Source organism: Tenrec ecaudatus, chromosome 9 (genome assembly GCF_050624435.1).
Source record: "Tenrec ecaudatus isolate mTenEca1 chromosome 9, mTenEca1.hap1, whole genome shotgun sequence".
Taxonomy (NCBI): Eukaryota; Metazoa; Chordata; class Mammalia; order Afrosoricida; family Tenrecidae; genus Tenrec; species Tenrec ecaudatus.
In genome coordinates, this window is record NC_134538.1 from 40,566,290 (window position 1) to 40,854,647 (window position 288,358).

The 288,358-nt window shown below is 49.4% G+C and overlaps 1 non-coding gene across 1 annotated transcript; it reads left to right on the forward strand.

Moving 5' to 3' along the window:
• Nucleotides 1-2,800: 2,800 nt before the first annotated feature.
• LOC142457431 (U2 spliceosomal RNA) lies at nucleotides 2,801-2,991 on the forward strand. The gene has a single exon (XR_012786177.1). It is a non-coding gene; the product is annotated as a U2 spliceosomal RNA (small nuclear RNA).
• Nucleotides 2,992-288,358: the final 285,367 nt, after the last annotated feature.

Sequence of the window (288,358 nt, forward strand, 5' to 3'; positions counted from 1 at the left end):
AAAAAAACAACAACGATATAAGTGTGTGTATATATGTGTATATGTTTATGTATATATATACACCATATTAAATGAAGGGGGAAGTGCAGAGTGGAGACCCAAGGCCCAAGTGTCGGCCAATGGAGATCCCCTCATAGAGGGGTTTAGGAGAGGAGATGGGTTAATTAGGGTGCGAGGTAGTACCGATGAAGAACACAGCTTTCCCCCAGATCCTGGATGCTTCCTCCCCCCAACTACCATGATCCGAAATCTACCTTGCAGGACTGGATAGGGCAGAGGCTGTACACTGGTCCATATGAGGGCTGGAGGTACAGGGAATCCAGGGTGGATGATACCTTCAGGACCAAGGGTGTGAGGGGCGATGCTGGGAGAGTGGAGGGTGAGTGGGTTGGAAGGGGGGAACTGATTACAAGGATCCACATGTGACCTCTTCCCTGGGAGAGGGACAGCAGAGAAGGGGGGAAGGGAGACTCCGGATAGGGCAAGATATGACAAAATAACGATGTATAAATTACCAAGGGCACATGAGGGAGTGGGGAAAGGGGAGGGAGGGGAAAAAAAAAGAGGACCTGATGCAAGGGGCTTAAGTGGAGAGCAAATGCTTTGAGAATGATTGGGGCAGGGTATGTATGGATGTGCTTTATACAATTGATGTATGTATATGTATGGATGGTGATAAGAGTTGTATGGGTCCCTAATAAAATGTAAAAAAAGAAAAGAGGAGAAAAAAATGATTAGGGCAGGGACTGTACAGATGTGCTTTATACAATTGATGTATGTATATGTATGAACTGTGATAAGAATTGTATGAGCCCCTAATAAATTGTTAAATTAAAAAAAAAATTCTGTCTCCTTTTCTATCTGTTGAAGGTGCCTGATTTAGGGGGAAGATTTGAGTGTCTATTAGTTGTAAGAAAACATTCTTGGAGCCATCTTGGCAACAGAGACATCTCTCAGTGGGTTTGGTGTCTTTAGGAACTGCAGCTGGGCTGCCATGCAGGGCCCTTTGGACAATGCACCACTTCCTTATCGTTTTTTATTCTCCAGTCATCGTGCCATTGGCACATCTTTGCTGTGTCATTCAGTAAGAATCACTTACTGCTCTCTGGGTGGGGCAAAGAGCCCTGACCTGCTCAGTACATGGTCAGTAATTTGCACCCACCAGGTGCTCTGTGGGAGAAAAATGAGGCTGTCTGTTCATGGAAAGATGTAAAGTCTTGGAAATCCCAAAGGGGCAGTTCTACTCGGACCTACAGAGTCGCTATGAGTTAGAATCGACTCCATGGTGATGAGTTTGTTAGTGTGTCTTACAGTTGTTGGCAGATGACACTCGGCTCTTAATGGAAAGTGTGATTTGAGTCCATCCAGAGACTCCTGGGGAGAAAGGGCTGGTGATCTACTTTTAAAAGAAGCTGCCAAAGCAAACCTTGTGGAGCACAGGTCTACTTCGACACACAATGGAGCCACCGGGACTTGAGGTTGACTTGGTAGCTTTTGTCTTGGACAATGAGACTGGGAGGCGAGGTGTTAGCGAGTTTCATTGAGAACCTAGGAGACTGTCAGGGTAAAGAGGTAGATGAAAGATCTAATTCACCTCCTCCATAACATCTTTCTGCCCGGAACAGGAGTTTGTTCTGCTGCTTGCTAGTGGCATGAACATGATTGAGTCTTGACTTTTCCCTGCCAAGAAAAAAGTCACGGTAGTGAAATTAAGACAGAAATCTAATATTCATGAAGTACTGGTTACCCACAGATAGGACAGTGTCTTCAAGTATATGGTGTCAGATTTGCAAAGGGTTGTGATAAATATGTATGTTTATGTGCCCAAACAGCATAAAGTCTACTTACTGAATAATTGCACCCGAAGATCAGAAATAGAGCCTGCCACAAGAGCCTGCCACAGCCCATTTGTCATCAGGCATGGAGCTTGGGAGAGCTGTGATTACTCAACATAATTACACATGGCATGCAGCATTCATGAAACCCAGCAGACATCCTTGCCAACTAGGGATAGGGAAGGGCTTTGCTTTGAAGTATGGCAAATCCCCCAATTATTATTTCACTTTTTGTAGTTCAAGTTTGGGCCACTTTTCATAGGTGCTAATTAAGGTGTTCAGAGTACCTTCTGAGGGCTGATTGGGAGTACTGCTGGAATGAAAAGCTTTCCACCCAAATGGCAAATGAACTAAATATTGTTCAATAAAATATTGCAATCTGGGAGTCGGTCAACACTCACACTTAGCTAGCTTTGAGCTTCTCATCTTCCTTAGGTCTTTTGCACCAAGCAAATACTCACATCTTGAACAAATCTAGACTCAGATACTTTCCCCTAGTGAAACCAAAGGTATTCTACCAGTCTGTTCCATTAATTAAAATTAAATCTTCGATGACTGATGGGGAATTTAATCCACAAACATTGGATGAATTTCCTCTGCAGACACCTGTGTGTGATGTTTTTTAAAGCAGCCATCTCATCTGTTCTCAAACACTTTCCTTTGTGTGCTTTTGGCCAAGGGCAAGGAGATTCGTAGTTCCATTCTGAGCCCCACAAACCAATCTGGAAACTGGTGATGTTTAGATTCTTTCACTATTGCTGAAAGGGAGCTCGTTAAATTTGCAGAAATTGAAGGTGAAAACACTTCTCTATCCCCCAAGCCCTGCTACCTACAGTCCAGCAGGGAACTGAAGTGGTCAGGGCATTCCAATTTAATCCCTTCTCACAGACTCCAGCATCTCTCTCCCTTCTATCCTCCACAGAGCTGCCAGATGGAATTCTTTCTTTTTAAAAAAGCCTTTTTAAATCGCTTCTCAGCCTTTTGGCTAAGATGAAGTGTAGTATCTGTTCTTATCTGTTTAATATCTGATACGTCCTCTATCTGAGGACAATAGATTAAATGGATTTTTGGAGCAGGGAGTTGGAATAGGAGCTTGCTCCGTCCACTCCACGCATCGACCTGGCATTGCAGTACTTTCAGGAACGGTACACCCCTTCGGGGGATTTTAAAAAAGAAAGCTTTTGCTGTGTCATTTTCCCTGCTTAAAATAAAATCCTTCCAAGAGTCTGAATTCCAAAAGTTAGCAACCCTTTCTTTATGTTCCTCTGGAAAATCCCAGTGCTTTCCTCTATAGAAACAGGCCCAGGACCTTGAACTTTCATGGTTCTGCTAAGATCCCCTGACTGCCAGAAGTGGATGGCCACTGCCTCTGTCCAGTCCTAGAGGGTCCGCCCCATGGATGGAGCCCTGCTATGGAATTCATCCCTTATTTATTGCAGTACCTTCCATTCAAAGACCCCCAGAGACAACCACCATGGAAACTGGGTTGTTGTCGGCTGCCTTCAGGTTGCCCGGCTCTGGTGACCTTGGGTACAAGAAAGAAATGCTGCTCAGTCTGTTATCATGTCCAGGTCATTGCTGTAGTTCTTTCGCTAATTCCCCTCACAGGGGGTCTCCCCCTCTCAACACTGCCTCTGCTTCATCAGATGTGATATCTGATCCATCCAGCAATGGATACATCTTAAAGGGTACTGGCTGTACTGGCTGTGCTCTGTGGGGGGTCCTCCTACAGCTCTCCCTCCAGGTTCCCGCATATGCTTCCTCTTCTCATCTCTGGACTCTCTGACCGCCATCCTACCATCTGTTCTTACTTATGTTGGCTTATATCGGGTCCTCACAGGAACAGATAACCTCAACTTTCTCCTGAGGAGTGGCAGGTGGGTTTGACCCAGCGACTAATGCTTATGTCCCTTCAATTCTCCTTGAGAACCTTATCTACTTCCTGTCTGATTCCAGGTTGTACCAGCATGGATGGAAGTGATCAGGGTTTCAGGGAAGAGAAGCCCCTGGATTGAGGTCTTGCTGCCAGGAAGCAGGGATGCTGGGGCTGGAGTCTCAGTCTCTCGATTCTTAGTTCTGTGACCTTTTCTTTGACCCTCTGATTTAGAGTGGGGTCAGCTTACCTAGAAATCAAGATGGTTTCTAGATCAGTTTTTTCAAACCATGGTGTCATGAATTGATTTAGAAGGTCTTGAGCCATGGTAAAAAGAAAACAGGACAGAAACTATTTGCAGTTGCCCCACACAATAATGATAAGTATTGTTTCATTATACATTGGCTTTAGTGGCGTGATTTGCGTAGGGCTGAATATAAAATGCCACAGTCAAATAAATTTGAAAGCAATTAAAAATCATTTTATTGGGGGCTCATACAACTCTTATCACAGTCCACACATACCTCAATTGTGTCAAGCACATTTGTACATTTGTTGCCCTCATCATTCTCAAAATATTTGCTCTCTACTTAAACCCTTGGTATCAGTTCCTCATTTCCCCCCTTCCCTCACCGCTCCCCCCTCTCTCATAAACCCTTGATAATTTATAAATTATTATTATTTTGTCATGTCTTACACTGTCCAATGTCTCCCTTCACCCACTTTTCTGGTGTCTGTCCCCCAGGGAGGAGGTTATATGTAGATCCTTGTTATCGGCTCCCCCTTTCCACACCAGCCTCCCAGTATCGCCACTCTCAGCCCCGGTCCTGAAGGGATCATCTGTCCTGGGAAGCAATTGTTATAAAGAGAGCAGTGAACCCTCTCAGGATCCGGGTTGGAAATGAGCTTGAGCCTTCACAGGGGCTGGCCCAAGGTAGTCGAAAACATCTCAACCCGTGGGTCACGAAAATTTGGCAACAATATAAAGTTTCTGAATGCACCATGACCCAAACTTAATCCAAAATCAAACACGTAATGGGTCTGAGCTGTTTTAGGCAGTGCTAATCCATGTTGTATTGCGGGCTACACTGCAGCCCTGGTTCTGAGCACACAGCACGTTCACTTTGCACGTGTTGTGCCCTCGCACCAGGCAATGCCACCAAGCGCTGCTACAGGCACCTCGACTCAGAGTCGAGACAGTTTTGTGTTGTGTATTGCAAGGTTTCTTGCAGAGACATAATAGTTTAATAACAGACAGACAGACTTTTAATATTTTTCTACTGTCACTCCTCAGCATATACATATCAAATGAGTAGAGTGTATCCCTGGATTGCATCGTGTTGGAATGCAGCATCCTCTTTGTATGCATTTCTCAAAAATCACTTTGACAGAGGAGGCCTCACTTCAGCTGGGGTCAGATGTGCAAGATTGGGCGAGTGGGAGATGACCTTTAATTGCTGACAAACAAAATTATGCTAAGGTCACCCGAAATGAACAGACACTCCTACCAGAAAGATAAGTGATGCTGAGGGGAAAGTCAAGTCAAGACAGGGGAAGGGGACTATGCACATTTTGGAGTAAGCAAGTGCATTTCTGTTGGTAGAAAGCATTAGCAATATTTAGCTATATCTTAAGATAAAATATTTTTATTATGGGTAAGTGGCTAAATTTAGACAGAAGATGGAAAAATACTGATGATACGGCAGCTAAGTCTTCACTAGTGGGTCGAGTGCACCCAAATTAAGAAGAGAAAGGAAACAGGTAGCAGCCTTTTTGCAATATGAATTTACTTCTAATGATAGTGATGGTGTGGAGAAGCCTCTTTGTTTAATTTGTAGTGAAATTTTAGCTGTGGAGAGCATGAAACCAGCAAAATGAAAATTACCTTTTAATAGCAATTATGCAGCACACTACAATAAACCAAAGGAATATTTAAAATGCCTTAAAAATTAAAGAAAAATAATGTGTCAAAATTTTGTTAATGTTAATGGAAACTATTTACTTTCATAATGGAACTTCTTATTTAATTTCTATTTTAAAAAACCTATATGATAGAAGAAAATATTGTGTTACCTGCTGCAATTAAAATGTCAGAAATAGTTCATGGGAAAATGTATGGGAAGAAATTAATGAAATTCCTTTATTGAATGATACTATTTCCAAAAGGATTTCTGAAATTAGTGATGACCAATTGCGTCAGCTTCTTATCAGGTTTAAGGGAAGCCAAAATTTGCAATTCAGTGAGATGAAACAACTAATATAGCACAGCTATTACTTTATGTAAGATATGTCTCTGAAGAAAGCATACACGAAAAATTACTGTCTGGCTGCCCTTTGAAAGGGCACACAAGAAAAGAATATATATAAATATATCTTAAAGTCGAGGAATTTTCCACAAATAAAGGGTTTACATTGGAAAACTTGCATGGGAGTCTGTACAGTGCTGAAGCACGATGCGTGAGAATGTTGGACTTGTAGCAACAGTTAAAGGTCATGGCAATGAACATACTTTTACTCACCACATAATCCAACAGGAGGCATTTGAAATAAAAATTAATCACCAGACTTAGATGTTGTACTTCAAGCTACTATCAAGATTATTAACTTCATTAAGTATCCTTAACAGTTGTTTGTTTTTAAACTTATGCAAAGCCATGGACTCCAATTACGAGTCTTCTTACTGCATGTAGAAGTAAGGTGGCTCTCAAGAGGGCAAAGGTTAAACAGATTAGAGAAGCTAATTATATTTTTGATGGAGCATAAATAAGAATTTGTTAATTTTTATAATGAATTATGACTTTCCAAACTATATTATCTGTTAATTATTTTTGAAAAACTCAATGACATGTTTCTTTGAAGAAAAAAGTATAGCATGTTTATGTTAAAGGATAAAAATTGAAAATTTGACTAAAAGAGTTAGCATTTAGAAGAATAAGGTGGGAAATAGTCCTTCAGAAATGTTTACAGCTACAGATTATTTTAAAATTGAAAATAACCTTCCCAAATATTTAATTGTAAGAGTTAAATTGATCATTAGAAGTCCCTGGAGATACAGTTTCAGAATACTTGACTTCAAATTTTGATTCTAAAAAAATAAATTGGGTTCATTAACCATACTCAGTTGAAATAATAAAACAATGCCAATCATCGGTCATTAAAAGTTCATGAAGAATTTGCCAAATTATTAAGAGACACGGGTTTAAAACTGGAGTTCCCTAAAAGAATTGTTAAATAAATTCTGGCTTGTGACTATAACAGAATTTCTAACAATTTTTGAAATAGCCCTAAACATACTTCTGCAATTTTGTACTACATATTTATATGTTGTTCTCAGCATTGATGATAATAAAATAAAAATATTGCTAAACTGAAAAGTGTTAGAGATGCTCTGTGCCCTGCAATATCAAATAATCCACCAAGATTAAATTCTATATGTAAAAATAAACAAGCACATACATCTCATTACTATGAAAAATTTAGTCTTTGATAAATAGTAAAATAATATGTATACCAAAGAATGTTTTAGAATACATTTATTTCGGACTTATTATTAATTAAGTGTATTGCTGTGATGCTGAAAGCTATGTGACTGATATTTCAAAGACCTGCAGGGTCACCCAAAGTGAACAGGTTTCAGCAGAACTTCCAGACCAAGAACAAACAACAAAGAAGGACTCATTTCCCCATGTCACAGGAAGGAGCCACTGAAAATCTAGTACACAGCTTAGAAACATTGTCAGAGAGTGAAGGCGTAGTGAATGGAAGCAGAGCATTATGGGAGATTGTTGGGGAATGTGTCCCGCAGGTCAGAGGCATTAGAAAGGTCACTGAGGAAGAGCTGCTTTCTCAGAGTCATTTTCCAGGGCGACCTCGGTTGAGTAAAGGCTGTGTGAGTGGAGTTTTCAGGATCTTCATTTCTGAAAAGGCACGACTCAGGGCAAGGAGAAACAGGTGTAAACATTTGCTAATGATCAGAACTTGAAATGTGTGAAGTTTAGGGAAATTGGAGGTGGTCAAAAATTGAATGGAAGGCATAATGGTCGATATGCTAGGCAGTAGTTAGCTGATGTGGATGGGTGGGTATTCATCATTTTAAATCAGAAAAGTGTGTGGTTTACTATGTCGGGAATAATCCAATCAAGAGGAATGGTGTGACATTCATTGTCAAAAAGGACATGCAATATGGGAGCTGGAGGCACAGAGAATCCAGGGTGGACGATACCTTCAGGAGCAGGGGTGTGCGGGGCGAGGCTGGGAGAGTGGAGGGTGAGTGGGTTGGAAAGGGGGAACTGATTACAAGGATCCACATGTGACCTCCTCCCTGGGAGATGGACGGCAGAGAAGTGGGGGAAGGGAGACTCCGGATAGGGCAAGATATGACAAAATAACAATCTGTAGATTATCAAGGGCTCATGAGGGAGAGGGGAATGGGGAGGGAGGGGGGAAAAAAGAGGACCTGATGCAGAGGGCTTAAGTGGAGAGCAAATGCTTTGAGAGTGTTTAGGGCAAAGAATGTACGGATGTGCTTTATACAATTGATGTATGTATATGTGTGGATTGTGATAAGAGTTGTATGAGCCCCTAATAAAATGTTTAAAAAAAAGGACATGCAAAATCCATCATGAAGTATCTGTGATAGAATTTTATCTATCCACATTCAAGAAAATCCAATCAATACAACTATTATTCAAATTTATGCACCAACCACAAAAGTAAGTGATGAAGAAACTGAAGAATTCTACCAATGATTTCCGTCAGAAACTGATCAAACATACAATCAAGATGCATTAGTAATTATTGGTGATTGGAATGCAAAATATAGAAACAAAACAGAAGGAACATTACATTAGTTGGAAAAGATGGACTTGGGGATAGAAACATAACTGGAAATCACATAATAGAATTTTGCAAAACCAACAACTTGCTCATAGCAAATACCTGTATTCAACAATGCAAAAGGCGACTACACACATGTACTTCTACAGATGGAGTACATAGAAATCAAATTAACTACATCTGTGAGAAGAGATGATGGAGAAGTTCAATATCAGCAGCTAAAATCAGGCTAGGGGCTGAGTTTGGAACATACCATCAATTGCTCATATGTAGGTTCAGGATAAAGCTGAAGAAAATTAAAACAAAACCATGGATCCAACATACAACATTTAGTCTATCCCGCCTGAATTTTGAGAACATCTCAAGAACAGATTTACTGCATTGAACAATAATGACATAAGACCTGATGAACTGTGGGAGGACATCAAGATGGTCATTCATGAAGAAAGCAAAGGGTCATTAAAAAGGCAAGCATTAAAGCAAAGATCAGAGTGGATGTCAGAAGACTCTGAAACTTGTTTTTAATCATAGAATAGCTGAGGCAAATGGAAGAAAGAATGAAGCCAAGGAACTGAACAAAAAATTTCAAAGGGTAACTTGGGAAGACAAAGATAAATAGTATATTAAAATGTACAAGACCTAGGATTAGAAAACCAAAAGGGAAGAACAGTCTTAGCATATCTTAAACTGAAAGACCTCAAGAAAAAAATTTAAGCCTCAAATTGCAATGTTGAAAGATTCTATGGATAAAATATTGAATGATGTGGAATGAATGTAGGTGTTAAAAGAGGATGGAAAAATGCACCAGAGACATTGTACCCCAAAGAACTAGTCAACCTTCTATCATTTTCAGGAGGTAGCATACCAGTAAGACCCCATGGTGCTAAAGGAAGAAGTTCAAGCTGCACTGAAAGTATTAGCCAAAAACAGGCTCCAGGAATTGATGGAATACCAATCCAAATATTTCATTAAGTTGATTAAAAACTTGAATGAGGATTCATCTATGCCAGAAAATTTGGAAGATACTTGGCTAACTGAATGGAAGAGATCCATATCTGTGCCCATTTCAAAGAAAGGAGACCCAGTAGAATGCTCAAATTATAAAACAATATCACTGATACCACATGGCAGTAAAATGTTGCTGAAGATCAATCAACAATAGTTACAGTAGTACATTAACAGGGAACTACCAGAGATTCAGTCTGGATTCATAAAAGGACATGGAACAAGGGATATCACTGCTGATATCATACCTTGGCTCAAAGCAGATAATACCCAAAAGATGTCTACTTGGGTTTCGTTGACTATGCCAAGGCATTTCACTGAGTGTTGACGAGTTCTTTTTGGAACAGTGAATCTGTGTATTCTTTCCAGCTTCTTTGGATGCTTCCTCATCATTCAATATTTTGCTCCAAACACTGTGCAAGAAAAGGGAGGATTCCTTGAAGTACTTGCTGATGTAGACCAAGGATGACAGTCTTCATTATGGATTATAGCTCAATGTAAAAACAACCAAAATCCTTACAAATGGATCAATAGGTAACATCATGCTAAATGGAGAAAAGGTTGAAGTTGTCAAGGAGTTTGTCTTGCTTGGATCCACAATCAATGTTCATGGAAGCAGCAATAAAAAAAAAAAGATCAAAAGAAGACTTGCATTAGGTAAATCTACCGCACAAGACTTATTTAGAGTACTGAAAAGCAAGGATGTTACTGTGAAGACTAAGGTGTAGGTGACCCAAGCCATGGTATTTTCAATCGCCTCATATACATATGAAAGTTGGAAAGAAAACAGGAGAACCAATGCATCTGAATTTGGATGCTGAAGAAGACTATGGAAAGTACTATGGACTACTAAATTGACAAACAGACCTGTGTTGGAAGAAGTAAGGTCAGAGTGCTCCTGAGAGGCAAGATTGGGAGACTTCCTTCTACATACTTTGGCCATGTTGTCAGGAGAAACCAGATCCTGGAGGAGGCCATCATGTTTGATCAAGCAGCAGGTCAGTGAAGAAGTCCCTCAAGGAGATGGATTGACAGAATAGTTGCAACAATGGGCTCAAGCACAGGGACACTTGTGAGGATGATGCAGGACTGGGCAATGTTTCCCTCTGTTGTGCTTGGGGTCACTATGGGTTGGAACCAATTTCATGGCACACAACAACTACTACAAGCATTTGATTTGTCTACCTGTTTTACATACCTATATACCTGAGATTGAATATAATTTGCTCAGGCAAGAAGGGGTGGAGAATGGAAAATGTTTAAGAAGTTCTGCTAGGGACCAGCATTTACTGATACCTTCCAGTGGCAAGAGCAACCTGCAGGCAAGCTCACCACCTGGACCCATCATCTTAGTCTAAGCAGCAGACTATGGCTCTGTGTTCTGGGGACTTGCTTTGGGAAATACTGCTTCTAGGTGAATGAATTGGAAAAAGAATGGGACATTCACCCTTGGGTAACCCTGTTTAGACACAAGGAACCTTGGCTGTACAGTGGGTTAAATATGTGGCTGTAATCACAAGATCAATGCTCCAGGAGAGGATGATGAAGTTATTTGCTCCTATATAGATTTATGGTTTCAGAAACGTTCTGGAGAAGTTCTACCAGCCACCCAGGAGTGCTGTGAGTCATAATTGACTTGATGGCAGTGGGTTTGTTTTTTTATTGGGGAGGGGGCATATTTTTTGTATGCTTTTGTCAGTAGGCTGGTCAAAAGGAGCATTAGTACTTGATACTCACCCTCATGATGGAAACCCTCCTGATGAGTGCTATAGCCAAGTGTGGTGAAAAAATTAGATGATGGCAGCTATCAGATAAAATAATGCACGAGATCTTAAAGGCTTGTTTGTAAACAAGCAGCCATTTAAGTGAGATGTCAACTAAGGGCACATGGAAGAAGCACAGCAACATCCATGATTCAAGGATTATAAATCCAAATCTGAAGGAGGGAATAGTATCAGAGCTTAAATTGTGAGATTCTGATGTGCGGAGGTTATGGACGACAGTGGAATCCCAAAATACATTTTCAGGATCTACACAGGAAATAAACCTCATCCAGTAATTTCTCGAACCATAACTGAGGCCTGGGAATCACTTGGTTATCAGACAGAGAGACTAGGAGACAAAAAGACTATATATAGTAGATTAAAATGATAAATCTGACTTTAATGGTTAGAACCTTTCCTCTTGATTTTCCCTCTGATACACTTTGGACTTGATCTGATATTTAATATTTTCTCTCTATTTTTTCATATTGGGGTTTATCTCTGTTGTCTTTTGACATTGTGGGTAACTTTGACTCGTTTTTTGTTTTTCTATGTTTTTCAGTATATGAAACCCAGGATTGATGAACCTACAGAGACAACTAGAATCAGGGTCCCTGGGAGGTGCAGTAGGGGAGGTGGTGGGTAGGGATAAAGGGGAACTGATATCAAGGAGTTCAAGAAGGGAGAAAATGTTTTAAAATAGATTGTGGTAGTAATTGTACAGTACTGCTTGATATTATTGAACTATAGAATGGTATGATATCTAGATTAGTTCCTGATAAAATGGTTTGGGTTTTAAAAAGAAATCTCATTTTGCTGGGGGCTCATACAGCTCTAATCATGATCTAAACATACACAGAAGGAGGAGGAGTGTTGGCCTGGCAAGTCCTTCTTGTGGTGAGCTCAGCAGCTGCTGGAACTGCCTTCCAGGATCCTGGTGTCACGGGCACTCTTCCCTGTGTCCCCAGGTCCACTCCAGTCTGTGGAAACTCCCAGATATTTGTATATATGAACAAATGAATCTTGTACATTGTCCCTGGTCCCTGCTAAGGAGGCAGCATGTTCCAATAGAAAAAGGATGAGCTTTTGCATCAGGCCCACTCACCAGTTATAGCATTTTAATGTTGTCCCCCTTCTTCCAGCTATAGTTGCTTCGTGGGCACAGTGCAAATGACAAGATCTTCCTCAGCACTATGGTGGGTATTAAATGAAGTAACAGATACAAAGTTCAAACGGAGTGCCTGACACGTAATTGACACTGGAGCAAAGTTCTTCGTCTTCTTTCAATTCCTTTTATAGTTTTTTCACCCATTTATGATCTATTAGCTGTTTGCATGTCCCCTGGGCCAAGGAGATCACCACCTTCCATGTCGATTCATTCTGTGCCTGAGCACTCTGTTCCAAAGTTTTTAGGCTACAGTCTGTCTTCTTGTGATCAGTGTTCACTGTCCCTGATTTTGTCCATCTGCCCGAGTCTGAGCCCAATTGTTTTCCAGCTTTCTCCTCTTTTAGTGGAACACACAGCCGAGACCTGTACCGTTTATGGTGAGAGACTTTGCATCATAACGTTGCATGTTTCTGAGAAATGGAGAACTTATTTGAGAATAACATGAACAGTGACAATTTTTATGTTCAATCTTTTCTTCCCCCCGAGAGAATGGAAAAGCACCCTTAAACATTTACTGAGTATGGGTCTCGGGACTGTAGAGGAATTTGGGGTCTACAAGAACCAAGTAGTGAATATTTCGGTGGGAATGAATGACTAAGGACCTGGAGCAGGGGAGAAGCATTAGGCAAGACCAGGGGTTGGCAAGCCTTTGAGATGGAAGAGCTAATCCTGTCCCTAACAAGCATTTAAAAAGAATTCTGGAGCCATAAATATATTTTTTTCTAGACAAATGAAATCCTCGTTATCTGAATAACATCCTTTAGAAATTTTCATTTTACTTCAGAGCCACCTGTACATGCTCAAAGTGCTGCATACGTCTTTGGGCTGCATTTGCTGATCCCTGCTAGTCCAACAAGTGCATGTTATTAAGTTCTGACGCCTAGTGAACCTATGCGCAACAGAGCCAAACACTGCCTAGTACGGTGCCGTCCTCAGAATTGGGTTGGGTTTAGCCCATTGAAGCAGCCACTTTGTTCATCCATCTCCGTAAGAGTCTTCCTCTTTTTCAAGCCCCTCCACTTTAACAAGCTCGATGTCCTTGTCCAAGGAGTGCGCTCACCTGATAACATGCCCAAAGTAGGTGCGATGAAGTGTTTCCATTCTTGGCCTCTAAGCAGCATGCTAAATGCATGTCTTCCAAGAGAGATTTATTTGTTTTGCTGGCAGTCCACAGTACTTTTCAAGATTCTTTATCAACGCCGGAGTTCAACTACATAAATTCTTCCTCAATCTCCCTGACTCATTAACCAACTTTCACATGTACACGAGGTGATTGAAATGCCATGGCTTGAGTCAGGTCCACTTTAGTCTTCAAGGTGCTGTTCTTGGCCCTCGACACTTTGACGAGGTCATACGCAACAGAGTTACCCAATGCAATATTTTGTATAACATGTGCATGAACATCATTGTGGATGTGAGACAAATGGACGCCTTGACAACTGTAATCTTTCTCCATCTGTCATGATGTTCCCTATTTTCTGTGGATTGTGCTATTCTTGAAATGGAGTTGCGAGCATATTGGTGTTCTTTACACTGAAGGCTGCAATCTTTGGTTGTCATCAGAAATGAATTCAAGTCATCCTTGCTTTTAGCAAGCGAGGTGGTGTCATCTGAATATCACAAGTTATTAAATACGCCTTCCTCTAATCCTGATGCCATGTTCTTTTTCACATAGACCAGCTTCTTGTATTAATTACTCAGCATACGGATGGAATAAGAACAGTGAAAGGATACAGCCCTGATGCACACCTTTTCTGATTTTAAACCATGCAGTATCACCTTGTCCCGTTCACAGTCTCACCTTGTCCTATCTCTTGGTCTATGTGTAAGCTCCATATCAGTACAATGAAGTGTTCTGTAATTCCCATTCTTTTCAATGGTATCCCCAAGACCCACCTCCTTCCACTTGTGGTTTCCAGTACGTGGGGTTGGGGTTGGATAGTCCCATGGCAAGATCAGATCAGGAATGGAGCTGAGCCAGGAGCAGCTTTATTTGCTTGCTCCAGGGAAAGTCTGCCAATGTGACTAAAGCTCAGGGGCTTTCTTTCAAAGGCAAATCCTTCTCTCATTACCCACTGATCATCTTTGAGCCTCTTGCTCTCATATCTCTGTACAGACCTCTACCATTAGATGGACAATTTGGTAATGTCTGAACACTTTTCTGATGTTGAGGCTGGGAGCAATTAATAGCTGAGTAACTATTGATTGAAAGATGGTGAGTGGAAGAAAATAGGTTTGCCAGTTCCAGGTTGTGATGGAGATGAGAGTGTTACCAAATCCCGCTGTCCCCATGGTGGGCTTGCTGTGTTGTGCCCAGTCCTGAAAGTCTGAGCCAGGGGTTTTAGCGTGGCCCCTTTCAGAACATATAAGTGGAATTCTTGGACCATGCCCTGTCCATAAAGTGTGGCTTTACCAAGGAGATGTCAGCCCTGGACTGAAACAACCCAAGAACCTAGATCTTTGTGAAGGTGTTGGTAAGGATGCAGTGGGAATCATAAACTTGACTCAAAGCAAAGGAAGCTTTTCCTTCATGTGTCTGCAGCTGGACGAAGTGGTGCTGGAGCACACCCTCCTATGTGATTAATCTTGTTCTTTTTATGAGCTGCTCCCTGGCCTGTGCTCTCCCGTAAATCTAGAAGCTCTTTGCTGGTGGGGGCAATTGTCATATCCTCCCCCCAGATCCAGATGTCAATGCGCAATCCTTGTTTGCCAGATGAGTGGGGCATCTAAAGGCAGGCAGGGTTCACATACTTTTTCTAGACTTTCTAGAAGGACCAGAGCTAAACATCTTGCAGCCCTTTCCATGTCCTCTTTCTTTTCTGTATTTATTTTCCAGGAAAGAGGAGCAGAAACACGATAGCATCTACTGACAGCAAATCAAATGCCGTCGTGTGTGTTCGCAGGGCAGGCTCTTTCTCATTTGCCTAAATCATCAGTCCCATCATGCCATGTCCATGTTAGATTGTTTACGGAAACAGGTGACATATGTTATGATGTTAAATAAGTGGAAACAGTGCCAGGATGGAGACAGAAGGTGTTTGTTTGTTTTTCAATGAAGCACAACATTCTAGTGACTTATTGTGGTGGGGAAGGAGGGCACCGAGGGCAACAAGGCATGGTTGTGGCAGTGGTCTAGGAATTAAGACAAATCGTTGCTTCTGCAGCAGAGATGAGCTGCCTCTGACCTGTCAGTTACTTGAAGGGAGACTCTGCATTTGGTCAGACAAGCCTTAGTTTCCAGATGGTACCAGCTTTCCTCCTGAGCCTCTGCGGTTCCCATTGGACTACCTAGGCCCGAATCGCTTTTAGCTGAGCAGCAGCAAATGGTAACGCAGACTTGCCATATTGCTCTTTTGCATACACTCTTTAAAAATTGTAGTAAATATACATGAATCAAAACACTTGACACTTCCACACTCTACAAGATTATAATTAAGTGGCATTCTGCAAGTTGTTCAAATATCATCCTTACCCATTCCAAAATTATGCCATCACCCTTATGGAAGCTCAGTATCGTCTCAGGGCTGGCACTTCCCCTCCAGGCCCTACTGGGTTAGGCTGGGTTGACTAGAGAAATAAATCCAAGGACACTCATATAGGTGTAAGGAAGACTCCACCCCACTTATTTATCCAATTGACATGAAATTATGTAACAACCATATTTACCTTCCTACCTATCCCTGGAAGCAATTGATAGATGTTTGTCTCTATTCATTTTCCTAGTCTAGATATTTCATGTAAGTGGAATTAAACAAAATCTGTCCCTTTTTAAGCTGATTTATTTCACTCAGCATAATGTTTATGAGATTCATTCCTCTTGTAGCCTGTGTCAGGACTTCATTTCTCTTTATGGCTGAGTAGCAGTCCATTGTATATACCGTAGGCAACATGTTTTACTTATCCATTCATCTACTGATGGGTATTTAGACTGTTTACACATTTGCAAGATTGGGAATGATGTTGCAAGGGACATCTGTGTATTTGTATCTATTTATGCTCTTGGTTTTAATTACTTATACCCTTCATTTCCTTTTCTTTCCTTGTTAGACCCAGTATGATCCCTTCTGCTCATCCTCTAGCCTCACACCCTCTACTTTGTGTCTGATGTACCAGGATCTCACCAGGAGCCTTACCACCAAGATTCTGAGCCCTGACTGAGCATTCTGATCATGCAGGGAATTGAATATTCCGGAGCACACAGAGGATAAAGACATAAAAACTCCTTAAGCATAACCAAACAACTGGAGGGAGTGCTTTACTGGGCTTGGGGGCTGGGGATTATAGTTGTAAGGGACACCAAGGTCAATTGTCATAATCTAGACGGTAAAGACAATGTTCGACATCCACGCTGGTGAGTAGCAGCTGGATCTTAGAAGCTCACAAGTGGCCATTAGTGGGCAAGTATTGTCACTCTCATCCTGGAGGAAAGAAGAGCGGTGAATGGGCCACATGAACAGTAGACTTCATGACTCTGAGCACAGAATAACTAGATGATCTCCAACTATCAATTCCAACTTCTTTGAAAGAGATCACATCAAAAGGTCCTAGATAGTGAAGCAAAATTCACAGTCACAAAAGAGACCAGGTTTATTGGCTGGATAGGGACTAACAGAACCTCTGAAATGATGGTCCTTATTCACTAAGTCTGAAAATGAACCCATACCTGTGGTTCAATATTCAGCCAAAGAATAGATCGGTCTACAATGGGAGCAATAACACAAGTGAGGTACACAAACCTTAAAACAGCAAACCATTTGATCTCAAAAGGGCAGGATTAATCCAAGGCCCAAGTTCAGAAGGGTAGGAAGGGAGGAGGAATGGAAATGGAAGGCACAAGTAGGAAGTGGAACAAGTGATATTATATTGTGGAGATTGCATTAAGTGGCATAAAACACAATGTGTATGAACTGTTGAATAGAAAACTGATGATCTTGGTAAACCTTCACCCAATTCACAATAAAAACTTAAGAGAGAGAGAAAAAAATCCAAGCACCTGGGCTGCATTCCAGGCCAATAAAATCAGACTCCATGGAGATGGGACAAAGATATCTCTTGGAAAGCTCTCTGGCGATCCCAATGAGCACACAGGCTGATACCCACCATCTGGAAACTATGGGGTAGCTGCTTCTCCGGTAATGCCTCGGGGGAGCGCTTGGGTCTGTCAAAGAATATAGGGTTTATAGAAGGCGCAAAGGTCATCAAACCTCACCCACAGCTTTACACTGGGGGGCTGCTCTATGAGGAATCTGGGAAGGGTCCACATGCATGCTGTCTCTGTGCAGCAGATCCAACAGACTCAACACCTTTCCAAAGCTGGCAAGAAAGTCCAAGAGACTAGATGTGGGCACCAAGCTGTGAGTTTCCCAGAAGGCACGAGACAGAGCAAGAGTCACGGGAACACAGACTCCTCCGGATATGCCGCCATGGGCAGAACATGCACCTCTAATTTCATTTCAAACTGACTCAAGAAAACCCAGCTTCTCATTACAATAACCGTTTTTAAATGACAGTCTTCTGTTGAGCAAGTCTAAGAAATAACCTTTCTTTATTTTACGTGATATAAAAATTCCGTTTTCCTAGGCCGATGGGCTCTAGGGACAGATTTTTTTTTTGTACTAGACACAGCTTTCAAAGTTCTTTAATTGCCTAAATTAATAACAACTTTTTCCTTTGGCTTTTCTAAGGGACAAATACATTTTAATCTTTTTCTAAGGAAGTGAATCTCTAGCTATCGCGTTTGGAAAACTTTCTGCCTTCAGGGTAGAATTTGAAATAATCTGCAAGGTCATACCTTCTTCACCCTGCCCTAGCAGCCCAGCCTCTTTCTTCCTTCCAGCTTCCAGCCACCGGGGTTTGGTTGGGAAAGGAGATGCAGAAGGGGGTCACTGGGCTTTTCTATCAAAAGGTTGGCCACAACCCTCGGTAGACCAAATGTAGTTCATTAGGGGGGGGGGGTTGGTTTTACTACATTAACAGTTATCCTTAGGGAAATTACAAACAAACAGAAACAGGAAGACTTTATATTTCATTATGGAATGTACTGATCAGCCTCGTTATATTTTAAAAGACAAGGTGCAAAAAAAATATCTGGCTCCATTTAAAATGTCCTGACTAGCAGAACTTAAAATACACAAATCTTAAAATGAAAGTCTAAATGAATAAATAAAACAAACAACAAAACAGCTTTCTCAGGAAAAGGCAAAATAAAGAGCTTGACTACTTTTGGAGCTATTTAAGATGCTCATGTTAAAGGGAAAAGAGTATCGTTGTTGACTTTGAAATGTAGAACCATTTGCTTAATTCAGTGATGGAATCTTTGCTAAAATGGGCAGTTTGGCTGAAGGAAGAAATTGACTCATAGCATTTAATGAGCAATTTCATCTTTTGAATACAGAAATGACCAGGCATGCGGACAAGCTTTTTATTCTTTTGAGAACCCTCTAACCAAGAAATCTTTTAAATGATCATTGCACATTGAATGGCTGGAGGCTCTGAAAAATATTTATTTTTGAAATTATTATAAGCTCAAAATGATTCACCAATGCAAAAGAAAACAAGAAAAAGCAATTAAATACTAAGCTGTAAACACTGGAATCTTTTCTGTGCTGAAAATAATTGGACAGAGTTTTTTCGTTTTTTAAGTAAGCGTTCAAAGAGATTTAATGATCTGATTGCTTAAATATATTCCTTATTTTAAATTTGATATTAGAATAGCAAGATTATAGACAATGATACGATGTGACTGGGAGAAGTGTCGTTTCATTAAATTATCAAGTTAAGGCTCAAGGAGCCTGGTGGAATGTGTGTGACCATGAGCCCAGCCAGTTGGAATCGCTGGTGGCGCACAGAGAAAGGTGAGGTTCTCAGCTCCTGTAAAGACTTATGACCTTGGGAGCCTACAGGCACAGTTCTACGTTGTCCTGTAAGGTGTCTCTCTCCTGGCTAGATTCCAACCTCAGTCCTTGGCTCCACACGAGAAAGATTTCACGCCGAAGCCAGGCTGGTTTGATCCAATTGAATTTAATGAGAATTAAAAGAAACTTCAGGTTTTACGCGGCACCCATAGGATTCCTTTGACCATGCGGCCTGGCAGAGACTGCTCCGGGTCACGCAAGGATCTCTCTCCTCCCACGAAGACGACCAGACCAGCCCCTCTCCCTTCCGGTCCCTGCCTTTTCAAGGATTCCCGGGGGAGGCGTGGTGAACGACCTGAGGTTGATCCCATTGGCTGAATTGCAGTCACCTGGCCCAGGTGGGCTGCTCCAGGTGTAACGCCCATCTGCGCCCACTGGCGGGAAAATCCAGCTTTGTCCTTTGCTGGCTCTCCTGGGCATGCGTAAATGGACTTCCCAATTCCCTAGGCTAAGCTGCCTAACAGTCCTTTCAGGGGTCCTCAGACTTTTTAAACAGGAGGCCATTTCATTGTCCCTCAGACCTGTTAGAGGGCCGGATTATAGTTTAAAAATAAAAGTACGCACAAATTCCTATGTGCACTGCACATACCTTATTTTGAAGTAAAAAACAAAACGGGGCAAAACACCCGGCGCGCCGGCTAAATGTCCTCGGAGGGCCATGTGGCCCGTGGCCATAGTTTGAGGATCCCCTCGATTGATATGTCAGAATCGACTTGATAGTTTTAGGTTTCTGGGGTGGTTGCCCTCAGTTCTTGCTTAGCAACACTGAAAGAATTCACATGGCAGAAGCACTTTTGTAAATCCAAGTGAATTTTATGAAGGAAAGTTTCAGGTATCACAGTCTCAAAAAGTACCCGCTCTCTCCCACAAGCACGCTAGGCTGCATGGCAGGGGTGGGGAAAGTTTGCAGCTGAATATGGTGGTTCCATGGGAGGAATACCTGAGCAGGAGTGCAGAACCAGCTGAGGAGCCCCGGCAGGAACCCCCAAGGGCCTCACCCTCCACTTGCAGAGCACGTGAACAAGGGAGGGCGACAAAGAGCCCAGGCCTGCTTGGATCATCTCCCAGCACCACTGGAGGGCATTGGTCGATCTTACTGGCTGATTTAGGCGCATGTGTGTGATGTCATATTCTGTGTGCCTTCTACCTGGGCCTAGATGACTTGGGTCAGGGCATGCTCAGTTCTGAATTTTGCCATAGGTGTCTAATTAGTGTGCCTGCTTTATTTCCAACCCCTTTAGTGTGGCCTGGACAGCTCATTTTCATTTAGTGTTGGCATTTGGGATGACAAGTCCTAATCTAGAAACCTGTCAATAGCAGTAAGTGAATGGAATTAAAACTCAACTCATAGCCATAAATTCAAGTCTGACTCACAGCGACCCGAGAGGACAGGGTAGAATTGCCCCCTGAGGGTTTCTGAGGCTGGAGTTCTTTACAGGAATAGAAAGTCTCATTTTTCTTCCCCCCAGTGGCTCCAAAGGACTGACCTTGCAGGGAGATGTGCAGCGGGTGCCAGCAGGGCTCCTTCATTGAAAATCTCTGCTAGTTTCTGAAGGGGGGGGGGGATTTTGAGGAGGCCGTCTGTGACAGAGTTAACTCTCCATTAAAGCCAATGAGCTTTTCCACATCTCTCAAAAAACAAACAAACAAAAAAACTAAAGTGACTAGTTCAGATTAATACGCTGTAGGTAGAACCACCTCCCACCAGCAAACCAAACCAAACCAACCAATGAACCAACCAACCAATCAACCAACCAACCAAACAAACAAACAAACAAAAAGCCTGTTGCCTTCAAGTCAGTTCTGACTCATGCTCGCCCCTTGTGGTACAGAGTACAATTGTTGCATGAGGTTGTCTATACTGTACCCTTTATGAAAGCAGATGACCCCTTCCTTTCGTGGTACAGCTAGGTGGGTTTGAACTGATAACCTTTATATAAGCAGCAGTATCCAGCGACCTATGTCAACTAAAGTGTCAAAGCATGCAAAGACTGATCTACAACCCCCACTTCTCTCTTCCTCTGCTGTGATGACCTGGAATCCACCTTTTGATCTGGTGGCACCATATATGTGAAGCAGCCCGAATCACTGAGTGACTGTGTGCGGGACAAACACCCTGTGGAACTGCCCTTCCAGCATCAGAATTTGCATGAACAAGAAATAAACTTCTAGATTTTAAGCCACTGAGGTTTCAGGGATAGCTTCTTTCTGCAGAACAGACTAGGCTATCCTGACTGATCATCTCTTCACAGGGTTGTTGTGAAGAGCTACTGGAGCAGCTTGATCCAGGGGAGCTGCCAAAGCAGATACCTACACTTTATCTGGGATTGTGGGTTGTAGTACCAAAGTTTTTATTTGCCAGGGAGGCACTGAGCAAATTTTTTTTTTCTTCTGAAAACAGGACAATAGGTACGTAAGTTTGGGGCCATATGTAGCTGGAGCTGAAAGTCCTCTTACCTTGCGGTTTTCTTTGGTAAAGATAGACTTGTTCTTAATGAAACCCATGACTGCAGCCAGTCAGTGTCACTAATGATTTCTGAGGAGAGGCCAAACAGCTACGTCAAGGATCAGCCTACTATTCTCTTAAATGCTGTCTCATGCTCTCATCTGCTCTGACGTGTCTGCTCAGGGGCATGTGGCAGCCACTGGGTGGGACTTACCATTGGCACTGAAAATCATAGTAGGGGATATTAGTGGATTTACATCAAGAAGACCTGACTTCTTGGCCATTGCTCGGGGGCCAAAGTTCCCAAGACAATCAGTGTCAAGGACAAAACAAAATAAAACATGATGAGGCCTCTGGGGCTGGGTTGAGCTGGATATCTAACCGAAGCCCCTTTCTGCCAGAACCTTCCCAAGAAGAGGTTGCTCTTTTCCATATCTGAACAATTTTGTTTAACACACGTTCTGCTAAGGAACCTTCTGGGAAGAAGAAGAAAATAAATCTGTCTTCCTTTGAATTGAAATGGGTTGGGTCCAAGCCCTGTGCAGTGTGTATTCTTATCATAACATCTAAAGGAGTCTGATTTCACCATTCTTAGCTATTAAAAAAAGTTCCAGGCCCATTAATTCAATTAAAAAATCACACACCAGGAGTAGTTCATATTTAATACCCTTTATACAGGTATTACAGGTACAAGGGAAGTACTTGTTAACTGCCAGGTTGCTGGCTTGAACCATCCAGCCACTCCACAGGAGGTATTCTGTTTCTGTGCAGATTTACAACTTTGGAAGTCCACTGGGACTGCTCTCCTCTGTCTTGAGTCTGAAGGTGCTTGACAGCAGTAGCCTTTTGTTTTTATAGAGGTATAAAGCTCTCTAGAACAACAAAAATATTCCTTTTGGAAGTAAGCCAGAGCTAAAACCACAAGTTACATGCTTTAGTTGTTTTTTTTCCTGTCCTGCTGTTGGTAGCCCCCTTTCGATAATTGTGCACACCAGCATGGTGGTGAAGTGGTGAACTCTGGGCTCTCACTCCCCTGGCTTCACACTCGGTCTCCTCACTCATCGTGTGGTTTCACCCAACTCACGGAGCCTCCTGCAGGCTCCTCTCCCTGCGTGTGTAAAAGGGCGAAGGAGACAGATTTCCTCAGAGCTGTGTTTTAGAGAGAACCCTCCTCACATACTCAGCACCGCCTTGAATAGGGCAGCACTGCATACATGACAGCTACTTGATCATTGTTGATGGTGGTGGTGGTGTTTTTGTACGAAAAAAAAAAAAGAGCCCTGAATGGTTTATGTTACAAGTAAGGGAATAAATAGATCTTCCTTCATCCACCTGCATCTTTCATTGTTCTACCACTCTCTGATTGCAATATTAGAGGCAAAATGGGTAGAATCCCCACCTCTGAACAAAGTTTGTGCACACGTGTGTACATGTGAGTGTGCCTGTACAATGTGTGTGCACATGTGCACTGGAGCCTGGCAGCAGCAGGGGAGGTTCGCCTGTCTCTTTTCAGCAGTATCTGAAGGCTGCTGCAGGTGTAATGAGAAGTGATTGATGATCTGTTCAGGGAGCTCCTGGGATGGAGTCAGGGAAGGAGCAGCAAATAAGACATAGTCATCTCCCCCGTATTTAGATGAGGTGATGGAGGTGGGCGGTAGAAGAGCAGCTCCTCAGTAATGAGATCACAGGGGAAAGGCCTTGGATGAGGTGCCACACAGCCCTGCTCTCCCAGAGAGGGTGGGGACTGGGAACGAGGCTGCATCCTGCCTCATCAGTTACAGCTGCTCTGTCATTCAGGATGGAGGCAGATGAGGCAGGGAGCTCCTGAAATCTCTCATCTCCAGTCCTTCTAGGTGGATGTGGGAGCAGGGTGTGAGGACGGCCACACTGGAGGGTCAGGGTTGATCGCCTTGCAGTGTGGAGCCCGGCCTGGACCTGCGCTGTGCAGGGTGACCAAGGAGCTTTGGGGGCAGGGGTCCTGGTGGGGGCTTTGTCTACTAAGACCCACAGCCGCACCCTGTATCGCAATGTTGGCATGCAATGTGCAGAGACGTGAGACAACATGAAATGGACCATCCACTTCACTTGGAAAGACCGGAGGGCTGAAAATCAGATTGGGAGATCTCGTTTGCTGCACAGTTGTGAGAAGGAGATATTCGTGGCTTCTCTTACACATTAAACTATATTACTTCTCAGGCATCAAGGAGGTGATATGAATGCATTGATAGCCTAGCATCTGTCAGCTGGGAGGCACAGCATAGTGAGAGTCCTTATTAATCACTTGGAGATTAGCTGAGGGGTGGAGAAGCCAGGCATGAGGCTTTCCAGGGTGGCTCAGCCTGCACAGGAGACCTTTACTGGGTTGGACAGAGGTGCTGCCATCTGAAAGCTCAGATAGAGCAGTTAGAAAATTAACTGACCTGGTACAATATCCATTTACAGATATTAAAAGATCCTGGGTAATAAAAGCTCATGTTTGTGCAGCATGCCACTTTTGTCAAAGGGCTTTCTCATTAATGTCTTACTTGGTCCTCAAACGAAGAGGCCTTTGGGCAGGTATTGCTGTTTAATTTTGGACGTGGTAACAGCTTTGGGTGGAGTACTGCGCTTGGAATCAGACTGTGCAACCCACAGCATGTCACTTAGCTGCTCTGGATCGGCTTTCTTCCTCTACGAAGGTCAGGGCTTGGACTAGACCATTTTCCCAGTGGCAGCACTGCTGACATTTTGGGCAACATCATTGCTGTGGGGCCGTCTTGTTCTCTGCACCGGGATGCTAAGCGAGCATCCCTGGTCTCAAGCCACTAGATGGCAGTGGGACTCCCTTCTGCAGAATGTCTCCAGGCATGGCCAACTGTCCCCTGCAGAGCACGCTGCTGGGCTGGAGCAAGGCAGGATAATGCACTCGATGAGCTGGATTTTAAGTTTTCAGGTACTTTACATGTCTGCACAGAGAGACTACATCAACAATTACCCAGCAGTCAATGGGTCATCACTGACCCTCTCTATAATTCCACCTGAGATCATCAAGCACCGACTGAGTTTCTGAGCTTAGCACCCTGCATATCACAGCTTGTTTAGCACTCAGCTACAAACCAAAAGGTTGGCAGTTCAAACCTATCCTGAGGCCCCTTAAAAATAATCCTGGTGGTCTGTTTCAGAAGAGTTGCAGCCATGAGCACCCCATGGAGTGAAGAGATATAAACATGAATGTGGATGTGACTCTAGGTATAGCTACAACCAGTAACCGTGGAATCAACTACATCATGGAATCAACTTCAACTCCTAGCCCCCTTGTGTGTCCGAGCAGAACTGTGCTCCCCACGATCTTGAAAGGCTGCTTGGTCTGAAGTAGATTGGCAGGCCTTTCTTTCGAGGTGCCGCTGGGTGGACTCAACCTTCCAAGCATGCTATTAAAAGCCAATCCGTCACCTGTGTGCATCACTGAAGACACACAGACACAGGGAGCAGTGCCCTGACTGGGGCACTGGAGCAGCGCTGGTATGCAGTGAGGGCTGCCCAGTTAGCAAACAGGTCTTCCCTTGGTACTTTCTCAGGTCTGTGCGAAGCTTTCTAAGCATCCCGAGTTCTAGGCCTGACTCTGCTGCCAACTTGCAGTGTGACTTAGAGCTAGTCTCTTGCCCTCTCTGGGCTTGATAATAAAAGCCGGGCAGGCCAGCCACAAATATCGTGTGGCTAGCAGGGGAAAGCAGTTGGTGACACAATTGCAGATGGAGCTCATCCTTTTGACTCATCGCCCACCCACCCACCCCCTTTTCAACTGCACTGAAAGGGTTCTAACTTTCCGGCACCAGAAAAGCAGACCTTGCGTTTTTTCCTTTATGGAATGTAGGCCATCCCTGCTTATGTGTCACATTCAGTCCCCGTTCTTCTCCCAACCCCTGTCCCTCCTCCAGTCATCAACAGTAAGTGGCTGCAGGGCGGTTTCCCAGCAGGGCTGTGCTCAAAGGTTCACAATGCTGGGTTTTCCTTCAGTTCTCCACAGTCTTGGGCTTGGAACAATCCAGGCATTACCATATCAACTGCTCATTTGAGGTGGGAAGGGCGGGGAGACTGGAAACACCATATGGGGCTCAATCCTTCTCTGCACGCATGTGAGGGGTTTCCAGGAGTTAGAATGTCAACTTAAGTGATTTATTTTTTGTTTTTTAATTGTGTGCCTGGCACCTGCTGGACATTTCTTCTATAGTGTTTTGTTGTTGTGAACCCCATTTCTAAGATTGGAGATAGAAGGGTCAGGCACAATAGGCAGTTTAATTGACTAAATCTGGGGTGTGCACCTGCTTCTGTCTGATTCCCCATAGCCCTCAGTCATTTTAATGGAGGTGTTGTGAAGGGTGTGGGTTCAGCAGCCGCACACTGCCTCATCTCGCCTCCTGGTTGATGGGTTGTGTAGCCTTACGTGAGTTGTTTAATCTCCTACTAAGCTTGTGAGATCACTACTCTTATTAGCTTCATTTTACCGAGGTTGTGAGAGGTCAGGGGAGCGAAGGCTTACAGATTGTCTGGCATATAATATGCAAATGATAGTCAAGATATATAACTAAGCGTGTCTCTGTTCTTGGTTCTGTCAGTACCTGCTGTGGCCACAAAGGAGAAACCTGGTTTCCTGCTATTTGGAGCATCTAGTGTGAATGGCAGGAGATAAGTCACATGCTAATGAACCCTGGGAGTGTAGTAGTTAAACACCATGGTGCCCGGCTATCAAAAGATATAGCATCTGGGGTCTTTAAGGCTGGAAGATAAACAAGGGGCCATCTACCTAAGAATCAACAAAGCCCACATGGAAGAAGCACACCAGCCTGCCCCGACATGATCACTGAAGACAAAGCGGGTGCATAAGCAAAAGCGGGCATGTTTTCTTGATGTGCACTCACCCTTTACATACAACTCTCTCTTATACATACGAGTTTCTGTGGATTTGTTTCCCTAATGTACCCAGACTAACATAAGCATTTAAGAAGCCTAGAAAAGGGCAGGGCAGGATATTTTGGGGGACTGGATCCAGAAGTAGAGAGGAAGGAGCCCTGGCGGCGAAACGGGCTGCTAGCTCACTGTCCCAAGGGGGACAATGAGACTGCTGGCTCCCATGAAGATTTACAGTCTTGAAAACTCCATATAGGGTCACTGTGGTTGGAATCTACTGGATGGCAGCGGCCTTTTGGGATTGAAGGTGGAAGCCACCAATGACTTCCTGCCATTGAGCCAAGGAGCCTCTGGGGAGTGTGTGAACTTCTGGAATGCAGGAAATAACCTCCGCACATCTGCTTTTCATGCTGCCCAAGTCATGCATTGGCATTTGCTCAAACACATTCATCCAGAAGTGAAAGACCACAGCTGCTCCCTGGGGAAGCTGGGGGTTGAGCTCTCTGGTTCCACTCCGTGAGCATTTCTGGTCCGGGTACCTGGCCTCTGCCACAGCACAGGCAATGTGCTTTTGGAAACAGTGCTCCCTGGGTAGTGAGTGTGATTTGGCTCCTCTGGCCTAACACGATGAATGCTGAGAGGGGGTGGATACTAGGGGGTTAAGCTCTCTGACCTTTCCCTAGCCCAGGGGAAAACTTACTATTTAAAGTAAGTTTTAGACAGAATCTTTAGAAAGATAAATTGTTTACTAAATGTACACAATTCCTCCCCAACACATCTGTTTTGTGTCTGCTCAACTCAACCTCATAGGCTGTGGATGACCTTGAGCAGGTGCTCAAAGTCACAATGGCTTCTATCAGGATTGAGAGTTCAGCTCTCTCAACTCCAACTGGTTATTAGCACCATAGTCTCATTTCTATGTATTTACTTTGTTTTAGGGGAAAAAGACTCCCAATTCAACTATATTTTTATTTTTTAACAATTTATTGGGGCTCATACAATTCTTATCACAGTTCATACATATACATACATCAATTGTATGAAGCACATCTGTACAGTCCTTGCCCTAAACATTTTTTCCTCCTCTTCTTTTTTTACATTTTATTAGGGACCCATACAACTCTTATCACAATCCATACATATACATACATCAGTTGTGTAAAGCACATCTGTACAGTCTTTGCCCTAATCATTTTTTTCCTCCTCTTTTCTTTTTTTTACATTTTATTAGGGACTCATACAACTCTTATCACAATCCATACATATACATACATCAATTGCATAAAGCACATCCATACATTCCCTGCCCCAATCATTCTCAAGGCATCTGCTCTCCACTTAAGCCCCTTGCATCAGGTCCTCTTTTTTTTCCCCTCCCTCCCCTTCCCCCCCCTCATGTGCCCTTGGTAATTTATACATCGTTATTTTGTCATATCTTGCCCTATCCGGAGTCTCCCTTCCCCCCTTCTCTGCTGTCCCTCTCCCAGGGAAGAGGTCACATGTGGATCCTTGTAATCAGTTCCCCCTTTCCAACCCACTCACCCTCCACTTTCCCAGCATCGTCCCTCACACCCTTGGTCCTGAAGTATCATCCACCCTTCAACTATATTTTATTAGGAACTCCTTGCTATGTTTTGCACAAGAAAAAGGCAAAAACCGATATTCTGGATGAAGGAGAGCATCTGCATGAGGCCACAATGGTGTCAGAAGGACCCACAGCCATAGTTACATAAATAAAATGACACCCATTCTGTCCTGCTGACTCTGACTCATAGTGACTCTGTGTAGGGATCCTGAAGTTGCTACCTTTACAGGAAGCAATAACCTCATCTTTTTCCTGTGGAATGACTAGTGGCTTTGAACCAGCGACCTTGCTCTTAACAGTCCAACACTATCCAGCATTACCACCTGGGCTCCTGAAAACTTAAATAAGACATAGAAAACAAACAACTTTGTCACAAAATTGTGACTGAAGACAGATCAATTCATGGAGTTTCAGGAGGGCCTGTGAGAGCATGAGCGGGACCTTCATTGGGATGTGCACACTACCGTATATCGTTGAGTCTGGCCTGGGGAGTGGACGCAAGCACACTGCCTGAGGGCCAAGCTTTCCACTGCCAGTCAGCAGTAGGAAAGAACTCAATGGCGGCTGAATCTGTGGCCCCTCAAAATGGATGTAGGGTCTCCACATAGACTGTCACTGTGAGCCACAGCCTATAGCTCAAAATTTAAGCTCAAATATGACTTAAACGCCAAACATTCTGTTTCCTTGAACTAGGGTACTGCCAGGATCAGCTAGAGGCCCAGATGACCTATCAGGTGTGAACACCGATCTCAAAACACTTCACATGATCCATTCTACCAGTGATGTCAAGGACAACTAGAGGTCTGCATGAGTGAGCCCAAATAGCCTCCTCACTTACCCATTCCAGAGGCTGTGCCTGTATAACCTGTCGACTAACACATTCCCATATGCCGTGGTTATGAAACCAGCCATCATGCTGGAATAAGGACCAATCATGATGTAAGGGTCAGGGTCAATGGGAAAGCACGATAGGGGCTGAGGGGAGCCAAGAGGGCCCCTTCACTCGATCCCTAAACCTGATCTAATGTCACTAGACTGGGGTCTTCCTCACATCTCAAGGGGACCCGATTCATGATTGAAGTGAATTGTGCTTATTCAGTCTTTGTTCTGCTTGCTGTCCTGCTGTGCTGCCTCCTCTTCTTGCTTTATGTGCATGGCCCTCTCTGTTGTGGTGACAAATGGCTTGAGAGGGACTTGACATAGGGAGAAAGCCCACCCACAACTGTCACCAGAAGCAGACACTAAGTTCATTTCTCTCACCTCACAGAACTATGCGCCCCAGACACTGGTAGAGCTGCCCGGGAGGGGAACCCTTAGTGCAGTGGTTCTCAACCGGTGGGTTGCAACCCCTTTGGGAGTCATATGACCCTTTCACAGGGCTCACCCAATTCATAACTGTAGCAAAATTACAGTGATGAAGTAGCAAGAAAATCATTTAATGGTCGGGGGTCACCACAACAAGAGGACCTGTATCAGGAAGGTTGAGAACCACTGCCTGAGTGTGTTTAGGACTTTGCTGCCCTCAGGGTCACCAGACATTCCTGAAGGCAGACCCACTGGAGGAAGCCCTTCTGGGAAATGCCCTGAAGCCAGGTCTCAACCAACTCCACCCTCACCCTCCTAGATCCTAATCATAGGCTGCATGGAACTGCTCCCTCGCACTTTGAGCACTGTACGTCCATGGGAGCAGAAAGCCTCCTCTCTCTCCCTTGGAGTGGTGGCTGGTGAGTTCAAACTGCTCACCTTCTGGCTAACATAACCCACAGACCAGCTCCCCCTGAGCTCAGTTTGGTTTGCTGCACAGCACACATTGTTTGGAACCTTCTGAAGTAGCTATGCACATGTGCAGGTTGGGGGATTTCACACAAGATGCAGTTTTCCACTCTCTCTTGGCAAAAATAATTTTTGCAAAAGGCTTGTATTTTCTTCTGGATCTGAGTAGCAGCTACTCTCATGAAGTCATAGCACATACATTCATGCTACAGTCCTCCCAACTCCCTAATGTCTTACGCCGAGTCTGCTCCATGCTTTTCTGTGTCCTACATGGCAGCTGTAGGCACCCAAGGCATGGGCTCTGCAGCCCGGGTCCAAATCTCTCCTTCCCACTTCCTCACTGTGTGGTCATAGGCTCATGACTTTATCATCCTGTGCCACTGATTTTTCATCTGTAAAATGAGGCAAGAATAGAGTCCACACATAGACCTGTTGAGTGGAATAATTGAATTAGTATTTACAAAAATATTAAAATGGTTCTTGGCATCTTGCAAATACTGTTAGGTAGCTTAGCATAAGGACTGGGTCATCCATTACATATCCTCAGGTTCAAAAGTCCGGCCAGGAAGGGGTGGTACACCTAGGTGGGCGTTACACCTGGATTGGCCCATCTGGGCCAGGTAAATTCAATCCAGCCAATGGGGTTGACCAGTACCATCAACCATGCCTCCCTATGGAGGAATTGAAAAGGCAGGATCTGGACCTCTCCGATGTCTCCCTTCACCCACTTTTTTGTTGTCCGTCCCCCAGGGAAGAGGTCACATGTAGATACTTGTAATCGGTTCTCTCTTTCCAATCCACCCTCCCTCTACCCTCCCAGCATCACCACTCACAAATTATCAAGGGTTTATGAGGGATGGGGAAGCGGGAAGGGAGGGGGAAAGTGAGGATTTGATGCCAGGGGCTTAAGTGGAGAGCAAATGTTTTGAGAATAATGAGGACAGTGAGTGTACAAATGTGCTTTACACAATTGATGTATATATGGATTGTGATAAGAGTAGTATGAGCCCCTAATAAAATGACTAAATAAAAAGAAGAAAGAAAGAAAGAAAGAAAGAAAGAAAGAAAGAAAGAAAAGGAAGGATCCCGGAGCCCACTGAGTGACTTTCTCTCCAGCAGCTTCTAGGTAGGCTGTGCCCCGTGAGGGGCCCTGAGGGGCCTGTGTAAACCTGAAACTTCTCTCAAAAAGCTCACCTGGATCAATATCCAGCCTTTGGAGTGAATTCTTTCTCGTGCGAAGCCAAGGCCTGAGGTATATCTCTCCCACGAGGGATCTAACAATAGTATCTCTTATTATATCATTAGGAGCCCAGGTGGTGTAGTGGACATGCATTAAGCTGCTAATCGCAAGGTCGGGGGTTTGAACTGACTAGCTCATCCATGGGAGAAATATGAGGTTGTCTGTTTCTGTAAGGCAGTGGTTCTCAATCTTCTGAACGCCGCCACCCTTTAATACAGTTCATGTTGTGGTCACCTGCAACCATAAAATTATTTTCATTGCTACTTCATAACTGTAATTTTGCTAATGTTATGAATTAGGTGACTCCTGTGAAAGGGTTATTTGATCCCCAAAGGGGTCGCGACCCACAGGTTGAGAACCGCTGCTGTAAGGATTTTAAAGTCTCAAAACCCCAAAGGGGCAGTTCTTTGTCCTATTGGGCCGGTATGAGTGGGAGTCAATAAAATGGTAGTTAGGTTTTTTTCCTGCATCAGTATCAGATTCTGGTGGCAATCTCAGTCATCCTACATGGTGGTCTGGTTTGAACTCCGGTAGATCTGTGGGAAATGAGTGCCCTGGTTTGAGGTGAGGGCCACGGTGCTTCAGCGGTAGATCTCTCATAGTCTTTCACTGGGAAGATCTGGGTTTGATTTGCAGCCAATGTGCCCCAGACTGTCAGTGAAGGTTTGTGTGTTGCTACGACACTGAGCAGGCTTCAATGGTGTTGCCAGACTGGTTGGCTTCCCCTCCCAGCCCTGGTGGTAGCACAGACTGGCACAGTTTGCTCCGCTGACCATGAGGTGCCCATAAGAGCCTGACTCAACAACCATGGTCAAGATCAACAGCTTGAACTCCTTTCTGGGTCTACGGAAACAAGAACAACCTTCTGAAATGAGGTCGCATTGCTATTTGGGACTGGGAGGAGGCCTCTGTGACAAGGATTGCACTCTGGATCCCAAAGGCGATTTTTAAACACAGCCACACAGCAGCTCCAGAAATTGCCATAGTAGAAGCCAGGTTTTTTTAAAAAAAGCTTCTACTGACTTGCTCAAAGGAGGCCAGAGGTGGATGGGGGTGGGGTGGGAAACTCCTCTGGAAATGGATAAATTTGTTTCCTTATGTGTCTGTCATGTCTTTTGGTGCTGAAAGAAAAAAAAAAGTGGACGAGAGAAGGAAATGGAGACTGAGAGTCATCTTGTGGGTATTCCCGCAGCATCCCCTCCTTAGGCACTTGCTGCCATCTCATCCAACTCCACTCAGTACATTTTCACCCAGCAATGATGCAGAAATGTCTATGTATGTCCGTTTGATTGTAGTCGGGCAGCGTTTACGGGTTTGACTTTCAACTGAGCATGGCAGGACGTCTGGAAGCAATTATAACCAGCACCTGCTCTGTCTGTGCGGTGGGCAGGCAGTGACGGATTCCCAGCCTCCGGAACACTAGTGCTCCCTCCCAGCCTAGGATAATGATGGTGATACTCGGCCTCCTTGTTGCCCGGGGGAGCTCTCCTCTGAAACCTCATATTATTGGCATTTCTTTGAGTGAACACATCAAATTAGTGACTCGAAAGGAAGGTGTAGGAGATGATTATTGGTGACAAGACAAGCCTCAACTACCTCCAGAGAGCATGTCTCCTAAGTGTAAAGTATGGAGAGGGAGGAAACAATTGACCACAAATGGAATAGGCTCTGAGTCTCGCCACACAATGTATGTGCATGGTCACTGAGGCGCCAACATTATGGCTGGAGGACGGACACGGTTTGTGCAGCTGTGATTGCCATCCAGAACGTGCCGTGCTATTGTGAAAAATGATTTTTTATTCTGAGCAAATCTCTACTTCCACTTGCTTTAATGCTTCGCCAGAGAGCAGGGGACTCTGGGAGGGGTGGGGGCACACAGGGCTGGGCTGACCTCAGGAACTCATGTGTAAAGGGCTTTTTCTCACTTGGAAGCAGGCTGGGTTCACACCTGTTCTTTCTGGTAAAGCTTGTTTCTGAACCTTGCCACGTCTGAGTCCGAAGAGGGAAATGAAGGTGACAATTGCCGCGAGGAGCCCTGGGCACATCTTGGCTATGGTCCTGCTTAAGTCTGTTTCATTTGAATCCCAGCTTTACCTTTCCTCCTTTCTGGGTTCCGACGCATCAGGTGGGTGCCAAACGCTTCCACGGACAACTAAAGCGGAACAAGGTGGAGGCAGATGAAGAACAACGGGAGGTTGGTGTTTGGGAGACTGAATACTTGGGCTTCCTAGGCCAGTCCAGCTGGTGGTTAGAGCCCTGTTTCAGATTCCACTGAAATCTCCTAGTGTCCAAGGACCAAGTGGCTCCTAAGTCCAGAATTTCTGTTACACGTGTCACCAAGGAGGAGTTGGGCTAAAATGCATGGAAGAATAAAGCAGGAGCTTGGCTTGTGAATCCACTCTCTGATCCAGAAATTCCAAAGGCTCCATGCACAGACATTTCAACACTGAAAGCACAGCAGGGAAAACCAAAGACTTGGGCTTCCTCCTTGTCCCTCTTTTCGGGCTTTTATGGCTTTCCAAGGTGCCTCCCTGAACCGAGTGTTGTATAGGTCAGGTTTAAAGATGTCCTAATTCTTAGGGACTTGCTGTTCTGCTTTCTTTTGCAAGGAGACCCGTTTTCTTGTCTTGTGGCCAAACACAGAGCACAGATGTCTGTGGGCCTCCTCCCTTTCCCCTGACCTTTGCTCTCTTCTCTGGATACACTACTGACCTGTTCTCCTTTACAAGATCTGAACTGCTCACACACTTCGTTGAATTCTCATCCTAGCGAGAAGCATCTGAGCATCTTATTAGAGCCTGGATGAGTTCTGCTCTGGAAGCCTATTTGTGCAACTTCAGGTCTCTGGCATGGACATGTCCATGCCCATAGACCCACACAGGTAATATAAACTCCAACAGTAGTTTAAGGTTTAAGGTGGTAACAGGGAACGCTGGGGCCTGTGGCTCCTGGTGAACCACACAGGCTGTCTAAAGGGGCTAGTTCCATCTCAATGTAGCCATGCAGGAATATAGACCTGTTAGGTAGCAAGACAAGGGGTTGTTCCTCTCCTTGCTTAGGGGGCCCCCTACAGGAGGTTGGAAGCCAATGCGGGCTAAGCCCAAGCCAGGAGAGCTTAATTGACGCCTCCCAGCTGAAAGTCCTTAAAAGGCTGGAATCTGGAGACCACCGCCCCTTCCCTTCAGCTGCTTCTCTGCCTTCCACTCAGCAGGGCTGGGGGTGCAGTGTCATGAGGGTGCCCGTGTTCAGTTTAGTGTAACGCCGAAACCTTCTTCTCTCCTGTATATAAGCCCACTCGGATCACCAACCAGGCTTTGGTGTGAATTTCTTTCCAGTGTGTAGCCCAGGACTGAGACATTTCCCACCCAAGAAACCTAACAGACCTAGATTTACAATAAACCCATATTTTTATTTGTAAGGCAAGAGGTGACCAGGTCTAGCCAAGAGTGGTGAAGAGGGCGCTGGGTTTGAGAAAGATTCTGAAGTAGAATCCATAACCCTTAGAAATGTATTGGCCTTAGGGGAGGGGCAAAGAGTGCTGGATTGAAAAAGTCTCTGGCATCCAGTTCAGACTTGACTTTTGGATCCTGAATCCTTCAGGAGCCATGACCTTGCCCTCCAGCCAGACCTTCCAATAGCCATCTTCTCAGAGCCTTGTTAAGTTCTCATAATACATTACACCTGCCATCCTGTGAGCAGCTACCAAACCCAGGCACTTTTTTAAAAGACAAGCTCGCTCTCTCTACCACTAAGAGCAGGTAGTTTGGGGATGATGGATATGAGATACCACAGAAGGCCAATCTGTTATCTTCCATGGTGCACAAAACATGCTATCACAACCAGGACTCGTGACAATCCCTCAGTTTCCTAAATTGCTTCACTGCTGCTTTTTGACTAAGCCTCATTAGATTGTCCTATATTGATAACAGGGATGACCCTGAACTAGATGCATAAATTAAAGCTCTCCTCATCCTGTGCTTTTATATGAATGTGTTAATTATTTTTGTCATTAGGGAGAATAATGGCGGGATGGAGCAATACCAAACGGAGTTTGACAAAGTGTTGGTGTTTGCTGCGGGAACTGTGGTGCGTGTCAGATACAAGCCGTCACCCAGTGAGTCTGCAATTAACACCAAGGGACCAAGGTAAGATTCCCTGTAATAAATAGCTTTCCTCCCAGATGCTAATGGGGACCCAGCAGGACCCACTGTTGTGTTGTCGCAGTTGTACACGGGCCCTTAGAGGAGACAGAGCTGGTATTTGAAACGAGTTTTGTTTGCCCCAAGTTGGCTCACACATTTGTTTTTAAATGGCATAATCACTAACATTTAAACACAAGGTGATTTCACATAACACTCTATAGCTTCTGAGAAATGGAGAGGCCCTACTTTGCTGGTTGACAGTGCAGAGGGACTGGGGAAGCAGTCAGATATGGTGATCAGAGTTTGGAATCCTTGCTTTCCAAGTACATGTGTCAAGGAGTTCAAGGGTTCAGAAATTTAGGAGGGAAGTTCCAGAAGACAAGTGTGTGAGGTCGATAATAAACCAAAATAGGGGTTGAGATTTCAATCTGTTGGCTATTTCTTTTGTGCTTGGTAGCCAACCAGTCCAGAATTCCTGACCTCGCCGACCTTGTGAAACAAGGACCATTCCAGAATTACATAGAAGCAAGCACGGAAGCAAGGGCATCCATCACCCCGAATGCGTAGGGGTCAGGAACTAAGTGCTTTCTGTAGAACAGCTCCAGAAGGCAGACCTTTGGCTGGAAAACCTGTTAGGGAGCTAGCATAGGGACTGGCAGGCCTATTACACATGCTCATAGGTCTGAGCTACCGGCTCATGAAGCAGTGGCTCACTGCATGCTCAGAAGTTCAGGTTTCCAGCCAGGAGGGGGAGCTACGCCTGGGTGGGTGCTGTACCTGCATTGGCTCACCTAGGCAGGTGAATTCAATTCAACAATTCAGCCAATGGGGTCGATCTACGTCATCGACCATGCCTCCCTAACCGCTCATAAAACTCACGGGGATCCCAAACCAGGTCTCCGCGTGAGCTGTTTCTCGCGTGGAGCCAAGGACGAGGCACACCTATCCCGGAGAGGTCGAACAGAAACGGTGCTGTGTGATTCGGAGCTATGAGGTAAGCCGGCCCCAGGAGTGGGCCCTCCCATGTTGGTCTCACGGATTTGGGGCCCCTCGGGAGAATTGTTGTGTTGAATTCACCTGGCTGGCATAAGTGAGCCAATTTGGGTGCCCTGGGGGCGCTCGTACCGTATTGCCGCAGCCCCAGACTTTTGTGTCGGTCTTTGCGCCGTTTCTTGCTGGTGTCCGTCTTTGCGCCGTTCCTTGCTGGTGTCCTTCTTTGCGCCATTTTTTGCTGGTGTCCGTTTTTGCGCTGTTTCTTGCTGGTGTGTGGGACTTGACGTGCCTGCCTTCCCGGGAACTCGCCTGCCTTCCCGGGCTGCATTTGTGAGGGGGCTGGGACGCTGCTGCCTGGAGGTTGGGAGGATTTTGACTCCCAAAACCTTCTCGAGGCTCAGTGTATAAAGTTTATTTGGACGCGAAAACAGAATTAAAGACCCAATTAATGAAGTTTTAGAAGCAGGCTTTATTGTGAATTTGCGGGCGGGTTCAGCAACTCAGGGTATTGAGCTTTTGAAGCCGCGCCGGGGGAAAAAAATCCTGGCGGCGTTTTTAGGCCCACTGCTGGCAGGCACAGCTGGGGAGGATCATAGCTGGGAAGGCTCTGCGCACACAGGTGCTTCAGAAGGGAGAAGGTCGTTAATCTTACCTATATGTCAGGGATGCGTGGAGTGACCTTATCGTCAGAAAACATTCTGGCTTTGGGATGAACTAGTTCTAGGAATTTGGGGTTGAGCAGGGGAGGGGAGGTCAGTTAGGGGTCAGTCTTGAGAGCTAAGATGGAGGTGCAGGCCTCCAATTGGAGTCTGTTGTGCCAAGACCGGGACACAGTGGTGTGCCGCGGCTCCGGAGAGCAGGAGGCCTGGGGGCGCCCGCACCCACCCTGTTGGTTTGGGCAGGACTCTGGCTGGGTGGCCGGCTCCAGGCCGGCTTTCGGCTAGGCCTCAATGTGCGGCCTCCATTTTCCCAGACACGTGACTCCACTCCCAGGCAGAATGGCGCCACCTGTGTGTGTTGTAGCTACACTCTGTTCCCAGAAAGAAAACCACCCAGAGTGCCAAGGAAAGTCCATCAGAACAAGTTTCATTTCCTGCGCAGGGACCATCAGCTCTCTTGAGATGAGACTGAGCGGCCCCAGTCTAATTTTCCAAAGGTTTTTATACATTTGCAAGGTGCAGGTATGCAAGCAGGCAGAGTGAGAAGCGGTGTATTCGGGTTAGCCATTCCTAGTTGAACAGAAACTGCTCTGGTCATTCTCGCAAGCCTTCTGAGCATCCATTTCCTTCTGTACATTTCCTTGGGCTACGTCTGCACAGCCTACTTCCCCACTATCAGCTAGTTCATTGACAGTTCCTAGCTAGTTTATTTACCGTTCATAATGGCTTCTGTCAGCTCAAAATGGCTTCTCTTGTCAAGGCTGTTTAAGCTTCTCCCAGAGCTGCTACCTTCCCGCCTGTTCTTAGTCAAGTTCAAGTCATTGAATCTGCGGTAGCCAGTCCAGTGTATGGTGGGCTCAGCACTAAGAGTTTTATGGCTTGTACTTTCTGTGTGAGGAATGCCACTAGCTTATTGGTTATTATTGGTCCAAATGTGAGGCTTAGCAGGAGGAGGATTAGGGGTCTGGCTAGGGCCATTACTAGGGTAGTTAGCCAGGTTGACCAATTCAGTAGCTTTCAAACCAATTGGTTCCTTCATTTCTTTTATGGCTCTTTCCTCTAATCTTTTCCTAACTGGGGCTGAACTACCTTTAGTGATTCCCGAATGCTTTGCACAAAACAAGTTTCTCCCAACGCTGTGCACAGCACTCCGTGTTTCACAAAGAGCAAGTTGAGCCCTCCGCGGTTTTGCTACACAACTGCTACAAGGGATTCTAAGGCTCTTTCTAAAAGGGTTTTTTAATCCCTGTAAATCTAAATGAATTTGCTGACTAAGAGTCTGATAGTTTAAGTTTCCTTGTATTAAAGCAACTGACCCGACTGCAGCTAATCCCATAATCCCATGCCCTGTTACAGTGGGACCAACACTGGGGCTCTTTTAGCTCTTCCGGAAATTCCAAAGTTATCCCTACACCTCCTTCACCAGAACACAGGTACACTGAGGAATAACATGCACTAGCACACAAATACCCGGGTCCGCTGCTAATACTGGGGAAAAGAGACAGGGTGCTAGTCTTGTAGAGCAAGTAAAGCAAGTGCCCGTTGGAGCAGATAACAAATAAGGATCGGCATTTGGTTCAATGTGAACAGCTTGAAATAAAAAAATCTCGATATCTTGACATATTAAAGGGATAATTAGATGAATAAAAACAGTCCTTGCCCTTGCAAATCTTTTAAAGTGAGCTTAGAATTGAGTCCATTCTAACCACACCTGCAGACTGCTGCTTTGTGTAATCCTTCTTACCAACATTTTTAATTGGATTACACTCTGTACCAATAGTGCTATTTGTACCTGTGCCTACATAGTAAGGGGGAGCAGGGTTCAGACAAGCCAACAGTCAGCTGTGAGGTGAGGATTTGAGTTCATAAATTTGAATACAGCATCCAGAGTATCAAACACAGAGCCCAGAGGTGGCTCCTGAATGGGAATGGCCCTTTGAGTTGGGCTGGCAGTGAACGGGAAAGTTACTGAAGAGGCTGGAGGGTGCGGCAAAGGAATCTTAATGATTCCCAGCTGTGGCTCTGCAGGATTTATCCCGAGGTTTGGGCCTTTTTACGGATGGCAGGTTGCCATATTTTACTTTGCTGCATAGTAAAGGTTGTCCCGGGATCTCTATCATTTACATAATGTTGAATTCCCCGTGTTTTCCCAGTGAACCCAATAATGCTTGAATCCAGTTCTTATTGGGTTACATTTGGAAACCATACATGTGGTGGGATCAAACCCTTCCGACTTGAGTCTCATTCTTGTAAAAATAATAGGGTCGTCTTTAACAAGTTTCCCCCCTGAAAACGATAGCTTCACAACCCCAAGCTGCACAATGGTAATGTCCCTCCCCTTGGCAGTTAGGGAGTCCATGAGCCGGGCATATAGAGAAATGGTTTGTTTGGAGCCTTCTTTCTATAGAGGGTATTCCGCACCCATAGGACGGGATTCCAGTATAGGTCCCATTGTGCCCTTTACCTTTAAAGGATCCAGAATGCCAATTCTTTCCTAGCAAATCAAACAAATGAAAATGAAAACGGGGTCATACCCAGTATAAGAGGTTACATATTCACTGCTGGAGGTTAGACTAGCAGTCCACAGATGTGTTTGTGGTTGGGGGAAACTGGGTGCTGTCAGCAATACTCGGAGAAAACACAAGTTCTGTAAAGCCTTAATTTTGAGGGGTTTTCCGTCTTCCTGAGTGTCCATCTTTTCAGGATATGCTCAGGGAGGGCTTTTTTTAAACTTATGACTGATGAATCCATGGCCCCTTCCCCACTACTTTAACAGCAGTTGGTGTTGTAAGTATCACCTGGTATGGGCCAGTCCACCTAGGTTCTAAGGTGTCAGGTTGGTGCTTCTTTATCCACGTCCAGTCTTCAAGGTTGCAAGTAGTGGGCTGCCTCTTCACCTATCCCTTGAGTGGGCCCCAAATGAAGGTGTCAGAGCAGAGGATTTGTCTCTCACCTGCTGCACAGCCTGCAGGCACTTGATGAGGGAGTCACTTCCATTATTTCTACTTCCCTCAATCTTGGGAGGATTTGGGGAAGGTCTGCCAAACATAAATTCAAATGGGGTCATGCTTTTCACAAAGGGAGTGCATCGGACTCGAAGTAGGGCAAAAGGTAAAGAAAGGATCAACCCAGTTCTCGCCAGTTTCTAAATGCAACTTAACGAACAATTCCTTTAGGGTTCTGTTTATTCTTTCTACTTGCCCTGAACTTTGGGGCCTATAAGCCCAGTAGAGCTTCCAGTTAATATTTAGAAGCATTGCTAAGACTTTAGTAATTTGAGCAATGAATGCTGGACCATTGTCAGACCCCAAGGTGGTGGGAAGCCCAAATCTATGGACAATTTTAGTTACTAATAATTTACACACAATGGCAGCAGTTTCCTTCTTTGTTGGGAAGGCTTCCACCCATGCACAATAGGTGTCTACAAACACCAGCAAATACCGGTAGCCATACTTTCTAAGTTTGATATCCATAAAGTCCACCTCCCAGAATTCTCCAGGACTACTACCTCGAGCTCGTGGTTGGGGTTGCTCCTTTTCTTTCTAGGGCTGTTTCCCCAAGCACAGTTCAATCAATGGTGGGTGACATCTGCCACCCAGTGTCCAAGCCTGGGTATGTAAAAGTGCCTGAGGAGCAACTGAGACAGTTTAGAGAGGATCCCAAATGCATACCTTCATGTAGTCCTTGAATCAGATCTCTCCCAGAGTTTCTGGCATGAACCTTCTTCCATCAGGATGGAGCAGCCACCCTGGATGCTCCCAGTCTTTTTGGCAGGCCAACTCTTGGCTTATCTTTAGATCATTTTCTGAGTATGTAGGTTGTGGCAGTAACACTGGGGATGGCATGGTCACAGCCACTACTTCGGAGATTTGTGGTATAGTCTTGGCATTCTAGATCCACCGGTCCGGGGGACTGGTTAGGAGTGGTTCAACCATAGGTCCCCCACCACAGCAATATTCTGCCCCAGTGTAAGCTTCCTGGCTTCTATAACTAGGATGGCCGTGGCAGCCTCAGCTCGCAAGCAGCTTGGCCATCCTGCAGCTACAGAGTCCAGTTTCTTTGAAAGATCGGCCACAGGTCTCTTCCATGGCCGCAAGTTCTCAGTTAGCACTTCTTTTGCTCTGCCTCTGGCCTCACATAAACATTTGGAAGGGCTTTACTATGTCTAGTAGGGCAAGAGAGGTTGCCCATATGAGCGACTTTTTAAAGTATTCAAACACTTGTTGTTCTACTTCAGTCCATTTAAGGTCTTTCTCGTTTCCCCAGTACTTACATATAGGGGTTTTGTTATTTTTTCAAACCCCAAATTCCACAATGGACAGTACCCCACAGCTCCTAGAAACTCTTGCACCTGCCTCTTCGTCTCAGGGACTGGGATTTGAGGGTCACCTCAGTGCGGTTGGGGGACAAGGTCCGTTTTCCCTCTTCCAGTTGGTAGCCTAGTTGTACAGCTTTATGGACACACAGTTGAGCCTCTCTTGCAGATACTCTGTACCCCAATGGGCCAAGGACTAGTAGCAGGTCCTTGGTAGCCCGTTGGCATTCCTCCAGGGTTTCGGAGGCCAGGAGGAGGTCCTCTGCATACTAGAGCAAGGTGGTTTTGGTGTGTTCCTCCTTGTGTTCCTATAAGTCTTCACTGGGTTGATGTGCAGGGGCAAGGGTATGGAGAACAAAGCATCCTTAAGTCCAAAACAGTATAACAAATTCAGTTTGATGGAATAGTACTCAGCAGAGTATCGGGGTTTGGTACGTGGGGTGGACAGTTTCTATCCTCTCATTAACCTCTCGAGATCCTGCACCGTTTGGAAGTCCTCAGTTCCCGGCTTCTGCACGGGCAGCAGGGGAGCATTCCATGTGGACTTGCAGGGCACCAAACTGCCTGTCCTCTTTAGTCTGCATATGTGAACAGCAATACCCACCTTTGCTTTTTGGGGAGTAGGGTTTGCTTGACACACCAGTGTGGCCGAGCACAGAAATTGTACGACCCCAGTACCTGATGTTCAGAAAGGTTTGGCAAGTAGTTCTCTGCCCAAACAAAGGAATATCTTTTAGCCATTTATCAAGAAGTTCCTTTGAGGAGGTCTCTTCTGCTCCTTGATAAAGCACATATCACTCTGACATTGGAGCGGTGAGCAAAACCTTTGGCTTTTCAAGTTCAAGGCTTAAGGTGGTTGCAGCAGATGAGAAAGTAATTATGGCCGCCATTTTTCATAATAAGTCACGAGCAATTAGGGGAAAGAGGCATTGAGGAAATACCAGGAAGGAGCGTGTAACTGTCACTTGTGCTAAATCTGTTATTCTCGCCGTTGTCCATGGGTGTGGCCCCTGTAATTAAAATCTTTCCCTTTGACAAGGCACCTGTAGTCTTTTCTAAATCAAGGAGGTGACCCCTTTGTCCAACAAGAAATTTACTGAGCACTGTGCGTGCTCAGAGGTCCAGTTTTCCGACCAGGAAGGGCAGGTACACCTAGGTGGGCGCTGCACCTGCCTCGACCCACCTAGGCCAAGTATATTCAATTCAGCCACTGGGATCGATCAGGGTTGCCCATCACCACTCCCTAGCTCTCTCCTAAACCTCACTTGGATCACAAACCAGGCTTTGGCGTGAATTCTTTGTCACGTAGAACCAAGGACAGAGTGATATCTGTCCCCACAGAGATCTGACCAACCCAGGAAAGCTCTTTAGAGGCAGCAGGACTGGACATGAGTGGCTGGTGGATACTGTTCAGATGCATGGCTCTCTGCTTGGCAGGGTATTTAGTCTCAGCTGACTGGAACGGAGGAGGTAGTACTTCTGGATCACATAGTATCCATGTCCACAAATGAGCTGCTCATTCCACAGTCCTGACAGTGCCTTTGGAAAACCCTGTTTGGGAATGTCACTCCTTGGAGATGGCAGTGGCAGGGGCTGGGACCCAGGTAAGCTGCCTCTTACTCCCAGTTGCCAGTTTCGGGATCCTGATTCTATCTCTTACAGGATCAGTTAGTGGGCTTGGTGTCTGCCTCAGGCTTTGTTCCCCGAGGTCCTCCACCTAGGGGGTGGTGTGTGTGCATGAGCAGAGGCTTCCTGCCAATCCCCCAAGGATTGTAGAGCTCCCATGGTGTGGGCTCCATGAAAGAGCTGCCCCAGAGAGCAGGACTACACAGGAGGTTGGGCCCTGCAGGACAGTAGGGCCATTCCCCTTGTGGAATGAAATCGGAGCCCCGCCTCTCACTGTCCAACTGCCAGGGCTGTGGACCTGAGCTTCGCGGCTCACACAGGAATAGACAGAGGGTGAGGTGACTCCAGTACCTGCTTTTGCTGGTCTAATCCAGCCTGAGATCATCCTAGCATCAGCCCTCTGCCAGAGTCTTTTTCACCGCCCATTTTGTTAGGGGCTCATACAACAATAACCACAATCCGTGCATACATCAATCTCATGAAGCACATTTGTACATTCATTGCCCTCATTATTCTCAAAATATCTTGTCTCCACCCAAGCCCCTGGCCTCAGCTCCTCATTCCCCACCCCTTCTCACTACCCCTCTCTCACAAATCCTTGATAACTTACTAATTATTATTTGGCCATATCTTGCACTGTCTGATGTCCACCCTTCACCCCCTTTTCTTTTGAGGTTTAATGTAGATCCTTGTAATCTGTTCCCCCCATCCAACTTACCCTCTCTCCACCCTCCCAATATCTCCATTTGTAACACTGGTCCTAAAGGGCTCATCTGCCTTGAATTCCCAGTCTTTCAAGTTCCTATCTGTCTCAATGTACATTCTCTTATCTAGCCAGATTTGTAAGTTATAATTGGGATCTTGATATTGAGGGGAGAGGAAGCATTGAGGAGCTAGAGGAAAGTTGTGTTTCATTGTTGCTGTCTCGCACCCTGTCTTGGCTTGACTTGTCCCCGAGACCTTTCTTAAGGGAATGTCCAGTGGACTGCAAATGGGCTTTGGCTCTCTCCCCAGCACTCCCCGCTCATTCGCAATGATAAGATATTTTGTACTGATGATGCCTGGTCCCTTTGAATCCTCCTGATCCCACAGGCTGGTATGCTTACTCCCTGTGGGCTTTGTTCCTTCTGAGCTAGATGGCCGCTCGCTTACCCTTCAAGCCTTTATGACCTCAGATGCCAAAATTTTTGATAGCTTGGCACCATCATCTTTCTTGACACATATGCTTATGCAACCGTGTAGTCTTCACTGATCGTGTCGGGATGGTGAGCATCATGGAATGCCAATGTAATAGAACAAAGTATTCTTGCAATGAGAGAGTACATGAATAGGGGACCAAAGGGCATCTGCTGTCTTAATACGAAACTTATAAAGATATGGGCATAGGACTATTTCCCTGTGCTCACAGATACATATATTTACATAAGTTCGTGCCTTCATTAGACCTCTCTAACTCGCCAATGCTTCTTAGGTCGCTCTGCTATTCCCTTTCATCTCCCTCTTGTGCCCACTGCCATGCTCAGTCTTCATTTGGGTTTCTGTCATTCCTCTTGGTTCCTTTACCCTTGGTCACGCCCTACCAGGCTTCCTACATCGCCCTCACCACGGATTTGCATCCACTTGTTGTTCCCTTGTCTCTGGCTTTCTTAACACCACTCCATTTCCCCCCAACTCCTTCTCTCCCGTGGCCCCCCAGAAGTGTTGGGCCCCCTTTTTCTCTCCTGAGATGGTTCATCCAGCATCTCTTTTGAGACGTACAGTAGAGGTAATAACATGCACAAACACAAGACAGAGCAAAAGCATGCACCAAAAGAAAGAAAACAGCCAAAATCCAATGACCATAAAAGAAAAAACTCATCAAGAAAGGAAAGCTCATAGTCAGTTTACGGACTGTTTGTTGGCCTTTAGGAGTGTTTACAGTCCAGTGTGTGCGGGCACCAAGTCCTGCCGCCAAAGGCCTCCTTTGCCATTCCCTGGGCACCTTGCTGCTCCGTTTCCTTGCTCTTCTGCTGCACCCCCTTAATGTTATGCCTCGCTGTCGTGGGATCAGGTCGTTGCAATTCCCACACTGTGTCTCCAGTGGTGTCCCTTCTAGGGCTATGGGTCTTTGAGGGACGTCGTGTCTCATCGTGGCGCTGGCCATGTGGTCTTCTATGTGGACTGGCTTCTCTGAGTGGGAACATAATCCTCCAGGCCTGGTGGGCGAAGATGGGCTCCACTCTCCCCTCCTCCCCCTTCATTTGCTCCGTGTGTTCCCATGAGATATGTCCCTCTCCCAGAGCTGCAGATCCACGCCATCCTATGAAAAAACATTCTGGATGGGGAGGGGTGTACGGGGGGGCGGGGGAGGATCTGCTCAGATCTTTTGAGGGTTCAGGAGAGAGTGACTGCTCAGCTGGGCACAGGCATGTGGGGCTCCGAGCTCTGGCTCCAGACACTGGTTGGGAATATGGCTTTGTTGTTAACCAGTTGTGTTCCTGTGGGTCAATACCTTTGTCTTTTTGAGTGAGTTTTCTCATCTGGAAAGTAAAGGTAGTCCCTTGTCCAGACTCCCATGCCACTAAGTTACCGAGAGGGGTTAACCAGAGCCTCATTCAAACAATGTGTACCTGTCAGGTGCATTCTACATCTGGGCTGGCGATTCAGAGCCCAGGACAATGATAATGTCCAAGAGGTGATATAGGTGGCTTCGTATTGAAACAGGACGATTTTGTCCTTCCGCTGATGTTCACCGGCCACCTCAACTCCTGCTCAATAGAGTTTCACTGCCTCAACAGCCGAGCCGGGAGCCAGTGCCATGAAAACCATGTGGCCAACTGGGAAAAAAGGACAGAGAGACATTTTTCACCTTGATGGCTTGGCAAGCCCCCCAGTCTCCATGCAAACCTTCTGGTGTGCGTTATCTTTGGGAGCAATCATATGCTGATAGTAATTCAAATCTTTCCTTTGACAATGTGCCCGTTCTCTTTTTTGAACCCGAGAAGATGGCCCCTGTGTTCTCCAAGACATTTACTGGGATCCTGGGGTCAGTAAAACAGAGTCCTGACACCTTCCTTCAGCTTCCTCAAGCATTATTGTCTCTCGCTTGGGTTTCTCTAGGCGAGGACGAGGCCCGTCCTCTCTAGTGGAGGATTGTCCGTCTCTCCTGGGGTTTTCAATGCAGTGGTTTTTCCAATGTCTGTCTTTTCTGTAGCAGGCACATGGCTCCTTTCTTCCCCGGGGCTTGGCGGTGCCACAGGTCAGTCTCTCCGTGAGTGGGCCATGATCTCTTTTCCTGATTCTCTAGTGTGTCTCATAGCAATTCCTAGTATTTTAGCTATTTCTTTGTCTCTGTCGTGGTAGGGTCCTCTGTATTGTGATACAACCTCTAAGGCACTTCTACCAAATCACTAAGATTGTTCCCTTGATATGCTTCCCATTTCTTTATCATGTCTGAGGCGGGCTGAGTAATAAAGGCAATACTTTTGCCCTCTTGTTCTCGAGGGCCTCTGGGTCAAAAGGGGTATACAGCCCGCAGGCTTCCATCAGCCACTCTAGAAAGGAAGGAGCCTGAAAATTCTCACTGACCTTAGGTAAATGCATAGGTTTCCTAGCTGTCCCGCTGAGGCCCTGCTAGAGAACCTGGTGCTACCTGGTGAGGCCCTCGGGGTGTTACTAGGCGTTTGGGTCCCCCATTGTTCGTGCAGTGGCAAAAAGAGTTTCTCTCAAGCGGGGAGTGCCAGATGGCTGACCATCAGGTCTATTGACTGCTTTCTGGGCCTCTGTCTGGAAGGGCTCACGTTCCTCTGTTGTGACCAGCACCTGGAGAAGTGGCTGGAAGTTGTCTGAGGTGGGCTGATGCATGTGTAAAAGCTTGTCTAGCAACGAAATCAGACCTTGTGGTTTGTCAGAAAAGGGTATTTTGTTGATTCCAATGATGTAATCCCTGGAAGAAAAGGGGACATGTACCCAAAGAGAGACTCGGGGGTCTTCCCCAGGAGTTGGGGCTGCTTGCCTTAAGCAGAGACTGCAGCTGCCGAGTGATCCTTCTCGGGGGATTGAGAAGACATGCCAGCCCTAGTGCACGTGTTGTGGGGTGAATTTAAAGAGGGTTGTATATCTCTGTCTTTGGCTCCCGGGAACTGATAGGCAGGAAGCGGTCCCAATGGGTCCTAAGCCATCTCTCCTGCTCCCCCGGTCCTCCTGCAAAGTGGTAGAAAGACGACAGGGAGGGGCATGGGGAGGGGAGGGACGAAATCCACCTTGGTGGTTTTAGGAACTTGGACCAGTTGTTTTTCTGGTCATGCCATGTTTCCTGAACTGGTGGAAACAAGAACCCTTTCTGTTGGGGGAGGGAGCAAGTCTTTTATAGATGCTGGCTTATTAGTGGCCATGTCAATCCACACATCAATGTCAGAGATCAGATCGGGGTGTCCTGGTTGCCCATAGCAGAATTATGACCTCTGAGGAGTAGGGTGAGGGAAAACGAGTCTTGTGTGGGCCCATCGGGGACTCCTTCTACCCAATCACCTTTAAACAAATTGCAGAGTCTCCAGGCGTTAGGGTTGAAACCACGTGCTCTTTGTGTGTTCCTAGAGCAGGGGTCCTCAAACGACAGCCTGTGGGCCACATGGGCACAGCCGAGGACATTGATCTTGTCAGCCATGTGTTTGTGCCCTGTTTGTTGGTTTGTTTTTAACTTCAAAATAAGATGTGTGCAGTGTAAAAAAAAAAGATATAAGTGTGTGTATGTATGTGCATATATGTGTATATGTATATATGTATGTGTATATATGTATATATATATATCATATTGAATGAAGGGGGAAGTGCAGAGTGGAGACCCAAGGCCCAAGTGTCGACCAATGGAGATCCCCTCATAGAGGGGTTTAGGAGAAGAGATGGGTTAATTAGGGTGTGAGTTAGTATCGATGAAGAACACAGCTTTCCCCCAGATCCTGGATGCTTCCTCCCCCCAACTACCATGATCCGAATTCTACCTTGCAGGGCTGGATAGGACAGAGGCTGTACACTGGTGCATGTGGGGGTTGGAGGTACAGGGAATTCCAGGGTGGATGATACCTTCAGGACCAAGGGTGTGAGGGACGATGCTGGGAGAGCGGAGGTTGAGTGGGTTAAAGGGGGAACCGATTACAAGGATCCACATGTGACCTCTTCCCTGGGAGAGGGACAGCAGAGAAGGGGGGAAGGGAGACTCCGGATAGGGCAAGATATGACAAAATAACGATGTATAAATTACCAAGGGCATATGAGGGAGGGGGGAATAATGGGGAGGGAGGGGGGAAAAAAGAGGACCTGATGCAAGGGGCTTAAGTGGAGAGCAAATGCCTTGAGAATGATTGGGGCAGGGAATGTATGCATGTGCTTTATACAATTGATGTATGTATATGTATGGATTGTGGTAAGAGTTGTTTGAGTCCCTAATAAAATGTAAAAGAAGAAAAGAGAAAAAAATGATTAGGGCAAAGACTGTACAGACGTGCTTTATACAATTGATGTATGTATATGTATGAACTGTGAAAAGAATTGTATGAGCCCCAATAAATTGTTAAAATAAAAAATATATATACATAAAAAAAAGAAAAAAATGTGTGCAGTGTACCTTGGAATTTGTTCATAGTTGTTTTTTAAACTATCGTCTGGCACTCCAATGGGTCGGAGGGACAGTGAACTGGTCCCTCTTTAAAGAGTTGAAGGACCCCTGCCCTAGAGAAATCAGAAATTCTCTAGTTCTGGGGAGAGCACTCCTGAACCGGTGGTCTCCTTTCTATACAGGCACAGACAGTGGCAGTCGGAGCTCAGTGCTCCTGGAAATGTTGTAACGGCTGTCCATTCCCAGAAAAAAACAACTCACACCGTCGGCAAGTTCAACAGAAAAAGTTTTATTTCCTCAGCAGGGTGTGTCACCCCTCTTGACAGGAGTCTGAGCAGCCCCGAGTCTAATTTTCCGAAGGTTTTTATACTTTTGCAAGGTGCAGGTGTGCAAGCATGAAGAGGGAGAAGTAGGGTATTTGGGCTAGCCATTCCTAGTTGAACAAAAAGGCTCTGGTCATTCTTGCAAGCCTTCAGATCATCCATTTCTTTGGTGACATTCCCTTGGACTAAGTCTGCACAGCCTACCTCCCCAATATCAGCTAGTTTATTGACAGTTCATAGCTACTTTATTTTCTTTTCATGGTGGCTTCTGTCAGCCCCAAATGGCTTCACTCTTGTCAAGGCTGTTTAAGCTTTTCCCAGAGATCCCACATAGCCGCCATTGTGGCCGAGGGGAAACAGGGTCTTTGACCCTGGCCAAGAAGGCACCCACCAGTCCAAACATGTGGAAGGGTGCTGCCTAGGGAGCTGGGTGAGGAGGCCTGGGAGTTAGCCCGGCCTTGTCCCGGAGGCGAAATGTTTCCCTTTTCCCCTCCATTCCCTTACCTTTCTCCTGGCTTTTCAAACAAGCTGCTCTAGCCCTATAACGCCGAGCACGAAATTGTCATCATATTGAATTAAAACGTATCTGGTACCCAAATTATAAATTATAAATGTGACCATTTGGTTACATTTCAAAAACATTGAAAATTTTATATCTTTCAAATATATTTTGAATGCCATCTATATTGATAGCTATGAAAGTAAAGAATAAAAACAAAAAAAAATATTTTCTTAATTTAGAAGTGGAGGCGTTATAGGGCTAGTGTTCTACCAGTTTAGGTTGGTTCCTTGTTACAGGCTGGTTTTCCGTTGCCCAGGCTTAGGCCAATGGCGTTCGGAAGCCTAGCCGGACTAAGTGTTCCCTTTACGCTTTCAGTGATGCTGCTTTAGGCACTTTGGGGGACAGCTCTTCCTTAATACCCAGCTCCACTGCCATGATGTTCCAGCCAGAAATTCCAATTTCCCTTAAGGTTCCCTTCCCTTCTGAGATTTGAGCGTCTGCCCCGCCAGCAGGCTTCTTGCAGGGCCGTGGGGCCATCCCAAGCAGTAGTCCTCCTAGCCTGTAGTCCAGAAAAATGTTTGGACCTAAAGTCGCCCTCAGCGACTGGTCTTTGACCCCTTCCCTCGGGCTGTGGCATCTGCCTGAGGCATCAGATTCAGGACAACCCAGGGGTGCACTCTCAAGCGGGGTTATTGACTGGGAGGCAGCAAGCTGTCAATCGCTTCCTTGTTTTGTGCTTTCTAGATGGGACTTAGCAGATTGATGCTCAGGAATTGCCCCCTTGCATGAATCCTGTCCAATTGGGATAGAGTTGATACACAGAGGCTGGGCGAACAAAAGCTGATCGATTCACTTTGCAACTCTATTTGGCCACAATATCTTTTTGAGAAAGGAGAATGGTGGCCAGAGAATGGTACACTTTCCCTTCCAACCGTGATTCACCTGGAACAGTTCTATAGAGTGATGGGAAAGTGGGCGGAGATGCCAGAACTTAGAGCATTTCTCCTCTTGAGGAGCAATAGGAGACCTTCATCCCCCGTGCACCCAGGAACCCCTAAGGCAGGCGTCCTCAAACTGTGGCCCGTGGGGCACATGTGGCCCTCTGCCATTTATCCCACCCTCAGGGTGTTTTGCTGCCACTGCCTGTCCTGCTCAGCAGCCGACTCTTGCAGTGTGCATAGGAATTTGTTCATAGTTTAAAAAAAAAACAAAAAACCGATAGTCTGGCCCTCCAACGGTGGGAGGGACAGTGAACTGGCCCCCTGTGTAAACAATTTGAGGACCCCTGCCCTAAGGGATCCTGGACTTCAGGTTACTATTTTCCCAGCCCTGAAACCTCCCTAAACATTCTACCCGTAGTAGAGGCACCAGGGGAATTTGGTCCCCGGGTAATTTACAAGCCTTATGCTCATATGGAACCCAAGAAAATTAAAAATGACACAGGCAGTTACTCTACTTTTGATCCCTGTTGACTCCGCCTGTAATATCCCAATATTACAATTTAACCCTATAACGCCGAGCAAGACCTTTCCGTAACATTTAAGAAATGAATATATATGGATCTATATTGATAACTATGAAAGTAATGAATCCAAACAAAAAATTTTTTGCCCCAAATTTAAAATTGAGGCGTTATAGGGTTAAAAAGAAGGATGGTTCTTATAAGTAGGTCCAAGACCTTAGGATCATAAATGAAGCAGTGATCCCACTGCACCCAGTAGTGCCCAAACTTTGGACCCTCCTAGGGGAATTTGTGAACGCTTTTACCCCCGTGCCTGTCCTTAGAATGAACAAACACACATGCCTGATAACACTAAGGTTTTTACTTACTTCCTGTGATACTCACCTACTTTCAAGGGCACTCCCACCTCACAATTCTAGCCTTGTCTCAGTTAAAGTGTTCACCCCTTTGTCCTTTTGTTGGTTTTTCCAGAAATTCTCAAGTTACCAAGGCCCGTAATCCAAGTGTGCCAGCTCCAGGACCACCATCTCCTGGACAACTTCAACCTTATCCATCCTAGCCCTGATTGCACAACCCCTCCCAGCAGAGCAGGAAGGGTGTGGACCCAAAGCCCCACATCGCCCATTTTGCCAGCAGGAAGTAGCTAGAGATGTCGTCGCCCAGTACCCCAGAGATTTGGGTCCATATCTCTTCAGGGTGTAAATGTTAGGTAGCTAGCATAGGGACTGGGGTGTCCATTACACATGCTCAGAGGGCCCAGTTAGCGGCCCAGGAAGGAGTGGCACACTGTGCGTGCTCAGAGGTCCAGGTTTCCGGCCAGGAAGGGCAGGTACACCTAGGTGGGCGCTGCACCTGCCTCGACCCACCTAGGCCAAGTATATTCAGTTCAGCCACTGGGATCGACCAGGGTTGCCCACCACCCCTCCCTAGCTCTCTCCTAAACCTCACTTGGATCACAAACCAGGCTTTGGCGTGAATTCTTTCTCACGCAGAACCAAGGACAGAGGGATATCTGTCCCCAGAGAGATCTGACCAACCCAGGAAAGCTCTTTAGAGGCAGCAGGACTGGACATGAGTGACTGGTGGATACTGTTCAGATGCATGGCTCTCTGCTTGGCAGGGTTTTCAGTCTCCGCTGACTGGAACGGAGGAGGTAGTACATCTGGATCACATAGTATCCATGTCCACAAATGAGCTGCTCATTCCACAGTCCTGACAGTGCCTTTGAAAAACCCTCTGTTTGGGAATGTCACTCCTTGGAGATGGCAGTGGCAGGGGCTGGGACCCAGGTATGCTGCCTCTTACTCCCAGTTGCCAGTTTCGGGATCCTGATTCTATCTCTTACAGGACCAGTTAGTAGGCATGGTGTCTGCCTCATGCTTTATTTCCTGAGGTCCTCCAGCTAGGGGGTGGTGTGTGTGCATGAGCAGAGGCTTCCTGCCAATCCCCCATGAATTGTAGAGCTCCCATGGTGTGGGCTCCATGAAAGAGCTGCCCCAGAGAGCAGGACTACACAGGAGGTTGGGCCCTGCAGGACAGTAGGGCCATTCCCCTTGTGGAATGAAATCAGAGCCCCGCCTCTCTCACTGTCCAGCTGCCAGGATTGTGGACCTGAGCTTCGCGGCTCACACAGGAATAGACAGAGGGTGAGGTGACTCCAGTACCTGCTTTTGCTGGTCTAATCCAGCCTGAGATCATCCTAGCATCAGCCCTCTGCCAGAGTCTTTTTTTCCCCCTCCTTTTATTAGGGGTTCATACAAAAATAACCACAATCCATGCATACATCAATCTTATAAAGCACATTTGGACATTCATTGCCCTAATTATTCTCAAAATATCTTCTCTCCACCCAAGCCCCTGGCCTCAGCTCCTCATTCCCCACCCCTTCTCACTACCCCTCTCTCACAAATCCTTGATAATTTACTAATTATTATTTGGTCATATCTTGCACTGTCTGATATCCCCCCTTCACCCCTTTTTCTTTTGAGGTTAAATATAGATCCTTGTAATTTGTTCCCCCCCCCATCCAACCTACCGTCCCTCCACCCTCCCAGTATCTCCATTCATAACACTGGTCCTCAAGGGCTCATCTGCCTTGAGTTCCCTGTCTTTCCACTTCCTATCTTTCCCAGTGCACATTGTCTGGTCTAGCCAGATTTGTAAGTTATAATTGGGATCTTGATAGTGAGGGGAGGGGAAGCATTGAGGAGCTAGAGGAAAGTTGTGTTTCATTGTTGCTGTCTCGCTCCCTGTCTTGGCTCGTCTTGTCCCCGAGACCTTTCTTAAGGGAATGTCCAGTGGACTGCAAATGGGCTTTGGGTCTCTACCCAGCACTCCCCGCTCATTCGCAATAAGTTTTTTTGTACTGATGGTGCCTGGTCCCTTTGAATCCTCCTGATCCCACAGGCTGGTAGGCTTACTCCCTGTGGGCTTTGTTGCTTCTGAGCTAGATGGCCGCTCGCTTACCCTTCAAGCCTTTAAGACCTCAGCTGCCAAAATTTTTGATAGCTTGGCACCATCATCTTTCTTGACCACATTTGCTAATGCAACCACTTAGTCTTCAGTGATCATGTTGGCAAGGTGAGCATCATAGAATACAAATGTAATAGAACCAAGTATTCTTGCATTGAGATCGTACTTGAGTGCAGGCCCAAAGGCCATCTTCTACCTTAATACGAAACCTATAAAAATATGGACATAGGGCTATTTATCTATGCTCACATATATACATATTTACATAAGTTCATGCCTTTATTTAGACCTCTCTAAATCGCCAATGCTTCTTAGGTCACTCTGCTATTCCCTTTCATCTCCCTCTTGTGCCCACTGCCATGCTCAGTCTTCATTTGGGTTTCAGTCATTCCTCTTGGTTCCTTTACCCTTGGCCACGCCCTCCAGGCTTCCTACATCGCCCTAACCACGGATTTGTATGTACTTGTTGTTCCCCTGTCTCTGGCTTTCTTAACACCACTCCCTTTCCCCCCAACTCCCTTTCTCTCGTGGCCCCCCAGAAGTGTTGGGCCCCCTTTTTCTCTCCTGAGATTGTTCATCCAGCATCTCTTTTGAGACATACAGTAGAGGTAATAACATACACAAACACAAGACAGAGCAAAAGCATGCACCAAAAGAAAGAAAACAGCCAAAATCTAATGACCATAAAAGAAAACACAACTCATCAAGAAAGGAAAGCTCATAGTCAGTTTACGGACTGTTTGTTGGCCTTTAGGAGTGTTTTCCAGTCAGTGTGTGCGGGCACCAAGTCCTGCCCCCAAAAGTCCTCCTTTGGCCTTCCCTGGGCACCTTGCTGCTCCGTTTCCTTGCTCTTCTGCTGCACCCCCTTAGTGTTATGCCTTGCTGTGGCGGGATCAGTTCGTTGCAATTCCCACACTGTGTCTCCAGTGTTGTCCCTTCTAGGGCTATGGGTCTTTGAGGGACGTCGTGTCTTATCATGGGGCTGGCCATGTGGTCTTCTATATGGACTGGCTTCTCTGAGTGGGAACATCATCCTCCAGGCCTGGTGGGCCAAAATGGGCTCCACTCTCCCCTCCTCCCCGTTCATCTGCTCCGTGTGTTCCCATGAGATATGTCCCTCTCCCAGAGCTGCAGATCCATGCCATCCTATGAAAAAACATATTCTGGCAGGGGAGGGAGAGGATCTGCTCAGATCTTTTGAGGGTTCAGGAGAGAGTGACTGCTCAGCTGGGCACAGGCATGTGGGGCTCTGAGCTCTGGCTCCAGACACTGGTTAGGAATATGGCTTTGTTGTTAACCAGTTGTGTTCCTGTGGGTCAATACCTTTGTCTTTTTGAGTGAGTTTTCTCATATGGAAAGTAAAGGTAGTCCCTTGTGCAGACACCCATGCCACTAAGTTACCGAGAGGGGTTAACCAGAGTCTCATTCAAACAATGTGTACCTGTCAGGTGCATTCTACATCTGGGCTGGCGATTCAGAGCCCAGGACAATGATAATGTCCAAGAGGTGATATAGGTGGCTTCGTATTGAAACAGGACGATTTTGTCCTTCCGCTGATGGTCACCGGCCACCTCAACTCCTGCTCAAAAGAGTTTCACTGGCTCAACAGCCGAGCCGGGAGCCAGTGCCATGAAAACCATGTGGCCAACTGCGAAAAAAGGACAGAGAGACATTTTTCACCTTGATGGCTTGGCAAGCCCCCCAGTGTCCATGCAAACCTTCTGGTGTGCGTTATCTTTGGAAGCAATCATATGCTGACAGTAATTTAAATCTTTCCTTTGACAATGTGCCCATTTTCTTTTCTGAACCCGAGAAGATGGCCCCTGTGTTCTCCAAGACATTTACTGGGATCCTGGGGTCAGTAAAACAAAGCCCTGACACCTTCCTTCACCTTCCTCAAGCATTATTGTCTCTCGCTTGGGTTTCTCTAGGCGAGGACGAGGCCCGTCCTCTCTAGTGGAGGATTGTCCGTCTCTCCTGGGGTTTTCAATGCAGTGGTTTTTCCAATGTCTGCCTTTTCTGTAGCAGGCACATGGATCCTTTTTCCTCGGGACTTGGCGGTGCCACAGGTCAGTCTCTCCGTGAGGGGGCCATGATCTCTTTTCCTGATTCTCTAGTGTGTGTCATGGCAATTCCTATTATTTTAGCTATTTCTTTGTCTCTGTCGTGGTAGGGTCCTCTGTATTGTGGTACAACATCTAAGGCACTTCTCCCAAATCACTAAGATTGTTCCCTTGAATTGCTTCCCAGTTCTTTATCATGTCTGAGGTGGGCTGAGTAATAATGGCAATACTTTTGCCCTCTTGTTCTCGAGGGCCTCTGGGTCGATAGGGGTATAGCCCGCAGGCTTCCATCAGCCACTCTAGAAAGGAAGGAGCCTGAAAATTTTCACTGACCTTAGGTAAAAGCATAGGTTTCCTAGCTGTCCCGCTGAGGCCCTGCTTGAGAACCTGGTGCTACCTGGTGAGGCCCTCGGGGTGTTACTAGGCGTTTGGGTCCCCCATTGTTCGTGCAGTGGCAAAAAGAGTTTCTCTCAAGCGGGGAGTGCCAGCTGGCTGACCATTAGGTCTATTGACTGCTTTCTGGGCCTCTCTCTGGAAAGGCTCCCGTTCCTCTGTTGTGAACAGCACCTAGAGAAGTGCCTGGCAGTTGTCTCAGGTGGGCTGATGCATGTGGAAAAGCTTGTCTAGCAAAGAAATCAGACCTTGTGGTTTTTCAGAAAAAGGTATTTGTTGATTCCAATGATGTAATCCCTGGACGAAAAGGGCACATGTACCCAAAGAGAGACTCGGGCGTCTTCCCCAGGTGTTGGGGCTGCTTGCCTTAAGCAGAGACTGCAGCTGCCGAGTGCAGAGCAAAAGCATGCGCGCAAAGAAAGAAAACAGCCAAAAACCAATGACCATAAAAGAAAACACAACTCATCAAGAAAGGAAAGCTCGTATCAGTTCACGGACTGTTTGTTGGCCTTTAGGAGTGTTTTCCAGTCCAGTGTGTGCGGGCACCAAGTCCTGCCCCCAAAGTCCTCCTTTGGCATTCCCTGGGTACCTTGCTGCTCCATTTCCTTGCTCTTCTGCTGCACCCCCTTAATGTTATGCCTCGCTGTGGTGGGATGTATCCCCGGCCCCTTCCCCACTACTTTCACAGCAAGTGGTGCTTTAAGTATCACCTGGTATGGGCCAGTCCACCTATGTTCTAAGGTGTCATGTTGGGGCTTCTTTACCCACGTCCAGTCTCCAGGTTGCAATAGTGGGTTTTCTCTTCACCTTTCCCTTGGTTGGTCCCAAAATGAAAGTGTCAGAGCAGATGATTTGTATCTCACCTTCTGCACAGCCTGCAGGCCCTTGATGAGGGAACGATTAGTCACTTCCATTATTTCTACTTCCTTCAATCTTGGGAGGAATTGGGGAAGGTCTGCCAAATGTAAATTAAAATGCGTCTAACTTTTCACAAAGGGAGTGCATTGGACTCGAAGTAGGGCAAAAGGTAAAGAAAGGATCAACCCAGTTCTCGCCAGGTTCTAAATGCAACTTAACGAACAATTCCTTTAGGGTTCTGTTTATTCTTTCTTCTTGTCCTGAACTTTGGGGCCTATAAGCCCAGTAGAGCTTCGAGTTAATATTTAGAAGCATTGCTAAGACTTTAGTAATTTGAGCAATGAATGCCGGGCCACTGTTAGACCCCAAGGTGGTGGGAAGGCCAAATCTATGGACAATTTTAGTTACTAATAATTCCCACACAGTAGCAGCGGTTTCCTTCTTTGTTGGGAAGGCTTCCACCCATCCAGAATAGGTGTGCACGAACACCAGCAAATACCGGTAGCCATACTTTCTAAGTTTGATATCCATAAAGTCCACCTCCCAGAATTCTCCAGGACTAGTACCTGGAGCTCGTAGTTGGGTTGCTCCTTTTCTTTCTAGGGTTGTTTCCCGAGCACTGTGCAATCAATGGTGGGTGACATCTGCCACCCAGTGTCCAAGCCTGGGTATGTAAAAGTGCCTGAGAAGCAACTGAGACCATTTAGAGTATCCCGAGTGCATACTTTCATGTAGTCCTTGAACCAGGTCTGTCTCCAGAGCTTCTGGCATGAATCTTCTTCCATCATTATGGAGCAGCCACCCTGGGTGCTCCCAGTCTTTTTGGCAGGCCAACTAAGCTTATCTTTAGATCATTTTCTGAGTATGTAGGTTGTGGCAGTAACACTGGGGATGGCAAGGTCACAGCCACTACCTCAGAGATTTGTGGTATAGTCTTGGCATTCTAGATCCAACGGTCCGGGGGACTGGTTAGGAGGGGCTCAACCATAGGTCCCCCACCACAGCAATATTCTGCCCCAGTGTAAGCTTCCTGACTTCTATAACTAGGATGGCCGTGGTAGCCTCAGCTTGCAAGCAGCTCGGCCATCCTGCAGCTACAGTGTCCAGTTTCTTTGCAAGATCGGCCACAGGTCTCTTCCATGGCCGCAAGTTCTCAGTTAGCACTTCTTTTGCTCTGCCTCTGGCCTCACATAGACAATTGGAAGGGCTTTACTATGTCTAGTAGGGCAAGAGAGGTTGCCCATATGAGCGACTTTTTTAAGGATTTAAATGCTTGCTGTTCTACTTCAGTCCATTTAAGTCCTTTTTCGTTTCCCCAGTACTTGCATATAGGGGTTTTGTTATTTTTGCAAATCCCAAATTCCACAATGGACAGTACCCCACAGCTCCTAGAAACTCTTGCACCTGCCTCTTCGTCTCAGGGACTGGGATTTTGAGGGTCACCTCAGTGTGGCTGGGGGACAAGGTCCGTTTTCCCTCCTCCAGTTGGTAGCCTAGGTGTACAGCTTTATGGACACACAGTTGAGCCTCTCTTGCAGATATCCTGTACCCCAATGGGCGAAGGACTAGTAGCAGGTCCTTGGTAGCCCGTTGGCATTCCTCCAGGGTTTCGGAGGCCAGGAGGAGGTCATCTGCATACTGGAGCAAGTTGGTTTTGGGGTGTTCCTCCTTGTATTCCTGTTAGTCTTGACTGGGTTGATGTGCAGGATACAAGGGTATGGAGAACAAAGCATCCTTAAGTCCAAAACAGTATAACAAATTCAGTTTGATGGAATAGTACTCAGCAGAGTATCGGGGTTTGGTACGTGGAGTGGACAGTTTCTATCCTCTCATTTACCTCTCCTCTCATTTACCGTTTGGAAGTCCTCCGTTCCAGGCTTCTGCACGGGCAGCAGGGGAGCATTCAATGTGAACGTGCAGGGCACCAAACTGCCAGTCCTCTTTAGTCTGCATATGTGAACAGCAATAGCCACCTTTGTTTTTGGGGGAGTAGGGTTTGGTTGACACACCAGTGTGGCCGAGCTCAGAAGTTGTGCGATCCCAGGCATCTGATGTTCAGAAGGGTTTGGCAAGTTGTTCTCTGCCCAAACAAAAGGATTATCTTTTAGCCATTTATCAAGAAGTTCCATTGAGGAGGTCTCTTCTGCTCCTTGATAAAGCACATATCACTCTGACATTGGAGCGGTGAGCAAAACCTTTGGCTTTTCAAGTTCAAGGCTTAAGGTGGTTGCAGCAGATGAGAAAGTAATTATGGCTGCCATTTTTCATAATAAGTCACGACCAATTAGGGGAAAGGGTCATTGAGGTATTACCAGGAAGGAGCGTGTAACTGTCTCTTGTGCTAAATCTGTTATTCGGCCGTTGTCCATGGGTGTGCTTGGGTCTGCCCTGTGGCCCCTGTAATTAAAATCTTTCCTTTTGACAAGGCACCTGTAGTCCTCTCTAAAACCAAGAAGGTGACCCCTTTGTCCACCAAGAACTTTACTGGCTGGCCCCTTCTTGGAGAGTTAGCATGGGCTCCTTGGGGCCAAATGAAACAGAGCCCTGACACCTTCATTCAGCTTCAAGTATTATTGTCTGTTGCTTCGATTTTTCTAGGTGTGGATGAGGCCCATTGTCTCTAGTGGTGGGTCGTCCACCTCTCCTGGGGTTTTCAAGGCACTGATTTTTCCAATGTTATTGTTTTCCATAGTAGGTACATGGATACTTCCTGAGGACTAGACAATGCTGACAAGTCAGCCTCTCCGTGAGTGGACCATGATTTCTATTTTCTGAGCCTCTGGGGCCTCTCATGGCAATTACTACTATTTCAGCTAGTTTCTTTGCTCTGTCATGCTAGGGTCATCTCTGTTGTTATACACCTGCAGAGCCACTTCTACCAAATCACAAATATTTTTCCCTTCCAACCCTTCCCAATTCTTTTTCATAGCTGAGATGGACTGAATAAAAAAGGCAATAATTATTGCTCTCCTGGTCTCGGCGGCCTCCAGGTCGATAGCCACTGTAAAAAGGCAGGCGACCATTCTCTTATGGGACCCTGAAAATTCTCACTGACCTTAGGTAAATGCATAGGTTTCCCAGCTGACCCGCGGAGGCCCTGCTTGAGAAACTTGTGCTACCTGATGAAGTCCTCAGGGCCTTACTACGAGTTTGGGTCCCACATTGTTCATGTAGTGGCAAAAAGAGCTTCTCTCAAGCGGGGAGTGCCCACTGGCTGACCATCAGGTCCATTGACTGCTTTCTGGGCCTCTCCCTGGAAGGGCTTCCGATCCTCTGATATGAACAGCACCTGGAGAAGTTGCAGGCAATCATCTTAGGTGGGCTGATGAATAAGGAAAACCGTATCTAGCAGAGAAATCAGACCTTGTGGTTTGTCAGAAAAAGGGGTTTTGTTGATTCCAATTACACAAATCCCTGGAACAAAAGGTTACATATACCCAAAATGGGACTCGGGGGGCTTCTCCAGGTTTTGGGGCTGCTTGCCTTAAGGGGAGAATGGCTGCTGCTGAGTGATCTTTGGGGTTGATAAGACATAATAGCCCTAGTGTGTGTGTGTGTGGGGTGTCCTCAAAAAGTGGTTATGAGTATTCCTCTCTCTCCAGCCCCCGGGAACCTGATAGGATGGCAGTGGCACCAAGGGTCAGAAGCCAGCTCTCCTGCTCCCAGAGTCCTCTTGAAAAATGGGATAAATCTGACAGGGACGGAAAGGGGGAAGGGGGCGGGGACAGCTTCCACCTTGTTGGTTGTAGCAACTTGGACCGGTTGTTTTCTGATCCTGCCATGTTTCCTGGCATCTTGGAAACAACTCTGTTGGGGGAGGGAGTAAGTCTTTTATATGTGCTGGCTTATTAGTGGCAATGTCAATCCACACATCAATTTTACCCTATCACTACCTCTACTCCAAACCCTAAGCCTAACCCTAACCATAGGACTCACCTAGATCTAACCTAACCCTAAATATAACCCTGATCCTAAATCTAGCCATACCCATGAACCTAAGACTAATCCTAACCCTAACTGTGTAAGTCACTCTAAACCTAACACTCTCCCTAAGCTTAACCCTAACTCTAAACCTAAACCTAACGCAAGGTCTAACACTAACACTAACCCTACATGTTGTTCTTACCCTAAATCTAACCTTAAACCTAACCCTAACACTCACCATAAGCCTAGTTCTAAACCATGTCCTACCATTACCCTTAAACCTACCCCTACCACTAATCCTAACCCTAAACTCAACCAAAGGTCTAACCTTAACCTAAATCTACGCCTAAACTAAATCTAACCCTAACCACACCTTAACCCTAATCCTAGGTCTAACCCTAACCCAAGGTCCAACACTAACCCTGACCCTAACACTAACACTAACCCTAACCATAACCCTCAACCTAAACTTAAATCCAACCCAAGGTCTAAAACTAATCCTAACCCTGACCCTGACCCTAACCCTAACCCTAACCCTTACTGTAACCATCAACCTAAACTTAAATCTAACCCAAAGACTAAAACTAACCCTCACCCTCACCATCACCCTAAACTTAAATCTAACCCAAGGACTAAAACTAACCCTCACCCTCACCCTCACCCTCACCCTCACCCTCAACCTAAACTTAAATCTAACCCAAGGATTAAAACTAACCCTCACCCTAACTTTAACCCTAACCATAACCCTCACCCTCACCTTAAATCTAACCCAAGGACTAAAACTAACCCTCACCCTAACCCTAACCCTAACCCTAACGCTAACCGTAACCCTAACCCAAACTTAAATCTAACGCAAGGACTAAAACTAACCCTCACCCTAACCCTAACCGTAACCCTCAACCTAAACTTAAATCTAATCCAAGGACTAAAACTAACCCTCACCCTAACACTCACCCTCACCCTACCCCAATGTCCAACCCCAACATCAACCCCAACGTCCAGCCCTAACCCCAAAACCCAACGTCCAACCCCCAACCCCAACGTCCAACCCCCAACCCCAACATCCAACCCCCAACCCCAACGTCCAACCCCTAACCCGAACTTCCAACCCCCAACCCAACGTCCAACCCCCAACCCCAACGTCCAACCCCCAACCCCAACGTCCACCCCCCAAACCCCACGTCCACCCCCAAAACCGACGTCCAACCCCCAACCACCATCTTCCAACCCCAACCCCCAACGTCCAACCCCAACGTCCAATGTCCAACCCAAACTACAACGCCCAAGCCAAACGTCCAAGCCCAACTTCCAACCCAACCCCAAAGTCCAACCCCAACCCCAATCCCAACCCCAACGTCCAAAGCCAACCCCAACCCCAATGTCCAACCCCAACCCCTAACACCAACGTCCAACACCAACCCCAACGTCCAACCCCAACGTCCAGCCCTAACCCCAAAACCCAACGTCAAACCACAACCACAACGTCCAACCCCAAATCCAACCCCTAACCCCAACCCCAACCCCAACGTCCAACCCCAAACCCAACATCCAAACCCAACCCAAACGTCCAACCCCAACCCCAACATCCAACTCCAACCCAACGTCCAACCCCAACCCCAATGCCTAACCCCAACGTCCAACCCCACCCCAACGTCATACCCCAACCCCAACGTCCAACCCCAAGGTCCAAGACCAACACCAACCCGAAAGTCCAACCCCAAACCCAACCCCAACGTCCAACCCCAACCCCTAACCCCAACCCCAACGTCCAACCCCAACCCAAACGTCCAACACCAATCCCCAAGGTCTAACCCCATCCTCAACCCTTAACCCCAACCCCAACGTCTAACCCCAAACTCAACCCTTAACCCCAACATCTAACCCCAACACCAACCCCTAATTCCAACCCCAACGTGTAACTGCAACCCCAACGTCTAACCCCAACCCCAACGTTTAATCCCAACCCCAACGTTAACCCCAACCCCTAAATACAACCCCAACCCCAAACCCCAACTCCAACATCTAACCTCAACCCCACCGTCTAACCCCAACCCCGAACACCAAGCCCAACGTCCAAATCCAACCCCAAAGTCCAACCCCAACCCTAAAGTCCAACCCCAAACCCAATGTCCAACCCCAACCCCAACCCCAACCCCTAACCCCAACCCCATCGTCCAACCTCACCTCCAACCCCTGACCCCAACCCCAACGTCCAACCCCAACCCCTGACCCCAACCCCAACATCCAACCTCAACCTCAACCCGTAGACCCAAAGCCAACGTTCAACCACAACCCCAACGTCCCACCCCAACCCCAACTTCCAACCCCAAACCCAACGTCCAATCCCAAACCCAACGTCCAACCCCCAAACCAACCCCTAACCCCAACCCTAACATCCAACCCCAACCCCAAACCCTAACCCCAACCATAACGTCCAACCCCAACCCCTAACCCCAACCCCAAATCTAACCACAACCCCCGCCTCCAACCCCAACCCCAACATCCAACCCCAACCCCAACCCCAACGTCCAACACCAACCCCTAACCACAACCCCAGCGTCCAAACCCAACGCCAACGTCAAACCCCAACCCTAAAGTCCAACCCCCAACCCAAAACCTAACCCCAACCCCAAGCCCTAACACCAACCCCAACGTCTAAACCCAACCCCAACGTCCAACCCCAACCCCTAACCCCAAAACCCAACGTACAACCACAACCACAACGTCCAACCCCAAACCCAACCCCTAACCCCAACCCCAACCCCAACGTCCAACCCCAAACCCAACGTCCAACCCCAACATCCAACCCCAACCCCAACGTCCAACTCCAACCCAATGTCCAACCCCAACCCCAATGTCCAACTCCAAGGTCCAACACCAAACCCAACCCCAACTCAAAAGTCCAACCCCAAACTCAACCCCAACATCCAACCCCAACCCCAACGTCCAACCCCAACATCCAACCCCAACCCCAACGTCCAACTCCAACCCAATGTCCAACCCCAACCCCAATGTCCAACCCCAAGGTCCAACACCAAACCCAACCCCAACTCGAAAGTCCAACCCCAAACTCAACCCCAACATCCAACCCCAACCCCAACGTCCAACCCCAAACCCTAACCCCAATGTCCAACCCCAACCCCAACGTCCAACCCCAACCCCAACGTCCAACCCCAACCCCAACCCCTAACCCCACCCCAACGTCCAACCCCAACCCAAACGTCCAACTCATCCCCAACCCCTAACACCAACCCCATCGTCCAAGCTCAACCCCTACCCCTGACACCAACCCCAATGTCCAAACCCAAACCCTAACCCTAACCCCAAACATAATGTCCAACCCCAACCCCAACCCCCACCCCAACGTGTAACCCCAAACACAACATCTAACCCCAATCCCAAACCCTAACCCCAACCCCAAAGTCTAACCCCAACCCCAGCCTCCAACCCCAACCCCAACATCCAACCCCAACCCCAACGTCCACCCCAACCCCTAACCCCAACCCCAACCATAAAGTCCAACCCCAAACCCAACGTCCAACCCCAACGCCAACCCCTAACCCCAAACTCAACATCCAAGCCCAACCCCAAACCCTAAACCAACCCCCTAAGCACAAACCCAAACCCTAATCCCAACCCCAAAGTCCAATCCCAACCCCAAGCCCTAACCCTAACCCCAACGTCCAACCCCAACCCCACCGTCCAACCCCAACACCAACGTCTAACCCAAACCCAAGGTCCAACCCCAAACCCAACGTACAACCCCAACCCCTAACCACAACCCCAACGTCCAAACCCAACGCCAACGTCAAACCCCAACCCTAAAGTCCAATCCCCAACCCAAACCCTAACCCCAACCCCAAGTCCTAACACCAACCCCAACGTCTAAACCCAACCCCAACGTCCAACCCCAACCCCTAACCCCCAAATCCAACGTCCAACCACAACCACAACGTCCAACCCCAAACCCAACCCCTAACCCCAACCCCAACGTCCAACTCCAACCCAATGTCCAACCCCAACCCCAATGTCCAACCCCAACGTCCAACCCCAAAGTCCTACCCCAACCCCAACGTCCAACCCCAAGGTCCAACACCAACCCCAACCCCAACTCGAAAGTCCAACCCCAAACTCAACACCATCATCCAACCCCAACCCCAACGTCCAACCCCAAACCCTAACCCCAACGTCCAACCCCAAGGTCCAACCCCAACCCCTAACCCCAACCCCAACGTCCAACCCCAACCCCAACCCCAACGTCCAACCCCAACCCCAACGTCCAACCCCAACCCCAACCCCTAACCCCAACCCCAACGTCCAACCCCAACCCAAACATCCAACCCATCCCCAACCCCTAACACCAACCCCATCGTCCAAGCTCAACTCCTACCCCTGACACCAACCCCAATGTCCAAACCCAAACCCTAACCCTAACCCCAAACATAACGTCCAACCCCAACCCCAACCCCCACCCCAACGTGTAACCCCAAACACAACGTCTAACCCCAACCCCAAACCCTAACCCCAACCCCAAAGTCTAACCCCAACCCCAGCCTCCAACCCCAACCCCAACATCCAACCACAACCCCAACGTCCACCCCAACCCCTAACCCCAACCCCAACCATAAAGTCCAACCCCAAACCCAACGTCCAACCCCAACGCCAACCCCTAACCCCAAACTCAACATCCAAGCCCAACCCCAAACCCTAAACCAACCCCCTAAGCACAAACCCAAACCCTAACCCCAACCCCAAAGTCCAATCCCAACCCCAAGCCCTAACCCTAACCCCAACCCCACCGTCCAACCCCAACACCAACGTCTAACCCAAACCCAAACCCAAGGTCCAACCCCAAACCCAACGTCTAACCTCAACCCCAAATTCCAACCCAAACCACAACCCCTAACCCCAACCACTATCGCAACGTCTAAAGCGAAATCCAACCCCTAACCCCAAACCCAACCCCAACGTCTAACCCCAACCACAACCACAACGCCTAACCCCAACCACAACGTCTAACCCCAAACCCAACCCCAACGTCTAACCCCAACCCTAACCCCAAACCCAACGTCTAACACCAACCTCCAATACCAACCGCAAAATCTAATACCAACCCCAACACCAAGGTCTAACCCCAACCCCAACGTCTAAGCACAACCCCAACCACAATGTTTAACCCCAACCGCTAACCCCTAAACCCAACCCAACTTCTAATCCCAACCTCAACCCTTAACCCCAACCCCAAGGTCTAACCCCAATACCAAACCCTAACAACCACCCCAACGTGTAACCCCAACCCCAACGTCTAACCCCAACCACAACATTTAGCCCCAACCCCAACGTTAACCTCAACCAGAACCCCTTAATCCAACCCCAACCCCAAACCCCAACCCCAACATCTAACCCCAACCCCACCGTCTAAACCGAACCCCAATGCCGAACACGAACCCCAACATCCAACCCCAACCCCAACGTCCAAGCCCTAACCCCAACCCCATCACCAACCTCAACACCAACCCCTGACCCCAACCCCAACGTCAAAGCCCAACCCCCACCCGTAACCCCAACCCCAACGTACAACCCCAACACCAACGTCTAACCCCAACCCCAACGTCCAACTCCAAACCCAACGTCCAACCCCAAAGTCCAACCCAAACCCCAACGTCCAATCCCAACCCCAACGTCCAACCCCAACCCCAACGTCCAATCCCGACCCCAACGTCCAACCCCAACCCCAACATCCAACACCAACCCCACCCCCAACGTCCAACCCCAACTCCTAACCCCAACCCAACGTCCAAACCCAACCCCAACGTCCAACCCCAACCCTAAAATGCAACCCCAAACCTAACGTCCAGCACCAAACCCAACGCCCAACCCCAACCCCTAACCACAACCCCAACGTCCAAGCCCAATCCCAAACCCTAACCCCAACCCCAACATCAATGTCATCCACAACCCCATCCCCAACACCCAACCCCAACATCCAAACCCAACCCCAACGTGCAACCTCAACCCCTAACCCCAACCCCAAGGTCTAACCCCAACCTCAACCCTTAACCCCAACCCCAACGTCTAACCCCAACACCAACCCCTAACTCCAACCCCAACGTGTAACCCCAACCCCAACGTCTAACCGCAACCCCAACTTTTAACCCCAACCCCAACGTTAACCCCAACCCCAACCTCTAAATACAACCCCAACCCCAACATCTAACCCCAACCCCACCGTCTAACCCCAACCACGAACACCAAGCCCAACGTCCAACCCCAAACCCAACGTCCAAACCGAACCTCAACGTCCAAGCCCAAACCCAACCAGTAACCCCAACCCTAACGTCCAACCCCAACACCAAACCCTAATCCCAACCATAACGTCCAACCCCAAACCCAACCCCTAACCCCAACCCCAAAGTCTAACCCAAACCCCACCTCAAACCCCAACGCCAACATCCAACCCCAACTCCAACGTACAACCCCAAACATTAACCCCAAACCCAACGTCCCAACCCAACGCAAACATCCAACCCCAACACCAACGTCCAACACCAACCCCAAGGTCTAACCCCAACCTCAACCCTTAATCCCAACCCCAACGTCTAACCCCAACCTCAACCCTTAACCCCAACACCAACGTCTAACCCCAACACCAACCCCTAACTCCACCCCAACGTGTAACCACAACCCCAACGTCTAACCCCAACCCCAACGTTTAACCCCAACCCCAAAGTTAACCCCAACCCCAACCCCTAAATACAACCCCAACCCCAAACCCCAACCCCAACATCTAACCCCAACCCCACCGTCTAACCCCAACCATGAACACCAAGCCCAACATCCAAACCCAACCCCAAAGTCCAACCCCAACCCCAACGTCCAACCCCAACCCCAACCCCTAACCCCAACCTCATCGTCCAACCCCAACTCCAACCCCTGACCCCAACCCCAACGTCCAACCCCAACCCCAACGTCCAACCTCAACCTCAACGCGTAGACCCAACGCCAACGTTCAACCACAACCCCAACGTCCCACCCCAACCCCAACTTCCAACCACAAACCCAACGTCCAATCCCAACCCCAACGTCCAACCCCAAAACCAACCCCTAACCCCAACCCTAACGTCCAACCCCAACCCCAAACCCTAACCCCAACCATAACGTCCAACCCCAACCCCAACCCTTAATCCCAACCCCAAATCTAACCACAACCCCCGCCTCCAACCCCAACCCCAACATCCAGCCCCAACCCCAACTCCAACGTACAACCCCAACCCCTAACCACAACCCAAACGTCCAAACCCAACGCCAACGTCCAACCCCAACCCTAAAGTCCAAGCCAAACCCAAACACTGACCCCAACCTCAAGCCCTAACACCAACCCCAATGTCTAAACCCAACCCCAACGTCCAAACCCAACCCCAACGTCCAACCCCAACCCTAAAGCCTAACCCCAACCCCAGCCTCTAACCCAAACCCCAACATCCAACACCTACCCCAACCCCAAAGTCCAACACCAACCCCTAATCCCAACCCCAATGTCTAATCCGAACCTCAACCCTTAACCCCAACGTCTAACCCCAACACCAACCCCTAACCCCAACCCCAACCCCAACGTCTACCCCCAATCCCAACGTTTAACCCCAACGTTAAACCCAACCCCAACCCCTAAATCCAACCCCAACCCCAACATCTAACCCCAACCCCAACATCTAACCCCAACCCCACCGTCTAACCCCAACCCCAACCCCGAACACCAACCCCAACGTCCAACCCCAACCCCAACGTACAACCCAGACCCCAACCCCTAACCCCAACCCCATCGTCCAACCTCAACCCCAACACCTGACCCCAACCCCAAACCCAACCCGTAACTCCAAAACCAACGTCCAAATCCAACCCCAACGTTCAACCCCAACCCATTAACCCAAACCCAACGTACAACCCCAACCTCAAAGTCCAATCCCAACCCGAACGTCCAACCCGAACGTCCAACCCCAACCCCAACCACTAACCCCAACCCCAACGTCCAAACCCAACCCCAAAACCTAAACCCAACCATAATGTCCAACCCCAACCCCAACCCCCAACTCCAATGTGTAACCCCAATCCCAACGTCTAACCCCAAACCCAAAGTCTATCCCCAACCCCAGCCTCCAACCCCAATCCCAACATCCAACACTAACCCCACCCCCAAAGTCTAACCCCAACCCCTAACCCCAACCCCAACGCCCAACCCCAACACTAAAGTCCAACCCCAACCTCCAACCCCAAACCCAATGCCCAACCCCAACCCCAACATCCAAGCCCAACCCCAAACCCCAACCACAAACCCAACCCCTAACCCAAACCCCAACCCCTAACCCCAACATCAACGTCAACCCCAACCCCAACCCCAACCCCCAACCCCAACATCCAAACCCAACCCCAACGTCCAACCTCAACCCCTAACACCCACCCGAACGTCTAACCCCACCCGAACCCCTAACCCAAACCTCAACGTCCAAGCCCAACCCCAACCCAAACGTCCAAACCCAACCCCTAGCCCCAATCCCAACATCTAACCCCAACCCCAACCCCAACGTCTAACCCCATCCCAACGTTAGCCCCAACCCCAACCCCTAAACCCAACCCCAACTCCAAACCCCAACACCAACGTCTAACCCTAAACCCAACGTCTAACTCCAACGCAACGTCTAACCCCAACCCCAACGTCCAAACCCAACCCCAACGTCCAACTCCAACCCCAACGTCTAACCCCAACCCCTACTCCTACCCCAACCACTAACCCCAACCCCAACGTCTAACCCGAACCCCAACATCTAATCCCAACCCCAATGTCCAAACACAATCCCAACGTCCAACCCCAACCCTAAAGTCCAACCCCAACCCCAACGTCCAACCCCAAGCTCTAACCCCAACCCCTGCGTCCAACCCCAACCACAACGTCCAACCATAACACCAACGTCTAACCCCAACCTCAACCCCCACGTCCAACCCCAAACCCAATGTCTAACCCCAACCCCAACTTCCAAACCAAACCCCAACCCCTAACCCCAACCACAATCCCAACGTCTAACCCAAACTCCAATACCTAACCCCAACACCAAAGTCTAACCCCAATCCCAACATTTAACCCCAACCCCAACGTTAACCCCAACACCAACCCCTAAAGACAACCCCAACCCCAACATCTAACCCCAACCCCACCGTCTAACCCCAACCCCAACATCAACGTCAACCCCAACCCCAAACCCCAAACCCAACATCCAAACCCAACCCCAACGTCCAACCACAACCGCTAAACCCAACCCCAAGGACTAACCCCAACCCAAACGTCTAACCACAACCCCAACCCCAATGTCTAATCCCAACCGCTAACCCCTAACCCCAACCCCAGCGTCTAACCCCAACCTCAACCCTTAACACCAACCCCAACGTCTAACCCAACACCAACCCCTAACTCCAATCCCAACGTGTAACCCCAACCCCACCATCTAACCCTAACCCCAACGTTTAACCCCAACCCCAACGTTAACCCCAAGCCCAACCCCTAAATACAACCCAAACCCCAACCCTAACATCTAACCCCAACCCCACCGTCTAACCCCAACCCGGAACCAACCACAACGTCCAACCCCAACTCTAACGTCCAATCCCAACCCCAACGTCCAAACCCAACCCCAAAGTCCAACCCCAACCTCATCGTCCAACCTTAACCCCAACCCCTGACCCCAAACCCAACGTTCAACCCCAACCCCAACCACTGATCTCAATCCCAATGTCCAACATCAACCCCAACCCGTAACCCCAACCCCAACGTCCAACCCCAACCCGTAAACCCAAACCAAATGTCCCACCCCAACCCCAACGTCCAATCCCAAACCCAACATCCAACCCCAACGTCCAACCTCAACCCCAACCCGTAACCCCAACCCCAACGTCCAACCCCAACCCGTAAACCAAAGGCCAACGTCCAACCCCAACCCCAAACCAACCCCAACCATAACGTCCAACCCCAAGCCCAACACCTAACCGCAACCCCAAAGTCTAACCCCAACCCCCGCCACCAACCCCAAATCCAACCCAACCCCAACTCCAACGTACAACCCCAACCCCTAATCCCAACGCCAACGTCCAACCCCAACCCTAAAGTCCAACCCTAACCCCAACATCCAACCCCAAAGCCAAACCCTAACCCCAAAGCCAAACCCTAACCCCAACCCCAAGCCCTAACACCAAGCTCAACGTCTAACCCCAACCCCAATGTCCAACCCAAACCCCAACACCTAACCCCAATCCCATCGTCCAACCTCAACCCCACCCCAGCCCCCAAACCCAACATCCAACCCCAACCCCAACCCCAACGTCCAACCCCAAAGTCCAAACCCAACCACAACGTCCAACCCCAACCCTAAAGCCTAACCCCAACCCCAACCTCCAACCCCAACTTCCAACACCTACCCCAACCCCAACGTCCAACCCCAACCCCTAATCCCAACCCAAACGTCTAACCCCAACCTCAACCCTTAACCCCAACGTCTAACCCCAACACAAACTCCTAATCCCAACCCCAACGTCTAACCCCAATCCCAACGTTTAACCCCAACCCCAACGTTAACCCCAACACCAACCCCTAAAGACAACCCCAACCCCAAACCCCAACATCTAACCCCAACCCCACCGTGTAATCCCAACCCCAACACCTAACCCCAACATCAACGTCAACCCCAACCCCAAACCCCAAACCCAACATCCAACCCCAACCCCAACGTCCAACCACAACCCCTAAACCCAACCCCAAGGTCTAACCCCAACCCAAACGTCTAACCACAACCCCAACCCCAATGTCTAATCCCAACCGCTAACCCCTAACCCCAACCCCAGCGTCTAACCCCAACCTCAACCCTTAACACCAACCCCAATGTCTAACCCCAACACCAACCCCTAACTCCAATCCCAACGTGTAACCCCAACCCCAACCCCAAACCCTAAATACAACACCAACCCCAAACCCCAACCCTAACATCTAACCCCAACCCCACCGTCTAACCCCAACCCCGAAAACCAACCCCAACGTCCAACCCCAACTCCAACATCCAATCTCAACCCCAACGTCCAAACCCACCCCAAAGTCCAACCCCAACCCTAAAGTCCAACCCCAACCCAACCCCATCGTCCAACCTTAATCCCAACCCCTGACCCCAATCCCAACGTCCAACTTCAACCCCAACCCGTAAACCCAACCCCAACGTCCAACCCCAACCCGTAAACACAAACCCAACGTCCCACCCCAACCCCAACGTCCAAACCCAAACCCAACGTCCAACCCCAACGTCCAACCACAACCCCAACCCGTAACCCCAACCCCAACGTCCAACCCCAACCCGTAAACCCAAACCCAACGTCCAACCCCAACCCCAAACCAACCCCAACGTCCAACCCCAACTCCAACCCCTAACCGCAACAACAAAGTCTAACCCCAACCCCCGCCTCCAACCCCAAATTCCAACCCCAACCCCAACTCCAACGTACAACCCCAACCCCTAACCCCAACGCCAACGTCAAAACCCAACGCCATCGTCAAACCCAAACCCTAAAGTCCAACCCTAAACCCAACATCCAACCCAAAGCCAAACCCTAACCCCAACCCCAAGCCCTAACACCAACCCCAACGTCTAACCCCAACCCCAATGTCCAACCCAAACCCCAACACCTAATCCCAATCCCATCGTCCAACCTCAACCCCACCCCAGCCCCCAAACCCAACATCCAACCCCAACCCCAACGTCCAACCCCAAAGTCCAAACCCAACCACAACGTCCAACCCCAACCCTAAAGCCTAACCCCAACCCCAACCTCCAACCCCAACCCCAACTTCCAACACCTACCCCAACCCCAACGTCCAACCCCAACCCCTAATCCCAACCCAAACGTCTAACCCCAACCTCAACCCTTAACCCCAACGTCTAACCCCAACACAAACTCCTAATCCCAACCCCAACGTCTAACCCCAATCCCAACGTTTAACCCCAACCCCAACGTTAACCCCAACACCAACCCCTAAAGACAACCCCAACCCCAAACCCCAACATCTAACCCCAACCCCACCGTATAACCCCAACCCCAACACCTAACCCCAACATCAACGTCAACCCCAACCCCAAACCCCAAACCCAACATCCAACCCCAACCCCAACGTCCAACCACAACCCCTAAACCCAACCCCAAGGTCTAACCCCAACCCAAACGTCTAACCACAACCCCAACCCCAATGTCTAATCCCAACCGCTAACCCCTAACCCCAACCCCAGCGTCTAACCCCAACCTCAACCCTTAACACCAACCCCAACGTCTAACCCCAACACCAACCCCTAACTCCAATCCCAACGTGTAACCCCAACCCCAACCCCAAACCCTAAATACAACACCAACCCCAAACCCCAACCCTAACATCTAACCCCAACCCCACCGTCTAACCCCAACCCCAAAAACCAACCCCAACGTCCAACCCCAACTCCAACATCCAATCCCAACCCCAACGTCCAAACCCACCCCAAAGTCCAACCCCAACCCTAAAGTCCAACCCCAACCCCAACCCCATCGTCCAACCTTAATCCCAACCCCTGACCCCAATCCCAACGTCCAACTTCAACCCCAACCCGTAAACCCAACCCCAACGTCCAACCCCAACCTGTAAACACAAACCCAACGTCCCCCCCCCAACCCCAACGTCCAAACCCAAACCCAACGTCCAACCCCAACGTCCAACCACAACCCCAACCCGTAACCCCAACCCCAACGTCCAACCCCAACCCGTAAACCCAAACCCAACGTCCAACCCCAACTCCAAACCAACCCCAACGTCCAACACCAACCCCAACCCCTAACCGCAACCCCAAAGTCTAACCCCAACCCCGCCTCCAACCCCAAATTCCAACCCCAACCCCAACTCCAACGTACAACCCCAACCCCTAACCCCAACGCCAACGTCAAAACCCAACGCCATCGTCAAACCCAAACCCTAAAGTCCAACCCTAAACCCAACATCCAACCCCAAAGCCAAACCCTAACCCCAACCCCAAGCCCTAACACCAACCCCAACGTCTAACCCCAACCCCAATGTCCAACCCAAACCCCAACACCTAACCCCAATCCCATCACACAACCTCAACCCCACCCCAGCCCCCAAACCCAACATCCAACCCCAACCCCAACGTCCAAACCCAACCACAACGTCTAACCCCAACCCTAAAGCCTAACCCCAACCCCAGCCTCCAACCCCAACCCCAACTTCCAACACCTACCCCAACCCCAACGTCCAACCCCAACCCCTAATCCCAACCCAAACGTCTAACGCCAACCTCAACCCTTAACCCCAACGTCTAACCCCAACACCAACCCCTAATCCCAACCCCAACGTCTAACCCCAACCACAACGTCTAACCCCAATCCCAACGTTTATGCCCAACACCAACGTTAACCCCAACCTCAACCCCTAAATCCAGCCCCAACCACAACATCTAACCCCAACCCCACCGTATAACCCCAACCCCAACCCCGAACACCAATCCCAACGTCCAACCCCCAGCCCAACCCCTAAATCCAACCCCAACCCCAAACCCCAACCACAACATCTAACCCCAACCCCACCGTCTAACCCCAACCCCAACCCTGAACACCAATCCCAACGTCCAACCCCAACCCCAACGTCCAACTCAAACCCCAACCCCTAACCCCAACTCCATCGTCCAACCTCAGCCCCAACCCCTCCCCCAACCCCAACGTCCAACCCCAACCTCAACCCATAACCCCAACCCCAACGTCCAACCTCAAACCCAACGTCCAACCCCAACCTGTAAACCAAACCCCAACGTCCAACCCCAACACCAACGTCCAATCACAACCCCAACGTCCAACCCCTACCCCAAACCCTAACCCCAACTCCAACGTGTAACCCCAATCCCAACGTCTAACCCCAATCCCTAACCCCAACCCCAAAGTCAATCCCCAACCCCAGCCTCCAAACCCAACCCCAAAATCCAACCCTAACCCCACCCCGAACGTCCAACCCCAACCCCTTACCGCAATCCCAACGTCCAAACCCAACCCGAAAGTCCAACCCCAAACCTAAAGTCCAACCCCAACGTTCAACCCCAAACCCAACGCCCAACCCCAACCCCAACCCCTAACCCCAACATCAACGTCAACCCCAACCCCAACACCATCCCCCAACCCCAACATCCAAACCCAACACCAACGTCCATCCTCAATCCCTAACCCAAACCTCAAAGTCCAAGCCCAACCCCAGCCCAAACGTCTAACCCCAAACTGAAACCCTAGCCCCAATCCCAGCATCTAACCCCAACCCCAACGTTTAACCCCAACCCCAACGTTAGCCCCAACCCCTAAAGCCAACCTCAACCGCTAACCCCAAACCCCAACGCCCAACCCCAACCCCAACGTCCAACCCCAAACCCAACCCCTAACCCCAACCCCAATGTCCAACCCCAAACCCAACATCCAAACCCAACCCAAACGTCCAACCCAAACCCCAACGTTCAACCCCAACCCAACGTCCAACCCCAACCCCAATGTCCAACCCCAACCCCAACGTCCAACCCCAACCCCACCCCAACGTTCAACCCCAACCCCAACTTCCTACCCCAACCCCAACGTCCAACCCCAGGGTCCAACACCAACCCCAACCCCAACCCCAACCCGAACTCTAACCCCAAACCCAACTCCAACATCCAACCCCAAACCCAACGTCCAACCCCAAACACTAAGCCCAACGTCCAACCCAACCCTAACGTCCAACCCCAAAGTCCCACCCCAACCCCAACGTCCAACCCTAACACCTAACCCCAAACCCCAGCGTCCTACCCCAACCCCAACGTGCAACCCCAAACCCAACCGCTAACTCCAACCCCAACGTCCAACCCCAACCCAAACGTCCAACCCATCCCCAACCCCTAACACCAAACCCATCGTCCGAGCTCAACCCCTACACAGGTCACCAACCCCAACGTCCAACCCCAACCCCAACATCAACGTCAACCCCAACCCTAAACCCCAAACCCAACATCCAAACCCAACCCCAACGTCCAACCACAGCCCCTAAACCCAACCCCAAGGTCTAACCCCAACCCAAATGTCTAACCACAACCCCAACCCCAATGTCTAATCCTAACCGCTAACCCCTAACCCCAACCCCAGCGTCTAACCCCAACCTCAACCCTTAACACCAACCCCAACGTCTAACCCCAACACCAACCCCTAACTCCAATCCCAATGAGTAACCCCAACCCCACCGTCTAACCCTAACCCCAACGTTTAACCCCAACCCCAACGTTAACCCCAACCCCAACCCCTAAATACAACCCCAACCCCAAACCCCAACCCTAACATCTAACCCCAACCCCACCGTCTAACCCCAGCGCCGAAAACCAACCCCAACGACCAACCCCAACTCCAACGTCCTATCCCAACCCCAACGTCCAAACCCAACCCCAAAGTCCAACCCCAACCCTAAAGTCCAGCCCCAACCGCTGACCCCAAACCCAACGTCCAACCCCAACCGCTGACCTCAACCCCAACGTCCAACCTCAACCCCAACCCGTAACCCCAACCCCAACGTCCAACCCAACCCGTAAATCCAAACCCAACGTCCCACCCCAATCCCAACGTCCCACCCCAACCCCAACGTCCAACCCCAATGTCCAACCTCAACCCCAACCCGTAACCCCAACCCCAATGTCCAACCCCAACCTGTAAACCCAAACCCAATGTCCAACTCCAACCCCAAACCAACTCCAACCATAACGTCCAACCCCACCCAACCCCTAACCGCAACCCCAAAGTCTAACCCCAACCCCCGCCTGCAACCCCAAATCCAACCCCAACCCCAACTCCAACGTACAACCGCAACCCCTAACCCCAACGCCAACGTCAAAACCCAATGCCAACGTCCAACACCAACCCTAAAGTCCAACCCCAACCCCAACATCCAACCCCAAAGCCAAACCCTAACCCCAACCCCAAGCCCTAACACCAACTCCAATGACTAACCCCAACCCCAATGTCCAACCCAAACCCCAACACCTAACCCCAATCCCATGGTCCAACCTCAACCCCACCCGAGCCCCCAAACCCAACATCCAAACCCAACTCCAACCCCAAATCCAACCCCAACCCCATCGTCCAACCTCAGCCCCAACCCCTGCCCCAACCCCAACGTCTAACCCCAACCCCAACCCGTAACCCCAACCCCAACGTCCAACCTCAAACCCAACGTCCAACCCCAAACTGTAAACCAAACCCCAACGTCCAACCCCAACACCAACGTCCAATCACAACCCCAATGTCCAACCCCTACCACAATGTCCAACCCCAACCCCAACCCCTAACCCCAACCGCAACGTCCAACCCCAACCCCAAGCCCTAACCCCAACCCCAACGTTAACCCCAACACCAACCTCTAAATACAACCCCAACGCAAACCCCAACCCCAACATCTAACCCCAACCCCACCTCTAACCCCAACCCCGAACACCAAGCCCAACATCCAACCCCAAACCCAACGTCCAATCCGAACCCCAATGTCCAAGCCCAAACCCAACCACTAACCCCAACCCTAACGTCCAACCCCAAACCCAACCCCTAACCCCAACCCCAAAGTCTAACGCCAACCCCCGCTTCAAACTCCAACCCCAACACCCAACCCCAACCCCAACTCCAACGTACAACCCCAAACCCTAACCCCAACCCAAACGTCCAAACCCAACGCAAACGTCCAACCCCAACCCCAACATCCAACACCAATCCCCAAGGTCTAACCCCATCCTCAACCCTTAACCCCAACACCAACCCCTAACTCCAACCCCAAGGTCTAACCCCAACCCCAACGTCTAACCATAACTCCAACCCCAACGTCTAACCCCAACCACTAACCCCTAATCCCAACCCGAATGTCTAACCCCAACCTCAGCCCTTAACCCCAACCCCAACGTCTAACCCCAACACCATCCCCTAACTCCAACCCTAACGTCTTTCCCCAACCCCAACGTATAACCCCAACACCAACGTTTAACCCCAACCCCAACGTTAACCCCAACCCCTAAATGCAACCTCAACCCCAAACCCCAAACCCAACGTCCAACCCCAAACCCAACGTCTAACTCCAACCCTAAACCCGAACGCCAAACCCAACGTCCAACCCCAAACCCAACGTCCAACCCAAACCCCAACCCCTAACCCCAACCCCATCGTCCAACCTCAACCCCAACCACTGACCCCAACCCCAACGTCCAGGCCCAACCCCAACCCGTAACCCCAACCCCAACATCCAAACCCAACCCCAATGTCCAACCACAACCTGTAAACACAACCCCAACGTCCAACCCCAACCCCAACGTCCAACCCCAACCACAAACCCAACGGCCATCCCCAACCCCAAACCCTAACCCCAACCATAACGTCCAATCCCAATCCCAACCCCAATCCCTAACCCCTACCCCAACGTGTAACCCCAACACCAAAGTCTAACCCCAACCCCAACCCTTAAACCCAACCCCAACGTCTAACCCCAACCGCAGCCTCCAACCCAACCCCAACATCCAACACAAACCACAACCCCAACGTCCAACCCCAACCCCCAACCCCAAACCCCATGTCCAAACCCAACGCCAACGTCCAACCCAACCCTAAAGTCCAACCCAAACCCCATACCCAACGCCCAACCCCAACCCCTAACCCTAACCCCAACCATAACGTCCAACCCCAACCCCAACCCCACACCACAACCCCAACCCCTCACCCCAACCCCCACATCTAACCCCAAACCCAACCCCTAACCCCTATCCTAAAGTCTAACCCAAACCCCAGTCTCCAACCCCAACCGCAACGTCCAACCCCACCCCAACGTCCAACCCCAACCGAACCCTTAACCCAAACCCCAACGTCCAAACCCAAACCCAACCCCTAACCCCAACCCCAATGTCCAACCCCAAACCCAACATCCAAACCCAACCCAAACGTCCAACCCAAACCCCAACGTTCTACCCCAACCCAACGTCCAACCCCAACCCCAATGTCCAACCCCAACCCCAACGTCCAACCCCAACCCCACCCCAACGTCCAACCCCAACTCCAACGTCCTACCCCAACCCCAACGTCCAACCCCAGGGTCCAACACCAACCCCAACCCCAACCCCAACCCGAACTCTAACCCCAAACCCAACTCCAACATCCAACCCCAAACCCAACGTCCAACCCCAAACACTAAGCCCAACGTCCAACCCCAACCCTAACGTCCAACCCCAAAGTCCCACCCCAACCCCAACGTCCAACCCTAACACCTAACCCCAAACCCCAACGTCCTACCCCAACCCCAACGTGCAACCCCAAACCCAACCCCTAACTCCAACCCCAACGTCCAACCCCAACCCAAACGTCCAACCCATCCCCAACCCCTAACACCAAACCCATCGTCCGAGCTCAACCCCTACACAGGTCACCAACCCCAACGTCCAACCCCAACCCCAACCCCAACATCAACGTCAACCCCAACCCTAAACCCCAAACCCAACATCCAAACCCAACCCCAACGTCCAACCACAGCCCCTAAACCCAACCCCAAGGTCTAACCCCAACCCAAATGTCTAACCACAACCCCAACCCCAATGTCTAATCCTAACCGCTAACCCCTAACCCCAACCCCAGCGTCTAACCCCAACCTCAACCCTTAACACCAACCCCAACGTCTAACCCCAACACCAACCCCTAACTCCAATCCCAACGTGTAACCCCAACCCCACCGTCTAACCCTAACCCCAACGTTTAACCCCAACCCCAACGTTAACCCCAACCCCAACCCCTAAATACAACCCCAACCCCAAACCCCAACCCTAACATCTAACCCCAACCCCACCGTCTAACCCCAGCGCCGAAAACCAACCCCAACGACCAACCCCAACTCCAACGTCCTATCCCAACCCCAACGTCCAAACCCAACCCCAAAGTCCAACCCCAACCCTAAAGTCCAGCCCCAACCGCTGACCCCAAACCCAACGTCCAACCCCAACCGCTGACCTCAACCCCAACGTCCAACCTCAACCCCAACCCGTAACCCCAACCCCAACGTCCAACCCCAACCCGTAAACCCAAACCCAATATCCCACCCCAATCCCAACGTCCCACCCCAACCCCAACGTCCAACCCCAATGTCCAACCTCAACCCCAACCCGTAACTCCAACCCCAACGTCCAACCCCAACCTGTAAACCCAAACCCAACGTCCAACTCCAACCCCAAACCAACTCCAACCATAACGTCCAACCCCACCCAACCCCTAACCGCAACCCCAAAGTCTAACCCCAACCCCCGCCTGCAACCCCAAATCCAACCCCAACCCCAACTCCAACGTACAACCGCAACCCCTAACCCCAACGCCAACGTCAAAACCCAATGCCAACGTCCAACACCAACCCTAAAGTCCAACCCCAACCCCAACATCCAACCCCAAAGCCAAACCCTAACCCCAACCCCAAGCCCTAACACCAACTCCAATGTCTAACCCCAACCCCAATGTCCAACCCAAACCCCAACACCTAACCCCAATCCCATCGTCCAACCTCAACCCCACCCGAGCCCCCAAACCCAACATCCAAACCCAACTCCAACCCCAAATCCAACCCCAACCCCAACGTCCAACCCCAACGTCCAAACCCAACCACAACGTCCAACCCCTACCCTAAAGCCTAACCCCATCCCCAGCCTCCAACCCCAACCCCAACTTCCAACACCTACCCCTAATCCCAACCCCAACGTCTAACCCCAACCTCAACCCTTAACCACAACGTCTAACCCCAACACCAACCCGTAATCCCAACCCCAACGTCTAACCCCGACCACAACATCTAACCCCAATCCCAACGTTTAACCCCAACCCCAACGTTAACCCCAACCCCACCCCTAAATCCAACCCAACCACAACATCTAACCCCAACCCCACCGTCTAACCCCAACCCCAACCCTGAACACCAACCCCAATGTCCAACCCCAACCCCCACGTCCAACTCAAACCCCAACCCCTAACCCCAACCCCATCGTCCAACCTCAGCCCCAACCCCTGCCCCAACCCCAACGTCCAACCCCAACCCCAACCCGTAACCCCAACCCCAACGTCCAACCTCAAACCCAACGTCCAACCCCAAACTGTAAACCAAACCCCAACGTCCAACCCCAACACCAACGTCCAATCACAACCCCAATGTCCAACCCCTACCCCAATGTCCAACCCCAACCCCAACCCCTAACCCCAACCGCAACGTCCAACCCCAACCCCAAGCCCTAACCCCAACCCCAACGTTAACCCCAACACCAACCTCTAAATACAACCCCAACGCAAACCCCAACCACAACATCTAACCCCAACCCCACCTCTAACCCCAATCCCGAACACCAAGCCCAACATCCAACCCCAAACCCAACGTCCAATCCGAACACCAATGTCCAAGCCCAAACCCAACCACTAACCCCAACCCTAACGTCCAACCCCAAACCCAACCCCTAACCCCAACCCCAAAGTCTAACGCCAACCCCCGCTTCAAACTCCAACCCCAACATCCAACCCCAACCCCAACTCCAACGTACAACCCCAAACCCTAACCCCAACCCCAACGTCCAAACCCAACGCAAACGTCCAACCCCAACCCCAACATCCAACACCAATCCCCAAGGTCTAACCCCATCCTCAACCCTTAACCCCAACACCAACCCCTAACTCCAACCCCAAGGTCTAACCCCAACCCCAACGTCTAACCATAACTCCAACCCCAACGTCTAACCCCAACCACTAACCCCTAATCCCAACCCGAATGTCTAACCCCAACCTCAGCCCTTAACCCCAACCCCAACGTCTAACCCCAACACCATCCCCTAACTCCAACCCTAACGTCTTTCCCCAACCCCAACGTATAACCCCAACACCAACGTTTAACCCCAACCCCAACATTAACCCCAACCCCTAAATGCAACCTCAACCCCAAACCCCAACCCCAACGTCTAACCCCAACCCCACCATCTAACCCCAACCCTAAACCCGAACGCCATACCCAACGTCCAACCCCAAACCCAACGTCCAACCCAAACCCCAACCCCTAACCCCAACCCCATCGTCCAACCTCAACCCCAACCACTGACCCCAACCCCAACGTCCAGGCCCAACCCCAACCCGTAACCCCAACCCCAACATCCAAACCCAACCCCAATGTCCAACCACAACCTGTAAACACAACCCCAACGTCCAACCCCAACCCCAACGTCCAACCCCAACCACAAACCCAACGGCCATCCCCAACCCCAAACCCTAACCCCAACCATAACGTCCAATCCCAATCCCAACCCCAATCCCTAACCCCTACCCCAACGTGTAACCCCAACACCAAAGTCTAACCCCAACCCCAACCCTTAAACCCAACCCCAACGTCTAACCCCAACCGCAGCCTCCAACCCAACCCCAACATCCAACACAAACCACAACCCCAACGTCCAACCCCAACCCCCAACCCCAAACCCCATGTCCAAACCCAACGCCAACGTCCAACCCAACCCTAAAGTCCAACCCAAACCCCATACCCAACGCCCAACCCCAACCCCTAACCCTAACCCCAACCATAACGTCCAACCCCAACCCCAACCCCACACCACAACCCCAACCCCTCACCCCAACCCCCACATCTAACCCCAACCCCAACCCCTAACCCCTATCCTAAAGTCTAACCCAAACCCCAGTCTCCAACCCCAACCCCAACGTCCAACCCCACCCCAACGTCCAACCCCAACCGAACCCTTAACCCCAACCCCAACGTCCAAGGCCAACCCCATACCCTAACCCCAACCCCAAAGTCTAACACCAACCCCAGCCTCCAACCCTAACCCCAACCCCAACGTCTAAACCCACACCCAACGTCCAACACCAACCCTAAAGTCAAAGCCCAACCCCAACCCCAACGTCCAACCCCAAACCCAACGCCCAACCCCAAACCCAACCCCTAACCCCAACCCCAACGTCCAAGCCGAACCCCAACCCCTAACCCCAACCCCAACCCCTAATCCCAAGCCCAACGTCAAACCCCAACCCCAAACCCTAACCCCAACCATAACGTCCAACCCCAACCCCTAACCTCAACCCAAACCCCTAACCCCAATCCCAAAATCTAGCACACACCCCAGCCTCCAACCCCAACACCAACATCCAACACCAACCCCAACGTCCAACCCCAACACCAACCCCTAACCCCAAACCCAACGTCCAACCCCAAGCCCAAACCCTAACCCCAACCATAACGTCCAACCCCAACCCCTAACCTCAACCACAAACCCTAACCCAACCCCAACGTCTACCCCAACCCCAACCCTTAACCCCAATCTCAAAGTCTAACCCAAACCCCAGTCTCCAACCCCAACCACAACATCCAACCCCAACCCCAAACCCAAAGTTCAACCCCAACACCAACGTCCAACCCCAACCCTAAAGTCCAACATTATCCCCAACGTCCAACCCCAAACCCAACGTCCATCCCCAACCCGAACCCCTATCCCCAACCCCAACGTCCAAGCCCAACCCCGAACCCTAACCCCAACCCCAACCCCTAACCCCAAACCCAAATCCAAACCAAAACCCTAACCCCAACCCCAACCCCCAACCCCAACATCCAACCCAAACCCAAACCCAACGTCCAACCCCAATCCCTAACCCCAACCCCAAAGTCCAACCCCAACCCCAACGTCTAACCCCAACGTCCAACCTCAACTCCAACCCCTAACCCCAACCCCAACGTCCAAGCCCAAACCCAACCCCTAACCCCAACCTCAACGTCCAACCCCAACCCCTAGCCCCAATCCCAACGTCTAACCCCAACCTAATCGTCTAACCCCAACCCCAACCCCTAACCCCAATCCCAAAGTCTAACCCAAACCCCAGGCCCCAACCACAACATCCAAATCCAACCCCAACGTCCAACCCCAACCCCAACGTCCAACCCCATCCCCAACATCCAACCGCAACCCTAAAGTCCAACCCTAACCCCAACGTCCAAACCCAAACCCAACGTCCATCCCCAACCCCAAACCCTAACCCCAACCCCAACCCCTAACCCCAAACCCAAATCCAAATCCAAACCCAAACCCTAACCCCAACGCCAACGTCCAACCCCTACGTCCAACCCCAACACCAACGTCTAACCCCAAACCCAACTTCTAACCCCAACCTCAACCCTTAACACCAACCCCAACGTCTAACCCCAACACCAACCACTAAACCCAACCCCAACGTCTAACCCCAAACTCAACGTCTAACCCCAACCCCAACGTCTAACCCCAAACCCCAACATTAACACCAACACCAACGTTAACGCCAACCCCATCCCCTAAATCCAACCCCAACCCGAAACCCCAAATCCAACATCTAACACCAACCCCACCGTGTAACCCCAACCCCAACCCCGAAAATCAACCCCAACGTCTAACCCCAACCCCAACCCCAACATCCAACCCAAACCCAACGTCCAACCCCAATCTCTAACCCCAACCTCAAAGTCCAACCCCAACCCCAACGTCCAACCCCAACGTCCAACCTCAACCCCAACCCCTCACCCCAACCCCAACGTACAAGCCCAACCCCAACCCCTAACCCCAACGTCCAACCCCAACCCCAACCCCTAGCACCAATCCCAACGTCTAACCCCAACCCCAATGTCTAACCCCAAACCCAACGTTAGCCCCAACCCCAACCCCTAAACCCAACCCCAATGTCTAACCCCAACCCCAACGTCTAACCCCAACCCCAACGTCAAACCCACACCCAAACCCCCAACCCCAACTCCAACATCCAACCCCACCCCAAAGTCCAAACCCAACTCCTAAACCCAACCCTAATGCCCAACCCCAAACCCAACGTCTAGCCCCAACTCCAACTTCTAACTACTACCTCTACCCTTAACACCAACCCCAAGGTCTAACCCCAACACCACCGTCTAACCCCAAACCCAACCCCGAACACAATCCCCAACGTCTAACCCCAAACCCAAACCCCAACATCCAAACCCAAACCCAACGTCAACCCCAACCCCAACATCTGTCCCCAACCCCAACGTCTAACCCAACCACAACGTCCAACCCCAACACCAACATCTATCCCCAACCCCAACCCCAATGGCTAACCCCAACCCCAAAGTCTAACCCCAACCCCATCGTCCAACCCAAACCCGACCCCTAACCCCAACCACAATCCTAACGTCTAACCCGAACACCAACCCCTAACCCCAACCCCAACCCCAACATATGTCCCCAACCACAACCACAACCACAACCACAACATCTAACCACAACCACAACCCCAACGTCTAACCCCAACCCTAACCCCACCCAAAAGTCTAACACCAACCCCCAACACCAACCCCAAAATCTAATACCAACCCCAACGTCTAACCCCAACCCCAACGTCAAAACACAACACCAACCCCAATGTCTAACCCCAACCGCTAACCCCTAACCCCTAACCCCAACCCCAACGTCTAACCCCAACTCCAACCTCCAAGCCCAACCCCAACCCCAAACCCCAACCCCAACGTCCAACACCAACCCCAACCCCTATCCCCAATCCCAACGTCTAACCCCAACCCCAACGTCTAACCCCAACCCCAACGGTAACCTCAACCCCAACCCCTAAATCCAACCCCAACCCCAACCCCTAAATCCAACCCCAACGTCTAACCCCAACCCCAACCCCTAACACCAACCCCAACGTCCAACCCCAAGCACAACGTCCAACCCCACCCCTAATGTCCAACCCCAAAGTCCAACCCCAACAGCAACGTCTAACCCCAACCCCAACCCCAACGTCCAACACCAAACCCAGCGTCCAACCCCAACCCCAACCCCAACCCCTAAACCCAACCCCAACCCCTAACCCCAACGTCCAACCCTAACCCATACGTCCAATCCCAACCCCAACCTCTAACCCCAACACCAACGTCTAACCCCAACCTCAACCCTTAACACCAACCCCAACGTCTAACCCCAACACCAACCACTAACCCCAACCCCAACGTCTAACCCAAACCCCAACGTCTTACCCCAACCACAACGTCTAACCCCAACCGCAATGTCTAACCCCAACACCAACGTTAACGCCAACCCCATCCCCTAAATCCAACCCCAAACCCCAACCCCAATGTCTAACCCCAACCCCAACGTCTAAACCCAACCCCACCGTCTAACACCAACCGCAACCCCGAACACCGACCCCAACGTCTAACCCCAACCCCAACTCCCAACCCCAGCGTCCAACCCCAACCCCAACGTCTAACCCCAACGCCAACGTCCAACCCCAACGTCCAACCTCAACCCTAACCCCAACTCCAACGTCCAAGCCCAACCCCAACCCCAACCCCAAACCCCAACCCCAACGTCCAACACCAACCCCAACCCCTGTCCCCAATCCCAACATCTAACCCCAACCCCAACGTCTAACCCCAACCCCAACCTCTAACCCCAACCCCAACGTTAGCCCCAACCCTAACCCCTAAACCCAACACCAAACCTATACCCCAACCCCAACGTCTAACCCCAAACCCAACGTCTAACCCCAACCCCAACCCCCAACATCAACCCCAACGTCTACCCCAAACCCAAACCCCCAGCCCCAACTCCAATATCCATCCCCAACCCCAACTTCCAAACCCAACCCCCAACAACAACGTCCAACCCCAACCCCAACGTCCAAGCCCAAACCCAATGCCTAACACCAACCCCAACGTCCAACCCCAACCCCAACGTCTAACCCCTACCCCAACGTCCAAAACAAACCCCAACCACTAAGCCCAACCCCACCCCAGTCTAACCCGAACTCCAACTCCTAACCCGAACCCCAACCCCAACGTCTAATCACAACCCCAACCCCAATGTCTAACCACAACCCCAACACCAACGTCTAACCCCCAACCCAACACCAACCCCATAGACTAACTACAACCCCAACACCAAAGTCTAAACCCAACCCCTAATCCCAAATTCAGCGTCTAACCCCAACCCCAACACCAACGTCCAACCCCAACCCTAATGTCGAGCCCCAATCCCAACGTCTAACCCCAACCCCTAACACCTACTCCAACCCCAACGTCTAACCCCAACCCAAACCCCTAACCCCAACCCCAAGGTCTAACCCCAACACCAACCCCTAACTCCAACGCCAACCTCTAACCCCAACCTCAACCCTTAACCCCAACCCCAAAGTCTAACCCCAACACCAACACCTAACACCAACCCCAAAGACTAACCCCAACCCCAAGGTTAACCCCAACCCCAACCCCTAAATCCAACCCCAACCCCAACCCCGAACACCAACTCCAACGTCTAACCCCAACCCCAACCTCTAACCCCAAACCCAACGTTAGCCCCAACCCCAACCCCTAAACCCAACCTCAACCCCAACTTCCAAACCCAAACACAACGTCCAACCCCAACCCCTAACCCCAACCCCAACGTCCAACCCCAACCCCAATGTCCAACCCAACGTCCAACCTCAACCCCAACCCCTAACCCCAACCCCAACGTCCAAGCCCAACCCCAACCCCTAACCCCAACCCCAACGTCCAAACCCAACCCCAACCCCTAGCCCCAAACCCAACGTCTAACCCCACCCCAACGTCTACCACCAACCCCAACCTCTAACCCCAACCTCAACGTTAGCCCCAACCCCAACCCCTAAACCCAACCCAAACCCCAAAACCCAACCCCAACGTCTAACCCCATACCCAACGTCTAACCCCAACCGCAACGTCTAACCCCAACCCCAGCCCCCAAACACAACGTCTAACCCAAACCCCCAACCCCAACTCCAACATCCAACGTCAACCCCAACGTCCAAACCCAACCCCTAACCCCAAGCCCAACATCCCACCCCAAACCCAACGTCCAACCCCAACCCCAAGGTCCAACCCCAACTTCCAAGCCTAACCCCAATGCCTAACACCAACCCCAACATCCAAGCCCAAAGTCTAACCCCAACCCCAAAATCCAACCCCAACCCCAACTTCTAATCCCTACCCCAACGTCTAACCCCTACCCCAACGTCCAAAACAAACCCCAACTCGTAAGCCCAAACCGACCTAATGTCTAACCCGAACTCCAACCCCTCACCCGAACCCCAACCCCAAAGTCTAACCCCAACCCCTAACCACAAATTCAACGTCTAACCCCAACCCCAACACCAACGTCTAACCCCAACCCTAACGTCGAACCCCAACCCCAAGCCCCACCCCAACCCCAACGTCTAACCCCAACCCCTAACCCCTACCCCAACCAAAACGTCTAACCCCAACCACAACCCCTAACCCCAACCCAAAGGTCTAACCCCAACACCAACCCCTAACTCCAAACCCAGCGTCTAACCACAACCCCAACACCAACGTCTAACCCCAACCCCAACCCCAACGTCTAACCCCAAACCCAATGTTAATGCCAACACAACGGCTAAACCCAACCCCGACGCCTAAGCCAAACATCACGTCTAACCCCAACCCCAACCCCAACCCCTAACCCCAACATCTAACACCAACCCCAACGTCTAACCCTTAGCCCAACCCCTAACCCCAACCCCAATGTCTAACCCCAAACCCAACCCCTAACCCCAACCGCAACATCTAACTCCAATGCCAACCCAAGCCCCAACGTCTAACCCCAACACCAACCACTAAACCCAATTCCAACATCTAACCCAAACCCTAATGTCTAACCCCAACCCCAACCTCCAACCCCAACATCTAACCCCAACCCCCAACCCCAACCCCAACATCTAACCCCAATCCCAACCCTTACCCCAAACCCAACGTCTAACTCCAACCCCAAAGTCTAACCCCAACGTCTAACCCCAAACCCAACCCCTAACCCAACCCCAACCGCTAACCCCAACCCCAACGTCTACCCCAACCCACAACCCCAAGTCTAAACCCAATCCCCAACCCGAAACCCAACGTCTGACGCCAACCCCAACCCTAACGTCTAACACCAACCCCAACGTCTAACCCCAACCCCATACCCCAAACCCAACCCCTAACCTCAACCCCAATGTCTAACCCCAACCCCCAACTCCAACCACAACATCCAACCCCAACCCCAATGTCCAACCCCAACCCCAATGTCCAACCTCAACCCCACCGTCCAACCCCAACCCCAACCCCTAACCCCAACACCAACGTCCAAAGCCAACCCCAACCCATAACCCCAACCCCAATGTCCAACCCCCAACCCCAACGTTTAACCCCAACCCCAACATCTAACCCCAACCACAACGTCCAATCCAAACACCAACCCCTAACCCCAACCACAATCCCAAAGTCTAACCCGAACTCCAACCCCTAACCCGAACTCCAACCCCTAACCCGAACTCCAACCCCAACATCTAACCCCAACCCCAACATCTAACACCAACCATTAACCCCAAACCCAACGTCTAACCCCGACACCAACCCCTAACCCCAACCCCAACGTCTAACCCCAACCCCAACGTCTAACCCCAACCCCAACGTCTAACCCCAACCCCAACCTCTAACCACAACCCCAACCCCAACGTTAACCCCAACCCCAACCCCAAACCCCATCCCCAACGTCTAACCCCACCACGTCTAACCCCAACCCCAACCCCTAACCCCAACCCCAAGCCCAAAGTCCAACACCAAACCCAACGTCCAACCCCAACCCCAATGTCCAACCCCAACCCCAATGTCCAACCCCAATGTCCCACCCCAATCGCAACGTCCAACCCCAATCCCAAAGCCCAACACCAACCCAACCCCTCACCCCAACCCCTGCGTCCAAGCCCAACCCCAAATCCTAACCCCAACCCCAATGTCCAACCCCATCCCCAACCTCTAGCCCTAACCCCAACGTCCAACCCCAACCCCAACGTCCAAGCCCAACCCCTAACCCAAACCACAATCCCAACGTCTAACCCGAACTCCAACCCCTAACCCCATCCCCAACCCCAACGTCTAACCCCAACCACAACCACAACCCCAACGTCTAACCCCAACGCTAAACCCAACCCCAACGTCTAACCCCAAACCCCAACCCCAACCCGAACTTCTAATCCCAAACCCAACCCCAACTTCTAACCCCAAGCCCAACCCTTAACCCCAACCCCAACCCCAACGTTTAACCCCAACACCAACACCTAACCCCAACCCCAACGTCTAATGCCAACCCCAACGTCTAACGCCAACCCCAACGTCTAACCCCAGCCCCAACGTCTAACTCCAACCCCTAACTGCAACCCCAAACCCTAACCCCAACCACAACCCCCAACACCAACCCCAACGTCCAACCCCAAACCCAATGTCCAACCCAAAACCCAATGTCCAACGCCAAAACCCATGTCCAACCACAAATGCAACAACCAAACCCAAACCCAAAGGCCAACCCCAACCCCTAAACAAAACCCCAACGTCCAAGCTGAACCCCAAACCCTGACCCCAAACCCAACGTCCAACCCCAACCCCTAGCCCCAACCCCAACGTCCAACCCCAACCCCAAAGTCTAATCCGAACCCCAAACCCAATGTCCAACCCCAACCCCAACCCCAATGTCTAACCCCTACCCAACCCCAAACCCCAAACCCAACATCCAACCCCAACCCCAACGTCCAACCCCAGCCCCTAACACCGACCCCAATGTCCAACCCCAACCCCAATTTCCAACCCCAACCCCTAACCCCAACCCGAAATTCTAATCCCAACCCCAACAGCAACTTCTAAACCCAAGCCCAACCCTTAACCCCAACCCCAACGTCTAACCCCAACACCAACCCCTAACCCCAACCCCAAGGTTTAACCCAACAAAAACCCCTAACCCCAACCCCATGGTCTAACCCCAACCCCAACCCCTAACCCCAATGTCTAAACCCAACCCCAACCCCTAACCTCAACTCCAACATCTAACCCCAAGCACAACCCCTAACCCCTAACCCCAACCCCAACCACTAACCCTAACCCCAACGTCTAACACCAACCCCAACCCCTAAACCTATTCCCTAAACCCAACCCCAACGTCTAACCCCAACCCCAACGTCTAACCCCAACCCCAACGTCTAACCCCAACCCCTAACCCCTAACCCCAACCCCTAACCCCAACCCCAACATCTAACCCCAACACCAATCCCCAACCCCAACATCTAACCCCAACCCCTAACCCAACCCCGACTGCTAACCCCAGCCCCAAGGTCTATCCCAACCCCAACCCCGAACCCCAACCCCAACGTCTGACCCAACCCCAACCCCAACGTCTAACACCAAACCCAACGTCTATCCCCAACACCAACATCTAACCCCAACCCCAACGTATAACCCCATACCCCAACCCCAACCCCATAACCAAACCCCAACTCCTAACACCAACCCCGTCTAACACCAACCCCAACCCCAAATTTCAACCCAAACCCCTAACCCCAACCTCAACGTCCATCCCCAACCCTAACGTCCAACCCCAACCATAACGTCCAACCCCAACTCCAACCCCAACCCCTAACCCCAACACCATCATCCAAGGCCAACACCAACCCATAACCCCAACCCCAATGTCCAAACTCAACCCCAAACACCAACACCAAAGTCTAACCCCAACCCCAACCCCAACGTCTGACCCCATCCCCAACGTCCAACCCAAACACCAACCCCTAGCCCCAATCACAACCCCAACCCCAACATCTAACCCCATACCTAAACCTAACCCCAATGTCTAACCCCAACCCCCAACCCCAACCCGAAATTCTAATCACAACCCCAACCCCAACCCTTAACCCCAACCCCAAAGTCTTACCCCAACCCCAACCGCTAACCCCAACCCCAACGTCTAACCCCAACCCCAACGTCTAACCCCAACCCCAACCTCTAACCCCAACCCCAACCCCAAACCCAACGTCTAACCACAACCGTATCGTCTAACCCCAACCTCAACCGCTAACCCCAACCCCAACGTCCAACCCCAACCCCAACGTCCAACCCCAACACCAACGTCCAACCCCAACCCCAGTGTCCAATCCCAACCCCAATGTTCAACCCCAACCCCAACGTCCAACCCCAATCCCAAAATCCAACCCTTAACCCCAACCCCAAAGTCCAAGCCCAACCCCAACCCCTAACCCCAACCCCAATGTCCAACCCCAACCACAATCCCAATGTCTAACCCGAACTCCAACCCCTAACCCCAACCCCAACCCCAACGTCTAACCCCAACCACAACCCCAACCCCAACGTGTAACCCCAACGACAACCCCACCCCCATCCCCTAAACCCAACCCCATCCCCTAACCCTAACCCCAACCCCAACCCCCAACACCAAACCCAACATCCAACCCCAAACCCAATGTCCAACCCCAACCCCAACGTCCAACCCCAACTCCAACGTCCAACCACAAACCCAACGTCCAACCCCAACCCCAACTCCTAACCCCAACCGCAACGTCCAAGCCGAACCCCAATGACTAACCCCAAACCCAACGTCCAACCCCAACCGCTAGACACAACCCCAACGTCCACACCAACCCCAACGTCCACCAAAACCCCAACGTCCAACTCCAACCCCAAAGTCTAATCCGAACCCCAAACACAACGTCCAACCCCAACCCAACGTCTAACCCCTACCCCAAACCCCAACCCCAACATCCAACCCCATACCCAATGTTCAACCCCAACCCCTAACACCGACCCCAATGTCCAACCCCAACCCAATGTCCAACCCCAACTCCAACGTCCAACCCCAACCCCTAACCACACCCCAACGTCCAACCCCAACCTCAACCCCTAACCCCAACCACAATCCCAACGTCTAACCCGAAATCTAACCCCAACCCCAACCCCAACGTCTAACCCCAACCCCAATGTCTAACACCAACCCTAAACCAAACCCCAACATCTAACCCCAACTCCCAACACCAAACCGAACTTCGAATCCCAACCCCAACCCCATCGTCTAACCCCAACCCCAAACCTTAACCCCAACCCCAAAGTCTAACCCCAACCCCAACGTCCAACCCCAACCCCAACGTCGAACCCCAACACTAACCCCAACCCCAAGGTCTAACCCAACTCCAACCCCTAACCACAACCCCAACGTCTAACCCCAACCCCAATCCCTAACCCCAACCTCAACGTCCAATCCCAACCCCAAAATATTACCCCAACCCCAAACCCCATACCCCAACCCCTAACCTCAACCCCAAAGTCTAACCCCCACCCCCAAACCCAACATCCAACCCCAACCCCATTCCCAACGTCCAACCCCAACCCCTAACCACAACGCCAACGTGCAACCCCAACCCCAATGTCCAACTCCAACCCCAACGTCCAATCCCAATCCCAACGTCCAACCCCTAAACCCAACCCCAACCCCTAAGCCAAACCCCAATGCCCAACCCCAACCTCTACCCCAACCCCAAAGTCCAACCCCAACGTCCAACCTCAACCCCAACCCCTAACCACAATCACAATCCCAACGTCTAACCCGAACTCCAACCCCTAACCCCAACCCCAACCCCAACGTCTAACCCCAACCACAACCACAACCCCAACGTCTAACCCCAACCACAACCCCAAACCCAACGTCTAACCCCAACCCTAAAACCAACCCCAACACCTAACACCAACACCCAACCCCAACGCGAACTTGTAATCCCAACCCCAACCCCAACTTCTAACCCCAAGCCCAACCCTTAACCCCAACCCCAACGTCTAACCCCAACACCTAACCCCAACCCAACCTCGAACCCCGACCCCAACGTCTAACCCCAACCGCAATGTCTACCCCCAACCCCAACACCAACCCCAACCCCAACACCAACGTCCAACCCCAAACCCAACGTCCAACCCCAACCCCTAACCCCAACCCAACGTCCAAGCCGAACCCCAACCCCTTACCCCTACCCAACGTCCAAACCCAACCCGTAGCTCCAACCCCAACGTCCAACCCCCACCCCAAAGTTTAATCCAAACCCCAACCCCAACGTCCAACCCCAACTCCAACATCCAGCCCCAACCCCTAACCACAACCCCAACATCCAAGCCCAACTCCAACGTCTAACTCCAACCCCATCCACCAACCCCAACCCCAACATCCAACACCAACCCCAACGTCCAACCTTAAGCCCAACCCCTAAACCCAACCCCAAAGTCCAAGCCCAACCCCAACCCCTAGACCCAACCCCAACGTCCAACCACAAAACCAACGTCCAACCCCAACACCAAAGTCTAACCCCAACCCCAACCCCAACGTCTAAGCCCAACCCCAACGTCTAACCCCTACCCCAATGTGCAACACAAACCCCAACCCCTAACCCCAGCCCCACCCCAATGTCTAACCCAAACTCCAACACCTAACCCCAACCCCAACGTCTAACACCAACCCCAACCCCAACATCCAACCCCAACCCCAACCCCAAAGTCCAAACCCAATGTCTAAGCCCAACCCCAACCCCTAACACCAACCCCAATGTCCAACCCCAACCCCACCTTCTATCCCCAACCCCAACGTCCAACCCCAACCCCAACGTCCAACCCCAACCCCAACCCCTAACCCCAACCACAATCCCAACGTCTAACCCGAAATTTAACCCCAACCCCAACCCCAACGTCTAACCCCAACCCCAAACCCAACGTCTAACACCAACCCTAAACCAAACCCCAACATCTAACCCCAACTCCCAACACCAAACCGAACTTCTAATCCCAACCCCAACCCCAACGTCCAACCCCAACCCCAACCCTTAACCCCAACGCCAACGTATAACCCCAACACCAACACCTAACCACAACCCCAACCTCTAACCCCAACACCAACCTCTAACCCCACCGCAACATCTAACCCTAACCCCTAACCCCAACCCCAACCTCTAACCCCAACTCCAAACCCCAACACCAACCCCAACGTCCAACCCCAAACCCAACATCCAACCCCAAACCCAACGTCCAACCACAAACCCAACGTCCAAACCCAACCCCAAAGTCAAACCCCAACCCAACTCCCTAACCCCAACACCAACGTTCAAGCCAAACCCCAACCCCTAACCCCAACCCCAACATCCAACCCCAACCCCAACGTCCAACCCCAACCCCAACGTCCAACCCCAACCCCAACGTCCAACCCCAACCCCAAACCCCAACCCCATCCCCAACGTCCAACCCCAACCCCAATGTCCAACCCCAACCCCAATGTCCAACCCCAAATCCAATGTCCAACCCCAACCCCTAACCCCAAACCCAACGACCAAGCCCAACTCCAACGTCTAACTCCAAGACCAACCCCAACCCCAACATCCAACACCAATCCCAACGTCGAAGCCCAACCCCAACCCCTAACCCCAACCCAAAGTCCAACCCCAACCCCTAGACCCAACCCCAACGTCCAACCCCAACCCCTAGACCCAACCCCAACGTCCAACCCCAAACACAACGTCCAACCCCAACCCCAAAGTCTAAACCCAACCCCAACGTCCAACCCCAACCCCAATGTCTAACCCCAACCCCAACATCCAACACAAACCCCAACCCCTAATCCCAGCCCTACCCCAATATCTAACCCGAACTCCAACACCTAACCCAAACCCCAACGTCTAACACCAACCCCAACTCCAACATCTAACCCCAACCCCTAACCCCACCCCCAACCCCAACGTCTAACCCCAACACCGACCCCTAACCCCAACACCAACCCTTAACCCCACCCCAAGGTTTAACCCAAATCCAACCCCTAACCCCAACCCCAACGTATAACCCCAACTTCAACGTCCAACCGCAACCCCAAAGCCTAACCCCAACCCCAAACCCGTAACCCAACCCCAACCCCTAACCTCAACCCCAACGTCTAACCCCAACCCCCAACCCCAACATCCAACCCCAACCCCAAACCCGATGTCCAACCCCAACCCCAAGGTCCAACCCCAACCCTAAAGTCCAACCTCAACCCTAATGTCCAACCCCAACGTCCAACCCCAAACCCAACGTCCAACCCCAACCACAACACCAACGTCCAAAGCCAACCCCAAAACAACCCCAACCCCAATGTCCAACCCCAACCCCAACCCCAACGTCCAACCCCAACCCCAACCTCTAACCCCAATAACAATCCCAACGTCTAACCCGAACTAAAATCCCTAACCCCAAACCAACTCCAACGTGCAGCTCCAAACCCCAACCCCAACCCCAACCCCAACGTCCAAACCCAAACCCAACGTCCAACCCCAACCCCAACGTCCAACCCCAACCCCAACGTCCAACCCCAACCCCAACCCCAAAACCCAACCCCAATATCCCACCCCAACCCCAACGTCCAACCCCTAACGCCAACCCCAACGTCCAACCCCAACATCCAACACCAACCCCAATGTCCAACTCCAACCCCAACCCCTAACCCCAACCCAACCCCTAACCCCAACCCAAAGTCCAACCCCAACCCCTAGACCCAATCCCAACGTCCAACCCCAAACTCAACGTCCAACCCCAACCCCAAAGTCTAACTCCAACCCCAACCCCAACGTCGAACCCCAACCCCAACATACAACCCCAAACCCTACGTCCAACCCCACCCCCAAAGTCCAACCCCAACCCTTAAGTCCAACCTCAACCCTAATGTCCAACCCCAACCCCAATGTCCAACCCCAACACCAACGTCCAACCCCAACCCCAACCCCTAACCCCAATAACAATCCCAACGTCTAACCCGAACTAAAACCCCTAACCCCAAACCCAACCGCAACGTCTAACCCCAAACCCTAACCCCAACCCCAACGTCCAACCCCAACCCCAACGTCCAAACCCAAACCCAACGTCCAACCCCAACCCCAACGTCCAACCCCAACCACAACGTCCAAGCCGAACCCTAACCCCCAAACCCAACGTCCAACCCTAAGCCCTAGTTCCAACACCAACGTCCAACCCCAACCCCAACCCCAACGTCTAACCACTACCCCAACCCCAACTCCAACATCCAACCACAACCACAACGTCCAACACCAACCCCCAACCCCAAACCAATGTCCAACCCCAAACCCAACATCTAACCCGTACCCCAACATCCAACACAAACCGCAACTCCTAACCCCAGCCCGACCCCAATGTCTAACCCGAACTCCAACCCCTAACCCCAACCCCAACGTCTAACCTCAACCCCAACCCCAACGTCTAACCCCAACCCCAACCCCAATGTCTAACCCCAACCCCAAACCCAACCTCTAACCCAAACCCCAACCCCAAAGTCTAACCCCAACCCCTAACCCAAAACCCAACGTGTAACCCCAACACCAACACCAACGTCTAACCCCAACCCCAATGTCGAACCCCAACACCCAACCCCAAACCCAACTCCAACATCTAACCACAACCCCTAACCCCTACTCCAAACCCAACGTCTAACCCCAACACCAACTCCTAACCCTAACCCCAAGTTCTAACCCAACTCCAACGCCTAACCCCAAACCTAACGTCTAACCCCAAACCCAACCGCTAACCCCAATGTGTAACACCAACCCTAACCCCTAACCTCAACCCCAACATCTAACCCCAACCACAACTCCTAACACTAACCCCAACCCCAACCCCTAACCCTAACCCCAATGTCTAACCCCAACCCCAACATCTAACCCCAACCCCAACCCCTAAACCCATTCCCTAACCCCAACCCCAAGGTCTAAACCCAACCCCAACGTCTAACCCCAACCCAAATATCTAACCCCAACCCGGAACCCTAAACCCAACCCCAACGTCTAACCCCAACTCCAATCCCTAACCCCAACACCAAAGTCTAACCCCAACCCCAACATCTAACCCCAACCCCAACCCTTAACCCAACCCCAACCGCAACCGCTAACCCCAACCCCAACGTCTACCTCAACCCGAACCCCCGACCCCAAAGTCTAACCCCAACCCCCAACCCCAACATCTAACCCCAACCCCAACCCCTAACCCAACCCCAACCGCTAACCCCAACTCTACCGTCTAGCCCAACCCCAACCCCCAAACCTAACGTCTAACCCCAACCCCTGACCCCAACCCCAACCCCAATGTCTAACCCCAAACCCAACGTCTAACCCCAAACCCAACGTCTAACCCCAACACCAAAGTCTAACTGCAACCCCAACCCCATACCCCAACCCCAACCCCTAACCTCAACCCCAACGTCTAACCCCAACGCCAAAGCCTAACCCCAACCCCAACGACCAAGCCGAACCCCAACCCCAATGTCGAACCCCAACCGCAACCCCCAACCCCAACCCCAACTCCAACATCTAACCCCAACCCCTAACCCCTACCCCAACATCTAACCCCAACACCAACCCCTAACCCCAACCCCAAGGTCTAACCCCACTCCAACCCCTAACTCCAACCCCTACATCTAACCACTACCACAACCCCAACTTCTAACCCCAAACCCACATTCTAACCCCAACACTAACTCAAACCCCAACGTCTAACCCCAACCCAAACGTCTGACCCGAACCCCAACCCCAACGTCTAACCCCAAACACAACGTCTAACCCCAACCCCAAACCCAACATCTAATCCCAACCCCTAACACCAAGCCCAACATCTAACCCCAACCCCATGGTCCAACCCCAACCCCAACGTCCAACCCCAACCCCAACATCCAACCCCAACCCCATGGTCCAACCCCAACCCCTAACCCCAGCCCCAACGTCCAAGCACACCCAAAACCCCAACCGCAACGTCCAACCCCAACCCCAACGTCCAACCCCAACCCCCAAACCCAATCCCAACATCCCACCCCAACCCCATCGTCCAACCCCTAACGCCAACCCCAATGTCCAACCCCAACCCCAACATCCAACACCAACCCCAACGTCCAACCCCAACCCCAATGTCCAACCCCAACCCCAACCTCTAACCCCAACCCCAACGTCCAACACAAACCCCAACCCCTAACCCCAGCCCCACCCCAATGGCTAACCCGACCTTCACCCCTAACCCCAACCCCAACCCCAAAGTCTAACCCCAACCCCAACCCCAACGTCTAACCCAAACCCCAACCCCAACGTCTAACCCCAACACCAATGTCTAACCCCAACCCCCAACTCCAACCCCAACCCCAACATCTAACCCCAACCCCTAACCCATACACCAACCCCAATGTCTAACCACAACACCAACCCCTAGCCCCAATCCCAAGGTCTAACCCCACTCCAACCCCTAACCCCAACCCCAATGTCTAACCACTACCACAACCCCAACCCCTCACACAACGTCTAACCCCAAACCCACATTCTAACCCCAACCCTAACTCAAACCCCAACGTCTGACCCGAACCCCAACCCCAACGTCTAACCCCAAATACAACGTCTAACCCCAACCCCAAACCCAACGTCTAACCCCAACCCCTAACCCCAAGCCCAACATCTAAACCCAACCCCAACCCCTAAACCCAACCCCAACGTCTAACCCCAACAAGAACCCCTAACACCTACCCTAACGTCTAACACCAACCCCAACGTCTATACCCAACCCCAACATCTAACCCCAACCCCAATGTTAACCCCAACCCTTAACCCAACCCCAACCCCAACGTCTAACCCAAACCCCAACCCCGAAGCCCAACCTGAACGTCTAACCCCAAGCCAAGCCTCCAAACCCAACCCCAACGTCCAACCCTAACCCCATCGTCCAAGCCCAAACCCAACGCCCAACTCCAAGCCCAACCCCTAACCCCAACCCCAACGTCCAACCCCAACCCCAACGTCTAACCCCAACTCCAACCCCAACCCCAACGTCAAACCCCAACCCTAACTTCCGGGTTGGTGCTTCTTTATCTACGTCCAGTCTCCAGGTTGCAAGTAGTGGGCTGCCTCTTGACCTTTCCTTTGAGTGGGCCCCAAATGAAGGTGTAGGAGCAGATGATTTGTCTCTCACCTGCTGCACAGCCTGCAGGCACTTGATGAGGGAACGATTAGTTGCTTCCATTATTTCTACTTCCCTCAATCTTGGGAGGATTTGGGGAAGGTCTGCCAAACATAAATTCAAATGGGGTTTAAGTTTTCACAAAGGGAGTGCATTGGACTCGAAGTAGGGCAAAAGGTAAAGAAAGGATCAACCCAGTTCTCGCCAGGTTCTAAATGCAACTTAACGAACAATTCCTTTAGGGTTCTGTTTATTCTTTCTTCTTGCCCTGAACTTTGGGGCCTATAAGCCCAGTAGAGCTTCGAGTTAATATTTAGAAGCATTGCTAAGACTTTAGTAATTTGAGCAATGAATGCTGGGCCACTGTTAGACCCCAAGGTGGTGGGAAGGCCAAATCTATGGACAATTTTAGTTACTAATAATTTCCACACAGTAGCAGTGGTTTCCTTCTTTGTTGGGAAGGCTTCCACCCATCCAGAATAGGTGTCCACGAACACCAGCAAATACCGGTAGCCAGACTTTCTAAGTTTGATATCCATAAAGTCCACCTCCAGAATTCTCCAGGACTACTACCTCGAGCTCGTGGTTGGGTTGCTCCTTTTCTTTCTAGGGTTGTTTCCCCGAGCACAGTGCAATCAATGGTGGGAGACATCTGCCACCCAGTGTCCAAGCCTGGGTATGTAAAAGTGCCTGAGTAGCAACTGAGACCATTTAGAGCATCCCGAGTGCATACTTTCATGTAGTCCTTGATTCAGGTTGTCTCCAGAGATTCTGGCATGAATCTTCTTCCATCAGGATGGAGCAGCCACCCTGGATGCTCCCAGTCTTTTTGGCAGGCCAACTCTTGGCTTATCTTTAGATCATTTTCTGAGTATGTAGGTTGTGGCAGTAACACTGGGGATGGCATGGTCACAGCCACTACTTGGAGATTTGTGGTATAGCCCTGGCATTTGAGATCCACCGGCCTGGGGGACTGGTTAGGAGGGGCTCAACCATAGGTCCCCCACCACAGCAATATCCTGCCCCAGTGTAAGCTTCCTGACTTCTATAACTAGGATGGCCGTGGCAGCCTCAGCTCGCATGCAGCTCGGCCATCCTGCAACTACACAGTCCAGTTTCTTTGAAAGATCGGCCACAGGTCTCTTCCATGGCTGCAAGATCTCAGTTAGCACTTCTTTTGCTCTGCCTCTGGCCTCACATAGACAATTGAACGGGCTTTACTATGTCTAGTAGGGCAAGAGAGGTTGCCCATATGAGCGACTTTTTAAAGGATTCAAACGATTGCTGTTCTACTTCAGTCCATTTAAGTCCTTTTTCGTTTCCCCAGTACTTGCATATAGGGGTTTTGTTATTTTTGCAAACCCCAAATTCCACAATGGACAGTACCCCACAGCGCCTAGAAACTCTTGCACCTGCCTCTTCGTCTCAGTGACTGGGATTTTGAGGGTCACCTCAGTGTGGCTGGGGGACAAGGTCCGTTTCCCCTCCTCCAGTTGGTAGCCTAGGTGTACAGCTTTATGTACACACAGTTGAGCCTCTCTTGCAGATACCCTGTACCCCAATGGGCCAAGGACTAGTAGCAGGTCCTTGGTAGCCCGCTGGCATTCCTCCAGGGTTTCGGAGGCCAGGAGGAGGTCATCTGCCTACTGCAGCAAGGTGGTTTTGGGGTGTTCCTCCTTGTGTTCCTGTAAGTCTTCACTGGGTTGATTTGCAGGGGACAAGGGTATGGAGAACAAAGCATCCTTTAAGTCCAAAACAGTATAACAAATTCAGTTTGACGGAATATTATTCAGGAGAGTCTCGGGGTTTGGTATGTGTTGTGGACAGTTTCTATCCTCTCATTTACCTCTCCGAGATCCTGCACCGTTTGCAAGTCCTCAGTTCCTGGCTTCTGCACGGGCAGCAGGGGAGGGGAGCATTCCATGTGGACTTGCAGGGCGCCAAACGGTCTGTCCTCTTTAGTCTGCATATGTGAACAGCAATACCCACCTTTGCATTCCATGGAGTAGGGTTTGCTTGACACACCAGTGTTGCCGAGCTCAGAAGTTGTATGACCTCAGGCACCTGATGTTCAGAAAGGTTAGGCAAGTTGTTCTCTGCCCAAACAAAGGAATATCTTTTAGCCATTGATCAAGAAGTTCCTTTGAGGGGGTCTCTTCTGCTCCTTGATAAAGCACATATCACTCTGACATTGGAGCTGTGAGCAAAACCTTTGGCTTTTCAAGTTCAAGGGTTAAGGTGGTTGCAGCAGATGAGAAAGTAATTATGGCCACCATTTTTCTTTTTAAATTTTAACAATTTATTGGGGCTGATACAATTCTTTTCAGAGTTCATACATATACATACATCAATTGTATAAAGCACATCTGTACAGTCTTTGCCCTAATCATTTTTTTCTCTTTTCTTCTTTTATATTTTATTAGGGACTCAAACAACTCTTACCACAATCCATACATATACATACATCAATTGTATAAAGCACATCCATACATTCCCTTCCCCAATCATTCTCAAATGGCCACCATTTTTCATAATAAGTCACGACCAATTAGAGGAAAGGGGCATTGAGACATTACCAGGAAGGAGCGTGTAACTGTCTCTTGTGCTAAATCTGTTATTCTGGCCGTTGTTCATGGGTGTGCTTGGGTCTGCCCTGTGGCCCCTGTAATTAAAATCTTTCCTTTTGACAAGGCACCTGTAGACTTTTCTAAATCAAGAAGGTGACCCCTTTGTCCACCAAGAAATTTACTGGCTGGCCCCCTTCTTGGAGAGTTAGCATGGGCTCCTTGGGGCCAAGTGAAACAGAGCCCTGACACCTTCATTCAGCTTCAAGTATTATTGTCTGTTGCTTCGATTTTTCCAGGTGAGGATGAGGTCCATTGTCTCTACTGGTGGGTTGTCCGCCTCTCCTGGGGTTTTCAAGGCACTGATTTTTCCAATGTCGTGGTTTTCCATAGTAGGTACATGGATACTTCCTGAGGACTAGGCGATGCTGACAAGTCAGCCTCTCCATGAGTGGGCCATGATTTCTATTTACCGAGCCTCTGGGGCCTCTCATGGTAATTAATACTATTTCAGTTAGTTTCTTTGCTCTGTCATGATAGGGTCATCTGTTGTTATACACCTGCAGAGCCACTTCTACCAAATCACAAATATTTTTCCCTTCCAACCCTTCCCAATTCTTTTTCATAGCTGAGATGGACTGAATAAAAAAGGCAATAACTATTTCCCTCCTGGTCTCGGAGGCCTCCAGGTCGATAGCCACTGTAAAAAGGCAGGTGAACATTCTCTTATGGGACCCTGAAAATTCTCATTGACCTTATGTAAATGCATAGGTTTCCTAGCTGTCGCGCAGAGGCCCTGCTAGAGAAACTGGTGATACCTGGTGAAGCCCTCGGGGCCTTACTAGGAGTTTGGACCCCACATTGTTCATGCAGTGGCAAAAAGAGCTTCTCTCAAGCGGGAAGTGCCCGCTGGCTGACCATCAGGTCCATTGACTGCTTTCTGGGCCTCTCTCTCTGGAAGGCCTTCCGTTCCTCTGATATGATCAGCACCTGGAGAAGTGGCTGGCAGTCGTCTGAGGTGGGCTGATGCATGTGGAAAAGCTTGTCTAGCAAAGAAATCAGACCTTGTGGTTTGTCAGAAAAGGGGATTTTGTTGATTCCAATGATGTAATCCCTGGAAGAAAAGGGGACATCTACCCAAAATGGGACTCGGGGGGCTTCCCCAGGTTTTGGGGCTGCTTGCCTTAAGGGGAGAATGGCTGCTGCTGAGTGATCTTTGGGGTTGATAAGACATAACAGTCCAGTGTGTGTGTGTGGGGGGGAGGTGTCCTCAAAAAGTGGTTATAAGTATTCCACTCTCTCTCCGGCCCCCGGGAACCTGATAGGATGGCAGTGGCACCAAGGGTCAGAAGCCAGCTCTCCTGCTCCCAGAGTCCTCTTGAAAAATGGGATAAATCTGACAGGGAGGGAAAGGGGGAAGTGGGGGGGACGGCTTCCACCTTGTTGGTTGTAGTAACTTGGACCGGTGGTTTTTTTCAGGTCCTGCCATGTTTCCTGGCATCTTGGAAACAACTCAGTTGGCGGAGGGAGCAAGTCTTTTATATGTGCTGGCTTATTAGTGGCAATGTCAATCCACACATCAATTTTACCCTACCACTACCTCTACTCCAACCCCTAAGCCTAACCCTAACCATAGGACTCACCTAGATCTAACCTAACCCTAAATATAACCCTGATCCTAAATCTAGCCATACCCCCAAACCTAACCCTAACCCTTTTAAACTAAGCCTCATTAGATTGTCCTATATTGATAACAGAGATGACCCTGAACAAGATGCATAAATTAAAGCTCTCCTCATCCTGTGCTTTTATATGAATGTGTTAATTATTTTTGTCATTAGGGAGAATAATGGCGGGATGGAGCAATACCAAACGGAGTTTGACAAAGTGTTGGTGTTTGCTGCGGGAACTGTGGTGCGTGTCAGATACAAGCCGTCACCCAGTGAGTCTGCAATTAACACCAAGGGACCAAGGTAAGATTCCCTGTAATAAATAGCTTTCCTCCCAGATGCTAATGGGGACCCAGCAGGACCCACTGTTGTGTTGTCGCAGTTGTACACGGGCCCTTAGAGGAGACAGAGCTGGTATTTGAAACGAGTTTTGTTTGCCCCAAGTTGGCTCACACATTTGTTTTTAAATGGCATAATCACTAACATTTAAACACAAGGTGATTTCACATAACACTCTATAGCTTCTGAGAAATGGAGAGGCCCTACTTTGCTGGTTGACAGTGCAGAGGGACTGGGGAAGCAGTCAGATATGGTGATCAGAGTTTGGAATCCTTGCTTTCCAAGTACATGTGTCAAGGAGTTCAAGGGTTCAGAAATTTAGGAGGGAAGTTCCAGAAGACAAGTGTGTGAGGTCGATAATAAACCAAAATAGGGGTTGAGATTTCAATCTGTTGGCTATTTCTTTTGTGCTTGGTAGCCAACCAGTCCAGAATTCCTGACCTCGCCGACCTTGTGAAACAAGGACCATTCCAGAATTACATAGAAGCAAGCACGGAAGCAAGGGCATCCATCACCCCGATTGCGTAGGGGTCAGGAACTAAGTGCTTTCTGTAGAACAGCTCCAGAAAGCAGACCTTTGGCTGGAAAACTCTTTGGCTAGCAGAGGGACTGGCAGGCCCATTACACATCCTCAGAGGTCTGAGCTCATGAAGTAGAGACTCACTGCATGCTCAGAAGTTCAGTTATCCAGCCAGGAGGGGGAGCTACACCTGGGTGGGTGCTGTACCTGCATTGGCTCACCTAGGCCAGGTGAATTCAGTTCAACAATTCAGCCAATGGGTTCGACCTACGTCATCGACCACGCCTCCCTAACCGCTCATAAAACTCACAGGGATTCCAAACCAGGTCTCCGCGTGAGCTGTTTTTCGCGTGCAGCGAAGGACTGAGGCACACCTGTCCCTGGAGAGGTCAAACAGAAACGGTGCTGTGTGATTTGGAGCTATGAGGTAAGCTGGCCCCAGGAGTGGGCCCTCCCATGTTGGTCTCACGGTTTTGGGGCCCCTCTGGGCTCCTTTCACCTCACCACCCTCGGGAGAATTGTTGTGTTGAATTCACCTGGCATAAGTGAGCCAATTTGGGTGCTGCGCCCACCCCACATGGTGGAGGCCCCTGGGGGCGCTCGTACCGTATTGCCGCAGCCCCAGCCTTTTGTGTCGGTCTTTGCGCCGTTCCTTGCTGGTGTCCGTCTTTGCGCCGTTTCTTGCTGGTGTCCGTCTTTGCGCTGTTTCTTGCTGGTGTGCGGGCTTGACGTGCCAGCTTTCCCGGGAACTCGCCTGCCTTCCCGGGAACTCGCCTGCCTTCCCGGGAATTCGCCTGCCTTCCAGGGAACTCGCCTGCCTTCCCGGGAACTCGCCTGCCTTCCCGGGCTGCATTTGTGAGGGGGCTGGGACGCTGCTGCCTGGAGGTTGGGAGGATTTTGACTCCCAAAGCCTTCTCGAGGCTCAGTGTATAAAGTTTATTTGGACGCGAAAACAGAATTAAAGACCCAATTAATGAAGTTTTAGAAGCAGGCTTTATTGTGAATTTGCAGGCGGGTTCAGCAACTCAGGGTATTGAGCTTTTGAAGCCGCGCCGGGGGAAAAAAATCCTGGCGGCGTTTTTAGGCCCACTGCTGGCAGGCACAGCTGGGGAGGATCATAGCTGGGAAGGCTCTGCGCACACAGGTGCTTCAGAAGGGAGAAGGTCGTTAATCTTACCTATATGTCAGGGATGCGTGGAGTGACCATATCTTCAGAAAACATTCTGGCTTTGGGACGAGGTGGTTCTAGGAATTTGGGATTGAGCAGGGGAGGGGTGGTTAGTTAGGGGTCAGTCTTGAGAGCTAAGATGGAGGTACAGGACTCAAAATGGAGTCTGTTGTGCCAAGACCGGACATTTCAGACAGTGCCCTATAGGGAAAAGGAATGAGGTTAGTCCATTTCTGTAATTGCTTCCTGTGGGTAGTGGGTGAATAGCAAGGGGAGGGGCTTTTTTTCAGGCAGAGTACTGGGAGTTCCGGCCTTGCACAGGGTGGAGAGGTTGGTATTGCTGGTGAACTGCTATACAGGTGATTTTTCAGAGTCGACTTTGCAGGAGCTGGATGAGACAAGGTGCAATTAAGAGCAAAATTATAACTAAAATTATGGGTCCTAGTATGGGGGCTAGGAAGGAGTACAGAAAAGAGTTCCACCAGGAAGAGGACCCGTCTGTTCTGAATCTGGTGTTTTGCAGCTCACGGTTTAGCTTGTTGAGGGTCTGGACTCTAGTTTCCACAATTCCCAGTTTATTGATATAATAACAGCCTTCCTCCTGGAGGAAGAGGCAGGTTCCTCCTTTTTCAGCTGTCATGAGGTGTAAAGTGCGGCGGTTCTTCAAGGCAACTTGGGCAACAGAGGTTATTTGTCTTTGCAGGGAGGCTAGAGACTTGGCAGAGGCATTGACTGGCAGGTGGAAGCGTGTGGATAACTTTCTGCTGTGATGATAGAGTGTCTAAGGGCCCCGCCACTGAGTCTTACTGCAACTGCTGCTGAGGCTAAGGAGATTCTCACTGCTATCAGGAGAAAAACTACTCTTTCAGTTTGACGACTGTATACTTCGTTGTATTTTTCCTGGAACTCAGCCGGAGTGTATATAGTGAGCTGCAGAACCAGAGGGACGGGTAGAGGTAGAACTGATATTTAAGTGCTTCATGAGTGTATGGTTGCACCAAAAGAAAATTTTTTTCTGGCGCGGTTAGTGGTTTGGAGGGGATTTGGGTGACATTACATGTCTGTGTCGATAGATTGGAGTAGCAAAAGGGCGCTTGAGTGTTTTCTGGTTGGATGTACAGAGGGATATTGGGGATGGTTATGGGTTTTGTGGTATTTATGTTGGATGAAAATGACCGAGCAGGAGCCTTTAGTGTTACCAGAGGAGGGCGTTGTAGGGCCGCACACATGAAGCAGGTGGAGAGGTTGCCTAGTGCAGCAAAGTTGGCAATGGCCAGTCCCTGCTATAGCAGGGGGAGCCAGGAGAAGGGAGACTCAGAAGGTTTAGAAATTTGGTTAGTGAGTTGAAGTTCTTGGATCTGAATATTACGGTGGATGGTGGATTGGACCTAACTAGCGACCTCCATACATATAGTTTGGCGTCTGGAAAATTTTTTTCCGGTGAGTGGCGTAACAGGCTCCTGGAACCGGAGACGTCCACCGGCTATCCCAGGGGCCTGGGGTTGTGAGAGTGTATTTAGATTGATGGTAGTAGAATCGTCCCTGGGAACGAAGGGAAAGGTAATGTATCCGGCAGGAAGACCAAGGGCACCCTACATTTTTCTGTATTCACTTTTTTGCACATTGGGTAGTTGGCTTCTGGTCATACAGGAAGCAAATGATGGGATCAGCGTTTTTTTTTTTTTTGATGCCGGTTAAAATCAGTGAAATTTAAGTATATGGGTGTTCTGCACCCTGTGGGTGGGCAGTTAGCAGTGGCCAGCAAATAATAATAATGCTTAGTGAGGGCGTAATTGGTATAGTTTTCAGTCAAGTAAAATCGCCAGGCAAAAGGGGAAATTATACTAGGTTTAGCTAGCTGGCTTGGTGAGGTGAGTGAGGCAGAGAGACAGGACCAGTAGACTTAGCAGACCACTGGGAGCCATGGTCAGAGTTTACTGCCATCTGGACTCGGGACAAATGTACCCAGGAATCTATTCTAAGAACCTTGATTGCTGAGGGAGTGGTAAGTACGACAGTGTAAGGGCCTTTCCATCGGGGTGCTAAGGGTTTGGGTGCAAGGGATTTAATTAACACAGCATCTCCACGATGCACCAGTTTTTGGTGATCAGCAGAGGTCGGAGAGGGTTCAGGGATGGCAGAGTTGGCGTGTTGTCTAAGAAGGTTGCTGAGCAAGCACAAGTGTGGAAGCTACGAAGCTAGCAGAGGGCAATCAGTTGTAGGAAGAGGCGAGAAAGGAAAGGTTGTCCGTAGAGTATTTTGAAAGGACTGGGGCCTGACGGCTCCTGAGGGGCTGCGTGAAGGCGAGTAAGAGCAAAGGGTAATAGTTGAGGCCAAGAAAGTTGCAGTTCTAGGGAGAGTTTGGTGAGCTGTCGTTTTATGAGACCGTTAGCTCGCTCAGCCTCACCAGAAGACTGGGGTGGTAGGCTGCGTGGAGTTTCCAGCAGATGCCCAGTGAGGCGCTAACTGCCTGCTGCTCCTTAGATATGAAGGCTGGGCCGTTGTCCGACTGAATTGAAGCAGGCTGGCCAAAATGAGGAATGATGTCTTGAAGAAGGTGAGTGGCGACGATGCTTGCACTCTGAGGAGGTGGGAAAGGCTTTGATCCATCCTGAAAATGTGTCAATCCTAGTGAGGAGATATTTAAACCACTTATGCTTTGGCATGTGGGTAAAGTCTATCTGCCAGTCCTGTCCCGTAGGTGCCCTCACATCTGGTGGTGCTGTTTTACGAGGTTGTTGAGGCCCTGGCTATTGGAACGGGCACAGATGTTGCATTTTGCACGTACTGTGTTGATAGTGCTCCATAGTCCAGTGGGGTGCAATATGAGGTTAGAAACTTGTAGAGAGCTTTTGGCCGATGTGTAGAGAATTGTGAATATTGGTGATGATTGTTTCCTGTTGCAACTCTGGGAGAATGAGTAAGTTATATTTGTATACCCACCAATTCAGTTGAGGAAGAGAGCAATACTGGGTGTTTTTCTGATCAGTGTAAGTGGGAGATGAAAAACATACTGAGCTAGGAGTGGGGAAAGTGTTAGGCTAAGTCAGTAACAGGATCTGCAGAGTGGAGGGGCCCCGTCTATTCCCATAACCGAGACCAGGGAAGGGGAAGTAGGGCCTGAGTGAGAGGGCGGAATGGAGAAGGTAGTCCGCTCCCTGGAGCACAACCCTGGGCTCAGCGAGGGTTACCGCAGTCGAGGAGCCAGGGCCTCTTCAGTCCATGAACCCCAGCAGCTCCATACCTTGCAGCTATGTGTCTGGAGTTTCCGGGATCTCTGTGCCTGGGCTTTGCAGAGCCGGTGGCAGAGCCAGGGTCGGGCAGTTCGACTTCCAGTGGCCCGGCTGTTTGCACTGTGGGCAGGGCTTGGTAGGAGGCTCGGGATTGGGGCAAACTTTTGCCCAGTGGCCGACCCGGCCACATTTGAAGCAGGCTCCTGACGGTAGGTGCTGACTCCCCTGGGGAGTGTGGCAATGGACGGGATTACCTGCCGGCCTTAGGGCTGCTACCAGGGCTTGGGAATGGAGGCTAACCACCTGTTAGACCCTCGCCTGGCAAGTGGCCTCAGCCGGCTCTACCCAAGCATTGAAAACTTTAAATGCCATTTTTACCAGATCCTGTATAGGGGTTTCAGGGCCCTCCTCAGCCTTCTTTAGCTTTTTTGGTGATGTCAGGGGCTGACTGGGAGGTGAAGTGAGAGGCCAAAATAGAGGTCCCACTTTTTAGACCCTGGGTCTAAACGAGTGTACGTTGTGAGTGCCTCCTGGAGGCGGTTAAGAAAAAGAGCAGGGTTCTCATCTGCCTTTTGAGTAACTTCTCTGTTTGTCATAGTTGACAACCTTGTTGGAGACTGTTTCCAGACGGCTAATGAGGTACCTGAGCATGAGGTTTCTATGAGGAAGATCAGATCCCTCGCCGGGCTGGTAATTCCAACCGGGGTCCTCTACTGGGATGGCATGCGCCCCCAATGGGGACATTTGGGTCGATAGCGTGGTCTTTGTCCGTGTACGTTCCTCGGAGGTCAGGGTGGAAGCAAGGATCACTTGGATGTCATGCCAGGTTAAACCATACGTTTGGGAAATGTAGGTAAATTCTTTAATAAACTTAGAGGGGTCTGCTGAGAAAGAGCCCAGGCGGGTCTCTATCTGTGACAGGTCCTTTAAGGAAAAATGGACGTGGACTTGAACGAGTGCTTATACACCTGCAAACTCTCTTAAAGGACAAAGGGCAGCTGGAGGGTTGTGGGAGCGGGTATGAGAGGCAAGCGGTGAGGACAGGAGAGAGCTATCGGGCAGGTGATCAGACGGTGCAGGGGGTGGGGGAGACTGATAGGGCGGCGGGAGCGGCACGCTGAGGAGCTCGGCTGGCTCTTCAGGGGTTTGAATGGCAGGTTCTTTTTGCTGAGGGGATTGCACTAACAGTATTTGGTGGGCGGAACAATGGCTACAGAGGTCAGGGCGGGAACACAAGTCCCAAAAAGACTGCACATAGGGGGACTTCCGAATCCTTACCAGTCCTCCTGCAGAAATTGTCCAGGTCCTGTAGAACGTTGAAATAAAAAGTGCCCATCGGAAGCCAATGTGCCTGGTTGTTAAGCTGGGGCTGGGGCCAGGCAACTTGGGAGAGAAAAACAAGTCTTTTCTTTCACAAGGTCTGAGTGAGAGGGAGAGACTCATCAGGCAGCCGTAGACTGGTTTTGAATGTAGGCAAGCGCCGCGCCTAAAGGTCCTGGATATTTGGGGAAGATAGGTGACTCTCAGGGGACCCCAAAAGAAGGGGGGGCACACACCTATCCCGGGATTTTGGCACCAAAATATAAGGTATATTTGGATGTGAAAACAGATTCAAAGACCCAATTAACGAAGTTTTAGAAGCAGGCATTATCGAGAAGCTTGTGGGTGGGTTCAGCAACTCAGGGTATTGAGCTATTGAAGCCGCGCAGGGGAAGAAACCCTGGCAGTGTTTTTAGGCCCACTGCTGGCAGGCACAGCTGGGGAGGATCATAGCTGGGGAGGATCTGCGCACACAGGTGCTTCAGAAGGGAGAAGGTCGTTAATCTTATCTATATGTCAGGGATGCGTGGAGTGACCATATCTTCAGAAAACATTCTGGCTTTGGGATGAACTAGTTCTAGGAATTTGGGGTTGAGCAGGGGAGGGGAGGTCAGTTAGGGGTCAGTCTTGAGAGCTCAGATGGGGTGCAGGCCTCCAAATGGAGTCTGTTGTGCCAAGACCGGGACACAGTGGTGTGCCGCGGCTCCGGAGAGCAGGAGGCCTGGGGGCGCCCGCACCCACCCTGTTGGTTTGGGCAGGACTTTGGCTGGGTGGCCGGCTCCAGGCCGGCTTTCGGCTAGGCCTCAATGTGCGGCCTCCATTTTCCCAGGCACGTGACTCCACTCCCAGGCAGAATGGCGCCACCTGTGTGTGTTGTAGCTACACTCTGTTCCCAGAAAGAAAACCACCCAGAGTGCCAAGGAAAGTCCATCAGAACAAGTTTCATTTCCTGCGCAGGGACCATCAGCTCTCTTGAGATGAGACTGAGCGGCCCCAGTCTAATTTTCCAAAGGTTTTTATACATTTGCAAGGTGCAGGTATGCAAGCAGGCAGAGTGAGAAGCGGTGTATTCGGGTTAGCCATTCCTAGTTGAACAGAAACTGCTCTGGTCATTCTCGCAAGCCTTCTGAGCATCCATTTCCTTCTGTACGTTTCCTTGGGCTACGTCTGCACAGCCTACTTCCCCACTATCAGCTAGTTCATTGACAGTTCCTAGCTAGTTTATTTACCGTTCATAATGGCTTCTGTCAGCTCAAAATGGCTTCTCTTGTCAAGGCTGTTTAAGCTTCTCCCAGAGCTGCTACCTTCCCGCCTGTTCTTAGCCAAGTTCAAGTCATTGAATCTGTGGTAGCCAGTCCAGTGTATGGTGGGCACAGCATTAAGAGTTTTATGGCTTTTACTTTCTGTGTGAGGAATGCCACTAGCTTATTGGTTATTATTGGTCCAAATGTGAGGCTTAGCAGGAGGAGGATTAGGGGTCTGGCTAGGGCTGTTACTAGGGTAGTTAGCCAGGTTGACCAATTCAGTAGCTTTCAAACCAATTGGTTCCTTCATTTCTTTTATGGCTCTTTCCTCTAATCTTTTCCTAACTGGGGCTGAACTACCTTTAGTGATTCCCGAATGCTTTGCACAAAACAAGTTTCTCCCAACGCTGTGCACAGCACTCCGTGTTTCACAAAGAGCAAGTTGAGCCCTCGGCGGTTTTGCTACACAACTGCTACAAGGGATTCTAAGGCTCTTTCTAAAAGGGTTTTTTAATCCCTGTAAATCTAAATGAATTTGCTGACTAAGAGTCTGATAGTTTAAGTTTCCTTGTATTAAAGCAACTGACCCGACTGCAGCTAATCCCATAATCCCATGCCCTGTTACAGTGGGACCAACACTGGGGCTCTTTTAGCTCATCTGGAAATTCCAAAGTTATCCCTACACCTCCTTTGCCAGAACACAGGTACACTGAGGAATAACATGCACTAGCACACAAAGACCCGGGTCCGCTGCTAATACTGGGGAAAAGAGACAGGGTGCTAGTCTTGTAGAACAAGTAAAGCAAGTGCCCGTTGGAGCAGATAACAAATAAGGATCGGCATTTGGTTCAATGGGAACAGCTTGAAGGCAAAAATCTCGATATCTTGACATATTAAAGGGATAATTAGATGAATAAAAACAGTCCTTGCCCTTGCAAATCTTTTAAAGTGAGCTTAGAATTGAGTCCATTCTAACCTCACCTGCAGACTGCTGCTTTGTGTAATCCTTCTTACCAACATTTTTAATTGGATTACACTCTGTACCAATAGTGCTATTTGTACCTGTGCCTACATAGTAAGGGGGAGCAGGGTTCAGACAAGCCAACAGTCAGCTGTGAGGTGAGGATTTGAGTTCATAAATTGGAATACAGCATCCAGAGTAACAAACTCAGAACCCAGAGGTGGCTCCTGAATGGGAAGGGCCCTTTGAGTTGGGCTGGCAGTGAACGGGAAAGTTACTGAAGAGGCTGGAGGGTGCGGCAAAGGAATCTTAATGATTCCCAGCTGTGGCTCTGCAGGATTTATCCCGAGGTTTGGGCCTTTTTACGGATGGCAGGTTGCCATATTTTACTTTGCTGCATAGTAAAGGTTGTCCCGGGATCTCTATCATTTACATAATGTTGAATTCCCCGTGTTTTCCCAGTGAACCCAATAATGCTTGAATCCAGTTCTTATTGGGTTACATTTGGAAACCATACATGTGGTGGGATCAAACCCTTCTGACTTGAGTCTCATTCTTGTAAAAATAATAGGGTCGTCTTTAACAAGTTTCCCCCCTGAAAACGATAGTTTCACAAACTCAAGCTGCACAATGGCAATGTCCCTCCCCTTGGCAGTTAGGGAGTCCATGCGCCGGGCATATATAGAAATGGTGTGTTTGGAGCCTTCTTTCTATAGAGGGTATTCCGCACCCATAGGACGGGATTCCGGTATAAGTCCCATTGTGCCCTTTACCTTTAAAGGATCCGGAATGCCAGCTGTTTCCTAGCAAATCAAACAAATCAAAGCAAAAACTGGGTCATACCCAGTGTAAGAGGTTACATATTCACTGCTGGAGGTTACAATAGCAGTCCACAGATGTGTTTGTGGTTGGGGGAAACTGGGTGCTGTCAGCAATACTCGGAGAAAACACAAGTTCTGTAAAGCCTTAATTTTGAGGGGTTTTCCGTCTTCCTGAGTGTCCATCTTTTCAGGATATGCTCAGGGAGGGCTTTTTTTAAACTTATGACTGATGAATCCATGGCCCCTTCCCCACTACTTTAACAGCAGTTGGTGTTGTAAGTATCACCTGGTATGGGCCAGTCCACCTAGGTTCTAAGGTGTCAGGTTGGTGCTTCTTTATCCACGTCCAGTCTCCAGGTTGCAAGTAGTGGGCTGCCTCTTGACCTTTCCCTTGAGTGGGCCCCAAATGAAGGTGTCAGAGCAGAGGGTTTGTCTCTCACCTGCTGCACAGCCTGCAGGCACTTGATGGGGGAACGATTAGTCACTTCCATTATTTCTACTTCCCTCAATCTTGGGAGGATTTGGGGAAGGTCTGCCAAACATAAATTCAAATGGGGTCATGCTTTTCACAAAGGGAGTGCATCGGACTCGAAGTAGGGCAAAAGGTAAAGAAAGGATCAACCCAGTTCTCGCCAGTTTCTAAATGCAACTTAACGAACAATTCCTTTAGGGCTCTGTTTATTCTTTCTACTTGCCCTGAACTTTGGGGCCTATAAGCCCAGTAGAGCTTCGAGTTAATATTTGGAAGCATTGCTAAGACTTTATTAATTTGAGCAATGAATGCCGGGCCATTGTCAGATCCCAAGGTGGTGGGAAGCCCAAATCTAGGGACAATTTTAGTTACTAATAATTTCCACACAATGGCAGCAGTTTCCTTCTTTGTTGGGAAGGCTTCCACCCATGCAGAATAGGTGTCTACAAACACCAGCAAATACCGGTAGCCATACTTTCTAAGTTTGATATCCATAAAGTCCACCTCCCAGAATTCTCCAGGACTACTACCTTGAGCTCGTGGTTGGGGTTGCTCCTTTTCTTTCTAGGGTTGTTTCCCCGAGCACAGTGCAATCAATGGTGGGTGACATCTGCCACCCAGTGTCCAAGCCTGGGTATGTAAAAGTGCCTGAGGAGCAACTGAGACCATTTAGAGGATCCCGAGTGCATACTTTCATGTAGTCCTTGATTCAGGTTGTCTCCAGAGCTTCTGGCATGAATCTTCTTCCATCAGGATGGAGCAGCCACCCTGGATGCTCCCAGTCTTTTTGGCTGGCCAACTCAGCTTATGTTTAGATCATTTTCTGAGTATGTAGGTTGTGGCTGTTACACTGGGGATGGCATGGTCACAGCCACTACCTTGGGCATTAGTGGTATAGTCCTGGCATTTGAGATCCACCGGTCCGGGGGACAGGTTAGGAGTGGTTCAACCATAGGTCCCCCTACCACAGCAATATCCTGTCCCAGTGTAAGCTTCCTAGCGTCTATGACTAGGATGGACGTGGCAGCCTCAGCTCGCATGCAGCTTGGCCATCTTGCAGCTACACAGTCCAGTTTCTTTGCAAGATCGGCCACAGGTCTCTTCCATGGCCGCAAGTTTTCAGTTAGCACTTCTTTTGCTCTGCCTCTGGCCTCACATAGACAATTGGAAGGGCTTTACTATGTCTAGTAGGGCAAGAGAGGTTGCCCACATGAGCGACTTTTTAAAGGATTCAAACACATGCTGTTCTACTTCAGTCCATCTAAGTTTTTTTTGTTTCCCCATTACTTGCATATAGGGGTTTTGTTATTTTTTCAAATCCCAAATTCCACAATGACAGTACCCCACAGCTCCTAGAAACTCTTGCACCTGCCTCTTCGTGTCAGGGACTGGGATTTGAGGGTCACCTCAGTGCGGCTGGGAGACAAGGTCCGTTTTCCCTCTTCCAGTTGGTAGCCTAGGTGTACAGCTTTATGGACACACAGTTGAGCCTCTCTTGCAGATACCCTGTACCCCAATGGGCCAAGGACTATTAGTAGGTCCTTGGTAGCCCGTTGGCATTCCTCCAGGGTTTCGGAGGCCAGGAGGAGGTCATCCGCATACTGGAGCAAGGTGGTTTTGGGGTGTTCCTATAAGTCTTCACTGGGTTGATTTGCAGGGGACAAGGGTATACAGAACAAAGCATCCTTTAAGTCCAAAACAGTATAACAAATTCAGTTTGACGGAATATTACTCAGGAGAGTCTCGGGGTTTGGTATGTGTTGTGGACAGTTTCTATCCACTCATTTACCTCTCCGAGATCCTGCACCGTTTGGAAGTCCTCAGTTCCCGGCTTCTGCACGGGCAGCAGGGGAGCATTCCATGTGGACTTGCAGGGCGCCAAACGGTCTGTCCTCTTTAGTCTGCATATGTGAACAGCAATACCCACCTTTGCTTTTGGGGGAGTAGGGTTTGCTTGACACACCAGTGTGGCCGAGCTCAGCAGTTGTACGACCCCAGGCACCTGATGTTCAGAAAGGTTTGGCAAGTTGTTCTCTGCCCAAACAAAGGAATATCTTTTAGCCATTTATCAAGAAGTTCCTTTGAGGAGGTCTCTTCTGCTCCTTGATAAAGCACATATCACTAAGACATTGGAGCGGTGAGTAAAACCTTTGGCTTTTCAAGTTCAAGGGTTAAGGTGGTTGCAGCAGATGAGAAAGTAATTATGGCCGCCATTTTTCATAATAAGTCATGAGCAATTAGGGGAAAGAGGCATTGAGGCATTACCAGGAAGGAGTGTATAACTGTCTCTTGTGCTAAATCTGTTATTCTGCCCGTTGTCCATGGGTGTGCTTATGTCTGTCCTGTGGCCCCTGTTATTAAAATCTTTCCTTTTGACAAGGCACCTGTAGTCTTTTCTAATCAAGAAGGTGACCCCTTAGTCCACCCAGAAATTTACTGAGCACTGTGCGTGCTCAGAGGTCCAGGTTTCCGGCCAGGAAGGGCAGGTACACCTGGGTGGGCGCTGCACCTGCATCCACCCACGTAGGCCAAGTATATTCAATTCAGCCACTGGGATCGACCAGGGTTGCCCACCACCCCTCCCTAGCTCTCTCCTAAACCTCACTTGGATCACAAACCAGGTTTTGGCATGAATTCTTTCTCACGCAGAACCAAGGACAGAGGGATATCTGTCCCCAGAGAGATCTGACCAACCCAGGAAAGCTCTTTAGAGGCAGCAGGACTGGACATGAGTGGCTGGAGGATACTGTTCAGATGCATGGCTCTCTGCTTGGCAGGGTATTTAGTCTCAGCTGACTGGAACGGAGGAGGTAGTACGTCTGGATCACAAAGTATCCATGTCCACAAATGAGCTGCTCATTCCATAGTCCTGACAGTGCCTTTGGATAACCCTGTTTGGGAATGTCACTCCTTGGAGATGGCAGTGGCAGGGGCTGGGACCCAGGTATGCTGCCTCTTACTCCCAGTTGCCAGTTTCAGGATCCCGATACTATCTCTTACAGGATCAGTTAGTGGGCTTGGTGTCTGCTTCAGGCTTTTTTCCCCGAGGTCCTCCAGCTAGGGGGTGGTGTGTGCGCATGAGCAGAGGCTTCCTTCCAATCTCCCAAGGATTGTAGAGCTCCCATGGTGTGAGCTCTATGAAAGAGCTTCCCCAGAGAGCAGGACTACACAGGAGGGTGGGCCCTGTAGGACAGGAGGGCCATTCCCCTTGTGGAATGAAATCAGAGCCCCGCCTCTCTCACTGTCCAGCTGCCAGGGCTGTGGTCCTGAGCTTCGTGGCTCACACAGGAATAGACAGAGGATGAGGTGACTCCAGTAGCTTCTTTTGCTGGTCTAATCCGGTCTGAGATCATCCTAGCATCAGCCCTCTGCCAGAGTCTCCCCCCCCCCCATTTTATTAGGGGCTCATACAACAATAGCCAAGAGCCGTGCATCCATCAATCTTATAAAGCACATTTGTACATTCATTGCCCTCATTATTCTCAAAATATCTTGTCTCCACCCAAGCCCCTGGCCTCAGCTCCTCATTCCCCACCCCTTCTCACTACGCCTCTCTCACAAATCCTTGATAATTTACTAATTATTATTTGGTCATATCTTGCACTGTCTGATATCCCCCTTCACCCCTTTTTCTTTTGAGGTTAAATGTAGATCCTTGTAATTTGTTTCCCCCCCCCCATCCAACCTACCGTCCCTCCACCCTCCCAGTATCTCCATTCATAACACGGGTCCTTAAGGGCTCATCTGCCAAGAATTCCTTGTCTTTCCACTTCCTATCTTTCCCAGTGTACATTGTCTGGTCTAGCCAGATTTGTAAGTTATAATTGGGATCTTGATAGTGAGGGGAGAGGAAGCATTGAGGAGCTAGAGGAAAGTTGTGTTTCATTGTTGCTGTCTCGCTCCCTGTCTTGGCTCGTCTTGTCCCCGAGACCTTTCTTAAGGGAATGTCCAGTGGACTGCAAATGGGCTTTGGGTCTCTACCCAGCACTCCCCGCTCATTCGCAATGATAAGTTTTTTTGTACTGATGGTGCCTGGTCCCTTTGAATCCTCCTGATCCCACAGGCTGGTAGGCTTACTCCCTGTGGGCTTTGTTGCTTCTGAGCTAGATGGCCGCTCGCTTACCTTTCAAGCTTTTAAGACCTCAGATGCCAAAATTTTTGATAGCTTGGCATCATCATCTTTCTTGACCACATTTGCTAATGCAACCACTTAGTCTTCAGTGATCGTGTTGGCAAGGTGAGCATCATAGAATACAAATGTAATAGAACCAAGTATTCTTGCATTGAGATCGTACTTGAGTGCAGGCCAAAAGGCCATCTGCTACCTTAATACGAAACCTATAAAAATATGGACATAGGGCTATTTCCCTATGCTCACAGATACATATATTTACATAAGTTCGTGCCTTTATTTAGACCTCTCTAAATCGCCAATGCTTCTTAGGTCGCTCTGCTATTCCCTTTCACCTCCCTCTTGTGACCACTGCCATGCTCAGTCTTCATTTGGGTTTCAGTCATTCCTCTTGGTTCCTTTACCCTTGGTCACGCCCTACCAGGCTTCCTACATCGCCCTCACCACGGATTTGTATCTACTTGTTGTTCCCCTGTCTCTGGCTTTCTTAACACCACTCCCTTTCCCCCCAACTCCTTTTCTCTCGTGGACCCCCAGAAGTGTTGGGCCCCCTTTTTCTCTCCTGTGATTGTTCATCCAGCATCTCTTTTGAGACATACAGTAGAGGTAACAACATGCACAAACACAAGACAGAGCAAAAGCATGCACCAAAAGAAAGAAAACAGCCAAAATCCAATGACCATAAAAGAAAACACAACTCATCAAGACAGGAAAGCTCATAGTCAGTTTACGGACTGTTTGTTGGCCTTAGGAGTGTTTTCCAGTCCAGTGTGTGCGGGCACCAAGTCCTGCCCCCAAAGGCCTCCTTTGGCATTCCTTGGGCACCTTGCTGCTCCATTTCCTTGCTCTTCTGCTGCACCCCCTTAGTGTCATGCTTCGCTGTGGTGGGATCAGGTCGCTGCAATTCCCACACTGTGTCTCCAGTGTTGTCCCTTATGGGCGATGGGTCTTTGAGGGACGTCGTGCCTCATCGTGGGGCTGGCCATGTGGTCTTCTATGTGGACTGGCTTCTCTGAGTGGGAAAATCATCTTCCAGGCCTGGTGGGCCACGATGGGCTCCACTCTCCCCTCCTCCCCCTTCATCTGCTCCGTGTGTTCCCATGAGATATGTCCCTCTCCCAGAGCTGCAGATCCACGCCATCCTATGAAAAAACATATTCTGGATGGGGAGGGGGAAGGATCTGCTCAGATCTTTGGAAGGTTCAGGAGAGAGTGACTGCTCAGCTGGGCACAGGCATGTGGGGCTCCGAGCTCTGGCTCCAGACACTGGTTGGGAATATGGCTTTGTTGTTAACCAGTTGTGTTCCTGTGGGTCAATACCTTTGTCTTTTTGAGTGAGTTTTCTCATCTGGAAAGTAAAGGTAGTCCCTTGTCCAGACTCCCATGCCACTAAGTTACCGAGAGGGGTTAACCAGAGCCTCATTCAAACAATAGGTACCTGTCAGGCGCATTCTACATCTGGGCTGGTGATTCAGAGCCCAGGACAATGATAATGTCCAAGAGGTGATATAGGTGGCTTCGTATTGAAACAGGACGATTTTGTCCTGCGGCTGATGTTCACCGGCCACCTCAACTCCTGCTCAAAAGAGTTTCACTGGCTCAACAGCCGAGCCGGGAGCCAGTGCCATGAAAAGCATGTGGCCAACTGGGAAAAAAGGACAGAGAGACATTTTTCACCTTGATGGCTTGGCAAGCCCCCCAGTCTCCATGCAAACCTTCTGGTGTGCGTTATCTTTGGAAGCAATCATATGCTGACAGTAATTTAAATATTTCCTTTGACAATGTGCCCGTTCTCTTTTTTGAACCCGAGAAGATGGCCCCTGTGTTCTCCAAGACATTTACTGGGATCCTGGGGTCAGTAAAACAGAGCCCTGACACCTTCCTTCAGCTTCCTCAAGCATTATTGTCTCTCGCTTGGGTTTCTCTAGGCGAGGACGAGGCCCGTCCTCTCTAGTGGAGGATTGTCCGTCTCTCCTGGGGTTTTCAATGCAGTGGTTTTTCCAATGTCTGCCTTTTCTGTAGCAGGCACATGGATCCTTTTTCCTCGGGACTTGGCGGTGCCACAGGTCAGTCTCTCCGTGAGGGGGCCATGATCTCTTTTCCTGATTCTCTAGTGTGTCTCATAGCAATTCCTAGTATTTTAGCTATTTCTTTGTCTCTGTCGTGGTAGGGTCCTCTGTATTGTGATACAACCTCTAAGGCACTTCTACCAAATCACTAAGATTGTTCCCTTGATATACTTCCCATTTCTTTATCATGTCTGAGGCGGGCTGAGTAATACAGGCAATACTTTTGCCCTCTTGTTCTCGAGGGCCTCTGGATCAAAAGGGGTATACAGCCCGCAGGCTTCCATCAGCCACTCTAGAAAGGTAGGACCCTGAAAATTCTCACTGACCTTAGGTAAATGCATAGGTTTCCTAGCTGTCCCGCGGAGGCCCTGCTAGAAAACCTGGTGCTACCTGGCGAGGCCCTCGGGGCCTTACTAGGAGTTTGGGTCCCCCATTGTTCGTGCAGTGGCAAAAAGAGTTTCTCTCAAGCGGGGAGTGCCAGCTGGCTGACCATCAGGTCTATTGACTGCTTTCTGGGCCTCTGTCTGGAAGGGCTCCTGTTCCTCTGTTGTGACCAGCACCTGGAGAAGTGGCTGGCAGTTGTCTGAGGTGGGCTGATGCATGTGTAAAAGCTTGTCTAGCAAAGAAATCAGACCTTGTGGTTTGTCAGAAAAGGGGATTTTGTTGACTCCAATGATGTAATCCCTGGAAGAAAAGGGGACATGTACCCAAAGGGAGACTCGGGGGTCTTCCCCAGGTGTTGGGGCTGCTTGCCTTAAGCAGAGACTGCAGCTGCCGAGTGATCCTTCTCGGGGGTTGAGCAGACATGCCAGCCCTAGTGCACGTGTTGTGGGGTGAATTTAAAGAGGGTTGTATATCTCTCTCTGGCCCCCGGGAACTGATAGGCAGGCAGCGGTCCCAATGGGTCCTAAGCCAGCTCTCCTGCTCCCCCGGTCCTCCTGCAAAGTGGTATAAAGACGACAGGGAGGGGGATGGGGAGGGGAGGGACGGCCTCCACCTTGGTGGTTTTAGTAACTTGGACCAGTTGTTTTTCTGGTCATGCCATGTTTCCTGAACTCATGGAAACAAGAACCCTTTCTGTTGGGGGAGGGAGCAAGTCTTTTATAGATGCTGGCTTATTAGTGGCCATGTCAATCCACACATCCATGTCAGAGATCAGATCGGGATGTCCTGGTTGCCCATAGCAGAATTATGACCTCTGAGGAGTAGGGTGAGGGAAAACGAGTCTTGCGTGGGCCCATCGGGGACTCCTTCTACCCAATCAACTTTAAACAAATTGCAGAGTCTCCAGGCTTTAGGGTTGAAACCGCGTGCTCTTTGTGAGTGCCTAGAGCAGGGGTCCTCAAACGACAGCCTGTGGGCCACATGGGCACAGCCGAGGACATTGATCCTGTCAGCCATGTGTTTCTGCCCCGTTTGTTGGGTTTTTTTAAAAATTTAATTAATTAATTTATTTATTTTAACAATTTATTGGGGCTGATACAATTCTTATCACAGTTCATACATATACATACATCAATTGTATAAAGCACATCTGTACAGTCTTTGCCCTAATCATTTTTTTTCTCTTTTCTTCTTTTACATTTTATTAGGGACTCATACAACTCTTACCACAATCCATACATATACATATATCAATTGTATAAAGCACATCCATACATTACCTGCCCCAATCATTCTCAAGGCACTTTCTCTCCACTTAAGCCCCTTGCATCAGGTCCTCTTTTTTTCCCCCCTCCCTCATATGCCCTTGGTAATTTATACATCGTTATTTTGTCATATCTTGCCCTATCCGGAGTCTCCCTTCCCCCCTTCTCTGCTGTCCCTCTCCCAGGGAAGAGGTCACATGTGGATCCTTGTAATCAGTTCCCCCTTTCCAACCCACTCAACCTCCACTCTCCCAGCATCGTCCCTCACACCCTTGGTCCTGAAGGTATCATCCACCCTGGATTCCCTGTACCTCCAACCCTCATATGTACCAGTGTACAGCCTCTGTCCTATCCAGCCCTGCAAGGTAGAATTCGGATCATGGAAGTTGGGGGGAGGAAGCATCCAGGATCTGGGGGAAAGCTGTGGTCTTCATCGATACTAACTCACACCCTAATTAACCCATCTCCTCTCCTAAACCCCTCTATGAGGGGATCTCCATTGGTCGACACTTGGGCCTTGGGTCTCCACTCTGCACTTCCCCCTTCATTTGATATGATATATATACATATATATACATACATATATACATACACACATATATACACATACATACACACATTTATATCTTTTTTTTTTGCATGATGCCTTATACCTGGTCCCTTGGGCACCTCGTGATCGCACTGGCCGGTGTGCTTCTTCCATGTGTGCTTATTTGCTTTTGAGCTAGATGGCCGCTTTTTCACCTTGTTGGTTTGTTTTTAACTTCAAAATAAGATGTGTGCAGTGTGCCTTGGAATTTGTTCATAGTTGTTTTTGAAACTATAGTCCGGCACTCCAATGGGTAGGAGGGACAGTGAACTGGTCCCTCTTTAAAGAGTTGAAGGACCCCTGCCCTAGAGAAATCAGAAATTCTCTAGTTCTGGGGAGAGCACTCCTGTACCGGTGGTCTCCTTTCTATACAGGCACAGACAGTGGCAGTCAGAGCTCAGTGCTCCTGGAAATGTTGTAGCGGCTGTCCATTCTCAGAAAAAAACAACTCACACCGTCGGCAAGTTCAACAGAAAAAGTTTTATTTCCTCAGCAGGGTGTGTCACCCCTCTTGACAGGAGTCTGAGCAGCCCCGAGTCTAATTTTCCGAAGGTTTTTATACCTTTGCAAGGTGCAGGTGTGCAAGCACGAAGAGGGAGAAGTAGGGTATTTGGGTTAGCCATTCCTAGTTGAACACAAAGGCTCTAGTCATTCTTGCAAGCCTTCCGATCATCCATTTCTTTGGTGACATTCCCTTGGACTAAGTCTGCACAGCCTACCTCCCCAATATCAGCTGGTTTATTGACAGTTCATAGCTACTTTATTTTCTTTTCATGGTGGCTTCTGTCAGCCCCAAATGGCTTCACTCTTGTCAAGGCTGTTTAAGCTTTTCCCAGAGATCCCACATAGCCGCCATTGTGGCCGAAGGGAAACAGGGTCTTTGACCCTGGCCAAGAAGGCACCCACCAGTCCAAACATGTGGAAGGGTGCTGCCTAGGGAGCTGGGTGAGGAGGCCTGGGAGTTAGCCCTGCCTTGTCCCGGGAGCCAAATGTTTAACTTTTCCCCTCCATTCCCTTACCTTTCTCCTGGCTTTTCAAACAAGCTGCTCTAGCCCTATAACGCCGAGCACGAAATTGTCATCATATTGAATTAAAACGTATCTGGTACCCAAATTATAAATTATAAATGTGACCATTTGGTTACATTTAAAAACCATTGAACATTTTATATCTTTTAAATATATTTTGAATGCCATCTATATTGATAGCTATGAAAGTAAAGAATAAAAACAAAAAAAATTATTTCCTGAATTTAAAACTGGAGGCGTTATAGGGCTAGTGTTCTACCAGTTTAGGTTGGTTCCTTGTTACAGGCTGGTTTTCCGTTGCCCAGGCTTAGGCCAATGGCGTTCGGAAGCCTAGCCGGACTAAGTGTTCCCTTTACGCTTTCAGTGATGCTGCTTTAGGCACTTTGGGGGACAGCTCTTCCTTAATACCCAGCTCCCCTGCCATGATGTTCCAGCCAGAAATTCCAATTTCCCTTAAGGTTCCCTTCCCTTCTGAGATTTGAGCGTCTGCCCCGCCAGCAGGCGTCTTGCAGGGCCGTGGGGCCATCCCAAGCAGTAGTCATCCTAGCCTGTAGTCCAGAAAAATGGTTAGACCTAAAGTCGCCCTCAGCGACTGGTCTTTGACCCCTTCCCTCGGGCTGTGGCATCTGCCTGAGGCATCAGATTCAGGGCAACCCAGGGGTGCACTCTCAAGCGGGGTTATTGACCGGGAGGCAGCAAGCTGTCAATCGCCTCCTTGTTTTGTGCTTTCTAGATGGGACTTAGCAGCTTGATGCTCAGGAATTGCCCCCTTGCATGAATCCTGTCCAATTGGGATAGAGTTGATACACAGAGGCTGGGCGAACAAAAGCTGATAGATTCACTTTGGAACTCTATTTGGCCACAATATCTTTTTGAGAAAGGAGAATGGTGGCCAGAGAATGGTACACTTTCCCTTCCAACCGTGATTCACCTGGAACAGTTCTATAGAGTGATGGGAAAGTGGGCGGAGATGCCAGAACTTAGAGCATTTCTCCTCTTGAGGAGCAATAGGAGACGTTCATACCCCGTGCACCCAGGAACCCCTAAGGCAGGCGTCCTCAAACTGTGGCCCGTGGGGCACATGTGGCCCGCTGCCATTTATCCCACCCTCAGGGTGTTTTGCTGCCACTGCCTGTCCTGCTCAGCAGCCGACTCTTGCAGTGTGCATAGGAATTTGTTCATTTTTTTTTTTTAAAAAACGATAGTCTGGCCCTCCAACGGTGGGAGGGACAGTGAACTGGCCCTCTGTGTAAACAATTTGAGGACCCCTGCCCTAAGGGATCCTGGACTTTAGGTTACTATTTTCCCAGCCCTGAAACCTCCCTAAACATTCTACCCATAGTAGAGGCACCAGGGGAATTTGGTCCCCGGGTAATTTACAAGCCTTATGCTCATATGGAACCCAAGAAAATTAAAAATGACACAGGCAGTTACTCTACTTTTGATCCCTGTTGACTCCGCCTGTAGTATCCCAATATTACAATTTAACCCTATAATGCCGAGCAAGACCTTCCGTAACATTTAAGAAATGAATATATATGGATCTATATTGATAACTATGAAAGTAATGAATCCAAACAAAAAATTTTTTGCCCCCAAATTTAAAATTGAGGCGTTATAGGGTTAAAAAGAAGGATGTTTCTTATAAGTAGGTCCAAGACCTTAGGATCATAAATGAAGCAGTGATCCCACTGCACCCAGTAGTGCCCAAACTTTGGACCCTCCTAGGGGAATTTGTGAACGCTTTTACCCCCGTGCCTGTCCTTAGAATGAACAAACACACATGCCTGATAACCCTAAGGTTTTTACTTACTTCCTGTGATACTCACCTACTTTCAAGGGCACTTCCACCTCACAATTCTAGCCTTGTCTCAGTTAAAGTGTTCACCCCTTTGTCCTTTTGTTGGTTTTTCCAGAAATTCTCAAGTTACCAAGGCCCGTAATCCAAGTGTGCCAGCTCCAGGACCACCATCTCCTGGACCACTTCAACCTTATCCATCCTAGCCCTGATTGCACAACCCCTCCCAGCAGAGCAGGAAGGGTGTGGACCCAAAGCCCCACATCGCCCATTTTGCCAGCAGGAAGTAGCTAGAGATGTCGTCGCCCAGTACCCCAGAGATTTGGGTCCATATCTCTTCAGGGTGTAAATGTTAGGTAGCTAGCATAGGGACTGGGGTGTCCATTACACATGCTCAGAGGGCCCAGTTAGCGGCCCAGGAAGGAGTGGCACACTGTGCGTGCTCAGAGGTCCAGGTTTCCGGCCAGGAAGGGCAGGTACACCTAGGTGGGCGCTGCACCTGCCTCGACCCACGTAGGCCAAGTATATTCAATTCAGCCACTGGGATCGACCAGGGTTGCCCACCACCCCTCCCTAGCTCTCTCCTAAACCTCATTTGGATCACAAACCAGGCTCTGGCGTGAATTCTTTCTCACGCAGAACCAAGGACAGAGGGATATCTGTCCCCAGAGAGATCTGACCAACCCAGGAAAGCTCTTTAGAGGCAGCAGGACTGGACATGAGTGACTGGTGGATACTGTTCAGATGCATGGCTCTCTGCTTGGCAGGGTTTTCAGTCTCCGCTGACTGGAACGGAGGAGGTAGTACATCTGGATCACATAGTATCCATGTCCACAAATGAGCTGCTCATTCCACAGTCCTGACAGTGCCTTTGGAAAACCCTCTGTTTGGGAATGTCACTCCTTGGAGATGGCAGTGGCAGGGGCTGGGACCCAGTGATGCTGCCTCTTACTCCCAGTTGCCAGTTTCGGGATCCTGATTCTATCTCTTACAGGATCAGTTAGTGGGCTTGGTGTCTGCCTCAGGCTTTGTTCCCCGAGGTCCTCCACCTAGGGGGTGGTGTGTGTGCATGAGCAGAGGCTTTTGCCAATCCCCCATGAATTGTAGAGCTCCCATGGTGTGGGCTCCATGAAAGAGCTGCCCCAGAGAGCAGCACTACACAGGAGGTTGGGCCCTGCAGGACAGTAGGGCCATTCCCCTTGTGGAATGAAATCAGAGCCCCGCCTCTCTCACTGTCCAGCTGCCAGGGCTGTGGACCTGAGCTTCGTGGCTCACACAGGAATAGACAGAGGGTGAGGTGACTCCAGTACCTGCTTTTGCTGGTCTAATCCAGCCTGAGATCATCCTAGCATCAGCCCTCTGCCAGAGTCTTTTTTTCCCTCCTTTTATTAGGGGTTCATACAACAATAACCCCAATCCGTGCATACATCAATCTTATAAAGCACATTTGGACATTCATTGCGCTCATTATTCTCAAAATATCTTCTCTCCACCCAAGCCCCTGGCCTCAGCTCCTCATTCCCCACCCCTTCTCACTACCCCTCTCTCACAAATCCTTGATAATTTACTAATTATTATTTGGTCATATCTTGCACTGTCTGATATCCCCCCTTCACCCCTTTATCTTTTGAGGTTAAATGTAGATCCTTGTAATTTGTTCCCCCCCGCCCCCCCATCCAACCTACCGTCCCTCCACCCTCCCAGTATCTCCATTCATAACACTGGTCCTCAAGGGCTCATCTGCCAAGAATTCCCTGTCTTTCCACTTCCTATCTTTCCCAGTGCACATTGTCTGGTCTAGCCAGATTTGTAAGTTATAATTGGGATCTTGATAGTGAGGGGAGAGGAAACATTGCGGAGCTAGAGGAAAGTTGTGTTTCATTGTTGCTGTCTCGCACCCTGTCTTGGCTCGTCTTGTCCCCGAGACCTTTCTTAAGGGAATGTCCAGTGGACTGCAAATGGGCTTTGGGTCTCTACCCAGCACTCCCCGCTCATTCGCAATGATAAGATTTTTTTGTACTGATGGTGCCAGGTCCCTTTGAATCCTCCTGATCCCACAGGCTGGTAGGCTTACTCCCTGTGGGCTTTGTTGCTTCTGAGCTAGATGGCCGCTCGCTTACCCTTCAAGCCTTTACGACCTCAGCTGCCAAAATTTTTGATAGCTTGGCACCATCATCTTTCTTGATCACAATTGCTTATGCAACCACTTAGTCTTCAGTGATCGTGTCGGGAAGGTGAGCATTATGGAATGCCAATGTAATAGTACCAAGTATTCTTGCATTGAGATCGTACTTGAGTGCAGGCCAAAAGGCCATCTGCTACCTTAATACGAAACCTATAAAAATATGGACATAGGGCTATTTCCCTATGCTCACAGATACATATATTTACATAAGTCCGTGCCTTTATTTAGACCTCTCTAAATCGCCAATGCTTCTTAGGTCGCTCTGCTATTCCCCTTCATCTCCCTCTTGTGCCCACTGCCATGCTCAGTCTTCATTTGGGTTTCAGTCATTCCTCTTGGTTCCTTTACCCTTGGTCACGCCCTACCAGGCTTCCTACATCGCCCTCACCACGGATTTGTATCTACTTGTTGTTCCCCTGTCTCTGGCGTTCTTAACACCACTCCCTTTCCCCCCAATTCCCTTTCTCTCGTGGACCCCCAGAAGTGTTGGGCCCCCTTTTTCTCTCCTGAGATTGTTCATCCAGCATCTCTTTTGAGACATACAGTAGAGGTAATAACATGCACAAACACAAGACAGAGCAAAAGCATGCACCAAAAGAAAGAAAACAGCCAAAATCCAATGACCATAAAAGAAAACACAACTCATCAAGACAGGAAAGCTCATAGTCAGTTTACGGACTGTTTGTTGGCCTTAGGAGTGTTTTCCAGTCCAGTGTGTGCGGGCACCAAGTCCTGCCCCCAAAGGCCTCCTTTGGCATTCCTTGGGCACCTTGCTGCTCCATTTCCTTGCTCTTCTGCTGCACCCCCTTAGTGTTATGCTTCGCTGTGGTGGGATCAGGTCGCTGCAATTCCCACACTGTGTCTCCAGTGTTGTCCCTTCTAGGGCTATGGGTCTTTGAGGGACGTCGTGTCTCATCGTGGGGCTGGCCATGTGGTCTTCTATGTGGAATGGCTTCTCTGAGTGGGAACATCATCCTCCAGGCCTGGTGGGCCAAGATGGGCTCCACTCTCCCCTCCTCCCCCTTCATCTGCTCCGTGTGTTCCCATGAGATATGTCCCTCTCCCAGAGCTGCAGATCCACGCCATCCTATGAAAAAACATATTCTGGATGGGGAGGGGGAAGGATCTGCTCAGATCTTTGGAAGGTTCAGGAGAGAGTGACTGCTCAGCTGGGCACAGGCATGTGGGGCTCCGAGCTCTGGCTCCAGACACTGGTTGGGAATATGGCTTTGTTGTTAACCAGTTGTGTTCCTGTGGGTCAATACCTTTGTCTTTTTGAGTGAGTTTTCTCATCTGGAAAGTAAAGGTAGTCCCTTGTCCAGACTCCCATGCCACTAAGTTACCGAGAGGGGTTAACCAGAGCCTCATTCAAACAATAGGTACCTGTCAGGCGCATTCTACATCTGGGCTGGTGATTCAGAGCCCAGGACAATGATAATGTACAAGAGGTGATATAGGTGGCTTCGTATTGAAACAGGACGATTTTGTTCGCCGCTGATGTTCACCGGCCACCTCAACTCCTGCTCAAAAGAGTTTCACTGGCTCAACAGCCGAGCCGGGAGCCAGTGCCATGAAAAGCATGTGGCCAACTGGGAAAAAAGGACAGAGAGACATTTTTCACCTTGACGGATTGGCAAGCCCCCCAGTCTCCATGCAAACCTTCTGGTGTGCGTTATCTTTGGAAGCAATCATATGCTGACAGTAATTTAAATCTTTCCTTTGACAATGTGCCCGTTCTCTTTTTTGAACCCGAGAAGATGGCCCCTGTGTTCTCCAAGACATTTACTGGGATCCTGGGGTCAGTAAAACAGAGCCCTGACACCTTCCTTCAGCTTCCTCAAGCATTATTGTCTCTCGCTTGGGTTTCTCTAGGCGAGGACGAGGCCCGTCCTCTCTAGTAGAGGATTGTCCGTCTCTCCTGGGGTTTTCAATGCAGTGGTTTTTCCAATGTCTGCCTTTTCTGTAGCAGGCACATGGATCCTTTTTCCTCGGGACTTGGCGGTGCCACAGGTCAGTCTCTCCGTGAGGGGGCCATGATCTCTTTTCCTGATTCTCTAGTGTGTCTCATAGCAATTCCTAGTATTTTAGCTATTTCTTTGTCTCTGTCGTGGTAGGGTCCTCTGTATTGTGATACAACCTCTAAGGCACTTCTACCAAATCACTAAGATTGTTCCCTTGATATGCTTCCCATTTCTTTATCATGTCTGAGGCGGGCTGAGTAATACAGGCAATACTTTTACCCTCTTGTTCTCGAGGGCCTCTGGATCAAAAGGGGTATACAGCCCGCAGGCTTCCATCAGCCACTCTAGAAAGGTAGGACCCTGAAAATTCTCACTGACCTTAGGTAAATGCATAGGTTTCCTAGCTGTCCCGCGGAGGCCCTGCTAGAAAACCTGGTGCTACCTGGCGAGGCCCTCGGGGCCTTACTAGGAGTTTGGGTCCCCCATTGTTCGTGCAGTGGCAAAAAGAGTTTCTCTCAAGCGGGGAGTGCCAGCTGGCTGACCATCAGGTCTATTGACTGCTTTCTGGGCCTCTGTCTGGAAGGGCTCCTGTTCCTCTGTTGTGACCAGCACCTGGAGAAGTGGCTGGCAGTTGTCTGAGGTGGGCTGATGCATGTGTAAAAGCTTGTCTAGCAAAGAAATCAGACCTTGTGGTTTGTCAGAAAAGGGGATTTTGTTGACTCCAATGATGTAATCCCTGGAAGAAAAGGGGACATGTACCCAAAGAGAGACTCGGGGGTCTTCCCCAGGTGTTGGGGCTGCTTGCCTTAAGCAGAGACTGCAGCTGCCGAGTGATCCTTCTCGGGGGTTGAGCAGACATGCCAGCCCTAGTGCACGTGTTGTGGGGTGAATTTAAAGAGGGTTGTATATCTCTCTCTGGCCCCCGGGAACTGATAGGCAGGCAGCGGTCCCAATGGGTCCTAAGCCAGCTCTCCTGCTCCCCCGGTCCTCCTGCAAAGTGGTATAAAGACGACAGGGATGGGGATGGGGAGGGGAGGGACGGCCTCCACCTTGGTGGTTTTAGTAACTTGGACCAGTTGTTTTTCTGGTCATGCCATGTTTCCTGAACTCATGGAAACAAGAACCCTTTCTGTTGGGGGAGGGAGCAAGTCTTTTATAGATGCTGGCTTATTAGTGGCCATGTCAATCCACACATCCATGTCAGAGATCAGATCGGGATGTCCTGGTTGCCCATAGCAGAATTATGACCTCTGAGGAGTAGGGTGAGGGAAAACGAGTCTTGCGTGGGCCCATCGGGGACTCCTTCTACCCAATCAACTTTAAACAAATTGCAGAGTCTCCAGGTTTTAGGGTTGAAACCGCGTGCTCTTTGTGAGTGCCTAGAGCAGGGGTCCTCAAACGACAGCCTGTGGGCCACATGGGCACAGCCGAGGACATTGATCCTGTCAGCCATGTGTTTGTGCCCCGTTTGTTGGTTTGTTTTTAACTTCAAAATAAGATGTGTGCAGTGTGCCTTGGAATTTGTTCATAGTTGTTTTTGAAACTATAGTCCGGCACTCCAATGGGTCGGAGGGACAGTGAACTGGTCCCTCTTTAAAGAGTTGAAGGACCCCTGCCCTAGAGAAATCAGAAATTCTCTAGTTCTGGGGAGAGCACTCCTGTACCGGTGGTCTCCTTTCTATACAGGCACAGACAGTGGCAGTCGGAGCTCAGTGCTCCTGGAAATGTTGTAGCGGCTGTCCATTCCCAGAAAAAAACAACTCACACCGTCGGCAAGTTCAACAGAAAAAGTTTTATTTCCTCAGCAGGGTGTGTCACCCCTCTTGACAGGAGTCTGAGCAGCCCCGAGTCTAATTTTCCGAAGGTTTTTATACCTTTGCAAGGTGCAGGTGTGCAAGCACGAAGAGGGAGAAGTAGGGTATTTGGGTTAGCCATTCCTAGTTGAACACAAAGGCTCTGGTCATTCTTGCAAGCCTTCCGATCATCCATTTCTTTGGTGACATTCCCTTGGACTAAGTCTGCACAGCCTACCTCCCCAATATCAGCTGGTTTATTGACAGTTCATAGCTACTTTATTTTCTTTTCATGGTGGCTTCTGTCAGCCCCAAATGGCTTCACTCTTGTCAAGGCTGTTTAAGCTTTTCCCAGAGATCCCACATAGCCGCCATTGTGGCCGAAGGGAAACAGGGTCTTTGACCCTGGCCAAGAAGGCACCCACCAGTCCAAACATGTGGAAGGGTGCTGCCTAGGGAGCTGGGTGAGGAGGCCTGGGAGTTAGCCCTGCCTTGTCCCGGGAGCCAAATGTTTCCCTTTTCCCCTCCATTCCCTTACCTTTCTCCTGGCTTTTCAAACAAGCTGCTCTAGCCCTATAACGCCGAGCACGAAATTGTCATCATATTGAATTAAAACGTATCTGGTACCCAAATTATAAATTATAAATGTGACCATTTGGTTACATTTAAAAACCATTGAACATTTTATATCTTTTAAATATATTTTGAATGCCATCTATATTGATAGCTATGAAAGTAAAGAATAAAAACAAAAAAAATTATTTCCTGAATTTAAAACTGGAGGCGTTATAGGGCTAGTGTTCTACCAGTTTAGGTTGGTTCCTTGTTACAGGCTGGTTTTCCGTTGCCCAGGCTTAGGCCAATGGCGTTCGGAAGCCTAGCCGAACTAAGTGTTCCCTTTACGCTTTCAGTGATGCTGCTTTAGGCACTTTGGGGGACAGCTCTTCCTTAATACCCAGCTCCCCTGCCATGATGTTCCAGCCAGAAATTCCAATTTCCCTTAAGGTTCCCTTCCCTTCTGAGATTTGAGCGTCTGCCCCGCCAGCAGGCGTCTTGCAGGGCCGTGGGGCCATCCCAAGCAGTAGTCCTCCTAGCCTGTAGTCCAGAAAAATGGTTAGACCTAAAGTCGCCCTCAGCGACTGGTCTTTGACCCCTTCCCTCGGGCTGTGGCATCTGCCTGAGGCATCAGATTCAGGGCAACCCAGGGGTGCACTCTCAAGCGGGGTTATTGACCGGGAGGCAGCAAGCTGTCAATCGCCTCCTTGTTTTGTGCTTTCTAGATGGGACTTAGCAGCTTGATGCTCAGGGATTGCCCCCTTGCATGAATCCTGTCCAATTGGGATAGAGTTGATACACAGAGGCTGGGCGAACAAAAGCTGATAGATTCACTTTGGAACTCTATTTGGCCACAATATCTTTTTGAGAAAGGAGAATGGTGGCCAGAGAATGGTACACTTTCCCTTCCAACCGTGATTCACCTGGAACAGTTCTATAGAGTGATGGGAAAGTGGGCGGAGATGCCAGAACTTAGAGCATTTCTCCTCTTGAGGAGCAATAGGAGACGTTCATCCCCCGTGCACCCAGGAACCCCTAAGGCAGGCGTCCTCAAACTGTGGCCCGTGGGGCACATGTGGCCCGCTGCCATTTATCCCACCCTCAGGGTGTTTTGCTGCCACTGCCTGTCCTGCTCAGCAGCCGACTCTTGCAGTGTGCATAGGAATTTGTTCATTTTTTTTTTTTTAAAAAACGATAGTCTGGCCCTCCAACGGTGGGAGGGACAGTGAACTGGCCCTCTGTGTAAACAATTTGAGGACCCCTGCCCTAAGGGATCCTGGACTTTAGGTTACTATTTTCCCAGCCCTGAAACCTCCCTAAACATTCTACCCATAGTAGAGGCACCAGGGGAATTTGGTCCCCGGGTAATTTACAAGCCTTATGCTCATATGGAACCCAAGAAAATTAAAAATGACACAGGCAGTTACTCTACTTTTGATCCCTGTTGACTCCGCCTGTAGTATCCCAATATTACAATTTAACCCTATAACGCCGAGCAAGACCTTCCGTAACATTTAAGAAATGAATATATATGGATCTATATTGATAACTATGAAAGTAATGAATCCAAACAAAAAATTTTTTGCCCCCAAATTTAAAATTGAGGCGTTATAGGGTTAAAAAGAAGGATGTTTCTTATAAGTAGGTCCAAGACCTTAGGATCATAAATGAAGCAGTGATCCCACTGCACCCAGTAGTGCCCAAACTTTGGACCCTCCTAGGGGAATTTGTGAACGCTTTTACCCCCGTGCCTGTCCTTAGAATGAACAAACACACATGCCTGATAACCCTAAGGTTTTTACTTACTTCCTGTGATACTCACCTACTTTCAAGGGCACTTCCACCTCACAATTCTAGCCTTGTCTCAGTTAAAGTGTTCACCCCTTTGTCCTTTTGTTGGTTTTTCCAGAAATTCTCAAGTTACCAAGGCCCGTAATCCAAGTGTGCCAGCTCCAGGACCACCATCTCCTGGACCACTTCAACCTTATCCATCCTAGCCCTGATTGCACAACCCCTCCCAGCAGAGCAGGAAGGGTGTGGACCCAAAGCCCCACATCGCCCATTTTGCCAGCAGGAAGTAGCTAGAGATGTCGTCGCCCAGTACCCCAGAGATTTGGGTCCATATCTCTTCAGGGTGTAAATGTTAGGTAGCTAGCATAGGGACTGGGGTGTCCATTACACATGCTCAGAGGGCCCAGTTAGCGGCCCAGGAAGGAGTGGCACACTGTGCGTGCTCAGAGGTCCAGGTTTCCGGCCAGGAAGGGCAGGTACACCTAGGTGGGCGCTGCACCTGCCTCGACCCACGTAGGCCAAGTATATTCAATTCAGCCACTGGGATCGACCAGGGTTGCCCACCACCCCTCCCTAGCTCTCTCCTAAACCTCATTTGGATCACAAACCAGGCTCTGGCGTGAATTCTTTCTCACGCAGAACCAAGGACAGAGGGATATCTGTCCCCAGAGAGATCTGACCAACCCAGGAAAGCTCTTTAGAGGCAGCAGGACTGGACATGAGTGACTGGTGGATACTGTTCAGATGCATGGCTCTCTGCTTGGCAGGGTTTTCAGTCTCCGCTGACTGGAACGGAGGAGGTAGTACATCTGGATCACATAGTATCCATGTCCACAAATGAGCTGCTCATTCCACAGTCCTGACAGTGCCTTTGGAAAACCCTCTGTTTGGGAATGTCACTCCTTGGAGATGGCAGTGGCAGGGGCTGGGACCCAGTGATGCTGCCTCTTACTCCCAGTTGCCAGTTTCGGGATCCTGATTCTATCTCTTACAGGATCAGTTAGTGGGCTTGGTGTCTGCCTCAGGCTTTGTTCCCCGAGGTCCTCCACCTAGGGGGTGGTGTGTGTGCATGAGCAGAGGCTTTTGCCAATCCCCCATGAATTGTAGAGCTCCCATGGTGTGGGCTCCATGAAAGAGCTGCCCCAGAGAGCAGCACTACACAGGAGGTTGGGCCCTGCAGGACAGTAGGGCCATTCCCCTTGTGGAATGAAATCAGAGCCCCGCCTCTCTCACTGTCCAGCTGCCAGGGCTGTGGACCTGAGCTTCGTGGCTCACACAGGAATAGACAGAGGGTGAGGTGACTCCAGTACCTGCTTTTGCTGGTCTAATCCAGCCTGAGATCATCCTAGCATCAGCCCTCTGCCAGAGTCTTTTTTTCCCTCCTTTTATTAGGGGTTCATACAACAATAACCCCAATCCGTGCATACATCAATCTTATAAAGCACATTTGGACATTCATTGCGCTCATTATTCTCAAAATATCTTCTCTCCACCCAAGCCCCTGGCCTCAGCTCCTCATTCCCCACCCCTTCTCACTACCCCTCTCTCACAAATCCTTGATAATTTACTAATTATTATTTGGTCATATCTTGCACTGTCTGATATCCCCCCTTCACCCCTTTATCTTTTGAGGTTAAATGTAGATCCTTGTAATTTGTTCCCCCCCGCCCCCCCATCCAACCTACCGTCCCTCCACCCTCCCAGTATCTCCATTCATAACACTGGTCCTCAAGGGCTCATCTGCCAAGAATTCCCTGTCTTTCCACTTCCTATCTTTCCCAGTGCACATTGTCTGGTCTAGCCAGATTTGTAAGTTATAATTGGGATCTTGATAGTGAGGGGAGAGGAAACATTGCGGAGCTAGAGGAAAGTTGTGTTTCATTGTTGCTGTCTCGCACCCTGTCTTGGCTCGTCTTGTCCCCGAGACCTTTCTTAAGGGAATGTCCAGTGGACTGCAAATGGGCTTTGGGTCTCTACCCAGCACTCCCCGCTCATTCGCAATGATAAGATTTTTTTGTACTGATGGTGCCAGGTCCCTTTGAATCCTCCTGATCCCACAGGCTGGTAGGCTTACTCCCTGTGGGCTTTGTTGCTTCTGAGCTAGATGGCCGCTCGCTTACCCTTCAAGCCTTTACGACCTCAGCTGCCAAAATTTTTGATAGCTTGGCACCATCATCTTTCTTGATCACAATTGCTTATGCAACCACTTAGTCTTCAGTGATCGTGTCGGGAAGGTGAGCATTATGGAATGCCAATGTAATAGTACCAAGTATTCTTGCATTGAGATCGTACTTGAGTGCAGGCCAAAAGGCCATCTGCTACCTTAATACGAAACCTATAAAAATATGGACATAGGGCTATTTCCCTATGCTCACAGATACATATATTTACATAAGTCCGTGCCTTTATTTAGACCTCTCTAAATCGCCAATGCTTCTTAGGTCGCTCTGCTATTCCCCTTCATCTCCCTCTTGTGCCCACTGCCATGCTCAGTCTTCATTTGGGTTTCAGTCATTCCTCTTGGTTCCTTTACCCTTGGTCACGCCCTACCAGGCTTCCTACATCGCCCTCACCACGGATTTGTATCTACTTGTTGTTCCCCTGTCTCTGGCTTTCTTAACACCACTCCCTTTCCCCCCAATTCCCTTTCTCTCGTGGACCCCCAGAAGTGTTGGGCCCCCTTTTTCTCTCCTGAGATTGTTCATCCAGCATCTCTTTTGAGACATACAGTAGAGGTAATAACATGCACAAACACAAGACAGAGCAAAAGCATGCACCAAAAGAAAGAAAACAGCCAAAATCCAATGACCATAAAAGAAAACACAACTCATCAAGACAGGAAAGCTCATAGTCAGTTTACGGACTGTTTGTTGGCCTTAGGAGTGTTTTCCAGTCCAGTGTGTGCGGGCACCAAGTCCTGCCCCCAAAGGCCTCCTTTGGCATTCCTTGGGCACCTTGCTGCTCCATTTCCTTGCTCTTCTGCTGCACCCCCTTAGTGTTATGCTTCGCTGTGGTGGGATCAGGTCGCTGCAATTCCCACACTGTGTCTCCAGTGTTGTCCCTTCTAGGGCTATGGGTCTTTGAGGGACGTCGTGTCTCATCGTGGGGCTGGCCATGTGGTCTTCTATGTGGAATGGCTTCTCTGAGTGGGAACATCATCCTCCAGGCCTGGTGGGCCAAGATGGGCTCCACTCTCCCCTCCTCCCCCTTCATCTGCTCCGTGTGTTCCCATGAGATATGTCCCTCTCCCAGAGCTGCAGATCCACGCCATCCTATGAAAAAACATATTCTGGATGGGGAGGGGGAAGGATCTGCTCAGATCTTTGGAAGGTTCAGGAGAGAGTGACTGCTCAGCTGGGCACAGGCATGTGGGGCTCCGAGCTCTGGCTCCAGACACTGGTTGGGAATATGGCTTTGTTGTTAACCAGTTGTGTTCCTGTGGGTCAATACCTTTGTCTTTTTGAGTGAGTTTTCTCATCTGGAAAGTAAAGGTAGTCCCTTGTCCAGACTCCCATGCCACTAAGTTACCGAGAGGGGTTAACCAGAGCCTCATTCAAACAATAGGTACCTGTCAGGCGCATTCTACATCTGGGCTGGTGATTCAGAGCCCAGGACAATGATAATGTACAAGAGGTGATATAGGTGGCTTCGTATTGAAACAGGACGATTTTGTTCGCCGCTGATGTTCACCGGCCACCTCAACTCCTGCTCAAAAGAGTTTCACTGGCTCAACAGCCGAGCCGGGAGCCAGTGCCATGAAAAGCATGTGGCCAACTGGGAAAAAAGGACAGAGAGACATTTTTCACCTTGACGGATTGGCAAGCCCCCCAGTCTCCATGCAAACCTTCTGGTGTGCGTTATCTTTGGAAGCAATCATATGCTGACAGTAATTTAAATCTTTCCTTTGACAATGTGCCCGTTCTCTTTTTTGAACCCGAGAAGATGGCCCCTGTGTTCTCCAAGACATTTACTGGGATCCTGGGGTCAGTAAAACAGAGCCCTGACACCTTCCTTCAGCTTCCTCAAGCATTATTGTCTCTCGCTTGGGTTTCTCTAGGCGAGGACGAGGCCCGTCCTCTCTAGTGGAGGATTGTCCGTCTCTCCTGGGGTTTTCAATGCAGTGGTTTTTCCAATGTCTGCCTTTTCTGTAGCAGGCACATGGATCCTTTTTCCTCGGGACTTGGCGGTGCCACAGGTCAGTCTCTCCGTGAGGGGGCCATGATCTCTTTTCCTGATTCTCTAGTGTGTCTCATAGCAATTCCTAGTATTTTAGCTATTTCTTTGTCTCTGTCGTGGTAGGGTCCTCTGTATTGTGATACAACCTCTAAGGCACTTCTACCAAATCACTAAGATTGTTCCCTTGATATGCTTCCCATTTCTTTATCATGTCTGAGGCGGGCTGAGTAATACAGGCAATACTTTTACCCTCTTGTTCTCGAGGGCCTCTGGATCAAAAGGGGTATACAGCCCGCAGGCTTCCATCAGCCACTCTAGAAAGGTAGGACCCTGAAAATTCTCACTGACCTTAGGTAAATGCATAGGTTTCCTAGCTGTCCCGCGGAGGCCCTGCTAGAAAACCTGGTGCTACCTGGCGAGGCCCTCGGGGCCTTACTAGGAGTTTGGGTCCCCCATTGTTCGTGCAGTGGCAAAAAGAGTTTCTCTCAAGCGGGGAGTGCCAGCTGGCTGACCATCAGGTCTATTGACTGCTTTCTGGGCCTCTGTCTGGAAGGGCTCCTGTTCCTCTGTTGTGACCAGCACCTGGAGAAGTGGCTGGCAGTTGTCTGAGGTGGGCTGATGCATGTGTAAAAGCTTGTCTAGCAAAGAAATCAGACCTTGTGGTTTGTCAGAAAAGGGGATTTTGTTGACTCCAATGATGTAATCCCTGGAAGAAAAGGGGACATGTACCCAAAGAGAGACTCGGGGGTCTTCCCCAGGTGTTGGGGCTGCTTGCCTTAAGCAGAGACTGCAGCTGCCGAGTGATCCTTCTCGGGGGTTGAGCAGACATGCCAGCCCTAGTGCACGTGTTGTGGGGTGAATTTAAAGAGGGTTGTATATCTCTCTCTGGCCCCCGGGAACTGATAGGCAGGCAGCGGTCCCAATGGGTCCTAAGCCAGCTCTCCTGCTCCCCCGGTCCTCCTGCAAAGTGGTATAAAGACGACAGGGATGGGGATGGGGAGGGGAGGGACGGCCTCCACCTTGGTGGTTTTAGTAACTTGGACCAGTTGTTTTTCTGGTCATGCCATGTTTCCTGAACTCATGGAAACAAGAACCCTTTCTGTTGGGGGAGGGAGCAAGTCTTTTATAGATGCTGGCTTATTAGTGGCCATGTCAATCCACACATCCATGTCAGAGATCAGATCGGGATGTCCTGGTTGCCCATAGCAGAATTATGACCTCTGAGGAGTAGGGTGAGGGAAAACGAGTCTTGCGTGGGCCCATCGGGGACTCCTTCTACCCAATCAACTTTAAACAAATTGCAGAGTCTCCAGGTTTTAGGGTTGAAACCGCGTGCTCTTTGTGAGTGCCTAGAGCAGGGGTCCTCAAACGACAGCCTGTGGGCCACATGGGCACAGCCGAGGACATTGATCCTGTCAGCCATGTGTTTGTGCCCCGTTTGTTGGTTTGTTTTTAACTTCAAAATAAGATGTGTGCAGTGTGCCTTGGAATTTGTTCATAGTTGTTTTTGAAACTATAGTCCGGCACTCCAATGGGTCGGAGGGACAGTGAACTGGTCCCTCTTTAAAGAGTTGAAGGACCCCTGCCCTAGAGAAATCAGAAATTCTCTAGTTCTGGGGAGAGCACTCCTGTACCGGTGGTCTCCTTTCTATACAGGCACAGACAGTGGCAGTCGGAGCTCAGTGCTCCTGGAAATGTTGTAGCGGCTGTCCATTCCCAGAAAAAAACAACTCACACCGTCGGCAAGTTCAACAGAAAAAGTTTTATTTCCTCAGCAGGGTGTGTCACCCCTCTTGACAGGAGTCTGAGCAGCCCCGAGTCTAATTTTCCGAAGGTTTTTATACCTTTGCAAGGTGCAGGTGTGCAAGCACGAAGAGGGAGAAGTAGGGTATTTGGGTTAGCCATTCCTAGTTGAACACAAAGGCTCTGGTCATTCTTGCAAGCCTTCCGATCATCCATTTCTTTGGTGACATTCCCTTGGACTAAGTCTGCACAGCCTACCTCCCCAATATCAGCTGGTTTATTGACAGTTCATAGCTACTTTATTTTCTTTTCATGGTGGCTTCTGTCAGCCCCAAATGGCTTCACTCTTGTCAAGGCTGTTTAAGCTTTTCCCAGAGATCCCACATAGCCGCCATTGTGGCCGAAGGGAAACAGGGTCTTTGACCCTGGCCAAGAAGGCACCCACCAGTCCAAACATGTGGAAGGGTGCTGCCTAGGGAGCTGGGTGAGGAGGCCTGGGAGTTAGCCCTGCCTTGTCCCGGGAGCCAAATGTTTCCCTTTTCCCCTCCATTCCCTTACCTTTCTCCTGGCTTTTCAAACAAGCTGCTCTAGCCCTATAACGCCGAGCACGAAATTGTCATCATATTGAATTAAAACGTATCTGGTACCCAAATTATAAATTATAAATGTGACCATTTGGTTACATTTAAAAACCATTGAACATTTTATATCTTTTAAATATATTTTGAATGCCATCTATATTGATAGCTATGAAAGTAAAGAATAAAAACAAAAAAAATTATTTCCTGAATTTAAAACTGGAGGCGTTATAGGGCTAGTGTTCTACCAGTTTAGGTTGGTTCCTTGTTACAGGCTGGTTTTCCGTTGCCCAGGCTTAGGCCAATGGCGTTCGGAAGCCTAGCCGGACTAAGTGTTCCCTTTACGCTTTCAGTGATGCTGCTTTAGGCACTTTGGGGGACAGCTCTTCCTTAATACCCAGCTCCCCTGCCATGATGTTCCAGCCAGAAATTCCAATTTCCCTTAAGGTTCCCTTCCCTTCTGAGATTTGAGCGTCTGCCCCGCCAGCAGGCGTCTTGCAGGGCCGTGGGGCCATCCCAAGCAGTAGTCCTCCTAGCCTGTAGTCCAGAAAAATGGTTAGACCTAAAGTCGCCCTCAGCGACTGGTCTTTGACCCCTTCCCTCGGGCTGTGGCATCTGCCTGAGGCATCAGATTCAGGGCAACCCAGGGGTGCACTCTCAAGCGGGGTTATTGACCGGGAGGCAGCAAGCTGTCAATCGCCTCCTTGTTTTGTGCTTTCTAGATGGGACTTAGCAGATTGATGCTCAGGAATTGCCCCCTTGCATGAATCCTGTCCAATTGGGATAGAGTTGATACACAGAGGCTGGGCGCACAAAAGCTGATAGATTCACTTTGGAACTCTATTTGGCCACAATATCTTTTTGAGAAAGGAGAATGGTGGCCAGAGAATGGTACACTTTCCCTTCCAACCGTGATTCACCTGGAACAGTTCTATAGAGTGATGGGAAAGTGGGCGGAGATGCCAGAACTTAGAGCATTTCTCCTCTTGAGGAGCAATAGGAGACCTTCATCCCCCTTGCACCCAGGAACCCCTAAGGCAGGCGTCCTCAAACTGTGGCCCATGGGGCACATGTGGCCCGCTGCCATTTATCCCACCCTCAGGGTGTTTTGCTGCCACTGCCTGTCCTGCTCAGCAGCCGACTCTTGCAGTGTGCATAGGAATTTGTTCATTTTTTTTTTTTTTTAAAAACGATAGTCTGGCCCTCCAACGGTGGGAGGGATAGTGAACTGGCCCTCTGTGTAAACAATTTGAGGACCCCTGCCCTAAGGGATCCTGGACTTTAGGTTACTATTTTCCCAGCCCTGAAACCTCCCTAAACATTCTACCCGTAGTAGAGGCACCAGGGGAATTTGGTCCCCGGGTAATTTACAAGCCTTATGCTCATATGGAACCCAAGAAAATTAAAAATGACACAGGCAGTTACTCTACTTTTGATCCCTGTTGACTCCGCCTGTAGTATCCCAATATTACAATTTAACCCTATAACGCCGAGCAAGACCTTCCGTAACATTTAAGAAATGAATATATATGGATCTATATTGATAACTATGAAAGTAATGAATCCAAACAAAAAATTTTTTGCCCCCAAATTTAAAATTGAGGCGTTATAGGGTTAAAAAGAAGGATGTTTCTTATAAGTAGGTCCAAGACCTTAGGATCATAAATGAAGCAGTGATCCCACTGCACCCAGTAGTGCCCAAACTTTGGACCCTCCTAGGGGAATTTGTGAACGCTTTTACCCCCGTGCCTGTCCTTAGAATGAACAAATACACATGCCTGATAACACTAAGGTTTTTACTTACTTCCTGTGATACTCACCTACTTTCAAGGGCACTTCCACCTCACAATTCTAGCCTTGTCTCAGTTAAAGTGTTCACCCCTTTGTCCTTTTGTTGGTTTTTCCAGAAATTCTCAAGTTACTAAGGCCCGTAATCCAAGTGTGCCAGCTCCAGGACCACCATCTCCTGGACCACTTCAACCTTATCCATCCTAGCCCTGATTGTACAACCCCTCCCAGCAGAGCAGGAAGGGTGTGGACCCAAAGCCCCACATCGCCCATTTTGCCAGCAGGAAGTAGCTAGAGATGTCGTCGCCCAGTACCCCAGAGATTTGGGTCCATATCTCTTCAGGGTGTAAATGTTAGGTAGCTAGCATAGGGACTGGGGTGTCCATTACACATGCTCAGAGGGCCCAGTTAGCGGCCCAGGAAGGAGTGGCACACTGTGCGTGCTCAGAGGTCCAGGTTTCCGGCCAGGAAGGGCAGGTACACCTAGGTGGGCGCTGCACCTGCCTCGACCCACGTAGGCCAAGTATATTCAATTCAGCCACTGGGATCGACCAGGGTTGCCCACCACCCCTCCCTAGCTCTCTCCTAAACCTCACTTGGATCACAAACCAGGCTCTGGCGTGAATTCTTTCTCACGCAGAACCAAGGACAGAGGGATATCTGTCCCCAGAGAGATCTGACCAACCCAGGAAAGCTCTTTAGAGGCAGCAGGACTGGACATGAGTGACTGGTGGATACTGTTCAGATGCATGGCTCTCTGCTTGGCAGGGTTTTCAGTCTCCGCTGACTGGAACGGAGGAGGTAGTACATCTGGATCACATAGTATCCATGTCCACAAATGAGCTGCTCATTCCACAGTCCTGACAGTGCCTTTGGAAAACCCTCTGTTTGGGAATGTCACTCCTTGGAGATGGCAGTGGCAGGGGCTGGGACCCAGTGATGCTGCCTCTTACTCCCAGTTGCCAGTTTCGGGATCCTGATTCTATCTCTTACAGGATCAGTTAGTGGGCTTGGTGTCTGCCTCAGGCTTTGTTCCCCGAGGTCCTCCACCTAGGGGGTGGTGTGTGTGCATGAGCAGAGGCTTTTGCCAATCCCCCATGAATTGTAGAGCTCCCATGGTGTGGGCTCCATGAAAGAGCTGCCCCAGAGAGCAGCACTACACAGGAGGTTGGGCCCTGCAGGACAGTAGGGCCATTCCCCTTGTGGAATGAAATCAGAGCCCCGCCTCTCTCACTGTCCAGCTGCCAGGGCTGTGGACCTGAGCTTCGTGGCTCACACAGGAATAGACAGAGGGTGAGGTGACTCCAGTACCTGCTTTTGCTGGTCTAATCCAGCCTGAGATCATCCTAGCATCAGCCCTCTGCCAGAGTCTTTTTTTCCCTCCTTTTATTAGGGGTTCATACAACAATAACCTCAATCCGTGCATACATCAATCTTATAAAGCACATTTGGACATTCATTGCGCTCATTATTCTCAAAATATCTTCTCTCCACCCAAGCCCCTGGCCTCAGCTCCTCATTCCCCACCCCTTCTCACTACCCCTCTCTCACAAATCCTTGATAATTTACTAATTATTATTTGGTCATATCTTGCACTGTCTGATATCCCCCCTTCACCCCTTTATCTTTTGAGGTTAAATGTAGATCCTTGTAATTTGTTCCCCCCCGCCCCCCCCATCCAACCTACCGTCCCTCCACCCTCCCAGTATCTCCATTCATAACACTGGTCCTCAAGGGCTCATCTGCCAAGAATTCCCTGTCTTTCCACTTCCTATCTTTCCCAGTGCACATTGTCTGGTCTAGCCAGATTTGTAAGTTATAATTGGGATCTTGATAGTGAGGGGAGAGGAAGCATTGCGGAGCTAGAGGAAAGTTGTGTTTCATTGTTGCTGTCTCGCACCCTGTCTTGGCTCGTCTTGTCCCCGAGGCCTTTCTTAAGGGAATGTAGAGTGGACTGCAAATGGGCTTTGGGTCTCTACCCAGCACTCCCCGCTCATTCGCAATGATAAGATTTTTTTGTACTGATGGTGCCAGGTCCCTTTGAATCCTCCTGATCCCACAGGTTGGTAGGCTTACTCCCTGTGGGCTTTGTTGCTTCTGAGCTAGATGGCCGCTCGCTTACCCTTCAAGCCTTTAAGACCTCAGCTGCCAAAATTTTTGATAGCTTGGCACCATCATCTTTCTTGATCACAATTGCTTATGCAACCACTTAGTCTTCAGTGATTGTGTCGGGAAGGTGAGCATTATGGAATGCCAATGTAATAGTACCAAGTATTCTTGCATTGAGATCGTACTTGAGTGCAGGCCAAAAGGCCATCTGCTACCTTAATACGAAACCTATAAAAATATGGACATAGGGCTATTTCCCTATGCTCACAGATACATATATTTACATAAGTTCGTGCCTTTATTTAGACCTCTCTAAATCGCCAATGCTTCTTAGGTCGCTCTGCTATTCCCCTTCATCTCCCTCTTGTGCCCACTGCCATGCTCAGTCTTCATTTGGGTTTCAGTCATTCCTCTTGGTTCCTTTACCCTTGGTCACGCCCTACCAGGCTTCCTACATCGCCCTCACCACGGATTTGTATCTACTTGTTGTTCCCCTGTCTCTGGCTTTCTTAACACCACTCCCTTTCCCCCCAATTCCCTTTCTCTCGTGGACCCCCAGAAGTGTTGGGCCACCTTTTTCTCTCCTGAGATTGTTCATCCAGCATCTCTTTTCAGACATACAGTAGAGGTAATAACATGCACAAACACAAGACAGAGCAAAAGCATGCACCAAAAGAAAGAAAACAGCCAAAATCCAATGACCATAAAAGAAAACACAACTCATCAAGACAGGAAAGCTCATAGTCAGTTTACGGACTGTTTGTTGGCCTTAGGAGTGTTTTCCAGTCCAGTGTGTGCGGGCACCAAGTCCTGCCCCCAAAGGCCTCCTTTGGCATTCCTTGGGCACCTTGCTGCTCCATTTCCTTGCGCTTCTGCTGCACCCCCTTAGTGTTATGCTTCGCTGTGGTGGGATCAGGTCGCTGCAATTCCCACACTGTGTCTCCAGTGTTGTCCCTTCTAGGGCTATGGGTCTTTGAGGGACGTCGTGTCTCATCGTGGGGCTGGCCATGTGGTCTTCTATGTGGAATGGCTTCTCTGAGTGGGAACATCATCCTCCAGGCCTGGTGGGCCAAGATGGGCTCCACTCTCCCCTCCTCCCCCTTCATCTGCTCCGTGTGTTCCCATGAGATATGCCCCTCTCCCAGAGCTGCAGATCCACGCCATCCTATGAAAAAACATATTCTGGATGGGGAGGGGGAAGGATCTGCTCAGATCTTTGGAAGGTTCAGGGGAGAGTGACTGCTCAGCTGGGCACAGGCATGTGGGGCTCCGAGCTCTGGCTCCAGACACTGGTTGGGAATATGGCTTTGTTGTTAACCAGTTGTGTTCCTGTGGGTCAATACCTTTGTCTTTTTGAGTGAGTTTTCTCATCTGGAAAGTAAAGGTAGTCCCTTGTCCAGACTCCCATGCCACTAAGTTACCGAGAGGGGTTAACCAGAGCCTCATTCAAACAATAGGTACCTGTCAGGCGCATTCTACATCTGGGCTGGTGATTCAGAGCCCAGGACAATGATAATGTCCAAGAGGTGATATAGGTGGCTTCGTATTGAAACAGGACGATTTTGTCCTGCCGCTGATGTTCACCGGCCACCTCAACTCCTGCTCAAAAGAGTTTCACTGGCTCAACAGCCGAACCGGGAGCCAGTGCCATGAAAACCATGTGGCCAACTGCGAAAAAAGGACAGAGAGACATTTTTCACCTTGATGGCTTGGCAAGCCCCCCAGTCACCATGCAAACCTTCTGGTGTGCGTTATCTTTGGAAGCAATCATATTCTGACAGTAATTTAAATATTTCCTTTGACAATGTGCCCGTTCTCTTTTTTGAACCCGAGAAGATGGCCCCTGTGTTCTCCAAGACATTTACTGGGATCCTGGGGTCAGTAAAACAGAGCCCTGACACCTTCCTTCAGCTTCCTCAAGCATTATTGTCTCTCGCTTGGGTTTCTCTAGGCGAGGACGAGGCCCGTCCTCTCTAGTGGAGGATTGTCCGTCTCTCCTGGGGTTTTCAATGCAGTGGTTTTTCCAATGTCTGCCTTTTCTGTAGCAGGCACATGGATCCTTTTTCCTCGGGACTTGGCGGTGCCACAGGTCAGTCTCTCCGTGAGGGGGCCATGATCTCTTTTCCTGATTCTCAAGTGTGTCTCATAGCAATTCCTAGTATTTTATCTATTTCTTTGTCTCTGTCGTGGTAGGGTCCTCTGTATTGTGATACAACCTCTAAGGCACTTCTACCAAATCACTAAGATTGTTCCCTTGATATGCTTCCCATTTCTTTATCATGTCTGAGGCGGGCTGAGTAATACAGGCAATACTTTTGCCCTCTTGTTCTCGAGGGCCTCTGGATCAAAAGGGGTATACAGCCCGCAGGCTTCCATCAGCCACTCTAGAAAGGTAGGACCCTGAAAATTCTCACTGACCTTAGGTAAATGCATAGGTTTCCTAGCTGTCCCGCGGAGGCCCTGCTAGAGAACCTGGTGCTACCTGGCGAGGCCCTCGGGGCCTTACTAGGAGTTTGGGTCCCCCATTGTTCGTGCAGTGGCAAAAAGAGTTTCTCTCAAGCGGGGAGTGCCAGCTGGCTGACCATCAGGTCTATTGACTGCTTTCTGGGCCTCTGTCTGGAAGGGCTCCTGTTCCTCTGTTGTGACCAGCACCTGGAGAAGTGGCTGGCAGTTGTCTGAGGTGGGCTGATGCATGTGTAAAAGCTTGTCTAGCAAAGAAATCAGACCTTGTGGTTTGTCAGAAAAGGGGATTTTGTTGATTCCAATGATGTAATCCCTGGAAGAAAAGGGGACACGTACCCAAAGAGAGACTCGGGGGTCTTCCCCAGGTGTTGGGGCTGCTTGCCTTAAGCAGAGACTGCAGCTGCCGAGTGATCCTTCTCGGGGGTTGAGCAGACATGCCAGCCCTAGTGCACGTGTTGTGGGGTGAATTTAAAGAGGGTTGTATATCTCTCTCTGGCCCCCGGGAACTGATAGGCAGGCAGCGGTCCCAATGGGTCCTAAGCCAGCTCTCCTGCTCCCCCGGTCCTCCTGCAAAGTGGTATAAAGACGACAGGGAGGGGGATGGGGAGGGGAGGGACAGCCTCCACCTTGGTGGTTTTAGTAACTTGGACCAGTTGTTTTTCTGGTCATGCCATGTTTCCTGAACTCATGGAAACAAGAACCCTTTCTGTTGGGGGAGGGAGCAAGTCTTTTATAGATGCTGGCTTATTAGTGGCCATGTCAATCCACACATCCATGTCAGAGATCAGATCGGGATCTCCTGGTTGCCCATAGCAGAATTATGACCTCTGAGGAGTAGGGTGAGGGAAAACGAGTCTTGCGTGGGCCCATCGGGGACTCCTTCTACCCAATCAACTTTAAACAAATTGCAGTCTCCAGGCTTTAGGGTTGAAACCGCGTGCTCTTTGTGAGTGCCTAGAGCAGGGGTCCTCAAACGACAGCCTGTGGGCCACATGGGCACAGCCGAGGACATTGATCCTGTCAGCCATGTGTTTGTGCCCCGTTTGTTGGTTTGTTTTTAACTTCAAAATAAGATGTGTGCAGTGTGCCTTGGAATTTGTTCATAGTTGTTTTTGAAACTATAGTCCGGCACTCCAATGGGTCGGAGGGACAGTGAACTGGTCCCTCTTTAAAGAGTTGAAGGACCCCTGCCCTAGAGAAATCAGAAATTCTCTAGTTCTGGGGAGAGCACTCCTGTACCGGTGGTCTCCTTTCTATACAGGCACAGACAGTGGCAGTCGGAGCTCAGTGCTCCTGGAAATGTTGTAGCGGCAGTCCATTCCCAGAAAAAAACAACTCACACCGTCGGCAAGTTCAACAGAAAAAGTTTTATTTCCTCAGCAGGGTGTGTCACCCCTCTTGACAGGAGTCTGAGCAGCCCCGAGTCTAATTTTCCGAAGGTTTTTATACCTTTGCAAGGTGCAGGTGTGCAAGCACGAAGAGGGAGAAGTAGGGTATTTGGGTTAGCCATTCCTAGTTGAACACAAAGGCTCTGGTCATTCTTGCAAGCCTTCCGATCATCCATTTCTTTGGTGACATTCCCTTGGACTAAGTCTGCACAGCCTACCTCCCCAATATCAGCTGGTTTATTGACAGTTCATAGCTACTTTATTTTCTTTTCATGGTGGCTTCTGTCAGCCCCAAATGGCTTCACTCTTGTCAAGGCTGTTTAAGCTTTTCCCAGAGATCCCACATAGCCGCCATTGTGGCCGAAGGGAAACAGGGTCTTTGACCCTGGCCAAGAAGGCACCCACCAGTCCAAACATGTGGAAGGGTGCTGCCTAGGGAGCTGGGTGAGGAGGCCTGGGAGTTAGCCCTGCCTTGTCCCGGGAGCCAAATGTTTCCCTTTTCCCCTCCATTCCCTTACCTTTCTCCTGGCTTTTCAAACAAGCTGCTCTAGCCCTATAACGCCGAGCACGAAATTGTCATCATATTGAATTAAAACGTATCTGGTACCCAAATTATAAATTATAAATGTGACCATTTGGTTACATTTAAAAACCATTGAACATTTTATATCTTTTAAATATATTTTGAATGCCATCTATATTGATAGCTATGAAAGTAAAGAATAAAAACAAAAAAAATTATTTCCTGAATTTAAAACTGGAGGCGTTATAGGGCTAGTGATCTACCAGTTTAGGTTGGTTCCTTGTTACAGGCTGGTTTTCCGTTGCCCAGGCTTAGGCCAATGGCGTTCGGAAGCCTAGCCGAACTAAGTGTTCCCTTTACGCTTTCAGTGATGCTGCTTTAGGCACTTTGGGGGACAGCTCTTCCTTAATACCCAGCTCCACTGCCATGATGTTCCAGCCAGAAATTCCAATTTCCCTTAAGGTTCCCTTCCCTTCTGAGATTTGAGCGTCTGCCCCGCCAGCAGGCGTCTTGCAGGGCCGTGGGGCCATCCCAAGCAGTAGTCCTCCTAGCCTGTAGTCCAGAAAAATGGTTAGACCTAAAGTCGCCCTCAGCGACTGGTCTTTGACCCCTTCCCTCGGGCTGTGGCATCTGCCTGAGGCATCAGATTCAGGGCAACCCACGGGTGCACTCTCAAGCGGGGTTATTGACCGGGAGGCAGCAAGCTGTCAATCGCCTCCTTGTTTTGTGCTTTCTAGATGGGACTTAGCAGATTGATGCTCAGGAATTGCCCCCTTGCATGAATCCTGTCCAATTGGGATAGAGTTGATACACAGAGGCTGGGCGCACAAAAGCTGATAGATTCACTTTGGAACTCTATTTGGCCACAATATCTTTTTGAGAAAGGAGAATGGTGGCCAGAGAATGGTACACTTTCCCTTCCAACCGTGATTCACCTGGAACAGTTCTATAGAGTGATGGGAAAGTGGGCGGAGATGCCAGAACTTAGAGCATTTCTCCTCTTGAGGAGCAATAGGAGACCTTCATCCCCCGTGCACCCAGGAACCCCTAAGGCAGGCGTCCTCAAACTGTGGCCCGTGGGGCACATGTGGCCCGCTGCCATTTATCCCACCCTCAGGGTGTTTTGCTGCCACTGCCTGTCCTGCTCAGCAGCCGACTCTTGCAGTGTGCATAGGAATTTGTTCATTTTTTTTTAAAAACGATAGTCTGGCCCTCCAACGGTGGGAGGGACAGTGAACTGGCCCTCTGTGTAAACAATTTGAGGACCCCTGCCCTAAGGGATCCTGGACTTTAGGTTACTATTTTCCCAGCCCTGAAACCTCCCTAAACATTCTACCCGTAGTAGAGGCACCAGGGGAATTTGGTCCCCGGGTAATTTACAAGCCTTATGCTCATATGGAACCCAAGAAAATTAAAAATGACACAGGCAGTTACTCTACTTTTGATCCCTGTTGACTCCGCCTGTAGTATCCCAATATTACAATTTAACCCTATAACGCCGAGCAAGACCTTCCGTAACATTTAAGAAATGAATATATATGGATCTATATTGATAACTATGAAAGTAATGAATCCAAACAAAAATTTTTTTGCCCCCAAATTTAAAATTGAGGCGTTATAGGGTTAAAAAGAAGGATGTTTCTTATAAGTAGGTCCAAGACCTTAGGATCATAAATGAAGCAGTGATCCCACTGCACCCAGTAGTGCCCAAATTTTGGACCCTCCTAGGGGAATTTGTGAACGCTTTTACCCCCGTGCCTGTCCTTAGAATGAACAAACACACATGCCTGATAACACTAAGGTTTTTACTTACTTCCTGTGATACTCACCTACGTTCAAGGGCACTTCCACCTCACAATTCTAGCCTTGTCTCAGTTAAAGTGTTCACCCCTTTGTCCTTTTGTTGGTTTTTCCAGAAATTCTCAAGTTACCAAGGCCCGTAATCCAAGTGTGCCAGCTCCAGGACCACCATCTCCTGGACCACTTCAACCTTATCCATCCTAGCCCTGATTGCACAACCCCTCCCAGCAGAGCAGGAAGGGTGTGGACCCAAAGCCCCACATCGCCCATTTTGCCAGCAGGAAGTAGCTAGAGATGTCGTCGCCCAGTACCCCAGAGATTTGGGTCCATATCTCTTCAGGGTGTAAATGTTAGGTAGCTAGCATAGGGACTGGGGTGTCCATTACACATGCTCAGAGGGCCCAGTTAGCGGCCCAGGAAGGAGTGGCACACTGTGCGTGCTCAGAGGTCCAGGTTTCCGGCCAGGAAGGGCAGGTACACCTAGGTGGGCGCTGCACCTGTCTCGACCCACGTAGGCCAAGTATATTCAATTCAGCCACTGGGATCGACCAGGGTTGCCCACCACCCCTCCCTAGCTCTCTCCTAAACCTCACTTGGATCACAAACCAGGCTCTGGCGTGAATTCTTTCTCACGCAGAACCAAGGACAGAGGGATATCTGTCCCCAGAGAGATCTGACCAACCCAGGAAAGCTCTTTAGAGGCAGCAGGACTGGACATGAGTGACTGGTGGATACTGTTCAGATGCATGGCTCTCTGCTTGGCAGAGTTTTCAGTCTCTGCTGACTGGAACGGAGGAGGTAGTACATCTGGATCACATAGTATCCATGTCCACAAATGAGCTGCTCATTCCACAGTCCTGACAGTGCCTTTGGAAAACCCTCTGTTTGGGAATGTCACTCCTTGGAGATGGCAGTGGCAGGGGCTGGGACCCAGTGATGCTGCCTCTTACTCCCAGTTGCCAGTTTCGGGATCCTGATTCTATCTCTTACAGGATCAGTTAGTGGGCTTGGTGTCTGCCTCAGGCTTTGTTCCCCGAGGTCCTCCACCTAGGGGGTGGTGTGTGTGCATAAACAGAGGCTTTTGCCAATCCCCCATGAATTGTAGAGCTCCCATGGTGTGGGCTCCATGAAAGAGCTGCCCCAGAGAGCAGCACTACACAGGAGGTTGGGCCCTGCAGGACAGTAGGGCCATTCCCCTTGTGGAATGAAATCAGAGCCCCGCCTCTCTCACTGTCCAGCTGCCAGGGCTGTGGACCTGAGCTTCGTGGCTCACACAAGAATAGACAGAGGGTGAGGTGACTCCAGTACCTGCTTTTGCTGGTCTAATCCAGCCTGAGATCATCCTAGCATCAGCCCTCTGCCAGAGTCTTTTTTTCCCTCCTTTTATTAGGGGTTCATACAACAATAACCCCAATCCGTGCATACATCAATCTTATAAAGCACATTTGGACATTCATTGCGCTCATTATTCTCAAAATATCTTCTCTCCACCCAAGCCCCTGGCCTCAGCTCCTCATTCCCCACCCCTTCTCACTACCCCTCTCTCACAAATCCTTGATAATTTACTAATTATTATTTGGTCATATCTTGCACTGTCTGATATCCCCCCTTCACCCCTTTATCTTTTGAGGTTAAATGTAGATCCTTGTAATTTGTTCCCCCCCGGCCCCCCATCCAACCTACCGTCCCTCCACCCTCCCAGTATCTCCATTCATAACACTGGTCCTCAAGGGCTCATCTGCCAAGAATTCCCTGTCTTTCCACTTCCTATCTTTCCCAGTGCACATTGTCTGGTCTAGCCAGATTTGTAAGTTATAATTGGGATCTTGATAGTGAGGGGAGAGGAAACATTGCGGAGCTAGAGGAAAGTTGTGTTTCATTGTTGCTGTCTCGCACCCTGTCTTGGCTCGTCTTGTCCCCGAGACCTTTCTTAAGGGAATGTCCAGTGGACTGCAAATGGGCTTTGGGTCTCTACCCAGCACTCCCCGCTCATTCGCAATGATAAGATTTTTTTGTACTGATGGTGCCAGGTCCCTTTGAATCCTCCTGATCCCACAGGCTGGTAGGCTTACTCCCTGTGGGCTTTGTTGCTTCTGAGCTAGATGGCCGCTCGCTTACCCTTCAAGCCTTTAAGACCTCAGCTGCCAAAATTTTTGATAGCTTGGCACCATCATCTTTCTTGATCACAATTGCTTATGCAACCACTTAGTCTTCAGTGATCGTGTCGGGAAGGTGAGCATTATGGAATGCCAATGTAATAGTACCAAGTATTCTTGCATTGAGATCGTACTTGAGTGCAGGCCAAAAGGCCATCTGCTACCTTAATACGAAACCTATAAAAATATGGACATAGGGCTATTTCCCTATGCTCACAGATACATATATTTACATAAGTCCGTGCCTTTATTTAGACCTCTCTAAATCGCCAATGCTTCTTAGGTCGCTCTGCTATTCCCCTTCATCTCCCTCTTGTGCCCACTGCCATGCTCAGTCTTCATTTGGGTTTCAGTCATTCCTCTTGGTTCCTTTACCCTTGGTCACGCCCTACCAGGCTTCCTACATCGCCCTCACCACGGATTTGTATCTACTTGTTGTTCCCCTGTCTCTGGCTTTCTTAACACCACTCCCTTTCCCCCCAATTCCCTTTCTCTCGTGGACCCCCAGAAGTGTTGGGCCACCTTTTTCTCTCCTGAGATTGTTCATCCAGCATCTCTTTTGAGACATACAGTAGAGGTAATAACATGCACAAACACAAGACAGAGCAAAAGCATGCACCAAAAGAAAGAAAACAGCCAAAATCCAATGACCATAAAAGAAAACACAACTCATCAAGACAGGAAAGCTCATAGTCAGTTTACGGACTGTTTGTTGGCCTTAGGAGTGTTTTCCAGTCCAGTGTGTGCGGGCACCAAGTCCTGCCCCCAAAGGCCTCCTTTGGCATTCCTTGGGCACCTTGCTGCTCCATTTCCTTGCGCTTCTGCTGCACCCCCTTAGTGTTATGCTTCGCTGTGGTGGGATCAGGTCGCTGCAATTCCCACACTGTGTCTCCAGTGTTGTCCCTTCTAGGGCTATGGGTCTTTGAGGGACGTCGTGTCTCATCGTGGGGCTGGCCATGTGGTCTTCTATGTGGAATGGCTTCTCTGAGTGGGAACATCATCCTCCAGGCCTGGTGGGCCAAGATGGGCTCCACTCTCCCCTCCTCCCCCTTCATCTGCTCCGTGTGTTCCCATGAGATATGTCCCTCTCCCAGAGCTGCAGATCCACGCCATCCTATGAAAAAACATATTCTGGATGGGGAGGGGGAAGGATCTGCTCAGATCTTTGGAAGGTTCAGGGGAGAGTGACTGCTCAGCTGGGCACAGGCATGTGGGGCTCCGAGCTCTGGCTCCAGACACTGGTTGGGAATATGGCTTTGTTGTTAACCAGTTGTGTTCCTGTGGGTCAATACCTTTGTCTTTTTGAGTGAGTTTTCTCATCTGGAAAGTAAAGGTAGTCCCTTGTCCAGACTCCCATGCCACTAAGTTACCGAGAGGGGTTAACCAGAGCCTCATTCAAACAATAGGTACCTGTCAGGCGCATTCTACATCTGGGCTGGTGATTCAGAGCCCAGGACAATGATAATGTCCAAGAGGTGATATAGGTGGCTTCGTATTGAAACAGGACGATTTTGTCCTGCCGCTGATGTTCACCGGCCACCTCAACTCCTGCTCAAAAGAGTTTCACTGGCTCAACAGCCGAACCGGGAGCCAGTGCCATGAAAACCATGTGGCCAACTGCGAAAAAAGGACAGAGAGACATTTTTCACCTTGATGGCTTGGCAAGCCCCCCAGTCACCATGCAAACCTTCTGGTGTGCGTTATCTTTGGAAGCAATCATATTCTGACAGTAATTTAAATATTTCCTTTGACAATGTGCCCGTTCTCTTTTTTGAACCCGAGAAGATGGCCCCTGTGTTCTCCAAGACATTTACTGGGATCCTGGGGTCAGTAAAACAGAGTCCTGACACCTTCCTTCAGCTTCCTCAAGCATTATTGTCTCTCGCTTGGGTTTCTCTAGGCGAGGACGAGGCCCGTCCTCTCTAGTGGAGGATTGTCCGTCTCTCCTGGGGTTTTCAATGCAGTGGTTTTTCCAATGTCTGCCTTTTCTGTAGCAGGCACATGGATCCTTTTTCCTCGGGACTTGGCGGTGCCACAGGTCAGTCTCTCCGTGAGGGGGCCATGATCTCTTTTCCTGATTCTCTAGTGTGTCTCATAGCAATTCCTAGTATTTTAGCTATTTCTTTGTCTCTGTCGTGGTAGGGTCCTCTGTATTGTGATACAACCTCTAAGGCACTTCTACCAAATCACTTAGATTGTTCCCTTGATATGCTTCCCATTTCTTTATCATGTCTGAGGCGGGCTGAGTAATACAGGCAATACTTTTGCCCTCTTGTTCTCGAGGGCCTCTGGATCAAAAGGGGTATACAGCCCGCAGGCTTCCATCAGCCACTCTAGAAAGGTAGGACCCTGAAAATTCTCACTGACCTTAGGTAAATGCATAGGTTTCCTAGCTGTCCCGCGGAGGCCCTGCTAGAGAACCTGGTGCTACCTGGTGAGGCCCTCGGGGCCTTACTAGGAGTTTGGGTCCCCCATTGTTCGTGCAGTGGCAAAAAGAGTTTCTCTCAAGCGGGGAGTGCCAGCTGGCTGACCATCAGGTCTATTGACTGCTTTCTGGGCCTCTGTCTGGAAGGGCTCCTGTTCCTCTGTTGTGACCAGCACCTGGAGAAGTGGCTGGCAGTTGTCTGAGGTGGGCTGATGCATGTGTAAAAGCTTGTCTAGCAAAGAAATCAGACCTTGTGGTTTGTCAGAAAAGGGGATTTTGTTGATTCCAATGATGTAATCCCTGGAAGAAAAGGGGACACGTACCCAAAGAGAGACTCGGGGGTCTTCCCCAGGTGTTGGGGCTGCTTGCCTTAAGCAGAGACTGCAGCTGCCGAGTGATCCTTCTTGGGGGTTGAGCAGACATGCCAGCCCTAGTGCACGTGTTGTGGGGTGAATTTAAAGAGGGTTGTATATCTCTCTCTGGCCCCCGGGAACTGATAGGCAGCCAGCGGTCCCAATGGGTCCTAAGCCAGCTCTCCTGCTCCCCCGGTCCTCCTGCAAAGTGGTATAAAGACGACAGGGAGGGGGATGGGGAGGGGAGGGACGGCCTCCACCTTGGTGGTTTTAGTAACTTGGACCAGTTGTTTTTCTGGTCATGCCATGTTTCCTGAACTCATGGAAACAAGAACCCTTTCTGTTGGGGGAGGGAGCAAGTCTTTTATAGATGCTGGCTTATTAGTGGCCATGTCAATCCACACATCCATGTCAGAGATCAGATCGGGATCTCCTGGTTGCCCATAGCAGAATTATGACCTCTGAGGAGTAGGGTGAGGGAAAACGAGTCTTGCGTGGGCCCATCGGGGACTCCTTCTACCCAATCAACTTTAAACAAATTGCAGAGTCTCCAGGCTTTAGGGTTGAAACCGCGTGCTCTTTGTGAGTGCCTAGAGCAGGGGTCCTCAAACGACAGCCTGTGGGCCACATGGGCACAGCCGAGGACATTGATCCTGTCAGCCATGTGTTTGTGCCCCGTTTGTTGGTTTGTTTTTAACTTCAAAATAAGATGTGTGCAGTGTGCCTTGGAATTTGTTCATAGTTGTTTTTGAAACTATAGTCCGGCACTCCAATGGGTCGGAGGGACAGTGAACTGGTCCCTCTTTAAAGAGTTGAAGGACCCCTGCCCTAGAGAAATCAGAAATTCTCTAGTTCTGGGGAGAGCACTCCTGTACCGGTGGTCTCCTTTCTATACAGGCACAGACAGTGGCAGTCGGAGCTCAGTGCTCCTGGAAATGTTGTAGCGGCTGTCCATTCCCAGAAAAAAACAACTCACACCGTCGGCAAGTTCAACAGAAAAAGTTTTATTTCCTCAGCAGGGTGTGTCACCCCTCTTGACAGGAGTCTGAGCAGCCCCGAGTCTAATTTTCCGAAGGTTTTTATACCTTTGCAAGGTGCAGGTGTGCAAGCACGAAGAGGGAGAAGTAGGGTATTTGGGTTAGCCATTCCTAGTTGAACACAAAGGCTCTGGTCATTCTTGCAAGCCTTCCGATCATCCATTTCTTTGGTGACATTCCCTTGGACTAAGTCTGCACAGCCTACCTCCCCAATATCAGCTGGTTTATTGACAGTTCATAGCTACTTTATTTTCTTTTCATGGTGGCTTCTGTCAGCCCCAAATGGCTTCACTCTTGTCAAGGCTGTTTAAGCTTTTCCCAGAGATCCCACATAGCCGCCATTGTGGCCGAAGGGAAACAGGGTCTTTGACCCTGGCCAAGAAGGCACCCACCAGTCCAAACATGTGGAAGGGTGCTGCCTAGGGAGCTGGGTGAGGAGGCCTGGGAGTTAGCCCTGCCTTGTCCCGGGAGCCAAATGTTTCCCTTTTCCCCTCCATTCCCTTACCTTTCTCCTGGCTTTTCAAACAAGCTGCTCTAGCCCTATAACGCCGAGCACGAAATTGTCATCATATTGAATTAAAACGTATCTGGTACCCAAATTATAAATTATAAATGTGACCATTTGGTTACATTTAAAAACCATTGAACATTTTATATCTTTTAAATATATTTTGAATGCCATCTATATTGATAGCTATGAAAGTAAAGAATAAAAACAAAAAAAAATATTATTTCCTGAATTTAAAACTGGAGGCGTTATAGGGCTAGTGTTCTACCAGTTTAGGTTGGTTCCTTGTTACAGGCTGGTTTTCCGTTGCCCAGGCTTAGGCCAATGGCGTTCGGAAGCCTAGCCGGACTAAGTGTTCCCTTTACGCTTTCAGTGATGCTGCTTTAGGCACTTTGGGGGACAGCTCTTCCTTAATACCCAGCTCCACTGCCATGATGTTCCAGCCAGAAATTCCAATTTCCCTTAAGGTTCCCTTCCCTTCTGAGATTTGAGCGTCTGCCCCGCCAGCAGGCGTCTTGCAGGGCCGTGGGGCCATCCCAAGCAGTAGTCCTCCTAGCCTGTAGTCCAGAAAAATGGTTAGACCTAAAGTCGCCCTCAGCGACTGGTCTTTGACCCCTTCCCTCGGGCTGTGGCATCTGCCTGAGGCATCAGATTCAGGGCAACCCAGGGGTGCACTCTCAAGCGGGGTTATTGACCGGGAGGCAGCAAGCTGTCAATCGCCTCCTTGTTTTGTGCTTTCTAGATGGGACTTAGCAGATTGATGCTCAGGAATTGCCCCCTTGCATGAATCCTGTCCAATTGGGATAGAGTTGATACACAGAGGCTGGGCGCACAAAAGCTGATAGATTCACTTTGGAACTCTATTTGGCCACAATATCTTTTTGAGAAAGGAGAATGGTGGCCAGAGAATGGTACACTTTCCCTTCCAACCGTGATTCACCTGGAACAGTTCTATAGAGTGATGGGAAAGTGGGCGGAGATGCCAGAACTTAGAGCATTTCTCCTCTTGAGGAGCAATAGGAGACCTTCATCCCCCGTGCACCCAGGAACCCCTAAGGCAGGCGTCCTCAAACTGTGGCCCGTGGGGCACATGTGGCCCGCTGCCATTTATCCCACCCTCAGGGTGTTTTGCTGCCACTGCCTGTCCTGCTCAGCAGCCGACTCTTGCAGTGTGCATAGGAATTTGTTCATTTTTTTTTTAAAAACGATAGTCTGGCCCTCCAACGGTGGGAGGGACAGTGAACTGGCCCTCTGTGTAAACAATTTGAGGACCCCTGCCCTAAGGGATCCTGGATTTTAGGTTACTATTTTCCCAGCCCTGAAACCTCCCTAAACATTCTACCCGTTGTAGAGGCACCAGGGGAATTTGGTCCCCGGGTAATTTACAAGCCTTATGCTCATATGGAACCCAAGAAAATTAAAAATGACACAGGCAGTTACTCTACTTTTGATCCCTGTTGACTCCGCCTGTAGTATCCCAATATTACAATTTAACCCTATAACGCCGAGCAAGACCTTCCGTAACATTTAAGAAATGAATATATATGGATCTATATTGATAACTATGAAAGTAATGAATCCAAACAAAAATTTTTTTGCCCCCAAATTTAAAATTGAGGCGTTATAGGGTTAAAAAGAAGGATGTTTCTTATAAGTAGGTCCAAGACCTTAGGATCATAAATGAAGCAGTGATCCCACTGCACCCAGTGGTGCCCAAACTTTGGACCCTCCTAGGGGAATTTGTGAACGCTTTTACCCCCGTGCCTGTCCTTAGAATGAACAAACACACATGCCTGATAACACTAAGGTTTTTACTTACTTCCTGTGATACTCACCTACTTTCAAGGGCACTTCCACCTAACAATTCTAGCCTTGTCTCAGTTAAAGTGTTCACCCCTTTGTCCTTTTGTTGGTTTTCCCAGAAATTCTCAAGTTACCAAGGCCCGTAATCCAAGTGTGCCAGCTCCAGGACCACCATCTCCTGGACCACTTCAACCTTATCCATCCTAGCCCTGATTGCACAACCCCTCCCAGCAGAGCAGGAAGGGTGTGGACCCAAAGCCCCACATCGCCCATTTTGCCAGCAGGAAGTAGCTAGAGATGTCGTCGCCCAGTACCCCAGAGATTTGGGTCCATATCTCTTCAGGGTGTAAATGTTAGGTAGCTAGCATAGGGACTGGGGTGTCCATTACACATGCTCAGAGGGCCCAGTTAGCGGCCCAGGAAGGAGTGGCACACTGTGCGTGCTCAGAGGTCCAGGTTTCCGGCCAGGAAGGGCAGGTACACCTAGGTGGGCGCTGCACCTGTCTCGACCCACGTAGGCCAAGTATATTCAATTCAGCCACTGGGATCGACCAGGGTTGCCCACCACCCCTCCCTAGCTCTCTCCTAAACCTCACTTGGATCACAAACCAGGCTCTGGCGTGAATTCTTTCTCACGCAGAACCAAGGACAGAGGGATATCTGTCCCCAGAGAGATCTGACCAACCCAGGAAAGCTCTTTAGAGGCAGCAGGACTGGACATGAGTGACTGGTGGATACTGTTCAGATGCATGGCTCTCTGCTTGGCAGAGTTTTCAGTCTCTGCTGACTGGAACGGAGGAGGTAGTACATCTGGATCACATAGTATCCATGTCCACAAATGAGCTGCTCATTCCACAGTCCTGACAGTGCCTTTGGAAAACCCTCTGTTTGGGAATGTCACTCCTTGGAGATGGCAGTGGCAGGGGCTGGGACCCAGTGATGCTGCCTCTTACTCCCAGTTGCCAGTTTCGGGATCCTGATTCTATCTCTTACAGGATCAGTTAGTGGGCTTGGTGTCTGCCTCAGGCTTTGTTCCCCGAGGTCCTCCACCTAGGGGGTGGTGTGTGTGCATGAGCAGAGGCTTTTGCCAATCCCCCATGAATTGTAGAGCTCCCATGGTGTGGGCTCCATGAAAGAGCTGCCCCAGAGGGCAGCACTACACAGGAGGTTGGGCCCTGCAGGACAGTAGGGCCATTCCCCTTGTGGAATGAAATCAGAGCCCCGCCTCTCTCACTGTCCAGCTGCCAGGGCTGTGGACCTGAGCTTCGTGGCTCACACAGGAATAGACAGAGGGTGAGGTGACTCCAGTACCTGCTTTTGCTGGTCTAATCCAGCCTGAGATCATCCTAGCATCAGCCCTCTGCCAGAGTCTTTTTTTCCCTCCTTTTATTAGGGGTTCATACAACAATAACCCCAATCCGTGCATACATCAATCTTATAAAGCACATTTGGACATTCATTGCGCTCATTATTCTCAAAATATCTTCTCTCCACCCAAGCCCCTGGCCTCAGCTCCTCATTCCCCACCCCTTCTCACTACCCCTCTCTCACAAATCCTTGATAATTTACTAATTATTATTTGGTCATATCTTGCACTGTCTGATATCCCCCCTTCACCCCTTTATCTTTTGAGGTTAAATGTAGATCCTTGTAATTTGTTCCCCCCCGCCCCCCCATCCAACCTACCGTCCCTCCACCCTCCCAGTATCTCCATTCATAACACTGGTCCTCAAGGGCTCATCTGCCAAGAATTCCCTGTCTTTCCACTTCCTATCTTTCCCAGTGCACATTGTCTGGTCTAGCCAGATTTGTAAGTTATAATTGGGATCTTGATAGTGAGGGGAGAGGAAACATTGCGGAGCTAGAGGAAAGTTGTGTTTCATTGTTGCTGTCTCGCACCCTGTCTTGGCTCGTCTTGTCCCCGAGACCTTTCTTAAGGGAATGTCCAGTGGACTGCAAATGGGCTTTGGGTCTCTACCCAGCACTCCCCGCTCATTCGCAATGATAAGATTTTTTTGTACTGATGGTGCCAGGTCCCTTTGAATCCTCCTGATCCCACAGGCTGGTAGGCTTACTCCCTGTGGGCTTTGTTGCTTCTGAGCTAGATGGCCGCTCGCTTACCCTTCAAGCCTTTAAGACCTCAGCTGCCAAAATTTTTGATAGCTTGGCACCATCATCTTTCTTGATCACAATTGCTTATGCAACCACTTAGTCTTCAGTGATCGTGTCGGGAAGGTGAGCATTATGGAATGCCAATGTAATAGTACCAAGTATTCTTGCATTGAGATCGTACTTGAGTGCAGGCCAAAAGGCCATCTGCTACCTTAATACGAAACCTATAAAAATATGGACATAGGGCTATTTCCCTATGCTCACAGATACATATATTTACATAAGTCCGTGCCTTTATTTAGACCTCTCTAAATCGCCAATGCTTCTTAGGTCGCTCTGCTATTCCCCTTCATCTCCCTCTTGTGCCCACTGCCATGCTCAGTCTTCATTTGGGTTTCAGTCATTCCTCTTGGTTCCTTTACCCTTGGTCACGCCCTACCAGGCTTCCTACATCGCCCTCACCACGGATTTGTATCTACTTGTTGTTCCCCTGTCTCTGGCTTTCTTAACACCACTCCCTTTCCCCCCAATTCCCTTTCTCTCGTGGAACCCCAGAAGTGTTGGGCCACCTTTTTCTCTCCTGAGATTGTTCATCCAGCATCTCTTTTGAGACATACAGTAGAGGTAATAACATGCACAAACACAAGACAGAGCAAAAGCATGCACCAAAAGAAAGAAAACAGCCAAAATCCAATGACCATAAAAGAAAACACAACTCATCAAGACAGGAAAGCTCATAGTCAGTTTACGGACTGTTTGTTGGCCTTAGGAGTGTTTTCCAGTCCAGTGTGTGCGGGCACCAAGTCCTGCCCCCAAAGGCCTCCTTTGGCATTCCTTGGGCACCTTGCTGCTCCATTTCCTTGCGCTTCTGCTGCACCCCCTTAGTGTTATGCTTCGCTGTGGTGGGATCAGGTCGCTGCAATTCCCACACTGTGTCTCCAGTGTTGTCCCTTCTAGGGCTATGGGTCTTTGAGGGACGTCGTGTCTCATCGTGGGGCTGGCCATGTGGTCTTCTATGTGGAATGGCTTCTCTGAGTGGGAACATCATCCTCCAGGCCTGGTGGGCCAAGATGGGCTCCACTCTCCCCTCCTCCCCCTTCATCTGCTCCGTGTGTTCCCATGAGATATGTCCCTCTCCCAGAGCTGCAGATCCACGCCATCCTATGAAAAAACATATTCTGGATGGGGAGGGGGAAGGATCTGCTCAGATCTTTGGAAGGTTCAGGGGAGAGTGACTGCTCAGCTGGGCACAGGCATGTGGGGCTCCGAGCTCTGGCTCCAGACACTGGTTGGGAATATGGCTTTGTTGTTAACCAGTTGTGTTCCTGTGGGTCAATACCTTTGTCTTTTTGAGTGAGTTTTCTCATCTGGAAAGTAAAGGTAGTCCCTTGTCCAGACTCCCATGCCACTAAGTTACCGAGAGGGGTTAACCAGAGCCTCATTCAAACAATAGGTACCTGTCAGGCGCATTCTACATCTGGGCTGGTGATTCAGAGCCCAGGACAATGATAATGTCCAAGAGGTGATATAGGTGGCTTCGTATTGAAACAGGACGATTTTGTCCGCCGCTGATGTTCACCGGCCACCTCAACTCCTGCTCAAAAGAGTTTCACTGGCTCAACAGCCGAGCCGGGAGCCAGTGCCATGAAAACCATGTGGCCAACTGCGAAAAAAGGACAGAGAGACATTTTTCACCTTGATGGCTTGGCAAGCCCCCCAGTCTCCATGCAAACCTTCTGGTGTGCGTTATCTTTGGAAGCAATCATATGCTGACAGTAATTTAAATCTTTCCTTTGACAATGTGCCCGTTCTCTTTTTTGAACCCGAGTAGATGGCCCCTGTGTTCTCCAAGACATTTACTGGGATCCTTTGGTCAGTAAAACAGAGCCCTGACACCTTCCTTCAGCTTCCTCAAGCATTATTGTCTCTCGCTTGGGTTTCTCTAGGCGAGGACGAGGCCCGTCCTCTCTAGTGGAGGATTGTCCGTCTCTCCTGGGGTTTTCAATGCAGTGGTTTTTCCAATGTCTGCCTTTTCTGTAGCAGGCACATGGATCCTTTTTCCTCGGGACTTGGCGGTGCCACAGGTCAGTCTCTCCGTGAGGGGGCCATGATCTATTTTCCTGATTCTCTAGTGTGTCTCATAGCAATTCCTAGTATTTTAGCTATTTCTTTGTCTCTGTCGTGGTAGGGTCCTCTGTATTGTGATACAACCTCTAAGGCACTTCTACCAAATCACTAAGATTGTTCCCTTGATATGCTTCCCATTTCTTTATCATGTCTGAGGCGGGCTGAGTAATACAGGCAATACTTTTGCCCTCTTGTTCTCGAGGGCCTCTGGATCAAAAGGGGTATACAGCCCGCAGGCTTCCATCAGCCACTCTAGAAAGGTAGGACCCTGAAAATTCTCACTGACCTTAGGTAAATGCATAGGTTTCCTAGCTGTCCCGCGGAGGCCCTGCTAGAAAACCTGGTGCTACCTGGCGAGGCCCTCGGGGCCTTACTAGGAGTTTGGGTCCCCCATTGTTCGTGCAGTGGCAAAAAGAGTTTCTCTCAAGCGGGGAGTGCCAGCTGGCTGACCATCAGGTCTATTGACTGCTTTCTGGGCCTCTGTCTGGAAGGGCTCCTGTTCCTCTGTTGTGACCAGCACCTGGAGAAGTGGCTGGCAGTTGTCTGAGGTGGGCTGATGCATGTGTAAAAGCTTGTCTAGCAAAGAAATCAGACCTTGTGGTTTGTCAGAAAAGGGGATTTTGTTGACTCCAATGATGTAATCCCTGGAAGAAAAGGGGACATGTACCCAAAGAGAGACTCGGGGGTCTTCCCCAGGTGTTGGGGCTGCTTGCCTTAAGCAGAGACTGCAGCTGCCGAGTGATCCTTCTCGGGGGTTGAGCAGACATGCCAGCCCTAGTGCACGTGTTGTGGGGTGAATTTAAAGAGGGTTGTATATCTCTCTCTGGCCCCCGGGAACTGATAGGCAGGCAGCGGTCCCAATGGGTCCTAAGCCAGCTCTCCTGCTCCCCCGGTCCTCCTGCAAAGTGGTATAAAGACGACAGGGATGGGGATGGGGAGGGGAGGGACGGCCTCCACCTTGGTGGTTTTAGTAACTTGGACCAGTTGTTTTTCTGGTCATGCCATGTTTCCTGAACTCATGGAAACAAGAACCCTTTCTGTTGGGGGAGGGAGCAAGTCTTTTATAGATGCTGGCTTATTAGTGGCCATGTCAATCCACACATCCATGTCAGAGATCAGATCGGGATCTCCTGGTTGCCTATAGCAGAATTATGACCTCTGAGGAGTAGGGTGAGGGAAAACGAGTCTTGCGTGGGCCCATCGGGGACTCCTTCTACCCAATCAACTTTAAACAAATTGCAGAGTCTCCAGGTTTTAGGGTTGAAACCGCGTGCTCTTTGTGAGTGCCTAGAGCAGGGGTCCTCAAACGACAGCCTGTGGGCCACATGGGCACAGCCGAGGACATTGATCCTGTCAGCCATGTGTTTGTGCCCCGTTTGTTGGTTTGTTTTTAACTTCAAAATAAGATGTGTGCAGTGTGCCTTGGAATTTGTTCATAGTTGTTTTTGAAACTATAGTCCGGCACTCCAATGGGTCGGAGGGACAGTGAACTGGTCCCTCTTTAAAGAGTTGAAGGACCCCTGCCCTAGAGAAATCAGAAATTCTCTAGTTCTGGGGAGAGCACTCCTGTACCGGTGGTCTCCTTTCTATACAGGCACAGACAGTGGCAGTCGGAGCTCAGTGCTCCTGGAAATGTTGTAGCGGCTGTCCATTCCCAGAAAAAAACAACTCACACCGTCGGCAAGTTCAACAGAAAAAGTTTTATTTCCTCAGCAGGGTGTGTCACCCCTCTTGACAGGATTCTGAGCAGCCCCGAGTCTAATTTTCCGAAGGTTTTTATACCTTTGCAAGGTGCAGGTGTGCAAGCACGAAGAGGGAGAAGTAGGGTATTTGGGTTAGCCATTCCTAGTTGAACACAAAGGCTCTGGTCATTCTTGCAAGCCTTCCGATCATCCATTTCTTTGGTGACATTCCCTTGGACTAAGTCTGCACAGCCTACCTCCCCAATATCAGCTGGTTTATTGACAGTTCATAGCTACTTTATTTTCTTTTCATGGTGGCTTCTGTCAGCCCCAAATGGCTTCACTCTTGTCAAGGCTGTTTAAGCTTTTCCCAGAGATCCCACATAGCCGCCATTGTGGCCGAAGGGAAACAGGGTCTTTGACCCTGGCCAAGAAGGCACCCACCAGTCCAAACATGTGGAAGGGTGCTGCCTAGGGAGCTGGGTGAGGAGGCCTGGGAGTTAGCCCTGCCTTGTCCCGGGAGCCAAATGTTTCCCTTTTCCCCTCCATTCCCTTACCTTTCTCCTGGCTTTTCAAACAAGCTGCTCTAGCCCTATAACGCCGAGCACGAAATTGTCATCATATTGAATTAAAACGTATCTGGTACCCAAATTATAAATTATAAATGTGACCATTTGGTTACATTTAAAAACCATTGAACATTTTATATCTTTTAAATATATTTTGAATGCCATCTATATTGATAGCTATGAAAGTAAAGAATAAAAACCAAAAAAATTATTTCCTGAATTTAAAGCTGGAGGCGTTATAGGGCTAGTGTTCTACCAGTTTAGGTTGGTTCCTTGTTACAGGCTGGTTTTCCGTTGCCCAGGCTTAGGCCAATGGCGTTCGGAAGCCTAGCCGGACTAAGTGTTCCCTTTACGCTTTCAGTGATGCTGCTTTAGGCACTTTGGGGGACAGCTCTTCCTTAATACCCAGCTCCCCTGCCATGATGTTCCAGCCAGAAATTCCAATTTCCCTTAAGGTTCCCTTCCCTTCTGAGATTTGAGCGTCTGCCCCGCCAGCAGGCGTCTTGCAGGGCCGTGGGGCCATCCGAAGCAGTAGTCCTCCTAGCCTGTAGTCCAGAAAAATGGTTAGACCTAAAGTCGCCCTCAGCGACTGGTCTTTGACCCCTTCCCTCGGGCTGTGGCATCTGCCTGAGGCATCAGATTCAGGGCAACCCAGGGGTGCACTCTCAAGCGGGGTTATTGACCGGGAGGCAGCAAGCTGTCAATCGCCTCCTTGTTTTGTGCTTTCTAGATGGGACTTAGCAGCTTGATGCTCAGGAATTGCCCCCTTGCATGAATCCTGTCCAATTGGGATAGAGTTGATACACAGAGGCTGGGCGAACAAAAGCTGATAGATTCACTTTGGAACTCTATTTGGCCACAATATCTTTTTGAGAAAGGAGAATGGTGGCCAGAGAATGGTACACTTTCCCTTCCAACCGTGATTCACCTGGAACAGTTCTATAGAGTGATGGGAAAGTGGGTGGAGATGCCAGAACTTAGAGCATTTCTCCTCTTGAGGAGCAATAGGAGACGTTCATACCCCGTGCACCCAGGAACCCCTAAGGCAGGCGTCCTCAAACTGTGGCCCGTGGGGCACATGTGGCCCGCTGCCATTTATCCCACCCTCAGGGTGTTTTGCTGCCACTGCCTGTCCTGCTCAGCAGCCGACTCTTGCAGTGTGCATAGGAATTTGTTCATTTTTTTTTTTAAAAAAAACGATAGTCTGGCCCTCCAACGGTGGGAGGGACAGTGAACTGGCCCTCTGTGTAAACAATTTGAGGACCCCTGCCCTAAGGGATCCTGGACTTTAGGTTACTATTTTCCCAGCCCTGAAACCTCCCTAAACATTCTACCCGTAGTAGAGGCACCAGGGGAATTTGGTCCCCGGGTAATTTACAAGCCTTATGCTCATATGGAACCCAAGAAAATTAAAAATGACACAGGCAGTTACTCTACTTTTGATCCCTGTTGACTCCGCCTGTAGTATCCCAATATTACAATTTAACCCTATAACGCCGAGCAAGACCTTCCGTAACATTTAAGAAATGAATATATATGGATCTATATTGATAACTATGAAAGTAATGAATCCAAACAAAAAATTTTTTGCCCCCAAATTTAAAATTGAGGCGTTATAGGGTTAAAAAGAAGGATGTTTCTTATAAGTAGGTCCAAGACCTTAGGATCATAAATGAAGCAGTGATCCCACTGCACCCAGTAGTGCCCAAACTTTGGACCCTCCTAGGGGAATTTGTGAACGCTTTTACCCCCGTGCCTGTCCTTAGAATGAACAAACACACATGCCTGATAACACTAAGGTTTTTACTTACTTCCTGTGATACTCACCTACTTTCAAGGGCACTTCCACCTCACAATTCTAGCCTTGTCTCAGTTAAAGTGTTCACCCCTTTGTCCTTTTGTTGGTTTTTCCAGAAATTCTCAAGTTACCAAGGCCCGTAATCCAAGTGTGCCAGCTCCAGGACCACCATCTCCTGGACCACTTCAACCTTATCCATCCTAGCCCTGATTGCACAACCCCTCCCAGCAGAGCAGGAAGGGTGTGGACCCAAAGCCCCACATCGCCCATTTTGCCAGCAGGAAGTAGCTAGAGATGTCGTCGCCCAGTACCCCAGAGATTTGGGTCCATATCTCTTCAGGGTGTAAATGTTAGGTAGCTAGCATAGGGACTGGGGTGTCCATTACACATGCTCAGAGGGCCCAGTTAGCGGCCCAGGAAGGAGTGGCACACTGTGCGTGCTCAGAGGTCCAGGTTTCCGGCCAGGAAGGGCAGGTACACCTAGGTGGGCGCTGCACCTGCCTCGACCCACGTAGGCCAAGTATATTCAATTCAGCCACTGGGATCGACCAGGGTTGCCCACCACCCCTCCCTAGCTCTCTCCTAAACCTCACTTGGATCACAAACCAGGCTCTGGCGTGAATTCTTTCTCACGCAGAACCAAGGACAGAGGGATATCTGTCCCCAGAGAGATCTGACCAACCCAGGAAAGCTCTTTAGAGGCAGCAGGACTGGACATGAGTGACTGGTGGATACTGTTCAGATGCATGGCTCTCTGCTTGGCAGGGTTTTCAGTCTCCGCTGACTGGAACGGAGGAGGTAGTACATCTGGATCACATAGTATCCATGTCCACAAATGAGCTGCTCATTCCACAGTCCTGACAGTGCCTTTGGAAAACCCTCTGTTTGGGAATGTCACTCCTTGGAGATGGCAGTGGCAGGGGCTGGGACCCAGTGATGCTGCCTCTTACTCCCTTTTGCCAGTTTCGGGATCCTGATTCTATCTCTTACAGGATCAGTTAGTGGGCTTGGTGTCTGCCTCAGGCTTTGTTCCCCGAGGTCCTCCACCTAGGGGGTGGTGTGTGTGCATGAGCAGAGGCTTTTGCCAATCCCCCATGAATTGTAGAGCTCCCATGGTGTGGGCTCCATGAAAGAGCTGCCCCAGAGAGCAGCACTACACAGGAGGTTGGGCCCTGCAGGACAGTAGGGCCATTCCCCTTGTGGAATGAAATCAGAGCCCCGCCTCTCTCACTGTCCAGCTGCCAGGGCTGTGGACCTGAGCTTCGTGGCTCACACAGGAATAGACAGAGGGTGAGGTGACTCCAGTACCTGCTTTTGCTGGTCTAATCCAGCCTGAGATCATCCTAGCATCAGCCCTCTGCCAGAGTCTTTTTTTCCCTCCTTTTATTAGGGGTTCATACAACAATAACCCCAATCCGTACATACATCAATCTTATAAAGCACATTTGGACATTCATTGCGCTCATTATTCTCAAAATATCTTCTCTCCACCCAAGCCCCTGGCCTCAGCTCCTCATTCCCCACCCCTTCTCACTACCCCTCTCTCACAAATCCTTGATAATTTACTAATTATTATTTGGTCATATCTTGCACTGTCTGATATCCCCCCTTCACCCCTTTATCTTTTGAGGTTAAATGTAGATCCTTGTAATTTGTTCCCCCCCGCCCCCCCATCCAACCTACCGTCCCTCCACCCTCCCAGTATCTCCATTCATAACACTGGTCCTCAAGGGCTCATCTGCCAAGAATTCCCTGTCTTTCCACTTCCTATCTTTCCCAGTGCACATTGTCTGGTCTAGCCAGATTTGTAAGTTATAATTGGGATCTTGATAGTGAGGGGAGAGGAAACATTGCGGAGCTAGAGGAAAGTTGTGTTTCATTGTTGCTGTCTCGCACCCTGTCTTGGCTCGTCTTGTCCCCGAGACCTTTCTTAAGGGAATGTCCAGTGGACTGCAAATGGGCTTTGGGTCTCTACCCAGCACTCCCCGCTCATTCGCAATGATAAGATTTTTTTGTACTGATGGTGCCAGGTCCCTTTGAATCCTCCTGATCCCACAGGCTGGTAGGCTTACTCCCTGTGGGCTTTGTTGCTTCTGAGCTAGATGGCCGCTCGCTTACCCTTCAAGCCTTTAAGACCTCAGCTGCCAAAATTTTTGATAGCTTGGCACCATCATCTTTCTTGATCACAATTGCTTATGCAACCACTTAGTCTTCAGTGATCGTGTCGGGAAGGTGAGCATTATGGAATGCCAATGTAATAGTACCAAGTATTCTTGCATTGAGATCGTACTTGAGTGCAGGCCAAAAGGCCATCTGCTACCTTAATACGAAACCTATAAAAATATGGACATAGGGCTATTTCCCTATGCTCACAGATACATATATTTACATAAGTTCGTGCCTTTATTTAGACCTCTCTAAATCGCCAATGCTTCTTAGGTCGCTCTGCTATTCCCCTTCATCTCCCTCTTGTGCCCACTGCCATGCTCAGTCTTCATTTGGGTTTCAGTCATTCCTCTTGGTTCCTTTACCCTTGGTCACGCCCTACCAGGCTTCCTACATCGCCCTCACCACGGATTTGTATCTACTTGTTGTTCCCCTGTCTCTGGCTTTCTTAACACCACTCCCTTTCCCCCCAACTCCCTTTCTCTCGTGGACCCCCAGAAGTGTTGGGCCCCCTTTTTCTCTCCTGAGATTGTTCATCCAGCATCTCTTTTGAGACATACAGTAGAGGTAATAACATGCACAAACACAAGACAGAGCAAAAGCATGCACCAAAAGAAAGAAAACAGCCAAAATCCAATGACCATAAAAGAAAACACAACTCATCAAGACAGGAAAGCTCATAGTCAGTTTACGGACTGTTTGTTGGCCTTAGGAGTGTTTTCCAGTCCAGTGTGTGCGGGCACCAAGTCCTGCCCCCAAAGGCCTCCTTTGGCATTCCTTGGGCACCTTGCTGCTCCATTTCCTTGCTCTTCTGCTGCACCCCCTTAGTGTTATGCTTCGCTGTGGTGGGATCAGGTCGCTGAAATTCCCACACTGTGTCTCCAGTGTTGTCCCTTCTAGGGCGATGGGTCTTTGAGGGACGTCGTGTCTCATCGTGGGGCTGGCCATGTGGTCTTCTATGTGGAATGGCTTCTCTGAGTGGGAACATCATCCTCCAGGCCTGGTGGGCCAAGATGGGCTCCACTCTCCCCTCCTCCCCCTTCATCTGCTCCGTGTGTTCCCATGAGATATGTCCCTCTCCCAGAGCTGCAGATCCACGCCATCCTATGAAAAAACATATTCTGGATGGGGAGGGGGAAGGATCTGCTCAGATCTTTGGAAGGTTCAGGAGAGAGTGACTGCTCAGCTGGGCACAGGCATGTGGGGCTCCGAGCTCTGGCTCCAGACACTGGTTGGGAATAGGGCTTTGTTGTTAACCAGTTGTGTTCCTGTGGGTCAATACCTTTGTCTTTTTGAGTGAGTTTTCTCATCTGGAAAGTAAAGGTAGTCCCTTGTCCAGACTCCCATGCCACTAAGTTACCGAGAGGGGTTAACCAGAGCCTCATTCAAACAATAGGTACCTGTCAGGCGCATTCTACATCTGGGCTGGTGATTCAGAGCCCAGGACAATGATAATGTCCAAGAGGTGATATAGGTGGCTTCGTATTGAAACAGGACGATTTTGTTCGCCGCTGATGTTCACCGGCCACCTCAACTCCTGCTCAAAAGAGTTTCACTGGCTCAACAGCCGAGCCGGGAGCCAGTGCCATGAAAAGCATGTGGCCAACTGGGAAAAAAGGACAGAGAGACATTTTTCACCTTGATGGATTGGCAAGCCCCCCAGTCTCCATGCAAACCTTCTGGTGTGCGTTATCTTTGGAAGCAATCATATGCTGACAGTAATTTAAATCTTTCCTTTGACAATGTGCCCGTTCTCTTTTTTGAACCCGAGAAGATGGCCCCTGTGTTCTCCAAGACATTTACTGGGATCCTGTGGTCAGTAAAACAGAGCCCTGACACCTTCCTTCAGCTTCCTCAAGCATTATTGTCTCTCGCTTGGGTTTCTCTAGGCGAGGACGAGGCCCGTCCTCTCTAGTGGAGGATTGTCCGTCTCTCCTGGGGTTTTCAATGCAGTGGTTTTTCCAATGTCTGCCTTTTCTGTAGCAGGCACATGGATCCTTTTTCCTCGGGACTTGGCGGTGCCACAGGTCAGTCTCTCCGTGAGGGGGCCATGATCTCTTTTCCTGATTCTCTAGTGTGTCTCATAGCAATTCCTAGTATTTTAGCTATTTCTTTGTCTCTGTCGTGGTAGGGTCCTCTGTATTGTGATACAACCTCTAAGGCACTTCTACCAAATCACTAAGATTGTTCCCTTGATATGCTTCCCATTTCTTTATCATGTCTGAGGCGGGCTGAGTAATACAGGCAATACTTTTACCCTCTTGTTCTCGAGGGCCTCTGGATCAAAAGGGGTATACAGCCCGCAGGCTTCCATCAGCCACTCTAGAAAGGTAGGACCCTGAAAATTCTCACTGACCTTAGGTAAATGCATAGGTTTCCTAGCTGTCCCGCGGAGGCCCTGCTAGAAAACCTGGTGCTACCTGGCGAGGCCCTCGGGGCCTTACTAGGAGTTTGGGTCCCCCATTGTTCGTGCAGTGGCAAAAAGAGTTTCTCTCAAGCGGGGAGTGCCAGCTGGCTGACCATCAGGTCTATTGACTGCTTTCTGGGCCTCTGTCTGGAAGGGCTCCTGTTCCTCTGTTGTGACCAGCACCTGGAGAAGTGGCTGGCAGTTGTCTGAGGTGGGCTGATGCATGTGTAAAAGCTTGTCTAGCAAAGAAATCAGACCTTGTGGTTTGTCAGAAAAGGGGATTTTGTTGACTCCAATGATGTAATCCCTGGAAGAAAAGGGGACATGTACCCAAAGAGAGACTCGGGGGTCTTCCCCAGGTGTTGGGGCTGCTTGCCTTAAGCAGAGACTGCAGCTGCCGAGTGATCCTTCTCGGGGGTTGAGCAGACATGCCAGCCCTAGTGCACGTGTTGTGGGGTGAATTTAAAGAGGGTTGTATATCTCTCTCTGGCCCCCGGGAACTGATAGGCAGGCAGCGGTCCCAATGGGTCCTAAGCCAGCTCTCCTGCTCCCCCGGTCCTCCTGCAAAGTGGTATAAAGACGACAGGGATGGGGATGGGGAGGGGAGGGACGGCCTCCACCTTGGTGGTTTTAGTAACTTGGACCAGTTGTTTTTCTGGTCATGCCATGTTTCCTGAACTCATGGAAACAAGAACCCTTTCTGTTGGGGGAGGGAGCAAGTTTTTTATAGATGCTGGCTTATTAGTGGCCATGTCAATCCACACATCCATGTCAGAGATCAGATCGGGATGTCCTGGTTGCCCATAGCAGAATTATGACCTCTGAGGAGTAGGGTGAGGGAAAACGAGTCTTGCGTGGGCCCATCGGGGACTCCTTCTACCCAATCAACTTTAAACAAATTGCAGAGTCTCCAGGTTTTAGGGTTGAAACCGCGTGCTCTTTGTGAGTGCCTAGAGCAGGGGTCCTCAAACGACAGCCTGTGGGCCACATGGGCACAGCCGAGGACATTGATCCTGTCAGCCATGTGTTTGTGCCCCGTTTGTTGGTTTGTTTTTAACTTCAAAATAAGATGTGTGCAGTGTGCCTTGGAATTTGTTCATAGTTGTTTTTGAAACTATAGTCCGGCACTCCAATGGGTCGGAGGGACAGTGAACTGGTCCCTCTTTAAAGAGTTGAAGGACCCCTGCCCTAGAGAAATCAGAAATTCTCTAGTTCTGGGGAGAGCACTCCTGTACCGGTGGTCTCCTTTCTATACAGGCACAGACAGTGGCAGTCGGAGCTCAGTGCTCCTGGAAATGTTGTAGCGGCTGTCCATTCCCAGAAAAAAACAACTCACACCGTCGGCAAGTTCAACAGAAAAAGTTTTATTTCCTCAGCAGGGTGTGTCACCCCTCTTGACAGGAGTCTGAGCAGCCCCGAGTCTAATTTTCCGAAGGTTTTTATACCTTTGCAAGGTGCAGGTGTGCAAGCACGAAGAGGGAGAAGTAGGGTATTTGGGTTAGCCATTCCTAGTTGAACACAAAGGCTCTAGTCATTCTTGCAAGCCTTCCGATCATCCATTTCTTTGGTGACATTCCCTTGGACTAAGTCTGCACAGCCTACCTCCCCAATATCAGCTGGTTTATTGACAGTTCATAGCTACTTTATTTTCTTTTCATGGTGGCTTCTGTCAGCCCCAAATGGCTTCACTCTTGTCAAGGCTGTTTAAGCTTTTCCCAGAGATCCCACATAGCCGCCATTGTGGCCGAAGGGAAACAGGGTCTTTGACCCTGGCCAAGAAGGCACCCACCAGTCCAAACATGTGGAAGGGTGCTGCCTAGGGAGCTGGGTGAGGAGGCCTGGGAGTTAGCCCTGCCTTGTCCCGGGAGCCAAATGTTTAACTTTTCCCCTCCATTCCCTTACCTTTCTCCTGGCTTTTCAAACAAGCTGCTCTAGCCCTATAACGCCGAGCACGAAATTGTCATCATATTGAATTAAAACGTATCTGGTACCCAAATTATAAATTATAAATGTGACCATTTGGTTACATTTAAAAACCATTGAACATTTTATATCTTTTAAATATATTTTGAATGCCATCTATATTGATAGCTATGAAAGTAAAGAATAAAAACAAAAAAAATTATTTCCTGAATTTAAAACTGGAGGCGTTATAGGGCTAGTGTTCTACCAGTTTAGGTTGGTTCCTTGTTACAGGCTGGTTTTCCGTTGCCCAGGCTTAGGCCAATGGCGTTCGGAAGCCTAGCCGGACTAAGTGTTCCCTTTACGCTTTCAGTGATGCTGCTTTAGGCACTTTGGGGGACAGCTCTTCCTTAATACCCAGCTCCCCTGCCATGATGTTCCAGCCAGAAATTCCAATTTCCCTTAAGGTTCCCTTCCCTTCTGAGATTTGAGCGTCTGCCCCGCCAGCAGGCGTCTTGCAGGGCCGTGGGGCCATCCCAAGCAGTAGTCCTCCTAGCCTGTAGTCCAGAAAAATGGTTAGACCTAAAGTCGCCCTCAGCGACTGGTCTTTGACCCCTTCCCTCGGGCTGTGGCATCTGCCTGAGGCATCAGATTCAGGGCAACCCAGGGGTGCACTCTCAAGCGGGGTTATTGACCGGGAGGCAGCAAGCTGTCAATCGCCTCCTTGTTTTGTGCTTTCTAGATGGGACTTAGCAGCTTGATGCTCAGGAATTGCCCCCTTGCATGAATCCTGTCCAATTGGGATAGAGTTGATACACAGAGGCTGGGCGAACAAAAGCTGATAGATTCACTTTGGAACTCTATTTGGCCACAATATCTTTTTGAGAAATCTCACAATATCTTTTTGAGAATGGTGGCCAGAGAATGGTACACTTTCCCTTCCAACCGTGATTCACCTGGAACAGTTCTATAGAGTGATGGGAAAGTGGGCGGAGATGCCAGAACTTAGAGCATTTCTCCTCTTGAGGAGCAATAGGAGACCTTCATCCCCCGTGCACCCAGGAACCCCTAAGGCAGGCGTCCTCAAACTGTGGCCCTTGGGGCACATGTGGCCCGCTGCCATTTATCCCACCCTCAGGGTGTTTTGCTGCCACTGCCTGTCCTGCTCAGCAGCCGACTCTTGCAGTGTGCATAGGAATTTGTTCATTTTTTTTTTTTTAAAAACGATAGTCTGGCCCTCCAACGGTGGGAGGGACAGTGAACTGGCCCTCTGTGTAAACAATTTGAGGACCCCTGCCCTAAGGGATCCTGGACTTTAGGTTACTATTTTCCCAGCCCTGAAACCTCCCTAAACATTCTACCCGTAGTAGAGGCACCAGGGGAATTTGGTCCCCGGGTAATTTACAAGCCTTATGCTCATATGGAACCCAAGAAAATTAAAAATGACACAGGCACTTACTCTACTTTTGATCCCTGTTGACTCCGCCTGTAGTATCCCAATATTACAATTTAACCCTATAACGCCGAGCAAGACCTTCCGTAACATTTAAGAAATGAATATATATGGATCTATATTGATAACTATGAAAGTAATGAATCCAAACAAAAAATTTTTTGCCCCCAAATTTAAAATTGAGGCGTTATAGGGTTAAAAAGAAGGATGTTTCTTATAAGTAGGTCCAAGACCTTAGGATCATAAATGAAGCAGTGATCCCACTGCACCCAGTAGTGCCCAAACTTTGGACCCTCCTAGGGGAATTTGTGAACGCTTTTACCCCCGTGCCTGTCCTTAGAATGAACAAACACACATGCCTGATAACACTAAGGTTTTTACTTACTTCCTGTGATACTCACCTACTTTCAAGGGCACTTCCACCTCACAATTCTAGCCTTGTCTCAGTTAAAGTGTTCACCCCTTTGTCCTTTTGTTGGTTTTTCCAGAAATTCTCAAGTTACCAAGGCCCGTAATCCAAGTGTGCCAGCTCCAGGACCACCATCTCCTGGACCACTTCAACCTTATCCATCCTAGCCCTGATTGCACAACCCCTCCCAGCAGAGCAGGAAGGGTGTGGACCCAAAGCCCCACATCGCCCATTTTGCCAGCAGGAAGTAGCTAGAGATGTCGTCGCCCAGTACCCCAGAGATTTGGGTCCATATCTCTTCAGGGTGTAAATGTTAGGTAGCTAGCATAGGGACTGGGGTGTCCATTACACATGCTCAGAGGGCCCAGTTAGCGGCCCAGGAAGGAGTGGCACACTGTGCGTGCTCAGAGGTCCAGGTTTCCGGCCAGGAAGGGCAGGTACACCTAGGTGGGTGCTGCACCTGCCTCGACCCACGTAGGCCAAGTATATTCAATTCAGCCACTGGGATCGACCAGGGTTGCCCACCACCCCTCCCTAGCTCTCTCCTAAACCTCACTTGGATCACAAACCAGGCTCTGGCATGAATTCTTTCTCACGCAGAACCAAGGACAGAGGGATATCTGTCCCCAGAGAGATCTGACCAACCCAGGAAAGCTCTTTAGAGGCAGCAGGACTGGACATGAGTGACTGGTGGATACTGTTCAGATGCATGGCTCTCTGCTTGGCAGGGTTTTCAGTCTCCGCTGACTGGAACGGAGGAGGTAGTACATCTGGATCACATAGTATCCATGTCCACAAATGAGCTGCTCATTCCACAGTCCTGACAGTGCCTTTGGAAAACCCTCTGTTTGGGAATGTCACTCCTTGGAGATGGCAGTGGCAGGGGCTGGGACCCAGTGATGCTGCCTCTTACTCCCTTTTGCCAGTTTCGGGATCCTGATTCTATCTCTTACAGGATCAGTTAGTGGGCTTGGTGTCTGCCTCAGGCTTTGTTCCCCGAGGTCCTCCACCTAGGGGGTGGTGTGTGTGCATGAGCAGAGGCTTTTGCCAATCCCCCATGAATTGTAGAGCTCCCATGGTGTGGGCTCCATGAAAGAGCTGCCCCAGAGAGCAGCACTACACAGGAGGTTGGGCCCTGCAGGACAGTAGGGCCATTCCCCTTGTGGAATGAAATCAGAGCCCCGCCTCTCTCACTGTCCAGCTGCCAGGGCTGTGGACCTGAGCTTCGTGGCTCACACAGGAATAGACAGAGGGTGAGGTGACTCCGGTACCTGCTTTTGCTGGTCTAATCCAGCCTGAGATCATCCTAGCATCAGCCCTCTGCCAGAGTCTTTTTTTCCCTCCTTTTATTAGGGGTTCATACAACAATAACCCCAATCCGTGCATACATCAATCTTATAAAGCACATTTGGACATTCATTGCGCTCATTATTCTCAAAATATCTTCTCTCCACCCAAGCCCCTGGCCTCAGCTCCTCATTCCCCACCCCTTCTCACTACCCCTCTCTCACAAATCCTTGATAATTTACTAATTATTATTTGGTCATATCTTGCACTGTCTGATATCCCCCCTTCACCCCTTTATCTTTTGAGGTTAAATGTAGATCCTTGTAATTTGTTCCCCCCCGCCCCCCCATGCAACCTACCGTCCCTCCACCCTCCCAGTATCTCCATTCATAACACTGGTCCTCAAGGGCTCATCTGCCAAGAATTCCCTGTCTTTCCACTTCCTATCTTTCCCAGTGCACATTGTCTGGTCTAGCCAGATTTGTAAGTTATAATTGGGATCTTGATAGTGAGGGGAGAGGAAACATTGCGGAGCTAGAGGAAAGTTGTGTTTCATTGTTGCTGTCTCGCACCCTGTCTTGGCTCGTCTTGTCCCCGAGACCTTTCTTAAGGGAATGTCCAGTGGACTGCAAATGGGCTTTGGGTCTCTACCCAGCACTCCCCGCTCATTCGCAATGATAAGATTTTTTTGTACTGATGGTGCCAGGTCCCTTTGAATCCTCCTGATCCCACAGGCTGGTAGGCTTACTCCCTGTGGGCTTTGTTGCTTCTGAGCTAGATGGCCGCTCGCTTACCCTTCAAGCCTTTAAGACCTCAGCTGCCAAAATTTTTGATAGCTTGGCACCATCATCTTTCTTGATCACAATTGCTTATGCAACCACTTAGTCTTCAGTGATCGTGTCGGGAAGGTGAGCATTATGGAATGCCAATGTAATAGTACCAAGTATTCTTGCATTGAGATCGTACTTGAGTGCAGGCCAAAAGGCCATCTGCTACCTTAATACGAAACCTATAAAAATATGGACATAGGGCTATTTCCCTATGCTCACAGATACATATATTTACATAAGTTCGTGCCTTTATTTAGACCTCTCTAAATCGCCAATGCTTCTTAGGTCGCTCTGCTATTCCCCTTCATCTCCCTCTTGTGCCCACTGCCATGCTCAGTCTTCATTTGGGTTTCAGTCATTCCTCTTGGTTCCTTTACCCTTGGTCACGCCCTACCAGGCTTCCTACATCGCCCTCACCACGGATTTGTATCTACTTGTTGTTCCCCTGTCTCTGGCTTTCTTAACACCACTCCCTTTCCCCCCAACTCCCTTTCTCTCGTGGACCCCCAGAAGTGTTGGGCCACCTTTTTCTCTCCTGAGATTGTTCATCCAGCATCTCTTTTGAGACATACAGTAGAGGTAATAACATGCACAAACACAAGACAGAGAAAAAGCATGCACCAAAAGAAAGAAAACAGCCAAAATCCAATGACCATAAAAGAAAACACAACTCATCAAGACAGGAAAGCTCATAGTCAGTTTACGGACTGTTTGTTGGCCTTAGGAGTGTTTTCCAGTCCAGTGTGTGCGGGCACCAAGTCCTGCCCCCAAAGGCCTCCTTTGGCATTCCTTGGGCACCTTGCTGCTCCATTTCCTTGCGCTTCTGCTGCACCCCCTTAGTGTTATGCTTCGCTGTGGTGGGATCAGGTCGCTGCAATTCCCACACTGTGTCTCCAGTGTTGTCCCTTCTAGGGCTATGGGTCTTTGAGGGACGTCGTGTCTCATCGTGGGGCTGGCCATGTGGTCTTCTATGTGGAATGGCTTCTCTGAGTGGGAACATCATCCTCCAGGCCTGGTGGGCCAAGATGGGCTCCACTCTCCCCTCCTCCCCCTTCATCTGCTCCGTGTGTTCCCATGAGATATGTCCCTCTCCCAGAGCTGCAGATCCACGCCATCCTATGAAAAAACATATTCTGGATGGGGAGGGGGAAGGATCTGCTCAGATCTTTGGAAGGTTCAGGAGAGAGTGACTGCTCAGCTGGGCACAGGCATGTGGGGCTCCGAGCTCTGGCTCCAGACACTGGTTGGGAATATGGCTTTGTTGTTAACCAGTTGTGTTCCTGTGGGTCAATACCTTTGTCTTTTTGAGTGAGTTTTCTCATCTGGAAAGTAAAGGTAGTCCCTTGTCCAGACTCCCATGCCACTAAGTTACCGAGAGGGGTTAACCAGAGCCTCATTCAAACAATAGGTACCTGTCAGGCGCATTCTACATCTGGGCTGGTGATTCAGAGCCCAGGACAATGATAATGTCCAAGAGGTGATATAGGTGGCTTCGTATTGAAACAGGACGATTTTGTCCGCCGCTGATGTTCACCGGCCACCTCAACTCCTGCTCAAAAGAGTTTCACTGGCTCAACAGCCGAGCCGGGAGCCAGTGCCATGAAAACCATGTGGCCAACTGCGAAAAAAGGACAGAGAGACATTTTTCACCTTGATGGCTTGGCAAGCCCCCCAGTCTCCATGCAAACCTTCTGGTGTGCGTTATCTTTGGAAGCAATCATATGCTGACAGTAATTTAAATCTTTCCTATGACAATGTGCCCGTTCTCTTTTTTGAACCCGAGAAGATGGCCCCTGTGTTCTCCAAGACATTTACTGGGATCCTGGGGTCAGTAAAACAGAGCCCTGACACCTTCCTTCAGCTTCCTCAAGCATTATTGTCTCTCGCTTGGGTTTCTCTAGGCGAGGACGAGGCCCGTCCTCTCTAGTGGAGGATTGTCCGTCTCTCCTGGGGTTTTCAATGCAGTGGTTTTTCCAATGTCTGCCTTTTCTGTAGCAGGCACATGGCTCCTTTCTTCCCCGGGGCTTGGCGGTGCCACAGGTCAGTCTCTCCGTGAGTGGGCCATGATCTCTTTTCCTGATTCTCTAGTGTGTCTCATAGCAATTCCTAGTATTTTAGCTATTTCTTTGTCTCTGTCGTGGTAGGGTCCTCTGTATTGTGATACAACCTCTAAGGCACTTCTACCAAATCACTAAGATTGTTCCCTTGATATGCTTCCCATTTCTTTATCATGTCTGAGGCGGGCTGAGTAATATAGGCAATACTTTTGCCCTCTTGTTCTCGAGGGCCTCTGGATCAAAAGGGGTATACAGCCCGCAGGCTTCCATCAGCCACTCTAGAAAGGTAGGACCCTGAAAATTCTCACTGACCTTAGGTAAATGCATAGGTTTCCTAGCTGTCCCGCGGAGGCCCTGCTACAGAACCTGGTGCTACCTGGCGAGGCCCTCGGGGCCTTACTAGTAGTTTGGGTCCCCCATTGTTCGTGCAGTGGCAAAAAGAGTTTCTCTCAAGCGGGGAGTGCCAGCTGGCTGACCATCAGGTCTATTGACTGCTTTCTGGGCCTCTGTCTGGAAGGGCTCCTGTTCCTCTGTTGTGACCAGCACCTGGAGAAGTGGCTGGCAGTTGTCTGAGGTGGGCTGATGCATGTGTAAAAGCTTGTCTAGCAAAGAAATCAGACCTTGTGGTTTGTCAGAAAAGGGGATTTTGTTGACTCCAATGATGTAATCCCTGGAAGAAAAGGGGACACGTACCCAAAGAGAGACTCGGGGGTCTTCCCCAGGTGTTGGGGCTGCTTGCCTTAATCAGAGACTGCAGCTGCCGAGTGATCCTTCTCGGGGGTTGAACAGACATGCCAGCCCTAGTGCACGTGTTGTGGGGTGAATTTAAAGAGGGTTGTATATCTCTCTCTGGCCCCCGGGAACTGATAGGCAGGCAGCGGTCCCAATGGGTCCTAAGCCAGCTCTCCTGCTCCCCCGGTCCTCCTGCAAAGTGGTATAAAGACGACAGGGAGGGGGATGGGGAGGGGAGGGACGGCCTCCACCTTGGTGGTTTTAGTAACTTGGACCAGTTGTTTTTCTGGTCATGCCATGTTTCCTGAACTCATGGAAACAAGAACCCTTTCTGTTGGGGGAGGGAGCAAGTCTTTTATAGATGCTGGCTTATTAGTGGCCATGTCAATCCACACATCCATGTCAGAGATCAGATCGGGATGTCCTGGTTGCCCATAGCAGAATTATGACCTCTGAGGAGTAGGGTGAGGGAAAACGAGTCTTGCGTGGGCCCATCGGGGACTCCTTCTACCCAATCAACTTTAAACAAATTGCAGAGTCTCCAGGTTTTAGGGTTGAAACCGCGTGCTCTTTGTGAGTGCCTAGAGCAGGGGTCCTCAAACGACAGCCTGTGGGCCACATGGGCACAGCCGAGGACATTGATCCTGTCAGCCATGTGTTTGTGCCCCGTTTGTTGGTTTGTTTTTAACTTCAAAATAAGATGTGTGCAGTGTGCCTTGGAATTTGTTCATAGTTGTTTTTGAAACTATAGTCCGGCACTCCAATGGGTCGGAGGGACAGTGAACTGGTCCCTCTTTAAAGAGTTGAAGGACCCCTGCCCTAGAGAAATCAGAAATTCTCTAGTTCTGGGGAGAGCACTCCTGTACCGGTGGTCTCCTTTCTATACAGGCACAGACAGTGGCAGTCGGAGCTCAGTGCTCCTGGAAATGTTGTAGCGGCAGTCCATTCCCAGAAAAAAACAACTCACACCGTCGGCAAGTTCAACAGAAAAAGTTTTATTTCCTCAGCAGGGTGTGTCACCCCTCTTGACAGGAGTCTGAGCAGCCCCGAGTCTAATTTTCCGAAGGTTTTTATACCTTTGCAAGGTGCAGGTGTGCAAGCACGAAGAGGGAGAAGTAGGGTATTTGGGTTAGCCATTCCTAGTTGAACACAAAGGCTCTGGTCATTCTTGCAAGCCTTCCGATCATCCATTTCTTTGGTGACATTCCCTTGGACTAAGTCTGCACAGCCTACCTCCCCAATATCAGCTGGTTTATTGACAGTTCATAGCTACTTTATTTTCTTTTCATGGTGGCTTCTGTCAGCCCCAAATGGCTTCACTCTTGTCAAGGCTGTTTAAGCTTTTCCCAGAGATCCCACATAGCCGCCATTGTGGCCGAAGGGAAACAGGGTCTTTGACCCTGGCCAAGAAGGCACCCACCAGTCCAAACATGTGGAAGGGTGCTGCCTAGGGAGCTGGGTGAGGAGGCCTGGGAGTTAGCCCTGCCTTGTCCCGGGAGCCAAATGTTTCCCTTTTCCCCTCCATTCCCTTACCTTTCTCCTGGCTTTTCAAACAAGCTGCTCTAGCCCTATAACGCCGAGCACGAAATTGTCATCATATTGAATTAAAACGTATCTGGTACCCAAATTATAAATTATAAATGTGACCATTTGGTTACATTTAAAAACCATTGAACATTTTATATCTTTTAAATATATTTTGAATGCCATCTATATTGATAGCTATGAAAGTAAAGAATAAAAACAAAAAAAAATTATTTCCTGAATTTAAAACTGGAGGCGTTATAGGGCTAGTGTTCTACCAGTTTAGGTTGGTTCCTTGTTACAGGCTGGTTTTCCGTTGCCCAGGCTTAGGCCAATGGCGTTCGGAAGCCTAGCCGGACTAAGTGTTCCCTTTACGCTTTCAGTGATGCTGCTTTAGGCACTTTGGGGGACAGCTCTTCCTTAATACCCAGCTCCCCTGCCATGATGTTCCAGCCAGAAATTCCAATTTCCCTTAAGGTTCCCTTCCCTTCTGAGATTTGAGCGTCTGCCCCGCCAGCAGGCGTCTTGCAGGGCCGTGGGGCCATCCCAAGCAGTAGTCCTCCTAGCCTGTAGTCCAGAAAAATGGTTAGACCTAAAGTCGCCCTCAGCGACTGGTCTTTGACCCCTTCCCTCGGGCTGTGGCATCTGCCTGAGGCATCAGATTCAGGGCAACCCAGGGGTGCACTCTCAAGCGGGGTTATTGACCGGGAGGCAGCAAGCTGTCAATCGCCTCCTTGTTTTGTGCTTTCTAGATGGGACTTAGCAGATTGATGCTCAGGAATTGCCCCCTTGCATGAATCCTATCCAATTGGGATAGAGTTGATACACAGAGGCTGGGCGAACAAAAGCTGATAGATTCACTTTGGAACTCTATTTGGCCACAATATCTTTTTGAGAAAGGAGAATGGTGACCAGAGAATGGTACACTTTCCCTTCCAACCCTGATTCACCTGGAACAGTTCTATAGAGTGATGGGAAAGTGGGCGGAGATGCCAGAACTTAGAGCATTTCTCCTCTTGAGGAGCAATAGGAGACCTTCATCCCCCGTGCACCCAGGAACCCCTAAGGCAGGCGTCCTCAAACTGTGGCCCGTGGGGCACATGTGGCCCGCTGCCATTTATCCCACCCTCAGGGTGTTTTGCTGCCACTGCCTGTCATGCTCAGCAGCCGACTCTTGCAGTGTGCATAGGAATTTGTTAATTTTTTTTTTTTTAAAAACGATAGTCTGGCCCTCCAACGGTGGGAGGGACAGTGAACTGGCCCTCTGTGTAAACAATTTGAGGACCCCTGCCCTAAGGGATCCTGGACTTTAGGTTACTATTTTCCCAGCCCTGAAACCTCCCTAAACATTCTACCCGTAGTAGAGGCACCAGGGGAATTTGGTCCCCGGGTAATTTACAAGCCTTATGCTCATATGGAACCCAAGAAAATTAAAAATGACACAGGCAGTTACTCTACTTTTGATCCCTGTTGACTCCGCCTGTAGTATCCCAATATTACAATTTAACCCTATAACGCCGAGCAAGACCTTCCGTAACATTTAAGAAATGAATATATATGGATCTATATTGATAACTATGAAAGTAATGAATCCAAACAAAAAAATTTTTGCCCCCAAATTTAAAATTGAGGCGTTATAGGGTTAAAAAGAAGGATGTTTCTTATAAGTAGGTCCAAGACCTTAGGATCATAAATGAAGCAGTGATCCCACTGCACCCAGTAGTGCCCAAACTTTGGACCCTCCTAGGGGAATTTGTGAACGCTTTTACCCCCGTGCCTGTCCTTAGAATGAACAAACACACATGCCTGATAACACTAAGGTTTTTACTTACTTCCTGTGATACTCACCTACTTTCAAGGGCACTTCCACCTCACAATTCTAGCCTTGTCTCAGTTAAAGTGTTCACCCCTTTGTCCTTTTGTTGGTTTTTCCAGAAATTCTCAAGTTACCAAGGCCCGTAATCCAAGTGTGCCAGCTCCAGGACCACCATCTCCTGGACCACTTCAACCTTATCCATCCTAGCCCTGATTGCACAACCCCTCCCAGCAGAGCAGGAAGGGTGTGGACCCAAAGCCCCACATCGCCCATTTTGCCAGCAGGAAGTAGCTAGAGATGTCGTCGCCCAGTACCCCAGAGATTTGGGTCCATATCTCTTCAGGGTGTAAATGTTAGGTAGCTAGCATAGGGACTGGGGTGTCCATTACACATGCTCAGAGGGCCCAGTTAGCGGCCCAGGAAGGAGTGGCACACTGTGCGTGCTCAGAGGTCCAGGTTTCCGGCCAGGAAGGGCAGGTACACCTAGGTGGGCGCTGCACCTGCCTCGACCCACGTAGGCCAAGTATATTCAATTCAGCCACTGGGATCGACCAGGGTTGCCCACCACCCCTCCCTAGCTCTCTCCTAAACCTCACTTGGATCACAAACCAGGCTCTGGCGTGAATTCTTTCTCACGCAGAACCAAGGACAGAGGGATATCTGTCCCCAGAGAGATCTGACCAACCCAGGAAAGCTCTTTAGAGGCAGCAGGACTGGACATGAGTGACTGGTGGATACTGTTCAGATGCATGGCTCTCTGCTTGGCAGGGTTTTCAGTCTCCGCTGACTGGAACGGAGGAGGTAGTACATCTGGATCACATAGTATCCATGTCCACAAATGAGCTGCTCATTCCACAGTCCTGACAGTGCCTTTGGAAAACCCTCTGTTTGGGAATGTCACTCCTTGGAGATGGCAGTGGCAGGGGCTGGGACCCAGTGATGCTGCCTCTTACTCCCAGTTGCCAGTTTCGGGATCCTGATTCTATCTCTTACAGGATCAGTTAGTGGGCTTGGTGTCTGCCTCAGGCTTTGTTCCCCGAGGTCCTCCACCTAGGGGGTGGTGTGTGTGCATGAGCAGAGGCTTTTGCCAATCCCCCATGAATTGTAGAGCTCCCATGGTGTGGGCTCCATGAAAGAGCTGCCCCAGAGAGCAGCACTACACAGGAGGTTGGGCCCTGCAGGACAGTAGGGCCATTCCCCTTGTGGAATGAAATCAGAGCCCCGCCTCTCTCACTGTCCAGCTGCCAGGGCTGTGGACCTGAGCTTCGTGGCTCACACAGGAATAGACAGAGGGTGAGGTGACTCCAGTACCTGCTTTTGCTGGTCTAATCCAGCCTGAGATCATCCTAGCATCAGCCCTCTGCCAGAGTCTTTTTTTCCCTCCTTTTATTAGGGGTTCATACAACAATAACCCCAATCCGTGCATACATCAATCTTATAAAGCACATTTGGACATTCATTGCGCTCATTATTCTCAAAATATCTTCTCTCCACCCAAGCCCCTGGCCTCAGCTCCTCATTCCCCACCCCTTCTCACTACCCCTCTCTCACAAATCCTTGATAATTTACTAATTATTATTTGGTCATATCTTGCACTGTCTGATATCCCCCCTTCACCCCTTTATCTTTTGAGGTTAAATGTAGATCCTTGTAATTTGTTCCCCCCCGCCCCCCCATGCAACCTACCGTCCCTCCACCCTCCCAGTATCTCCATTCATAACACTGGTCCTCAAGGGCTCATCTGCCAAGAATTCCCTGTCTTTCCACTTCCTATCTTTCCCAGTGCACATTGTCTGGTCTAGCCAGATTTGTAAGTTATAATTGGGATCTTGATAGTGAGGGGAGAGGAAACATTGCGGAGCTAGAGGAAAGTTGTGTTTCATTGTTGCTGTCTCGCACCCTGTCTTGGCTCGTCTTGTCCCCGAGACCTTTCTTAAGGGAATGTCCAGTGGACTGCAAATGGGCTTTGGGTCTCTACCCAGCACTCCCCGCTCATTCGCAATGATAAGATTTTTTTGTACTGATGGTGCCAGGTCCCTTTGAATCCTCCTGATCCCACAGGCTGGTAGGCTTACTCCCTGTGGGCTTTGTTGCTTCTGAGCTAGATGGCCGCTCGCTTACCCTTCAAGCCTTTAAGACCTCAGCTGCCAAAATTTTTGATAGCTTGGCACCATCATCTTTCTTGATCACAATTGCTTATGCAACCACTTAGTCTTCAGTGATCGTGTCGGGAAGGTGAGCATTATGGAATGCCAATGTAATAGTACCAAGTATTCTTGCATTGAGATAGTACTTGAGTGCAGGCCAAAAGGCCATCTGCTTCCTTAATACGAAACCTATAAAAATATGGACATAGGGCTATTTCCCTATGCTCACAGATACATATATTTACATAAGTTCGTGCCTTTATTTAGACCTCTCTAAATCGCCAATGCTTCTTAGGTCGCTCTGCTATTCCCCTTCATCTCCCTCTTGTGCCCACTGCCATGCTCAGTCTTCATTTGGGTTTCAGTCATTCCTCTTGGTTCCTTTACCCTTGGTCACGCCCTACCAGGCTTCCTACATCGCCCTCACCACGGATTTGTATCTACTTGTTGTTCCCCTGTCTCTGGCTTTCTTAACACCACTCCCTTTCCCCCCAACTCCCTTTCTCTCGTGGACCCCCAGAAGTGTTGGGCCACCTTTTTCTCTCCTGAGATTGTTCATCCAGCATCTCTTTTGAGACATACAGTAGAGGTAATAACATGCACAAACACAAGACAGAGCAAAAGCATGCACCAAAAGAAAGAAAACAGCCAAAATCCAATGACCATAAAAGAAAACACAACTCATCAAGACAGGAAAGCTCATAGTCAGTTTACGGACTGTTTGTTGGCCTTAAGAGTGTTTTCCAGTCCAGTGTGTGCGGGCACCAAGTCCTGCCCCCAAAGGCCTCCTTTGGCATTCCTTGGGCACCTTGCTGCTCCATTTCCTTGCGCTTCTGCTGCACCCCCTTAGTGTTATGCTTCGCTGTGGTGGGATCAGGTCGCTGCAATTCCCACACTGTGTCTCCAGTGTTGTCCCTTCTAGGGCTATGGGTCTTTGAGGGACGTCGTGTCTCATCGTGGGGCTGGCCATGTGGTCTTCTATGTGGAATGGCTTCTCTGAGTGGGAACATCATCCTCCAGGCCTGGTGGGCCAAGATGGGCTCCACTCTCCCCTCCTCCCCCTTCATCTGCTCCGTGTGTTCCCATGAGATATGTCCCTCTCCCAGAGCTGCAGATCCACGCCATCCTATGAAAAAACATATTCTGGATGGGGAGGGGGAAGGATCTGCTCAGATCTTTGGAAGGTTCAGGAGAGAGTGACTGCTCAGCTGGGCACAGGCATGTGGGGCTCCGAGCTCTGGCTCCAGACACTGGTTGGGAATATGGCTTTGTTGTTAACCAGTTGTGTTCCTGTGGGTCAATACCTTTGTCTTTTTGAGTGAGTTTTCTCATCTGGAAAGTAAAGGTAGTCCCTTGTCCAGACTCCCATGCCACTAAGTTACCGAGAGGGGTTAACCAGAGCCTCATTCAAACAATAGGTACCTGTCAGGCGCATTCTACATCTGGGCTGGTGATTCAGAGCCCAGGACAATGATAATGTCCAAGAGGTGATATAGGTGGCTTCGTATTGAAACAGGACGATTTTGTCCGCCGCTGATGTTCACCGGCCACCTCAACTCCTGCTCAAAAGAGTTTCACTGGCTCAACAGCCGAGCCGGGAGCCAGTGCCATGAAAACCATGTGGCCAACTGCGAAAAAAGGACAGAGAGACATTTTTCACCTTGATGGCTTGGCAAGCCCCCCAGTCTCCATGCAAACCTTCTGGTGTGCGTTATCTTTGGAAGCAATCATATGCTGACAGTAATTTAAATCTTTCCTATGACAATGTGCCCGTTCTCTTTTTTGAACCCGAGAAGATGGCCCCTGTGTTCTCCAAGACATTTACTGGGATCCTGGGGTCAGTAAAACAGAGCCCTGACACCTTCCTTCAGCTTCCTCAAGCATTATTGTCTCTCGCTTGGGTTTCTCTAGGCGAGGACGAGGCCCGTCCTCTCTAGTGGAGGATTGTCCGTCTCTCCTGGGGTTTTCAATGCAGTGGTTTTTCCAATGTCTGCCTTTTCTGTAGCAGGCACATGGCTCCTTTCTTCCCCGGGGCTTGGCGGTGCCACAGGTCAGTCTCTCCGTGAGTGGGCCATGATCTCTTTTCCTGATTCTCTAGTGTGTCTCATAGCAATTCCTAGTATTTTAGCTATTTCTTTGTCTCTGTCGTGGTAGGGTCCTCTGTATTGTGATACAACCTCTAAGGCACTTCTACCAAATCACTAAGATTGTTCCCTTGATATGCTTCCCATTTCTTTATCATGTCTGAGGCGGGCTGAGTAATACAGGCAATAATTTTACCCTCTTGTTCTCGAGGGCCTCTGGATCAAAAGGGGTATACAGCCCGCAGGCTTCCATCAGCCACTCTAGAAAGGTAGGACCCTGAAAATTCTAACTGACCTTAGGTAAATGCATAGGTTTCCTAGCTGTCCCGCGGAGGCCCTGCTAGAAAACCTGGTGCTACCTGGCGAGGCCCTCGGGGCCTTACTAGTAGTTTGGGTCCCCCATTGTTCGTGCAGTGGCAAAAAGAGTTTCTCTCAAGCGGGAAGTGCCAGCTGGCTGACCATCAGGTCTATTGACTGCTTTCTGGGCCTCTGTCTGGAAGGGCTCCTGTTCCTCTGTTGTGACCAGCACTTGGAGAAGTGGCTGGCAGTTGTCTGAGGTGGGCTGATGCATGTGTAAAAGCTTGTCTAGCAAAGAAATCAGACCTTGTGGTTTGTCAGAAAAGGGGATTTTGTTGACTCCAATGATGTAATCCCTGGAGGAAAAGGGGACATGTACCCAAAGAGAGACTCGGGGGTCTTCCCCAGGTGTTGGGGCTGCTTGCCTTAAGCAGAAACTGCAGCTGCTGAGTGATCCTTTTCGGGGTTGAGCAGACATGCCAGCCCTAGTGCACGTGTTGTGGGGTGAATTTAAAGAGGGTTGTATATCTCTCTCTGGCCCCCGGGAACTGATAGGCAGGCAGCGGTCCCAATGGGTCCTAAGCCAGCTCTCCTGCTCCCCCGGTCCTCCTGCAAAGTGGTATAAAGACGACAGGGAGGGGGATGGGGAGGGGAGGGACGGCCTCCACCTTGGTGGTTTTAGTAACTTGGACCAGTTGTTTTTCTGGTCATGCCATGTTTCCTGAACTCATGGAAACAAGAACCCTTTCTGTTGGGGGAGGGAGCAAGTCTTTTATAGATGCTGGCTTATTAGTGGCCATGTCAATCCACACATCCATGTCAGAGATCAGATCGGGATGTCCTGGTTGCCCATAGCAGAATTATGACCTCTGAGGAGTAGGGTGAGGGAAAACGCGTCTTGCGTGGGCCCATCGGGGACTCCTTCTACCCAATCAACTTTAAACAAATTGCAGAGTCTCCAGGTTTTAGGGTTGAAACCGCGTGCTCTTTGTGAGTGCCTAGAGCAGGGGTCCTCAAACGACAGCCTGTGGGCCACATGGGCACAGCCGAGGACATTGATCCTGTCAGCCATGTGTTTGTGCCCCGTTTGTTGGTTTGTTTTTAACTTCAAAATAAGATGTGTGCAGTGTGCCTTGGAATTTGTTCATAGTTGTTTTTGAAACTATAGTCCGGCACTCCAATGGGTCGGAGGGACAGTGAACTGGTCCCTCTTTAAAGAGTTGAAGGACCCCTGCCCTAGAGAAATCAGAAATTCTCTAGTTCTGGGGAGAGCACTCCTGTACCGGTGGTCTCCTTTCTATACAGGCACAGACAGTGGCAGTCGGAGCTCAGTGCTCCTGGAAATGTTGTAGCGGCTGTCCATTCCCAGAAAAAAACAACTCACACCGTCGGCAAGTTCAACAGAAAAAGTTTTATTTCCTCAGCAGGGTGTGTCACCCCTCTTGACAGGAGTCTGAGCAGCCCCGAGTCTAATTTTCCGAAGGTTTTTATACCTTTGCAAGGTGCAGGTGTGCAAGCACGAAGAGGGAGAAGTAGGGTATTTGGGTTAGCCATTCCTAGTTGAACACAAAGGCTCTGGTCATTCTTGCAAGCCTTCCGATCATCCATTTCTTTGGTGACATTCCCTTGGACTAAGTCTGCACAGCCTACCTCCCCAATATCAGCTGGTTTATTGACAGTTCATTGCTACTTTATTTTCTTTTCATGGTGGCTTCTGTCAGCCCCAAATGGCTTCACTCTTGTCAAGGCTGTTTAAGCTTTTCCCAGAGATCCCACATAGCCGCCATTGTGGCCGAAGGGAAACAGGGTCTTTGACCCTGGCCAAGAAGGCACCCACCAGTCCAAACATGTGGAAGGGTGCTGCCTAGGGAGCTGGGTGAGGAGGCCTGGGAGTTAGCCCTGCCTTGTCCCGGGAGCCAAATGTTTCCCTTTTCCCCTCCATTCCCTTACCTTTCTCCTGGCTTTTCAAACAAGCTGCTCTAGCCCTATAACGCCGAGCACGAAATTGTCATCATATTGAATTAAAACGTATCTGGTACCCAAATTATAAATTATAAATGTGACCATTTGGTTACATTTAAAAAACATTGAACATTTTATATCTTTTAAATATATTTTGAATGCCATCTATATTGATAGCTATGAAAGTAAAGAATAAAAACAAAAAAAATTATTTCCTGAATTTAAAACTGGAGGCGTTATAGGGCTAGTGTTCTACCAGTTTAGGTTGGTTCCTTGTTACAGGCTGGTTTTCCGTTGCCCAGGCTTAGGCCAATGGCGTTCGGAAGCCTAGCCGGGCTAAGTGTTCCCTTTACGCTTTCAGTGATGCTGCTTTAGGCACTTTGGGGGACAGCTCTTCCTTAATACCCAGCTCCCCTGCCATGATGTTCCAGCCAGAAATTCCAATTTCCCTTAAGGTTCCCTTCCCTTCTGAGATTTGAGCGTCTGCCCCGCCAGCAGGCGTCTTGCAGGGCCGTGGGGCCATCCCAAGCAGTAGTCCTCCTAGCCTGTAGTCCAGAAAAATGGTTAGACCTAAAGTCGCCCTCAGCGACTGGTCTTTGACCCCTTCCCTCGGGCTGTGGCATCTGCCTGAGGCATCAGATTCAGGGCAACCCAGGGGTGCACTCTCAAGCGGGGTTATTGACCGGGAGGCAGCAAGCTGTCAATCGCCTCCTTGTTTTGTGCTTTCTAGATGGGACTTAGCAGCTTGATGCTCAGGGATTGCCCCCTTGCATGAATCCTGTCCAATTGGGATAGGGTTGATACACAGAGGCTGGGCGAACAAAAGCTGATAGATTCACTTTGGAACTCTATTTGGCCACAATATCTTTTTGAGAAAGGAGAATGGTGGCCAGAGAATGGTACACTTTCCCTTCCAACCGTGATTCACCTGGAACAGTTCTATAGAGTGATGGGAAAGTGGGCGGAGATGCCAGAACTTAGAGCATTTCTCCTCTTGAGGAGCAATAGGAGACCTTCATCCCCCGTGCACCCAGGAACCCCTAAGGCAGGCGTCCTCAAACTGTGGCCCTTGGGGCACATGTGGCCCGCTGCCATTTATCCCACCCTCAGGGTGTTTTGCTGCCACTGCCTGTCCTGCTCAGCAGCCGACTCTTGCAGTGTGCATAGGAATTTGTTCATTTTTTTTTTTAAAAAACGATAGTCTGGCCCTCCAACGGTGGGAGGGACAGTGAACTGGCCCTCTGTGTAAACAATTTGAGGACCCCTGCCCTAAGGGATCCTGGACTTTAGGTTACTATTTTCCCAGCCCTGAAACCTCCCTAAACATTCTACCCGTAGTAGAGGCACCAGGGGAATTTGGTCCCCGGGTAATTTACAAGCCTTATGCTCATATGGAACCCAAGAAAATTAAAAATGACACAGGCAGTTACTCTACTTTTGATCCCTGTTGACTCCGCCTGTAGTATCCCAATATTACAATTTAACCCTATAACGCCGAGCAAGACCTTCCGTAACATTTAAGAAATGAATATATATGGATCTATATTGATAACTATGAAAGTAATGAATCCAAACAAAAAATTTTTTGCCCCCAAATTTAAAATTGAGGCGTTATAGGGTTAAAAAGAAGGATGTTTCTTATAAGTAGGTCCAAGACCTTAGGATCATAAATGAAGCAGTGATCCCACTGCACCCAGTAGTGCCCAAACTTTGGACCCTCCTAGGGGAATTTGTGAACGCTTTTACCCCCGTGCCTGTCCTTAGAATGAACAAACACACATGCCTGATAACACTAAGGTTTTTACTTACTTCCTGTGATACTCACCTACTTTCAAGGGCACTTCCACCTCACAATTCTAGCCTTGTCTCAGTTAAAGTGTTCACCCCTTTGTCCTTTTGTTGGTTTTTCCAGAAATTCTCAAGTTACCAAGGCCCGTAATCCAAGTGTGCCAGCTCCAGGACCACCATCTCCTGGACCACTTCAACCTTATCCATCCTAGCCCTGATTGCACAACCCCTCCCAGCAGAGCAGGAAGGGTGTGGACCCAAAGCCCCACATCGCCCATTTTGCCAGCAGGAAGTAGCTAGAGATGTCGTCGCCCAGTACCCCAGAGATTTGGGTCCATATCTCTTCAGGGTGTAAATGTTAGGTAGCTAGCATAGGGACTGGGGTGTCCATTACACATGCTCAGAGGGCCCAGTTAGCGGCCCAGGAAGGAGTGGCACACTGTGCGTGCTCAGAGGTCCAGGTTTCCGGCCAGGAAGGGCAGGTACACCTAGGTGGGCGCTGCACCTGCCTCGACCCACGTAGGCCAAGTATATTCAATTCAGCCACTGGGATCGACCAGGGTTGCCCACCACCCCTCCCTAGCTCTCTCCTAAACCTCACTTGGATCACAAACCAGGCTCTGGCGTGAATTCTTTCTCACGCAGAACCAAGGACAGAGGGATATCTGTCCCCAGAGAGATCTGACCAACCCAGGAAAGCTCTTTAGAGGCAGCAGGACTGGACATGAGTGACTGGTGGATACTGTTCAGATGCATGGCTCTCTGCTTGGCAGGGTTTTCAGTCTCCGCTGACTGGAACGGAGGAGGTAGTACATCTGGATCACATAGTATCCATGTCCACAAATGAGCTGCTCATTCCACAGTCCTGACAGTGCCTTTGGAAAACCCTCTGTTTGGGAATGTCACTCCTTGGAGATGGCAGTGGCAGGGGCTGGGACCCAGTGATGCTGCCTCTTACTCCCTTTTGCCAGTTTCGGGATCCTGATTCTATCTCTTACAGGATCAGTTAGTGGGCTTGGTGTCTGCCTCAGGCTTTGTTCCCCGAGGTCCTCCACCTAGGGGGTGGTGTGTGTGCATGAGCAGAGGCTTTTGCCAATCCCCCATGAATTGTAGAGCTCCCATGGTGTGGGCTCCATGAAAGAGCTGCCCCAGAGAGCAGCACTACACAGGAGGTTGGGCCCTGCAGGACAGTAGGGCCATTCCCCTTGTGGAATGAAATCAGAGCCCCGCCTCTCTCACTGTCCAGCTGCCAGGGCTGTGGACCTGAGCTTCGTGGCTCACACAGGAATAGACAGAGGGTGAGGTGACTCCAGTACCTGCTTTTGCTGGTCTAATCCAGCCTGAGATCATCCTAGCATCAGCCCTCTGCCAGAGTCTTTTTTTCCCTCCTTTTATTAGGGGTTCATACAACAATAACCCCAATCCGTACATACATCAATCTTATAAAGCACATTTGGACATTCATTGCGCTCATTATTCTCAAAATATCTTCTCTCCACCCAAGCCCCTGGCCTCAGCTCCTCATTCCCCACCCCTTCTCACTACCCCTCTCTCACAAATCCTTGATAATTTACTAATTATTATTTGGTCATATCTTGCACTGTCTGATATCCCCCCTTCACCCCTTTATCTTTTGAGGTTAAATGTAGATCCTTGTAATTTGTTCCCCCCCGCCCCCCCATCCAACCTACCGTCCCTCCACCCTCCCAGTATCTCCATTCATAACACTGGTCCTCAAGGGCTCATCTGCCAAGAATTCCCTGTCTTTCCACTTCCTATCTTTCCCAGTGCACATTGTCTGGTCTAGCCAGATTTGTAAGTTATAATTGGGATCTTGATAGTGAGGGGAGAGGAAACATTGCGGAGCTAGAGGAAAGTTGTGTTTCATTGTTGCTGTCTCGCACCCTGTCTTGGCTCGTCTTGTCCCCGAGACCTTTCTTAAGGGAATGTCCAGTGGACTGCAAATGGGCTTTGGGTCTCTACCCAGCACTCCCCGCTCATTCGCAATGATAAGATTTTTTTGTACTGATGGTGCCAGGTCCCTTTGAATCCTCCTGATCCCACAGGCTGGTAGGCTTACTCCCTGTGGGCTTTGTTGCTTCTGAGCTAGATGGCCGCTCGCTTACCCTTCAAGCCTTTAAGACCTCAGCTGCCAAAATTTTTGATAGCTTGGCACCATCATCTTTCTTGATCACAATTGCTTATGCAACCACTTAGTCTTCAGTGATCGTGTCGGGAAGGTGAGCATTATGGAATGCCAATGTAATAGTACCAAGTATTCTTGCATTGAGATCGTACTTGAGTGCAGGCCAAAAGGCCATCTGCTACCTTAATACGAAACCTATAAAAATATGGACATAGGGCTATTTCCCTATGCTCACAGATACATATATTTACATAAGTCCGTGCCTTTATTTAGACCTCTCTAAATCGCCAATGCTTCTTAGGTCGCTCTGCTATTCCCCTTCATCTCCCTCTTGTGCCCACTGCCATGCTCAGTCTTCATTTGGGTTTCAGTCATTCCTCTTGGTTCCTTTACCCTTGGTCACGCCCTACCAGGCTTCCTACATCGCCCTCACCACGGATTTGTATCTACTTGTTGTTCCCCTGTCTCTGGCTTTCTTAACACCACTCCCTTTCCCCCCAATTCCCTTTCTCTCGTGGACCCCCAGAAGTGTTGGGCCACCTTTTTCTCTCCTGAGATTGTTCATCCAGCATCTCTTTTGAGACATACAGTAGAGGTAATAACATGCACAAACACAAGACAGAGAAAAACCATGCACCAAAAGAAAGAAAACAGCCAAAATCCAATGACCATAAAAGAAAACACAACTCATCAAGACAGGAAAGCTCATAGTCAGTTTACGGACTGTTTGTTGGCCTTAGGAGTGTTTTCCAGTCCAGTGTGTGCGGGCACCAAGTCCTGCCCCCAAAGGCCTCCTTTGGCATTCCTTGGGCACCTTGCTGCTCCATTTCCTTGCGCTTCTGCTGCACCCCCTTAGTGTTATGCTTCGCTGTGGTGGGATCAGGTCGCTGCAATTCCCACACTGTGTCTCCAGTGTTGTCCCTTCTAGGGCTATGGGTCTTTGAGGGACGTCGTGTCTCATCGTGGGGCTGGCCATGTGGTCTTCTATGTGGAATGGCTTCTCTGAGTGGGAACATCATCCTCCAGGCCTGGTGGGCCAAGATGGGCTCCACTCTCCCCTCCTCCCCCTTCATCTGCTCCGTGTGTTCCCATGAGATATGTCCCTCTCCCAGAGCTGCAGATCCACGCCATCCTATGAAAAAACATATTCTGGATGGGGAGGGGGAAGGATCTGCTCAGATCTTTGGAAGGTTCAGGAGAGAGTGACTGCTCAGCTGGGCACAGGCATGTGGGGCTCCGAGCTCTGGCTCCAGACACTGGTTGGGAATATGGCTTTGTTGTTAACCAGTTGTGTTCCTGTGGGTCAATACCTTTGTCTTTTTGAGTGAGTTTTCTCATCTGGAAAGTAAAGGTAGTCCCTTGTCCAGACTCCCATGCCACTAAGTTACCGAGAGGGGTTAACCAGAGCCTCATTCAAACAATAGGTACCTGTCAGGCGCATTCTACATCTGGGCTGGTGATTCAGAGCCCAGGACAATGATAATGTCCAAGAGGTGATATAGGTGGCTTCGTATTGAAACAGGACGATTTTGTCCGCCGCTGATGTTCACCGGCCACCTCAACTCCTGCTCAAAAGAGTTTCACTGGCTCAACAGCCGAGCCGGGAGCCAGTGCCATGAAAACCATGTGGCCAACTGCGAAAAAAGGACAGAGAGACATTTTTCACCTTGATGGCTTGGCAAGCCCCCCAGTCTCCATGCAAACCTTCTGGTGTGCGTTATCTTTGGAAGCAATCATATGCTGACAGTAATTTAAATCTTTCCTATGACAATGTGCCCGTTCTCTTTTTTGAACCCGAGAAGATGGCCCCTGTGTTCTCCAAGACATTTACTGGGATCCTGGGGTCAGTAAAACAGAGCCCTGACACCTTCCTTCAGCTTCCTCAAGCATTATTGTCTCTCGCTTGGGTTTCTCTAGGCGAGGACGAGGCCCGTCCTCTCTAGTGGAGGATTGTCCGTCTCTCCTGGGGTTTTCAATGCAGTGGTTTTTCCAATGTCTGCCTTTTCTGTAGCAGGCACATGGCTCCTTTCTTCCCCGGGGCTTGGCGGTGCCACAGGTCAGTCTCTCCGTGAGTGGGCCATGATCTCTTTTCCTGATTCTCTAGTGTGTCTCATAGCAATTCCTAGTATTTTAGCTATTTCTTTGTCTCTGTCGTGGTAGGGTCCTCTGTATTGTGATACAACCTCTAAGGCACTTCTACCAAATCACTAAGATTGTTCCCTTGATATGCTTCCCATTTCTTTATCATGTCTGAGGCGGGCTGAGTAATACAGGCAATAATTTTACCCTCTTGTTCTCGAGGGCCTCTGGATCAAAAGGGGTATACAGCCCGCAGGCTTCCATCAGCCACTCTAGAAAGGTAGGACCCTGAAAATTCTAACTGACCTTAGGTAAATGCATAGGTTTCCTAGCTGTCCCGCGGAGGCCCTGCTAGAAAACCTGGTGCTACCTGGCGAGGCCCTCGGGGCCTTACTAGTAGTTTGGGTCCCCCATTGTTCGTGCAGTGGCAAAAAGAGTTTCTCTCAAGCGGGAAGTGCCAGCTGGCTGACCATCAGGTCTATTGACTGCTTTCTGGGCCTCTGTCTGGAAGGGCTCCTGTTCCTCTGTTGTGACCAGCACCTGGAGAAGTGGCTGGCAGTTGTCTGAGGTGGGCTGATGCATGTGTAAAAGCTTGTCTAGCAAAGAAATCAGACCTTGTGGTTTGTCAGAAAAGGGGATTTTGTTGACTCCAATGATGTAATCCCTGGAGGAAAAGGGGACATGTACCCAAAGAGAGACTCGGGGGTCTTCCCCAGGTGTTGGGGCTGCTTGCCTTAAGCAGAAACTGCAGCTGCTGAGTGATCCTTTTCGGGGTTGAGCAGACATGCCAGCCCTAGTGCACGTGTTGTGGGGTGAATTTAAAGAGGGTTGTATATCTCTCTCTGGCCCCCGGGAACTGATAGGCAGGCAGCGGTCCCAATGGGTCCTAAGCCAGCTCTCCTGCTCCCCCGGTCCTCCTGCAAAGTGGTATAAAGACGACAGGGAGGGGGATGGGGAGGGGAGGGACGGCCTCCACCTTGGTGGTTTTAGTAAATTGGACCAGTTGTTTTTCTGGTCATGCCATGTTTCCTGAACTCATGGAAACAAGAACCCTTTCTGTTGGGGGAGGGAGCAAGTCTTTTATAGATGCTGGCTTATTAGTGGCCATGTCAATCCACACATCCATGTCAGAGATCAGATCGGGATGTCCTGGTTGCCCATAGCAGAATTATGACCTCTGAGGAGTAGGGTGAGGGAAAACGCGTCTTGCGTGGGCCCATCGGGGACTCCTTCTACCCAATCAACTTTAAACAAATTGCAGAGTCTCCAGGTTTTAGGGTTGAAACCGCGTGCTCTTTGTGAGTGCCTAGAGCAGGGGTCCTCAAACGACAGCCTGTGGGCCACATGGGCACAGCCGAGGACATTGATCCTGTCAGCCATGTGTTTGTGCCCCGTTTGTTGGTTTGTTTTTAACTTCAAAATAAGATGTGTGCAGTGTGCCTTGGAATTTGTTCATAGTTGTTTTTGAAACTATAGTCCGGCACTCCAATGGGTCGGAGGGACAGTGAACTGGTCCCTCTTTAAAGAGTTGAAGGACCCCTGCCCTAGAGAAATCAGAAATTCTCTAGTTCTGGGGAGAGCACTCCTGTACCGGTGGTCTCCTTTCTATACAGGCACAGACAGTGGCAGTCGGAGCTCAGTGCTCCTGGAAATGTTGTAGCGGCTGTCCATTCCCAGAAAAAAACAACTCACACCGTCGGCAAGTTCAACAGAAAAAGTTTTATTTCCTCAGCAGGGTGTGTCACCCCTCTTGACAGGAGTCTGAGCAGCCCCGAGTCTAATTTTCCGAAGGTTTTTATACCTTTGCAAGGTGCAGGTGTGCAAGCACGAAGAGGGAGAAGTAGGGTATTTGGGTTAGCCATTCCTAGTTGAACACAAAGGCTCTGGTCATTCTTGCAAGCCTTCCGATCATCCATTTCTTTGGTGACATTCCCTTGGACTAAGTCTGCACAGCCTACCTCCCCAATATCAGCTGGTTTATTGACAGTTCATTGCTACTTTATTTTCTTTTCATGGTGGCTTCTGTCAGCCCCAAATGGCTTCACTCTTGTCAAGGCTGTTTAAGCTTTTCCCAGAGATCCCACATAGCCGCCATTGTGGCCGAAGGGAAACAGGGTCTTTGACCCTGGCCAAGAAGGCACCCACCAGTCCAAACATGTGAAAGGGTGCTGCCTAGGGAGCTGGGTGAGGAGGCCTGGGAGTTAGCCCTGCCTTGTCCCGGGAGCCAAATGTTTCCCTTTTCCCCTCCATTCCCTTACCTTTCTCCTGGCTTTTCAAACAAGCTGCTCTAGCCCTATAACGCCGAGCACGAAATTGTCATCATATTGAATTAAAACGTATCTGGTACCCAAATTATAAATTATAAATGTGACCATTTGGTTACATTTAAAAAACATTGAACATTTTATATCTTTTAAATATATTTTGAATGCCATCTATATTGATAGCTATGAAAGTAAAGAATAAAAACAAAAAAAATTATTTCCTGAATTTAAAACTGGAGGCGTTATAGGGCTAGTGTTCTACCAGTTTAGGTTGGTTCCTTGTTACAGGCTGGTTTTCCGTTGCCCAGGCTTAGGCCAATGGCGTTCGGAAGCCTAGCCGGGCTAAGTGTTCCCTTTACGCTTTCAGTGATGCTGCTTTAGGCACTTTGGGGGACAGCTCTTCCTTAATACCCAGCTCCCCTGCCATGATGTTCCAGCCAGAAATTCCAATTTCCCTTAAGGTTCCCTTCCCTTCTGAGATTTGAGCGTCTGCCCCGCCAGCAGGCGTCTTGCAGGGCCGTGGGGCCATCCCAAGCAGTAGTCCTCCTAGCCTGTAGTCCAGAAAAATGGTTAGACCTAAAGTCGCCCTCAGCGACTGGTCTTTGACCCCTTCCCTCGGGCTGTGGCATCTGCCTGAGGCATCAGATTCAGGGCAACCCAGGGGTGCACTCTCAAGCGGGGTTATTGACCGGGAGGCAGCAAGCTGTCAATCGCCTCCTTGTTTTGTGCTTTCTAGATGGGACTTAGCAGCTTGATGCTCAGGGATTGCCCCCTTGCATGAATCCTGTCCAATTGGGATAGAGTTGATACACAGAGGCTGGGCGAACAAAAGCTGATAGATTCACTTTGGAACTCTATTTGGCCACAATATCTTTTTGAGAAAGGAGAATGGTGGCCAGAGAATGGTACACTTTCCCTTCCAACCGTGATTCACCTGGAACAGTTCTATAGAGTGATGGGAAAGTGGGCGGAGATGCCAGAACTTAGAGCATTTCTCCTCTTGAGGAGCAATAGGAGACCTTCATCCCCCGTGCACCCAGGAACCCCTAAGGCAGGCGTCCTCAAACTGTGGCCCTTGGGGCACATGTGGCCCGCTGCCATTTATCCCACCCTCAGGGTGTTTTGCTGCCACTGCCTGTCCTGCTCAGCAGCCGACTCTTGCAGTGTGCATAGGAATTTGTTCATTTTTTTTTTTTTAAAAACGATAGTCTGGCCCTCCAACGGTGGGAGGGACAGTGAACTGGCCCTCTGTGTAAACAATTTGAGGACCCCTGCCCTAAGGGATCCTGGACTTTAGGTTACTATTTTCCCAGCCCTGAAACCTCCCTAAACATTCTACCCGTAGTAGAGGCACCAGGGGAATTTGGTCCCCGGGTAATTTACAAGCCTTATGCTCATATGGAACCCAAGAAAATTAAAAATGACACAGGCAGTTACTCTACTTTTGATCCCTGTTGACTCCGCCTGTAGTATCCCAATATTACAATTTAACCCTATAACGCCGAGCAAGACCTTCCGTAACATTTAAGAAATGAATATATATGGATCTATATTGATAACTATGAAAGTAATGAATCCAAACAAAAAATTTTTTGCCCCCAAATTTAAAATTGAGGCGTTATAGGGTTAAAAAGAAGGATGTTTCTTATAAGTAGGTCCAAGACCTTAGGATCATAAATGAAGCAGTGATCCCACTGCACCCAGTAGTGCCCAAACTTTGGACCCTCCTAGGGGAATTTGTGAACGCTTTTACCCCCGTGCCTGTCCTTAGAATGAACAAACACACATGCCTGATAACACTAAGGTTTTTACTTACTTCCTGTGATACTCACCTACTTTCAAGGGCACTTCCACCTCACAATTCTAGCCTTGTCTCAGTTAAAGTGTTCACCCCTTTGTCCTTTTGTTGGTTTTTCCAGAAATTCTCAAGTTACCAAGGCCCGTAATCCAAGTGTGCCAGCTCCAGGACCACCATCTCCTGGACCACTTCAACCTTATCCATCCTAGCCCTGATTGCACAACCCCTCCCAGCAGAGCAGGAAGGGTGTGGACCCAAAGCCCCACATCGCCCATTTTGCCAGCAGGAAGTAGCTAGAGATGTCGTCGCCCAGTACCCCAGAGATTTGGGTCCATATCTCTTCAGGGTGTAAATGTTAGGTAGCTAGCATAGGGACTGGGGTGTCCATTACACATGCTCAGAGGGCCCAGTTAGCGGCCCAGGAAGGAGTGGCACACTGTGCGTGCTCAGAGGTCCAGGTTTCCGGCCAGGAAGGGCAGGTACACCTAGGTGGGCGCTGCACCTGCCTCGACCCACGTAGGCCAAGTATATTCAATTCAGCCACTGGGATCGACCAGGGTTGCCCACCACCCCTCCCTAGCTCTCTCCTAAACCTCACTTGGATCACAAACCAGGCTCTGGCGTGAATTCTTTCTCACGCAGAACCAAGGACAGAGGGATATCTGTCCCCAGAGAGATCTGACCAACCCAGGAAAGCTCTTTAGAGGCAGCAGGACTGGACATGAGTGACTGGTGGATACTGTTCAGATGCATGGCTCTCTGCTTGGCAGGGTTTTCAGTCTCCGCTGACTGGAACGGAGGAGGTAGTACATCTGGATCACATAGTATCCATGTCCACAAATGAGCTGCTCATTCCACAGTCCTGACAGTGCCTTTGGAAAACCCTCTGTTTGGGAATGTCACTCCTTGGAGATGGCAGTGGCAGGGGCTGGGACCCAGTGATGCTGCCTCTTACTCCCTTTTGCCAGTTTCGGGATCCTGATTCTATCTCTTACAGGATCAGTTAGTGGGCTTGGTGTCTGCCTCAGGCTTTGTTCCCCGAGGTCCTCCACCTAGGGGGTGGTGTGTGTGCATGAGCAGAGGCTTTTGCCAATCCCCCATGAATTGTAGAGCTCCCATGGTGTGGGCTCCATGAAAGAGCTGCCCCAGAGAGCAGCACTACACAGGAGGTTGGGCCCTGCAGGACAGTAGGGCCATTCCCCTTGTGGAATGAAATCAGAGCCCCGCCTCTCTCACTGTCCAGCTGCCAGGGCTGTGGACCTGAGCTTCGTGGCTCACACAGGAATAGACAGAGGGTGAGGTGACTCCAGTACCTGCTTTTGCTGGTCTAATCCAGCCTGAGATCATCCTAGCATCAGCCCTCTGCCAGAGTCTTTTTTTCCCTCCTTTTATTAGGGGTTCATACAACAATAACCCCAATCCGTACATACATCAATCTTATAAAGCACATTTGGACATTCATTGCGCTCATTATTCTCAAAATATCTTCTCTCCACCCAAGCCCCTGGCCTCAGCTCCTCATTCCCCACCCCTTCTCACTACCCCTCTCTCACAAATCCTTGATAATTTACTAATTATTATTTGGTCATATCTTGCACTGTCTGATATCCCCCCTTCACCCCTTTATCTTTTGAGGTTAAATGTAGATCCTTGTAATTTGTTCCCCCCCGCCCCCCCATCCAACCTACCGTCCCTCCACCCTCCCAGTATCTCCATTCATAACACTGGTCCTCAAGGGCTCATCTGCCAAGAATTCCCTGTCTTTCCACTTCCTATCTTTCCCAGTGCACATTGTCTGGTCTAGCCAGATTTGTAAGTTATAATTGGGATCTTGATAGTGAGGGGAGAGGAAACATTGCGGAGCTAGAGGAAAGTTGTGTTTCATTGTTGCTGTCTCGCACCCTGTCTTGGCTCGTCTTGTCCCCGAGACCTTTCTTAAGGGAATGTCCAGTGGACTGCAAATGGGCTTTGGGTCTCTACCCAGCACTCCCCGCTCATTCGCAATGATAAGATTTTTTTGTACTGATGGTGCCAGGTCCCTTTGAATCCTCCTGATCCCACAGGCTGGTAGGCTTACTCCCTGTGGGCTTTGTTGCTTCTGAGCTAGATGGCCGCTCGCTTACCCTTCAAGCCTTTAAGACCTCAGCTGCCAAAATTTTTGATAGCTTGGCACCATCATCTTTCTTGATCACAATTGCTTATGCAACCACTTAGTCTTCAGTGATCGTGTCGGGAAGGTGAGCATTATGGAATGCCAATGTAATAGTACCAAGTATTCTTGCATTGAGATCGTACTTGAGTGCAGGCCAAAAGGCCATCTGCTACCTTAATACGAAACCTATAAAAATATGGACATAGGGCTATTTCCCTATGCTCACAGATACATATATTTACATAAGTCCGTGCCTTTATTTAGACCTCTCTAAATCGCCAATGCTTCTTAGGTCGCTCTGCTATTCCCCTTCATCTCCCTCTTGTGCCCACTGCCATGCTCAGTCTTCATTTGGGTTTCAGTCATTCCTCTTGGTTCCTTTACCCTTGGTCACGCCCTACCAGGCTTCCTACATCGCCCTCACCACGGATTTGTATCTACTTGTTGTTCCCCTGTCTCTGGCTTTCTTAACACCACTCCCTTTCCCCCCAATTCCCTTTCTCTCGTGGACCCCCAGAAGTGTTGGGCCACCTTTTTCTCTCCTGAGATTGTTCATCCAGCATCTCTTTTGAGACATACAGTAGAGGTAACAACATGCACAAACACAAGACAGAGAAAAACCATGCACCAAAAGAAAGAAAACAGCCAAAATCCAATGACCATAAAAGAAAACACAACTCATCAAGACAGGAAAGCTCATAGTCAGTTTACGGACTGTTTGTTGGCCTTAGGAGTGTTTTCCAGTCCAGTGTGTGCGGGCACCAAGTCCTGCCCCCAAAGGCCTCCTTTGGCATTCCTTGGGCACCTTGCTGCTCCATTTCCTTGCGCTTCTGCTGCACCCCCTTAGTGTTATGCTTCGCTGTGGTGGGATCAGGTCGCTGCAATTCCCACACTGTGTCTCCAGTGTTGTCCCTTCTAGGGCTATGGGTCTTTGAGGGACGTCGTGTCTCATCGTGGGGCTGGCCATGTGGTCTTCTATGTGGAATGGCTTCTCTGAGTGGGAACATCATCCTCCAGGCCTGGTGGGCCAAGATGGGCTCCACTCTCCCCTCCTCCCCCTTCATCTGCTCCGTGTGTTCCCATGAGATATGTCCCTCTCCCAGAGCTGCAGATCCACGCCATCCTATGAAAAAACATATTCTGGATGGGGAGGGGGAAGGATCTGCTCAGATCTTTGGAAGGTTCAGGAGAGAGTGACTGCTCAGCTGGGCACAGGCATGTGGGGCTCCGAGCTCTGGCTCCAGACACTGGTTGGGAATATGGCTTTGTTGTTAACCAGTTGTGTTCCTGTGGGTCAATACCTTTGTCTTTTTGAGTGAGTTTTCTCATCTGGAAAGTAAAGGTAGTCCCTTGTCCAGACTCCCATGCCACTAAGTTACCGAGAGGGGTTAACCAGAGCCTCATTCAAACAATAGGTACCTGTCAGACGCATTCTACATCTGGGCTGGTGATTCAGATCCCAGGACAATGATAATGTCCAAGAGGTGATATAGGTGGCTTCGTATTGAAACAGGACGATTTTGTCCGCCGCTGATGTTCACCGGCCACCTCAACTCCTGCTCAAAAGAGTTTCACTGGCTCAACAGCCGAGCCGGGAGCCAGTGCCATGAAAACCATGTGGCCAACTGCGAAAAAAGGACAGAGAGACATTTTTCACCTTGATGGCTTGGCAAGCCCCCCAGTCTCCATGCAAACCTTCTGGTGTGCGTTATCTTTGGAAGCAATCATATGTTGACAGTAATTTAAATCTTTCCTTTGACAATGTGCCCGTTCTCTTTTTTGAACCCGAGTAGATGGCCCCTGTGTTCTCCAAGACATTTACTGGGATCCTGGGGTCAGTAAAACAGAGCCCTGACACCTTCCTTCAGCTTCCTCAAGCATTATTGTCTCTCGCTTGGGTTTCTCTAGGCGAGGACGAGGCCCGTCCTCTCTAGTGGAGGATTGTCCGTCTCTCCTGGGGTTTTCAATGCAGTGGTTTTTCCAATGTCTGCCTTTTCTGTAGCAGGCACATGGATCCTTTTTCCTCGGGACTTGGCGGTGCCACAGGTCAGTCTCTCCGTGAGGGGGCCATGATCTCTTTTCCTGATTCTCTAGTGTGTCTCATAGCAATTCCTAGTATTTTAGCTATTTCTTTGTCTCTGTCGTGGTAGGGTCCTCTGTATTGTGATACAACCTCTAAGGCACTTCTACCAAATCACTAAGATTGTTCCCTTGATATGCTTCCCATTTCTTTATCATGTCTGAGGCGGGCTGAGTAATACAGGCAATACTTTTGCCCTCTTGTTCTCGAGGGCCTCTGGATCAAAAGGGGTATACAGTCCGCAGGCTTCCATCAGCCACTCTAGAAAGGTAGGACCCTGAAAATTCTCACTGACCTTAGGTAAATGCATAGGTTTCCTAGCTGTCCCGCGGAGGCCCTGCTAGAGAACCTGGTGCTACCTGGCGAGGCCCTCGGGGCCTTACTAGGAGTTTGGGTCCCCCATTGTTCGTGCAGTGGCAAAAAGAGTTTCTCTCAAGCGGGAAGTGCCAGCTGGCTGACCATCAGGTCTATTGACTGCTTTCTGGGCCTCTGTCTGGAAGGGCTCCTGTTCCTCTGTTGTGACCAGCACCTGGAGAAGTGGCTGGCAGTTGTCTGAGGTGGGCTGATGCATGTGTAAAAGCTTGTCTAGCAAAGAAATCAGACCTTGTGGTTTGTCAGAAAAGGGGATTTTGTTGATTCCAATGATGTAATCCCTGGAAGATAAGGGGACACGTACCCAAAGAGAGACTCGGGGGTCTTCCCCAGGTGTTGGGGCTGCTTGCCTTAAGCAGAGACTGCAGCTGCCGAGTGATCCTTCTCGGGGGTTGAGCAGACATGCCAGCCCTAGTGCACGTGTTGTGGGGTGAATTTAAAGAGGGTTGTATATCTCTCTCTGGCCCCCGGGAACTGATAGGCAGGCAGCGGTCCCAATGGGTCCTAAGCCAGCTCTCCTGCTCCCCCGGTCCTCCTGCAAAGTGGTATAAAGACGACAGGGAGGGGGATGGGGAGGGGAGGGACGGCCTCCACCTTGGTGGTTTTAGTAACTTGGACCAGTTGTTTTTCTGGTCATGCCATGTTTCCTGAACTCATGGAAACAAGAACCCTTTCTGTTGGGGGAGGGAGCAAGTCTTTTATAGATGCTGGCTTATTAGTGGCCATGTCAATCCACACATCCATGTCAGAGATCAGATCGGGATGTCCTGGTTGCCCATAGCAGAATTATGACCTCTGAGGAGTAGGGTGAGGGAAAACGAGTCTTGCGTGGGCCCATCGGGGACTCCTTCTACCCAATCAACTTTAAACAAATTGCAGAGTCTCCAGGTTTTAGGGTTGAAACCGCGTGCTCTTTGTGAGTGCCTAGAGCAGGGGTCCTCAAACGACAGCCTGTGGGCCACATGGGCACAGCCGAGGACATTGATCCTGTCAGCCATGTGTTTGTGCCCCGTTTGTTGGTTTGTTTTTAACTTCAAAATAAGATGTGTGCAGTGTGCCTTGGAATTTGTTCATAGTTGTTTTTGAAACTATAGTCCGGCACTCCAATGGGTCGGAGGGACAGTGAACTGGTCCCTCTTTAAAGAGTTGAAGGACCCCTGCCCTAGAGAAATCAGAAATTCTCTAGTTCTGGGGAGAGCACTCCTGTACCGGTGGTCTCCTTTCTATACAGGCACAGACAGTGGCAGTCGGAGCTCAGTGCTCCTGGAAATGTTGTAGCGGCAGTCCATTCCCAGAAAAAAACAACTCACACCGTCGGCAAGTTCAACAGAAAAAGTTTTATTTCCTCAGCAGGGTGTGTCACCCCTCTTGACAGGAGTCTGAGCAGCCCCGAGTCTAATTTTCCGAAGGTTTTTATACCTTTGCAAGGTGCAGGTGTGCAAGCACGAAGAGGGAGAAGTAGGGTATTTGGGTTAGCCATTCCTAGTTGAACACAAAGGCTCTGGTCATTCTTGCAAGCCTTCCGATCATCCATTTCTTTGGTGACATTCCCTTGGACTAAGTCTGCACAGCCTACCTCCCCAATATCAGCTGGTTTATTGACAGTTCATAGCTACTTTATTTTCTTTTCATGGTGGCTTCTGTCAGCCCCAAATGGCTTCACTCTTGTCAAGGCTGTTTAAGCTTTTCCCAGAGATCCCACATAGCCGCCATTGTGGCCGAAGGGAAACAGGGTCTTTGACCCTGGCCAAGAAGGCACCCACCAGTCCAAACATGTGGAAGGGTGCTGCCTAGGGAGCTGGGTGAGGAGGCCTGGGAGTTAGCCCTGCCTTGTCCCGGGAGCCAAATGTTTCCCTTTTCCCCTCCATTCCCTTACCTTTCTCCTGGCTTTTCAAACAAGCTGCTCTAGCCCTATAACGCCGAGCACGAAATTGTCATCATATTGAATTAAAACGTATCTGGTACCCAAATTATAAATTATAAATGTGACCATTTGGTTACATTTAAAAACCATTGAACATTTTATATCTTTTAAATATATTTTGAATGCCATCTATATTGATAGCTATGAAAGTAAAGAATAAAAACAAAAAAAAATTATTTCCTGAATTTAAAACTGGAGGCGTTATAGGGCTAGTGTTCTACCAGTTTAGGTTGGTTCCTTGTTACAGGCTGGTTTTCCGTTGCCCAGGCTTAGGCCAATGGCGTTCGGAAGCCTAGCCGGACTAAGTGTTCCCTTTACGCTTTCAGTGATGCTGCTTTAGGCACTTTGGGGGACAGCTCTTCCTTAATACCCAGCTCCACTGCCATGATGTTCCAGCCAGAAATTCCAATTTCCCTTAAGGTTCCCTTACCTTCTGAGATTTGAGCGTCTGCCCCGCCAGCAGGCGTCTTGCAGGGCCGTGGGGCCATCCCAAGCAGTAGTCCTCCTAGCCTGTAGTCCAGAAAAATGGTTAGACCTAAAGTCGCCCTCAGCGACTGGTCTTTGACCCCTTCCCTCGGGCTGTGGCATCTGCCTGAGGCATCAGATTCAGGGAAACCCAGGGGTGCACTCTCAAGCGGGGTTATTGACCGGGAGGCAGCAAGCTGTCAATCGCCTCCTTGTTTTGTGCTTTCTAGATGGGACTTAGCAGCTTGATGCTCAGGAATTGCCCCCTTGCATGAATCCTATCCAATTGGGATAGAGTTGATACACAGAGGCTGGGCGAACAAAAGCTGATAGATTCACTTTGGAACTCTATTTGGCCACAATATCTTTTTGAGAAAGGAGAATGGTGACCAGAGAATGGTACACTTTCCCTTCCAACCGTGATTCACCTGGAACAGTTCTATAGAGTGATGGGAAAGTGGGCGGAGATGCCAGAACTTAGAGCATTTCTCCTCTTGAGGAGCAATAGGAGACCTTCATCCCCCGTGCACCCAGGAACCCCTAAGGCAGGCGTCCTCAAACTTTGGCCCGTGGGGCACATGTGGCCCGCTGCCATTTATCCCACCCTCAGGGTGTTTTGCTGCCACTGCCTGTCCTGCTCAGCAGCCGACTCTTGCAGTGTGCATAGGAATTTGTTCATTTTTTTTTTTTAAAAACGATAGTCTGGCCCTCCAACGGTGGGAGGGACAGTGAACTGGCCCTCTGTGTAAACAATTTGAGGACCCCTGCCCTAAGGGATCCTGGACTTTAGGTTACTATTTTCCCAGCCCTGAAACCTCCCTAAACATTCTACCCGTAGTAGAGGCACCAGGGGAATTTGGTCCCCGGGTAATTTACAAGCCTTATGCTCATATGGAACCCAAGAAAATTAAAAATGACACAGGCAGTTACTCTACTTTTGATCCCTGTTGACTCCGCCTGTAGTATCCCAATATTACAATTTAACCCTATAACGCCGAGCAAGACCTTCCGTAACATTTAAGAAATGAATATATATGGATCTATATTGATAACTATGAAAGTAATGAATCCAAACAAAAAAATTTTTGCCCCCAAATTTAAAATTGAGGCGTTATAGGGTTAAAAAGAAGGATGTTTCTTATAAGTAGGTCCAAGACCTTAGGATCATAAATGAAGCAGTGATCCCACTGCACCCAGTAGTGCCCAAACTTTGGACCCTCCTAGGGGAATTTGTGAACGCTTTTACCCCCGTGCCTGTCCTTAGAATGAACAAACACACATGCCTGATAACACTAAGGTTTTTACTTACTTCCTGTGATACTCACCTACTTTCAAGGGCACTTCCACCTCACAATTCTAGCCTTGTCTCAGTTAAAGTGTTCACCCCTTTGTCCTTTTGTTGGTTTTTCCAGAAATTCTCAAGTTACCAAGGCCCGTAATCCAAGTGTGCCAGCTCCAGGACCACCATCTCCTGGACCATTTCAACCTTATCCATCCTAGCCCTGATTGCACAACCCCTCCCAGCAGAGCAGGAAGGGTGTGGACCCAAAGCCCCACATCGCCCATTTTGCCAGCAGGAAGTAGCTAGAGATGTCGTCGCCCAGTACCCCAGAGATTTGGGTCCATATCTCTTCAGGGTGTAAATGTTAGGTAGCTAGCATAGGGACTGGGGTGTCCATTACACATGCTCAGAGGGCCCAGTTAGCGGCCCAGGAAGGAGTGGCACACTGTGCGTGCTCAGAGGTCCAGGTTTCCGGCCAGGAAGGGCAGGTACACCTAGGTGGGCGCTGCACCTGTCTCGACCCACGTAGGCCAAGTATATTCAATTCAGCCACTGGGATCGACCAGGGTTGCCCACCACCCCTCCCTAGCTCTCTCCTAAACCTCACTTGGATCACAAACCAGGCTCTGGCGTGAATTCTTTCTCACGCAGAACCAAGGACAGAGGGATATCTGTCCCCAGAGAGATCTGACCAACCCAGGAAAGCTCTTTAGAGGCAGCAGGACTGGACATGAGTGACTGGTGGATACTGTTCAGATGCATGGCTCTCTGCTTGGCAGAGTTTTCAGTCTCCGCTGACTGGAACGGAGGAGGTAGTACATCTGGATCACATAGTATCCATGTCCACAAATGAGCTGCTCATTCCACAGTCCTGACAGTGCCTTTGGAAAACCCTCTGTTTGGGAATGTCACTCCTTGGAGATGGCAGTGGCAGGGGCTGGGACCCAGTGATGCTGCCTCTTACTCCCTTTTGCCAGTTTCGGGATCCTGATTCTATCTCTTACAGGATCAGTTAGTGGGCTTGGTGTCTGCCTCAGGCTTTGTTCCCCGAGGTCCTCCACCTAGGGGGTGGTGTGTGTGCATGAGCAGAGGCTTTTGCCAATCCCCCGTGAATTGTAGAGCTCCCATGGTGTGGGCTCCATGAAAGAGCTGCCCCAGAGAGCAGCACTACACAGGAGGTTGGGCCCTGCAGGACAGTAGGGCCATTCCCCTTGTGGAATGAAATCAGAGCCCCGCCTCTCTCACTGTCCAGCTGCCAGGGCTGTGGACCTGAGCTTCGTGGCTCACACAGGAATAGACAGAGGGTGAGGTGACTCCAGTACCTGCTTTTGCTGGTCTAATCCAGCCTGAGATCATGCTAGCATCAGCCCTCTGCCAGAGTCTTTTTTTCCCTCCTTTTATTAGGGGTTCATACAACAATAACCCCAATCCGTGCATACATCAATCTTATAAAGCACATTTGGACATTCATTGCGCTCATTATTCTCAAAATATCTTCTCTCCACCCAAGCCCCTGGCCTCAGCTCCTCATTCCCCACCCCTTCTCACTACCCCTCTCTCACAAATCCTTGATAATTTACTAATTATTATTTGGTCATATCTTGCACTGTCTGATATCCCCCCTTCACCCCTTTATCTTTTGAGGTTAAATGTAGATCCTTGTAATTTGTTCCCCCCCGCCCCCCCATGCAACCTACCGTCCCTCCACCCTCCCAGTATCTCCATTCATAACACTGGTCCTCAAGGGCTCATCTGCCAAGAATTCCCTGTCTTTCCACTTCCTATCTTTCCCAGTGCACATTGTCTGGTCTAGCCAGATTTGTAAGTTATAATTGGGATCTTGATAGTGAGGGGAGAGGAAACATTGCGGAGCTAGAGGAAAGTTGTGTTTCATTGTTGCTGTCTCGCACCCTGTCTTGGCTCGTCTTGTCCCCGAGACCTTTCTTAAGGGAATGTCCAGTGGACTGCAAATGGGCTTTGGGTCTCTACCCAGCACTCCCCGCTCATTCGCAATGATAAGATTTTTTTGTACTGATGGTGCCAGGTCCCTTTGAATCCTCCTGATCCCACAGGCTGGTAGGCTTACTCCCTGTGGGCTTTGTTGCTTCTGAGCTAGATGGCCGCTCGCTTACCCTTCAAGCCTTTACGACCTCAGCTGCCAAAATTTTTGATAGCTTGGCACCACCATCTTTCTTGATCACAATTGCTTATGCAACCACTTAGTCTTCAGTGATCGTGTCGGGAAGGTGAGCATTATGGAATGCCAATGTAATAGTACCAAGTATTCTTGCATTGAGATCATACTTGAGTGCAGGCCAAAAGGCCATCTGCTACCTTAATACGAAACCTATAAAAATATGGACATAGGGCTATTTCCCTATGCTCACAGATACATATATTTACATAAGTCCGTGCCTTTATTTAGACCTCTCTAAATCGCCAATGCTTCTTAGGTCGCTCTGCTATTCCCCTTCATCTCCCTCTTGTGCCCACTGCCATGCTCAGTCTTCATTTGGGTTTCAGTCATTCCTCTTGGTTCCTTTACCCTTGGTCACGCCCTACCAGGCTTCCTACATCGCCCTCACCACGGATTTGTATCTACTTGTTGTTCCCCTGTCTCTGGCTTTCTTAACACCACTCCCTTTCCCCCCAATTCCCTTTCTCTCGTGGACCCCCAGAAGTGTTGGGCCACCTTTTTCTCTCCTGAGATTGTTCATCCAGCATCTCTTTTGAGACATACAGTAGAGGTAATAACATGCACAAACACAAGACAGAGAAAAAGCATGCACCAAAAGAAAGAAAACAGCCAAAATCCAATGACCATAAAAGAAAACACAACTCATCAAGACAGGAAAGCTCATAGTCAGTTTACGGACTGTTTGTTGGCCTTAGGAGTGTTTTCCAGTCCAGTGTGTGCGGGCACCAAGTCCTGCCCCCAAAGGCCTCCTTTGGCATTCCTTGGGCACCTTGCTGCTCCATTTCCTTGCGCTTCTGCTGCACCCCCTTAGTGTTATGCTTCGCTGTGGTGGGATCAGGTCGCTGCAATTCCCACACTGTGTCTCCAGTGTTGTCCCTTCTAGGGCTATGGGTCTTTGAGGGACGTCGTGTCTCATCGTGGGGCTGGCCATGTGGTCTTCTATGTGGAATGGCTTCTCTGAGTGGGAACATCATCCTCCAGGCCTGGTGGGCCAAGATGGGCTCCACTCTCCCCTCCTCCCCCTTCATCTGCTCCGTGTGTTCCCATGAGATATGTCCCTCTCCCAGAGCTGCAGATCCACGCCATCCTATGAAAAAACATATTCTGGATGGGGAGGGGGAAGGATCTGCTCAGATCTTTGGAAGGTTCAGGAGAGAGTGACTGCTCAGCTGGGCACAGGCATGTGGGGCTCCGAGCTCTGGCTCCAGACACTGGTTGGGAATATGGCTTTGTTGTTAACCAGTTGTGTTCCTGTGGGTCAATACCTTTGTCTTTTTGAGTGAGTTTTCTCATCTGGAAAGTAAAGGTAGTCCCTTGTCCAGACTCCCATGCCACTAAGTTACCGAGAGGGGTTAACCAGAGCCTCATTCAAACAATAGGTACCTGTCAGGCGCATTCTACATCTGGGCTGGTGATTCAGAGCCCAGGACAATGATAATGTCCAAGAGGTGATATAGGTGGCTTCGTATTGAAACAGGACGATTTTGTCCGCCGCTGATGTTCACCGGCCACCTCAACTCCTGCTCAAAAGAGTTTCACTGGCTCAACAGCCGAGCCGGGAGCCAGTGCCATGAAAACCATGTGGCCAACTGCGAAAAAAGGACAGAGAGACATTTTTCACCTTGATGGCTTGGCAAGCCCCCCAGTCTCCATGCAAACCTTCTGGTGTGCGTTATCTTTGGAAGCAATCATATGCTGACAGTAATTTAAATCTTTCCTTTGACAATGTGCCCGTTCTCTTTTTTGAACCCGAGAAGATGGCCCCTGTGTTCTCCAAGACATTTACTGGGATCCTGGGGTCAGTAAAACAGAGCCCTGACACCTTCCTTCAGCTTCCTCAAGCATTATTGTCTCTCGCTTGGGTTTCTCTAGGCGAGGACGAGGCCCGTCCTCTCTAGTGGAGGATTGTCCGTCTCTCCTGGGGTTTTCAATGCAGTGGTTTTTCCAATGTCTGCCTTTTCTGTAGCAGGCACATGGATCCTTTTTCCTCGGGACTTGGCGGTGCCACAGGTCAGTCTCTCCGTGAGGGGGCCATGATCTCTTTTCCTGATTCTCTAGTGTGTCTCATAGCAATTCCTAGTATTTTAGCTATTTCTTTGTCTCTGTCGTGGTAGGGTCCTCTGTATTGTGATACAACCTCTAAGGCACTTCTACCAAATCACTAAGATTGTTCCCTTGATATGCTTCCCATTTCTTTATCATGTCTGAGGCGGGCTGAGTAATACAGGCAATACTTTTGCCCTCTTGTTCTCAAGGGCCTCTGGATCAAAAGGGGTATACAGCCCGCAGGCTTCCATCAGCCACTCTAGAAAGGTAGGACCCTGAAAATTCTCACTGACCTTAGGTAAATGCATAGGTTTCCTAGCTGTCCCGCGGAGGCCCTGCTAGAAAACCTGGTGCTACCTGGCGAGGCCCTCGGGGCCTTACTAGGAGTTTGGGTCCCCCATTGTTCATGCAGTGGCAAAAAGAGTTTCTCTCAAGCGGGGAGTGCCAGCTGGCTGACCATCAGGTCTATTGACTGCTTTCTGGGCCTCTGTCTGGAAGGGCTCCTGTTCCTCTGTTGTGACCAGCACCTGGAGAAGTGGCTGGCAGTTGTCTGAGGTGGGCTGATGCATGTGTAAAAGCTTGTCTAGCAAAGAAATCAGACCTTGTGGTTTGTCAGAAAAGGGGATTTTGTTGACTCCAATGATGTAATCCCTGGAAGAAAAGGGGACATGTACCCAAAGAGAGACTCGGGGGTCTTCCCCAGGTGTTGGGGCTGCTTGCCTTAAGCAGAGACTGCAGCTGCCGAGTGATCCTTTTTGGGGGTTGAGCAGACATGCCAGCCCTAGTGCACGTGTTGTGGGGTGAATTTAAAGAGGGTTGTATATCTCTCTCTGACCCCCTGGGAACTGATAGGCAGGCAGCGGTCCCAATGGGTCCTAAGCCAGCTCTCCTGCACCCCCGGTCCTCCTGCAAAGTGGTATAAAGCCGACAGGGAGGGGGATGGGGAGGGGAGGGACGGCCTCCACCTTGGTGGTTTTAGTAACTTGGACCAGTTGTTTTTCTGGTCATGCCATGTTTCCTGAACTCATGGAAACAAGAACCCTTTCTGTTGGGGGAGGGAGCAAGTCTTTTATAGATGCTGGCTTATTAGTGGCCATGTCAATCCACACATCCATGTCAGAGATCAGATCGGGATGTCCTGGTTGCCCATAGCAGAATTATGACCTCTGAGGAGTAGGGTGAGGGAAAACGAGTCTTGCGTGGGCCCATCGGGGACTCCTTCTACCCAATCAACTTTAAACAAATTGCAGAGTCTCCAGGTTTTAGGGTTGAAACCGCGTGCTCTTTGTGAGTGCCTAGAGCAGGGGTCCTCAAACGACAGCCTGTGGGCCACATGGGCACAGCCGAGGACATTGATCCTGTCAGCCATGTGTTTGTGCCCCGTTTGTTGGTTTGTTTTTAACTTCAAAATAAGATGTGTGCAGTGTGCCTTGGAATTTGTTCATAGTTGTTTTTGAAACTATAGTCCGGCACTCCAATGGGTCGGAGGGACAGTGAACTGGTCCCTCTTTAAAGAGTTGAAGGACCCCTGCCCTAGAGAAATCAGAAATTCTCTAGTTCTGGGGAGAGCACTCCTGTACCGGTGGTCTCCTTTCTATACAGGCACAGACAGTGGCAGTCGGAGCTCAGTGCTCCTGGAAATGTTGTAGTGGCTGTCCATTCCCAGAAAAAAACAACTCACACCGTCGGCAAGTTCAACAGAAAAAGTTTTATTTCCTCAGCAGGGTGTGTCACCCCTCTTGACAGGAGTCTGAGCAGCCCCGAGTCTAATTTTCCGAAGGTTTTTATACCTTTGCAAGGTGCAGGTGTGCAAGCACGAAGAGGGAGAAGTAGGGTATTTGGGTTAGCCATTCCTAGTTGAACACAAAGGCTCTGGTCATTCTTGCAAGCCTTCCGATCATCCATTTCTTTGGTGACATTCCCTTGGACTAAGTCTGCACAGCCTACCTCCCCAATATCAGCTGGTTTATTGACAGTTCATAGCTACTTTATTTTCTTTTCATGGTGGCTTCTGTCAGCCCCAAATGGCTTCACTCTTGTCAAGGCTGTTTAAGCTTTTCCCAGAGATCCCACATAGCCGCCATTGTGGCCGAAGGGAAACAGGGTCTTTGACCCTGGCCAAGAAGGCACCCACCAGTCCAAACATGTGGAAGGGTGCTGCCTAGGGAGCTGGGTGAGGAGGCCTGGGAGTTAGCCCTGCCTTGTCCCGGGAGCCAAATGTTTCCCTTTTCCCCTCCATTCCCTTACCTTTCTCCTGGCTTTTCAAACAAGCTGCTCTAGCCCTATAACGCCGAGCACGAAATTGTCATCATATTGAATTAAAACGTATCTGGTACCCAAATTATAAATTATAAATGTGACCATTTGGTTACATTTAAAAACCATTGAACATTTTATATCTTTTAAATATATTTTGAATGCCATCTATATTGATAGCTATGAAAGTAAAGAATAAAAACAAAAAAAAATATTATTTCCTGAATTTAAAACTGGAGGCGTTATAGGGCTAGTGTTCTACCAGTTTAGGTTGGTTCCTTGTTACAGGCTGGTTTTCCGTTGCCCAGGCTTAGGCCAATGGCGTTCGGAAGCCTAGCCGGACTAAGTGTTCCCTTTACGCTTTCAGTGATGCTGCTTTAGGCACTTTGGGGGACAGCTCTTCCTTAATACCCAGCTCCACTGCCATGATGTTCCAGCCAGAAATTCCAATTTCCCTTAAGGTTCCCTTCCCTTCTGAGATTTGAGCGTCTGCCCCGCCAGCAGGCGTCTTGCAGGGCCGTGGGGCCATCCCAAGCAGTAGTCCTCCTAGCCTGTAGTCCAGAAAAATGGTTAGACCTAAAGTCGCCCTCAGCGACTGGTCTTTGACCCCTTCCCTCGGGCTGTGGCATCTGCCTGAGGCATCAGATTCAGGGCAACCCAGGGGTGCACTCTCAAGCGGGGTTATTGACCGGGAGGCAGCAAGCTGTCAATCGCCTCCTTGTTTTGTGCTTTCTAGATGGGACTTAGCAGATTGATGCTCAGGAATTGCCCCCTTGCATGAATCCTATCCAATTGGGATAGAGTTGATACACAGAGGCTGGGCGAACAAAAGCTGATAGATTCACTTTGGAACTCTATTTGGCCACAATATCTTTTTGAGAAAGGAGAATGGTGACCAGAGAATGGTACACTTTCCCTTCCAACCGTGATTCACCTGGAACAGTTCTATAGAGTGATGGGAAAGTGGGCGGAGATGCCAGAACTTAGAGCATTTCTCCTCTTGAGGAGCAATAGGAGACCTTCATCCCCCGTGCACCCAGGAACCCCTAAGGCAGGCGTCCTCAAACTGTGGCCCGTGGGGCACATGTGGCCCGCTGCCATTTATCCCACCCTCAGGGTGTTTTGCTGCCACTGCCTGTCCTGCTCAGCAGCCGACTCTTGCAGTGTGCATAGGAATTTGTTCATTTTTTTTTTTAAAAAACGATAGTCTGGCCCTCCAACGGTGGGAGGGACAGTGAACTGGCCCTCTGTGTAAACAATTTGAGGACCCCTGCCCTAAGGGATCCTGGACTTTAGGTTACTATTTTCCCAGCCCTGAAACCTCCCTAAACATTCTACCCGTAGTAGAGGCACCAGGGGAATTTGGTCCCCGGGTAATTTACAAGCCTTATGCTCATATGGAACCCAAGAAAATTAAAAATGACACAGGCAGTTACTCTACTTTTGATCCCTGTTGACTCCGCCTGTAGTATCCCAATATTACAATTTAACCCTATAACGCCGAGCAAGACCTTCCGTAACATTTAAGAAATGAATATATATGGATCTATATTGATAACTATGAAAGTAATGAATCCAAACAAAAAAATTTTTGCCCCCAAATTTAAAATTGAGGCGTTATAGGGTTAAAAAGAAGGATGTTTCTTATAAGTAGGTCCAAGACCTTAGGATCATAAATGAAGCAGTGATCCCACTGCACCCAGTAGTGCCCAAACTTTGGACCCTCCTAGGGGAATTTGTGAACGCTTTTACCCCCGTGCCTGTCCTTAGAATGAACAAACACACATGCCTGATAACACTAAGGTTTTTACTTACTTCCTGTGATACTCACCTACTTTCAAGGGCACTTCCACCTCACAATTCTAGCCTTGTCTCAGTTAAAGTGTTCACCCCTTTGTCCTTTTGTTGGTTTTTCCAGAAATTCTCAAGTTACCAAGGCCCGTAATCCAAGTGTGCCAGCTCCAGGACCACCATCTCCTGGACCATTTCAACCTTATCCATCCTAGCCCTGATTGCACAACCCCTCCCAGCAGAGCAGGAAGGGTGTGGACCCAAAGCCCCACATCGCCCATTTTGCCAGCAGGAAGTAGCTAGAGATGTCGTCGCCCAGTACCCCAGAGATTTGGGTCCATATCTCTTCAGGGTGTAAATGTTAGGTAGCTAGCATAGGGACTGGGGTGTCCATTACACATGCTCAGAGGGCCCAGTTAGCGGCCCAGGAAGGAGTGGCACACTGTGCGTGCTCAGAGGTCCAGGTTTCCGGCCAGGAAGGGCAGGTACACCTAGGTGGGCGCTGCACCTGTCTCGACCCACGTAGGCCAAGTATATTCAATTCAGCCACTGGGATCGACCAGGGTTGCCCACCACCCCTCCCTAGCTCTCTCCTAAACCTCACTTGGATCACAAACCAGGCTCTGGCGTGAATTCTTTCTCACGCAGAACCAAGGACAGAGGGATATCTGTCCCCAGAGAGATCTGACCAACCCAGGAAAGCTCTTTAGAGGCAGCAGGACTGGACATGAGTGACTGGTGGATACTGTTCAGATGCATGGCTCTCTGCTTGGCAGAGTTTTCAGTCTCCGCTGACTGGAACGGAGGAGGTAGTACATCTGGATCACATAGTATCCATGTCCACAAATGAGCTGCTCATTCCACAGTCCTGACAGTGCCTTTGGAAAACCCTCTGTTTGGGAATGTCACTCCTTGGAGATGGCAGTGGCAGGGGCTGGGACCCAGTGATGCTGCCTCTTACTCCCTTTTGCCAGTTTCGGGATCCTGATTCTATCTCTTACAGGATCAGTTAGTGGGCTTGGTGTCTGCCTCAGGCTTTGTTCCCCGAGGTCCTCCACCTAGGGGGTGGTGTGTGTGCATGAGCAGAGGCTTTTGCCAATCCCCCGTGAATTGTAGAGCTCCCATGGTGTGGGCTCCATGAAAGAGCTGCCCCAGAGAGCAGCACTACACAGGAGGTTGGGCCCTGCAGGACAGTAGGGCCATTCCCCTTGTGGAATGAAATCAGAGCCCCGCCTCTCTCACTGTCCAGCTGCCAGGGCTGTGGACCTGAGCTTCGTGGCTCACACAGGAATAGACAGAGGGTGAGGTGACTCCAGTACCTGCTTTTGCTGGTCTAATCCAGCCTGAGATCATGCTAGCATCAGCCCTCTGCCAGAGTCTTTTTTTCCCTCCTTTTATTAGGGGTTCATACAACAATAACCCCAATCCGTGCATACATCAATCTTATAAAGCACATTTGGACATTCATTGCGCTCATTATTCTCAAAATATCTTCTCTCCACCCAAGCCCCTGGCCTCAGCTCCTCATTCCCCACCCCTTCTCACTACCCCTCTCTCACAAATCCTTGATAATTTACTAATTATTATTTGGTCATATCTTGCACTGTCTGATATCCCCCCTTCACCCCTTTATCTTTTGAGGTTAAATGTAGATCCTTGTAATTTGTTCCCCCCCGGCCCCCCATCCAACCTACCGTCCCTCCACCCTCCCAGTATCTCCATTCATAACACTGGTCCTCAAGGGCTCATCTGCCAAGAATTCCCTGTCTTTCCACTTCCTATCTTTCCCAGTGCACATTGTCTGGTCTAGCCAGATTTGTAAGTTATAATTGGGATCTTGATAGTGAGGGGAGAGGAAACATTGCGGAGCTAGAGGAAAGTTGTGTTTCATTGTTGCTGTCTCGCACCCTGTCTTGGCTCGTCTTGTCCCCGAGACCTTTCTTAAGGGAATGTCCAGTGGACTGCAAATGGGCTTTGGGTCTCTACCCAGCACTCCCCGCTCATTCGCAATGATAAGATTTTTTTGTACTGATGGTGCCAGGTCCCTTTGAATCCTCCTGATCCCACAGGCTGGTAGGCTTACTCCCTGTGGGCTTTGTTGCTTCTGAGCTAGATGGCCGCTCGCTTACCCTTCAAGCCTTTAAGACCTCAGCTGCCAAAATTTTTGATAGCTTGGCACCATCATCTTTCTTGATCACAATTGCTTATGCAACCACTTAGTCTTCAGTGATCGTGTCGGGAAGGTGAGCATTATGGAATGCCAATGTAATAGTACCAAGTATTCTTGCATTGAGATCGTACTTGAGTGCAGGCCAAAAGGCCATCTGCTACCTTAATACGAAACCTATAAAAATATGGACATAGGGCTATTTCCCTATGCTCACAGATACATATATTTACATAAGTCCGTGCCTTTATTTAGACCTCTCTAAATCGCCAATGCTTCTTAGGTCGCTCTGCTATTCCCCTTCATCTCCCTCTTGTGCCCACTGCCATGCTCAGTCTTCATTTGGGTTTCAGTCATTCCTCTTGGTTCCTTTACCCTTGGTCACGCCCTACCAGGCTTCCTACATCGCCCTCACCACGGATTTGTATCTACTTGTTGTTCCCCTGTCTCTGGCTTTCTTAACACCACTCCCTTTCCCCCCAATTCCCTTTCTCTCGTGGACCCCCAGAAGTGTTGGGCCACCTTTTTCTCTCCTGAGATTGTTCATCCAGCATCTCTTTTGAGACATACAGTAGAGGTAATAACATGCACAAACACAAGACAGAGAAAAAGCATGCACCAAAAGAAAGAAAACAGCCAAAATCCAATGACCATAAAAGAAAACACAACTCATCAAGACAGGAAAGCTCATAGTCAGTTTACGGACTGTTTGTTGGCCTTAGGAGTGTTTTCCAGTCCAGTGTGTGCGGGCACCAAGTCCTGCCCCCAAAGGCCTCCTTTGGCATTCCTTGGGCACCTTGCTGCTCCATTTCCTTGCTCTTCTGCTGCACCCCCTTAGTGTTATGCTTCGCTGTGGTGGGATCAGGTCGCTGCAATTCCCACACTGTGTCTCCAGTGTTGTCCCTTCTAGGGCTATGGGTCTTTGAGGTACGTCGTGTCTCATCGTGGGGCTGGCCATGTGGTCTTCTATGTGGAATGGCTTCTCTGAGTGGGAACATCATCCTCCAGGCCTGGTGGGCCAAGATGGGCTCCACTCTCCCCTCCTCCCCCTTCATCTGCTCCGTGTGTTCCCATGAGATATGTCCCTCTCCCAGAGCTGCAGATCCACGCCATCCTATGAAAAAACATATTCTGGATGGGGAGGGGGAAGGATCTGCTCAGATCTTTGGAAGGTTCAGGAGAGAGTGACTGCTCAGCTGGGCACAGGCATGTGGGCCTCCGAGCTCTGGCTCCAGACACTGGTTGGGAATATGGCTTTGTTGTTAACCAGTTGTGTTCCTGTGGGTCAATACCTTTGTCTTTTTGAGTGAGTTTTCTCATCTGGAAAGTAAAGGTAGTCCCTTGTCCAGACTCCCATGCCACTAAGTTACCGAGAGGGGTTAACCAGAGCCTCATTCAAACAATAGGTACCTGTCAGGCGCATTCTACATCTGGGCTGGTGATTCAGAGCCCAGGACAATGATAATGTCCAAGAGGTGATATAGGTGGCTTCGTATTGAAACAGGACGATTTTGTCCGCCGCTGATGTTCACCGGCCACCTCAACTCCTGCTCAAAAGAGTTTCACTGGCTCAACAGCCGAGCCGGGAGCCAGTGCCATGAAAACCATGTGGCCAACTGCGAAAAAAGGACAGAGAGACATTTTTCACCTTGATGGCTTGGCAAGCCCCCCAGTCTCCATGCAAACCTTCTGGTGTGCGTTATCTTTGGAAGCAATCATATGCTGACAGTAATTTAAATCTTTCCTTTGACAATGTGCCCGTTCTCTTTTTTGAACCCGAGAAGATGGCCCCTGTGTTCTCCAAGACATTTACTGGGATCCTGGGGTCAGTAAAACAGAGCCCTGACACCTTCCTTCAGCTTCCTCAAGCATTATTGTCTCTCGCTTGGGTTTCTCTAGGCGAGGACGAGGCCCGTCCTCTCTAGTGGAGGATTGTCCGTCTCTCCTGGGGTTTTCAATGCAGTGGTTTTTCCAATGTCTGCCTTTTCTGTAGCAGGCACATGGATCCTTTTTCCTCGGGACTTGGCGGTGCCACAGGTCAGTCTCTCCGTGAGGGGGCCATGATCTCTTTTCCTGATTCTCTAGTGTGTCTCATAGCAATTCCTAGTATTTTAGCTATTTCTTTGTCTCTGTCGTGGTAGGGTCCTCTGTATTGTGATACAACCTCTAAGGCACTTCTACCAAATCACTAAGATTGTTCCCTTGATATGCTTCCCATTTCTTTATCATGTCTGAGGCGGGCTGAGTAATACAGGCAATACTTTTGCCCTCTTGTTCTCGAGGGCCTCTGGATCAAAAGGGGTATACAGCCCGCAGGCTTCCATCAGCCACTCTAGAAAGGTAGGACCCTGAAAATTCTCACTGACCTTAGGTAAATGCATAGGTTTCCTAGCTGTCCCGCGGAGGCCCTGCTAGAAAACCTGGTGCTACCTGGCGAGGCCCTCGGGGCCTTACTAGGAGTTTGGGTCCCCCATTGTTCGTGCAGTGGCAAAAAGAGTTTCTCTCAAGCGGGGAGTGCCAGCTGGCTGACCATCAGGTCTATTGACTGCTTTCTGGGCCTCTGTCTGGAAGGGCTCCTGTTCCTCTGTTGTGACCAGCACCTGGAGAAGTGGCTGGCAGTTGTCTGAGGTGGGCTGATGCATGTGTAAAAGCTTGTCTAGCAAAGAAATCAGACCTTGTGGTTTGTCAGAAAAGGGGATTTTGTTGACTCCAATGATGTAATCCCTGGAAGAAAAGGGGACATGTACCCAAAGAGAGACTCGGGGGTCTTCCCCAGGTGTTGGGGCTGCTTGCCTTAAGCAGAGACTGCAGCTGCCGAGTGATCCTTCTCGGGGGTTGAGCAGACATGCCAGCCCTAGTGCACGTGTTGTGGGGTGAATTTAAAGAGGGTTGTATATCTCTCTCTGGCCCCCGGGAACTGATAGGCAGGCAGCGGTCCCAATGGGTCCTAAGCCAGCTCTCCTGCACCCCCGGTCCTCCTGCAAAGTGGTATAAAGACGACAGGGAGGGGGATGGGGAGGGGAGGGACGGCCTCCACCTTGGTGGTTTTAGTAACTTGGACCAGTTGTTTTTCTGGTCATGCCATGTTTCCTGAACTCATGGAAACAAGAACCCTTTCTGTTGGGGGAGGGAGCAAGTCTTTTATAGATGCTGGCTTATTAGTGGCCATGTCAATCCACACATCCATGTCAGAGATCAGATCGGGATGTCCTGGTTGCCCATAGCAGAATTATGACCTCTGAGGAGTAGGGTGAGGGAAAACGAGTCTTGCGTGGGCCCATCGGGGACTCCTTCTACCCAATCAACTTTAAACAAATTGCAGAGTCTCCAGGTTTTAGGGTTGAAACCGCGTGCTCTTTGTGAGTGCCTAGAGCAGGGGTCCTCAAACGACAGCCTGTGGGCCACATGGGCACAGCCGAGGACATTGATCCTGTCAGCCATGTGTTTGTGCCCCGTTTGTTGGTTTGTTTTTAACTTCAAAATAAGATGTGTGCAGTGTGCCTTGGAATTTGTTCATAGTTGTTTTTGAAACTATAGTCCGGCACTCCAATGGGTCGGAGGGACAGTGAACTGGTCCCTCTTTAAAGAGTTGAAGGACCCCTGCCCTAGAGAAATCAGAAATTCTCTAGTTCTGGGGAGAGCACTCCTGTACCGGTGGTCTCCTTTCTATACAGGCACAGACAGTGGCAGTCGGAGCTCAGTGCTCCTGGAAATGTTGTAGCGGCTGTCCATTCCCAGAAAAAAACAACTCACACCGTCGGCAAGTTCAACAGAAAAAGTTTTATTTCCTCAGCAGGGTGTGTCACCCCTCTTGACAGGAGTCTGAGCAGCCCCGAGTCTAATTTTCCGAAGGTTTTTATACCTTTGCAAGGTGCAGGTGTGCAAGCACGAAGAGGGAGAAGTAGGGTATTTGGGTTAGCCATTCCTAGTTGAACACAAAGGCTCTGGTCATTCTTGCAAGCCTTCCGATCATCCATTTCTTTGGTGACATTCCCTTGGACTAAGTCTGCACAGCCTACCTCCCCAATATCAGCTGGTTTATTGACAGTTCATAGCTACTTTATTTTCTTTTCATGGTGGCTTCTGTCAGCCCCAAATGGCTTCACTCTTGTCAAGGCTGTTTAAGCTTTTCCCAGAGATCCCACATAGCCGCCATTGTGGCCGAAGGGAAACAGGGTCTTTGACCCTGGCCAAGAAGGCACCCACCAGTCCAAACATGTGGAAGGGTGCTGCCTAGGGAGCTGGGTGAGGAGGCCTGGGAGTTAGCCCTGCCTTGTCCCGGGAGCCAAATGTTTCCCTTTTCCCCTCCATTCCCTTACCTTTCTCCTGGCTTTTCAAACAAGCTGCTCTAGCTCTATAACGCCGAGCACGAAATTGTCATCATATTGAATTAAAACGTATCTGGTACCCAAATTATAAATTATAAATGTGACCATTTGGTTACATTTAAAAACCATTGAACATTTTATATCTTTTAAATATATTTTGAATGCCATCTATATTGATAGCTATGAAAGTAAAGAATAAAAACAAAAAAAATTATTTCCTGAATTTAAAACTGGAGGCGTTATAGGGCTAGTGTTCTACCAGTTTAGGTTGGTTCCTTGTTACAGGCTGGTTTTCCGTTGCCCAGGCTTAGGCCAATGGCGTTCGGAAGCCTAGCCGGACTAAGTGTTCCCTTTACGCTTTCAGTGATGCTGCTTTAGGCACTTTGGGGGACAGCTCTTCCTTAATACCCAGTTCCCCTGCCATGATGTTCCAGCCAGAAATTCCAATTTCCCTTAAGGTTCCCGTCCCTTCTGAGATTTGAGCGTCTGCCCCGCCAGCAGGCGTCTTGCAGGGCCGTGGGGCCATCCCAAGCAGTAGTCCTCCTAGCCTGTAGTCCAGAAAAATGGTTAGACCTAAAGTCGCCCTCAGCGACTGGTCTTTGACCCCTTCCCTCGGGCTGTGGCATCTGCCTGAGGCATCAGATTCAGGGCAACCCAGGGGTGCACTCTCAAGCGGGGTTATTGACCGGGAGGCAGCAAGCTGTCAATCGCCTCCTTGTTTTGTGCTTTCTAGATGGGACTTAGCAGCTTGATGCTCAGGGATTGCCCCCTTGCATGAATCCTGTCCAATTGGGATAGAGTTGATACACAGAGGCTGGGCGAACAAAAGCTGATAGATTCACTTTGGAACTCTATTTGGCCACCATATCTTTTTGAGAAAGGAGAATGGTGGCCAGAGAATGGTACACTTTCCCTTCCAACCGTGATTCACCTGGAACAGTTCTATAGAGTGATGGGAAAGTGGGCGGAGATGCCAGAACTTAGAGCATTTCTCCTCTTGAGGAGCAATAGGAGACCTTCATCCCCCGTGCACCCAGGAACCCCTAAGGCAGGCGTCCTCAAACTGTGGCCCTTGGGGCACATGTGGCCCGCTGCCATTTATCCCACCCTCAGGGTGTTTTGCTGCCACTGCCTGTCCTGCTCAGCAGCCGACTCTTGCAGTGTGCATAGGAATTTGTTCATTTTTTTTTTTTTAAAAACGATAGTCTGGCCCTCCAACGGTGGGAGGGACAGTGAACTGGCCCTCTGTGTAAACAATTTGATGACCCCTGCCCTAAGGGATCCTGGACTTTAGGTTACTATTTTCCCAGCCCTGAAACCTCCCTAAACATTCTACCCGTAGTAGAGGCACCAGGGGAATTTGGTCCCCGGGTAATTTACAAGCCTTATGCTCATATGGAACCCAAGAAAATTAAAAATGACACAGGCAGTTACTCTACTTTTGATCCCTGTTGACTCCGCCTGTAGTATCCCAGTATTACAATTTAACCCTATAACGCCGAGCAAGACCTTCCGTAACATTTAAGAAATGAATATATATGGATCTATATTGATAACTATGAAAGTAATGAATCCAAACAAAAAATTTTTTGCCCCCAAATTTAAAATTGAGGCGTTATAGGGTTAAAAAGAAGGATGTTTCTTATAAGTAGGTCCAAGACCTTAGGATCATAAATGAAGCAGTGATCCCACTGCACCCAGTAGTGCCCAAACTTTGGACCCTCCTAGGGGAATTTGTGAACGCTTTTACCCCCGTGCCTGTCCTTAGAATGAACAAACACACATGCCTGATAACACTAAGGTTTTTACTTACTTCCTGTGATACTCACCTACTTTCAAGGGCACTTCCACCTCACAATTCTAGCCTTGTCTCAGTTAAAGTGTTCACCCCTTTGTCCTTTTGTTGGTTTTTCCAGAAATTCTCAAGTTACCAAGGCCCGTAATCCAAGTGTGCCAGCTCCAGGACCACCATCTCCTGGACCACTTCAACCTTATCCATCCTAGCCCTGATTGCACAACCCCTCCCAGCAGAGCAGGAAGGGTGTGGACCCAAAGCCCCACATCGCCCATTTTGCCAGCAGGAAGTAGCTAGAGATGTCGTCGCCCAGTACCCCAGAGATTTGGGTCCATATCTCTTCAGGGTGTAAATGTTAGGTAGCTAGCATAGGGACTGGGGTGTCCATTACACATGCTCAGAGGGCCCAGTTAGCGGCCCAGGAAGGAGTGGCACACTGTGTGTGCTCAGAGGTCCAGGTTTCCGGCCAGGAAGGGCAGGTACACCTAGGTGGGCGCTGCACCTGCCTCGACCCACGTAGGCCAAGTATATTCAATTCAGCCACTGGGATCGACCAGGGTTGCCCACCACCCCTCCCTAGCTCTCTCCTAAACCTCACTTGGATCACAAACCAGGCTCTGGCGTGAATTCTTTCTCACGCAGAACCAAGGACAGAGGGATATCTGTCCCCAGAGAGATCTGACCAACCCAGGAAAGCTCTTTAGAGGCAGCAGGACTGGACATGAGTGACTGGTGGATACTGTTCAGATGCATGGCTCTCTGCTTGGCAGAGTTTTCAGTCTCCGCTGACTGGAACGGAGGAGGTAGTACATCTGGATCACATAGTATCCATGTCCACAAATGAGCTGCTCATTCCACAGTCCTGACAGTGCCTTTGGAAAACCCTCTGTTTGGGAATGTCACTCCTTGGAGATGGCAGTGGCAGGGGCTGGGACCCAGTGATGCTGCCTCTTACTCCCAGTTGCCAGTTTCGGGATCCTGATTCTATCTCTTACAGGATCAGTTAGTGGGCTTGGTGTCTGCCTCAGGCTTTGTTCCCCGAGGTCCTCCACCTAGGGGGTGGTGTGTGTGCATGAGCAGAGGCTTTTGCCAATCCCCCATGAATTGTAGAGCTCCCATGGTGTGGGCTCCATGAAAGAGCTGCCCCAGAGAGCAGCACTACACAGGAGGTTGGGCCCTGCAGGACAGTAGGGCCATTCCCCTTGTGGAATGAAATCAGAGCCCCGCCTCTCTCACTGTCCAGCTGCCAGGGCTGTGGACCTGAGCTTCGTGGCTCACACAGGAATAGACAGAGGGTGAGGTGACTCCAGTACCTGCTTTTGCTGGTCTAATCCAGCCTGAGATCATCCTAGCATCAGCCCTCTGCCAGAGTCTTTTTTTCCCTCCTTTTATTAGGGGTTCATACAACAATAACCCCAATCCGTGCATACATCAATCTTATAAAGCACATTTGGACATTCATTGCGCTCATTATTCTCAAAATATCTTCTCTCCACCCAAGCCCCTGGCCTCAGCTCCTCATTCCCCACCCCTTCTCACTACCCCTCTCTCACAAATCCTTGATAATTTACTAATTATTATTTGGTCATATCTTGCACTGTCTGATATCCCCCCTTCACCCCTTTATCTTTTGAGGTTAAATGTAGATCCTTGTAATTTGTTCCCCCCCGCCCCCCCATCCAACCTACCGTCCCTCCACCCTCCCAGTATCTCCATTCATAACACTGGTCCTCAAGGGCTCATCTGCCAAGAATTCCCTGTCTTTCCACTTCCTATCTTTCCCAGTGCACATTGTCTGGTCTAGCCAGATTTGTAAGTTATAATTGGGATCTTGATAGTGAAGGGAGAGGAAACATTGCGGAGCTAGAGGAAAGTTGTGTTTCATTGTTGCTGTCTCGCACCCTGTCTTGGCTCGTCTTGTCCCCGAGACCTTTCTTAAGGGAATGTCCAGTGGACTGCAAATGGGCTTTGGGTCTCTACCCAGCACTCCCCGCTCATTCGCAATGATAAGATTTTTTTTGTACTGATGGTGCCAGGTCCCTTTGAATCCTCCTGATCCCACAGGCTGGTAGGCTTACTCCCTGTGGGCTTTGTTGCTTCTGAGCTAGATGGCCGCTCGCTTACCCTTCAAGCCTTTAAGACCTCAGCTGCCAAAATTTTTGATAGCTTGGCACCATCATCTTTCTTGATCACAATTGCTTATGCAACCACTTAGTCTTCAGTGATCGTGTCGGGAAGGTGAGCATTATGGAATGCCAATGTAATAGTACCAAGTATTCTTGCATTGAGATCGTACTTGAGTGCAGGCCAAAAGGCCATCTGCTACCTTAATACGAAACCTATAAAAATATGGACATAGGGCTATTTCCCTATGCTCACAGATACATATATTTACATAAGTTCGTGCCTTTATTTAGACCTCTCTAAATCGCCAATGCTTCTTAGGTCGCTCTGCTATTCCCCTTCATCTCCCTCTTGTGCCCACTGCCATGCTCAGTCTTCATTTGGGTTTCAGTCATTCCTCTTGGTTCCTTTACCCTTGGTCACGCCCTACCAGGCTTCCTACATCGCCCTCACCACGGATTTGTATCTACTTGTTGTTCCCCTGTCTCTGGCTTTCTTAACACCACTCCCTTTCCCCCCAACTCCCTTTCTCTCGTGGACCCCCAGAAGTGTTGGGCCACCTTTTTCTCTCCTGAGATTGTTCATCCAGCATCTCTTTTGAGACATACAGTAGAGGTAATAACATGCACAAACACAAGACAGAGCAAAAGCATGCACCAAAAGAAAGAAAACAGCCAAAATCCAATGACCATAAAAGAAAACACAACTCATCAAGACAGGAAAGCTCATAGTCAGTTTACGGACTGTTTGTTGGCCTTAGGAGTGTTTTCCAGTCCAGTGTGTGCGGGCACCAAGTCCTGCCCCCAAAGGCCTCCTTTGGCATTCCTTGGGCACCTTGCTGCTCCATTTCCTTGCGCTTCTGCTGCACCCCCTTAGTGTTATGCTTCGCTGTGGTGGGATCAGGTCGCTGCAATTCCCACACTGTGTCTCCAGTGTTGTCCCTTCTAGGGCTATGGGTCTTTGAGGGACGTCGTGTCTCATCGTGGGGCTGGCCATGTGGTCTTCTATGTGGAATGGCTTCTCTGAGTGGGAACATCATCCTCCAGGCCTGGTGGGCCAAGATGGGCTCCACTCTCCCCTCCTCCCCCTTCATCTGCTCCGTGTGTTCCCATGAGATATGTCCCTCTCCCAGAGCTGCAGATCCACGCCATCCTATGAAAAAACATATTCTGGATGGGGAGGGGGAAGGATCTGCTCAGATCTTTGGAAGGTTCAGGAGAGAGTGACTGCTCAGCTGGGCACAGGCATGTGGGGCTCCGAGCTCTGGCTCCAGACACTGGTTGGGAATATGGCTTTGTTGTTAACCAGTTGTGTTCCTGTGGGTCAATACCTTTGTCTTTTTGAGTGAGTTTTCTCATCTGGAAAGTAAAGGTAGTCCCTTGTCCAGACTCCCATGCCACTAAGTTACCGAGAGGGGTTAACCAGAGCCTCATTCAAACAATAGGTACCTGTCAGACGCATTCTACATCTGGGCTGGTGATTCAGATCCCAGGACAATGATAATGTCCAAGAGGTGATATAGGTGGCTTCGTATTGAAACAGGACGATTTTGTCCTGCCGCTGATGTTCACCGGCCACCTCAACTCCTGCTCAAAAGAGTTTCACTGGCTCAACAGCCGAGCCGGGAGCCAGTGCCATGAAAACCATGTGGTCAACTGTGAAAAAAGGACAGAGAGACATTTTTCACCTTGATGGCTTGGCAAGCCCCCCAGTCTCCATGTAAACCTTCTGGTGTGCGTTATCTTTGGAAGCAATCATATGCTGACAGTAATTTAAATCTTTCCTTTGACAATGTGCCCGTTCTCTTTTTTGAACCCGAGAAGATGGCCCCTGTGTTCTCCAAGACATTTACTGGAATCCTGGGGTCAGTAAAACAGAGCCCTGACACCTTCCTTCAGCTTCCTCAAGCATTATTGTCTCTCGCTTGGGTTTCTCTAGGCGAGGACGAGGCCCGTCCTCTCTAGTGGAGGATTGTCCGTCTCTCCTGGGGTTTTCAATGCAGTGGTTTTTCCAATGTCTGCCTTTTCTGTAGCAGGCACATGGATCCTTTTTCCTCGGGACTTGGCGGTGCCACAGGTCAGTCTCTCCATGAGGGGGCCATGATCTCTTTTCCTGATTCTCTAGTGTGTCTCATAGCAATTCCTAGTATTTTAGCTATTTCTTTGTCTCTGTCGTGGTAGGGTCCTCTGTATTGTGATACAACCTCTAAGGCACTTCTACCAAATCACTAAGATTGTTCCCTTGATATGCTTCCCATTTCTTTATCATGTCTGAGGCGGGCTGAGTAATACAGGCAATACTTTTGCCCTCTTGTTCTCGAGGGCCTCTGGATCAAAAGGGGTATACAGCCCGCAGGCTTCCATCAGCCACTCTAGAAAGGTAGGACCCTGAAAATTCTCACTGACCTTAGGTAAATGCATAGGTTTCCTAGCTGTCCCGCGGAGGCCCTGCTAGAGAACCTGGTGCTACCTGGCGAGGCCCTCGGGGCCTTACTAGGAGTTTGGGTCCCCCATTGTTCGTGCAGTGGCAAAAAGAGTTTCTCTCAAGCGGGGAGTGCCAGCTGGCTGACCATCAGGTCTATTGACTGCTTTCTGGGCCTCTGTCTGGAAGGGCTCCTGTTCCTCTGTTGTGACCAGCACCTGGAGAAGTGGCTGGCAGTTGTCTGAGGTGGGCTGATGCATGTGTAAAAGCTTGTCTAGCAAAGAAATCAGACCTTGTGGTTTGTCAGAAAAGGGGATTTTGTTGACTCCAATGATGTAATCCCTGGAAGAAAAGGGGACACGTACCCAAAGAGAGACTCGGGGGTCTTCCCCAGGTGTTGGAGCTGCTTGCCTTAAGCAGAGACTGCAGCTGCCGAGTGATCCTTCTCGGGGGTTGAGCAGACATGCCAGCCCTAGTGCACGTGTTGTGGGGTGAATTTAAAGAGGGTTGTATATCTCTCTCTGGCCCCCGGGAACTGATAGGCAGGCAGCGGTCCCAATGGGTCCTAAGCCAGCTCTCCTGCTCCCCCGGTCCTCCTGCAAAGTGGTATAAAGACGACAGGGAGGGGGATGGGGAGGGGAGGGACGGCCTCCACCTTGGTGGTTTTAGTAACTTGGACCAGTTGTTTTTCTGGTCATGCCATGTTTCCTGAACTCATGGAAACAAGAACCCTTTCTGTTGGGGGAGGGAGCAAGTCTTTTATAGATGCTGGCTTATTAGTGGCCATGTCAATCCACACATCCATGTCAGAGATCAGATCGGGATGTCCTGGTTGCCCATAGCAGAATTATGACCTCTGAGGAGTAGGGTGAGGGAAAACGAGTCTTGCGTGGGCCCATCGGGGACTCCTTCTACCCAATCAACTTTAAACAAATTGCAGAGTCTCCAGGTTTTAGGGTTGAAACCGCGTGCTCTTTGTGAGTGCCTAGAGCAGGGGTCCTCAAACGACAGCCTGTGGGCCACATGGGCACAGCCGAGGACATTGATCCTGTCAGCCATGTGTTTGTGCCCCGTTTGTTGGTTTGTTTTTAACTTCAAAATAAGATGTGTGCAGTGTGCCTTGGAATTTGTTCATAGTTGTTTTTGAAACTATAGTCCGGCACTCCAATGGGTCGGAGGGACAGTGAACTGGTCCCTCTTTAAAGAGTTGAAGGACCCCTGCCCTAGAGAAATCAGAAATTCTCTAGTTCTGGGGAGAGCACTCCTGTACCGGTGGTCTCCTTTCTATACAGGCACAGACAGTGGCAGTCGGAGCTCAGTGCTCCTGGAAATGTTGTAGCGGCTGTCCATTCCCAGAAAAAAACAACTCACACCGTCGGCAAGTTCAACAGAAAAAGTTTTATTTCCTCAGCAGGGTGTGTCACCCCTCTTGACAGGAGTCTGAGCAGCCCCGAGTCTAATTTTCCGAAGGTTTTTATACCTTTGCAAGGTGCAGGTGTGCAAGCACGAAGAGGGAGAAGTAGGGTATTTGGGTTAGCCATTCCTAGTTGAACACAAAGGCTCTGGTCATTCTTGCAAGCCTTCCGATCATCCATTTCTTTGGTGACATTCCCTTGGACTAAGTCTGCACAGCCTACCTCCCCAATATCAGCTGGTTTATTGACAGTTCATAGCTACTTTATTTTCTTTTCATGGTGGCTTCTGTCAGCCCCAAATGGCTTCACTCTTGTCAAGGCTGTTTAAGCTTTTCCCAGAGATCCCACATAGCCGCCATTGTGGCCGAAGGGAAACAGGGTCTTTGACCCTGGCCAAGAAGGCACCCACCAGTCCAAACATGTGGAAGGGTGCTGCCTAGGGAGCTGGGTGAGGAGGCCTGGGAGTTAGCCCTGCCTTGTCCCGGGAGCCAAATGTTTCCCTTTTCCCCTCCATTCCCTTACCTTTCTCCTGGCTTTTCAAACAAGCTGCTCTAGCCCTATAACGCCGAGCACGAAATTGTCATCATATTGAATTAAAACGTATCTGGTACCCAAATTATAAATTATAAATGTGACCATTTGGTTACATTTAAAAAACATTGAACATTTTATATCTTTTAAATATATTTTGAATGCCATCTATATTGATAGCTATGAAAGTAAAGAATAAAAACAAAAAAAATTATTTCCTGAATTTAAAACTGGAGGCGTTATAGGGCTAGTGTTCTACCAGTTTAGGTTGGTTCCTTGTTACAGGCTGGTTTTCCGTTGCCCAGGCTTAGGCCAATGGCGTTCGGAAGCCTAGCCGGACTAAGTGTTCCCTTTACGCTTTCAGTGATGCTGCTTTAGGCACTTTGGGGGACAGCTCTTCCTTAATACCCAGCTCCCCTGCCATGATGTTCTAGCCAGAAATTCCAATTTCCCTTAAGGTTCCCTTCCCTTCTGAGATTTGAGCGTCTGCCCTGCCAGCAGGCGTCTTGCAGGGCCGTGGGGCCATCCCAAGCAGTAGTCCTCCTAGCCTGTAGTCCAGAAAAATGGTTAGACCTAAAGTCGCCCTCAGCGACTGGTCTTTGACCCCTTCCCTCGGGCTGTGGCATCTGCCTGAGGCATCAGATTCAGGGCAACCCAGGGGTGCACTCTCAAGCGGGGTTATTGACCGGGAGGCAGCAAGCTGTCAATCGCCTCCTTGTTTTGTGCTTTCTAGATGGGACTTAGCAGCTTGATGCTCAGGGATTGCCCCCTTGCATGAATCCTGTCCAATTGGGATAGAGTTGATACACAGAGGCTGGGCGAACAAAAGCTGATAGATTCACTTTGGAACTCTATTTGGCCACAATATCTTTTTGAGAAAGGAGAATGGTGGCCAGAGAATGGTACACTTTCCCTTCCAACCGTGATTCACCTGGAACAGTTCTATAGAGTGATGGGAAAGTGGGCGGAGATGCCAGAACTTAGAGCATTTCTCCTCTTGAGGAGCAATAGGAGACCTTCATCCCCCGTGCACCCAGGAACCCCTAAGGCAGGCGTCCTCAAACTGTGGCCCTTGGGGCACATGTGGCCCGCTGCCATTTATCCCACCCTCAGGGTGTTTTGCTGCCACTGCCTGTCCTGCTCAGCAGCCGACTATTGCAGTGTGCATAGGAATTTGTTCATTTTTTTTTTTTAAACGATAGTCTGGCCCTCCAACGGTGGGAGGGACAGTGAACTGGCCCTCTGTGTAAACAATTTGAGGACCCCTGCCCTAAGGGATCCTGGACTTTAGGTTACTATTTTCCCAGCCCTGAAACCTCCCTAAACATTCTACCCGTAGTAGAGGCACCAGGGGAATTTGGTCCCCGGGTAATTTACAAGCCTTATGCTCATATGGAACCCAAGAAAATTAAAAATGACACAGGCAGTTACTCTACTTTTGATCCCTGTTGACTCCGCCTGTAGTATCCCAATATTACAATTTAACCCTATAACGCCGAGCAAGACCTTCCGTAACATTTAAGAAATGAATATATATGGATCTATATTGATAACTATGAAAGTAATGAATCCAAACAAAAAAATTTTTGCCCCCAAATTTAAAATTGAGGCGTTATAGGGTTAAAAAGAAGGATGTTTCTTATAAGTAGGTCCAAGACCTTAGGATCATAAATGAAGCAGTGATCCCACTGCACCCAGTAGTGCCCAAACTTTGGACCCTCCTAGGGGAATTTGTGAACGCTTTTACCCCCGTGCCTGTCCTTAGAATGAACAAACACACATGCCTGATAACCCTAAGGTTTTTACTTACTTCCTGTGATACTCACCTACTTTCAAGGGCACTTCCACCTCACAATTCTAGCCTTGTCTCAGTTAAAGTGTTCACCCCTTTGTCCTTTTGTTGGTTTTTCCAGAAATTCTCAAGTTACCAAGGCCCGTAATCCAAGTGTGCCAGCTCCAGGACCACCATCTCCTGGACCACTTCAACCTTATCCATCCTAGCCCTGATTGCACAACCCCTCCCAGCAGAGCAGGAAGGGTGTGGACCCAAAGCCCCACATCGCCCATTTTGCCAGCAGGAAGTAGCTAGAGATGTCGTCGCCCAGTACCCCAGAGATTTGGGTCCATATCTCTTCAGGGTGTAAATGTTAGGTAGCTAGCATAGGGACTGGGGTGTCCATTACACATGCTCAGAGGGCCCAGTTAGCGGCCCAGGAAGGAGTGGCACACTGTGCGTGCTCAGAGGTCCAGGTTTCCGGCCAGGAAGGGCAGGTACACCTAGGTGGGCGCTGCACCTGCCTCGACCCACGTAGGCCAAGTATATTCAATTCAGCCACTGGGATCGACCAGGGTTGCCCACCACCCCTCCCTAGCTCTCTCCTAAACCTCACTTGGATCACAAACCAGGCTCTGGCGTGAATTCTTTCTCACGCAGAACCAAGGACAGAGGGATATCTGTCCCCAGAGAGATCTGACCAACCCAGGAAAGCTCTTTAGAGGCAGCAGGACTGGACATGAGTGACTGGTGGATACTGGTCAGATGCATGGCTCTCTGCTTGGCAGGGTTTTCAGTCTCCGCTGACTGGAACGGAGGAGGTAGTACATCTGGATCACATAGTATCCATGTCCACAAATGAGCTGCTCATTCCACAGTCCTGACAGTGCCTTTGGAAAACCCTCTGTTTGGGAATGTCACTCCTTGGAGATGGCAGTGGCAGGGGCTGGGACCCAGTGATGCTGCCTCTTACTCCCAGTTGCCAGTTTCGGGATCCTGATTCTATCTCTTACAGGATCAGTTAGTGGGCTTGGTGTCTGCCTCAGGCTTTGTTCCCCGAGGTCCTCCACCTAGGGGGTGGTGTGTGTGCATGAGCAGAGGCTTTTGCCAATCCCCCATGAATTGTAGAGCTCCCATGGTGTGGGCTCCATGAAAGAGCTGCCCCAGAGAGCAGCACTACACAGGAGGTTGGGCCCTGCAGGACAGTAGGGCCATTCCCCTTGTGGAATGAAATCAGAGCCCCGCCTCTCTCACTGTCCAGCTGCCAGGGCTGTGGACCTGAGCTTCGTGGCTCACACAGGAATAGACAGAGGGTGAGGTGACTCCAGTACCTGCTTTTGCTGGTCTAATCCAGCCTGAGATCATGCTAGCATCAGCCCTCTGCCAGAGTCTTTTTTTCCCTCCTTTTATTAGGGGTTCATACAACAATAACCCCAATCCGTGCATACATCAATCTTATAAAGCACATTTGGACATTCATTGCGCTCATTATTCTCAAAATATCTTCTCTCCACCCAAGCCCCTGGCCTCAGCTCCTCATTCCCCACCCCTTCTCACTACCCCTCTCTCACAAATCCTTGATAATTTACTAATTATTATTTGGTCATATCTTGCACTGTCTGATATCCCCCCTTCACCCCTTTATCTTTTGAGGTTAAATGTAGATCCTTGTAATTTGTTCCCCCCCGCCCCCCCCATCCAACCTACCGTCCCTCCACCCTCCCAGTATCTCCATTCATAACACTGGTCCTCAAGGGCTCATCTGCCAAGAATTCCCTGTCTTTCCACTTCCTATCTTTCCCAGTGCACATTGTCTGGTCTAGCCAGATTTGTAAGTTATAATTGGGATCTTGATAGTGAGGGGAGAGGAAACATTGCGGAGCTAGAGGAAAGTTGTGTTTCATTGTTGCTGTCTCGCACCCTGTCTTGGCTCGTCTTGTCCCCGAGACCTTTCTTAAGGGAATGTCCAGTGGACTGCAAATGGGCTTTGGGTCTCTACCCAGCACTCCCCGCTCATTCGCAATGATAAGATTTTTTTGTACTGATGGTGCCAGGTCCCTTTGAATCCTCCTGATCCCACAGGCTGGTAGGCTTACTCCCTGTGGGCTTTGTTGCTTCTGAGCTAGATGGCCGCTCGCTTACCCTTCAAGCCTTTAAGACCTCAGCTGCCAAAATTTTTGATAGCTTGGCACCATCATCTTTCTTGATCACAATTGCTTATGCAACCACTTAGTCTTCAGTGATCGTGTCGGGAAGGTGAGCATTATGGAATGCCAATGTAATAGTACCAAGTATTCTTGCATTGAGATCGTACTTGAGTGCAGGCCAAAAGGCCATCTGCTACCTTAATACGAAACCTATAAAAATATGGACATAGGGCTATTTCCCTATGCTCACAGATACATATATTTACATCAGTTCGTGCCTTTATTTAGACCTCTCTAAATCGCCAATGCTTCTTAGGTCGCTCTGCTATTCCCCTTCATCTCCCTCTTGTGCCCACTGCCATGCTCAGTCTTCATTTGGGTTTCAGTCATTCCTCTTGGTTCCTTTACCCTTGGTCACGCCCTACCAGGCTTCCTACATCGCCCTCACCACGGATTTGTATCTACTTGTTGTTCCCCTGTCTCTGGCTTTCTTAACACCACTCCCTTTCCCCCCAACTCCCTTTCTCTCGTGGACCCCCAGAAGTGTTGGGCCACCTTTTTCTCTCCTGAGATTGTTCATCCAGCATCTCTTTTGAGACATACAGTAGAGGTAATAACATGCACAAACACAAGACAGAGAAAAAGCATGCACCAAAAGAAAGAAAACAGCCAAAATCCAATGACCATAAAAGAAAACACAACTCATCAAGACAGGAAAGCTCATAGTCAGTTTACGGACTGTTTGTTGGCCTTAGGAGTGTTTTCCAGTCCAGTGTGTGCGGGCACCAAGTCCTGCCCCCAAAGGCCTCCTTTGGCATTCCTTGGGCACCTTGCTGCTCCATTTCCTTGCGCTTCTGCTGCACCCCCTTAGTGTTATGCTTCGCTGTGGTGGGATCAGGTCGCTGCAATTCCCACACTGTGTCTCCAGTGTTGTCCCTTCTAGGGCTATGGGTCTTTGAGGGACGTCGTGTCTCATCGTGGGGCTGGCCATGTGGTCTTCTATGTGGAATGGCTTCTCTGAGTGGGAACATCATCCTCCAGGCCTGGTGGGCCAAGATGGGCTCCACTCTCCCCTCCTCCCCCTTCATCTGCTCCGTGTGTTCCCATGAGATATGTCCCTCTCCCAGAGCTGCAGATCCACGCCATCCTATGAAAAAACATATTCTGGATGGGGAGGGGGAAGGATCTGCTCAGATCTTTGGAAGGTTCAGGAGAGAGTGACTGCTCAGCTGGGCACAGGCATGTGGGGCTCCGAGCTCTGGCTCCAGACACTGGTTGGGAATATGGCTTTGTTGTTAACCAGTTGTGTTCCTGTGGGTCAATACCTTTGTCTTTTTGAGTGAGTTTTCTCATCTGGAAAGTAAAGGTAGTCCCTTGTCCAGACTCCCATGCCACTAAGTTACCGAGAGGGGTTAACCAGAGCCTCATTCAAACAATAGGTACCTGTCAGGCGCATTCTACATCTGGGCTGGTGATTCAGAGCCCAGGACAATGATAATGTCCAAGAGGTGATATAGGTGGCTTCGTATTGAAACAGGACGATTTTGTCCACCGCTGATGTTCACCGGCCACCTCAACTCCTGCTCAAAAGAGTTTCACTGGCTCAACAGCCGAGCCGGGAGCCAGTGCCATGAAAACCATGTGGCCAACTGCGAAAAAAGGACAGAGAGACATTTTTCACCTTGATGGCTTGGCAAGCCCCCCAGTCTCCATGCAAACCTTCTGGTGTGCGTTATCTTTGGAAGCAATCATATGCTGACAGTAATTTAAATCTTTCCTATGACAATGTGCCCGTTCTCTTTTTTGAACCTGAGAAGATGGCCCCTGTGTTCTCCAAGACATTTACTGGGATCCTGGGGTCAGTAAAACAGAGCCCTGACACCTTCCTTCAGCTTCCTCAAGCATTATTGTCTCTCGCTTGGGTTTCTCTAGGCGAGGACGAGGCCCGTCCTCTCTAGTGGAGGATTGTCCGTCTCTCCTGGGGTTTTCAATGCAGTGGTTTTTCCAATGTCTGCCTTTTCTGTAGCAGGCACATGGATCCTTTTTCCTCGGGACTTGGCGGTGCCACAGGTCAGTCTCTCCGTGAGGGGGCCATGATCTCTTTTCCTGATTCTCTAGTGTGTCTCATAGCAATTCCTAGTATTTTAGCTATTTCTTTGTCTCTGTCGTGGTAGGGTCCTCTGTATTGTGATACAACCTCTAAGGCACTTCTACCAAATCACTAAGATTGTTCCCTTGATATGCTTCCCATTTCTTTATCATGTCTGAGGCGGGCTGAGTAATATAGGCAATACTTTTGCCCTCTTGTTCTCGAGGGCCTCTGGATCAAAAGGGGTATACAGCCCGCAGGCTTCCATCAGCCACTCTAGAAAGGTAGGACCCTGAAAATTCTCACTGACCTTAGGTAAATGCATAGGTTTCCTAGCTGTCCCGCGGAGGCCCTGCTAGAAAACCTGGTGCTACCTGGCGAGGCCCTCGGGGCCTTACTAGGAGTTTGGGTCCCCCATTGTTCGTGCAGTGGCAAAAAGAGTTTCTCTCAAGCGGGGAGTGCCAGCTGGCTGACCATCAGGTCTATTGACTGCTTTCTGGGCCTCTGTCTGGAAGGGCTCCTGTTCCTCTGTTGTGACCAGCACCTGGAGAAGTGGCTGGCAGTTGTCTGAGGTGGGCTGATGCATGTGTAAAAGCTTGTCTAGCAAAGAAATCAGACCTTGTGGTTTGTCAGAAAAGGGGATTTTGTTGACTCCAATGATGTAATCCCTGGAAGAAAAGGGGACACGTACCCAAAGAGAGACTCGGGGGTCTTCCCCAGGTGTTGGGGCTGCTTGCCTTAAGCAGAGACTGCAGCTGCCGAGTGATCCTTCTCGGGGGTTGAGCAGACATGCCAGCCCTAGTGCACGTGTTGTGGGGTGAATTTAAAGAGGGTTGTATATCTCTCTCTGGCCCCCGGGAACTGATAGGCAGGCAGCGGTCCCAATGGGTCCTAAGCCAGCTCTCCTGCTCCCCCGGTCCTCCTGCAAAGTGGTATAAAGACGACAGGGAGGGGGATGGGGAGGGGCGGGACGGCCTCCACCTTGGTGGTTTTAGTAACTTGGACCAGTTGTTTTTCTGGTCATGCCATGTTTCCTGAACTCATGGAAACAAGAACCCTTTCTGTTGGGGGAGGGAGCAAGTCTTTTATAGATGCTGGCTTATTAGTGGCCATGTCAATCCACACATCCATGTCAGAGATCAGATCGGGATGTCCTGGTTGCCCATAGCAGAATTATGACCTCTGAGGAGTAGGGTGAGGGAAAACGAGTCTTGCGTGGGCCCATCGGGGACTCCTTCTACCCAATCAACTTTAAACAAATTGCAGAGTCTCCAGGTTTTAGGGTTGAAACCGCGTGCTCTTTGTGAGTGCCTAGAGCAGGGGTCCTCAAACGACAGCCTGTGGGCCACATGGGCACAGCCGAGGACATTGATCCTGTCAGCCATGTGTTTGTGCCCCGTTTGTTGGTTTGTTTTTAACTTCAAAATAAGATGTGTGCAGTGTGCCTTGGAATTTGTTCATAGTTGTTTTTGAAACTATAGTCCGGCACTCCAATGGGTCGGAGGGACAGTGAACTGGTCCCTCTTTAAAGAGTTGAAGGACCCCTGCCCTAGAGAAATCAGAAATTCTCTAGTTCTGGGGAGAGCACTCCTGTACCGGTGGTCTCCTTTCTATACAGGCACAGACAGTGGCAGTCGGAGCTCAGTGCTCCTGGAAATGTTGTAGCGGCTGTCCATTCCCAGAAAAAAACAACTCACACCGTCGGCAAGTTCAACAGAAAAAGTTTTATTTCCTCAGCAGGGTGTGTCACCCCTCTTGACAGGAGTCTGAGCAGCCCCGAGTCTAATTTTCCGAAGGTTTTTATACCTTTGCAAGGTGCAGGTGTGCAAGCACGAAGAGGGAGAAGTAGGGTATTTGGGTTAGCCATTCCTAGTTGAACACAAAGGCTCTGGTCATTCTTGCAAGCCTTCCGATCATCCATTTCTTTGGTGACATTCCCTTGGACTAAGTCTGCACAGCCTACCTCCCCAATATCAGCTGGTTTATTGACAGTTCATAGCTACTTTATTTTCATTTCATGGTGGCTTCTGTCAGCCCCAAATGGCTTCACTCTTGTCAAGGCTGTTTAAGCTTTTCCCAGAGATCCCACATAGCCGCCATTGTGGCCGAAGGGAAACAGGGTCTTTGACCCTGGCCAAGAAGGCACCCACCAGTCCAAACATGTGGAAGGGTGCTGCCTAGGGAGCTGGGTGAGGAGGCCTGGGAGTTAGCCCTGCCTTGTCCCGGGAGCCAAATGTTTCCCTTTTCCCCTCCATTCCCTTACCTTTCTCCTGGCTTTTCAAACAAGCTGCTCTAGCCCTATAACGCCGAGCACGAAATTGTCATCATATTGAATTAAAACGTATCTGGTACCCAAATTATAAATTATAAATGTGACCATTTGGTTACATTTAAAAACCATTGAACATTTTATATCTTTTAAATATATTTTGAATGCCATCTATATTGATAGCTATGAAAGTAAAGAATAAAAACAAAAAAAAATTATTTCCTGAATTTAAAACTGGAGGCGTTATAGGGCTAGTGTTCTACCAGTTTAGGTTGGTTCCTTGTTACAGGCTGGTTTTCCGTTGCCCAGGCTTAGGCCAATGGCGTTCGGAAGCCTAGCCGGACTAAGTGTTCCCTTTACGCTTTCAGTGATGCTGCTTTAGGCACTTTGGGGGACAGCTCTTCCTTAATACCCAGCTCCCCTGCCATGATGTTCCAGCCAGAAATTCCAATTTCCCTTAAGGTTCCCTTCCCTTCTGAGATTTGAGCGTCTGCCCCGCCAGCAGGCGTCTTGCAGGGCCGTGGGGCCATCCCAAGCAGTAGTCATCCTAGCCTGTAGTCCAGAAAAATGGTTAGACCTAAAGTCGCCCTCAGCGACTGGTCTTTGACCCCTTCCCTCGGGCTGTGGCATCTGCCTGAGGCATCAGATTCAGGGCAACCCAGGGGTGCACTCTCAAGCGGGGTTATTGACCGGGAGGCAGCAAGCTGTCAATCGCCTCCTTGTTTTGTGCTTTCTAGATGGGACTTAGCAGCTTGATGCTCAGGAATTGCCCCCTTGCATGAATCCTGTCCAATTGGGATAGAGTTGATACACAGAGGCTGGGCGAACAAAAGCTGATAGATTCACTTTGGAACTCTATTTGGCCACAATATCTTTTTGAGAAAGGAGAATGGTGGCCAGAGAATGGTACACTTTCCCTTCCAACCGTGATTCACCTGGAACAGTTCTATAGAGTGATGGGAAAGTGGGCGGAGATGCCAGAACTTAGAGCATTTCTCCTCTTGAGGAGCAATAGGAGACCTTCATCCCCCGTGCACCCAGGAACCCCTAAGGCAGGCGTCCTCAAACTGTGGCCCGTGGGGCACATGTGGCCCGCTGCCATTTATCCCACCCTCAGGGTGTTTTGCTGCCACTGCCTGTCCTGCTCAGCAGCCAACTCTTGCAGTGTGCATAGGAATTTGTTCATTTTTTTTTTTTTAAAACGATAGTCTGGCCCTCCAACGGTGGGAGGGACAGTGAACTGGCCCTCTGTGTAAACAATTTGAGGACCCCTGCCCTAAGGGATCCTGGACTTTAGGTTACTATTTTCCCAGCCCTGAAACCTCCCTAAACATTCTACCCGTAGTAGAGGCACCAGGGGAATTTGGTCCCCGGGTAATTTACAAGCCTTATGCTCATATGGAACCCAAGAAAATTAAAAATGACACAGGCAGTTACTCTACTTTTGATCCCTGTTGACTCCGCCTGTAGTATCCCAATATTACAATTTAACCCTATAACGCCGAGCAAGACCTTCCGTAACATTTAAGAAATGAATATATATGGATCTATATTGATAACTATGAAAGTAATGAATCCAAACAAAAAATTTTTTTGCCCCCAAATTTAAAATTGAGGCGTTATAGGGTTAAAAAGAAGGATGTTTCTTATAAGTAGGTCCAAGACCTTAGGATCATAAATGAAGCAGTGATCCCACTGCACCCAGTAGTGCCCAAACTTTGGACCCTCCTAGGGGAATTTGTGAACGCTTTTACCCCCGTGCCTGTCCTTAGAATGAACAAACACACATGCCTGATAACACTAAGGTTTTTACTTACTTCCTGTGATACTCACCTACTTTCAAGGGCACTTCCACCTCACAATTCTAGCCTTGTCTCAGTTAAAGTGTTCACCCCTTTGTCCTTTTGTTGGTTTTTCCAGAAATTCTCAAGTTACCAAGGCCCGTAATCCAAGTGTGCCAGCTCCAGGACCACCATCTCCTGGACCACTTCAACCTTATCCATCCTAGCCCTGATTGCACAACCCCTCCCAGCAGAGCAGGAAGGGTGTGGACCCAAAGCCCCACATTGCCCATTTTGCCAGCAGGAAGTAGCTAGAGATGTCGTCGCCCAGTACCCCAGAGATTTGGGTCCATATCTCTTCAGGGTGTAAATGTTAGGTAGCTAGCATAGGGACTGGGGTGTCCATTACACATGCTCAGAGGGCCCAGTTAGCGGCCCAGGAAGGAGTGGCACACTGTGCGTGCTCAGAGGTCCAGGTTTCCGGCCAGGAAGGGCAGGTACACCTAGGTGGGCGCTGCACCTGTCTCGACCCACGTAGGCCAAGTATATTCAATTCAGCCACTGGGATCGACCAGGGTTGCCCACCACCCCTCCCTAGCTCTCTCCTAAACCTCACTTGGATCACAAACCAGGCTCTGGCGTGAATTCTTTCTCACGCAGAACCAAGGACAGAGGGATATCTGTCCCCAGAGAGATCTGACCAACCCAGGAAAGCTCTTTAGAGGCAGCAGGACTGGACATGAGTGACTGGTGGATACTGTTCAGATGCATGGCTCTCTGCTTGGCAGGGTTTTCAGTCTCTGCTGACTGGAACGGAGGAGGTAGTACATCTGGATCACATAGTATCCATGTCCACAAATGAGCTGCTCATTCCACAGTCCTGACAGTGCCTTTGGAAAACCCTCTGTTTGGGAATGTCACTCCTTGGAGATGGCAGTGGCAGGGGCTGGGACCCAGTGATGCTGCCTCTTACTCCCAGTTGCCAGTTTCGGGATCCTGATTCTATCTCTTACAGGATCAGTTAGTGGGCTTGGTGTCTGCCTCAGGCTTTGTTCCCCGAGGTCCTCCACCTAGGGGGTGGTGTGTGTGCATGAGCAGAGGCTTTTGCCAATCCCCCATGAATTGTAGAGCTCCCATGGTGTGGGCTCCATGAAAGAGCTGCCCCAGAGAGCAGCACTACACAGGAGGTTGGGCCCTGCAGGACAGTAGGGCCATTCCCCTTGTGGAATGAAATCAGAGCCCCGCCTCTCTCACTGTCCAGCTGCCAGGGCTGTGGACCTGAGCTTCGTGGCTCACACAGGAATAGACAGAGGGTGAGGTGACTCCAGTACCTGCTTTTGCTGGTCTAATCCAGCCTGAGATCATGCTAGCATCAGCCCTCTGCCAGAGTCTTTTTTTCCCTCCTTTTATTAGGGGTTCATACAACAATAACCCCAATCCGTGCATACATCAATCTTATAAAGCACATTTGGACATTCATTGCGCTCATTATTCTCAAAATATCTTCTCTCCACCCAAGCCCCTGGCCTCAGCTCCTCATTCCCCACCCCTTCTCACTACCCCTCTCTCACAAATCCTTGATAATTTACTAATTATTATTTGGTCATATCTTGCACTGTCTGATATCCCCCCTTCACCCCTTTATCTTTTGAGGTTAAATGTAGATCCTTGTAATTTGTTCCCCCCGCCCCCCCATCCAACCTACCGTCCCTCCACCCTCCCAGTATCTCCATTCATAACACTGGTCCTCAAGGGCTCATCTGCCAAGAATTCCCTGTCTTTCCACTTCCTATCTTTCCCAGTGCACATTGTCTGGTCTAGCCAGATTTGTAAGTTATAATTGGGATCTTGATAGTGAGGGGAGAGGAAACATTGCGGAGCTAGAGGAAAGTTGTGTTTCATTGTTGCTGTCTCGCACCCTGTCTTGGCTCGTCTTGTCCCCGAGACCTTTCTTAAGGGAATGTCCAGTGGACTGCAAATGGGCTTTGGGTCTCTACCCAGCACTCCCCGCTCATTCGCAATGATAAGATTTTTTTGTACTGATGGTGCCAGGTCCCTTTGAATCCTCCTGATCCCACAGGCTGGTAGGCTTACTCCCTGTGGGCTTTGTTGCTTCTGAGCTAGATGGCCGCTCGCTTACCCTTCAAGCCTTTAAGACCTCAGCTGCCAAAATTTTTGATAGCTTGGCACCATCATCTTTCTTGATCACAATTGCTTATGCAACCACTTAGTCTTCAGTGATCGTGTCGGGAAGGTGAGCATTATGGAATGCCAATGTAATAGTACCAAGTATTCTTGCATTGAGATCGTACTTGAGTGCAGGCCAAAAGGCCATCTGCTACCTTAATACGAAACCTATAAAAATATGGACATAGGGCTATTTCCCTATGCTCACAGATACATATATTTACATAAGTCCGTGCCTTTATTTAGACCTCTCTAAATCGCCAATGCTTCTTAGGTCGCTCTGCTATTCCCCTTCATCTCCCTCTTGTGCCCACTGCCATGCTCAGTCTTCATTTGGGTTTCAGTCATTCCTCTTGGTTCCTTTACCCTTGGTCACGCCCTACCAGGCTTCCTACATCGCCCTCACCACGGATTTGTATCTACTTGTTGTTCCCCTGTCTCTGGCTTTCTTAACACCACTCCCTTTCCCCCCAACTCCCTTTCTCTCGTGGACCCCCAGAAGTGTTGGGCCACCTTTTTCTCTCCTGAGATTGTTCATCCAGCATCTCTTTTGAGACATACAGTAGAGGTAATAACATGCACAAACACAAGACAGAGCAAAAGCATGCACCAAAAGAAAGAAAACAGCCAAAATCCAATGACCATAAAAGAAAACACAACTCATCAAGACAGGAAAGCTCATAGTCAGTTTACGGACTGTTTGTTGGCCTTAGGAGTGTTTTCCAGTCCAGTGTGTGCGGGCACCAAGTCCTGCCCCCAAAGGCCTCCTTTGGCATTCCTTGGGCACCTTGCTGCTCCATTTCCTTGCTCTTCTGCTGCACCCCTTTAGTGTTATGCTTCGCTGTGGTGGGATCAGGTCGCTGCAATTCCCACACTGTGTCTCCAGTGTTGTCCCTTCTAGGGCTATGGGTCTTTGAGGGACGTCGTGTCTCATCGTGGGGCTGGCCATGTGGTCTTCTATGTGGAATGGCTTCTCTGATTGGGAACATCATCCTCCAGGCCTGGTGGGCCAAGATGGGCTCCACTCTCCCCTCCTCCCCCTTCATCTGCTCCGTGTGTTCCCATGAGATATGTCCCTCTCCCAGAGCTGCAGATCCACGCCATCCTATGAAAAAACATATTCTGGATGGGGAGGGGGAAGGATCTGCTCAGATCTTTGGAAGGTTCAGGAGAGAGTGACTGCTCAGCTGGGCACAGGCATGTGGGGCTCCGAGCTCTGGCTCCAGACACTGGTTGGGAATATGGCTTTGTTGTTAACCAGTTGTGTTCCTGTGGGTCAATACCTTTGTCTTTTTGAGTGAGTTTTCTCATCTGGAAAGTAAAGGTAGTCCCTTGTCCAGACTCCCATGCCACTAAGTTACCGAGAGGGGTTAACCAGAGCCTCATTCAAACAATAGGTACCTGTCAGGCGCATTCTACATCTGGGCTGGTGATTCAGAGCCCAGGACAATGATAATGTCCAAGAGGTGATGTAGGTGGCTTCGTATTGAAACAGGACGATTTTGTCCTGCCGCTGATGTTCACCGGCCACCTCAACTCCTGCTCAAAAGAGTTTCACTGGCTCAACAGCCGAGCCGGGAGCCAGTGCCATGAAAACCATGTGGCCAACTGCGAAAAAAGGACAGAGAGACATTTTTCACCTTGATGGCTTGGCAAGCCCCCCAGTCTCCATGCAAACCTTCTGGTGTGCGTTATCTTTGGAAGCAATCATATGCTGACAGTAATTTAAATCTTTCCTTTGACAATGTGCCCGTTCTCTTTTTTGAACCCGAGAAGATGGCCCCTGTGTTCTCCAAGACATTTACTGGAATCCTCGGGTCAGTAAAACAGAGCCCTAACACCTTCCTTCAGCTTCCTCAAGCATTATTGTCTCTCGCTTGGGTTTCTCTAGGCGAGGACGAGGCCCGTCCTCTCTAGTGGAGGATTGTCCGTCTCTCCTGGGGTTTTCAATGCAGTGGTTTTTCCAATGTCTGCCTTTTCTGTAGCAGGCACATGGATCCTTTTTCCTCGGGACTTGGCGGTGCCACAGGTCAGTCTCTCCGTGAGGGGGCCATGATCTCTTTTCCTGATTCTCTAGTGTGTCTCATAGCAATTCCTAGTATTTTAGCTATTTCTTTGTCTCTGTCGTGGTAGGGTCCTCTGTATTGTGATACAACCTCTAAGGCACTTCTACCAAATCACTAAGATTGTTCCCTTGATATGCTTCCCATTTCTTTATCATGTCTGAGGCGGGCTGAGTAATACAGGCAATACTTTTGCCCTCTTGTTCTCGAGGGCCTCTGGATCAAAAGGGGTATACAGCCCGCAGGCTTCCATCAGCCACTCTAGAAAGGTAGGACCCTGAAAATTCTCACTGACCTTAGGTAAATGCATAGGTTTCCTAGCTGTCCCGCGGAGGCCCTGCTAGAAAACCTGGTGCTACCTGGCGAGGCCCTCGGGGCCTTACTAGGAGTTTGGGTCCCCCATTGTTCGTGCAGTGGCAAAAAGAGTTTCTCTCAAGCGGGAAGTGCCAGCTGGCTGACCATCAGGTCTATTGACTGCTTTCTGGGCCTCTGTCTGGAAGGGCTCCTGTTCCTCTGTTGTGACCAGCACCTGGAGAAGTGGCTGGCAGTTGTCTGAGGTGGGCTGATGCATGTGTAAAAGCTTGTCTAGCAAAGAAATCAGACCTTGTGGTTTGTCAGAAAAGGGGATTTTGTTGACTCCAATGATGTAATCCCTGGAAGAAAAGGGGACATGTACCCAAAGAGAGACTCGGGGGTCTTCCCCAGGTGTTGGGGCTGCTTGCCTTAAGCAGAGACTGCAGCTGCCGAGTGATCCTTCTCGGGGGTTGAGCAGACATGCCAGCCCTAGTGCACGTGTTGTGGGGTGAATTTAAAGAGGGTTGTATATCTCTCTCTGGCCCCCGGGAACTGATAGGCAGGCAGCGGTCCCAATGGGTCCTAAGCCAGCTCTCCTGCTCCCCCGGTCCTCCTGCAAAGTGGTATAAAGACGACAGGGAGGGGGATGGGGAGGGGAGGGACGGCCTCCACCTTGGTGGTTTTAGTAACTTGGACCAGTTGTTTTTCTGGTCATGCCATGTTTCCTGAACTCATGGAAACAAGAAACCTTTATGTTGGGGGAGGGAGCAAGTCTTTTATAGATGCTGGCTTATTAGTGGCCATGTCAATCCACACATCCATGTCAGAGATCAGATCGGGATGTCCTGGTTGCCCATAGCAGAATTATGACCTCTGAGGAGTAGGGTGAGGGAAAACGAGTCTTGCGTGGGCCCATCGGGGACTCCTTCTACCCAATCAACTTTAAACAAATTGCAGAGTCTCCAGGTTTTAGGGTTGAAACCGCGTGCTCTTTGTGAGTGCCTAGAGCAGGGGTCCTCAAACGACAGCCTGTGGGCCACATGGGCACAGCCGAGGACATTGATCCTGTCAGCCATGTGTTTGTGCCCCGTTTGTTGGTTTGTTTTTAACTTCAAAATAAGATGTGTGCAGTGTGCCTTGGAATTTGTTCATAGTTGTTTTTGAAACTATAGTCCGGCACTCCAATGGGTCGGAGGGACAGTGAACTGGTCCCTCTTTAAAGAGTTGAAGGACCCCTGCCCTAGAGAAATCAGAAATTCTCTAGTTCTGGGGAGAGCACTCCTGTACCGGTGGTCTCCTTTCTATACAGGCACAGACAGTGGCAGTCGGAGCTCAGTGCTCCTGGAAATGTTGTAGCGGCTGTCCATTCCCAGAAAAAAACAACTCACACCGTCGGCAAGTTCAACAGAAAAAGTTTTATTTCCTCAGCAGGGTGTGTCACCCCTCTTGACAGGAGTCTGAGCAGCCCCGAGTCTAATTTTCCGAAGGTTTTTATACCTTTGCAAGGTGCAGGTGTGCAAGCACGAAGAGGGAGAAGTAGGGTATTTGGGTTAGCCATTCCTAGTTGAACACAAAGGCTCTGGTCATTCTTGCAAGCCTTCCGATCATCCATTTCTTTGGTGACATTCCCTTGGACTAAGTCTGCACAGCCTACCTCCCCAATATCAGCTGGTTTATTGACAGTTCATAGCTACTTTATTTTCTTTTCATGGTGGCTTCTGTCAGCCCCAAATGGCTTCACTCTTGTCAAGGCTGTTTAAGCTTTTCCCAGAGATCCCACATAGCCGCCATTGTGGCCGAAGGGAAACAGGGTCTTTGACCCTGGCCAAGAAGGCACCCACCAGTCCAAACATGTGGAAGGGTGCTGCCTAGGGAGCTGGGTGAGGAGGCCTGGGAGTTAGCCCTGCCTTGTCCCGGGAGCCAAATGTTTCCCTTTTCCCCTCCATTCCCTTACCTTTCTCCTGGCTTTTCAAACAAGCTGCTCTAGCCCTATAACGCCGAGCACGAAATTGTCATCATATTGAATTAAAACGTATCTGGTACCCAAATTATAAATTATAAATGTAACCATTTGGTTACATTTAAAAACCATTGAACATTTTATATCTTTTAAATATATTTTGAATGCCATCTATATTGATAGCTATGAAAGTAAAGAATAAAAACAAAAAAAAATTATTTCCTGAATTTAAAACTGGAGGCGTTATAGGGCTAGTGTTCTACCAGTTTAGGTTGGTTCCTTGTTACAGGCTGGTTTTCCGTTGCCCAGGCTTAGGCCAATGGCGTTCGGAAGCCTAGCCGGACTAAGTGTTCCCTTTACGCTTTCAGTGATGCTGCTTTAGGCACTTTGGGGGACAGCTCTTCCTTAATACCCAGCTCCCCTGCCATGATGTTCCAGCCAGAAATTCCAATTTCCCTTAAGGTTCCCTTCCCTTCTGAGATTTGAGCGTCTGCCCCGCCAGCAGGCGTCTTGCAGGGCCGTGGGGCCATCCCAAGCAGTAGTCCTCCTAGCCTGTAGTCCAGAAAAATGGTTAGACCTAAAGTCGCCCTCAGCGACTGGTCTTTGACCCCTTCCCTCGGGCTGTGGCATCTGCCTGAGGCATCAGATTCAGGGCAACCCAGGGGTGCACTCTCAAGCGGGGTTATTGACCGGGAGGCAGCAAGCTGTCAATCGCCTCCTTGTTTTGTGCTTTCTAGATGGGACTTAGCAGCTTGATGCTCAGGAATTGCCCCCTTGCATGAATCCTGTCCAATTGGGATAGAGTTGATACACAGAGGCTGGGTGAACAAAAGCTGATAGATTCACTTTGGAACTCTATTTGGCCACAATATCTTTTTGAGAAAGGAGAATGGTGGCCAGAGAATGGTACACTTTCCCTTCCAACCGTGATTCACCTGGAACAGTTCTATAGAGTGATGGGAAAGTGGGCGGAGATGCCAGAACTTAGAGCATTTCTCCTCTTGAGGAGCAATAGGAGACCTTCATCCCCCGTGCACCCAGGAACCCCTAAGGCAGGCGTCCTCAAACTGTGGCCCTTGGGGCACATGTGGCCCGCTGCCATTTATCCCACCCTCAGGGTGTTTTGCTGCCACTGCCTGTCCTGCTCAGCAGCCGACTCTTGCAGTGTGCATAGGAATTTGTTCATTTTTTTTTTTTTTTAAAACGATAGTCTGGCCCTCCAACGGTGGGAGGGACAGTGAACTGGCCCTCTGTGTAAACAATTTGAGGACCCCTGCCCTAAGGGATCCTGGACTTTAGGTTACTATTTTCCCAGCCCTGAAACCTCCCTAAACATTCTACCCGTAGTAGAGGCACCAGGGGAATTTGGTCCCCGGGTAATTTACAAGCCTTATGCTCATATGGAACCCAAGAAAATTAAAAATGACACAGGCAGTTACTCTACTTTTGATCCCTGTTGACTCCGCCTGTAGTATCCCAATATTACAATTTAACCCTATAACGCCGAGCAAGACCTTCCGTAACATTTAAGAAATGAATATATATGGATCTATATTGATAACTATGAAAGTAATGAATCCAAACAAAAAATTTTTTGCCCCCAAATTTAAAATTGAGGCGTTATAGGGTTAAAAAGAAGGATGTTTCTTATAAGTAGGTCCAAGACCTTAGGATCATAAATGAAGCAGTGATCCCACTGCACCCAGTAGTGCCCAAACTTTGGACCCTCCTAGGGGAATTTGTGAACGCTTTTACCCCCGTGCCTGTCCTTAGAATGAACAAACACACATGCCTGATAACACTAAGGTTTTTACTTACTTCCTGTGATACTCACCTACTTTCAAGGGCACTTCCACCTCACAATTCTAGCCTTGTCTCAGTTAAAGTGTTCACCCCTTTGTCCTTTTGTTGGTTTTTCCAGAAATTCTCAAGTTACCAAGGCCCGTAATCCAAGTGTGCCAGCTCCAGGACCACCATCTCCTGGACCACTTCAACCTTATCCATCCTAGCCCTGATTGCACAACCCCTCCCAGCAGAGCAGGAAGGGTGTGGACCCAAAGCCCCACATCGCCCATTTTGCCAGCAGGAAGTAGCTAGAGATGTCGTCGCCCAGTACCCCAGAGATTTGGGTCCATATCTCTTCAGGGTGTAAATGTTAGGTAGCTAGCATAGGGACTGGGGTGTCCATTACACATGCTCAGAGGGCCCAGTTAGCGGCCCAGGAAGGAGTGGCACACTGTGCGTGCTCAGAGGTCCAGGTTTCCGGCCAGGAAGGGCAGGTACACCTAGGTGGGCGCTGCACCTGTCTCGACCCACGTAGGCCAAGTATATTCAATTCAGCCACTGGGATCGACCAGGGTTGCCCACCACCCCTCCCTAGCTCTCTCCTAAACCTCACTTGGATCACAAACCAGGCTCTGGCGTGAATTCTTTCTCACGCAGAACCAAGGACAGAGGGATATCTGTCCCCAGAGAGATCTGACCAACCCAGGAAAGCTCTTTAGAGGCAGCAGGACTGGACATGAGTGACTGGTGGATACTGTTCAGATGCATGGCTCTCTGCTTGGCAGAGTTTTCAGTCTCCGCTGACTGGAATGGAGGAGGTACTACATCTGGATCACATAGTATCCATGTCCACAAATGAGCTGCTCATTCCACAGTCCTGACAGTGCCTTTGGAAAACCCTCTGTTTGGGAATGTCACTCCTTGGAGATGGCAGTGGCAGGGGCTGGGACCCAGTGATGCTGCCTCTTACTCCCTTTTGCCAGTTTCGGGATCCTGATTCTATCTCTTACAGGATCAGTTAGTGGGCTTGGTGTCTGCCTCAGGCTTTGTTCCCCGAGGTCCTCCACCTAGGGGGTGGTGTGTGTGCATGAGCAGAGGCTTTTGCCAATCCCCCGTGAATTGTAGAGCTCCCATGGTGTGGGCTCCATGAAAGAGCTGCCCCAGAGAGCAGCACTACACAGGAGGTTGGGCCCTGCAGGACAGTAGGGCCATTCCCCTTGTGGAATGAAATCAGAGCCCCGCCTCTCTCACTGTCCAGCTGCCAGGGCTGTGGACCTGAGCTTCGTGGCTCACACAGGAATAGACAGAGGGTGAGGTGACTCCAGTACCTGCTTTTGCTGGTCTAATCCAGCCTGAGATCATGCTAGCATCAGCCCTCTGCCAGAGTCTTTTTTTCCCTCCTTTTATTAGGGGTTCATACAACAATAACCCCAATCCGTGCATACATCAATCTTATAAAGCACATTTGGACATTCATTGCGCTCATTATTCTCAAAATATCTTCTCTCCACCCAAGCCCCTGGCCTCAGCTCCTCATTCCCCACCCCTTCTCACTACCCCTCTCTCACAAATCCTTGATAATTTACTAATTATTATTTGGTCATATCTTGCACTGTCTGATATCCCCCCTTCACCCCTTTATCTTTTGAGGTTAAATGTAGATCCTTGTAATTTGTTCCCCCCCGCCCCCCCATGCAACCTACCGTCCCTCCACCCTCCCAGTATCTCCATTCATAACACTGGTCCTCAAGGGCTCATCTGCCAAGAATTCCCTGTCTTTCCACTTCCTATCTTTCCCAGTGCACATTGTCTGGTCTAGCCAGATTTGTAAGTTATAATTGGGATCTTGATAGTGAGGGGAGAGGAAACATTGCGGAGCTAGAGGAAAGTTGTGTTTCATTGTTGCTGTCTCGCACCCTGTCTTGGCTCGTCTTGTCCCCGAGACCTTTCTTAAGGGAATGTCCAGTGGACTGCAAATGGGCTTTGGGTCTCTACCCAGCACTCCCCGCTCATTCGCAATGATAAGATTTTTTTGTACTGATGGTGCCAGGTCCCTTTGAATCCTCCTGATCCCACAGGCTGGTAGGCTTACTCCCTGTGGGCTTTGTTGCTTCTGAGCTAGATGGCCGCTCGCTTACCCTTCAAGCCTTTAAGACCTCAGCTTCCAAAATTTTTGATAGCTTGGCACCATCATCTTTCTTGATCACAATTGCTTATGCAACCACTTAGTCTTCAGTGATCGTGTCGGGAAGGTGAGCATTATGGAATGCCAATGTAATAGTACCAAGTATTCTTGCATTGAGATCGTACTTGAGTGCAGGCCAAAAGGCCATCTGCTACCTTAATACGAAACCTATAAAAATATGGACATAGGGCTATTTCCCTATGCTCACAGATACATATATTTACATAAGTCCGTGCCTTTATTTAGACCTCTCTAAATCGCCTATGCTTCTTAGGTCGCTCTGCTATTCCCCTTCATCTCCCTCTTGTGCCCACTGCCATGCTCAGTCTTCATTTGGGTTTCAGTCATTCCTCTTGGTTCCTTTACCCTTGGTCACGCCCTACCAGGCTTCCTACATCGCCCTCACCACGGATTTGTATCTACTTGTTGTTCCCCTGTCTCTGGCTTTCTTAACACCACTCCCTTTCCCCCCAACTCCCTTTCTCTCGTGGACCCCCAGAAGTGTTGGGCCACCTTTTTCTCTCCTGAGATTGTTCATCCAGCATCTCTTTTGAGACATACAGTAGAGGTAATAACATGCACAAACACAAGACAGAGCAAAAGCATGCACCAAAAGAAAGAAAACAGCCAAAATCCAATGACCATAAAAGAAAACACAACTCATCAAGACAGGAAAGCTCATAGTCAGTTTACGGACTGTTTGTTGGCCTTAGGAGTGTTTTCCAGTCCAGTGTGTGCGGGCACCAAGTCCTGCCCCCAAAGGCCTCCTTTGGCATTCCTTGGGCACCTTGCTGCTCCATTTCCTTGCTCTTCTGCTGCACCCCCTTAGTGTTATGCTTCGCTGTGGTGGGATCAGGTCGCTGCAATTCCCACACTGTGTCTCCAGTGTTGTCCCTTCTAGGGCTATGGGTCTTTGAGGGACGTCGTGTCTCATCGTGGGGCTGGCCATGTGGTCTTCTATGTGGAATGGCTTCTCTGAGTGGGAACATCATCCTCCAGGCCTGGTGGGCCAAGATGGGCTCCACTCTCCCCTCCTCCCCCTTCATCTGCTCCGTGTGTTCCCATGAGATATGTCCCTCTCCCAGAGCTGCAGATCCACGCCATCCTATGAAAAAACATATTCTGGATGGGGAGGGGGAAGGATCTGCTCAGATCTTTGGAAGGTTCAGGAGAGAGTGACTGCTCAGCTGGGCACAGGCATGTGGGGCTCCGAGCTCTGGCTCCAGACACTGGTTGGGAATATGGCTTTGTTGTTAACCAGTTGTGTTCCTGTGGGTCAATACCTTTGTCTTTTTGAGTGAGTTTTCTCATCTGGAAAGTAAAGGTAGTCCCTTGTCCAGACTCCCATGCCACTAAGTTACCGAGAGGGGTTAACCAGAGCCTCATTCAAACAATAGGTACCTGTCAGGCGCATTCTACATCTGGGCTGGTGATTCAGAGCCCAGGACAATGATAATGTCCAAGAGGTGATATAGGTGGCTTCGTATTGAAACAGGACGATTTTGTCCTGCCGCTGATGTTCACCGGCCACCTCAACTCCTGCTCAAAAGAGTTTCACTGGCTCAACAGCCGAGCCGGGAGCCAGTGCCATGAAAACCATGTGGCCAACTGCGAAAAAAGGACAGAGAGACATTTTTCACCTTGATGGCTTGGCAAGCCCCCCAGTCTCCATGCAAACCTTCTGGTGTGCGTTATCTTTGGAAGCAATCATATGCTGACAGTAATTTAAATCTTTCCTTTGACAATGTGCCCGTTCTCTTTTTTGAACCCGAGAAGATGGCCCCTGTGTTCTCCAAGACATTTACTGGAATCCTGGGGTCAGTAAAACAGAGCCCTGACACCTTCCTTCAGCTTCCTCAAGCATTATTGTCTCTCGCTTGGGTTTCTCTAGGCGAGGAAGAGGCCCGTCCTCTCTAGTGGAGGATTGTCCGTCTCTCCTGGGGTTTTCAATGCAGTGGTTTTTCCAATGTCTGCCTTTTCTGTAGCAGGCACATGGATCCTTTTTCCTCGGGACTTGGCGGTGCCACAGGTCAGTCTCTCCGTGAGGGGGCCATGATCTCTTTTCCTGATTCTCTAGTGTGTCTCATAGCAATTCCTAGTATTTTAGCTATTTCTTTGTCTCTGTCGTGGTAGGGTCCTCTGTATTGTGATACAACCTCTAAGGCACTTCTACCAAATCACTAAGATTGTTCCCTTGATATGCTTCCCATTTCTTTATCATGTCTGAGGCGGGCTGAGTAATACAGGCAATACTTTTGCCCTCTTGTTCTCGAGGGCCTCTGGATCAAAAGGGGTATACAGCCCGCAGGCTTCCATCAGCCACTCTAGAAAGGTAGGACCCTGAAAATTCTCACTGACCTTAGGTAAATGCATAGGTTTCCTAGCTGTCCCGCGGAGGCCCTGCTAGAAAACCTGGTGCTACCTGGCGAGGCCCTCGGGGCCTTACTAGGAGTTTGGGTCCCCCATTGTTCGTGCAGTGGCAAAAAGAGTTTCTCTCAAGCGGGGAGTGCCAGCTGGCTGACCATCAGGTCTATTGACTGCTTTCTGGGCCTCTGTCTGGAAGGGCTCCTGTTCCTCTGTTGTGACCAGCACCTGGAGAAGTGGCTGGCAGTTGTCTGAGGTGGGCTGATGCATGTGTAAAAGCTTGTCTAGCAAAGAAATCAGACCTTGTGGTTTGTCAGAAAAGGGGATTTTGTTGACTCCAATGATGTAATCCCTGGAAGAAAAGGGGACATGTACCCAAAGAGAGACTCGGGGGTCTTCCCCAGGTGTTGGGGCTGCTTGCCTTAAGCAGAGACTGCAGCTGCCGAGTGATCCTTCTCGGGGGTTGAGCAGACATGCCAGCCCTAGTGCACGTGTTGTGGGGTGAATTTAAAGAGGGTTGTATATCTCTCTCTGGCCCCCGGGAACTGATAGGCAGGCAGCGGTCCCAATGGGTCCTAAGCCAGCTCTCCTGCACCCCCGGTCCTCCTGCAAAGTGGTATAAAGACGACAGGGAGGAGGATGGGGAGGGGAGGGACGGCCTCCACCTTGGTGGTTTTAGTAACTTGGACCAGTTGTTTTTCTGGTCATGCCATGTTTCCTGAACTCATGGAAACAAGAACCCTTTCTGTTGGGGGAGGGAGCAAGTCTTTTATAGATGCTGGCTTATTAGTGGCCATGTCAATCCACACATCCATGTCAGAGATCAGATCGGGATGTCCTGGTTGCCCATAGCAGAATTATGACCTCTGAGGAGTAGGGTGAGGGAAAACGAGTCTTGCGTGGGCCCATCGGGGACTCCTTCTACCCAATCAACTTTAAACAAATTGCAGAGTCTCCAGGTTTTAGGGTTGAAACCGCGTGCTCTTTGTGAGTGCCTAGAGCAGGGGTCCTCAAACGACAGCCTGTGGGCCACATGGGCACAGCCGAGGACATTGATCCTGTCAGCCATGTGTTTGTGCCCCGTTTGTTGGTTTGTTTTTAACTTCAAAATAAGATGTGTGCAGTGTGCCTTGGAATTTGTTCATAGTTGTTTTTGAAACTATAGTCCGGCACTCCAATGGGTCGGAGGGACAGTGAACTGGTCCCTCTTTAAAGAGTTGAAGGACCCCTGCCCTAGAGAAATCAGAAATTCTCTAGTTCTGGGGAGAGCACTCCTGTACCGGTGGTCTCCTTTCTATACAGGCACAGACAGTGGCAGTCGGAGCTCAGTGCTCCTGGAAATGTTGTAGCGGCTGTCCATTCCCAGAAAAAAACAACTCACACCGTCGGCAAGTTCAACAGAAAAAGTTTTATTTCCTCAGCAGGGTGTGTCACCCCTCTTGACAGGAGTCTGAGCAGCCCCGAGTCTAATTTTCCGAAGGTTTTTATACCTTTGCAAGGTGCAGGTGTGCAAGCACGAAGAGGGAGAAGTAGGGTATTTGGGTTAGCCATTCCTAGTTGAACACAAAGGCTCTGGTCATTCTTGCAAGCCTTCCGATCATCCATTTCTTTGGTGACATTCCCTTGGACTAAGTCTGCACAGCCTACCTCCCCAATATCAGCTGGTTTATTGACAGTTCATAGCTACTTTATTTTCTTTTCATGGTGGCTTCTGTCAACCCCAAATGGCTTCACTCTTGTCAAGGCTGTTTAAGCTTTTCCCAGAGATCCCACATAGCCGCCATTGTGGCCGAAGGGAAACAGGGTCTTTGACCCTGGCCAAGAAGGCACCCACCAGTCCAAACATGTGGAAGGGTGCTGCCTAGGGAGCTGGGTGAGGAGGCCTGGGAGTTAGCCCTGCCTTGTCCCGGGAGCCAAATGTTTCCCTTTTCCCCTCCATTCCCTTACCTTTCTCCTGGCTTTTCAAACAAGCTGCTCTAGCCCTATAACGCCGAGCACGAAATTGTCATCATATTGAATTAAAACGTATCTGGTACCCAAATTATAAATTATAAATGTGACCATTTGGTTACATTTAAAAACCATTGAACATTTTATATCTTTTAAATATATTTTGAATGCCATCTATATTGATAGCTATGAAAGTAAAGAATAAAAACAAAAAAAATTATTTCCTGAATTTAAAACTGGAGGCGTTATAGGGCTAGTGTTCTACCAGTTTAGGTTGGTTCCTTGTTACAGGCTGGTTTTCCGTTGCCCAGGCTTAGGCCAATGGCGTTCGGAAGCCTAGCCGGACTAAGTGTTCCCTTTACGCTTTCAGTGATGCTGCTTTAGGCACTTTGGGGGACAGCTCTTCCTTAATACCCAGTTCCCCTGCCATGATGTTCCAGCCAGAAATTCCAATTTCCCTTAAGGTTCCCTTCCCTTCTGAGATTTGAGCGTCTGCCCCGCCAGCAGGCGTCTTGCAGGGCCGTGGGGCCATCCCAAGCAGTAGTCCTCCTAGCCTGTAGTCCAGAAAAATGGTTAGACCTAAAGTCGCCCTCAGCGACTGGTCTTTGACCCCTTCCCTCGGGCTGTGGCATCTGCCTGAGGCATCAGATTCAGGGCAACCCAGGGGTGCACTCTCAAGCGGGGTTATTGACCGGGAGGCAGCAAGCTGTCAATCGCCTCCTTGTTTTGTGCTTTCTAGATGGGACTTAGCAGCTTGATGCTCAGGAATTGCCCCCTTGCATGAATCCTGTCCAATTGGGATAGAGTTGATACACAGAGGCTGGGCGAACAAAAGCTGATAGATTCACTTTGGAACTCTATTTGGCCACAATATCTTTTTGTGAAAGGAGAATGGTGGCCAGAGAATGGTACACTTTCCCTTCCAACCGTGATTCACCTGGAACAGTTCTATAGAGTGATGGGAAAGTGGGCGGAGATGCCAGAACTTAGAGCATTTCTCCTCTTGAGGAGCAATAGGAGACCTTCATCCCCCGTGCACCCAGGAACCCCTAAGGCAGGCGTCCTCAAACTGTGGCCCTTGGGGCACATGTGGCCCGCTGCCATTTATCCCACCCTCAGGGTGTTTTGCTGCCACTGCCTGTCCTGCACAGCAGCCGACTCTTGCAGTGTGCATAGGAATTTGTTCATTTTTTTTTTTTTTAAAAACGATAGTCTGGCCCTCCAACGTTGGGAGGGACAGTGAACTGGCCCTCTGTGTAAACAATTTGAGGACCCCTGCCCTAAGGGATCCTGGACTTTAGGTTACTATTTTCCCAGCCCTGAAACCTCCCTAAACATTCTACCCGTAGTAGAGGCACCAGGGGAATTTGGTCCCCGGGTAATTTACAAGCCTTATGCTCATATGGAACCCAAGAAAATTAAAAATGACACAGGCAGTTACTCTACTTTTGATCCCTGTTGACTCCGCCTGTAGTATCCCAATATTACAATTTAACCCTATAACGCCGAGCAAGACCTTCCGTAACATTTAAGAAATGAATATATATGGATCTATATTGATAACTATGAAAGTAATGAATCCAAACAAAAAATTTTTTGCCCCTAAATTTAAAATTGAGGCGTTATAGGGTTAAAAAGAAGGATGTTTCTTATAAGTAGGTCCAAGACCTTAGGATCATAAATGAAGCAGTGATCCCACTGCACCCAGTAGTGCCCAAACTTTGGACCCTCCTAGGGGAATTTGTGAACGCTTTTACCCCCGTGCCTGTCCTTAGAATGAACAAACACACATGCCTGATAACACTAAGGTTTTTACTTACTTCCTGTGATACTCACCTACTTTCAAGGGCACTTCCACCTCACAATTCTAGCCTTGTCTCAGTTAAAGTGTTCACCCCTTTGTCCTTTTGTTGGTTTTTCCAGAAATTCTCAAGTTACCAAGGCCCGTAATCCAAGTGTGCCAGCTCCAGGACCACCATCTCCTGGACCACTTCAACCTTATCCATCCTAGCCCTGATTGCACAACCCCTCCCAGCAGAGCAGGAAGGGTGTGGACCCAAAGCCCCACATCGCCCATTTTGCCAGCAGGAAGTAGCTAGAGATGTCGTCGCCCAGTACCCCAGAGATTTGGGTCCATATCTCTTCAGGGTGTAAATGTTAGGTAGCTAGCATAGGGACTGGGGTGTCCATTACACATGCTCAGAGGGCCCAGTTAGCGGCCCAGGAAGGAGTGGCACACTGTGTGTGCTCAGAGGTCCAGGTTTCCGGCCAGGAAGGGCAGGTACACCTAGGTGGGCGCTGCACCTGCCTCGACCCACGTAGGCCAAGTATATTCAATTCAGCCACTGGGATCGACCAGGGTTGCCCACCACCCCTCCCTAGCTCTCTCCTAAACCTCACTTGGATCACAAACCAGGCTCTGGCGTGAATTCTTTCTCACGCAGAACCAAGGACAGAGGGATATCTGTCCCCAGAGAGATCTGACCAACCCAGGAAAGCTCTTTAGAGGCAGCAGGACTGGACATGAGTGACTGGTGGATACTGTTCAGATGCATGGCTCTCTGCTTGGCAGAGTTTTCAGTCTCCGCTGACTGGAACGGAGGAGGTAGTACATCTGGATCACATAGTATCCATGTCCACAAATGAGCTGCTCATTCCACAGTCCTGACAGTGCCTTTGGAAAACCCTCTGTTTGGGAATGTCACTCCTTGGAGATGGCAGTGGCAGGGGCTGGGACCCAGTGATGCTGCCTCTTACTCCCAGTTGCCAGTTTCGGGATCCTGATTCTATCTCTTACAGGATCAGTTAGTGGGCTTGGTGTCTGCCTCAGGCTTTGTTCCCCGAGGTCCTCCACCTAGGGGGTGGTGTGTGTGCATGAGCAGAGGCTTTTGCCAATCCCCCATGAATTGTAGAGCTCCCATGGTGTGGGCTCCATGAAAGAGCTGCCCCAGAGAGCAGCACTACACAGGAGGTTGGGAACTGCAGGACAGTAGGGCCATTCCCCTTGTGGAATGAAATCAGAGCCCCGCCTCTCTCACTGTCCAGCTGCCAGGGCTGTGGACCTGAGCTTCGTGGCTCACACAGGAATAGACAGAGGGTGAGGTGACTCCAGTACCTGCTTTTGCTGGTCTAATCCAGCCTGAGATCATCCTAGCATCAGCCCTCTGCCAGAGTCTTTTTTTCCCTCCTTTTATTAGGGGTTCATACAACAATAACCCCAATCCGTGCATACATCAATCTTATAAAGCACATTTGGACATTCATTGCGCTCATTATTCTCAAAATATCTTCTCTCCACCCAAGCCCCTGGCCTCAGCTCCTCATTCCCCACCCCTTCTCACTACCCCTCTCTCACAAATCCTTGATAATTTACTAATTATTATTTGGTCATATCTTGCACTGTCTGATATCCCCCCTTCACCCCTTTATCTTTTGAGGTTAAATGTAGATCCTTGTAATTTGTTCCCCCCCGGCCCCCCATCCAACCTACCGTCCCTCCACCCTCCCAGTATCTCCATTCATAACACTGGTCCTCAAGGGCTCATCTGCCAAGAATTCCCTGTCTTTCCACTTCCTATCTTTCCCAGTGCACATTGTCTGGTCTAGCCAGATTTGTAAGTTATAATTGGGATCTTGATAGTGAGGGGAGAGGAAACATTGCGGAGCTAGAGGAAAGTTGTGTTTCATTGTTGCTGTCTCGCACCCTGTCTTGGCTCGTCTTGTCCCCGAGACCTTTCTTAAGGGAATGTCCAGTGGACTGCAAATGGGCTTTGGGTCTCTACCCAGCACTCCCCGCTCATTCGCAATGATAAGATTTTTTTGTACTGATGGTGCCAGGTCCCTTTGAATCCTCCTGATCCCACAGGCTGGTAGGCTTACTCCCTGTGGGCTTTGTTGCTTCTGAGCTAGATGGCCGCTCGCTTACCCTTCAAGCCTTTAAGACCTCAGCTGCCAAAATTTTTGATAGCTTGGCACCATCATCTTTCTTGATCACAATTGCTTATGCAACCACTTAGTCTTCAGTGATCGTGTCGGGAAGGTGAGCATTATGGAATGCCAATGTAATAGTACCAAGTATTCTTGCATTGAGATCGTACTTGAGTGCAGGCCAAAAGGCCATCTGCTACCTTAATACGAAACCTATAAAAATATGGACATAGGGCTATTTCCCTATGCTCACAGATACATATATTTACATCAGTTCGTGCCTTTATTTAGACCTCTCTAAATCGCCAATGCTTCTTAGGTCGCTCTGCTATTCCCCTTCATCTCCCTCTTGTGCCCACTGCCATGCTCAGTCTTCATTTGGGTTTCAGTCATTCCTCTTGGTTCCTTTACCCTTGGTCACGCCCTACCAGGCTTCCTACATCGCCCTCACCACGGATTTGTATCTACTTGTTGTTCCCCTGTCTCTGGCTTTCTTAACACCACTCCCTTTCCCCCCAACTCCCTTTCTCTCGTGTACCCCCAGAAGTGTTGGGCCACCTTTTTCTCTCCTGAGATTGTTCATCCAGCATCTCTTTTGAGACATACAGTAGAGGTAATAACATGCACAAACACAAGACAGAGCAAAAGCATGCACCAAAAGAAAGAAAACAGCCAAAATCCAATGACCATAAAAGAAAACACAACTCATCAAGACAGGAAAGCTCATAGTCAGTTTACGGACTGTTTGTTGGCCTTAGGAGTGTTTTCCAGTCCAGTGTGTGCGGGCACCAAGTCCTGCCCCCAAAGGCCTCCTTTGGCATTCCTTGGGCACCTTGCTGCTCCATTTCCTTGCGCTTCTGCTGCACCCCCTTAGTGTTATGCTTCGCTGTGGTGGGATCAGGTCGCTGCAATTCCCACACTGTGTCTCCAGTGTTGTCCCTTCTAGGGCTATGGGTCTTTGAGGGACGTCGTGTCTCATCGTGGGGCTGGCCATGTGGTCTTCTATGTGGAATGGCTTCTCTGAGTGGGAACATCATCCTCCAGGCCTGGTGGGCCAAGATGGGCTCCACTCTCCCCTCCTCCCCCTTCATCTGCTCCGTGTGTTCCCATGAGATATGTCCCTCTCCCAGAGCTGCAGATCCACGCCATCCTATGAAAAAACATATTCTGGATGGGGAGGGGGAAGGATCTGCTCAGATCTTTGGAAGGTTCAGGAGAGAGTGACTGCTCAGCTGGGCACAGGCATGTGGGGCTCCGAGCTCTGGCTCCAGACACTGGTTGGGAATATGGCTTTGTTGTTAACCAGTTGTGTTCCTGTGGGTCAATACCTTTGTCTTTTTGAGTGAGTTTTCTCATCTGGAAAGTAAAGGTAGTCCCTTGTCCAGACTCCCATGCCACTAAGTTACCGAGAGGGGTTAACCAGAGCCTCATTCAAACAATAGGTACCTGTCAGGCGCATTCTACATCTGGGCTGGTGATTCAGAGCCCAGGACAATGATAATGTCCAAGAGGTGATATAGGTGGCTTCGTATTGAAACAGGACGATTTTGACCTGCCGCTGATGTTCACCGGCCACCTCAACTCCTGCTCAAAAGAGTTTCACTGGCTCAACAGCCGAGCCGGGAGCCAGTGCCATGAAAACCATGTGGCCAACTGCGAAAAAAGGACAGAGAGACATTTTTCACCTTGATGGCTTGGCAAGCCCCCCAGTCTCCATGCAAACCTTCTGGTGTGCGTTATCTTTGGAAGCAATCATATGCTGACAGTAATTTAAATCTTTCCTTTGACAATGTGCCCGTTCTCTTTTTTGAACCCGAGAAGATGGCCCCTGTGTTCTCCAAGACATTTACTGGAACCCTGGGGTCAGTAAAACAGAGGCCTGACACCTTCCTTCAGCTTCCTCAAGCATTATTGTCTCTCGCTTGGGTTTCTCTAGGCGAGGACGAGGCCCGTCCTCTCTAGTGGAGGATTGTCCGTCTCTTCTCGGGTTTTCAATGCAGTGGTTTTTCCAATGTCTGCCTTTTCTGTAGCAGGCACATGGATCCTTTTTCCTCGGGACTTGGCGGTGCCACAGGTCAGTCTCTCCGTGAGGGGGCCATGATCTCTTTTCCTGATTCTCTAGTGTGTCTCATAGCAATTCCTAGTATTTTAGCTATTTCTTTGTCTCTGTCGTGGTAGGGTCCTCTGTATTGTGATACAACCTCTAAGGCACTTCTACCAAATCACTAAGATTGTTCCCTTGATATGCTTCCCATTTCTTTATCATGTCTGAGGCGGGCTGAGTAATATAGGCAATACTTTTGCCCTCTTGTTCTCGAGGGCCTCTGGATCAAAAGGGGTATACAGCCCGCAGGCTTCCATCAGCCACTCTAGAAAGGTAGGACCCTGAAAATTCTCACTGACCTTAGGTAAATGCATAGGTTTCCTAGCTGTCCCGCGGAGGCCCTGCTAGAGAACCTGGTGCTACCTGGCGAGGCCCTCGGGGCCTTACTAGGAGTTTGGGTCCCCCATTGTTCGTGCAGTGGCAAAAAGAGTTTCTCTCAAGCGGGGAGTGCCAGCTGGCTGACCATCAGGTCTATTGACTGCTTTCTGGGCCTCTGTCTGGAAGGGCTCCTGTTCCTCTGTTGTGACCAGCACCTGGAGAAGTGGCTGGCAGTTGTCTGAGGTGGGCTGATGCATGTGTAAAAGCTTGTCTAGCAAAGAAATCAGACCTTGTGGTTTGTCAGAAAAGGGGATTTTGTTGACTCCAATGATGTAATCCCTGGAAGAAAAGGGGACACGTACCCAAAGAGAGACTCGGGGGTCTTCCCCAGGTGTTGGGGCTGCTTGCCTTAAGCAGAGACTGCAGCTGCCGAGTGATCCTTCTCGGGGGTTGAGCAGACATGCCAGCCCTAGTGCACGTGTTGTGGGGTGAATTTAAAGAGGGTTGTATATCTCTCTCTGGCCCCCGGGAACTGATAGGCAGGCAGCGGTCCCAATGGGTCCTAAGCCAGCTCTCCTGCTCCCCCGGTCCTCCTGCAAAGTGGTATAAAGACGACAGTGAGGGGGATGGGGAGGGGAGGGACGGCCTCCACCTTGGTGGTTTTAGTAACTTGGACCAGTTGTTTTTCTGGTCATGCCATGTTTCCTGAACTCATGGAAACAAGAACCCTTTCTGTTGGGGGAGGGAGCAAGTCTTTTATAGATGCTGGCTTATTAGTGGCCATGTCAATCCACACATCCATGTCAGAGATCAGATCGGGATGTCCTGGTTGCCCATAGCAGAATTATGACCTCTGAGGAGTAGGGTGAGGGAAAACGCGTCTTGCGTGGGCCCATCGGGGACTCCTTCTACCCAATCAACTTTAAACAAATTGCAGAGTCTCCAGGTTTTAGGGTTGAAACCGCGTGCTCTTTGTGAGTGCCTAGAGCAGGGGTCCTCAAACGACAGCCTGTGGGCCACATGGGCACAGCCGAGGACATTGATCCTGTCAGCCATGTGTTTGTGCCCCGTTTGTTGGTTTGTTTTTAACTTCAAAATAAGATGTGTGCAGTGTGCCTTGGAATTTGTTCATAGTTGTTTTTGAAACTATAGTCCGGCACTCCAATGGGTCGGAGGGACAGTGAACTGGTCCCTCTTTAAAGAGTTGAAGGACCCCTGCCCTAGAGAAATCAGAAATTCTCTAGTTCTGGGGAGAGCACTCCTGTACCGGTGGTCTCCTTTCTATACAGGCACAGACAGTGGCAGTCGGAGCTCAGTGCTCCTGGAAATGTTGTAGCGGCTGTCCATTCCCAGAAAAAAACAACTCACACCGTCGGCAAGTTCAACAGAAAAAGTTTTATTTCCTTAGCAGGGTGTGTCACCCCTCTTGACAGGAGTCTGAGCAGCCCCGAGTCTAATTTTCCGAAGGTTTTTATACCTTTGCAAGGTGCAGGTGTGCAAGCACGAAGAGGGAGAAGTAGGGTATTTGGGTTAGCCATTCCTAGTTGAACACAAAGGCTCTGGTCATTCTTGCAAGCCTTCCGATCATCCATTTCTTTGGTGACATTCCCTTGGACTAAGTCTGCACAGCCTACCTCCCCAATATCAGCTGGTTTATTGACAGTTCATAGCTACTTTATTTTCTTTTCATGGTGGCTTCTGTCAGCCCCAAATGGCTTCACTCTTGTCAAGGCTGTTTAAGCTTTTCCCAGAGATCCCACATAGCCGCCATTGTGGCCGAAGGGAAACAGGGTCTTTGACCCTGGCCAAGAAGGCACCCACCAGTCCAAACATGTGGAAGGGTGCTGCCTAGGGAGCTGGGTGAGGAGGCCTGGGAGTTAGCCCTGCCTTGTCCCGGGAGCCAAATGTTTCCCTTTTCCCCTCCATTCCCTTACCTTTCTCCTGGCTTTTCAAACAAGCTGCTCTAGCCCTATAACGCCGAGCACGAAATTGTCATCATATTGAATTAAAACGTATCTGGTACCCAAATTATAAATTATAAATGTGACCATTTGGTTACATTTAAAAACCATTGAACATTTTATATCTTTTAAATATATTTTGAATGCCATCTATATTGATAGCTATGAAAGTAAAGAATAAAAACAAAAAAAATTATTTCCTGAATTTAAAACTGGAGGCGTTATAGGGCTAGTGTTCTACCAGTTTAGGTTGGTTCCTTGTTACAGGCTGGTTTTCCGTTGCCCAGGCTTAGGCCAATGGCGTTCGGAAGCCTAGCCGGACTAAGTGTTCCCTTTACGCTTTCAGTGATGCTGCTTTAGGCACTTTGGGGGACAGCTCTTCCTTAATACCCAGTTCCCCTGCCATGATGTTCCAGCCAGAAATTCCAATTTCCCTTAAGGTTCCCTTCCCTTCTGAGATTTGAGCGTCTGCCCCGCCAGCAGGCGTCTTGCAGGGCCGTGGGGCCATCCCAAGCAGTAGTCCTCCTAGCCTGTAGTCCAGAAAAATGGTTAGACCTAAAGTCGCCCTCAGCGACTGGTCTTTGACCCCTTCCCTCGGGCTGTGGCATCTGCCTGAGGCATCAGATTCAGGGCAACCCAGGGGTGCACTCTCAAGCGGGGTTATTGACCGGGAGGCAGCAAGCTGTCAATCGCCTCCTTGTTTTGTGCTTTCTAGATGGGACTTAGCAGCTTGATGCTCAGGAATTGCCCCCTTGCATGAATCCTGTCCAATTGGGATAGAGTTGATACACAGAGGCTGGGCGAACAAAAGCTGATAGATTCACTTTGGAACTCTATTTGGCCACAATATCTTTTTGAGAAAGGAGAATGGTGGCCAGAGAATGGTACACTTTCCCTTCCAACCGTGATTCACCTGGAACAGTTCTATAGAGTGATGGGAAAGTGGGCGGAGATGCCAGAACTTAGAGCATTTCTCCTCTTGAGGAGCAATAGGAGACCTTCATCCCCCGTGCACCCAGGAACCCCTAAGGCAGGCGTCCTCAAACTGTGGCCCTTGGGGCACATGTGGCCCGCTGCCATTTATCCCACCCTCAGGGTGTTTTGCTGCCACTGCCTGTCCTGCTCAGCAGCCGACTCTTGCAGTGTGCATAGGAATTTGTTCTTTTTTTTTTTTTTAAAAAACGATAGTCTGGCCCTCCAACGGTGGGAGGGACAGTGAACTGGCCCTCTGTGTAAACAATTTGAGGACCCCTGCCCTAAGGGATCCTGGATTTTAGGTTACTATTTTCCCAGCCCTGAAACCTCCCTAAACATTCTACCCGTAGTAGAGGCACCAGGGGAATTTGGTCCCCGGGTAATTTACAAGCCTTATGCTATATGGAACCCAAGAAAATTAAAAATGACACAGGCAGTTACTCTACTTTTGATCCCTGTTGACTCCGCCTGTAGTATCCCAATATTACAATTTAACCCTATAACGCCGAGCAAGACCTTCCGTAACATTTAAGAAATGAATATATATGGATCTATATTGATAACTATGAAAGTAATGAATCCAAACAAAAAATTTTTTGCCCCCAAATTTAAAATTGAGGCGTTATAGGGTTAAAAAGAAGGATGTTTCTTATAAGTAGGTCCAAGACCTTAGGATCATAAATGAAGCAGTGATCCCACTGCACCCAGTAGTGCCCAAACTTTGGACCCTCCTAGGGGAATTTGTGAACGCTTTTACCCCCGTGCCTGTCCTTAGAATGAACAAACACACATGCCTGATAACACTAAGGTTTTTACTTACTTCCTGTGATACTCACCTACTTTCAAGGGCACTTCCACCTCACAATTCTAGCCTTGTCTCAGTTAAAGTGTTCACCCCTTTGTCCTTTTGTTGGTTTTTCCAGAAATTCTCAAGTTACCAAGGCCCGTAATCCAAGTGTGCCAGCTCCAGGACCACCATCTCCTGGACCACTTCAACCTTATCCATCCTAGCCCTGATTGCACAACCCCTCCCAGCAGAGCAGGAAGGGTGTGGACCCAAAGCCCCACATCGCCCATTTTGCCAGCAGGAAGTAGCTAGAGATGTCGTCGCCCAGTACCCCAGAGATTTGGGTCCATATCTCTTCAGGGTGTAAATGTTAGGTAGCTAGCATAGGGACTGGGGTGTCCATTACACATGCTCAGAGGGCCCAGTTAGCGGCCCAGGAAGGAGTGGCACACTGTGCGTGCTCAGAGGTCCAGGTTTCCGGCCAGGAAGGGCAGGTACACCTAGGTGGGCGCTGCACCTGCCTCGACCCACGTAGGCCAAGTATATTCAATTCAGCCACTGGGATCGACCAGGGTTGCCCACCACCCCTCCCTAGCTCTCTCCTAAACCTCACTTGGATCACAAACCAGGCTCTGGCGTGAATTCTTTCTCACGCAGAACCAAGGACAGAGGGATATCTGTCCCGAGAGATCTGACCAACCCAGGAAAGCTCTTTAGAGGCAGCAGGACTGGACATGAGTGACTGGTGGATACTGTTCAGATGCATGGCTCTCTGCTTGGCAGGGTTTTCAGTCTCCGCTGACTGGAACGGAGGAGGTAGTACATCTGGATCACATAGTATCCATGTCCACAAATGAGCTGCTCATTCCACAGTCCTGACAGTGCCTTTGGAAAACCCTCTGTTTGGGAATGTCACTCCTTGGAGATGGCAGTGGCAGGGGCTGGGACCCAGTGATGCTGCCTCTTACTCCCAGTTGCCAGTTTCGGGATCCTGATTCTATCTCTTACAGGATCAGTTAGTGGGCTTGGTGTCTGCCTCAGGCTTTGTTCCCCGAGGTCCTCCACCTAGGGGGTGGTGTGTGTGCATGAGCAGAGGCTTTTGCCAATCCCCCATGAATTGTAGAGCTCCCATGGTGTGGGCTCCATGAAAGAGCTGCCCCAGAGAGCAGCACTACACAGGAGGTTGGGCCCTGCAGGACAGTAGGGCCATTCCCCTTGTGGAATGAAATCAGAGCCCCGCCTCTCTCACTGTCCAGCTGCCAGGGCTGTGGACCTGAGCTTCGTGGCTCACACAGGAATAGACAGAGGGTGAGGTGACTCCAGTACCTGCTTTTGCTGGTCTAATCCAGCCTGAGATCATCCTAGCATCAGCCCTCTGCCAGAGTCTTTTTTTCCCTCCTTTTATTAGGGGTTCATACAACAATAACCCCAATCCGTGCATACATCAATCTTATAAAGCACATTTGGACATTCATTGCGCTCATTATTCTCAAAATATCTTCTCTCCACCCAAGCCCCTGGCCTCAGCTCCTCATTCCCCACCCCTTCTCACTACCCCTCTCTCACAAATCCTTGATAATTTACTAATTATTATTTGGTCATATCTTGCACTGTCTGATATCCCCCCTTCACCCCTTTATCTTTTGAGGTTAAATGTAGATCCTTGTAATTTGTTCCCCCCCGCCCCCCCATCCAACCTACCGTCCCTCCACCCTCCCAGTATCTCCATTCATAACACTGGTCCTCAAGGGCACATCTGCCAAGAATTCCCTGTCTTTCCACTTCCTATCTTTCCCAGAGCACATTGTCTGGTCTAGCCAGATTTGTAAGTTATAATTGGGATCTTGATAGTGAGGGGAGAGGAAACATTGCGGAGCTAGAGGAAAGTTGTGTTTCATTGTTGCTGTCTCGCACCCTGTCTTGGCTCGTCTTGTCCCCGAGACCTTTCTTAAGGGAATGTCCAGTGGACTGCAAATGGGCTTTGGGTCTCTACCCAGCACTCCCCGCTCATTCGCAATGATAAGATTTTTTTGTACTGATGGTGCCAGGTCCCTTTGAATCCTCCTGATCCCACAGGCTGGTAGGCTTACTCCCTGTGGGCTTTGTTGCTTCTGAGCTAGATGGCCGCTCGCTTACCCTTCAAGCCTTTAAGACCTCAGCTGCCAAAATTTTTGATAGCTTGGCACCATCATCTTTCTTGATCACAATTGCTTATGCAACCACTTAGTCTTCAGTGATCGTGTCGGGAAGGTGAGCATTATGGAATGCCAATGTAATAGTACCAAGTATTCTTGCATTGAGATCGTACTTGAGTGCAGGCCAAAAGGCCATCTGCTACCTTAATACGAAACCTATAAAAATATGGACATAGGGCTATTTCCCTATGCTCACAGATACATATATTTACATAAGTTCGTGCCTTTATTTAGACCTCTCTAAATCGCCAATGCTTCTTAGGTCGCTCTGCTATTCCCCTTCATCTCCCTCTTGTGCCCACTGCCATGCTCAGTCTTCATTTGGGTTTCAGTCATTCCTCTTGGTTCCTTTACCCTTGGTCACGCCCTACCAGGCTTCCTACATCGCCCTCACCACGGATTTGTATCTACTTGTTGTTCCCCTGTCTCTGGCTTTCTTAACACCACTCCCTTTCCCCCCAACTCCCTTTCTCTCGTGGACCCCCAGAAGTGTTGGGCCACCTTTTTCTCTCCTGAGATTGTTCATCCAGCATCTCTTTTGAGACATACAGTAGAGGTAATAACATGCACAAACACAAGACAGAGCAAAAGCATGCACCAAAAGAAAGAAAACAGCCAAAATCCAATGACCATAAAAGAAAACACAACTCATCAAGACAGGAAAGCTCATAGTCAGTTTACGGACTGTTTGTTGGCCTTAGGAGTGTTTTCCAGTCCAGTGTGTGCGGGCACCAAGTCCTGCCCCCAAAGGCCTCCTTTGGCATTCCTTGGGCACCTTGCTGCTCCATTTCCTTGCGCTTCTGCTGCACCCCCTTAGTGTTATGCTTCGCTGTGGTGGGATCAGGTCGCTGCAATTCCCACACTGTGTCTCCAGTGTTGTCCCTTCTAGGGCTATGGGTCTTTGAGGGACGTCGTGTCTCATCGTGGGGCTGGCCATGTGGTCTTCTATGTGGAATGGCTTCTCTGATTGGGAACATCATCCTCCAGGCCTGGTGGGCCAAGATGGGCTCCACTCTCCCCTCCTCCCCCTTCATCTGCTCCGTGTGTTCCCATGAGATATGTCCCTCTCCCAGAGCTGCAGATCCACGCCATCCTATGAAAAAACATATTCTGGATGGGGAGGGGGAAGGATCTGCTCAGATCTTTGGAAGGTTCAGGAGAGAGTGACTGCTCAGCTGGGCACAGGCATGTGGGGCTCCGAGCTCTGGCTCCAGACACTGGTTGGGAATATGGCTTTGTTGTTAACCAGTTGTGTTCCTGTGGGTCAATACCTTTGTCTTTTTGAGTGAGTTTTCTCATCTGGAAAGTAAAGGTAGTCCCTTGTCCAGACTCCCATGCCACTAAGTTACCGAGAGGGGTTAACCAGAGCCTCATTCAAACAATAGGTACCTGTCAGGCGCATTCTACATCTGGGCTGGTGATTCAGAGCCCAGGACAATGATAATGTCCAAGAGGTGATATAGGTGGCTTCGTATTGAAACAGGACGATTTTGTCCGCCGCTGATGTTCACCGGCCACCTCAACTCCTGCTCAAAAGAGTTTCACTGGCTCAACAGCCGAGCCGGGAGCCAGTGCCATGAAAACCATGTGGCCAACTGCGAAAAAAGGACAGAGAGACATTTTTCACCTTGATGGCTTGGCAAGCCCCCCAGTCTCCATGCAAACCTTCTGGTGTGCGTTATCTTTGGAAGCAATCATATGCTGACAGTAATTTAAATCTTTCCTATGACAATGTGCCCGTTCTCTTTTTTGAACCCGAGAAGATGGCCCCTGTGTTCTCCAAGACATTTACTGGGATCCTGGGGTCAGTAAAACAGAGCCCTGACACCTTCCTTCAGCTTCCTCAAGCATTATTGTCTCTCGCTTGGGTTTCTCTAGGCGAGGACGAGGCCCGTCCTCTCTAGTGGAGGATTGTCCGTCTCTCCTGGGGTTTTCAATGCAGTGGTTTTTCCAATGTCTGCCTTTTCTGTAGCAGGCACATGGATCCTTTTTCCTCGGGACTTGGCGGTGCCACAGGTCAGTCTCTCCGTGAGGGGGCCATGATCTCTTTTCCTGATTCTCTAGTGTGTCTCATAGCAATTCCTAGTATTTTAGCTATTTCTTTGTCTCTGTCGTGGTAGGGTCCTCTGTATTGTGATACAACCTCTAAGGCACTTCTACCAAATCACTAAGATTGTTCCCTTGATATGCTTCCCATTTCTTTATCATGTCTGAGGCGGGCTGAGTAATACAGGCAATACTTTTGCCCTCTTGTTCTCGAGGGCCTCTGGATCAAAAGGGGTATACAGCCCGCAGGCTTCCATCAGCCACTCTAGAAAGGTAGGACCCTGAAAATTCTCACTGACCTTAGGTAAATGCATAGGTTTCCTAGCTGTCCCGCGGAGGCCCTGCTAGAGAACCTGGTGCTACCTGGCGAGGCCCTCGGGGCCTTACTAGGAGTTTGGGTCCCCCATTGTTCGTGCAGTGGCAAAAAGAGTTTCTCTCAAGCGGGGAGTGCCAGCTGGCTGACCATCAGGTCTATTGACTGCTTTCTGGGCCTCTGTCTGGAAGGGCTCCTGTTCCTCTGTTGTGACCAGCACCTGGAGAAGTGGCTGGCAGTTGTCTGAGGTGGGCTGATGCATGTGTAAAAGCTTGTCTAGCAAAGAAATCAGACCTTGTGGTTTGTCAGAAAAGGGGATTTTGTTGACTCCAATGATGTAATCCCTGGAAGAAAAGGGGACACGTACCCAAAGAGAGACTCGGGGGTCTTCCCCAGGTGTTGGGGCTGCTTGCCTTAAGCAGAGACTGCAGCTGCCGAGTGATCCTTCTCGGGGGTTGAGCAGACATGCCAGCCCTAGTGCACGTGTTGTGGGGTGAATTTAAAGAGGGTTGTATATCTCTCTCTGGCCCCCGGGAACTGATAGGCAGGCAGCGGTCCCAATGGGTCCTAAGCCAGCTCTCCTGCTCCCCCGGTCCTCCTGCAAAGTGGTATAAAGACGACAGGGAGGGGGATGGGGAGGGGAGGGACGGCCTCCACCTTGGTGGTTTTAGTAACTTGGACCAGTTGTTTTTCTGGTCATGCCATGTTTCCTGAACTCATGGAAACAAGAACCCTTTCTGTTGGGGGAGGGAGCAAGTCTTTTATAGATGCTGGCTTATTAGTGGCCATGTCAATCCACACATCCATGTCAGAGATCAGATCGGGATGTCCTGGTTGCCCATAGCAGAATTATGACCTCTGAGGAGTAGGGTGAGGGAAAACGAGTCTTGCGTGGGCCCATCGGGGACTCCTTCTACCCAATCAACTTTAAACAAATTGCAGAGTCTCCAGGTTTTAGGGTTGAAACCGCGTGCTCTTTGTGAGTGCCTAGAGCAGGGGTCCTCAAACGACAGCCTGTGGGCCACATGGGCACAGCCGAGGACATTGATCCTGTCAGCCATGTGTTTGTGCCCCGTTTGTTGGTTTGTTTTTAACTTCAAAATAAGATGTGTGCAGTGTGCCTTGGAATTTGTTCATAGTTGTTTTTGAAACTATAGTCCGGCACTCCAATGGGTCGGAGGGACAGTGAACTGGTCCCTCTTTAAAGAGTTGAAGGACCCCTGCCCTAGAGAAATCAGAAATTCTCTAGTTCTGGGGAGAGCACTCCTGTACCGGTGGTCTCCTTTCTATACAGGCACAGACAGTGGCAGTCGGAGCTCAGTGCTCCTGGAAATGTTGTAGCGGCTGTCCATTCCCAGAAAAAAACAACTCACACCGTCGGCAAGTTCAACAGAAAAAGTTTTATTTCCTCAGCAGGGTGTGTCACCCCTCTTGACAGGAGTCTGAGCAGCCCCGAGTCTAATTTTCCGAAGGTTTTTATACCTTTGCAAGGTGCAGGTGTGCAAGCACGAAGAGGGAGAAGTAGGGTATTTGGGTTAGCCATTCCTAGTTGAACACAAAGGCTCTGGTCATTCTTGCAAGCCTTCCGATCATCCATTTCTTTGGTGACATTCCCTTGGACTAAGTCTGCACAGCCTACCTCCCCAATATCAGCTGGTTTATTGACAGTTCATAGCTACTTTATTTTCTTTTCATGGTGGCTTCTGTCAGCCCCAAATGGCTTCACTCTTGTCAAGGCTGTTTAAGCTCTTCCCAGAGATCCCACATAGCCGCCATTGTGGCCGAAGGGAAACAGGGTCTTTGACCCTAGCCAAGAAGGCACCCACCAGTCCAAACATGTGGAAGGGTGCTGCCTAGGGAGCTGGGTGAGGAGGCCTGGGAGTTAGCCCTGCCTTGTCCCGGGAGCCAAATGTTTCCCTTTTCCCCTCCATTCCCTTACCTTTCTCCTGGCTTTTCAAACAAGCTGCTCTAGCCCTATAACGCCGAGCACGAAATTGTCATCATATTGAATTAAAACGTATCTGGTACCCAAATTATAAATTATAAATGTGACCATTTGGTTACATTTAAAAACCATTGAACATTTTATATCTTTTAAATATATTTTGAATGCCATCTATATTGATAGCTATGAAAGTAAAGAATAAAAACAAAAAAAAATTATTTCCTGAATTTAAAACTGGAGGCGTTATAGGGCTAGTGTTCTACCAGTTTAGGTTGGTTCCTTGTTACAGGCTGGTTTTCCGTTGCCCAGGCTTAGGCCAATGGCGTTCGGAAGCCTAGCCGGACTAAGTGTTCCCTTTACGCTTTCAGTGATGCTGCTTTAGGCACTTTGGGGGACAGCTCTTCCTTAATACCCAGCTCCCCTGCCATGATGTTCCAGCCAGAAATTCCAATTTCCCTTAAGGTTCCCTTCCCTTCTGAGATTTGAGCGTCTGCCCTGCCAGCAGGCGTCTTGCAGGGCCGTGGGGCCATCCCAAGCAGTAGTCCTCCTAGCCTGTAGTCCAGAAAAATGGTTAGACCTAAAGTCGCCCTCAGCGACTGGTCTTTGACCCCTTCCCTCGGGCTGTGGCATCTGCCTGAGGCATCAGATTCAGGGCAACCCAGGGGTGCACTCTCAAGCGGGGTTATTGACCGGGAGGCAGCAAGCTGTCAATCGCCTCCTTGTTTTGTGCTTTCTAGATGGGACTTAGCAGATTGATGCTCAGGAATTGCCCCCTTGCATGAATCCTATCCAATTGGGATAGAGTTGATACACAGAGGCTGGGCGAACAAAAGCTGATAGATTCACTTTGGAACTCTATTTGGCCACAATATCTTTTTGAGAAAGGAGAATGGTGACCAGAGAATGGTACACTTTCCCTTCCAACCGTGATTCACCTGGAACAGTTCTATAGAGTGATGGGAAAGTGGTCGGAGATGCCAGAACTTAGAGCATTTCTCCTCTTGAGGAGCAATAGGAGACCTTCATCCCCCGTGCACCCAGGAACCCCTAAGGCAGGCATCCTCAAACTGTGGCCCGTGGGGCACATGTGGCCCGCTGCCATTTATCCCACCCTCAGGGTGTTTTGCTGCCACTGCCTGTCCTGCTCAGCAGCCGACTCTTGCAGTGTGCATAGGAATTTGTTCATTTTTTTTTTTTAAAAAACGATAGTCTGGCCCTCCAACGGTGGGAGGGACAGTGAACTGGCCCTCTGTGTAAACAATTTGAGGACCCCTGCCCTAAGGGATCCTGGACTTTAGGTTACTATTTTCCCAGCCCTGAAACCTCCCTAAACATTCTACCCGTAGTAGAGGCACCAGGGGAATTTGGTCCCCGGGTAATTTACAAGCCTTATGCTCATATGGAACCCAAGAAAATTAAAAATGACACAGGCAGTTACTCTACTTTTGATCCCTGTTGACTCCGCCTGTAGTATCCCAATATTACAATTTAACCCTATAACGCCGAGCAAGACCTTCCGTAACATTTAAGAAATGAATATATATGGATCTATATTGATAACTATGAAAGTAATGAATCCAAACAAAAAATTTTTTGCCCCCAAATTTAAAATTGAGGCGTTATAGGGTTAAAAAGAAGGATGTTTCTTATAAGTAGGTCCAAGACCTTAGGATCATAAATGAAGCAGTGATCCCACTGCACCCAGTAGTGCCCAAACTTTGGACCCTCCTAGGGGAATTTGTGAACGCTTTTACCCCCGTGCCTGTCCTTAGAATGAACAAACACACATGCCTGATAACACTAAGGTTTTTACTTACTTCCTGTGATACTCACCTACTTTCAAGGGCACTTCCACCTCACAATTCTAGCCTTGTCTCAGTTAAAGTGTTCACCCCTTTGTCCTTTTGTTGGTTTTTCCAGAAATTCTCAAGTTACCAAGGCCCGTAATCCAAGTGTGCCAGCTCCAGGACCACCATCTCCTGGACCACTTCAACCTTATCCATCCTAGCCCTGATTGCACAACCCCTCCCAGCAGAGCAGGAAGGGTGTGGACCCAAAGCCCCACATCGCCCATTTTGCCAGCAGGAAGTAGCTAGAGATGTCGTCGCCCAGTACCCCAGAGATTTGGGTCCATATCTCTTCAGGGTGTAAATGTTAGGTAGCTAGCATAGGGACTGGGGTGTCCATTACACATGCTCAGAGGGCCCAGTTAGCGGCCCAGGAAGGAGTGGCACACTGTGCGTGCTCAGAGGTCCAGGTTTCCGGCCAGGAAGGGCAGGTACACCTAGGTGGGCGCTGCACCTGCCTCGACCCACGTAGGCCAAGTATATTCAATTCAGCCACTGGGATCGACCAGGGTTGCCCACCACCCCTCCCTAGCTCTCTCCTAAACCTCACTTGGATCACAAACCAGGCTCTGGCGTGAATTCTTTCTCACGCAGAACCAAGGACAGAGGGATATCTGTCCCCAGAGAGATCTGACCAACCCAGGAAAGCTCTTTAGAGGCAGCAGGACTGGACATGAGTGACTGGTGGATACTGTTCAGATGCATGGCTCTCTGCTTGGCAGGGTTTTCAGTCTCTGCTGACTGGAACGGAGGAGGTAGTACATCTGGATCACATAGTATCCATGTCCACAAATGAGCTGCTCATTCCACAGTCCTGACAGTGCCTTTGGAAAACCCTCTGTTTGGGAATGTCACTCCTTGGAGATGGCAGTGGCAGGGGCTGGGACCCAGTGATGCTGCCTCTTACTCCCAGTTGCCAGTTTCGGGATCCTGATTCTATCTCTTACAGGATCAGTTAGTGGGCTTGGTGTCTGCCTCAGGCTTTGTTCCCCGAGGTCCTCCACCTAGGGGGTGGTGTGTGTGCATGAGCAGAGGCTTTTGCCAATCCCCCATGAATTGTAGAGCTCCCATGGTGTGGGCTCCATGAAAGAGCTGCCCCAGAGAGCAGCACTACACAGGAGGTTGGGCCCTGCAGGACAGTAGGGCCATTCCCCTTGTGGAATGAAATCAGAGCCCCGCCTCTCTCACTGTCCAGCTGCCAGGGCTGTGGACCTGAGCTTCGTGGCTCACACAGGAATAGACAGAGGGTGAGGTGACTCCAGTACCTGCTTTTGCTGGTCTAATCCAGCCTGAGATCATCCTAGCATCAGCCCTCTGCCAGAGTCTTTTTTTCCCTCCTTTTATTAGGGGTTCATACAACAATAACCCCAATCCGTGCATACATCAATCTTATAAAGCACATTTGGACATTCATTGCGCTCATTATTCTCAAAATATCTTCTCTCCACCCAAGCCCCTGGCCTCAGCTCCTCATTCCCCACCCCTTCTCACTACCCCTCTCTCACAAATCCTTGATAATTTACTAATTATTATTTGGTCATATCTTGCACTGTCTGATATCCCCCCTTCACCCCTTTATCTTTTGAGGTTATATGTAGGTCCTTGTAATTTGTTCCCCCCCCGCCCCCCCATGCAACCTACCGTCCCTCCACCCTCCCAGTATCTCCATTCATAACACTGGTCCTCAAGGGCTCATCTGCCAAGAATTCCCTGTCTTTCCACTTCCTATCTTTCCCAGTGCACATTGTCTGGTCTAGCCAGATTTGTAAGTTATAATTGGGATCTTGATAGTGAGGGGAGAGGAAACATTGCGGAGCTAGAGGAAAGTTGTGTTTCATTGTTGCTGTCTCGCACCCTGTCTTGGCTCGTCTTGTCCCCGAGACCTTTCTTAAGGGAATGTCCAGTGGACTGCAAATGGGCTTTGGGTCTCTACCCAGCACTCCCCGCTCATTCGCAATGATAAGATTTTTTTGTACTGATGGTGCCAGGTCCCTTTGAATCCTCCTGATCCCACAGGCTGGTAGGCTTACTCCCTGTGGGCTTTGTTGCTTCTGAGCTAGATGGCCGCTCGCTTACCCTTCAAGCCTTTAAGACCTCAGCTGCCAAAATTTTTGATAGCTTGGCACCATCATCTTTCTTGATCACAATTGCTTATGCAACCACTTAGTCTTCAGTGATCGTGTCGGGAAGGTGAGCATTATGGAATGCCAATGTAATAGTACCAAGTATTCTTGCATTGAGATCGTACTTGAGTGCAGGCCAAAAGGCCATCTGCTACCTTAATACGAAACCTATAAAAATATGGACATAGGGCTATTTCCCTATGCTCACAGATACATATATTTACATCAGTTCGTGCCTTTATTTAGACCTCTCTAAATCGCCAATGCTTCTTAGGTCGCTCTGCTATTCCCCTTCATCTCCCTCTTGTGCCCACTGCCATGCTCAGTCTTCATTTGGGTTTCAGTCATTCCTCTTGGTTCCTTTACCCTTGGTCACGCCCTACCAGGCTTCCTACATCGCCCTCACCACGGATTTGTATCTACTTGTTGTTCCCCTGTCTCTGGCTTTCTTAACACCACTCCCTTTCCCCCCAATTCCCTTTCTCTCGTGGACCCCCAGAAGTGTTGGGCCACCTTTTTCTCTCCTGAGATTGTTCATCCAGCATCTCTTTTGAGACATACAGTAGAGGTAATAACATGCACAAACACAAGACAGAGCAAAAGCATGCACCAAAAGAAAGAAAACAGCCAAAATCCAATGACCATAAAAGAAAACACAACTCATCAAGACAGGAAAGCTCATAGTCAGTTTACGGACTGTTTGTTGGCCTTAGGAGTGTTTTCCAGTCCAGTGTGTGCGGGCACCAAGTCCTGCCCCCAAAGGCCTCCTTTGGCATTCCTTGGGCACCTTGCTGCTCCATTTCCTTGCGCTTCTGCTGCACCCCCTTAGTGTTATGCTTCGCTGTGGTGGGATCAGGTCGCTGCAATTCCCACACTGTGTCTCCAGTGTTGTCCCTTCTAGGGCTATGGGTCTTTGAGGGACGTCGTGTCTCATTGTGGGGCTGGCCATGTGGTCTTCTATGTGGAATGGCTTCTCTGAGTGGGAACATCATCCTCCAGGCCTGGTGGGCCAAGATGGGCTCCACTCTCCCCTCCTCCCCCTTCATCTGCTCCGTGTGTTCCCATGAGATATGTCCCTCTCCCAGAGCTGCAGATCCACGCCATCCTATGAAAAAACATATTCTGGATGGGGAGGGGGAAGGATCTGCTCAGATCTTTGGAAGGTTCAGGAGAGAGTGACTGCTCAGCTGGGCACAGGCATGTGGGGCTCCGAGCTCTGGCTCCAGACACTGGTTGGGAATTGGCTTTGTTGTTAACCAGTTGTGTTCCTGTGGGTCAATACCTTTGTCTTTTTGAGTGAGTTTTCTCATCTGGAAAGTAAAGGTAGTCCCTTGTCCAGACTCCCATGCCACTAAGTTACCGAGAGGGGTTAACCAGAGCCTCATTCAAACAATAGGTACCTGTCAGGCGCATTCTACATCTGGGCTGGTGATTCAGAGCCCAGGACAATGATAATGTCCAAGAGGTGATATAGGTGGCTTCGTATTGAAACAGGACGATTTTGTCCGCCGCTGATGTTCACCGGCCACCTCAACTCCTGCTCAAAAGATTTTCACTGGCTCAACAGCCGAGCCGGGAGCCAGTGCCATGAAAACCATGTGGCCAACTGCGAAAAAAGGACAGAGAGACATTTTTCACCTTGATGGCTTGGCAAGCCCCCCAGTCTCCATGCAAACCTTCTGGTGTGCGTTATCTTTGGAAGCAATCATATGCTGACAGTAATTTAAATCTTTCCTTTGACAATGTGCCCGTTCTCTTTTTTGAACCTGAGAAGATGGCCCCTGTGTTCTCCAAGACATTTACTGGGATCCTGGGGTCAGTAAAACAGAGCCCTGACACCTTCCTTCAGCTTCCTCAAGCATTATTGTCTCTCGCTTGGGTTTCTCTAGGCGAGGACGAGGCCCGTCCTCTCTAGTGGAGGATTGTCCGTCTCTCCTGGGGTTTTCAATGCAGTGGTTTTTCCAATGTCTGCCTTTTCTGTAGCAGGCACATGGATCCTTTTTCCTCGGGACTTGGCGGTGCCACAGGTCAGTCTCTCCGTGAGGGGCCCATGATCTCTTTTCCTGATTCTCTAGTGTGTCTCATAGCAATTCCTAGTATTTTAGCTATTTCTTTGTCTCTGTCGTGGTAGGGTCCTCTGTATTGTGATACAACCTCTAAGGCACTTCTACCAAATCACTAAGATTGTTCCCTTGATATGCTTCCCATTTCTTTATCATGTCTGAGGCGGGCTGAGTAATACAGGCAATACTTTTGCCCTCTTGTTCTCGAGGGCCTCTGGATCAAAAGGGGTATACAGCCCGCAGGCTTCCATCAGCCACTCTAGAAAGGTAGGACCCTGAAAATTCTCACTGACCTTAGGTAAATGCATAGGTTTCCTAGCTGTCCCGCGGAGGCCCTGCTAGAAAACCTGGTGCTACCTGGCGAGGCCCTCGGGGCCTTACTAGGAGTTTGGGTCCCCCATTGTTCGTGCAGTGGCAAAAAGAGTTTCTCTCAAGCGGGGAGTGCCAGCTGGCTGACCATCAGGTCTATTGACTGCTTTCTGGGCCTCTGTCTGGAAGGGCTCCTGTTCCTCTGTTGTGACCAGCACCTGGAGAAGTGGCTGGCAGTTGTCTGAGGTGGGCTGATGCATGTGTAAAAGCTTGTCTAGCAAAGAAATCAGACCTTGTGGTTTGTCAGAAAAGGGGATTTTGTTGACTCCAATGATGTAATCCCTGGAAGAAAAGGGGAAATGTACCCAAAGAGAGACTCGGGGGTCTTCCCCAGGTGTTGGGGCTGCTTGCCTTAAGCAGAAACTGCAGCTGCTGAGTGATCCTTTTCGGGGGTTGAGCAGACATGCCAGCCCTAGTGCACGTGTTGTGGGGTGAATTTAAAGAGGGTTGTATATCTCTCTCTGGCCCCCGGGAACTGATAGGCAGGCAGCGGTCCCAATGGGTCCTAAGCCAGCTCTCCTGCTCCCCCGGTCCTCCTGCAAAGTGGTATAAAGACGACAGGGAGGGGGATGGGGAGGGGAGGGACGGCCTCCACCTTGGTGGTTTTAGTAACTTGGACCAGTTGTTTTTCTGGTCATGCCATGTTTCCTGAACTCATGGAAACAAGAACCCTTTCTGTTGGGGGAGGGAGCAAGTCTTTTATAGATGCTGGCTTATTAGTGGCCATGTCAATCCACACATCCATGTCAGAGATCAGATCGGGATGTCCTGGTTGCCCATAGCAGAATTATGACCTCTGAGGAGTAGGGTGAGGGAAAACGCGTCTTGCGTGGGCCCATCGGGGACTCCTTCTACCCAATCAACTTTAAACAAATTGCAGAGTCTCCAGGTTTTAGGGTTGAAACCGCGTGCTCTTTGTGAGTGCCTAGAGCAGGGGTCCTCAAACGACAGTCTGTGGGCCACATGGGCACAGCCGAGGACATTGATCCTGTCAGCCATGTGTTTGTGCCCCGTTTGTTGGTTTGTTTTTAACTTCAAAATAAGATGTGTGCAGTGTGCCTTGGAATTTGTTCATAGTTGTTTTTGAAACTATAGTCCGGCACTCCAATGGGTCGGAGGGACAGTGAACTGGTCCCTCTTTAAAGAGTTGAAGGACCCCTGCCCTAGAGAAATCAGAAATTCTCTAGTTCTGGGGAGAGCACTCCTGTACCGGTGGTCTCCTTTCTATACAGGCACAGACAGTGGCAGTCGGAGCTCAGTGCTCCTGGAAATGTTGTAGCGGCTGTCCATTCCCAGAAAAAAACAACTCACACCGTCGGCAAGTTCAACAGAAAAAGTTTTATTTCCTCAGCAGGGTGTGTCACCCCTCTTGACAGGAGTCTGAGCAGCCCCGAGTCTAATTTTCCGAAGGTTTTTATACCTTTGCAAGGTGCAGGTGTGCAAGCACGAAGAGGGAGAAGTAGGGTATTTGGGTTAGCCATTCCTAGTTGAACACAAAGGCTCTGGTCATTCTTGCAAGCCTTCCGATCATCCATTTCTTTGGTGACATTCCCTTGGACTAAGTCTGCACAGCCTACCTCCCCAATATCAGCTGGTTTATTGACAGTTCATAGCTACTTTATTTTCTTTTCATGGTGGCTTCTGTCAGCCCCAAATGGCTTCACTCTTGTCAAGGCTGTTTAAGCTTTTCCCAGAGATCCCACATAGCCGCCATTGTGGCCGAAGGGAAACAGGGTCTTTGACCCTGGCCAAGAAGGCACCCACCAGTCCAAACATGTGGAAGGGTGCTGCCTAGGGAGCTGGGTGAGGAGGCCTGGGAGTTAGCCCTGCCTTGTCCCGGGAGCCAAATGTTTCCCTTTTCCCCTCCATTCCCTTACCTTTCTCCTGGCTTTTCAAACAAGCTGCTCTAGCCCTATAACGCCGAGCACGAAATTGTCATCATATTGAATTAAAACGTATCTGGTACCCAAATTATAAATTATAAATGTGACCATTTGGTTACATTTAAAAACCATTGAACATTTTATATCTTTTAAATATATTTTGAATGCCATCTATATTGATAGCTATGAAAGTAAAGAATAAAAACAAAAAAAATTATTTCCTGAATTTAAAACTGGAGGCGTTATAGGGCTAGTGTTCTACCAGTTTAGGTTGGTTCCTTGTTACAGGCTGGTTTTCCGTTGCCCAGGCTTAGGCCAATGGCGTTCGGAAGCCTAGCCGGACTAAGTGTTCCCTTTACGCTTTCAGTGATGCTGCTTTAGGCACTTTGGGGGACAGCTCTTCCTTAATACCCAGCTCCACTGCCATGATGTTCCAGCCAGAAATTCCAATTTCCCTTAAGGTTCCCTTCCCTTCTGAGATTTGAGCGTCTGCCCCGCCAGCAGGCGTCTTGCAGGGCCGTGGGGCCATCCCAAGCAGTAGTCCTCCTAGCCTGTAGTCCAGAAAAATGGTTAGACCTAAAGTCGCCCTCAGCGACTGGTCTTTGACCCCTTCCCTCGGGCTGTGGCATCTGCCTGAGGCATCAGATTCAGGGCAACCCAGGGGTGCACTCTCAAGCGGGGTTATTGACCGGGAGGCAGCAAGCTGTCAATCGCCTCCTTGTTTTGTGCTTTCTAGATGGGACTTAGCAGCTTGATGCTCAGGAATTGCCCCCTTGCATGAATCCTGTCCAATTGGGATAGAGTTGATACACAGAGGCTGGGCGAACAAAAGCTGATAGATTCACTTTGGAACTCTATTTGGCCACAATATCTTTTTGAGAAAGGAGAATGGTGGCCAGAGAATGGTACACTTTCCCTTCCAACCGTGATTCACCTGGAACAGTTCTATAGAGTGATGGGAAAGTGGGCGGAGATGCCAGAACTTAGAGCATTTCTCCTCTTGAGGAGCAATAGGAGACCTTCATCCCCCGTGCACCCAGGAACCCCTAAGGCAGGCGTCCTCAAACTGTGGCCCTTGGGGCACATGTGGCCCGCTGCCATTTATCCCACCCTCAGGGTGTTTTGCTGCCACTGCCTGTCCTGCTCAGCAGCCGACTCTTGCAGTGTGCATAGGAATTTGTTCTTTTTTTTTTTTTAAAAACGATAGTCTGGCCCTCCAACGGTGGGAGGGACAGTGAACTGGCCCTCTGTGTAAACAATTTGAGGACCCCTGCCCTAAGGGATCCTGGACTTTAGGTTACTATTTTCCCAGCCCTGAAACCTCCCTAAACATTCTACCCGTAGTAGAGGCACCAGGGGAATTTGGTCCCCGGGTAATTTACAAGCCTTATGCTCATATGGAACCCAAGAAAATTAAAAATGACACAGGCAGTTACTCTACTTTTGATCCCTGTTGACTCCGCCTGTAGTATCCCAATATTACAATTTAACCCTATAACGCCGAGCAAGACCTTCCGTAACATTTAAGAAATGAATATATATGGATCTATATTGATAACTATGAAAGTAATGAATCCAAACAAAAAATTTTTTGCCCCCAAATTTAAAATTGAGGCGTTATAGGGTTAAAAAGAAGGATGTTTCTTATAAGTAGGTCCAAGACCTTAGGATCATAAATGAAGCAGTGATCCCACTGCACCCAGTAGTGCCCAAACTTTGGACCCTCCTAGGGGAATTTGTGAACGCTTTTACCCCCGTGCCTGTCCTTAGAATGAACAAACACACATGCCTGATAACACTAAGGTTTTTACTTACTTCCTGTGATACTCACCTACTTTCAAGGGCACTTCCACCTCACAATTCTAGCCTTGTCTCAGTTAAAGTGTTCACCCCTTTGTCCTTTTGTTGGTTTTTCCAGAAATTCTCAAGTTACCAAGGCCCGTAATCCAAGTGTGCCAGCTCCAGGACCACCATCTCCTGGACCACTTCAACCTTATCCATCCTAGCCCTGATTGCACAACCCCTCCCAGCAGAGCAGGAAGGGTGTGGACCCAAAGCCCCACATCGCCCATTTTGCCAGCAGGAAGTAGCTAGAGATGTCGTCGCCCAGTACCCCAGAGATTTGGGTCCATATCTCTTCAGGGTGTAAATGTTAGGTAGCTAGCATAGGGACTGGGGTGTCCATTACACATGCTCAGAGGGCCCAGTTAGCGGCCCAGGAAGGAGTGGCACACTGTGCGTGCTCAGAGGTCCAGGTTTCCGGCCAGGAAGGGCAGGTACACCTAGGTGGGCGCTGCACCTGTCTCGACCAACGTAGGCCAAGTATATTCAATTCAGCCACTGGGATCGACCAGGGTTGCCCACCACCCCTCCCTAGCTCTCTCCTAAACCTCACTTGGATCACAAACCAGGCTCTGGCGTGAATTCTTTCTCACGCAGAACCAAGGACAGAGGGATATCTGTCCCCAGAGAGATCTGACCAACCCAGGAAAGCTCTTTAGAGGCAGCAGGACTGGACATGAGTGACTGGTGGATACTGTTCAGATGCATGGCTCTCTGCTTGGCAGGGTTTTCAGTCTCTGCTGACTGGAACGGAGGAGGTAGTACATCTGGATCACATAGTATCCATGTCCACAAATGAGCTGCTCATTCCACAGTCCAGACAGTGCCTTTGGAAAACCCTCTGTTTGGGAATGTCACTCCTTGGAGATGGCAGTGGCAGGGGCTGGGACCCAGTGATGCTGCCTCTTACTCCCAGTTGCCAGTTTCGGGATCCTGATTCTATCTCTTACAGGATCAGTTAGTGGGCTTGGTGTCTGCCTCAGGCTTTGTTCCCCGAGGTCCTCCACCTAGGGGGTGGTGTGTGTGCATGAGCAGAGGCTTTTGCCAATCCCCCATGAATTGTAGAGCTCCCATGGTGTGGGCTCCATGAAAGAGCTGCCCCAGAGAGCAGCACTACACAGGAGGTTGGGCCCTGCAGGACAGTAGGGCCATTCCCCTTGTGGAATGAAATCACAGCCCCGCCTCTCTCACTGTCCAGCTGCCAGGGCTGTGGACCTGAGCTTCGTGGCTCACACAGGAATAGACAGAGGGTGAGGTGACTCCAGTACCTGCTTTTGCTGGTCTAATCCAGCCTGAGATCATCCTAGCATCAGCCCTCTGCCAGAGTCTTTTTTTCCCTCCTTTTATTAGGGGTTCATACAACAATAACCCCAATCCGTGCATACATCAATCTTATAAAGCACATTTGGACATTCATTGCGCTCATTATTCTCAAAATATCTTCTCTCCACCCAAGCCCCTGGCCTCAGCTCCTCATTCCCCACCCCTTCTCACTACCCCTCTCTCACAAATCCTTGATAATTTACTAATTATTATTTGGTCATATCTTGCACTGTCTGATATCCCCCCTTCACCCCTTTATCTTTTGAGGTTAAATGTAGATCCTTGTAATTTGTTCCCCCCCGCCCCCCCATCCAACCTACCGTCCCTCCACCCTCCCAGTATCTCCATTCATAACACTGGTCCTCAAGGGCTCATCTGCCAAGAATTCCCTGTCTTTCCACTTCCTATCTTTCCCAGTGCACATTGTCTGGTCTAGCCAGATTTGTAAGTTATAATTGGGATCTTGATAGTGAGGGGAGAGGAAACATTGCGGAGCTAGAGGAAAGTTGTGTTTCATTGTTGCTGTCTCGCACCCTGTCTTGGCTCGTCTTGTCCCCGAGACCTTTCTTAAGGGAATGTCCAGTGGACTGCAAATGGGCTTTGGGTCTCTACCCAGCACTCCCCGCTCATTCGCAATGATAAGATTTTTTTGTACTGATGGTGCCAGGTCCCTTTGAATCCTCCTGATCCCACAGGCTGGTAGGCTTACTCCCTGTGGGCTTTGTTGCTTCTGAGCTAGATGGCCGCTCGCTTACCCTTCAAGCCTTTAAGACCTCAGCTGCCAAAATTTTTGATAGCTTGGCACCATCATCTTTCTTGATCACAATTGCTTATGCAACCACTTAGTCTTCAGTGATCGTGTCGGGAAGGTGAGCATTATGGAATGCCAATGTAATAGTACCAAGTATTCTTGCATTGAGATCGTACTTGAGTGCAGGCCAAAAGGCCATCTGCTACCTTAATACGAAACCTATAAAAATATGGACATAGGGCTATTTCCCTATGCTCACAGATACATATATTTACATCAGTTCGTGCCTTTATTTAGACCTCTCTAAATCGCCAATGCTTCTTAGGTTGCTCTGCTATTCCCCTTCATCTCCCTCTTGTGCCCACTGCCATGCTCAGTCTTCATTTGGGTTTCAGTCATTCCTCTTGGTTCCTTTACCCTTGGTCACGCCCTACCAGGCTTCCTACATCGCCCTCACCACGGATTTGTATCTACTTGTTGTTCCCCTGTCTCTGGCTTTCTTAACACCACTCCCTTTCCCCCCAATTCCCTTTCTCTCGTGGACCCCCAGAAGTGTTGGGCCACCTTTTTCTCTCCTGAGATTGTTCATCCAGCATCTCTTTTGAGACATACAGTAGAGGTAATAACATGCACAAACACAAGACAGAGCAAAAGCATGCACCAAAAGAAAGAAAACAGCCAAAATCCAATGACCATAAAAGAAAACACAACTCATCAAGACAGGAAAGCTCATAGTCAGTTTACGGACTGTTTGTTGGCCTTAGGAGTGTTTTCTAGTCCAGTGTGTGCGGGCACCAAGTCCTGCCCCCAAAGGCCTCCTTTGGCATTCCTTGGGCACCTTGCTGCTCCATTTCCTTGCGCTTCTGCTGCACCCCCTTAGTGTTATGCTTCGCTGTGGTGGGATCAGGTCGCTGCAATTCCCACACTGTGTCTCCAGTGTTGTCCCTTCTAGGGCTATGGGTCTTTGAGGGACGTCGTGTCTCATCGTGGGGCTGGCCATGTGGTCTTCTATGTGGAATGGCTTCTCTGAGTGGGAACATCATCCTCCAGGCCTGGTGGGCCAAGATGGGCTCCACTCTCCCCTCCTCCCCCTTCATCTGCTCCGTGTGTTCCCATGAGATATGTCCCTCTCCCAGAGCTGCAGATCCACGCCATCCTATGAAAAAACATATTCTGGATGGGGAGGGGGAAGGATCTGCTCAGATCTTTGGAAGGTTCAGGAGAGAGTGACTGCTCAGCTGGGCACAGGCATGTGGGGCTCCGAGCTCTGGCTCCAGACACTGGTTGGGAATATGGCTTTGTTGTTAACCAGTTGTGTTCCTGTGGGTCAATACCTTTGTCTTTTTGAGTGAGTTTTCTCATCTGGAAAGTAAAGGTAGTCCCTTGTCCAGACTCCCATGCCACTAAGTTACCGAGAGGGGTTAACCAGAGCCTCATTCAAACAATAGGTACCTGTCAGGCGCATTCTACATCTGGGCTGGTGATTCAGAGCCCAGGACAATGATAATGTCCAAGAGGTGATATAGGTGGCTTCGTATTGAAACAGGACGATTTTGTCCGCCGCTGATGTTCACCGGCCACCTCAACTCCTGCTCAAAAGAGTTTCACTGGCTCAACAGCCGAGCCGGGAGCCAGTGCCATGAAAACCATGTGGCCAACTGCGAAAAAAGGACAGAGAGACATTTTTCACCTTGATGGCTTGGCAAGCCCCCCAGTCTCCATGCAAACCTTCTGGTGTGCGTTATCTTTGGAAGCAATCATATGCTGACAGTAATTTAAATCTTTCCTTTGACAATGTGCCCGTTCTCTTTTTTGAACCCGAGTAGATGGCCCCTGTGTTCTCCAAGACATTTACTGGGATCCTGGGGTCAGTAAAACAGAGCCCTGACACCTTCCTTCAGCTTCCTCAAGCATTATTGTCTCTCGCTTGGGTTTCTCTAGGCGAGGACGAGGCCCGTCCTCTCTAGTGGAGGATTGTCCGTCTCTCCTGGGGTTTTCAATGCAGTGGTTTTTCCAATGTCTGCCTTTTCTGTAGCAGGCACATGGATCCTTTTTCCTCGGGACTTGGCGGTGCCACAGGTCAGTCTCTCCGTGAGGGGGCCATGATCTCTTTTCCTGATTCTCTAGTGTGTCTCATAGCAATTCCTAGTATTTTAGCTATTTCTTTGTCTCTGTCGTGGTAGGGTCCTCTGTATTGTGATACAACCTCTAAGGCACTTCTACCAAATCACTAAGATTGTTCCCTTGATATGCTTCCCATTTCTTTATCATGTCTGAGGCGGGCTGAGTAATACAGGCAATACTTTTGCCCTCTTGTTCTCGAGGGCCTCTGGATCAAAAGGGGTATACAGCCCGCAGGCTTCCATCAGCCACTCTAGAAAGGTAGGACCCTGAAAATTCTCACTGACCTTAGGTAAATGCATAGGTTTCCTAGCTGTCCCGCGGAGGCCCTGCTAGAAAACCTGGTGCTACCTGGCGAGGCCCTCGGGGCCTTACTAGGAGTTTGGGTCCCCCATTGTTCGTGCAGTGGCAAAAAGAGTTTCTCTCAAGCGGGGAGTGCCAGCTGGCTGACCATCAGGTCTATTGACTGCTTTCTGGGCCTCTGTCTGGAAGGGCTCCTGTTCCTCTGTTGTGACCAGCACCTGGAGAAGTGGCTGGCAGTTGTCTGAGGTGGGCTGATGCATGTGTAAAAGCTTGTCTAGCAAAGAAATCAGACCTTGTGGTTTGTCAGAAAAGGGGATTTTGTTGACTCCAATGATGTAATCCCTGGAAGAAAAGGGGACATGTACCCAAAGAGAGACTCGGGGGTCTTCCCCAGGTGTTGGGGCTGCTTGCCTTAAGCAGAAACTGCAGCTGCCGAGTGATCCTTTTCGGGGGTTGAGCAGACATGCCAGCCCTAGTGCACGTGTTGTGGGGTGAATTTAAAGAGGGTTGTATATCTCTCTCTGGCCCCCGGGAACTGATAGGCAGGCAGCGGTCCCAATGGGTCCTAAGCCAGCTCTCCTGCACCCCCGGTCCTCCTGCAAAGTGGTATAAAGACGACAGGGAGGGGGATGGGGAGGGGAGGGACGGCCTCCACCTTGGTGGTTTTAGTAACTTGGACCAGTTGTTTTTCTGGTCATGCCATGTTTCCTGAACTCATGGAAACAAGAACCCTTTCTGTTGGGGGAGGGAGCAAGTCTTTTATAGATGCTGGCTTATTAGTGGCCATGTCAATCCACACATCCATGTCAGAGATCAGATCGGGATGTCCTGGTTGCCCATAGCAGAATTATGACCTCTGAGGAGTAGGGTGAGGGAAAACGAGTCTTGCGTGGGCCCATCGGGGACTCCTTCTACCCAATCAACTTTAAACAAATTGCAGAGTCTCCAGGTTTTAGGGTTGAAACCGCGTGCTCTTTGTGAGTGCCTAGAGCAGGGGTCCTCAAACGACAGCCTGTGGGCCACATGGGCACAGCCGAGGACATTGATCCTGTCAGCCATGTGTTTGTGCCCCGTTTGTTGGTTTGTTTTTAACTTCAAAATAAGATGTGTGCAGTGTGCCTTGGAATTTGTTCATAGTTGTTTTTGAAACTATAGTCCGGCACTCCAATGGGTCAGAGGGACAGTGAACTGGTCCCTCTTTAAAGAGTTGAAGGACC